Genomic DNA, 257,402 nt, shown 5'->3' on the forward strand with positions numbered 1-257,402 from the left:
TCATTAGGCACAGTGTTAAAAATGGCAGTGTGAACAAAATGTGTAATTTACGTTTTTGGTCCAGATCAAAAGAACCAAACTACAGCACACTTAAAAACTTGAGTTCTGTGGATAAAAAAAAAAAAAAAAAGAGTCATTGCAGGCCCGGTTCTATGGGGGTGTTAAGCAGATTTTGCAAACGCTCCAATGCATCTTTGTGTTTGCGGTCAGGAAAGCTTTAACGGTTTCTATTGCAGTGTTGAGCAATGTAGCCAATCACAGACATAGCTGTTGAGGGGTCATCGGAAGCTAAATTCACTTTTACATGTTGTTTGTTTGAACATAAATGTGTGTTGGCAGTGTGTGTACACATCTACCCCATAATGATAAAAATCCATCCAGTGGTTTTTATTTAATCCCTAACAATAATATCCCTTTTTTCAAATCAGTGTCTTGTCTGTGTGATGTCACACAGACGAAGGCCACTCTCATGATTGTTGATTGACACGGCTGTTTTACCTTAGACCCGCCCTGAGTGAGCTGTGAACTGTCCGACCGCCATTGCTTCGACACCGGAGTTGTGCCGAAATCTGCACCCCTGCCATATTATGCATCCCCTTGTTGAAATTGCTACCTGATTGCCTAATCCCAACCCCACGGCTAATCCTAACCCCTCTCTCACACCTACTCCTAAACCTACCAATACTAGGGGATGCATAATCTGGCAGGGTGCAGAATGTCTCCTAAGCGGTTGAGGTATTTTATTGTTGGATGTAATAATGAACACAGCAGTTGCAAGCTGTCTAAACTACTTAAAGCACCATGCAACAAAAAGGTTTGATATCTGCAGAGCTGATTTTGACTAGGTAAAAAGGGTGTTTTACACTACCATTGAGACATTTTAACCAAAGTATTTTATAGACTTTTCATTAAGACCCTAAAGAATCATATCAACTTGTGGAAAATGAGCATCCGATGACCCCTTTAATGCAATGGCCAATCAGAAGCGTTTACAGTAAATTAGTCAGAATCCCCTGGTGTAGAAACGATGTAAATACCAGTAATAGATTCTTGTGCAAGGTAGTAGAGAGATTAATTGGTTATACTGTAACATTGTGACATTGTGAATAAACTGAAATGAGCTTTTAGTGATAGGGAATGCTTTTTGCATGCCTAGCATTATAAAATCCATTCAGAATTTGAATAAAATTTAGTTTTTCATGCCGCTATGTTGACCAACAGCCACACTCATGCTGTAAATTTTCGGGAGTGACATCCACGTAAAAGTAGGATTCACTCTACAAATTGCAATGACTGACATAGACTAGTGATAACAATAACAATGGACAGGGCAAATGTGTCACGTATGAATGTGATTTGATTCTGGAATTTGATTTGATACCTTCACATTGTCAGTGTTTAACAGGTGCGACTCTCAAACTGACCTGTGCATACAGGAGCCGATTGAGTAATATCTACATGAACAGGTAAAAGAAGTCAGCTTTATTTCAGTCAGTATTTGTAATGTTTATTGTGTCATGCTTTACTCTGTCATTAAGTGGAGCTACTGTAGTGGAGCCAACAGAGGTCCGTCTGCAAACCTGCAGGATGATGTCAGCGCTGGAATGACAGAGTAGATGCAGACATGAGGATCAGATGATTGTGATCAGGTAAATTGAACCCTTTATTTAGCTGTATGCCAATTTCTCACAGTATTTTTATATTTATGCTATGCTTTATTTTAATAATATGCTGTTAAAAGTGTCGTTATTCGTATTATATATTAATATAAATGAGGCTAAACATAGCGCATATATCAGCAGAGCAAGAGTCAGTCTTATATTTAAAAGCAAAATCATGAGACTGTTTTGTTCTTCAAATATATAATCTTAGTTCAGTCATACAGATATATACATTGTGTAATAAATAATATTTATAAAAACATAACATTTTCAGATTATAAAATAAAAAGGGAATTATGAACTTTTAAAGGCTTTGTACAAAACTTTGGATATAGCGGAAGGAGAAATGGGAAAGGGAGCATAGATGACTGGTGAGAGGGCTCCTCAGGGATCGGTGTGAATCTGAAACTAGCATTGCGTAGTTAAACTTAATTAATGGGAAGCGTACGGGACTGTCAGAACATGTCCTATGGAAACCTCCGCTAGACTCTTGCAGCTTTGTGAAGCCGCCCCTTCTTCCATTTATCACACACTCGAACCCACAGCAGTCCTCCACTTGCAACAAACTCTCATGACAATTTGCAAATTGGTGGCTACTTCGTATAAATTTGTACGATCTTCATACGTTTTTATATGATCTGCATACGCCCACTGAAATACTGTCCTTTTTCTAAAAATCGTGCATTTCCTACGTATCAAATTGTACAAATTCATATGAAAGCGCCACCTAGTTGCGGTTTTTCATGAAATTGTGTTGCCACTTCCCTCCTTTATATACCCTCCTATTTCTTTCCTTAACTGTCCTTCTCCTGCGCACTTGTTCTCCTTCCTCTACGCAAACTTCTCAACAGGGAAGTGCTGAAACAGAGCCTTCACAGTCATATAAGAGGAGCTTTAACAAAAAGAATGTTAAAAAAATATTCACCGTAAAAAATAATCACCGTAATCTCTAGAATTAGTATACTCATTAGTAGTTTTGTAAGTGCAAATCTTACTGGTCGGGTGCACGTGAGCCCAGTGTGTGTCGTTGCATTCTGCTGTCATGCATTTCACCAGCTGTCCTGCACTCATCCAGGAGAATCACCTATGGCTTTGCATGTACTTGTTCTGCAAAAATCCTTTTTTTTAAATCGGAAGGTACCCATAATCCTGTTTGCACCGCCCCTACGCTAATATATCAATTGCATCCCTCCAAACTGCTGTATAAACAAATAACAGAGTTTTTATGTAGCAAACACCAATATGTTCCATGATTTGAACATATACGATTATAGGGAATGTGGTAGGAGTGTACAATATGATTGGGAAATCACGAGGAAAAACATGAGCATTGCATTGGATTCAGTAGTATAGCAGGGCATATTTCGAGACCCAGCGTTCAGTAGTTAACCAAGAGTTTCCTGTCGTGCTTTCCCCCCTCCTCTTGTTCTTTAATGCGCGCCTAGTGTCATTGGTTGTATTTGAACATATCCTGTTTCGGCCCTTGGGCAGCAGGGCGAGATGATCAGAGAGATGGTGTTACAGATAAAGAAGACTGAATAATAACAAGGCATTTTGTTCCTTTGCAGACGTAATGCGTGCCACAAAAAAGAGTGAGAGGAATGGCAGTAGTAACCATGATGCTCACCATGGGCGTCTTTTGGGGCGTGATCAAAAAGGGCACATTAGTAAAGGGTTCTACCACAGAAGTGCCGCTATCTTGTTGTGTGTTCTCAGTCTCTCCCTTTCCTTCTCTCTCTTTCCATCCTTTAATGTCCACTAGTCCCTTTCTTCCTGAACTTATTTACACGTGTGCACATCGTAGACCCTCACACACTCCTGGCAGCTGACGTAGCAGCACCAGTGGAAGATGCAGTGGCATTTCTCCTTGCGCTTTTCTGTTCGTGTGTTATGACCACGGCCACAGCATAACAAGTCGCAGCCCTCGATGCCGTGCGACGATACATTGCAGATGCGGTCCCTGGTGCCAAACGAGCCCGTCTCCGGGTTCGGCTCACAGAAGTTGGGCGATCCCTCGTAGTACACCAGGTCTCGTTCTGTGGGGTGCTTGAAGAAGGCGTATTTGGCCCGTAGTGTTTCCACCCACCCTCTGGACTCCCGGTGTTTCTCCACCGCCATCTCAGAGGCACTGTCGTACTTGTCTTTCAGGTAATCCCCCAACAGCCTGAAGTCAGGCTGAGCCCACCAGCAGGTCTTGACTTCACAGCTGCCTGACAGTCCGTGGCACTTACAGCGCAAGTGCATGTTTTCCAGGATGGTCTGGAAAAGAGAAAACATTTAGCTTAAAAGTAACTGGGAAATTTGACAGATTTGTGGTGTTTCAGACCAGAGTATGTTAGCGGAGTGGAGTTGAAAGTTTGAATTTTGGAGGTCTGAGCATTATTGTGTTCTATTCCTTAAGGAGTGAAAATGGTTTATCTTTACCTGTAACCAAATTTAGTCTGAAGCGTTGCTTGTTTAAAAAATTATTTACATTTACATCAGTCTTTCAGATGTCGCTTTTATCCAAAGTGACTTCCAAATGAGGAAAATAGACGCAAACAAACCCAACAAAAGCGCAATATGTAAGTGCCGTGGCAAGTCTTGGTTAGTCTATAATTATATTATAGCATAAAAACAGTATCACAATTGCAGTCGTGCTGAATATCGTTGTAAATATCATCGCTCCTATTACCTGATATATTCAACTTCTGGCTTACAGCAATCTTTATGTGATATTGCTTATGTGTTGTCACCCTACCCTTTCTAAAGCAGATTTTCAAATCAGGATCTACATAAGACTGCAATAACTCGGACTGCAGCTTCTTCTGCATGATCCCAGGCTCAGGCCACAGGTGTTGTTCAGGTGCTGAACATACAGACAGGCCCTTGCATTTCTCGGCTAATTCTCTTCTGAAGTCCCGCTTAATGGAGTGCGCCACCGGCACTATATGTCTTTGTTTTGGTTTGTTTGCCTTAATTCACTCGCTATATTTAGCTGCAGAATTCCCCAGCTGCGGCAGAAGGCAGGTGTTTGCAGGTCCCTGGGGGTCGAGTTGTGGCCGCTGACATCATGTCCCGAACTCTTTGGGCCCTGAGCGGGTCCCTCAGGTTGCGTCGATAACAATGGAGCATGCAAGGGGCCCGACTGTCTCAGTGCCTGCTCCTGTGGTCCCTCGCTGATCAAAGCGGCGTTCTGTTGCAGTGTGGTCTCGCCTATTGCCCCTTAAGCACCTTTAGCGCAAAAGACTCCAATTCTGAGTCATGACAGCAGCAGTGACGGGCTAAACCCTGAACCCCAGTGTTATTCTTCCCTCCCTGCCTTCTGCAAACCACCGAGTGTCACGGATTCAGTACAGATGCAAGTTATGAGAGGCATGAAAGGATAAGAGAGGTAATTACCCAGTAATTTCTCATGAAAATACCAGTTTTAAAGTTGAAAGTCTCTCGGAAAAGGGATAAGGAGATATTTGACAGATCTGTGGTGCATTAACACCTTTGTGAACTGTAGGACCCACCCTGGAGCGGCACAAGTACAGCTTTGTTCATTGTTTGGTTATCATGAACCTGCTGGCTTAAAGGTGAAGTGTGTCATTTCTGTGGTACTGCTGGAATCGCAATCTGTTTCAATTGCCCGACTGGGACAAAAACAACATTTGCTCAGCCAATCGTGTGAGTTTGGGGCGGAACTACCTGTTTGTCTGAGCAATAATAAAAGAGGCTATTATTTTGCATTTCTGTTAGGTGTGGTGCACAAAGTACACACTTCGCCTAAAGTGATTTCACAAACATGGTGTGTTTTCTCAGCTTTAATCTTTTCACATTACATATGTCTCCCTCCAGCAAAGAGTGGACACAGTATTAAGTTGAAAAAAGACGCTGATATCCACAGGGGGAGATATAAGGATACTTAAATGATGAAATGCACATTAAAGCTTTAAGTATGTAGACACCAAAATGTCATACTTAAGAATCAATTGGGGTCAAAAGTTGTTAAATATAAGAGGGTGTCAAAAAATTTGGGGTGAAAGATTTTTTTTTTTATATATTTTGAAAGAAGACACTTGTTCACCAAGGCTGCATTTTGTTTAAAAACACAATAAAAAAGTAATATTGTGAATTATGATGATATTTTCTGAATTTTCAGCCTCATTACTCATCTTCAGTGTCACACGATCCTTCAGAAATCATTCTATGTAGATTTGCTGTTCAAGAAACTTATCAATGTTGAAAACTATTTTTCAAGTTAGAAACCTTTTTTCAGTATTTGTTGATTCATTAAAAAGTTCAAAAGAACAGCATTTATCTGAAATATAAATATTTTGTAACATTATAAACGTTAAGTTAATGCATAATTGCTAAATAAAAGTATATAAAAAAATCTTTCCCCAAACTTTTGAATGTAAGTTTTGAACATTATTTTTGAAATCAAGATCATGAGTCTCTTACCATCCGTCCTGCCTCATTGTTGTGTCTGTTCATGGCACTCCGAGCATCTGGTCGGTTCTCACGAGCGTCTGCAAACTCTCGAGACACCAAAACCCCAAACTCTGCATCTTCACTGCATCCACCCCACTTCCATCCCTCTCCCGGTGGGCCTTTATGATGGGAGTCACAGCCGCACATTGTGGAGGTCCCTTCTGCACATGAACGGGTCACTGCAAACGCCACTCCAGCTGAGGCAATCGCGTGAACAAATGCAGACTCTCTTGTGGCTAGAGAAAAGAAAGAGATTTTTTTTTTTTTTTTTTTTTATGACATTTTTGTAAACATTTCTTCAAGTTATGGCTGTTCTAGGTTTTCCTTGCTCTGACAGACACATGTCCTGGTCCAAAACATAGAGAGTTGCTTCGTTATGTTACCCTTTAAAGGGATAGTTCACATTTCTTCTGTGGAACATGGAGACATGATATTTTGGGAAAAATTTTATTCATATTTTGGAGTGTGTGTGTGGATTTTTTTTGTGTGTGTGTCCCAGATGAAAGTACAATCTAATAAAAGTCAGTAAAAATATGGCTCAGTGTATTATTGTTAACATAAAGGAACTTCCTCTGCCGATTTTTCATAAGTGTTTTACCTGTATTTTAAGTGACACCTTGAATTGTGTTGCGTTTCAAAGATAAAATAAATGTCTGTCAACTTAACAGATAATGTCCTGCCAGAGATTTACTAGTATGTTTTCTGTTTTTCTACTTACAGTGTAAGTCATACAAGTTTGGAACAACAGAAGGGTGAGTAAATGATGACAGAATTTCAGTTTTTGAGTGAAAAACAGCATTGCGTGTATTATTAGTGAAGAAGGTAGTCCCAGAATTCACTGTGATGACCTCCACGATTGAAAAATTCAAGATTGCGGATGAGGTGGGAGAAATATTCATTATGAATAAAGTCATATTTCATTCACTACCAAAAAATATCGGTACCACTTTAGTATAGGGACCAATTCTCACTAATAACTAGTTGCTTATTAGCATGCCTATTATTAACATATTGGCTGTTTATTAGTAGCCTACTTATAAAGCACATATTCTGCATGACCACATTCTACATCCCTGATCCTAACCAATACCCAAATTTAACAACTACCTTACTAAATAATAAGCAGTAAATTAGGAGTTTATTGAGGCAAAAGTCATAGTTAAAGGTTTGATAATAGTGAGAATTGGACGTTAAAGTAAAGTGTGACCAAAGTATCAATAAAAGTTTTTTTTTTTTTACTAAATATTTATGCTTGTTGCAGTAGAGCTCTGCTAGCAACATGCTAATTGCAAACTCTTCAAAAAGTTGAGTCTCCGGTGCTGTACTCATGGCACATGGAGCTGCTGCATATCTAGAGCATCACGACAGTTAGGATGCTGACTAGTTAGGAAGTCTGTGTATTTAGACAGTTCACTCTGTTTTGGAGCTGAGGCTCATGTAAAAGGTTTGAAGGAGATCCCTGCCTGTTTAACTGTGGCCCTCCCAAAAGTCTCTCATCTATCTGTGCTGTGTCTTCAGGGCATGGATCGTTTTCTGTGATGAGCTCTGGAATATCACGACGAGGTGTTTTGAGTGCTGCGCTGTAAACGTCTCTGACAGCATCGGGACGATTGTTGATCATGTCACTTGTGGCTAATGCAGCCCAAGGTTTCACTGACGCTGTGTCATCTCAAAGGTGTGCTGATTTCTCTCGGGATAATGTTTCAGAAGCCCCCTGATTCTCCCACCCACCCGAGCCCCGCGGCCACGTGTGTGAAAGCCAGCAATAAGTCTGCATGTTTGGTTTCTGAAGGCATGTGCTGAGAGATGGAGTTACGTACCCTTTGAATGCAACAGCTTATTATGTAACCAGACACCATCGTTTCACAATCGCAGCACACTTACTGTGGCTCACCAGTTTGCTTGGTCCCCACAGGAAAAACTGCAAACCAACCAATCCATACGACTTCATCAGCCCAAACATTTAAGTGCTTCTAATGATGGTGGTTCTCAGAGTTTGTCAGGGATCAGTAAGGCCTATAATCGTGTAAGATGATCTAAAGGAGCGCCCACACACATGGAATATGCTGGTGCATTGTGGGTAATGTGAATGTGACCAAAACACAGCGCTTGTTCACAATGTTGTGCTTAGATGATGATGTCATGGTAACGTGTTATCATTCTAGTACAATCATTTTGTAATTCTGTCCAGCACTCCCTAGTAAAAAAAATAAATATGCTAAAATGTATTTGAAATACATTTATTTCATGCTAAGTATACTACAAAAACATTTATATATTTATGTACTTAATAAAAATACCCTGTATTTGTATTTTTAGCTACAAACAGGTATACTTAAAGTCTGTAAAATTTGATCGTGCGGAAGTGTAACTATTGCAAGTATACTTCAGGTGCACTTTAAATATCTTGAATTTAATGTGGTAACACTTTATTTCGATAGTCCACTTTAGACATTCTACTAACAGTAAGTAACTTTGCAACTACATGTCAACTAGCAGTCATTAGAGTATTAGTAGACTGTCTGCTTAATATCTTCTAACACTTTATTTTGATGGGTCCACAACATACAACATACTGAGTATTAGAAACTTTGCAAGTATGTCAACTTACTCTACTAACCCTAAACTACCCTACTGAGAGTTAGTAGACATGTAGACATCTACAACTGATTAGCAAATAGCAAATTATGGTTCTTTGATGTAACTAAAGCTGTATGCTATTGAGGTCAATACCTTTGAATATGTCCCACCATAACTTCCTGTTTTAACAGGAAACACATAAACACTGGAGCGAAAACTGTGTTTGACAAGCATTTCACAGGGTCTTTAAGACATTATGGATGTTTGTTGCCGTCTAGCTGTTTCTCATGAATTTGCAGACTCATCTCGCCCCTGGTATTCTTGTTTTATTCTTGCAGGAAGTTCATGTCCGCACACATAGACAAACAGTCCTTTTTAATAAAGGTTGTGTTTGGGCGCGCACCTCTCTGGGTTTGCGGCCAGAAGGAGGCCCAGTTGGTTCTGGCAGGCCCAGCTGGGTTCACCACAACAGAGAACTGTGAGCTCTGGGCCCCAGGAGCCCTGGCCAAGGGCCAAGAAGAGCGCAGCTCCCGCTACCTGCTGGGTCCATGAATCCGCCTTTGTCTCTGTGTTGTCACACCATATTACCCACACAAAAGGGCCCAGCACCCCGTACCCCATAGCCCAGTTCAGCGCTGCCCAGAGCAGGGGCTGGCACTTCCAAAAGGAGCAACCCCCCCCCCACCTCCTGTGACACACATACACAAAACACACATACATCTCATACCAGCCACTATGCCAAAATATTCCAAAGCCTTTTAAAAAAATCCAGTCAGGACGCATCGGGCCAATCTGAATGCAAGCAGAGAAACTTCTTCCTTATCTTCACCTTGTACCGTCTCCTTCATCATCTCCTCATCCCCCACTTGAGTTCCCCCTGCCTTCCACCTCTCTTCCTTCGTGATGGGGAAGGATGGGCGATTCCCTTTCAGCCTGCTTTCATGACACAGTCAAAAGGGCGTGTGAATGGGGCGTCCGTGGGAGCCGGGTGGTAAGAGGCACACAGGGATTTCTCATACTGGCCTTCATGCACAGTAGGGGTCGAAGTGAACCCTCTAGCCCTTTTCTATTCCTTGTAATCTCATTTTGCCTCCTTTCTCTTTTTCTCTCTCTCTGTCTCTCCCTCACTCACTGCCTGTTCCTGCCCAGGTCCTACACTGTGGCTAACTGCTTTAGCATCTTAACTGTCCAGCATGTATAGGTGCGTCCCAGTTTGTGTACTACTTTTATCTGAAAAAAATGAAACATGGAATGTTGGACACTTAGTGCACTCAACTTTCATGGCTTTCTTTATGTAGCGGAGGGACTATAAGACTCCGATGCTGTATGACCAAATAACCTTCTAAAACTCATAGAGTGCATTGAAAGTGCATTTGAGACACAACTTATGTGAATTTTGTGAGGGAGCGACCCATTAGGGTCCTTTCTGTCCTGACTGAGAACCAATGTGACATGCAACTTTATTTAATAAGTGATTTGTTAAGATGTCCTTGTGTCCTTCACCTCAACCATTCACATCTGATCAGAAAATTTATGGAGAACCCAACACGTGTAACAAAAATCTAATATTTCTAGCAAGAGGTGCATGGAAATTGAAACTGTTACACATGGACTGTTTTCTTAAAGATGTGAAATTGCTCGAGTGGAACTTGGTTCAGTTGAGTTGAATTGCTTTTGGTGACATTTTCTATTGGAAAAGGAAGTTTGGGTGGGACATATCAAATTGGAATTGTTCATTTTTATGCAGTTTTTGTTTACATAGTTTTTTCTTTTTATAAAAATGTTCATAAAGTTTACTGAACTTTCATACTACAACTCGATATACTATGAGTACATTATTTGAAACATTGTTCTAAAAACATTATAAAGTCATTAATATCATTGACTTTATAATGTTTATAATATAATTAATATCATTGAGTTTATATCTCACAATTCTGAGAAAAAAAGTTAGAATTGTGAGATAAAAAGTCGCAATAACGTTTTTAATTTTTTATTCAATGGCGGAAATGGGCTTCCATACTATGCTCTCTTTTTAAATAAAATCTTTGTCAATAATTTCACTTATACAATAAACACTAAACAAAGCACTGATTTGCCTCAAGCCTGATGCAACCTGTTTTTTTTTAAATACACTAGCATATGTTTGACCTCAAAGCAAAAACGCAGACTAAAAGCTTTCAGTATGTAGAACTTCATTATTTTCTTTAACTGCGGTTTAAATACTTTACATTTGCTAGACTGGTGTTGTGTTGTTAACCCATACCTTTATCAAGAACAGGTCCAAATATTGCTAGATTGTCCTTGATAGTGGTGCAGTTCCACCTGCGGCCTCGGAACTGATGCTGACACTCCTGGATTCCCAGTTTGACTCCTTCTGCTACACTGGGCATGATCTCGATGTAATTGCGGCAGAAGCGCAGCTGTTTTGGCACCAGACCAGGTATGGAGCCACACAGGATTGGTTGAGAGCCTAGGGATGAGTACTGCTGCCCAAGGGCCAGGGACCTGGAACACAAGTGTGAAGATTAAAGCCAATCGTGGGCACACCTGAGATCTAAGTCTTCTGATGGAGGATGGCTGTTCAGAGCGATTATGTAAACTAATCTTTTATTAAACGTGTATTTTTGACATCATTATTATGGTTTGTATAGTTTACATGTTTACTTTAGTATTAGATGTAGATTGGATGTTAGCATTGATGTTAACATTGTCTCTGCTGCTCCGGTTTTTAACCCAAATCTTTGTGTGTGCATGTGTGTGTGTGTGTGTGTGTGTGTGTCATTAGATATTTGGCTGTTTGCATATGTGTGGTTGTGTGCAGGAGCTGAGCTGAGCTGACAGCAGATTCCTCAGAGATTTACTTCTTTTCCAAACAGTGAGTAGCTCAACAGTTTCATGAACACTTCATGGAAACAGGCCCAATCTATTAGTTATTCTAGAAATGATACTTTCACACTGGTAATTAATTTTATTGCCTCCTTTCTCTGTCCAAAATAAGAATGAGATCACACAGTTTTAATGGCGTCCTTGTTTCTACATACTTTAATAGTGTAGGTGTAACCCTTACTCTGCTTTAGCTCTTATTGCTATTTATTGCATTTTTAAAAAGTGTGTGTGTGTGTGTTTGTTTGTTATCGCGTCTTCAATAACATATGAAGAACACACGCTCTGTTTGGAGCTGTAATAAGTCAAATTTTCAGTGTTATAAATCCTGTGAATGTTTGGAAATGATTCAGTTGTACAGCAGAGGAATCTATTAGCAGTTCTGTCCTCATTTTCTCACAGACGACGCTATAAAACATATCTGCATGAACCTCTGAACCCAGTGACATCTAATCTGTAAATGTCGCAATCTGTAAAAATCATTCAGAAAATCATAAAGCAAAACTTTAGACTCGTAATTGTAATTGAGCCAGTGTAAAAAAGACATTGGAAAATGCAAGTAAGTGCAAACTTCTGACTACACAGTCGACATTCTATATATAATGCGGCAAGCTGCTATATTGCCTCACAACCATTTAAAACCATCAGTTTGGATAATAAACTATATTAATTTGCAGAAGAATTGTTTATTCTTAGTAAATCAAACAAACTTTTCTCATATTCCTATTGCGGCCCTTTTACAAAACAATACGTTTTAGGTTAAAGTCACAATGAAACAGAAGTAGTGACAGATCTTTTCTTCCATATTGTGAAGTACATCAGAGTAAAACAGTTTACCAAAAAATAACAAAAATGTATAGTGGGAACTTGATTCTGTCCATCTGTTGCTGATTGGATGGAGGCAGATCTAAATGTGAGTTTGCAGTAAGAACGGGGCAGAATTTAGTAGTTTTCCAGTCAGTTTGAGCTGGTTTGGAATTTCTTTTTCTCGAAAATGCTAGTTAATATTATCACATTGGTCAAAAATGTCTTGACTTTGCTCACATAGTATATAACACATTTTTCAACCAATTCTTTTTTTTAATTTGAAAAATGTCTTTAAATTCTTTAAACCTTTTCCTACTTTGTTACACTTGTGTTGTTCCCAGTCAAAATGACCAGCCTATGAAAATATGTATTTGAATTTCTAGTTATTCTATATCATTGGAATATATTGGATATTGGATTTAGTCTTTTTTATTTATAAACTTGTTCTCTTTCAATTAGCACAGGTTTTGTTTCTCAGTTTTTTTGTGAACATTGTCAATATTATCCACAAATAATACTTTTTTTTCACTTAAGTTGACAGAAACATTGATTTGAGAAATTTACAAGCAGATTTTAAAAGACCAGGAACACCAAATTATGTAAAGGATTTTCAACACAGCACAAGGGTTTAGCAGATAAAATTATTGGAAGAAGTCCTAAGTTTCACCAGTAGATCGGGAAATGAATAAATGAATAAAAAAAAAAAAAAGAATAAAACATGAAACACATTCATGGAAGAATTGTTTACAATAAGACTAATAAAATGCATTTAGAAAACAGATGGTGAATTTTCATTCCATTCTCAATAAAAGCATCCTTACACTGCCGAATATATCTTTTTGTATTTTTTTCAGAACCTGTGAATTGAAGCAGCTGCCCTGAGTGTGCAAAGACAGTAGTCCATGCTTTTCTGATGAGATATGCTGCCTGACAGCGCTGGCATAGATGCTGTCTTGTGGGCCAGAGGTTTACCTGGTTCCTCCTTCGGGCCAGTGGAGGATCACACCCATTAGAGATCAGCCGCTCACGATGACCTCAGGCCCCCCACGGGGTGCAACCCTATCACAGCGCCAATCTCTCTGACAGATGAGTGTACTACTGCACCCCTCACACACAAAAGCCCTAGCATTGAAGTCAGAAGAGAAAAATCCCCCTCAGAGGCTTCTCGGCTTCTCTTTTGCTCTCCTCCCTCGCTCCAGTCAGCTCTCTGTTTGATGTTGTGTGAAACATTGAACACAGAGCTGGGAGATGTTAACGGGCTGCCAGGTATCAGAGGAGGTGTGACAGGGTGAGTCTTTGTATCAGAGGAGCCGAGAGTCTTATGTTGAGATTACTTGCGTGTCTCGCCGCCTTTGCATCATTTGGGTGCGTCACAGCACCATCAACTTTGTCAGGGAGTTGACGTCATAACGCTGATATTTGTGTCTGTGGGCGAAAGTGGCTGCGTTGAAACAGCTGCACGGGTAAACATTACATGTCTCTCTGTTATATAATATGGAATTCTATACTACATTCTGTGAAGGTAAATTGTCAAATGTATCACTTACAGCAGAGGTTCTCAACCTTTGTCTCGAAGGCCCTCCAAGGTACACACAACATTTGAAGGCCCCACAGAATCAAGATTCTGATTTTGCATGTTTTTCAATAAAAACAAATGCTATTGAAAGGGGAAAAAAAGACCTGGGCCTCATTTATTAAACGTATGTAGAATCAGATTTGATCCTAAATTCAATGGATTTCATCCCACATCAAAAGTGAGGAACAAATTGGGATTTATAACAGCAAACCTGACACAAAAATGTTCTTATGCATTTGCCAACTGAAGAGCATGTGTACAAACTTATTGTGCTCGTATAACAGAAATTAAAATTCTTTATTAAAATGCAAAAATTAATAGACAATCACAATCTGGATTAATATTGTTGTATGCATAAATGAGCAACTGCTTTGTGATAATTATCTCAATAATAATATATGATTTCATCAAATCATATACATATTCATATACATACTGTAGTTATTACTTGTGGGTATTCTATAGATGGAGTTTATGAGTTTGTTCCTATTGCACTATTTAAGAGAGTTAAAAATCATTTTTTGGAATATTTCGGAAATTGTTGCTTATCCACATTTAGGATCATTAAGATCATGTAGGCCCAAGATTTCTTTTTTTTTTTTCTTGAATCTTTTTTTTCTTCTGTTTTTTAGAATTTATTGATGTGCTAATTCATTTTTAATATAATTGGATCATTTTATGTCATCCTAGGAATTTTGCTGATGCCCCCCATTGGGCTACAGACCCCTGGTTATGAACCACTGAAAATAAAATTCTGTTATTGTTTACTCACCCTAATGTCATTGCAGACAATTATGATTTTGGTTCATCTATGGGACACAAAAGAAAATATTTTGAAGAACTGTTTTTGTTCACACAATTAATGTCAAGTCAACAAGACCCCATTGACTTTCATTATATAGAAAGAAAAAACACTGTTTGTGTTCCACATGGGAAAGTTTTTGAATGAGGGTGAATAAATAATGGCAGATTTAAATTTTTTTTTTTGGGTGCACTTTCCCTTAAAGGAAGAGCAGTGAAACTGATGCCTGTTTTTCTTTGCCTGTATTTATTACCGTAATTCCATCCAAGAAGCCATGGTTACAGTATGACATTTTTATAGTGTGTCATTCATTTACTCCACCATGTATTATTCTTATAAATTTGGATTATTATTTTTGAAGTGTCTGACAGAAACCCGGCCCCTCACATAGGAACTTACTGGAAGTGGAGGCTGTTTTTCTGCTATGTTTGCTGAGCGAGTAAGTGGCATAATTACACATCTGCTTGCAGCATAACTGTCCATTAATCTCTCACCCATGTGGATGATTAGTGTGTTGGTGTGTGTGCATGTTGTGCTGAATTGTGGATCAGCCATTCTTTGCACACAACAGTGTCATATGTATGAGGTAGAGGCTCCTAATTAAATATAGATGTGTTTGATGAATTTAATTACTAAACCGCATGCTTTGATACACACACGAGCGTGCTTTCATCGCATGCTTTGCGTCCTCAGTGATCTGTGGTTTGTTTGGTGATCTGCACCATTGACTCTGAAGTGGATGAGAAGAGGAATGCTTCAGTGTGGGGGGATCGCAAACACATAAATACGCACCAAAACCATTTTGAGGAAAGACGGGTGCGGCGACACGACCGAGTGGGGAATACAAACATTGGGTTGATGTGAGTTGCTAATTTGTCTGCTGGAATCTGCTACCGTGAGGAGACACAGTGAAGCTTTAGGGTCTAGCAGGTGCTTGTCTGAGCAGGTTTAGGGCCACCTCTAGCCTTCAGGTGTTTATCGTTCACTTTCCGTGTTGCTGGGTGGGTGCTGACTGCAGTGCAAGATGAAAATAATGACACAAACATTAATGAGCCATTGCAAGCCACAGCTACAAGGATTATGAAGTGAGGGAATTCCTCTCTACACAAAACCGAGAAATGTTATTTTGCCATTGGCTAAAGATTAAGGAGACCCACTCAAACATTAAGTCCCTTGAAAAGCTCTTTTCAGTATAATGAAAGTGAATGAGAACTGGGAGTGTCAAGCTGACCAAAAAAGCATAAAATTGTTTTAAATTTAGGCTTTTATTCACATACTAACCCATTCTAAAGAAAAGTCTGTACTGAATACATATATATTTATATCTGCATAAAAGCCAAAATAAAATCTGTTAATCATGAATGGTTCCCCTAGTAAAAAAGTAATACATTTAAAATACACTTAAGTATAGTTCAAATCTATTAACACATTTACAGACATATCGCTCAAGGCTTGCTGATATAAAAATTATAATTAAACTTTATTTGGAGTTCTACTTGTGTAGAATGCACATTTCTTAATATGTCTTGAGTGATATTATTTTTGAATAATATCGTCTTTAAATGCAAGATATTTAAAGTGTAATGTTTACTTGCAATAGTTCCATTTTAGCACAATCAAATATACTTCAGTACATCTTTAATTGGACTTCAGCACTACTTCCACTTCCATTAAAGTGAATTAAGTACAAAATTAGTTGGTCCAATTTAGCAGACTTTAAGTATATCAGATTAGTATTCTAAAAGTACAATTGCAGGGATTTTTGGATTGAATGTTTTTAATTATTGTCGATCCAGTTCACAAAGCTGGTCTAAATGAATCATTCATGAATGATTTAATTCTTGAGAACTCACTGGCAAAGTAATCTGGTGACAGACTCGCATAAAAGTCTTCAGAAGATTTATGTAGCACATGCATCATATAAGCAAGTTTTAAAATGATTATTTTGTGCTGTTGTGTTCCCATTGTGTTCACATGGAATTTATTTTTTCCAGAATTTCTCATTTTCTGTTTCACAGAAGAAAGACATAAGGGTCCTGTATGTTTGAAATGAGTAAATAATGACATTATTTTAATTTTTGCATGAACTATCCCTTTAAGCTACCTTTTTTTTCTGCTCACCCTCCAAATAAAACAACCCTAAACAAAGCGTATTTTAATGTCATTCTCCAACTGTTTCAGCTCTCATCATGCGTTCTCCAGCTTCTCCAAAAAAGTGGGAGATGAGGCACCTGTCTATGACCACACTGCTGAGTGTTCTGTTTTTGTCCAGAGGCAGAAGAAATAAGAGACTCTTTGAACTTGTGAGTTTGTGACATCCGACCCCTGGAGCTCTTGAGGTTGATGCCTTGTTAAAGCTGTGTTTGAGTTCATTACAAGGCCATAGCTATGTCCTGCTACCCCAGGCCCCAGACAGGTTAGGGAACATTCACCACACATTCCTGGCCAGCTTCTGCTTTATTTGAGAGCTACTTGGAGATACATTGAGGTGTGTTTTAAACCAGGATCTTAACATTTAGGCCATTCGTTCAAATATAAAGCTTTATCAAGTACTCTTATGTCTCATCACACCTTAGTGCGCTCCCATAACCCATCTATGCCTGTCTGAGCAGCTTGTGCTGCATCACTACTTTGACTTCTCAACAAAGAGATTAAAGTCACAGCTTATTCAAATCCCAAATGTTGGTCAAGATTGACAGAATGCTTAAACATCTCTATTGTTTGGTATGGATCTCTGCCCTTCCTTCAACTCATACTCGACATTTTAAGACAGGATGTAGGAGATGAGAGATTTTTGGAAAATAACACACACCTTTTTATGTCAAATGTATGGAAAGCATGTGTGCCTTAGGCTACATGAACGAAGAGAGGTTCAGAGAGAGAAAAGGGATTAGAGAGAGAATCACCTTGTCATAATTAATTCCTCTATTGAATGATGGAAATTTCTCTTTGTGGAATTTAACAAACGCCTCTAATTTAAATGTCAGTGAAATGGTCTACAGTTGATTCATTCACAATTTCCCACTGGGAGATACAGAGGGCCATACAGTATATTCTCCATTTCAGAGTCTTGTGGTACATTGAATTTTCAGAATCATATTTGGAATTTTATCAAATATTCCAAGTTGTATCAATTTCAGTTTAATTATATGCTGCTTTAATTTTGGTCAGATGCCTTATTATGACTTGAGCTCATTTTCCACTCACTTAAAAAAGCCTTAAAAAGGAAAGACAGAAAGGGTTGGTAGCCTGAGGATGGGGCTTTTCCTCAGTCATTCTGTCAGAACAGGAACACAAGCTCCGTCAACAGTTCAGGTTTTTCCCGCCACACTTTTGAATGGCATTTGAACTGCTCTGGGCTTATCAGATAAAAAAAAAAAATCTCAGAATCCTTGAAAAATGTTCAAACTTGTTTTCTTTCTCCCAGTTTCTTTTCTTTTCCTAATGACACCCCATGTACTCTTGCTATAGTGAGTGAAGTTACCCTAAAATATTCGTATTGTAATCAACAACGCACTTCTGCAAACATGTCATTGATTAATGCATCGTGGGTGTCTGTTTTCTGTGAATTTATCATGGGAGGTGCTCACATACTGCACTGTTCTCTGATGTAATGATTGAAATAACTGTAGTTCCAAACAATGTTGTTCATTTCAGTGAGAGAAATGGTTTTCAGTATGTTTTGTTGGCAGAATCAAATACAAGATGCAAACACTAGCTATAGCTAACTTAAGAAGCATATACTGAGAGGACAACAAGCAGTAGTTGCAAGCATGTGAATGTCATTCGAGACAGTAGACCAATAGGCAAGCAGTCTCAGTACTGACATTTACGGATAAGTTTAGTTCCTCTTTGTGTAAGACTTCTTAAATATGTTTTTCATTAATGTTATTGAAGCTTCCTGAAGCCGGTTGCATCATCTAGAAGCTGGTTAATTACAAGTCTAACCAGATACCACATGCTAAAATACAACTACCAGCTTAAAACCTTAATTTTCTAGCAGGGGAATGTGTGTGTGTGTGTGTGTTTTCGGTAATACTACTTGTGCAAGGCTCCAAATGATGTAAGGACAGTATGATAACTTCTAAACCTCAATCCTGAAACTGCTGGCCTGGTGCTGTAGTACGGAAACTACTGTGACGTTACGGCTCTGTGGCTCTTTCTCCGAGAGCTGCTGCCTGTCACTGCTCAACTAGCAGAGCTGTCAGAGAGCTTTGACTCCACCGACAGTCCCTGCGTAAGCGACCTGACACTTTTGATTAAAGTTGTGATGTATTACACAACTCCCTAAAGCCCTTCTGAAAGAACTGAGATGGACTTAGAAGTTTGGTTTTCACTAGAGCCATGATGGTTTTTCCAATTCCATTCGGAAGCCTGACCAAATATTAGCCAAATGTCAAAATGTGGTAATTACAGTCTAATGTACTTTTATTGTTTTTTCAGTGTTTAAAAAATTTAATATTTTGTAACTAAAACTTTTAACATTTAGCTTTAATGAGAGAATTACGCTTAGTGAACATATCATTCTTATAAATTGGATCTTTTTAGTGAATCTGTTGATCCAGTTTAAAACTGGCCTGAATGATTCAGTCTTCAGAAATTCTCCTTTCTGTTCCATGGAAGAAGGAAAGTCATTTGGAATGAATAAATAATAGCAGAATTTTAATTTTTAAGTGAACTATCGATTTAAAGAAAAAACTCTCACAGACACGCACCAGCCTCATCCACTGACACTATTTAAAGTGTGTGTATTATATGCGTGTGTGTGTGTGTGTGTGATAGGATGACTTCAGAGATAACCTCAGGTGGTTTGGATGATCCAGAGAGCACAGGTGTAGTCTGTACCCATTCATAATCGGACCCTGAATGAGGGTAACTGTGCATTCTTCTTAATCCAGTTAGTTTAATAAGCCACCTTTTGTGCTTTTGTGTCAGAGCAAACATTGGCATACTAAATCTTCCTATGTGTCCTAACAAGCAAATAATCAGTCTAGGCTTAATGCAAAACTGCGACTTGCTAAAATCAAAAGTTAGTGCTTAGTGCTTAATATGCAGTTATGTGAAGCAGAATTTTGGACCAATGAGATTTCATAGTGGGCAGAGCCCACAAGTAGCTAGGACAAAAACTGTGATTTAAATAGAATTTTTTTTTCTTGCAATTTTTCACTATAAAGATTATGGTTGCACTTTATTTTACAGTACATGTACTTACAGTGTACACTTTATATTAAGTGGCCTTAACTACTATGTACTTACATCAAAAAATAAATACAATATACTTATTGTGTTCATTTTGTATTGCAAAACACTATTGCTGCTATTGAGGTGGGATACGGGTAAGGTTAGGGACTGGTTTGGTGGTATGGGCAAGTTTAAGGGTGGGCTAAAGTGTAAGGGATGGGTCAACTGTGTAATTATAAATGTAATTACAAAAACTAATTACAGATGTAATTACAAGCAGGTATTTTTTAAATGTTTTTTAATTACAATAAGTGCTTTGTAGAAAATTATTATTATAAATGTTAGTACATAGTAATTAAGACCACTTAATATAAAGTGGGACTGCAAATTCAAAGTGTAAATTATTTTAAAGTAGCCACCAATTTTTTTTACAGTGAACCTAAATCATCCCACACAACTGCTGTGCAACAATACAATTGATTGGTTTGCTGATACTGAATCAATACATTTGAAAACTAATACTCTTCTGACCAGGCTATCTGTTTCACCCTGCTTTTCCTAAGTGGTCCCCATTATCCCTGAACATCCTTGATCTTTTCACACTGAATTGCAGCTGGTGGATTTTCTTGCGGTATCATTAAAGCAGTGACACCGGCTGACATGTAGGGGGGTTTGGTATGAAGGGTGTATAATGACATTCCTCTCTTGCAGAGATGAGTCAAGTCCCATTGAAGCCAGCGGGGGACCAGAGCAGGTCAGAATGCTTACTGGCCTCCCGATTCTGTCTCCTTCATGCCTATTCTCTCAAAAAAAGAGTTTACGAATTTTAATTAATTCAGAATTAGACTTTTATGTTAAGTGCTTGTGTATGTTTCCGTCTGAAAGGGCTCTTTCCTTTTGAGACTAAGAATAAAAGCCTATATATCCTTAATGCGAACCACATTGTTACGATAACAAAAAGAACAGCTTAAAATCCATATTATGTGTTAAAAAATGTAAATTTAACCATCAGTTTAGCTCCTTTTTAGCTTGTTTTTTTAGCTTGCAAATTTGAGTAAACTATAAAAAAAAACTATTTTAAAAAACCTAAACTAAAAATTTGGACTGCAGACAGAATGCCAAATAGTCATTTAAAGTACTTAATTTCAGTAAATTTCTTAACCAATTTACATCTCTAATATTTAATAGTGTATACGGTAGTTAATTTCCGAGCAGTTCATTTCCAGTGTTTTGACGGGTACTTCAGATAATAAGAGCTACTGAAAAGTGTTTCCAGGTCAAGCCGAGACTTGATCATCTGAGGTCAGGCCTCTTCTGAGCTGTTGTGTTGTAACCGAGCTTAAGTTTTGATAGATAACAGATGAACGGCGGTGGTAACAGCCAGCTGGATCCGAACGGATGGTGGCTTTGCGGTGCTGTTGTGGGAAGAAGCCATAAATACCTTGTTCCTCTCTGACTATTCGGAGTGACTGCTGATTGTGTCTCAGCTTGCTTGTTATCTGTAATGCATGTGAAATTGAACAAAGCTAGACAGGCTGATTGCTTTCAAGAGCTCTCGCTGCTTAAGACTGAGCTTAATTAGTTCATCTTGAGAGGATATAGCCAGATATTAGCGGCCTGACAAGCTGTTGAAACAGATTAGGGAAGAAATCGGCCTGATTATTGCAACTCTGTTCATCGTAGATTTAAAGTCCATTCAGATGTGAAGGGATTTAAAGGGGAGGATCTAGCAAGATGAATTAAATTCTCACTATAGGACATAAATACATTTGATTTAATCATTTAAAAAAACTGAACACACACACACAATTATTACTGTGCATATTATATGTGACCCTGGAGCACAAAGGGTCAGTTTTTCGAAACTGAGATGCATGCATCGTCTGAAAACTGAATAAATATGCTCTCCATTGATTTATGGTGTGTTAGGATAGGACATTATTTGGCCGAGATACAACTATTTGAAAATCTGGATTCTGAAGGTGCCAAAAAATAAAAATATTGAGAAAATAGCATTTAAAGTTGTCCAAATGAAGTTCTTAGCAATGCATATTACTAATCAAAAATGAAGTTTTAATATATTTACAGTAGGAAATTTACAAAATATCTTCATGGAACATGATCTTTACTTAATATCCTAATGATTTTTGGCATAAAAGAAAAATGGATAATTTTGACCCATACAATGTATTGTTGGCTATTGCTACAAATATACCCCAGCGACTTATGACTTAATAACTACTAAACAAATGTGTGCCTGTATGATGTAAAATCATGAAGTTGAGATCAAAAGACAGATTTTGTATGTAGATACGAAAGCACTATTTGTTTATATAGCACCACTGGTTTTGAAAGTTAATGTTTATTTAAATCCCTCAGTAGAGATATTTCACCTGCTACATTCAAATGAATCTATTTCTGTTTTATTTTTAGGATCACATGTTCAAAATGCCATTCAGATGTCCTTCAGGTAGAAGACAAGAAATGGTGACGCATCTACCTATTTACCTGCAGCCATGTACGTTTTCGTATCGTTTTCTTTCTCACGCTCTCATTTTCTCTCCCCTCCACTTTATCCATTTATCCAAATCAAAGAAGTTATGCATTGTCAGTGGGTAAATATTACACCGTTGTCAGAGAAAACAGCTGCGGGTCAATGACTCGAGACTCCTTTGCTCTTTATCAGTTTCTTCTGGTGGCACTAAATGTCAACATATGAGTAAAGCCTCGCAAATAATAATGCTTCAGCCCCGTGGCCTTTGTGTGTGTAAGTCTATGAGTGCGACTGCATGTTTGGCAACTCTCGCTTCATAAACGAAACCAGAAGATGCTGGTGGTTTGGAACGAGAGTGCAGTGGGGACCACATGCTAACTGGGACTACTAAAGCGCATTAGTTCTGACAAGTATTGTATCATGAGCCAGCGGGGCTTTTGTCGTACGCCTACACAAATATTTTTGCAAAAAGACTCATCTTACAAGAGAACACTGTGAGGTCAGTGGCATTTTGAGGATGGGGTAATTAGTGGAACTATGACATATCAGCACCATTCGGAGGTAAATACGATCCCTTCTGTAGCAAAATCTAATGAACATAAGTGCTTTAACAGTAGCCTAATGTCAAATCGGAATAACAGAATTGGAACAAATGGGAAAAATTATATAGATATAAATTTTTTTCAAATAAATACTAAATTATATTATTTTTCAAACTTTAATATATTGTAGTAATATTGCAGGATTAAAGTAGTTAATTAGTTTATATAGCTAAACTCAACCTGTAAATAAAAGAATTTTAAGTATATGAAAGGTTTTGACTTTCGTTTCAGTTTTTAATGTCTTGATGTTATGTTGTGATTTCAAATTAATAAACTGAAAAAGCATGTGTGGTATGTTTATGTGGCCCATTTCAATATACTTTGCATAAATTCTGCTGCAAAATTCTGCTCTAATTTGGTTATTGGGACAATCTCTTTGAACATATTAAAGTAGCAAATCAAAATGTTTCAAATCGCAAATACGATTATAATACACGACACAGTGACTTTAGAGAAAAAATATATGTTCAAAGCAGCTTCAGGTTTATGGTGTAATGATACTCGGGGTTAAACCCCAATGAATTTATTGAGACCCAAGCCAAGGGACATCCACACTAATGCCCCAATTAACACTCCTAACACGGCTGGAGTGCTGAGGCTATTAGCGAAGACAACAATATACCCTATCCAGCAGCCTGCTGGCTGACACCTTAACCTAACCTTATCTCTGACAAACTCGCTGCATCTATTTCACAGCACTCTGAGCTTTAAAAACAGCCTTGTTCGAACATTCAAAATAAATGGAGCCGGGCGAAACACGGCAGCGAGGAAAAAGACAGGCTAGCCTTTTCCGTCCCTCCAGTGGCTGAGGTTAAGATTCTTTGGACTAAGCCGAGAAGCTTTTTTCCACGCAGTCAACTGAAAGTGTTCTGTATTTACTGCCCTCTTAAAAATGATCACTGACCACCATTCTCCCTCAGTGCTACTGGAGAAAGTGATGCAGAAAGTGGGGATCGTTGCTACTCACCACCAGATGGGATAGCCTCCAAGCACCCGAGAGCTGGACAACCACATGCACATGAGATATCCAACCAGGTACAAATCCATGAGGTATGTCTTGTGTGGATGGAAATTGCTATTGATAAGTACATAGAATTCCTAGAGAGGGGCTGAAAATTAAGTACCAGCAGGCAAGTCTTAAGATGGAAAAATATGGATGCTTGAGAGAATAATTAGCAATTTTGGGGTTTAAATGAAGGCAAAAAAAAAAAAAAAAAAATCTCCAGGGTTTGCTGCTGCTTTGAGTTGGGTGAGGAAAGTGTGTGTGTCCCAGTAGTTAGGAGAGTAAGTGTCTCTTTCACACACTCGCACACACGCTCCTACTCGTCCTCTGATTCCCTCCCTCTCACTGAGGTTCTTCCCTAAGGTACATATCTTTTTCTCTCCCCACTTTTTTTTCCCCTTAGGATCATCAGGGCCAATATTAGAGAGAGTGAGAGAGAGAGAGGAAAAAAAAAACGACAACCGAGGTTTGGAGATGTCAGCTGGCAAGCCAATCACAGAGCATGGCCTTAGGTTACGGAAAAAAAAAATTATAATTATTCCTGCCCATCTGTCAATCATGCACCACCCCCTGGTAATGTAGCAAAGAAAGAAAGAGACAGAGGGAGAGAAAGAGAAAGAGAGAGAGAGGAGGCTGGGAGGGAATAAGAATGAAAGAGCGTCAGCACTGAGTTTCGGAGAGGTAGATTTGTCTTATTAAGATCTAGATTATCTGTATTAACATCAAGGAAACCCAGCTGAGTCAGAGTCGGGCCTGCTGACGGCATCGGGGAATGGCGTCACTATATTTTAGTACACCATGCCCCGAACTAATTGTTCCGGATGCGTGTGCGTGCACATGCATTCACACGTTGAGAAGAATTTTGTCTTGGAGAATTTTGATGGCCCCCTTGTGATGATAGGACACAAAGGAAACACAATAAAAAGCCATAAAAGGTGGTGTGGCTTGCAGTGTTCTGTGCCCCAGTGGCCCAAAGGCAGCACATTTTACATAAACACCATTGTCATTCGGATGGGATGAGGGCAGACGGTTAATGAGAAAGAGACACAGCACTAAAAGTTGACAATGCATTCTAATATAGACTCTGCCTCAGACTCGCCTAAAACACCGGGACAGAGGCGAACTGACAGTGGTTTCTGGTAAAAATATGGGAGATCAAAATTGCATTCAAATTAGTCTTATATCAGTTAGCATGTGTGGTTTTCCACTCAAAACAGCCTACAAATGCATTTAAAGAATAAATCATCGTCAAACAACAAAATTTGAAGAATGAAGAATTGAAGAATTACAATGCAAATGTAACAAACTAGAATTAAATGCATTCAGAGAAATGAATATGACTAAATTTTTTGATGTAAAGTTTTGAAAATAAGTTTTAAAAGATTCCGATAGATAGATAGATAGATAGATAGATAGATAGATAGATAGATAGATAGATAGATAGATAGATAGATAGATAGATAGATAGATAGATAGATAGTGAATTCTTTTCCTGTCATTCCGATTCAAATTCCAATTCAATTTCCTGTAGGTTGTGGCCAATTTGCTTCAAATTCCAGTTCATAATAAAAAAAGTTTTCACATAAGTTCCCACCTCTTTTCCAGGAATGTTTAATTTATGTTATTGTCCAGTATTCTCTTGCTTGGCTGTGGTTGGATAAAATGTTCTCCTCCAGTCCAGTGATCAAGGACTGAAGCCTGTGTTTCTGTTTATCTGCTAGTGTATCTGTCTGTCTCACTCACAGCAGGGATATGGTCTGTGCGCAGCCACCGCAGGAGCTGAAGAGAGACACGGACAGCTCTAGTCGCAGTCTGGAGGTCATATTTCCAGTGCCCCGTTCTTTGCCTTTATTCTGCCACATCAGAAGGGTCAGAGCTGCCCTGCAATTGCACCTCAAGGTCATTCTGACATCTGAAATGTTCATGCATTTCACTGTTTCTAACAGGATGCTACACCCCTGATCTGATTATATGAACCTGTTGGTTTGATTGCAGGTTACATTGATGTTTAGCATGCACTGTGTTCCCGACATCGAGAATAAAGATCTGCTTTCTATTGTGCCTAGATCAGCGGTTTGTTTCTGCATTCTTGAAGAGTGACAGACGCGGATCTGCTCGCCAGGATTGGCTGGGAAAACCTGATCGGAGCGTAATTTACGAGTGGAGGCGAGGAATGGTCTGCGGTCGGCATCTCAACAACACTGAAACCACATTTCCCAGGTCAAGGCCGTAAGGCCACGACACAACGGACCGGCTGGAAATGAGCTTACGATTAGAATCTCAAGGACTCGAACCCCGGTGTGCATCACAACAGTGTGAAGCCAGGACAAAAGCCAGAGATGCTTGACATAGCTACAGCACAAACATTACCATTCCCTCCTAGCATAGCTATTGTGCTTCGGAGGAAGTCTTGATTCTCGTATCAATCGCACTTAATGAATTTACTGAAGTGGGCCCTAGAGCATGGAAATGAAGTGCGCTAGCAGATCAATGGGAATAAAGAGACTCGCCCAGAGCTTTGACCTCTGGGTCGGGAGTCTCTCATCCTCCCTCATTAAGTCATGTTTGTGGACACTCCTGCTTTTTTATTAGGGCTAGGCTAATACATAACCCTACACACCCACAAAGTAGCCCCTATAATCTGGGAAAGACACCCTTTTGGCTTCCTGTGAGTGGATGGAAGATAATTCGTAAACGACACAAGCCATAACATAAGGTGCCGTCACATGTAGCGTTGGTACAAAATCCGTTGGGTGCAATCTATTAATTTCGCTATAAATCCATACGATTGGGAATTTCACACAGATTTGCCCCATTGACTAACATAAAGATGCGTGATTTGAAAGTGACTTCTCTGTGAGTTGTTCTTTATACATTACTAGGCTATTGACAATAGATAATGTACCTGTTTTACCTGCAAGCTTTCACCGAATTTCGCTAATGTGACCGCACCTTTAACGTTAGCTCAAATCCATATGTGTTTGCTAGCAGCATGCGTAGGGAATGCAGAGACATACACAGAGCACCCCTGTGGTGCGGGTTTCTAAGGCGACCTGAAAACGGCCGTAACCAGGTCTGGCTCTTTCTCAGGCTTTCTTCAAAGAGGGACATGTGTAGACCCCCAATATCCCTCACCCACACTCAGTCCGGACAGTGTGGCCGGACACAGGCAAGCAATAAAACCTGGATTAGCGCAGCGTTCACACATAACGCTAGAGCGAGAAAGTTTCTTAACGCCCTAGCCCACCCTCTCCTCACACACGTCTCTTCTCTCTTTCATTCCCTCCATCTCTCCTTCTTTTGTGTCTGCGTCTCTCCTCCCTCCTCTTCCTTTGCCCCTTTCTCTTCAGAATTTCATTGTTTGTTATTACCATGTTAGAGATAAAGGAGGTCTGAGGAATTAGCTTGTTCTTACAGTTGCAGAGAAAATCCGCTTAAGTCCGCAACCCCCAAATTTGCGGTACCCAGAAGCCCCCTGCTCTCGGGATTTAACTAGAATGCGTATCTTTGTGATGGGGGGAAAAAATCATTTTGTAAGGTGCCAACAGGGCTGAGATGGAACAGTCCGACCCATCTCCGGGCCCCCGTCCCCACATCATGTCCTGGAAATGGGTGCATTTGTATAATATCACAGCTTTTGTCCCTACTTTGTAAGCTGGGGACAAAGCCCTGACACTCCTCCACCCCTCCCCGCTCATCCCCCCCAAACAAACCTTTTTCATTAGAGCAGCAAACACTTTCCCCTTCAATAGCCCTGATACTACTTTAAAGCGCCTCTCTTCTCTCAGGACACAGAGCTCGCTTAATTAAACCACACTTAAGCCGGACAATAAGCCTTCGCGCAGGTCTGGGCGAGCCCGCCGAGAGTATTCATGGCGACGTAAAGCGAAAGCCGCGAGAGAGAGAACTATATGCCAGATACTTTGTTCACACAAGATGAAGAGTCAACAGCCACCCCCACACCATTTCTCTCCTAATAAACACCTTTAGAAAGGCTCTGTCCCTGCACAATGATCCTCCGCTCCCCTCCTCTCACTCTCAATCACCCTCCAGGACAATGCCTAAAGCTCCACAGCCCCCAAGACCCTCGGCCCAACAACAGACACTTCTTTTATTGAAATTCTTTGGTGTTCTAATCCTCAGCTTCCTCTATAGGACAATAATGGAGTGTCAGTACTTTTTCCAGTGTGGCTATCATTAGACCGGCTTGGGTCACAAGCCCTCTCTTCCTCTTCTCTCAAGTTTGAAATTATTCTTGACTCAGGGTTATTGAAGCTCGAAAATGAATACACTACCAGGGCATATTGCATATTTCGGGGTGCTTTTATCCTTGCGAAGCACGTCGCCTGGCACGCATTCTTAAGCAAATATCGAATCAAACGTGAGACGCGTAGACCGTATTTATTTTCAGAGACAGTCCAAACCCCAGGCCCCAGATGATGATATTAGAATTTTGAATTAATGGATTTTATGTTAAAAAGAGGGTAGTGGAAATAATGTCACTTAAATATGAAACAACATTTTAATCCAAATATTTAGTCTTGACCATATCCCTAAACCTAACCCCTAAGTAATCCCTAAAATCAGAGGAAATTATAGATGAATGACACTGATGTACAAGCACCAAACACTGATTGTAAGCATAAATGTCACAAAAAAACTATAAACTGGTTCTTTAAATCTGATTGGTTAATCACAATGTTGTTCCAGGTTCAACAAAGATGTTGATCCAGGAACATATCGCACTTGATAAAATCAGTTTCTGCATGTAGGTGCACTGGTCATCGTTTATGTATGAATAAAAGCCTAAATGAAATCTTTTTTATCATGTCTCTTCAGAAGACTTGGATTAAACCGCTCGATTGATATGGATTACTTTTATGTCTTTATGAACTTTCTAAAGCATCAATGTTTTGGTGGAATGGACCTCAATTGGAGGGACAGAAATCTTAGGTTTCAAAAATATCTTAATTTATTTATTAAAGATGAACCACATGAGGGTGAGTAAATGGTGATTTTTAATTTCTACATAAATTATTTCTTTAAGATGTTCAACTGCTCTCATCTGAGTATTTAAGGGATAATTGAACTAAAATTGAAGATTTTGTAATTATTAGCCTCATGCACCAAAAAGCTCAACAACATAATCCATATTATGATTTGTGCTCTATATTTCAAGACTTCTCAAGCCATACAATAGCTTAACGTCAAAATTTGTTATTATTCATATGGCTCTTCTCAAATTGCGCTTATGTAGATTGAAATATGGCACATGTATTTCCACATTTTTCACCAACAGTGGCAATTGCCATTGCCTCTTAAATTTCAGTCTGTTTCTCACTCAGAGCTATCACATGTTTTTAGAAGATTTGGAATTTAGTGTATGGTTTTTATAGACCGCTGTTATGGTTCTTTACTTTTCTGCCGTTTTTTTGTATTTTTTTGGAGATTAACAGCACCTGGTTACCATTTAGCTTTATTTGGATAAGTGCAGTGTGCCTAACATCTCCTTTTGTAGCCTACAGAGGAACTGGATTTCGAGCATCATAAGGGTAAGTAAACTCTGACAGTATTTTTGTTTGCTATCTCTTTAAGATATCCAGCTACTGTCACCTGAGTATTAAGAAACTGTGGTGAGATCCTTCTGAATCTGAGGTTTATTTGAATCCTTTACTGTCAGAAAAAAGCAAAAATTGTACATTTAGGGCACATTTGTCAAACTCTGCTCCACTGTCCTGCAGAGTGTAGCTCCAACCAGGTCCAAAACCCCAGTTGTGGCTAGTAGGGATACAGCTCCGACCGGAAACGAACAATGAAATTAATTTTATACCTATTAGATTGTTTTAGTAATGTCTACACCTACCCCAACCCTAAACCTACCCCTTACAATAATGAAAAAAATAGTAATTATTGTTGTACAGTGTGACAAAAATTATGCTGTATTGATGTGCGCATGCCCAGTAGCGCCATACGTATCCCTTCTAGCTTTAACCCAAAACCCCTGCCTGGTGTGTTTAATTGGGGTTAGAGCTAAACTCTGCAAGACAGTGGCCCTCAAGAACTGAGTTTGAAACCCCCCTGTCTTACTGCACGAATCTATCTCCCAGATGAAAGATTGGCATCATGAAACAATTGCGATGAATCAACTGCCTTAGAGTACTACTATGAGCCACTTAGGGGTGAATAAGGTACAAAGAAGTCCTTCTGAGGGAACTGTCCCAGTGACAAGCTGTTGTACCCTATTTTTGGACATTTTTTGGGAGTGGTGAAGTCCATCGTGACAGTCATTTACTACACAAACTGCTATTTTTACAACTGATCCTCAAATCTGTTTTTATACCAATTCATCAATTAAATATACAATACACAATATATAAAGTACATGTATTTCCTAACAACACAAAGGGATTCCATAAGGCATATACTGTATATTATTAGGCTTAAGTTCTTATAAAGCTGTAATATAGTAAGGGTGTAGTATATAGTAAAGTATTATAAAAGATCAGTAATAGAAGTGAAATCTGACTCAATCCAGTGAGTATAAACTATCTTTTCTAGTGAGACAAAAACATCAACAATGTGTTTATACTGACATCTTCTGGGTACTCTCAGTATTGTCACACATTTGTCTCAGAAATTGCTGTTGAGATTATTTTCTGTGTAGAGACTGCAGACCATTTTATATTATCTTATTAGCATTAATGGTATCATACATAAATACAGTGCAATGAGTCAAGACTGCTGTGGTCCTTAAACCTCAATATCTTGTTACATTTATTTGGAAAAAGTGGAATCAGTATGCTAACGTGTTTTTTAAAGCAGGAATAGGTTGGGATTGGCTTGAAATATTTGAGGCATGCAGCTAGGGAATGTTCCAAATCTACTTAAACCTCTGGGGCAAATATGCGTACGTGTGTAAGAACATGAACAGTCAACGTAACTCGTCTTGTATGAATTTCCAGAGCTGTTGTCTGAGCTGTTATATGATGAACAGTGGTAATTATGGAAGCTCTTAAAATGAAATAACTTCATGCTTCTGTGCACTTTATGATTTTCATAGACTCATCAGAGAGTCATCAAAAACCTCAAGGCAGCATCTGTTAAAAATATATGTACATTAAAAAAAAAAAAAAGTCATTTGATGAAAATAGCCACAGTTTAGCCTCTCTTGATATAATAGCAATTTGATCTCATCTGCAGCCAGTGATTTACTCTGCATTAAGTCATCAATGTCACAAGCATTTTTCCCTCAGGGGACAGAAAGACACAATGCTGCTGCAATTCTATAGGAGTCTAAATGTAATCTTGTATTTAAAGGTAGCCTGCTTCCAACAGGCTCGGTTCCAACTGAAGGAATCACGTTGGGAAACATAAATCTTTGGGCCTAAGGGTTGTATTGCTAAAGAATATCAGAGTAACATGTTCTGAGCTCCAAGATATAATTTAACAGCTTTTAAAATGTAGTAGCTCCCCGCAAAGAGCATTGTAAGAGCAAGAGAAGGAAGACCACAGTTCTTTGAAGTTGTGCGCATTTGCCATGATTTAATCATCAGTGAAGACGCTCCCACGTTATTCAGACACATGGCTCACGTTTCAGTTCCTACAGGTCAAAATGACTCCGTTTGTGTAGCAGAGCTGCTATTTCACCCATCTTTGGCCCAGAGACTAAATAACTTATTTTAGAAAGCCTATTAGTGGCCCTACAGCCTATTAGTGCCCTTATAGCATTTGTTGGAGCACTAGCTTCACATGCAACATTTAAGATGGAAGGGTCATATGCAGCTATAAGCTGACTAGATGCATATACCGGGTACAAATGGTTTTAGGTTATGTATGACTGCAGAACATCCTCAGTTTTTCTTGTTTCAGGTGATTGAGGTGTGGTAACATCTATAGATAGCTTCGGAAGAACATTATATTCATAGTAGTCCATATTATATTACAGTATATAATATTATTCTGAGGTGCAAATGGCAGTGGTGGAAATGATATTTTGAGCATATAAAACACTTCTGCTGCACCTAATTTCACAGCTAGCTTTTATCTATACACATAATAAAATACAAACTTTTTCAAAATTAGAGCTTAAATTGTAACTGTACATGATAGAAATATGGTTTTCAAATGATATTTACCTTGATGTTCACACATCACAGTCATTGTTTAAAAAAATTAAATGGAAAAAATAATTTTCACATAATTCATCATATCAGAATGAGCTTTATTGGCCAAGTATGTTTACACATACGAGGAATTTGTTTTAGTGACAGAAGCTCCACAGTGCAACAGGACAGGACACAGATAATAAAAGAATAATATCCAAATAGGCAATGTACAAAACAGCAAAAACACAATATATAATATAGACAATTACGTGTGTACAGGTCTGATATGTGCAAATTTGAAATGGAAAAAAAAAATAATAATAATAAGTGTGGTGAATAAATAATGTATAACAGAGTTGTGTGTTCCACGTTTATTGTCAAGTGTTCATGAGATGGATTGCCTGAGGGAAGAAACTGTTCCTGTGTCTGGTCGTTCTGGTGCTCAGAGCTCTGTAGCGTCGACCAGACGGCAACAATTCAAAGAGGGATTGTGCTGGATGTGAGGGGTCCAGAGTGATTTTACCAGCCCTTTTGCTCACTCTGGATGAGTACAGTTCTTGGAGAGTGGGGAGGGTTGTACCAATGATTCGCTCAGCAGTCCGGACTACTCTCCGTAGTCTTCTGAGGTCAGATTTGGTAGCTGAGCTGAACCAGACAGTTATTGAAGTGCAGAGGATGGATTCAATGATGGTGGAGTAGAACTGTTTCAGCAGCTCCTGTGGCAGGTTGAACTTCCTCAGCTGGCGAAGGACGTACAACCTCTGCTGGGCCTTTTTGACAATAGCGTCAATGTGATTGTCCCACTTCAGGTCCTGGGAGATGGTGGTGCCCAGGAATCTGAATGACTCCACTGCAGTCACAGTGCTGTTCATGATGGTGAGAGGGGGGAGAGCAGGGGGGTTTCTCCTGAAGTCCACAATCATCTCCACAGTTTTGAGCGTGTTGAGCTCCAGGTTATTAAGACTGCACTAGACAGCCAGCTCCTTAACCTCCTGTCTGTAAGCAGACTCGTCACCGTCCTGGATGAGGCCGATCAGTGTGGTGTCGTCTGCAAACTTCAGGAGCTTGACAGAGGGGTCTTTAGATGTGATGGTGTAGAGGGAGAAGAGCAGTGGAGAGAGTATGCAGCCCTGAGGAGCTCCAGTGCTGAATTAGCCTATGAATGTTTATGAATTAGCCTACCTCTGAATGTAAAACACGATAAATGATAGTTTAATCACATAGCCTACCTTTTCATTCGATTGATCAATATCGCATGTATAATCTTAAATGGTTGAGCAATGCATTAAAGTATGATATTTAAAGGGACAGTTCAGCAAAATGAAAATCCTGCCACCATCAACTTGATGATCCATACCAACTTGTCTTTATTTCTTCTGTGGAACACAAAAGGAGAAGTCAGGACGAATTTAAAGGACTGACAGCATTTCACTGTTATTGCATTATTCCCATACTATGAAATGTGAACTTTTCAGTCCCTAACATTCTATCTTCTCATTTTATACAGTTTTAATAACGCAATACAAAGTATCCAGTGTTGTTGTGAAATTCTGTTAAAGTTTAACTTATTACAGAATCAGACATTTGAGACCGTAACAGTATGGGTAATATAATACTGTTTAAAAAAAAAACTACCATACCCATAAATCTCAGTATTTGTGCATAATCGCTTTGTCTCTCTCACTAGCACTTTCTGTGACTTTAAGGAGGCGTGGGTCTTTTCAGCAAATTATCAACGCATCGAACGCCGATTGGGCGACATCCTCCACGTGACTCGCATCATCCAACCAGCGGCTACCCCGATGAATACATTCCCAACTAAAGGTGAGTTCTGAAAATGATGACGCGAAACGATGAAGTCTTGCTGTGTTGTCACCATCTGTTTGCACAGGAACAAAGTGCTTCAAAGCAAACATGATGAAATAAACAGACGTGTAACGTTTCGAAAACCGGCAAGGCTACATTGCATAAAGGCTCAAGAACTGAAGATATAATCCCGACAACGTTTACGAACCAGAGGGAAATAGCCCTATATTATTTTTCGTAAGTACGTACTGTGAAGTTTCTGCGTGATTCGCGAAGACTCTTGCGCAATATTGTACAGTAAGTGACCCGTGCTCTTATCATTTTAAATAACAACAACGGAACACTTTCAGAAGTTGTGTTGATTTTCCACACACTGCATATTGATGCTTATCTTTACATACTGTTCTATGACTCTTTCTAGTGTATGCGTCTGAATGTCAGTGAACGTAATGTAATTCACACCCATATGTGCGTTTCCACGTGTTTGTTGTGTCTGACAGTAAGTGCGCAATAGTGAGTGTCCCTCCAGTGCGCGAGGATGAATGTGGGCACGGCGCACAGTGAGGTCAATCCAAACACGCGAGTGATGAACGGCAGGGGTATATGGCTCTCCTATGTGCTTGGCATTGGCCTCCTACACATAATACTGCTCAGCATACCGTTCGTCAGCGTTCCTGTGGTCTGGACCCTCACCAATCTCATCCACAACTTGGTAAGAGCTGCTAGATGACACCAGGCTAAAAAGTTTTAACTACTAACTTAATATTAACACAGTTCACCGTACTGCGCTTTTAGGTTAGTGGTTGTTGTTTTTCTAAAACAACACGATACCTAAATTGTGTATAATTAAAAAAGGTGCCAAAATTAACCTTAAATCAAGCTCTGAAATGTATTTAAAAAGACCATGAACTTCATTGGCCCAAAATATGCTAAATTATTAACATGGACTGAATTGGAAAATGTCCATGGTTTAGTGCAGTAATTCATTATACAGAAGAAATTGTGCTGAAACTGTGTTTGTCCTCACTGCAAGTGAACTTATTTGTATATAGTTTGTATGTACATATATATATATATATATATATATATATATATATGTGTATGTATATGTGTGTGTGTGTATGTATGTTTTTAACACTATTTTATAATCTAATTGAATACAGTCTGTTGTACTTTTTTAAAAACGTTTTGTAGCTTGTTTATAGTTCGCCATCCATCTAAATTATGAATTTCAAAATTTTTTGTGCTGTGTACATCCAACAAAAGAATACGTGAGGCATTTGTCCTCCTGTTTACAAGTTGGTTATTGCTATATATTTTGCTATTGTAAAAGCCTGTTCACTCTGTTCATGATAACTATAAAGTTTTAATAAACTTTTTAATTCTGTGAGAATAGAAGTCCAAAGCTATAATGATAGGAGCAGTATATTTGGCATCACGTTCATTTCATTGAATGATAAAAACATCGACAGCTAGTCAGAATCCACTTGACTTTTAAAGGGGACCTAGTATGCCCCTTTTTACAAGATGTAAAATAAGTCTCTGATGTCCCCAGAGTGAAGTTGTGAAGTTTTAGCTCAATATACCCCACAGATAAAATTTTATAGCTTGTTAAAATGGCCACTTTTAGGGTATGTGCCAAAATGCGCTTAGTTTGAGTATGTTGCTTTAAATGCAAATGAGCTGGTGCTCCCAGAGAAGAGGGCGGAGCTTCAAGAGCTCAGGCATTAGCAGTGCTAGCCTTTGCAAATAAACATTCCACTATTAATACAAGCCTGTTATCTTTACAGAAAACGCACTCGGTTTCAAAGTCAGTCATCTGATGATACTGTGCATAATAAATTGGCGTTTATGAATTACACAGACTGGGAGCACGGCGGGATAAAAATAAAAACATAGCTGGTCCCACTTCTGTTTATGAGCTCGACAACTTCAAGCGATCGATTGACTCGCATTGCTTTCGTATGCAACTTTTAACTACCACATTCCTATTTAAGATCATTCTGGTAGCACTTGAAGGCAGCATCAGTGAAAACAGGCTGAGACAATGGTAGCTTTAGCAATTAGCCTTACAGAGTGCCAAGAAGCTCTTTCAGAAAGGCAATTTGGAAAACAAACCTGCGATACTTACTTTGTCTGGAGCTGACATTCTCGCACGAAGCGCTGAGATTGATGCCTAAACATTTAGGGGATGTTACCGAAAATTTAATTTAACCACAGTGTCCTCGGCTCAGATGGGGGAGATTATGGCGACTCCTGTGTTCATTAGTGCATCCCAAAACACAACACTTGTAAAGCCTCTTTGGCACTGAGTATATATCTCCAATAGTGGAGGACCGCAGCTTCTCACTGTGTTTCACTGGGCTGTGTTTATGCTAATAGGGCAGAGAGCGGCACAAATGGGTGGGACTTTTTCCCCTTAGTGACGTGAAAAGAGGGAGAATCTGAAATGGCTCGTTTGGAGAGACTGTTTATGATTTATTGGTTTTATAAAAAAATTAGTTGGTAGATTTTTAACATTATAGGCCGGTTGTTTTCACACATTGCGGCCACACAACTGTGTTCAAACAACTTATAAAAGTGATTTTTGCGTAATAGGTCCCCTTTAAGAGCTTGAGCATTCGAAGTGGCAGGCAACATAACTAAATAATAAATATAACATTATCATGCATTGACGTGAACGCTAAAATGGACAGGTGTGAACAGGCCTTAACTACAGTATAAACAGTGGCATTGTTATAACCTGTAACAGATCTGCAACTAATTTTCTCTCACAGTCTGCCAATGCATTAGTTTCAGTGTAAATGTAGCACAGATGCTTTCTTAAGATGCAGACGCCTAAAATAATCATTTGTTTTGTGACAGCCCCCAGCTGCAGAAACATTGAAACAGCAGCATTTTTTCTTGCTGAATTTTGGCCCGTTCAGTTGCTGACTCAAGGTTCTGTAATTTCAGCCAGTGTTGGACTAACAGAGCTATCCTGTATCGCCTTTCTTAGTCGTCCTGCTCCCAAAACAGATCAGCTCTTGCTGTTGCCCTAAGAGTTTCACAACATCTGTTGATAGAGCTTTGAAAAATTGTACCAAAGGTGATGATGTTGTGTGCCTGTCTTTCTGCCATAGTGCATGTATATCTTCCTACACACGGTAAAAGGAACGCCGTTTGAGACTCCAGACCAAGGCAAGGCCCGGCTTCTGACCCACTGGGAACAGATGGACTACGGGGTCCAGTTCACCGCCTCTCGAAAGTTTCTCACCATCACCCCTATTATACTGTAAGAGAGTTCGCCTTTGCTCTGTGCTGTTTGAAGCTTCGCTCTGCATGTCACGCTAATTTGTCCCTTTTGGTTGTGTTCTGCACACGCACTGAGAAGTCTTTCACAGCTTGCTCTGCATGACCATGAGCAAGAGGCAGTGATGCTGACTTCCTGTGGTGTCTGCTGGCAAGGAGAGCCGGATTTAGAAACAGTTAGTCAGTCAGTCAGTCAGCTCATTTGCCTTACTCTTTTCTTCTCTCTCTTCTCTCATATTGTGAGGGTGTATCTGTTGGTTACAGTGAGGAATAAGGAGGGTTGTCTTGATTTAGCTGTTCTTAATGTTAACATGAAACAGGACCTCAAACACCTTTTATTATAAAATGAGCTTGCATTTAAAAAAAAAAGAAAGTGAAATTGTGATGCTGTGTAAAAACTCATTTAATGTATTTCAGACAGGCACAAGATATTTGACTAGAAAAAACAAGTGAGTGAGACCTCCCTGCTGACAATACCAGAACCAGCCTGGTTGGCTATTCCTTGCTTGTATAAGTTGTTCTTAGGTAGTCTAGCTGGATTGCTAGCCTGGCCTAACTGGTGTTTAGCAGCAGAAAAGTACTTCAAGCACCTCTTAAACAGCCAACAGTCCAGCCTGACCAGTCTGAGAGGGCAGCTGAGATTAGCAAATCAGGTTTAAGATGTTGTTTTCAGCTGGGTTGATGAGAAGTGGATGGGACATAGTAGCAGTGTTATGGTTCGTTTCCACCGAGCAGTACGGGTCAATACAGTGCGGTACGATTTGGGACGGAACATGCTGATCCAGCTTGCGTTTCCACTGCCAACAGAGTACCCTTACTTGATAGGCGTGGTGTATGCTGGAAAGTTGCGATCGACAATAAAGCGTGTCAATTATTTTTGTATTATATACTGTTGTAGTATTAATTGATATTTAAAACTAGCTTTAATTTTTTTAGTTTTCAATTTAATTTTAGTTTTAGCCACTTTTGCCATATATTCTATTCTTTTTCTATTTTGCTTTAATATATATATTTTTTGAAGTAAACTCCTTCAATTTCATTTCAGTTAGTTGCCAAAGGCAAATTTGTTTTTCCATCTAATATTTGTATTTTATTTTATTTTATTCCAGCGCTATATCAATTAAAACAGTTACATAGTAACAGCAATGCATAGTATAATGTTGATTTGCTACAAGAGTGTCTAAAAAAACGATTTGACTATTGGTTAAGTTTGGAGTAACAACTTGGTGGATGTACATTATCCTTGCCACATAAGTAAATAATTAGACAAAATATTGATTTAAGTTATATTTTATTAGCTCTTTAAATGCAAAGCTGCCGCAAAGAAAAAATTTCCTAACAAACCGCTTTGAGCCTAGATGAAGTTCAGACAAGACAGACATAATATACAGTCATATCACTAATTACACTACTTTTCACTAAGTACACTATCAGAAATAAAGGTACAAAAGCTGACACTGGGGCGGAACCTTTTCAAAAGGTACATGTTTGTACCTAAAGGGTCCATTTTGGTACTTTAAAGGTACATATTAGTACTTAAAGTGTACATAATTGAACCTAATAGGTACAAAAGTGTACCTTTTGAAAAGGTACTGCCCCAGTGACCGCTTTTATACCTTTATTTCTGAGAGTGTATAAAGACGAGGACATTAAATGTTATTTGAGAACAAAGTATTTTAAAATCGTATCTGTTTAATTTCTTAAAGTGCCACTATTATTGATTTTTTTTTTAAATGACCTTTCATGCAGTGTGTAACACAGCTCTAAGTGAATGAAAACGCCCTGCAATGTTTTAAATCTGAAAGTGAACTATGTATAAAGCTGACCAATCAGAATCAAGTTGTCCATAGAGCCGTGTAATACAGTTTTTTCTTTAGAATAGCATGCACCATACTAGAAATGTTCATTAAGAAAGTAACTATATCTCTTTTTATATTGATCTTATTTTATATTAATTATAATCATCTATTTATATACAGTATATGTATGAAAAGCATTCTGTTGCAGCATGAAGAAACCACATCCTGTTTCCATTAATGCAGTCTTGTGCTGTGCTTGCTTGAGCAACTTCTGTAGCCTCTGCATCTGTGCATCTCATGTTGCTATCTGACTTTATCTTGTCCTTGTCCTTCCCCTCTACAGGTACTTCCTGACCAGTTTCTATACAAAGTATGACAGGGTCCACTTCATCATCAACACCATTTCCCTGCTCACTGTGCTTATCCCCAAACTGCCTCAGTTCCACGGGGTCCGTCTCTTTGGAATTAATAAGTACTGATGAGGCTTTGATCTTCAACACAAGAGGATGTGTGGCCATATACTCTGTGGGAATAAAAAAGGGGGAAATTTAGAGATTCAATGGATACTTTGCTGCTTTGCGGTCAAAGTGGCTGAACAATATGCTATGGTATCACTTTTATTGATGTTTTTTGTATGACATTCAGTAGATACAAACACATTTGTAGAACCACCAGCAGAATGCAGCAAAAGAGGGTCTCTGGATATGTTAGGACCACCGTTATACTCTGTATTGAAACAGGCAGTGTTGGTTAACAGCGTAATATATGCCATTGGGAACCATGTGTTAGATTTCAGTCACTTTGGCAGAAATGCTGCATTGATGCAATGAATCAGATGGGTCAAAATAGGCTGATTCTTAACTGTTTTGGGGGCCTGAGTCAGCACTTCCTAATGTTCAGCGCAAGGCGTTTAGAGTAAAAAGGTACTGTGTTTCTGAAGAAAATGTACAAGGCTATTTTTAGCACAGGTGCAAAAGACTGGCTTCAATCCTATAGTTGGACAGTGTCATCCTGTCCTGATGATACTTCTACCAGACCAGTTTTTCGTGATTTTAGATTTAAAACAAAGCTAGTTAAATTTGACAAATCATAACCTGTTAAAATATTTTATGTCATAGTGTTTTTTTTTCCCAGAGCCCTAACAGTCTCAAACCTCTCGCTATTTTATAACATGCACTTAATATTGAGTAACAAAAAAGCTACTTGGTTGCTTGTAAAACCCTAGATGAGTGGCTTCTGATGGGGAGAACAGGTGCAAGGGAATATTGGATTAGATCATTTTTGCCCCAAGAGAGAAACTGCAGTCTAACTGTGCATATGACCTTTGGACCGTAGTCTGTCTCATTGGACTCTTGTGTACAACTCTTGCACTTCATGTCCAGGTCTGAGTGAGGATATATTAAATGTTAATGCAGGTACAGAATATTTCTGTAAAGCATCATCAAAATGTGAATAAGATGTGAAGTGCTTATCTTTAGTGTTTCATGTCTGTCTCACAAAGGCAGTAACTGAAACAGATTTTTTTTAAATTGGCAATTTAAAGCAAACCTGTCTGTCACAGTACAGATCTACAGATTTTAGTTTTGACTAAATACTGTATGTAGTTACTGCATTTTGCCTGTGAACAGCAGTATGGACAGATGACCGGCCCTGTGATATGCATTTTGCGTGACAGTACTATAATGCACTATACTATAATTTCAGAAATTTGTACCAAAAAGTTATATTGAAATGATGTATGGTCTGTGACTAACCCTGCAGACATATTGCTAGTACTTACCAAACAAGATTCTCAAAAGGTTGCTTTGAAAACGACATTGCTTGCCTTTATTGTCTAATACAGCATTTCATTGTCATATTTAGTAGCAGTTTGTTATATCGGTGTCTCAGTCGTGCTCAGTGTGGAGTTTGTTTTATTACTGCCCTCTCTTCAATGGTATGCATTACAGTCAGAACAATTGTGAAACCAGTAATCATGCATATGTAGAGCAATGTCTCATCTAGCAGATCAGTTGACCTTGGTCTACATTTTTGTCCCTTATCTTAGTTTGCTTTGTCATATTCTGTGTTTTTCAACATTTTGTGACAGATGCTTGTTTATTGTTGACATGATCAGTATTTGCAATAATACTTATTACGGAAAATGTATTTTGTAAATAACTTTACTACAGTCGATGATTACTTCATAATTGATTTTGTTGACAGGGTACCTCTCACAATTGTTTAATGCAATTGCAGATGAACATTGTGACAGGGCTGATATTATGTCAATTTTTACTGTTGAGCTCATTTGTTCATCAGCTGGGCTTCAGTTCTCATCATTTGCAGATGTTTTGTCTCTCATTCGACTGGCTTCATCAGTTGTAGCTAATGAAATGTTCCCTGAAATTACATTTTGTCCCATGTTGTATTAGTACATTTACACTGCTATTTAATCATGCCTAATCTTTTGTTGCAGAGTTAATACTGCAAGCTGTGAATCGTTATGTTTTGGGAACTGTAAGAACAAGAACTCTGGCTTGAGAATTTGTTGTGGTGTGGTAATCTGAGGTGTTGCATACCGTGCTGCATCTGGCCTTATCAGCTGGCAGGATGTTGATGTCATGGCCCTTGCCGAGTGATATCAGAGACTTTCTTTCTCGTATAGTCAAGTACAGTGTCTTTTAGTTTCAGCAGAGCCTCTCAGTCAAATTGTCAGTTGTAGAACTGTTCTTCCCTCTCTGTTTGACAGTTTCTCCTGTTTGCATTCACATAGTGATTGTGATTGACAGCGACTCCATCGGCAATTCACTAGCTGCACGGCGGGATGCTTTGCAAGGTTAAAAAGCAGGGATAATCTTATCCTGTGACTGATGAAGCGCATTCATCAGCTAATGTGAAACAATGTGCAGTAATGAATGAATGAACATCTACCTGACATTTTACAATGAGCCAGGTGAATGAAAACAGACATTTAAAGGCACAGTTCAGGCAAAAATAGAAATTCTGTCATTTATTAACATTCATGTCATATCCAAAGCTGATTTTCTTTCTTATGTGGAACAGTACTTTTGACAGTTTGAGTACTGTTTTTCGTATGATAAAAGTCAGTGGGGTCCAAAACAACAAATAAAATCTTATTTTCTGATCTACATAAAAAAGCAAGTCATAGAGGTTTGGAATGATATGAAGGTGAGTAAATGATGGCAGTATTTAATTTTTTTGCAAGAACTGTCCTTAAAAATAGACTGACTTCCTCTAGTTTAACAAATGAGAAAATGTACCTTAAAAACTGTGACGATACAAAGAAAGCACCACACCAGTATTCCACTGTGCAACGTGAGCCAGGGCCGTGCTCTTTGGGTTGTTACCCAAAGCGAGTAACTTTTTAAACATTGACCTGGTGAGAGTCCATCAGAATGGGCGAGAGTGAGGCCTCATGTGTCAGTGTCAGTTCTCCATTACTAGCTAAATTTTGTGTAAGCTGTCTATCACCCGGTCAACACTTCTCTCCCCTCAGTGAGCAGATCCATTCCAAACGTGAGGCGTTTCCTTCCTTCTACAAATTTTACAGTGGTTCACCTGGTCTTTTTCACTAGCATATTTCTGTATGACACCCCAGATGGTACGTGTTTTATTTGTAAATATTGTATGCTATGGCTTTGTGTTTATTGTATTACTGTAACATCGGCCCTGAAAGCAGTCTGCACCTGTAGCATTTAAGGTTATACGGTATTTGCATGAAGGGCTATCGGTAACAGGACCAGGTCACACTGAAGCTGACTGTTCTTCACTTCTGGGAATTTCTTTTATATAAAGAGAGAATTGAATAATTTGTTATGCCGTATTTGTAGACATGTACACTACTGTTCAAAGGTTTTGCATTGGTAAGATTTTTTTTAATGATTTTTAAGTCTCTTATGTTCGCTGCATTTACTTGATCAAAAATACATATTACAGTTTATTTTTACAATTTATTAAATATTATTACAATTAAAAAATAATTGTTTTGAATAATTTAATTTATATATGAATATATTCATTTTTATTTAAAAAAAACAAACAAACTTACTGATCCCAAACTTCTGTACGGTAGTGTAGATGGAGTAGGTAGTTGTTTGATTTTATGTTGGAACATGAAAACTTGGATACTGAGAGTAGGTGTATTGGTAATTACATAAGTGATGGCATTTACATATTAAACTGAAGGTTTGATTTGTACTGCACTGTAAGAAAAAAAAAGATTATTGAAAATTATTTAAGATTATTAAAAGATGATTGCGGAAAATTCTATCATTAACACATTTTTACAGACTTTTCTTGGAGTGTGGTAGATGTTTAAATATAAACTGTTCTACTGAAATGCTTTTAATTATCCATTTATGTAATGTCATTAGGAATAAAATTGAATTTTAAAGGAAAAAAGTGTTTTTTTTTCATCTTTTTTAGCATATTGACATGGTGCAAACAGCTAAAATATCTGAGTTGGCCACTAGGTGTCAGCACAGATAATGCTATAAAATACATTTTTACAGTTTCATTTAGAATCAGAATGAGCTTTATTGGCCAAGTATGTTTACACATACGAGGAATTTGTTTTAGTGACAGAAGCTCCACAGTGCAACAGAGAGACAGTAACAGGACAGGACACAGATGATAAAAGAATAATACAAATAGGCAATGTACAAAACCGCAGAATGAAAGCTGTGGGTGGCAAAAGATATTTACTGATAGCTATACAATGTAGTTTGTGGTTACCATAGAGACAGAATTATCAGGGTATTGTTAAGATTTTCATGGTTTTCCTTTTTTCTGTATCCGAGTATTTTTAGGAACAAAACAAGATGTTGACCCTGTCAACAGTCCTTGCCTGTAGTCCCATTGATAATATAATCATCTGATCCAATTTTTTTTTTTTTTCATTCGTTTTCCAAACATGTAGGAGTTTCTTTCTTCTGCTGAACACAAAAGAAAGTATTTTGAAGAATGTTGGTAACCAAACAGCTCACGGCAGCCATTGACTTAGGCTATATATAAAAAATTACTATGGAAGTCAATGGCTACCATCGACTGTTTGGATACCAGCATTCTTCAAAATACTTTCTTTTGTGTTCAGCAGAAGAAAGAAACTCCTACATGTTTGGAAAACGAATGAAAAAAAAAAAAAAATTGGCAGGCCGCCTTTTAAAGACCACTGGAATATGAAGCTGGGGCCTATTTTTGATTAGTTTTACAAAATATGCAACAGGTGTCCCTGCTCCATCCTACCAAGGGGTCCTTGGTCTAAAGATGCTGAAGGCTCCTGCTCTTCTCTATTACATTTCTGTTTTGTATTATATAGCGTCTGTTTCAGTCAACGGGGCAGTACATGCCACAAGTTGACGTTAATCCAATGTGTCATTTGCCACCTAAAAATAGAATTCGCCTGTGGATAAAGGCTCTTTAGTTATTTTATTTTAGGCCAGATATTTAGCAGACATAAAGAGTTTTGTTTTAGCATGTTAAATTCGTTTCTGTTTTTAATAGTGATGTTTTGTAACCCCTGTTTATTATTTAACATTTTGAAATGGTATCAAGGCTAATGCAAGTCTGTGTTCTTTCATTTGAAAATGCACAAAGGCCGCTTTATCTTTCGCCACCCACAGCATTCATTCTGTCTTTTACTCTGTCCTCTATGTCCTTGACTTCTTTCATTCTTTCCATTTCTCTCACTCGCTCTCGCTCTCTCTCTCTCTCTGTCAGGTTCTACCCATCAGTTCAGTCAGCTGGATGGGAACATGGCTTAAATCTGTGCACTGGGAACACAGGGAACCCCATGGATTTTAAAATATTCCTCACTTTCCTCTGCAGAGCGTTGGCATTTGAAGTTGCTCCTCTTCCTACGGAAATGCAATCTTTGTGATTTAAAGGAACTCAGGGCACACAGGAGACTCGAACACCACGGTCATGTCCCACGATCCAAAAAATAGAACTACTAAAGGCGAGGTTGCTCTAAATTATGGATATAAATAGATTTGCCCCTGATTAGGTGCATTAAACATGAAGAATTGGTTCCTCCAGGATCTGCATGATGGAGAGGACAAGGGAGGCCTAAAAACTTTGGGAAGTACTATCAGTGGGTATGTTCAGTGTTTGGCATTGACAACCGTATTTAATAACAGGTGTGACTCTCAAGGTGCGGTCATATTAGTGACATTTTGCGGGCAAAAAGTCCAATAGTGTAGCTCACACAAGAAGACACTTTCAAACCAAGCATCTTTCTGTTGGTAAACATGTTAAATTCCTATTGATATATCTGGATTTCGCTCACGAAAATTCGCTTAACAATGGTAAATGTGACTACACCTTCAGACTGTATTTTAGCTGCAACTGTCTGAGCGAATAGCACATTCATTTCCTGTTTTAGTGATAAATTAGTAAAAAATAAATATGAGTTCCGTATTTATGGTTAGTGTGCCGACATACTGCTTGCGGTGACCCGAGTTCGATCCCGCTCTGCTCTCTCCACCCAATGCTCTACTGTCCTGTCCAATAAAAACCTCTGAAAAATTTAATAATTTCCATAAACAATGGAATTTTTTTTACTTGCCAAAATTTGTCTACATCTTGCTAATGTAATCTGGTTGGAGTGGCTCTGTACAGTGACTAAATCTAAAACCTTCAGATTTAACTCTTCATCTCTGAGTTATAACGCCACATGAAAACATGCAACACAACACATTGACTCTTGTCGCATTGGATTATGTATTTTACACAGTTTATCAAAAAGTGCAGTCGTGGCACATTAGAAAATAACTAAATTGGGTGTGAACATAACTGTATTTAGCACTTACAGGACAAGACTGACAACTGAATTCTGCTGCTAAATGAAATGCGCGTTAAATCTTCCAATGATTGATAAATAGCTTATAAACTATATTACACAGCTACCTTCACATTTGTGTTTCAGAGCCTGTTGTCACCTGATACAGTTGGGCTGATAACTTCTTCAAATGTAAGCACGGATTTATATACTTTTATTCGCAGCTCTGAACTGATCACGTTACCTCAGGCTAACCACAGTGAAGCTGACAAGTAAAAAAAAAAAAATGACAAAGATGAATTTGTTTAATATCTGAGGGATATCATTAATACCAGGTGTCGTCACTGGCACAAATGTTGAGGTTTACTTTTAATAACTTTATATTATGAGACATTAATCATGTCATGTATGAACATTAAAAAACTATTTAATAGTGCATCTGTTTTGCAATCAAGATGTGCTTTCACAGAAACTGTTACAGGATTACAGCTGATGTCCCTGCAAAAATAAGTCAATTAGAGCTCTGATTAAGAACACATTAAGGGAAAATTAGCATCCCAAGCACGAGGGATTAGCATGTCAAACGTTTATCAGACATCTCAAATTCTTAATCAAACAGTTTTCAGACTGCTTAGAATCATAAATAATGCCACTTCCCATTAGAGCAGATAATGCAGACTTCCTCTCTAAATCTTCAACACACACACACACACACACACAGACAGACTCGTTTGTGTATGTAGCAGCGTTGGTGTGCTTAAAGTAGCTGGACTAAATTTTATTTTAATTTCTGTTAATGTATTGATTTATATGAATAGTAAATATAACAATTAATTATTATTAATATTACACATTCATATTTAATAAACTGATTGTTTATTATTTTCAATAGTACAGTTCATATCCATAATATTGCTTTCTCAAGTATAAAAGTTGAATCGGGAGAGAAATATGCATAGACCAAGTGCTGTTTACAAGCGAAAACAGTTCTAAACAAATATGTTGTGAGATCTGATGTGAGAGGACAACAGTGGATGGAGTATTATGGCCAGAAGTGACGATTCAATATTAAAACTCCTTAATGATGGATGCGTCTTTTTATTCGTAAGACTAGTGGACTGGAGTCATGTGAATTGATTGTGGATTTTTGAGATTTTTTTATCAGCTGTTTCGACTCTCATTCTGACGGCACCCATTCACTGCAGAGGATCTACGGGTGAGCAAGTGATTTTTCAAGTGAATTGTTTCTAATCTTTTTCAGTGAAGAAGCAAACTCATCCACATCTTGGATGGCCTGAGTAAATTTTCAATAAATGCTGATTTTTGGGTGAACTATTCGTTCACGCTCTTTTTCTCCTTGGTAGAATTCTGTTATTTTCAAGTTGTATGTTTTTTTTTTTTTTTATGTTTAAAATATTTCCTCCTTTCCTTTCCCCTTTTTTTTTTTTTTAAGGCAAAACACAAATGGTTCAAACCATTTGTCCTGTAGGGTCGCAGACAGTCTATACCAGTGTCATGAACCAAAGGCAGGTAATTAAGAGTGCTAATTTTGTCATATTGATTCACAAGGTAATTGCCACAGATTTTTGTCTCTCTTTAAAAAAAAAAAAAAAAAGCACTCTTATGTAGACCTAGTGAACTCAGACTCCTTATTCACGCATGTGTGGACAGGCAATTAAAACACATGTTCACTCCATGTTCTCCTGATGATCACTCTCAGGGAAGACTCATGTACTCTCTTTAAGAGATCACATTAGCTTCACTTACAATTTGATTGATTTTCAAGGCTTTTAGTGTGGGAATGAGACCAGCATCATGACAGGCACAGGTTTTCCAGTACTGGGACATGTCTTGTGTGTTTCACCTCTGCCAGAGGTCTGATTGATTCCCGTTTTGCTTTACTGAATCAGGTACAGGAAATCCTTTAGCGAGAATAAAGGTGAAATCCTTTGAAGTCTCCAGGCCTATACATCAATATATTCTGACTCATTAGATACACTACGTTTAGTCCATATACTGTTCTGTGATATGAAGTATTTTACTGCTTGTGTAAACATTGCTAATTTGTCATAAAATACTTGCATTTGTGTAAATATCGAAACAAATTGCATATAAAAGCAAAGGATTTCATTCAGTTTGACTCATCCTGATCAAAAGCCTATATGATTACATTTTTCAAGAGTATTTATATTGGTTTTTGAATGGTATTGGGCTTTTACAATGTCTTTGTACCACTGAAGTAAAGGTGAATGTGACCTGTGGAACTATGGCGAGTCGTACATTAAAATCAAAAGGTGATTTGTGAAATAATTCTGGGGCACATGAAGCTGTCTCTCCCAAATGGAAACCTGGTGATCACAGGGCTTTTTATTGGGGTTAACATGGCACTTCTAATGCCCTTCATGCATTTACATCTGCACATTCGAGAATTTCATCTCCAGGGTGGCATATGAAAAGTGTGAGACTGAGAGACATAGTGATGTGTTATATGGACTGTCTCGAGGGAAGTAGCTCATCGCGTGCTGTGTGCGGTACAGTTATACAATGTGCTTTTACTCCATTTCCGTGCACCACTGCGTGTCTGATTTCATGCTTAACCAGAATTACCCAGCATCCTCTGATGAGACTAAACCAATGGAGTGAGCTGTCGCTACAACTCCGCCAATACGTCCATCTTCTTGCTGTCATTTGGTGAAAAATTATTTGAAAGTGTTTTTACTTAGAGTTCAAGCTTTGTGCTCAGATATGATGTCTGTGAGTGTGAGGATTGTTGGATGTTAGAGTCACATGACGGTTGCTCCAAATACGGCTCCAGATGGCTCCCTTTATACAGAGCAAAGGAACAATGACATTGTTTGCTTAGGAATGGCATATCATACAGTGCAAACATGCTCTGTTGCATGAACCTTCCCCCTCTCTCCTTAGATCTGAAACCCCTCAGATCAGCTGATGGCAGTGCAATGCATGAGGTGTCTTTATGCACAACAATGGAACAGATAGGCAGCCCGTCACGTCTCGTTAAGCAGGAGAAATACTCTGTCTCCGCTTGTGGGTGACTAATATGCCTCAGTGTACTAAGGCTCTCAATTTGTTGCTAATAGCTGTTACAAAATCGCAGAACACCTAACAATGCTTTATATCAGTCGATTATATTTTACAAGGCAGAATGAATTCACGTCACAGCGTGGCTTTGGCACTCTTTGTTCAGTTAAGTGCTAAGTGACAAGCAGTTTAGTAGCTTTCAGTTCGTTCAAGTATAAATGTTACTGACAGTAGCAACAGTGCGTATTGTCAAATCATGATTTTCCTGTAACAAGTATAAATTTTTTTCCATATGAACTGTCATATAAATCAATTTGTTTAGTTCAAAAACCAATCAGTGAATTGGTTTTTGAACTGAATGAACTGGTATAGAGTTCATACCGCATCAAAGTCCAATTTGAAGGAATTGATTTGCCCAAATGATTCCTGTCAAAAATAATTAATATGCAACATTAACATGTTGCATATTAACACTCCGATTTAGTAAATCCGTGCTTAAAAGTATTTAAATAAATCAATAAATAAGTATTGCATCTTCTAACATTCTTATATTTAAAATATATCGTCTCCTTAACATATATATTTTTTTGTCATAACTTGGCAACTAACTGTTTAGAAGGGTAGTTTATCATTAAGCGAAATCATAAAGCTTTCTCAACTGTGACAAAAAAACAAAACAAAAAACTGTGCAATGTGCTATTGGTGAAGCTAAGACAATGACTTTGCATGAAGGTATTCAATACCTGCAACAAAACTCCCCAGCACCAGCCCTGAGTCATAAGAGGGGGGCATCTGTCTGCTCTCCCTGCATGCATCACCCTGACAGTCGGAGCCGAGCTTGCATTTGCGGTCTCATTAGTGCTAATTTACAGGCATATTTCATAGGGCATGGAGGAGGATGGATGGCTCATATTAAGGGCTGTGGACAGTTGGTGCGTATGTGTGTGTCTGTGTGTCAGACTTTAGGGGGCTCTTTCCTCATTTGCTTTGGAGGGCACCAGTCTCAAGAGAGAAGTGCTTCTCAATGAGTGCTGAAAAGTAATCCTCACAAGGGCTTATATCGATTAGCTGTTCACGCAAAATTGTTCCTCATCTCCAGACTCATTAACAGACTTGTATTTGAGTAGGGTGGCAGGTAGACTCAGGTCTCGGATTTTAAAAGCTTGTGAGCATTTTTCAAAGGGTACTGTCAGATCATTATGTCATACTCTAAAGATAAATTGAGAATTTGGTGGTATAAGCGAAACCGTTTGACAAAATGAGAGAAGGATCTTAATGCTGGGTTTGGCTTTGTAGGTTAAACCATTAATTTGATGTCCATTTGTTCATGAAACAAGCTCCACAGTCCTTTTTTATTCAGTGATATTGTGAAGTGCACAATGAGAATCTGATCTTTGTGATACCTTGCTCTGAACTCTAATGTACTGTGGTGTAAAAAAAAAATAATTTTGAATGTTTATTTATTAATTATTTTGAACCTGATGATCAAAATATGATTATGATTTGAGAATGATCCAAAGAGCATCTGTGCTTCTTTGGAATTAGACGTTTCCTTATATTTTTTTTGTAATCAGAATGCAATCTTTAATTAAAACAAGCAACCCAAACTCATTGGAAAAACATATTTCTGCTAAATATTACATTGCTTCTTGCACGTGCTGTGACAATTTCACAGCAGTTCAGAAATGAAATGCCCAGTTTGTGGGGCTAAAAGGTTAATTCTGTATTGTCTCCGGAATAATATACCAAACTTAATTTATAGTGTTAACCAAAACAAATATAAAATGAAAATGTCTATGCTGAAGCAACCATGCAATTTTAGCTTGCTTCTACAATTCTTTAAGCTTTTTGGGTTTTTTAAAATCATGATTCAAGTTTTAAGGGACTCATGCTCAAGCTCTGCATCACAAGTGCAGTGCTGTACTAGGTGCGCTACTGAGCAAATTTACCATGTCAGAAAAGCCATGCATACGGAGCTGGTTATGTGATGCAAACGTCAAAATGTATTAGTTTAGAAATGGTGTTTGATGTTACTAGTGTTTAGATAATCTGCACCATAAACTGTCTGAAAATAAATAAAACTACACTCTAAAAAAATGCTGGGTTAAATACAACACAGTGCTGGGTAAATGTTGGACAGAACACATGCTGGGTTGTTTTTAACCAACAGTTCGGTTAAATGTTTAACCCAGCCTTCTGGGGCAGTAACCTAACCGGCTGGGTAAAAACAACCCAATCGCTGGGTTCGATGGTTGAGCTTCTATGTTTTCTTATCAGTGTAAATAATGTAAATTATATGCAAATAAAAATCTAAATTAAATCTGTTCATCATATAAAGCGATCAGGTATCTTCAGAAAATTTGGACTTAAACACTCAAATCATCAGCATCAAAGTGGTTCAGTAGTTATGTGAAGGGACAAAAATCTTTCAGATTTCATTATGAATTTTTGGGTGAATCTCTTTAAGTTTAGATTTTGATTAGATCTGATTCAACTTCCATCCACCAGAAACTCCAGCACCAGATTTTGAAATGCTCATGACAGACGTCACAGACTTGGCTTGCCTTTACCTCACAGTGATTTACTGCTCTTGCCTCTCATTTGCATGAAACTCAGCAATATTTTTGCTCTGCATCGCTGTCAATCCCCCAATCCTGACCTTCATCTCCCATAGAGAATGGATTGGAAGCACCCACTCATATTCCAATCAGTCAGCACATATGTACAGGTTCACACATCCTGCATCAGTAAATAGCCACACAAAATGATCACACAAGCTTTTGTGCATTCTGAAACCTTGATCATTTCACTGCTATCCCAGCTGAGCATGTGACACTGGGACTAAACTAAGAGTATTATTTATGAACACTAGCTCATTATTGAAAGCAAATCTGAATCTGAAAGCAGTATTCATGAGGAAGTGCTGTCTACACTCAGAGGGGTAAGTGATATGTGTGAGCGTTAGTGTGTGTGATGGTATTATGAGGGGTTTTTTATGGGCCCTGGGGACAGAAGGCATAAGCCACAGCACAAAGAAAGAGATGCTCACTAAACACTTAACATGAATGATTAATCAAACAGATGAAAGGTTCTCACAAGAGTTCTCAGAGCTTGATTAGTCTTCAGTGACCTCAGTAGTCACACTGGATTTGGAAAGGTTCTTTCAGTGGCTTGAAAATGAGTGTAATGACTCCCTTGGTGATGCATAAAATGTTTAGCAAATTGTGAGTTTGAGTTCTGATGATTGTCACTGTTAAAAAAAAAAAAAGATTTATTGCGCATCAGTAACGATATGATTTTTTTTTGAGAGAAAATGCCGAATTATACTTTTAAATGTAAGTATTGGGTTTCGACTTAATTGAAAATCGAACGTTACCAAAAAAAAAAAAAACATTTTAAAGAGGTTTATATGTTTGCTTATATTTTATTATGATGCAATTTTATAGATAGTTTATAGTTTTAATTACAGTATGTACAAAAATGGACTAAGGTGAACACATTTAGATACGCTGTTGTGTTTTCAGACTGTTCAATGTAACTTTTATTAAAAGTCCAGTTAACAATGGTCTGACCTTTGTGGGTTTCCTTGTCCTTCAAAGGATGCAAAGCCTCTAAATTCAGACACAGCTAGTGACAACGATAATCCAATCAGTTTTTTTTTTTTTAGAATGATTCTGTAGCGCATGTTTATAATAAACAGAATTTTATCGTCATAGAGTATAATATAGTTATTGTTATCGTTTTTGGTATGAATAGGCTTTACACTGTTTTGGATAAAAGCATCTGCCAAATGTTCATGTTAATTTTATAAGGATAGTTTGTGCACTTTTTTTATATGACTTCAAAGGCGCTCTATGCTGTATGTGTCTGGTACTCAGAGAGATGTACCCTTAGTGCTCTCAGAAAGAGCTGTGTGCTCGTGTGTGTGAGAAAGATGGGATTGCTGGGACTGACCGATGATATGGATGGTTTTTAGTTCACCTCAAGGCTCTTAGCACAGCCATCATTTAAGGTGATTGCAGTGGAAATCACAGAGATGACATGTAGGTCAACAGACGACAAGGGGGCACCTTGAAATCCATTTAGAGCTTCTTTGAGCCTGTTTTTTTTAATTATTATTATTATTTTTTTTTTTTCTTGTAAAGTTGATCTAACATTTTAGGACACAGTAAACACATGAATTTTAATGAATGCATTTTAAAGGTGAAGTATGTAATTTCTGTGCCATCTGTTACAAACAAGCAGTACCACCCAAAACTCACACCATTGGTTGAATGTCTACAATTTGACACATGTAGGCCACTCAAACAAATTGCAATGTTCTGGAAGCATCACAGGGTCACAGCATTTACACTATTAAGGGAACTTAAACTATAAAAGGCTTTATTATAATCTGTTCCCAAATCTTTACATTTAAGCTAAATTGATTTTGTTCATTAGTATTTTATCTGACTCCATCTCACAAGTGTGCTGTTTTTAAGTACCCCTCACCTAGAACCTGTGAGCATGCTGTCGAAGTGGCTCATGATGAATGCTGCATAAGTCATATTTTATCAATGATTTATCTTTGCCCACAGCAACAGGCAACTTAATCTGTAGAATGAAAATCAGCTATTTAATTTGCAATTCAGGTGACGTCTAATGTTCTATTGCATTTTCGGAAGGGTTATCAGCAGTTTAGCGACCTCAAGGTATTGCCATTGGATGCTTTGATGTGTCTATAAATGGCTGTGTAGATAAGGGGAGTCGTGGAGTCCAGATTGTTATGCAGTCTTCGGACCATTACCTTTCTAGTAATGTTATGACTCTACATCTGAGTATGTGTTTGAATGCATAGTTCCTGCTGTTGGTTTCCTATCATATATGCATTGAATAAAATATGAGTTTTCCAGCAGCTATTTCTCCAGTCTTCAGTACCACATGATTCTTCAGATATCATTCTAATATGCTGATTTGGTGCACAAGTAACATTTCTTAGTATAATCAATTGTTAAAAACAGTTGTGCTGCTTAATATTTTTCTGGTAACCAAGATTTAATTTAATGTAATTTCATTCATTCAGGGTTAAACAAGTACATTTTTGGTAAAGGTCTTTACTGCCTCTTTTGATCGTTTAAGCATCCTTCCTAAATAAGCATAGCCTATCAATTACTTAAAATAATAATATTCCTCCAAACCTTTGAGCAGTGTTGTAATATTTACTTTAATATATTTTAACATTTAAATGTATATATGCATTTTTGGTATTTTATTTATTTTTCTTTATCTCCCTTTGTACCTTTTCATAATTTTGTTTCTCTTAATGCACCTTCCAGTCTCCTCTATTCTTTCTCATTGCACATCTGATACCATTTCGGCTGTATTGTCTTGCAGCAACCTCTTCTACAGTCTCCTGCATTCTGCTTCTCAGTACATCAGTTCATGCTACATGTAGCACATCCACCTCTCCTCCACCTCTTTCTCCCTATATCACTCATTTTTTAAATTTATTATCTTGAATCTTGAGGACATGGCATCTTTTTGTGTCATGTCCTTGCATGTGGAAGAGGGAGGTTCTGGCCAAGAGTCATGCTGGTCACCGTAATATCATCCATGATTCATATTTAATGCTTTAAATTACGGCTAACCCTCTTCCTCTTTTCATCCCTCAGTCCTTTATATCTGACAGTGACATATAACGGTACTGATGGGCAGAAGTTACTGGGCACGCTCAGAAGGCTTTTGAGACAAGGTGGATGGTTTAAAGGGGTCATATCATACTTAAAATATTATAAACCATGACTTAGGATATTTCTTCTTTTTTTTAAAAATCCATACAGGATTTTTGGTTGCACTTTATTTTACAGTACGTGTACTTACATGTACTTACGGTGTACCTACCTGAGGAAGTACTGGTAATATAAGGTTTTACCAGTAGGGTAACCAGTAGTGGTAGGGTTAGGTTTAGGGTAAGTACCTAGTTTTACCTAGATATTGTAATTACTATAATAAGAACATAGTATGTACATGATTAACAGGACTGTAAAATAAAGTGCTACCAATTTTTTTTAATACTCAAACTGTAATCATTTTTGAGTTTTGAAATTTGAGGTATGTTTAGGCTTTTAGTGGATAATATTAAGGAATAAACATGCCATAATTTACTCACACTCATGTCATTTCAAACCTGTATGGCTTAGTTAAGTTAAAAATGTTGGTTACCATAGTGGCCATTGACTTCAGTTGTGTGAACAAACATTTCTCAAAATATCTTCAGAATCAGAATGAGCTTTATTGCTAGGTATGTTTACACATACGAGGAATTTGTTTTTGTGACAGAAGTATCCCCAGTGCAACAGAATGACAGTGACAGAACAAAAACACAGATAATAAAAGAACAATAAATAGGGAATAAGTAAATGGGGAATAACAATATACAAATTGACAATTGTATATTCAGGTATATTATGTGCAAATTTGAAATGTAGAGTAAGTATGTTTGTAAGTTACCTAAGTGTATAAATACCATGTGTTCCACAATTATTGTCAAGTGTTCATGAGATGGATTGCCTAAGCGAAGAAACTGTTCCCATGCCTGGCCGTTATGGCGCTCAGAGCTCTGTAGCGTCAACCAGACGGTAACAGTTCAAAGAGGGAGTGTGCTGGATGTGAGGGGTCCAGAGTGATTTTGCCAGCCCTTTTGCTCACTCTGGATAAGTACAGTTCTTGAAGAGTAGGGAGGGTTGTACCAATGATTCACTCAGTAGTCCGTACTACCCTCTGTAGTCAGATTTGGTAGCTGAGCTGAACCAGACAGTTATAGAAGTGCAGAGGATGGATTCAATGATGGCGGAGTAGAACTGTTTCAGCAGCTCCTGTGGCAGGTTGAACTTCCTCAGCTGGTGAAGGAAGTTCAACCTCTGCTGGGCCTTTTTAACAGTGTCAATGTGAGTGTCCCACTTGATGGTGCCCAGGAACCTGAATGACTCCACTGTCGTTACGGTGCTGTTCATGATGGTGAGTGGGGGGAGTGCAGGGGGGTTTCTCCTGAAGTCCACGATCATCTCCACAGTTTTGAGTGTGTTGAGCTCCAGGTTATTAAGACTGCACTAGACAGCCAGCTCCTTAACCTCTTGTCTGTAAGCAGACTTGTCACCATCCTGAATGAGGCCGATCAGAGTGGTGTCGTCTGCAAACTTCAGGAGCTTGACAGAGGGGTCTTTAGATGTGCAGTCGTTTGTGTACAGGGAGAAGAGCAGTGGGGAGAGAACACAGCCCTGAGGAGCTCCAGTGCTGATCGCACGGCTGTTGGATGTGTATTTTTCAGCCCGATTTCATGGCAATTCGTACATATTTTACGAAGTGGCTAATTCGTACGACCTCACTTGTACAAATTCATACGATTTTGCTTAATCGTACGTATTTTACAAGTTGGCAATTCGTATGAATTTGTATGAATGACCTACACATAACCCGCCTCTAAACCTACCCCTCACTGGGGTTTAGACAAATCGTACTAAATTGTACGAGTGAGGTCGAATGAATTCCACCTCGTAAAATATGTACGAATTGCCGTGAGATAGCATTGGTATTTTTCCTGCCTCACTAGCTGCTGTCTGTCTGTCAGGAAGCTGGTGATCCACTGATAGACGAAGCTGGGCACGGAGAGCTGAGTTAGTTTGGCAGGAGGAGGTTTGGAATGATAGTGTTAAAGGCTGAGCTGAAGTCCACAAACAGGATCCTCACATAAGTCCCTGGTCTGTCTAGATGTTGCAGAACATAATGCAGTCCTTTGTTGACTGCATCGTCCACAGACCTGTTTGCTCTGTAGGCAAACTGAAGAGGATCCAGCAAGGGTCCAGTAATGTCCTTCAGGTGGGCCAGCACTAGTTTTTCAAATGACTTCATGACCACAGACGTTAGAGCCACAGGCCTGTAGTCATTTTGTCCTGTAATTTTGGATTTCTTTGGGATGAGGATGATGGTGGAGCATTTGAAGTATCTTCGAGAGGGTTAGCAAACAATGACAATGTTTACTATGAATGTATTTAAAGGGATAGTTCATCCAAAAAATGAAAATTCAGTCATTAATTACTCAAACCTTGAGTGCCTTGACCATGGTAATTCCCTTGCTGTCTATGGAGGGTCAGAAAGCTCTTGGATTTCATCAAAAATATCTTAATTTGTGTTCCCGAAGATGAAAGAAGGTCTTGCGAGTTTGGATTGATATGAGGGTGAGTAATTGACAGAATTAAAATTTTTTGTGATCTATCCCTTTAAACCAGGGGTCACCAAACTTGTTCCTGGAGGGCCGGTGTCCTGCAGAGTTTAGCTCCAACCCTAATCAAACAAACCTGAAGCACGAAATCAAGGTCTTGCTTGGTATACCTGAAACTTCAAGGCAGGCGTGTTGAGGCAAGTTGGAGCTAAACTCTGCAGGACACCGGCCCTCCAGCACCGAGTGTGTTGACCCCTGCTTTAAACACTCAAATCTAGTCTAGAAAGATGTGTCTAGAACAATGAGAAAATTAAATAATATTCCTCCTCTTGCCTCTGCAAGAAAGTGTTTTTTAGCTCAAGCATTACATTCTTTAACTTGTTTGGTCTAACATACACTTAAAGAGCAAATGAAAGAAACGTACAGAAACCTGATTCAAAGGATTTATCATGAATTTTGGTTGTGAATTTACTATTTTCGAAAACTGACCAGTGCAAGTAGAGTTTGGTCAGGGGAACAGGACAAGGCCTTAAATATCCCAGTCCTTTGCTCCATCACCACAGTGATATTCAGTTAAGACCAAAGAGGAAGAAGTCACTTTGGTGCTCACTTCATGTGGCTCTTTGAAGGTGATTGCATTTTTAACATGTTTTTGAAAAGTAATCTGAGGGAGGCCCAGAACTCATTTAGAGTTTTTAGATAGCTCCTGTATAAAATATTAGACCCTGAAGACCGCACCAAGAGCTTCTCAGGAAATTATTATTTCAGCATGTGAGCGAGGTGGAAGTTACAGATGTGTGTATCACACTAGCCTTACACACACATACACGCGATGGTGCTTTCCTCCAGTTGCCATTAAGATGCTTACATTTATCTTTTTGCTTTTAGCTTCTGTCCTGACATGCTCTCTCCCCTCAGTCTGGGAGAATCTCCTGCAGCTGTTGCTTTGATATGAGCTTTATGAATTTGCGTGAACCGCATATACCTGAGTAATCTGCCCGAATGCTCTGCTGGCACTGTGTTATCTTCCTCTCTCTCTCTCTCCCTCGCTCCCTTTATCCTTTCTGCTCTCTCTTTTTCATCTCCAAACATTAATCCTTCTATCAAAGTCTTGAATGCGCTCTTTTTGGTCTCTGCCTGTGTTCATTAATGAAATGAACGTGGGGTGACAAGCCACTGATGGGACGAAGACCCTCCCCAACCCCACTCCCACTGTTTTCATTTGGTTGAATGTCCTGTGTTCTTCTGTATGTCACACATAGACCAGACTGCACTTTTACCTCAGGTAAATCGCAAAAAAAAGAGTCTTGTAGATTGAGGCTGTGCTATCAGATTATCTGATTGTGAAATCAGCTCTTCAGCATGGTTTTATGAGGGACTCACTCCCCTGAGCTGTTAGATTAGTAGGTTCATTTTGATTCAGACAACAATCAGACAACTCATTCTTAATTTACATAATTGATCTCTAATTTCAGCTACTGTTTTCCATCAGTTGCCAATTAAATAATACAATACAGATACAAGAGAATTTTAATTGACTGTACAGCTATTGGCACAGTTGTTGATATATGGGCAGACCTTTTCAGAGATTAGCTATTTTATTTTATTACTATACAGGCTACTGATGAATTTGGCATGCAGCAATAATTAGATATTAGTTTTTTGTTCAATATTTTTTAGTAAACTTTACAAAAAATTTTTTCTTCTTATTTTAGAATTCTTATACTCTGTTCATCTGAAATGGCCCCATGTTGGCATACAGAAAGGACCCTGACCATCCAGGACCACTGTTACAAATCTAACACATGACGCATAATTAAGCTTTAAGCAAACACAGCCAGGTGGTTTTCTAAGAGAAACCCATAGAGACTTCTCTACACCTCAGAGTGTTTTTTCTTCTGTCAGATGAGTAGTGTCACAGTGTGACCCGAGGGGAAGAGGAAAGATGAAGAGCTGACAGCCTGACTCTGCTTTGACCTCACCCCAGCTTCCTTTATTGCTCACTGGCTGCCGTAAGAACGGCAGAGCATCACATGCTTTCTTCATTTAGGAGCTGCAAAGGGGGTGAGTACTGCCACAACAATGTGAAAGAAATGCGTCAGAGGAGTTTTTTTTTGTTTTTTTGTTTAGTGCTTACATTTTTCTGGCTTGTTAAATGTATTATTGTTCGAACATAGTTGCCCCAGTAACTCATGAATCATCTTCTTGCGGGCAATTCTTCAATTAGGAAAACTTTTCTGTCCACTATGATTATTTTAATGAAAAAGTTTTAAAGCCATGTTGTAATCGCTTTAAATTCCTTTTTGTGTCTCCTGAATTATTTTTTTTTTTTACCAAAAAATTATTTTACATGAGCTTTAAGCTCAAGCTAAAAGCTTTAAATTTTATATTATTTTTATATAAATTATATTTATTTTTATTAGATTTATATATTTTTTTACTTTGTCAATTTTGCGCTTAAGCCTTATAAGCTCCATTTATCTAATTTTATATATATTTTTTTGTATTTATTGATTTATTTTTATTTTTTTTTAAGACATGCAGTCTGAACAAACAAAAAACTAAATCTAAATGGTCATAAAGTCACACCAGAGCTGTTTGTGGTAAAAATTCACCATCCATATACTGTTGTGACATGATTTTTGACTTTTTTTTTATGCGATGGATTTTTTTTGTAGAAAATCTATAGAAGTGCACATTTTTACTTGTGAAGTTCCAGAACTTGTCATTTGCTTATGCAAATGACGGTGACATTTACACATTGAAAATGTACACATAATATATTGTTATATATATGTGTTATATTACCAAGCTTGAGTGTCTGCACTAAGCTGTATTCTGGCAAATGAGCAGTTCAGCTCAGCTCTTTATTTATAGGCCCGAGTGAGTGATTGAGTGTTTCACATTTCCTGATGTAGTGTTATTCAACCTTTCTGTTGCTGTTCCAGAGCAGCTGATCTTCCTGATAACGAGAAAACTGTTGTCTGTTCTCTCTGTCTCCATCTCTCATGCTTTCAAGTTTTATTTAAGTTTTGTGTAAATTACTGGCATGACAAAACCATCTACTTGTACTGACAAAGGCATAACTAATGAGATTTGAAAATGAGAAAACTACAATAAAGTGATTAAATAAACAGTATTAACAATATCAGCAGTGTGAAATAAGTAACAGTGCAGAGTAAACTGTAAAAGTAGCAATTAAAAATGGAAGATGCAAATGTGTTCTCATGGTCATAACTTTATTTTTCCCTCTCTCCCTTTGAGTTTACTGTAGCCTCAATGTGGAATGAAACGGACAGAGGAAAGCGTGGAGAGGGAATGAACTGAGAGACAGATGAAGAAGAGGAAGTAATGAAGGCAAGCAGAGAAAGTTTTATTCCGTGAGGGATGGGGGTGGGGGAGGGGACATATGTTCCTCATTAAGCGGGATGAGCGAGAGAGAGAATGAAAGAAGGCAAGACAAAGCACCGAACACTGTCTGTCTTTGATTTGAGCAAATGTACTTTAAGCTCGGGGATATCTCAGCCTTGATCTTGGAGATGATTCAAGATACATTTGGGACGGTGCTGGATTACCGTTATGTAGAGCGTCACTGGCGTGTGTTTATGGTACAATGTTTATTGTACAGGTCATGATAGATGATGGTGTTGAGTAACTAAGGGGAATTTTGGGCCTGAGCGCGGCCAGGCTATAAGGAGCTCAAGAAACGTTCAGAATAGTGCAAGATTTGGCCCTAATTTGGATTTGAACCACATCCAAACTCAAATATGACATGACAACCAGAGATAAATCAAACCATCACATATTAAGCTCCAACAGCATGTTTGTTCTGGATTTGATAACAAACAGAACATCTTCATGAAGTGTTTAACCACAGATTCTCATCTCAGCCTTGTGAAATGAGTCCCTCTGGAATCCCACATCTATCTGCAACACTTCTTCGCCAAAAGATAAACAAATAATCTCTCTCTGTTTTAATCCAGCGTGTTTATTGTGTCCCTTTGTCTTTCCCCACTCCATATATTTGGTCTTAAGGCTCAATATTTTTTGTTCTCTTGGCAGCCATTTTCTTCTGCTGGATATTGATTTGCATTTGTCTTCATTGAGTTGAATTATTATGAAGCTGGAGCCAAGTAGATTTCAGTAAATATTCCTCCAGCCCCCCCATCACTTCTTTAGCTCTTTTGCTGTTCCTCCATTCTTCGGTAGTGCTGCTTTCATTGCCCTGGTCTTACGAGAACTTGGCCTGACCGCAGACCTCTTTATTGCCTCCTTGCAGACTCCATCTACATCTTATTGATTTGTTGCAGTCAAATTTTTCATGAGAAGGGTCTAAACACTCTTCCTCAGCCCCATTAATTGATGAAATACTGTAAAAGGCCGTTTAAGTCTACTTAGCGTAAACTTTCATGATTTTTTCTGAAAACACTTTTTTTTTTTTTAAGTGCACTTTATAATAGTAGTTAAATGTGTATTTAATAATTTGTCATGCCATTACATTTTAAGGGCCAGATTTACTAAATGGCAAATTAGCGTTAGAACGCAATTCCAAAGGACAGATTTATACACGCATATATATATGTATGTAAACAAAAACTTTTATTTTGAATGCTATTAATCGTGTTTAATCATTTGACAGCACTAATTTAAATACATGATGTCCAAGTTTCAATAGAAAACACCACCAGCTACTGCGTCACCAGAACTTATAATATTAAGAACAGAAAACATTCATTATACTGATGAAGAAAATGTGACTCTCTGACGTTCATATGAGGTCTACATTTGGTGTAATATGTTTACTGAGTTGTTTATGTAAAGTGCTGCAGTGCTGATGAAAGTGGAGATGGTACTGAACACACAAGCACATCCATTAATGCAACCCCATGCTGACCTCTTGCCTCTGACTTGCGGCTCCTTCCAGGAAAAACACACATTTTATTTTATCAGCTTAAACTTGTACCAAAACGTCATCCGTTAGACTTAGCGAATGCACTGCAAATGATAGTCTCAGATAAAGTCTGGTCTGTAGACTCCTCCAAATGCATTCAGTCACTGCTTGATCACTACATATATAATATTTAGCAGAATCCGTCCAACTTCAATGCTGTTGTAACCTAAAGTAGCCCTGGAATAGAGAGTGTGCACTATACTCTAGAGTACAGTTGTACCTGGAAAAACTTGTTTATTAGCCTCATAAGCCGCCATTTTTATACCATCTATTTTTTGTATGTTTCAATATGTGCTGATGTATCTATAGAAACATTAATATTGATTTAAATTTCTATTTCAAAATGCTTTTCTTTCATTGAAGAAACCTGGGGAAAAATCCCCTGAAAACCTGGGGGGTTTCCATAAAAATATTAAGCAAAACAACTTCAACAGTGATTTCTGAAGGATCACGTGGCACTGAAGACTGGAGTAATCACTGGTAAATTTTACTAATATTTGTTATTTTTTTATAGTATTTTTGATGTACATACTGTATGAGACGTCTTTCAGAACATTAGGAAAACTTACCGACCCCAACATTTTGAACTGTGGTGGAAAAAATATCTGCATAAAAAATAATAAAATAATGTATACTTGTGTGATAGCAGTGCTATCAATTTCAATAGTTGAAATGTACATGTGTTAGATCCATGTTGCATATGAATCCTTAGGATTATTAATGTGTTCGTGCTGAAATATATGTATGAAGCCAGGGGCGTCACGCAAGCATGTTAATACATTTGTGAAGAATCAGCCCGACTTAGGAATCTTTCTGGTAATATTTTCTCTATTGCTTTGTGTTTTTGTTTAAATGCACATTTGTTCACATTGTTTTAACATGCTCTGTTGACATAGTATCGTAGAAAATATTCAAGCTATAATCATATTTTATTTTCTCTATAATCTCACTCATGTCAAAGTGGGATTTGTTCCTTCCTTTTTCTAATCAGTCAATTTACTCAAATAACTCCTCTCTGCATTTGGCTGGAAGCAGTTCTCTTGATTACTTAAAACTGGAAATGCTAAATTTTCTTATTGAATTTGGTTTAGAAATACCCAACTGAATGTTGTTACAACATCTGTACTTCATTAAAAACTAAAATCAGAAAGACTAATTGCACAAAATATACAACAAATCAAAAAGAGCTGTTAATCACTTTTAATTAACTCTATGACAGACATCAAAATTGAAAGTTACAGTATTGGCCTCTTATTAACAATGTTTGTGATACTTTCAATGATCATCTGTTTATGTTGGCCATTAAATGAGAATATAGTTGTAACTCGTGTGCTGCAGTAATGAGATTATGCCCTGTGACTTTGGGCGCTGTGCTCGGTCAAAAGCATGTGTCGAGTTACGCACAGCATGCACTGCATAATTGGATTACCTGTGTCACTTGATAAACTGGCGTTCTGAACTCCTCTACACAAGGAACATGACGTCCTATTGTTTATCTCCTCTCTAGTGGACTGGATGGAGTAGTTTAGCGTTCACTGTGCTATTTTGCCTTTACAGTAAATCTCAACCCCTGACTTTCACTTTGTGGGTTTGTGCCGTGCTATTTCAATTTCACGTGTCAGTGTAGAGTTTCACAACGTGACATGAATGACCACCCAGTCAACGATGTCAATCATGACCAAAGTCTTAAGATGTATATCAAGCAGGCTGGCATAAAAGAAGGTTGACAACGCACAGTCTGCTTTTTTTCTCGCTGCGGTCACACCGTACTGTGTGAAAAGCAACTACCATGAAGAACAGAAAATACCCCCCACAGTTTTTTGGATTAGAGCACACTGGTGGAATAAATCAGTGTTTCACTGTAGGGCTTCTGCCTTCCCATGGAAAAAAAGGACTGTTAAATACACCTAATTGTTTTGAATGTGCATTTGTAGTATACTTCAATCAACAATAAATACAAAATATAGTTTGTTTTTTTTAACTGCTTGTAGTTATTTTGTAAATCGCTTTTCAAATAATCTTTTATCATAATTTAAAGAAGTGCATTTATGATGTGTTGACTAAAAGCACATGTAAAGTACAAACCCGATTCCAAAAAAGTTGGGACACTGTACAAATTGTGAATAAAAACAGAATGCAATGATGTGGAAGTTTCAAATTTCAATATTTTATTCAGAATACAACATAGATGACATATCAAATGTTTAAACTGAGAAAATGTATCATTTTAAGGGATAAATAAGTTTATTTTAAATTTCATGGCATCAACACATCTCAAAAAAGTTGGGACAAGGTCATGTTTACCACTTTGCGAGAGAACGCAAACATCTTTGCGAGGGAACGCAAAAGTTTTGCGAGAGAATGCAAAAGATTTGAAAAATATTTTTTCCTCCCATCCCGAATTTTTTTCACCCACCCCGAAATCTTTCCACCACCATGAGCTCTAAGGGGCTCCGTAGCTTCTAGTTGCTCAACTGTCTTGGGTCTTCTTTGTCGCATCTTCCTCTTTATGATGCGCCAAATGTTTTCTATGGGTGAAAGATCTGGACTGCAGGCTGGCCATTTCAGTACCCGGATCCTCCTACGCAGCCATGATGTTGTAATTGATGCAGTATGTGGTCTGGCATTGTCATGTTGGAAAATGCAAGGTCTTTCCTGAAAGAGACAACGTCTGGATGGGAGCATATGTTGTTCTAGAACTTGGATATACCTTTCAGCATTGATGGTGCTTTTCCAGATGTGTAAGCTGCCCATGCCACACGCACTCATGCAACCCCATACCATCAGAGATGCAGGCTTCTGAACTGAGCGCTGATAACAACTTGGGTTGTCCTTGTCCTCTTTAGTCCGGATGACATGGCGTCCCAATTTTCCAAAAAGAACTTCAAATTTTGATTCGTCTGACCACAGAACAGTTTTCCACTTTGCCACAGTCCATTTTAAATAAGCCTTGGCCCAGAGAAAGCGCCTGCGCTTCTGGATCATGTTTAGATATAGCTTCTTTTTTGACCTATAGTTTTAGCCGGCAACGGCGAATGGCACGGTGGATTGTGTTCACCGACAATGTTTTCTGCAAGTATTCCTGAGCCCATGTTGTGTATTCCTGAGCCCATTTCCATTACAGTAGCATTCCTGTATGTGATGCAGTGCCGTCTAAGGGCCCGAAGATCACGGGCATCCAGTATGGTTTTCCAGCCTTGACCCTTACGCACAGAGATTGTTCCAGATTCTCTGAATCTTTGGATGATATTATGCACTGTAGATGATGATAACTTCAAACTCTTTGCAATTTTTCTCTGAGAAACTCCTTTCTGATATTGCTCCACTATTTTTCGCCGCAGCATTGGGGGAATTGGTGATCCTCTTGCCATCTTGACTTCTGAGAGACACTGCCACTCTGAGAGGCTCTTTTTATACCCAATCATGTTGCCAATTGACCTAATAAGTTGCAAATTGGTCCTCCAGCTGTTCCTTATATGTACATTTAACTTTTCCGGCCTCTTATTGCTACCTGTCCCAACTTTTTTGGAATGTGTAGCTCTCATGAAATCCAAAATGAGCCAATATTTGGCATGACATTTCAAAATGTCTCACTTTCAACATTTGATATGTTATCTATATTCTATTGTGAATAAAATATAAGTTTATGAGATTTGTAAATTATTGCATTCCTTTTTTATTCGTAATTTGTACAGTGTCACAACTTTTTTGGAATCGGGTTTGTACATTTGTAGTGTATTATTTGATATTACTTTCATGTATTTTGAATATACTGAATTGCAACCTTATCATTACAAATGTGTAATTACGAATTGCTACAGGTTTCAATAGAAAAGTATATTTTAGTTTACTAGTAATGGTAAATCAGTAGAAGTAATTGTGAAATTACAAATAATGTACTGTATATGTATATGTACAAATAATTGATATTGCAGGTTAGAGACTCCAGTGAGCCGATGTATAAAATACTGTAGGAACTAGATTTTTAGAATTTTACTTCCGCATCTGAAACACGCCAAAACCGGAAGTGACGCATCAAAAGGGAGAGCGGTCCATTTAAACCACAGGAACACATTGGATCGCAATGACCGTTCAGACGCTGAGGAACTTTTAAATGTGTATTTACACTTGTATGACGGACCACAGATACATTTCTGAGCCTGCTATGCAGCCAAGAGAGCAGGACAGGCCTGGATTAGACAGAACAACGGTCAGAGAAGACAAATTGAGTTGATGTGAGGAGAACAGGGCAGGTGTTTGGTGAGAGATCAGTGTTAGCTTACAGATATACACACGTTAGCTAATGTAATCAGGCAATAGCAATGCTAGTATTGGTTATCTGAGTATTGATACTTACCAGTAATAGAAACTAATAAGCGTTGATCAGGCGTGTCACACTCGTTAATATCCGACACTAACGTTATGTGATAGTGGTTTCTTATCACCGCAGGAGAGAGAGATAAACACGTTTTTGATTCATAGGTGCTTGTGTGGGAAATGCGAGGCCTTGTTCACAGCTGAGGAAAGTCAGTGCTGCAGGGAGTTAGACACGTTACATACTGGGTCTTAGTGGAGAATGTGACCCCCACACTTGATGTGCAGTGTCTGACTCTACACCCAGGCTTTGAGGCTTGCTGTCTGAACCCATATGTGCTACAGATTTTGAACAGTTTTGAATGGCCTCATTTTGTTGACAATCAATAAAAAAGAAATCACAATCAAGCAGATGTGCAGTTAAGTGTCTGAATTCAATTCTCTTGACAGTTACTGTAAATATGTTCTATTTACATAAGGACCTTTAAAAAAAAAAAAAAAAAAACACAAAACACTTTCTCACAAGGGTTGTTAATAAAAACTCTTCATATTACTTATTAGTGCTCATTTTAAAAGTTTGCACAATTTTTTTTTTTTTTTTTTTTGTAGTTTAACAAAACCCAAAAGTTACAAAGGAGCTTTTGTTGTAGACAGCCACTTGTACAATGCCAGTCTGGAAAAAAAAAATGTGTATAAAGTATTGAAATGACTGTTTGAATGAATGTTTTGGACTGTGAGTGTTGGCGTAGTTCTTTTCTCCATATGGTAAGTTGTTCACACTCCTCTGTCTGTGTAGGCCTATGTCATGATCTGGCAGACATGGATCTTTTTCCAAACATAATCAGTGCAGCAAAATGAGCAAGGTTCTTGTCTTAATTGGTTTAGACATGCAAAATATTAATTTTTGTGTGGTACAGTCATGCACTTGCACAAAATGCATCATGCTGAAAAATACAATCAACACACACTTGTCAACAGTTTACGCCGTTGACTCACACAACTGAGATGAAATAAAGAGAGATGATGGATGCAACTCAAAATAGTTATTTTACTCAGTTCTTTGTTCTGTCTAGAGCAAAACATCATAGATGAGGAATTTTGCAATAGAATCTTGCAGTTTGAGCCATGCTGAAAAGTGGTCGAAATGGTCCCTGGAAGCCAGAAGAAACCTTAGTGGCATTTGCTTCATGTCTGGTTGCCATATTTTTGCCACATGTTTCTAGGTGGAGGACAGTGCAGGTGTCAGCTAGGTGGAGGTGAAGGATTAGCTGTTGGCTACTCAAACATGCCATTTAACAGGCAGTTGGAAGTGTTTCGATGAGGTAACCGCATCTGTGAATCATTCACGCTGAGCAAGAGAACATAGCTCTGTAATTTTATGTACAATATATATTTTTAATTAAGTGTCTGAAAACATTACATTCACTTCACACTTAAGTACATTCTTAAGTTATTGTAAGTATATTATTTCCAGAATAAGTGCTTTTTTAAGTATTATAAATGGTACTTTTTCACGAAGGTTGTTTGTTTGTTTTCCTCAGTATTTTTTCTGAGTCTCACTTATCTGCTCTTCTGTAGCAATTCGTTATCATCACAAGCATTTGATTTGCGCTGTGTCTGTTTGGAGACGTGTCTGACATTGATTTGTTGTCTTTATTTCGTATTTCGCTCTCTCTCTCGCTGCTGTCTCTGCTGTATTAAACTGAATGAATATTTAATATGTTCACCTCACATACACAAGCACATAGATATTCTCTCTCTTTCTCTATGACTGTCCTGTACTTTTGCTTTACTACTGCTGGCAGTCTCTAACAAGCTCCTTCTCATTCTGACTCACCAACGGTATGGTAAACAACATCTTCAATAAAGATCTAAACCTGTTATTTGCACAATGTTCTCGGTTTATCATCTAATTCTTGGCAATAATGTTGTATATGCTGAAGTGCATAGTGAAGCTAGTGCATGATGAAGATACAGTGACTTTCTGACATTCTTCTGTGAAACTATGATGATGTGAAATGTCAGAGAGATCTAAACTAATACTTGAGGACCAAAATGATGGCGGATGGCTTTGACAAACAGTGAAATAGAGGCTTAGCGAAGAGCAGCAGGGAATGATATAGAAATGGCATAAGGATTTGCACCATCCTGCAACAATCACTTCCTCTTCTCCAGCTGCTTTTGAGTTCAGAATTAAGTACAGAGTGATACACACGCAGAGCTTTATAACACACTAGCTTATATAGTTTCCTCATTATCATTAAGCATTATGAGGATGCTTTTAAGAGGAATAAAAAATTCCTTGATCTTTAATACGAAAGAGCTTGATGAAATGTGACCCTGGACCACAAAACCAGCCATAAGGGCCCATTCTTCGAAATTGAGATGTGATACATCATCTGAAAGCTGAATAAATAAGCTTTCCATTGATGTATGGTTTGTTATGTGCAAAAACATTGAAATATTGAGAAAGTTGTCCAAATGAAGTCCTTAGCAACGCATATTACTAATCAAAAATTATGTTTTGATATGTTTATGGTAGGAAATTTACAAAATATCTTCATGAAACATGATTTTTACTTAATATCCTAATGAATTTGGGCATAAAGGAAAAATCGGTAATTTTGACCCATACAATGTATTTTTGTCTATTTCTACAAATATACCCATGCTACTTATAACTGGTTTTCTGGTCCAGGGTCACAAATATGAAAGCATAAAACATAACTTTCAGAAGTCCAAGCTTTTTCCAACCTAGTCTAAAAATTATATTTCTTAATGTGACACTGATGTTCAGAGGTATCAAGGCTTCATGTATTTGATTCAAAAACTGTAAAACAAGTAATATTGTGAAATAGCATTATTGTTTAAAATTACTTTTTTTTTTTTATTGCAATAAATTGCAAAATTAACTTATTCCTGTGATGGCAAAGCAGAATTGAATCATTTTCATCAGCAATTACTTCAGTCTTCATTCTCACATGATCCTTCAGAAATCATTCTAATATGCTAAAAAATTTCTTATTGTTATAAATATTGAATACAGTTGTCCTGCATACGTTTTTTCTTTCTTACTGGAAACTATGATACATTCCATTTTTTTTAAATAATGCTGAACCCAAACGCTCAAACTTGCATTTGAGTCTTTATTTCTCATAATCATGACGACTTATTCCATGTTTGCCTTTTTATATCTCACAATGTGATTTAATTTCTTATTTTAATATTTATCTCACATACCTTTTACCCTTTTAAATAAGAGAGATTGAACTTGGTGCAACAGAAGAAAGAAAAAAAATGCAACCTACATATCTTCCACTCAAAGTGTGTGTGAAATGCTTTTAAAACACTCTATACTTCTTAAATCCCCCTCTTCACATTCAAACACGCACTACTTCAGTTCATTTATTTATTAAGGACATAAATCCATTCTCTGGCCAACATGATAACCAGCACATCCCTGGCACAGACATCCACCTGCCCTCTCTCTCAACTCTTGATGGCAACCCGCCATGGCCAGACACAAACACACCTACAACATTTAATACCATTTGTTATTAATAATTTAAAACTCCATGAACATCTATACAGGCAAAAATCCAGCAGTGATTTACAGGACAGCAATGGTATCCTCTTTAAAAGATCTTCTGCCATGTCTGCATGAACGTGTAGCAGGGTTAGGCCTTGGTCAGTGTAAACTAAAAAGGGGCAGACTCGGCAGGAGCGAAGAGGCAAGGTTTACAAACACAAAGACATTTTGTTTGGCACTGTACATGACCACATACCACTGATAGCAGTGTTTTCCTCCTTTCCTCTGCAGCTCTGTTTTTTCAGACCGGCATGTAATAACATACATTTAGCAGGCCGGCTGAAGCCAGAGACGGAGCTGTGAGGCTGGACCATGTTGGTGCACCATTCTATTGTTCTGCTTCTATATTGATTGTGAATGTTATTATTATTATGCATGGATTAAATTTCTTCTGGTGTTTTCAAAGATCTGTTACTCATTAAGTCTGGGTTTCCCCAAATCGCTAAGTAGAATGTTAGTAAGTTGTTTATTTAGCTATTTTTATTTATTTAATTTATTTAGCTGGTTTATAAGGAAACTGTGGCAGCACTAGAATGATAAAATGCAGTTAGTGCATCAATTACACTCCTGCATGTTCTTCGTTCTGTTGCATTAGTGCTTCAGTATAAAAAAGCTTGTCACAGACAGAAATATGGAAAATATGAAATATTTTTTCATCATGCCGCAATTAGCGTACATCCAAATGACTTTTTCTCATCAAAGCTGCTTTTTTCCATTTATTTTTCAGATTCATCTATACACCCCATACACACCGTGCCCTGCGAAAGTATATACCCCCTTAATTTTTTTCATGTTTTATGTTGCTGCCTTAGTTTTTTTTTCTACATCAGTCTACACTCCATACACCATATTGACAAAGCAAAAACAGAATTGTCACAACTTTGTAAATTAATTACAAATAAAAAAACTGCAATAAGTACATTGCATAAGTATTAACTAAATATTTAGCTGAAGCACCTTTACAGCCTCAAATCTTTTTTGTTTGATGCAACAAGCTTTGCTCATTAGCATTTGGCAATTATCTGCTATTCTTCTCCTCATCTCACCTCTTCACCTCTCAAGTTCGGTCAGGTTGGATGGGGGCAGATGCACATTTTCAGGTTTCTCCAGAAATATTTGATTGGGTTCAAGCTCAGGTTCTGGCTGGGCCATTTATGGACATTCACAGAGTTGTCTATAAGCCACTCTTGCTGTGTGCTTAGGGTCATTGTCCTGTTGGAAGTAGAACATTCTGCCCATCTGAGGTTCTGAATGCTCTGGGCTGGGTTTTCATTAAGGCTATCTCAATATTTTGGTGCACTGAGCTTCTCTTGGTGCATTGAGCTTCTCTGAGTCTATCAGTCCCTGCCACTGAAAAACAGCCCCACAGCATGAGGCTGCTACCAGCACACTTTACTTTTGGGATGGTACTCTGCAGGTGATGAGCAGTGCCTGGTTTCCTTCAAACATGATGCTTGGAATTGAGGTTCATTAGACCAGACCATATTATTTCTCACAGTCTGAGGTTCCTTTAGGTGCTTTTCTGCAAATTCAATGTGTGTTTTCATGTTTTTTTCACTGAGGAGAGGATTGAGTTTGGCCACACCGCCAGTTGTTGCAGTGATGTTTGTTGTTCTGTAAGTTTCTCCGATCTGCATATATGATCATGGAGCTCAACTAGAGTGACCATCAGCTTCTTCGTCACCATTCTAACCAAAGCCCTTCTCCATCAATTGCTCAATTTGGCCAGGAGGCCAGCTCTAAGGAGAATCCTGGTTGTTTCAAACTTCTTCCATAAAGGGTAACAGAGACTACATGCTTCTGTGACCCTTCAATGAAGCAGAATTTTTTTCTGAACTCTTCCCCATATGTGTGGCTTGACGCAAACCTGTTTCTGAGCTCTACAGACTGTTCCTTGACCTCAGGGCTTGGTTTTTGCTCTGATATGCATTATCAGCTGTTAGACCTTTCCAAATCATACCCATTCAATTGAATTTGCCACAGGTTGCCTAGACCGTCACTCAAAGTCTAGTAACACCTAAAAGCAATACGAATGCTCCTGAGCTAAATTCAAACTGTCCCAGATAAGGGTATGAATACTTACACAATGGAATCATTTAAGTTTTTTATTTTTAATAAATTTGCAAAGATGTTAAAAACCTTTTTTTTTTCTTTTTTGCTTTATATTTTTTTGCTATATATTTTTTGCAAAATTATATTCTGTTTAGAGTTTTCTTTAACTAGGACATCTAATTAAGTCCAGTTATGTCCAGCTGCATCTGATTAACACTTAAGTAATAGCAGAGCAATATCCTGTTGCGTCACTAACATTTATTGTCTGGTAACAGTTAAGACATATCTGGCAAAATCCGAGAACAAAAGTGATGCAAACCGCTGCAACGGTTGCACTCACACTACTAAATAGTATATTTACACTGAGCTTTTATGTAATTTCTTCCTTCAGTGAGATTTTCCAATAAGCCATTTACCGTTTATTGACTGTGAATGTGTGTTTATTTCAGTAACCTTTTGAGTCACCGAAGATCGAAATCGGCGAGGTGGAAAGAGCAGTAGGCGGATAATGAAATTTAATTTGCATAGTCATTTCAGACAAGCATGTTTGCCCACAAGTGGACCAGTGAATTCCTCTGATTTTTGACAGTCTGTATCCATTAAAATATCTTCGACCTGTGAATTGCAGGTGAGAGTTGAAGGGTGGAGAAAAGAAAGTCATGACACAGAAAGAAAACGAAAGTTACAAAGACAAAGCAGAAGGTCTTTGATCTGTTGAGCAGAAGAGATGCCACGTGGATGACCTCGTTTCAGGAGGCATGCATAGGACTGAATGTGCGGTGTGTTTATTCTTGTTCTCAAATGAAACGCTTGTGTGGGTGATACTGGCCTTTTGCGAGGCTCTTGAGAATATAGACAAACACACGATCACTTTCTGAATATGTGTGGATACTCAGCATGGTGGGATTTTCTCCACAAATTTAACAATTCTCCTCTATATGTTTGCATTGGAGCACGTTTCATCTAAAACAACATTCACATCACAAAGTGGGTCTAATATAAATCTTCAGCATACATATACATATGACTAGAAGAATATCCAGCAATCCTCAATCACTGATCCTCTTCCTGGAAATCTGTTTATATAAGACTTTCCTCTTCTCTCGTCTCAAGTTCTCCTCTGCTCTGCCTTTTGTCCTCCTCTCCTGTCTTCATGTCTCTTCTTGACTCATGTTGTATGTTTTTTTTTTTTTTAGTTTTTTCTCATTTGCTCCCACCAATTCTGCTTTCTGTATTCTCTCATCTCACCTCATCTCACATCTTTTTTTTTTTTTTGTCTCATTTCGTCTCTGCTTTTTTTCTCATCTTATCTGCTCCTGCCTCTTCTTCTGCTTTCTTTCTGTTCTATCTCATCTAATCTTTTTTCTAGTGCTGTCAAATGATTAATCGTGATTAATCGCATCCAAAATAAGTTTTTGTTTACATAATATATGTGTGTTTACTGTGTATATATATTATGTATATATAAATACAAACACGTGCATGTATATATTTAAGAAAAATGTTATGTTTGTATATTAAATATATTTATGTATAATATAAAATATCAGAATATGAATATATAAATGCATAAACGTAAATATTTTCTAAATATATACTATGTGTTTGTATTTATATAGACATAGTAAATATACACAGTACACATACATATAACAAAAACGTTTATTTTGGATGTGATTGATTGCGATTAATCGTTTGCCAGCGCTACTCGGCTTTTATTCTCTTCCCTTTTATCGTCTTCTCTCATTTTGTGTTTTCTCATTTTATCTCGCTTTCTCTCCTTATCTGTCTCATCTTGTCTCTTATATTATTTGACCCGTCATTCCAATGCTATATCTCACAACCAATTCGTACGTATTTTATGAGGTGGCTAATTCGTACCAATTCGTACGACCTCACTCGTACGATTTTGTACAATTTGTTTAAACCCTTGTGATGGGTCGGGGTTAGGTGTAGGTCATTCATACAAATTCATACGAATTGTGCAACTCATAAAATATGTACAATTTGGCAAAAATCGTATGAATTTGTACGAGTGAGGTTGTACGAATTAGCCACCTCGGAACATATATAGGCTACGAATTGCTGGGAGATCGGGCTGGTCATTCATTTGTCTGTTCTGTTTTTCCCCAGTTATTTTAATTAGTTATTTATTTAAATTTTATTTTATTTTGTGGCTGTTCCAGAAGCTCACCACACACACTCACGCTGTGCTATTCACCCGCATTTATTTTGTGCGTGCAACTTTAATGTAAAAGAAAAGGAAGCGCACAGTCTTATGTATGCACAATAGTCTTTGAAGTAGAAATAGTTTGGAATAGATTGTTGTTTCTATGTCTCTGTCGTTTCACACACAAGTTCGTTCAGAGGCTAGATTGTTAATTTCAAAAGAAACGGACCCTCATAGAGCCCCATGTTGATATTGAGTTGATATCAGTCAGTGCAAGTTTCTTTCAGTTGAAACAGCTCAGATTTACATTTTAGTCTAGGACTAGGTTTAAGCCTTGTCTGTGAAACCGGGGGATAATCGGCAGAATTCTTAATTGTAATTGTTAATCTTAATTAATTTTCATATTGTTTTATTCTTTTCCTTGTGACCACATCACATCTGTGGTGTAAACAGTAATGCATCAAGGTTTTTTTTTTTTTTTTTTTAGCTATTTATGGAAATGTGTATGTGCAAAAATGTTTTGCTTATTTATCCATTCTATTAACTGTATTTATTAATGATTGTCTTTCTGAACCATTTGTAATCTAATCATCATTTTATGTTTTTATAAATACATAATCCTTAGCTGTTCAAAAAAAGTTTCCTCCTCCTGATGAAGCAAAAAGAAGATATTTAGAAGAATCTTGGTATCCAAACAGTTGAACAAATGGAGGGAGGGAGAGTGAATGATAACAGAATTTTCAATTTTGGGGGAACTATCCTTTTAAGTCTGCCAAAGCAGAAGATAGAGTTAGTGAAAAGATTTAGTTTTATACTGTTTTAATCCTGCTCTAAACACCTTCATTTGCACCTTTTGCACATCTCGTTTTTAACTAAATCTTGGATGCCAACTACTGATTCTGTGTTTCATCCTGGTGTGATTCTCTTTGTGACTGTATCCTTATCATACATCTGAAGTTGACAAAAAAAAGCTTTTTTTAGGTGTTCAGGAAACCTGTTAAGGCCAGTTCGCACTGCACAGACAGATACAGACAAACAGCAACAGACACACTCGCCCCGTTGGCATCTGTTGCCATTGATTTGTGGTTATTTCCAACATGTTGAATTAGCATTTGTCAGATCTTGGAACATCAGAGTAGTTGCTGTTGGCGTTGTCTGTATCTGTCGGTGCAGTGTGAATTGGCCTTTAGAAACAATAATCAATTTAGCTGCAAAGGATAACTGATTAATGTACAGTATTTATATTTATAGTAAGATTTTAGGTATTTTCTTTATTCTTTTCTGCATACAACACTGAGTTGAGAGATTGGAGTTCTGTTAGCATTATTTTGCATTACAGGGAATGCTTGAACTGCTTGCGTACCTTGAAGCCTCTTTACCTTGAAGTGTGGCTAAATGTGTAAATGTAATTTAAACTATAGCACAGAGTGTGCTTGTTTGAGGATTTCTTGAATTTTTTCCTCTTCACCACACTGCCTAAGGAAGACTTTCTTGAATTCACATTACAAAGGCTTCATTGAAATACATGATTAAGACCATCGCCTGCAGTACTTTGACTATGACCTCATATCACTCCTTCCCTATTGATCTTCATTCTTGTTCCTGCACGTACCCTCAGGTCCTGCATGTGTGTGTGTGTACACATTTAATTAAAATACCACACCAATGCATCAAATCATCTATAATTCTAATGCCTGAAAATGTTCTTTGGATTGAGAAATTTGCGAATAATTTTTCACTGCCTGTGTCTCAGATTTTTCATTCTTCATACAGGACCGCAGTCTCTTTCATCTTCTTTTGATGGAGAGCACAAAAACAGATTATGATCTTTAGCATCTCCCACAAACAACTCCTCACGTCAAACATATTTTGTGTACCGTCGAACGTTATATTGCTGACGTTTCCCTTTTCACAGCACTATGTGAACATTTTCATCCATGTCTTTTGAATGCAGCTGTCTGGCAGTGTGCTAGCATATCACTGTAGCGGATACACTTTGGTACATTATTATTATTATTATTACAGTAATTGGTGTTTTTTGTGAATACAGTGGTTATTTTGACATTAGCACGACAGGCCGCCCAACAGGAGGCAGGATTAATCTCCCACGCTACCTCTCTCTTTTTTTCATGTGTGACATTTCTTTGAATCTCTAGCCTCCACACAGACATCGCCTCCCTCGTCTCTCTGTGCTCATCTGCAGACATGAGCAACATCGGCACGTGCCCTCTTCCTTTTCCTCCCTTTCTGTTTCTTCTTCTTAAGTTTGACTTTTTTTTAAATTTTTCCCGCTCGTACCCACTTTCTGTGTCTTCATTTCTGATTCCTTCTTCTAGATCTAAACTTTTTTTCATCTCCAGTTTTCTTTATTGCCTCTCTAATTCCCTAGTCCTCATTTCTAACATCATTTCCCATTCCCTTTCTCTGCTCTTTTTCTATTTCTGTCCATATTCCTTCATTTCTCTTATTCCCTATTCTTTTTACTCTTTTCCTTCTCGCTATTTGTGGGGTGAAAGTGAATGCACTGTAAAAAAAAAAGATTTTTCAAAGTTGTTAAAATTAATGGAGTACATTTTAGGCAACACTATAATAAGATTACAATAGTTAACATTGGTTAAGATTTTAGATAACATGAGCAAAAACCTATGTTTGTCACAGTTTTTATTATCCTATGTTGACATTAGTTAAAAAAATACAGCTGTTCATTCGTAGTTAATGTCTATTAAATAACATGGATGTAACTTGTAAAAAATATTAGTTTTATTCAATAATGTATTAGTAATTACCATTAATTAATATTTTTCATTAATGTTAACTAAATGGAAACTATTGTAAAATGTTTTCAAGGAAAATATTATACAAGTTTTTCTATTTAAAAATGTTATACTCCAATAATGTTTGTTTTAACTTTATATGCTTTAAAGTATATATTACTTTGAAATTTATATGTGTATAAAAGAATATTCAAGTTATTTTAAGGCCACTTCTAATGCAGCATATTTCATATTTTAAAAACGCAACTTGAACCAGTGGCAGTTTCAATACATTTTTATTTATTTCACAGGTAAGCAGTTGCTTTTTTTGCACATTTGCATATTTTGGCACACAAAAAGTTACATAGGTGCAAGAAAATAAAGACAAATGTGCTAGAAAGGATTGACGTACACAAGAAAAAAAATGTATTTTTTTCTTGAACAAATATAATTTTTTAAATATTATTATTAAAAGAATTATGACTTTTCTCTTGACCGTTCAGGTTTCCTATACGCTAGATGAGCTAGAAGTAGCACATTTTGTCTAATTGTTTGTAAACTTGGAGCACGTGGCTGTCTACTCTGTAGGCCAGTACATTGCAGTCCATTCCCATATTAATATAATAACTCAAGCAGTCTCTTGTCGTTCCCTCTGAGCTCTTCTTTTCATGTCTTCCATGGTTTGCTGTTTCCGGGGGGGGGTCATTGACACACGAGGGTGAGTCCCGAGTCCCAGACACTTTATCAGTTTAATATTTTCTGAACTCCTTGGGTGGACCTTCAAACCTGTATTCTTCCATGGAAGGGATTAGTCCAGAATGTGCCATCAAGGGACGTTCCTAAGATTCATCTTGCCTGAAGGGGATGACCATTGACACCTGAAAGATTGTGTATTTTTAATTAGCTTTCGTCAGATGTTTGCCTCAGATGCAATCAGCTCTATCTGAGTCTGTAAAGTTGTGAACCAAATGGTCCATACTATTCAAAAACAGGTGTTCCTCAAGAATTTACTATATTTATGTATTCAAAGAAATGTAACATATTGGCGACCCACCCAACTACTACTTAAGCAAATACAGGAACATTTAACATAATTTAGGATTGTGAATTAGGAATGCCACCAGAGGGCTCACTGGGATATGTCGCATCTCCTTTAACCTTCTTCCTGGAAGGACCCTCAAGATGGAAATCGTCCACTGTGTGTTCATGGTTTTCGAACGTAGAATGTTGATTTACTTTGTGGTCCTTCTTTCCCTGCATTGCCTGACACTCAATTATAACAGAACAAAGAAAAAAGTTCTGATTCTTTTCCTTGCAGTCAGCTGAATTTGGGGTTCATGGCTAGAGCTCCTGAGACAATTCCTCTCGCATCTCTTCTCACTATCCAAGTCCCGTGGTCTTTCAGAGACACCTGGCTTTGTGGCATCTGTCCCAAGCTTGAAGTAGTATTTGGTGTTCACTGAGAGCCTCTGGCGCAGTAAAGCTCTTTGAGAGTGCTTGTAGGACTCACTGCAAGATTCTGCCTGTGATGGAGCATCATTCTTCACGATTTTATGATCCATTTTTTGAAGATTGAAAATTTTCAATATTGAAAACTCAGAGAGCTATCCAAAACACCAATCACACTTACTCTTTTCTTCACACCACAATTCTAGTTTGTCTAGCAAAGCAGTAATACTGTATTGGAATTCCTGACTACTATGATGTCATGGAGCTGCTGCTAATGGACAGACAATCCCAATACAAGAAATAAATAACCAAATACTCTCAATAAACTCTTCATTCTACAATATATTTGAATGACTTTTTGCAGTGTATTATGACCAATGTATGGAACCGCAGAAAGGTATGTATGATAACTCAGAAAGTGCTAATGTTCCCAAAAACATTGGAAAAGTAAAGAAACATTAAGAAACCGATTCGAGCAAGATGCTGACAACTACTTGAGCCATAGAGTGAGAGGGAATGATATTTCCACCCGTTACTATGGCACTGTACGTCCCGAGTGAAGATGTTGAGACAGTCATCTGGAAAAACATGAACAAGCAGGTGACCCTCACTTTGTTTTAGCTCTGGATGTAGGCTGTTAAAAGCATAGCACTCTTGGTGAGGGAAATGCGGTAGAGTAAATGTTTGTTTTCTTTAAGTATGGGTTAGAGAACAGGATAAATGTGTTAGAGTAAGCCTGAAATGGTAGGTGAGACCTTTTTCCATTTTGTACAGTCCACGAGGAGCTTCTCAAATGTCTTAAGATCAGCACTGCATATTCGTATATAAGCACACTTCTTTTATCACACACACAGACGTAAACATGAGGATGGAGACAGGCTTTTACAAACCATGCTGTCTCTTCCATGCTTTAATACAAACACATATGAACACTGCACAGAGGCCCTCCATACTTCAGATATTGTCATCTTCACTGGAAGGACTATGTAAGTTGTGTTTTTCTTTTCAGGTTTGCAGGTCAGCTCTGAAAAGGTATTGTGTGGATGCCTTGAGCTTCTTTTAACACAAATCATGCACACATACACTTATTAATACTTTTCTGTGATTAATACTCAGAAAGCAACTCTGTTATAAGATAAAACAGTTTTCAAGGAAACAGAGTTTTATCCCGCACCACAAAATGTTACTCTGGTACTGTAAATTTCCTGGACTCCATTACTATATATTTTTTCTTTTACTAATGTAGTTAATGTTAACAAATGGAACCTTACTGTAGTGTTTCATTGTTTTACAAGAAAATACTATTTAAAGTGCCCCTATTATGGATTTTTGAAAATGACCTTTCATACGGTGTGTAACACAGCTCAAAGTGAATGATAACATCCTGCAAAGTTTTAAAACTGATAGTACACTGTGTATAAAGTTATTGTCTCTCAAAAGAAAGAGTCGACTCTGACTCATTGGGACTCCCAAAACCAAAATATCAACCTTTCTTAACTGGCAGTTTCAAAAGGCCTACGTTTTTATTTATTTCAGAAATAACTAGTTGGATACTTTTTTGCACATATGCACATTTTTGGCATTAAAAATGTACACAGGTGCAAGAAAATAAAGACAAATGTGCAAGAAAAAAATTGATCTATAGACACATTTATCATGTGTTTTTCTTGCAGATATTTATATTGATTTCTTGCCCTTTTTTGTGCATTCAAATTTTTATCCAGCACCACAAATTGTCACTCTGGTGCTGTATATTTGCTGGAATCCATTTCTTTACCAATAGCTACATTTTTTATGTTTTTTTTTTTTTATTTATATATGTATTCAGTTCCTGGAGTCATAAAAAAATGGGATGCAGAACTGCAGTTTTAAACTGAATTCAGTAAATATTAAAATGATAGAATTTAAATGAATAGAAATTACTAGAAAAGGCATGTTTGTCAGGACAGACTTTAAAGTTTAGTGAGATAAAGCTTTGTTTGAAAATTTTATAAGCCTCACAGAAAGATAAAGAGACAAATAAATACATTTTAATGTACTGCAATTTATGTATATTTCATCACATTAAACCAGCATGGAAGAATACTACATTTCCCAGAATGCATGATATATAAAATATTATATCATCTAATGAGTCCTGAGGCTTTGATGGAAACCTCCAAACTGTGTCGAGAATGTCACCAAATCAACGTTTCAAAAATCATTACAGCGATATTTTCCTTATGTGACCGCTCCGTTCCGGAGCGTCATTCTCTGAAGCCCTTAAGCCGTGCACTTCCTCTGGTAAGGAAGCTGTGGTTTATCCTTTAGTGGAAGCTCCAATGACAAGCTTCAGATGGCCTCCAGTGTTCCCTAATTACATTAGCTTGCCCCCTGAAGTGTTCCCACAGTGTCGTCTCAGTCCAGCTCTTAGCTAAAGATATTTGTCAGTGCTTGTGTGTTGCCGCCATCACACATGGCTAGACAAGATACTTTGTTTATTGTACAAAGTTGTGTTTGTTCAGGGCTTAGCTAGTTAGCGGATGGTAGGAGGTAATGCCATGCCATGCTGCGGCATGCTAATTACTGCTAAACACGGTAAACCCAACACCCTGGACAGAGGACGCATCACAGCATGGCACTAAGCCTAAACCCTTTGCTTCTCTGTATCTCTCTCTTCTTGTTTTCTCTTCTCTATTCATTCGGCACAAGCTTGCCGGGGATTTCACACTTTTAACGCACCGCAGAGCACTGGAAATCGCCGTCTGCAGTTGAGTGATCCCATAGTAATGAGATTTGAGGTACATGAAAGTACCGTGCCTTTTAGGAAGGAAAAATAGGACTGAAATGCTAATCCTTTACGAAGATGACCATAAGTTTTCTACCTCGAGAACACAATATGAAAGCGGTGAATGAGTTGAAGATGGACAGCGAGAAGCTCATAAGTAGCATCTTTCATGAATGAGCCATTAAGAACATCAGTTTGCTCATTGGAAGGAGGAGGAGAGAGAGATATGCAGGAAACAGAGTTGTTGTGAAATGGGTAGAAAAATGGGTCAGAAGCAAAGCTGTGAAATATCGCTCGGGGAAATGAGCGATTGAGTCACAGTGCTTGAAACCAATCGCTTGCCTCATTCTGAAACACACACACGTGTAGCGCCCACCACGTTTACACATGTTTTCAGATCAAAGCAACATCTTTGTTTCCATATGGATATGGCAGCTGTGTGAATGAAAATATGATTAGAAATTGAGGAAGGAACATGATTAAAAAGCCAGCCAGTGATTTATTTATAGTTATGATGACTTGGTCAGAATGCAAGTCAGGTTGACAATAGTACAGAATCTCATATTTGTTTTGATACAGAGCTATTGTTGAATGTAAATACATCATGTAGAGAATATCATGTATAGGTCGCGCTTTTGAAATGCAAATTAAACTTTGTTTTATGAATGAAGCTTTATTTACAAGTAGCTTGAGAGGGAGCTTGAAGACATGTTTGCTCGCAACCTGTCTAGAATGATTTCAGAGTCCATGGCTGGATGAATATATCTAAGTGAGTACGTACAAGCAGTCATTACTGCAAATAGAACCCCAAGAAGTAGCTGTTTGTAATGCTTGTTCAAAAACATATCACATTACAGACATATGTTGTTCTTTTGCTGAAGTATTTTTTTAAATGCCTATATGCTATCATTCACAAGTTTGTGGTTGGTAATACTTAGGTCTCTTTGGCTCACCAAGGCTGGAATTATTTTATACATTTAAACAGATGTTTTATGAAATACTATTGTAATTTTATTTATTTAAATATATTTTAAAATGAGTAGCCATTACTCCAGTCTTCAGTGTCACATGATTCTTCAGAAATCATTCTAATATACTGGTCTGATGCTCAAGAAACATTTCTGATCATATCAATGTTGAAAACAGTTGTGATGCTTAATATTCTGTGGAATGTGTGAATTTCATGTTTCTTTGATAATTAGAAAGTTCAAAAGAACAGCATTTGTTTAAAACAGAAATATTAACAGCAGGGATGAACAAGGAACATGCAGACGAGGATGTAACTCAAAATAACAGTCTTTAATGAAATCCAAACAAGGCAAGGCAAGGTTGACAGGAAAACCGGGGAGTAATGAGTAGACCAGATGACATAAAACTGAACAGTCAGGAACTTAAATACACAGGTTAATGACTAAAACACAGCTGAACAGAATTAACTAATAATCACAGGAAACAAACTAAATATGGACACAAGAGGCGGGAACACATGGCACACAAGACAGAGGACTGACAAATACGTCCTTGCTTGAATAAAAAAAGTGTAATTTCTTTTGAATGATATAATAATAAAAACATATCTACCGCTGACATAAATTACACAGTATTGTTGTGATTACATTTAGCAGCTTACAGAGATCAGGTAATGGCATGCTAAGCTAGCATGCTATAGGATTGTGGTGGTATGCTAACTGGTTAGCCTGCATGCAAACAAAGAATGAGAATTTATGTTTACCCTAATAGCTTTTGGTCATGCGATATGATGTGTGACATGATTTAAGTTACAATAATTGTCATGTTTACATAATTAAAATAACATACATTGTAAATCTGTGTTTTAATAGCCTACTTCTAATCAGGTGCTAAATGTGGTTCAGATTAAAAGTTCTATTCTCACATGCATACACCAAGTAAAACAAGGATGTTACATACTAATGCAAGATTCTTTTTATTATTATGTGAGAAGAAAAAGACGAAAGAAGAAAGTTTTGTTGCCTGTCAGTCATATACAATCTCAGAGGACTGAATGCTGAAATATTTCACTTATTGCACAATAAAAAATGAATATATCACTGAGATCATTGAGGCATTTAAGAAGCCAATAGAATTTAGTAGCATACATAAGAGAAAAAGTACTAACTCTGAAAAATATGTAAGCCCAGAGCATATAATGAGATAAGCACAAAATGAGCCTTTGAGAAAAGTGCCATTGATGCATTATGGTAATGCATTTTTCTTCTGGTCTTCTCAATTTGTTTTTAAAGAGAAGTTCAGAGACTCTTGCAGTAAAGGACAGTGCTAGTCTTTGCAGATTTAGAGGGGAAAATGAGCCACATAAAGACTTTGAAAAATAAAAATGCTTCATGACCTTGTCTGAGACATCACTTTCCACATATACTGTGACCCCCAAAACATTTTTGAACATTTAATGAATATCTTTGCTTTAGATACCAAATTAGATGAAAGACAAACAGCACAAACACTTTTTTCAATGAAAACATTTCAGAAAATAAGTAAATATATAAGTGGAGAATAGAATGTCAATGCAATTGAAAATGCAAACCACATTTGGGTAGAAGTTCTTCAGTATACTAATGTATAGTTTTGTGTCATTTTTATTAATAAACAAAATTCAACAAGATACCAGAACTAAAGAACGTGAACATAATGGTTTTGTGAGTCATTTGAATAACAATCCAGGTAACCTAGTTTGGAATAGAGTGTTTGAGTTTGTCTTAAAATATTTAGGTTTGTACAATTAAATCTTAATATTTTATATTACATTTATAGTTGTGCTATGAATTTCAGGAAATGTGTTTTAGGAACTATATTATCCTAAAGTATAGTCTGACTTAAAGCCATTACCTCCTGGTAAGAGCATCTCCAAGCATCTCTAGTTTCTTATTGCATATTAAAGACATCTGTAGGCGTCTGGCCTTTCTGCCAAGACCTCACAGCACTTAGAGTACAGGAAGTTCCTTATAGAGGATAAGTAATGGGTCTTGTTCACTAACAGTGTTCATGAATTTGTAATAAAACCTGTGTGCAAACATTTTTACACAGAAATAATAATTCATTAATAAATTTACATTTTTACCCTATACACTCTACTGTGTATTTAAAACACAAATTTCTAAGGTCTCTAAATGATCAACATCATAAAACCTTATCTATTATCTGCTACATGCCTTCTGTCATCTGATTAATAGTCTATATGTTTTTTAGCAGGTAAAAGGCCTTAAAATGCCAACCTTTAGGTCATGGTATACATGTCTTTTTGATTTAAAATGTCTACTGATTTTTGTAAAGTAAACGTAAGAATAAATTTGATATTTTCAAGCAATATTTCAAGATGACCTGAATGTCAGCAACTGCAACAAATTGCATATTTCTGTTCAGTTTGAGTCATTTTGTTTCAGCTTTTCAGCCTCTGAAAAACAAAATGCTGAGTTTTTCCTCAAGTACAAGCTCCTTATCATACTATATTAGCCACATATGATACAAAAAAAAACATGCATGCAGCTATTATTTTACATACTGTCTAAATTATCAAAATCTCATTTGTCATCATTAACTCAGATCTAAATTGTTCCAAACCTGTATGAGTTTCTGGTAACACTTTATTTTAAGGACCAGTTCACACTATTTACTAGTTGCCTATTAGGATGCATATAACTAGCATATTGGCTGTTTATTAGTACTTATAAAGTACATATTAATGCCATATTCTGCATGATCATAATTTGAATCCCTTAATCCATACCTAAACTTTACAACTACCTAACTAATTATTAATAATCCCCAAATTGTGGGATTATTAAGTCATAGTCTGTAACGGAGTTCACTGATGTGAGTTAATATAGAATCCATGTGAAGTTTAATGATATCCAAAAGTGAGCAAATACATTATAAACAAAGGCATGGCTTGGCATGGCATGGTGAAACATGAACAGAAACATGGAACAAACTCACAAACAGTGGTTACACAAGCAATACTCGACCAGAGACAATGGCAACATGAGATCTATAAATACCAAACAATACAGGTCAAACAAACTGACCGATGGGGAACAAGGCACAAGACTACAGCAACCAATCAAAACATGACATACAGTAGGCAGGATGACATGAGGGTCAGGGGAATTACATGGCAAACCAGGAAACAGGACTAAACTACAAAATTAGACTTGAAAATTCAACTAGAAGCAAAACCCAAGAATAGTTAGGAGTTAGTTAATAGTGAGAGTTAGCCCTCAAACCAAAGTATGTTGAACACACACACAAAAAAGGATATTTTGAAGAATGTTGGTAACTGAACAGATGAAAGCCATTGCCTTCCATAGTATTTTTTCCCATTGTATGGAAAGTCAATGGTTACTGTCTGCTGTTTGGTTACTAACATTCCAATTACCAGTGTTTGTATAAATTAACACTGTGTATTGATCAGAAACATGCAACAGTTTGTTCTGCAGTAGTTTTGTCTGATACCATTTTCATTGGTGGGCAACAATAGTGACAATACTGGGCGTGGAATTGAAGTTATTTAATATACTGTTGTTTATTGGACAGTTGTACAAAAGCAATTTGACATTCACAATCATCTACAGTCATATCGGCTCGTGTCATATTACTGAAATGCACAAACAACAAAAATGATACAGTATGTCATATCTCAGTCCCTTTATTTGAGTGTTTTTGTTTCTTTTTTGCAGGGAGACCCATTTTCTTTCCTCTCTCCTATTGTCCTCTGCTCTCTTCGCTTGTTTCATTGACGGATCAGCTTGGAATGACTAAAAGTAAATCAATCCGGGCCTTTATAAAATTTGGAGGGCTGCCCAGTAAGGACATTTAAATGTTTTACAAGGCCATGTTAGAGCTAACAGCAACATGTCCTCTCATGGACCTTTTTCAGTCTTTCCTGGGCTAGTGCTATAACTATGACTCATGGGTATTTATAGACCTTGTGACACATGGGGGGTATATTTAGTACCCGTTGCAACAGTGCTGAGTATATCCAAGTCCTCTGGATCCTCTGCACTAGCTTGTTACATTTTAATGTGGTTTTCTAGCTGCAACTCCAGGAGCACTGATCTTAGCTCATGTCTGTAGCCAATGTCATGTGACAGTTTGTGCACACAGAGTAAATTCAAAGTAAATTAGTGAGGGTGTCTGAGAGCGGCAGGTACAGCTATAGTACATCTGCACTTTAAGACCTGCATTTTTCCTTTGCATGCATGTGCTAACGTGTGCAACCAGATAAATATGCACAGGCACACGGTCATGCTCAGATAAGAACGAGAGCATGAACATGCTGATAACAAGTGTAGATAATGCTGGTTACCAAAACCACGCACCGTAACTGTATGAATCAACAGGGGAACTGGCCTTAAGATAGATGCCTTTGTACTTATCTGCCTCTAAACAGTAATGTTTTCTTGGTAGTTCAAAAAGATGAAGTTAGATGACCTTGCTTTTGTTCAGAGCACATGCTTTTTTCCCATACTCTCACATACTAAGCAAAACTGTGAAAGGATAAAGCCAGTTCAACCTCAGACCCAGCACACATGACCGAGATCGGCCACATAATTACTCTGGATACCCACCGATGTGACATATGAATGCCCATAAACTGGCACTGAGAATAGATAGACTGAGAGGAACCACAAATCTGGAATGAAATTTTGGCCTCAGGGAGAAAATGTGTATTTTTAGCTGCGCACAGAAGAATGAAGGGGTGCATTTGAAGAAACACCCAGGTTGGATTAGGAGCTTGGCTGATGGTAGTTTTTACTTGTCATTACCCACATTTCCTATTACAGATAATTTCTGCTCCAAAGTAAAACATTTATAAATAATTAAAAAACAGGGTTTACTCCCAAAGGTTTCCATGTCTTAACATTGCTTAACTACATTAGTTACCATGAACTAACAATGAAACTACTACTAAAGCATTTTTAAATTTCGGTTAATGTTAATTTCAACATTAACATACACATTATTAAAATCAAAAGTTGTACAGGTTAATTAACACAACTATTATCTAACATTAACAAAGATGAATAAATACTGTAACAAATGATTAATGTTGGTCAATACATTAATGTTAACTGATGGACACTTATTGTAAGTGTTACCATGTTTACATTAAGTAATAATATCACATTACAAAACATAAATGCAAAGTCCCAATTACAAGAAATCCTATTGTGAGATTGGGATATCATATTGTGAGGTATTAATACAATTTACTAATAATTTTGGCCATATTCTGAAATATAGAGTCACATTGTGATTTGTGAGATATAAAGTTAAAATTATTATTTAAAAGATAGCATCACTTTTGTGAAGTCATATTGTGAAACAGTCAAAATTATTGTTACATTTTCAGATATGAAGTCACATTAAGATATAAAATAAATACAAATGTATCATTATTTTGGCAAGATAAATTCACATCTGTGTAATATAAAGTCAAAAGTTGTAATATTGTGAGAAGTAAAAATTGTTTTCTCATTTAATTTTAACATTATAAAATATTGTCTTATTGTGAGAAATAAAGGTATATATCTTGTAAACACGATTTTCTCATAGTTTTGACAAGGTATAGACTTACTCTCAGATACAAACTCACATTATGATGTGTAATGTCACATATGTGAGATACAAATAAATTAAAATTAAATTGAGAATTTACAAGATATAATCAAATTGTGTGATATAAAGTCACATTCAGACAAAACCCAATCTCACAATCACAAAATAAAAATAACTAAAATAAAATCAAATATTCATACTTAATTTTGCCAGCCCTGACCATTGCACTAATTATCCCGTTCCCTTCGGTCATTTTGCCTGTTCAGAAATGTGACTGTGTAATGAAAACTGTTGAAACTGTAGTATTCTGAGGATTGCCATTAAACATTGAAAATGTGCTAAATGGAGCTGAAAAAGGGGCATGTGATGAGTACAGATTTTGAATGATGGATGTTGCAGATTCCATGTAGGCCAGCTGATGACTACTAAACTACTGAAGTATTCATAGATACTGAATGACTAATCAAAGCAAGTTTGCTTGCAGGAGAAAATCATGCAACTGCCCAATGGACCAGTCAGCATGGTAAAGGCCACACATTGTTTCATGCTGGAATGCATCGTTCACTCACATAAAACAGTATATGATGTATTTCATTTTCATCATTGTTTTGTAAGAATTCAGCCAGAGAGATTCTTTAGAAAAGTCCTAAAAGACACTCGGACAGGAACATTTTAATGAGCACAATCCAAGTCTTGATATTCATAGCTCATTTAAAAATATTACAGCTTGACAGTTGTGTTATTCTTCTGCAAAAGAATTATTCAGGCTGCGTGCATTTTATGCCACAAGCTCCAGAAGAGGGCAACAATCTCTGCTGGAATGTCACACTTAAAAATTTATTGGGTCTTATGACTGCTTGGCAAATTTGAATGTTCCCTCTGGTGGTATCAGGTGACCCGCTATTATTGTATCCGAACAATATTATACGCAATTAAGGTTCATCTCGTCTGGTGAGTTCATAGATGTAATAAAATCATGAATCACATGTTTCAGGCCAAATCCGTGGCACTTTTATGGTCTTCAAGAGTCATAAAATTAGCATAGTTAAAAATGAATTTGACGCTTGCCGGCTGTTATCCCATTAGTGGAAATGAAGAGTTGAATGAGATGTGTATTTGGGATAGTTTTCAGGAATGCAGGATCGCTAACAATGCAGCTGAGGAGAGACTGAAATCAGATGAGCAGCACTTAGATTCAATGAAGAGAGTCAGTGCTATAAATTTAAACCTTGTTATTCATAATGTAGCTTGACAGTGTCACCACCTTGCACAGACACTCCGTGGCACAAACCTTGACAGATTTGTTCACTAAAAAATTAGCAAACTCTGTCTTCATTTACTTATGATGTTTCTGTAGGACTTCCTTTCTTTCATACACTCTTAAAAATAAAGGTTCTTCAAAAGGTTCTTCAAGCAATGCCATAGAATAACCATTTTGGGTTCCACAAAGAACCGTTCAGTCAAAGCAAATCTCTTGCTTACCTTTTTATAATCTGAAGAACCTTATTCGCCACAAAGAACATTTTGTGAAACAGAAAGGTTCTTCAGATGTTTAAGGTTATTTATGTAACCATTTAGACAAAAAGTTTCTTCTATGGCATCGTGAAGCACCTTTATTTGTAAGAGTGTAGAATGCAAAAGGAGATGTTTTGAATAATGTACTGGTTGACTTTTATGGTCAAACCACCGTGAAAGAATCATAAAAGTGTTTTTTATGACTTGTGCCAAATTCCAAATCTTTTGAAGTATATGATAACTCTGCATGATTCCCTGATAATCTTCTTCTCCAGTAGAACAGCTGCAACCAGATTACTGAGTCAGTGAGTTGAAGAACCGAATCAGTCGGATTAATGAACAATTCTTTCAATCTGTTTTTTTTAATTGAATCACTAAAATGTATTTGTTGAAGAATTGATTCATTCATGAATCAGTTCATCATATAGTGCACAAAACACATGGACCACTTTCAAGATGGTTTGTACTTATGCTTGACAATCCAAAATTATTTATAATCATCAGTACTTAAAACTATACAGATATAGAGTAGGGGAAAGTGACGTCATAGTTCCACCTACGGTGGCCGAGAGAGCTCAATGCGCTGCAACTTCAGAAAACACATGCAAATAGAAAAAGCACCAGCAAATCAAGAAAACATCTTCATCAATTTGACAGCAGGTGGTGCAAATGCTCACAACACAACCAAATAAATTGTATTTGCAGTGCCTTTCTTTCTTTCGTTGTGTTGTGAGCATTTGCAGCGTGTTTGTTGTCAAATTGATGAAAGTTGTTTTCTTAATCTGCAGGCATTTTTTTTCTATTTGCAGTGCATTTCTTTGTTTGGTTGTGTTGTGAGTATTTGCAGCGTCTGCGCTGTAAAATTGAGGAAGTTGTTTTCTTAATTTGCAGGTGTTTTTTTCTATGAGCTCTCTCGGCCACCGTATCCACCACTCTATTAAACCATTTTGTTAATTGAGTAGAAGCTGAAATAAAATATAAATATTAGATAAACTAAATGAAATGATGCCTTGGCATTATACAGTATGAAATACAGTGCCCTCCAAAAGTATTGGAACAGTAAAGACAAAATTGCTCTGTTGGCTGTGGAGTCAAGACATTTACAAATATGATTAAAAGATGAATATGAGACAAAACTACAGAATGTCACATTTTATTATTGGGTGATTCAACACATAGATGTTTTATCAGCTAAGAAGTTCATCCCTCTATCTGATGTGAGCATAAGTATTGGAACAGTTGCCTCTCAGGTCTTTCTAAGTGATCAGCTGTGTCCTGTTGCATTAATTCTTCAGATATTAAAAGCAGGTAATGTGTCGTATCAGTTATATCCATTACTTCTGTATTCTGAATCTTGCATTCAATGATGACACACAAACCAGGATGAAGATGAGGGAGCTGACTTTGAGAAAAAAAGCAAGCAATTTGGATGCTAAAAGAAAAGAGGAAGTCAATTAGAGCTCTAGCAAAAACAAAGGGCATGGAGAAATCAAGAGTTTGGAAACCACCAGCGACACCAGCAACTAACAACTACCTGATCGGCTGAGAAAACAACAGTAGTTGATGACAGACAAATCATAAAAGCTGTGAAAATGAACCCTAAAAGACGTGTCAGTAAAATCACCAACAACTTCCAGAAAGCTGGGGTGATGCTCTGACAATCTACTGTCCTCAGGAGACTGACACAGAATTACAGATGCTACACAGCAAGATGCAAACCTCTGACCAGCACCAACAATAGAAAGGCAAGATTAGAGTTTGCAAAAAAGCACAAAGGTGAGCCAGAAGAGTTTTGGAACTGTGTTTATGGACCGATGAGACAAAGATGAACCTTTATCTAACCTTTATCAAAAATGTGGAGAAAAAAAGGGAGCTGCAAATGATCCCAAGCATACAGCCTCATCTGTAAAGCATGGTGGAGGTGGTGTCATGGCATGGGCATGCATGGCTGCCTCTGCAGGGCTCCAAACTGCGACAAAAATATTAATTTGCGAGTGAAGTTTTTGCTGAGGTCGCCACTGGCGACTATATATAATTTGCATGAAAGGACTATTTTCCCGATTGTTTTGCGCTCACATCTTTTGTTATGTTCACATATTAAACTTACATAAGACGATGCGCATCAAAGTTTTACTGGAAAAGAGTTTCAAACAGTCCTCGTCTCTGCCGCACACAGTCTGCTGAACGCAGTGAGAGAGACCTGAAAGGGCCTGTTTACACCTGCATTTTCTCTGATCGGATATCTATATGATTTGTTAAAACGTTTCCCCATTTACACTTGGCCACATAAATGTGTCTTCGCAAAACCGATATAAATCCGTTCTTCAATTCCCGCTTCATATGCAAATATAACGGAGTTCACGTCAATGAAAGCAATGGATAATTTTATTAATTATCAGCTAATTTTAATATCACAGACCGCAACAAGAGAGCGCGCGGCATCAGCACTGGAAAGATAGGCTAGTCTCGCTACTTTTAATGAAGAAGATTGTGTGTTGAGCGTCTGCGACTTACTTTCAGGTTCATTCAGTTTGCGCGTCGCTTGCTGAAGAAATACTCCGCTACTCATCCGCGGTGATGCTTGTTGCATTGCGCTGTCATATCTGACTATAACATGCCATATAGCCTATAAAACGCTCTCGCACGTCTATTATTTTAATATTATGGGAGGAGTAAAATTACCATATGTGGTTTCAACAACCAGATGCATTTACACTTGTCCGGTTTCGCCCAGACCACCTCCTGAAGTGGTTCGAGCGATTGGATTTATATCCGTCTCGAATGCGTTTCGGACGGCATTTACACCTGGTCTTTTCAGGATCAGATAGCTATCCGATCAGGAAAAAATGCATGAAGTGACCAGGTGTAAACAGCCCCAAAGTGCAAGTGCAGAAAAGCCGTGTCTATTTCGTGCACAACTTGAACAAACTTCAACAGGTAAAGCTGTCAGCTCTGTGGATACTGGCAATATCGTCAACAATTCTCATTTATAATCATTACTACTATGGCTTCTTCTTATCGAGATCTTAGTCTATATGCTGTGTTCTGTTAATGCATGGACTTCCTGATCGCTCAGGCGCGATCTCTTTAGCACTTCAGTTAAAGCAGCAAGTGAACCCATTATATATTTCGATTTACTACTATAGTATGAAATGAACATTATCAAAAGGTAGGCAATAAGAAAGCCTATAGTACAACTTACTGAAATGTTTTATGTAAAAGCTCATTGTGTTTCAAACTGAGGAAATGTATAAAGCTTGTAAACATTGCATTGTAATACATTTACCTCAGAATAACCACTCAGTGTCCATAAACTCATCAGTCAGCTAGAAAAATAACTATAAAGAGGAGCGTTTTGCTATATTTATGCGCTGTTGCATATTAATATTTTTACTTATTCTGTTGTACATGATTCAACTCCTCCTATAAAATTGCATTTTACTAATGAAGAAAAACAGACTGAATGTGTGAAAGACGTGACAACATTTATAGGTTGCACTGCTCTCAGTTGCCAAGTGATGCTTATGGTCCATGATATTGGTACAGATTCTGTGTAACGAACAATTCTTTGTGACTGTATATTTCAAGTTGTAAAAGACATTTAATTCACACTTTAAGTGAACCTTAGTCCCCCGGTCGACCTGATCATCTACAAGATGGATTAAAATGCTGATAAAGCCTAGAAAGGATAAGACATAAACACATGACAAAATGATTGAAATGTTAAAATAGGGGGGAAAAATAAAATGATAATAATAAAATAAACCACTTTTATTCTGTGGCACCTAAAAAAATAATTTGGCGCCTAAGTTTTTCTTTTATAGGAGCCAATGGCTCCTTACTCGATTTTTTTTGTCTGGAGCCCTGCTCTGGAACAGGCCCTCTCAACTTTACTGATGACTTAATGTATGATGACAGTAGCAGAATGAATTTGGAAGGGTACAAAACCATCTTGCCTACCAATATTCAAGAAAATGCCACCAGATTCACTGGGAAGTGCTTCATATTGCATCAGGACAATGACCCAAAACACCCTGCCAGTTCAGTCAAGGAATTTATAAGGCCAAAGAAATGGAAAGTCCTAGATTGCCCAAGTCAGTCTCTAGATATAAATCTGATTGAACATGAATTTCACCAGCTGAAGAGGAGAGTAAAGGCAGAAACTCCCCAAAACTATCAACAATTGGAATTGGCTGCATTAAAGGCTGGGAAAAGCATTTCAAAGAATGAGACCAAGAGACACAATCAAGACAAAGCAAATAACAAAATTACAAAAAAATTTAACTAAAATTAAAATGAATGCTGAAAATATAAAATTAAAAGCTAATAAAAAAAAAATAGTCATAATGATTTGGACAAATATGACGGTGGGTTCATGATGAAAATGATGGTCTTGTGGGACCTGCTGTCACAGAATGGCCTGTCTCCAGCGTCACCGATCACTTTCACCTGCACCTGATTCCACCTCCGCTAATCATTGAGCACACCTGCACGTCATTGGAACCCTCATCAAGCACCCCATATATTCACACATCTCACTTCACTCCAATGTCCAGTCTCGTACCTTACGAAGAGGACTTCTCACTGTATTGTTTGATGATACTCGCCGCTCTGTCTACGTACCTTCTGTGTTTGCTCCTAGCCGTCTGCTCCAGTGTTCCCCGGTCTGTCTCTCTGTGTGTAGCTCCTGAGTTCGTCGTGGAAGTGAGGTGTGCGCTCCGCTCGTCCTTCGACTCCGCTGTGGAAAAAGGAAATATCATCATCACAGATCATCTCGATTACCAGGATTCCAAGTATGATTGCTTACCTGATCATCACCCATCTGCTCATCAAAACTGTCAATAAACCTGTTACTTTTGCTAACATCTTGTCTGAGTCCTCTACCGTTACACCTGCATCAGCAACTTTTTTTTTTTTTTTTTTTTTTTCTGACAGCATTTAATAAACATGTTTGATAAGATTTTCAGAGAACACTGTATTGTGGCTTATCCTCAACAGGACAATGCCATCATAGAACAGTGAAACAAAATTCTGAAAATGATTCTCAAAGCAAAAAAAATGTGACTATATGCATTTATTTGACCCCATTTGCTGGAGTTTTTCAAAGGCCAAGTTCAGAGAGCCCGAGGGTGGTTTTGGTGCTGTACTCGCACAAACACTTAAAACATTAATTTCAATAACTTCAGATGTCTAGCTAAAATTTGATTTTAAAATAACATGCTTTATTTGTTTAGAGGATGATAAGGTGTGATGGGTTTCATTAAATATGTTGAAGAATACAAATACTCCTGCTAGAAAAACAGAGAACTGTTTATTCTTTCCTGCGTGTAATATTGGATAAGATTTGCATGAGCTGAATTTTGGATCTAAGCTGGTCTGAATTGTTTCGTTTATTTTAAGTGATAAGATCACCGGGGTGAGAGAACATTTTAACATCTCATCAGGAATTGCCCCACCAATAATTTGATTGCAACAAGTCTATTCCAGTTATCATCCAAGAAACAGAAACAGCTCATATCAAGGCTACATTGTGATGTGATAAAGTCAAAGGCAACAAGCGGCACAGAATTCAGATGTATGTTTTTACATAATCAGAAGAGATTTTTACATATATGTAAAACACTGCTGCAACTCTCTTTTTGACCTTGCAGCAATTTATTTCCACTGTCAGCTAAGATAAGGTATTAGAATCTTAAAAAGGGAACCACTAAAGAAATCGAATGGGATAATAATGGATATGTGATGTAAATTATATCTGTAACATTAATGTAAGTTCCAAAGCCAATGCATAATTTCAGAGAACATTTCTTTCTCATACAGTTTTTTTTTTGGGGGGGAATGACTGAATTTTAATTTTTGCATGCAATTTCTTTATTATATACACACTTAGCTTCTTGTTTCTCCCTACATATGGGAAGTGAGGGCAAAAAGGTTAGTAGAGTGTGTTTTAAACCATTATAACTGATGTTCAAGGAGCATTTGCTCTCACATGGTGTGTGTGTTTCTGTGGTAACAAGAACATTAATATCAGAGGTAATGATGAGCTGAATCAAATTTGCCGGTTTCAATCAGAGTCGTCAGCGTTGAGGAGTGAACCAGTCCACAAAATGAAGTCATGTTGATGCAATCAACACAGGAAGAACTAATCAATAGACTGGCCAATGTTTTCAGTGTTAGTGGCATCAAATCTTTGATATTCAGGGTTGTGTTAGAGGCTCTTAGACAAGGTTTATTTATATCTTATTCAATGCACTTTAAGGAGTAAGAAAAATAAAATACACAACCCAATTTTTTAAAAGTTCAATTTTTAAATGGATTCAAATTAATAAAAAAAGGAAAAGTACATATTACAAAAACAATAAAGGGCATTACTGCTTTTAATGTACACTACTGTTCAAAGGTTTGGGGTCAGAAAGTTTTTGAACAAACAGTCTTATGCTCACAAATGCTGTATTTACTGTATTTGATCAATACAATAAAAACAGTAATGTTAAAAATATTACAACAGTTTTCTATTTCAATATATTTTAAAATTTCATTTATTTCTGTGATGGCTGTGTCACATGATCCTTCAGAAATCATACTAATATGCTGATTTGGTGCTCAATAAATGTATTATTTCTTATTGATATCTACACTTAGAACAGATGTGCTGCTTTGTGTAAACCGTGATCAAGGTCAAAAGAACATTTATTTGAAATAGAAACTTTTCTAACACTATAAATGTCTTTACTTTCACCTAACATCAAGTCAATGTGTCCTCACTGAATAGAACATAAAAATAAATAAACTCTTACTTACACCAAACTTTTAAAGAGTGTACATCACAAGCAGAAGAATATAATGTGAGTGAGAAAGTTCAGTGTACAGTAATGTATGTCAGTGTACCTAACCTGGTACACTGAACTAACCTGAACTATACAGGGGCTTATCAGGTTCTTTGTATGGCAGTGGTGCTATCAAACACCCCAAAAAACGGTATGGTAGCGGTGCTATATAAAACCTCAATTACCCCAAAGAACAGCTGAAGAACCCATTTGTGTGTGTGTGTGTGTTCAACATAGAAATAACTTAAGAAAGTTACAGAGCTTAAAGGGATAGACCGTAATTTTACAAAGCTATGAGAATACTCTTTTGTGCGCAAGCAAAACAAAAATAACGACTTTATTCAACAATTCATCTTCTCCGCTTCACCCTATAGTGCTATTTTGGAGAGTACCGCATATGTAAACAACGTATGCTGTTCTGTGTCAGCAGCACCATACACGGATATGCTGTTACGGTGTTTACGCTTTGATCTGAACATAAACTACGTCTACGCGTACATACGTCGCATTCGTTGTTTGTATGTGATACTCTCCCAAATGCCGCTATAGGGTGATGCGGAGGAGACGAATGGATGAATTTGAGTTGAATGGTTGAGTTTCTTTGCACATAAAAAGTATTCTCGTAGCTTCATAAAATTATGGTTGAACCACTGATGTCACATGGATTATTTTAATGATCTCCTTGCTACGTTTCTGAGCCTTAATCGTGTAATGATCCTTGCTGTCTGTGGGAGGATCAGAGAGCTCTCGTAATGCATCAAAAATATCTTAATTTGTGTTCTGAAGATGAGCAAAGGTCTTACAGGTTTGGAACGATATGAGAGTGAGTAATTAATGACAGAATTTAAATTTTTGGGTGAACTATCCCTTTAAAACCTTGTTCTGTCAACACTGTGCCTTTGGGGTTAAGTGGCCTTCAATGTAATTGACCTTAACAAAAGTGGTTCCATGACAGCTGTTGCTGCAAATACTGCATTATTATTCAGTCTGGACTAGATTATTTACCCCCACCACTTACAGCTAATGAGACATTTGTCTCAACTTAAAATGATCTTTTTACTTAAGAGAGATACTGGTGTGAAGGTCAATGATAAAATGAATGATTTCAGCAGGTATGGGACACGTCTTTCTTTATCCACAAATAATTGATCTTAAAAGCTGAATTACAGACTAACACCATATATGGATCCCAGCATCAGCAAAGTCCTGCAGTTATTCAAGAGCAGCTAGCCAAAGCACTTGTGTTTTATCAGATTTCTGCTCTAATGCACGCTTCCTGGGCTTTCCTTTCTCCATTTACTAGATTAAGCCTTATTTATCTACGTACTTTTGAATGAATGCAAGGCGCAAAGGTTACACGAACACAAGGCATAATTAGCTGTGGCACCACAAACACAGCAGGCTATAGCTACTTTTTATATGCTTTGTGTTTGTGCAGGGGTGTACTGTAGTGACATAAACAGCCAAGGATTCGTTTGCCTTCTTTGATGCCATCTTCAGCAGCTCAGATGTCGAGAGTTGTGTAGGCATTTTATTTGTGCCAGCACCATGACAACGGCGCCTTTGTCAGTCCATGGGACATCTTTTAATTAATAAAGAAAAAAGCTTTGGGAATATATTACTCACAAATAAGCCTGTGTGCTGTAAACACTGAAACCTTGTATAGGCACACGGCTTGTTTCTGGCTTGTTGCCTTGAAGAACGACAGGAACATAAGAAACTTCTGCCCTCTTGTACTGAATCAACTTCCTTTTTTACTCCACCCAGGATTCGAACTCCAACTCTGACGAGCCCTCAGCTACACAAAAACTATCAAGATATGGCTGGAAGAGGGCTGGAAGAACTGTAGCCATGCAGATCAAACTGACATTCCTTTCCATTAACAATCACTTTTCACAATTGTTTGACACGTAAAGGGATAGTTCACCCAAAAATGAAAATTCTGTGATTAATTACTCACCCTTGTCTTTACAAACCCGTCTGTGTTCATAGACGCAACTACAACGTTCAAGGCCCAGAAAGATAGTAAGGACATTGTTAAAATAGTCAAATAATTTTATGAAGCTACGAGATTACTTTTTGTGTGCGATGAAAACAAAAATAACGACTTTATTCAACAATTTCTTATTTGTGTCAGTCTTTGATGCACAGTTATGAGAGTATGCATACGTTGCATTGCTGTCTATGCAGGGTCAGAAAGCTCTCTGATTTCATCATAGATATCTTAAATTGTGTTCTGAAGATGAACAAATGTCTTACGGGTTTGGAACGACATGAAAGTGAGTAATTAATAACAGAATTTTCATTTGTGGGTGCACTTTAAATTCCTTTAAAGATTCCCTTTAAATTGATCAAACAAAAAACAAACCCTGCAGCAATTGGCAATTTCAGTCAAATTTACCAAAATATCAACCAAATTTACAAAAGATTGTTTACATACGGTATCATAATTGGCTTTTAAATCCCACAAGAAGTCATATTAGAATCTTAACATTTTCCCCCTAACCAGAAAACCCTGGATTTTTTTTTTTATTTATTCTAATCCATTTGAAAGCAGTTTTACTAGTCTTAGAGTTGGTTTTAAGGCAGTAATTGGATTGTGCTACACAAGATGTTGGCATTTGGGTTAAGTATTAACATAAACCATTAAAGAGTTTTACGCATGAATCATACTGTGGGAGACCAGGATTTGATGAGGAAAAAGTTCTTTGGAGCGTTGATCCCATCATACCTTCATTTGACCCTCTGGGATGGATTCAGGTTGCCTACGCCCTGAAAAAAACTGTTTAGACCAGCATGAATTTTCCTAAATTAGTGTAATTTTAAAATTATACTACAATTATTGCATTCCTTTCATTGCCCAACCCTAGCCATTTTATACACTGTGATGACTTGTCAACTTCTATTTTTCCACTGATTTAAAACCTAAATGACAAACTGTGCATTAAAAAAGACCAATTTTGCATACTTGCTCAAGGCAAAATTGTAGTCTGTTAGAGAGCTTGACTTTAAAAGGATTCAGCCTGAAGGTTCATACACATCACAGAAAAACACAGCACTCATAAAACGTATTAAAGATCTGTTTGGGACATTGTTACTGCAGTGTGTTCAAAATATTTTGAACATCAGTTATGATGATGATCTGATGACAGAAACATAACACTGCACATGACACTGTGTGTTTGCGGTAGGTCTTAAAGAACACCACACAAACTATGCATTTACAATCCTTCATCATATGTTGGCACTCGACTTCCTATTATTGGTAACTTCATATGTTATTTATGGTTTAGCACCCCACTAAGATCAGAGGAATTGTGTATGTTATTCTTGCAAGAACAGAATTTTGAGCGGCTTGAATATGTTGGCTCGGTTTCAATAACATCTCAAGCAGAAATGTATATATTTATTTGATATACTGAGCATAGCATAACTATGAGAACTCAGTTTAGAATCATAGAATCATCATGAACTTTAATTATAATAATGGTTAATTATACTTTTTGACCTATATAAACCTATATAATAATTTATGCTACGAAAATTGCTATGTACGGAAGTTCTAAGCGGCCATGCATTATTATAATTTTTCTGTCTTGTTTTCTTGTGATCACGACTTAATTTTCTCGTGATCTCGACATAACGAGTTGTTTTGTCGTTGTCACGACTTAATTTTCTCGTGATCTCGACATAACGAAAGTTGTTTTGTCGTTATCACGACTTAATTTTCTCGTGATCTCGACATAACGAGTTTTGTCGTTGTCACGACTTAATTTTCTTGTGATCACGACATAACGAGTTGTTTTGTCGTTATCACGACTTAATTTTCTCGTGATCTCGACATAACGAGTTGTTTTGTCGTTGTCACGACTTAATTTTCTCGTGATCACGACATAACGAGTTTTGTCGTTGTCACGACTTAATTTTCTTGTGATCACGACATAACGAGTTGTTTTGTCGTTATCACGACTTAATTTTCTCGTGATCTCGACATAACGAAAGTTGTTTTGTCGTTATCTCGACTTAATTTTCTCGTGATCTCGACATAACGAAAGTTGTTGATCTCAACGTAAAAAACGTTTTCTCACGACGTAATTGTAGCTATCGTGAGAAAATCAGGGTCGCTATATTGTCTTCGACGATAAAGTTGCAGACCCGACAGCCTCCTTCTCAAGTGTCGAACACTTATGTGTAAGTCGTCAATCACTGACAGACACAGAGCTATTTCAGTTTGAGTGAGTCCCTGATCAAAGTAAAAGCGAATACGATCATCCATGATGCTGCGATGATGCTGCTTCTATAGCATTTTCTCATGCCGAATACACAGAGAAAATTAAGTCGTGATAACGACAAAACAACTTTCGTTATGTCGAGATCACAAGAAAATTAAGTCGTGATAACGACAAAACAACTTTCGTTATGTCGAGATCACGAGAAAATTAAGTCGTGATCACGAGAAAACAAGACAGAAAAATTATAATAATGCATGGCCGCTTAGAACTTCCGTAGCTATGAGTGGACTAACTTGACTTAAAGGGACTAAGCAAATAAAGAAATGCTTAAAATGATCAATTAACAGTACATGGGCAATTCACTTTCATCCATAAATGGTCAAAATTACAGATTTGTTGGAAATATACACCTTAATATGCTGTCAATTTAAGTTATTTGCTTTATTAGACTTAGCTTTAACAAAGATGCAAAACTAAACAGTACTATGTTATGTGGGGTTTTGGCCAACCAAAGTCGCTTAGATAAAGGTAATAGAACAAGTGTGCATTGGAAATTGGACTCTAGACTTTCTGAGCAGAAGATTGTTATCTGCAAATGATCTCCTAGTTGAATGTGCTGCCCTGTTCCCCTGCTTAGTTCTTTTTTAGGACAAAAAATGAAATAAGCAACTGTTCAAATATCAACGTCCAAATTGGAAATTACAAATTGGAAAAAAAAAAAAACTTTTGTGCCCGAGCTGTTGCGTTTTTCAAGCCTTATGTCTGTTGCAGTCCTGAAGATGTACTCTTTGCTCAGGGTTTGTTTGCTTCTGGGGTTTTCCTACTTATGAATATTCATGTCTCTAATTAGTCCATTTGTCCTTCATGTATTTGCTCAAATGTCTCATTTTGTTTTAGGTTTGATCAGACCTCAGTAGAATGCAATTAAACTCTAAAGTCAAGGAATTGAGAATATAGAATAACTATTCCTTGAAAGGTGTGATGAAATATTTAATTTATAATATACAAAACAATTATACAAATATTTTAAATATAAAAACCAGATTATATTATATAAAAGCCTCATGGCCTGCATATCTGTGAAAGTAGTCAGACAGGAACAAACACGATTTTAGCTGAAGCTGCTTGTGGTTGGCATTTGTATTGATGCTAAGTTGCTCTTCTATGCTGTGTGGCCTTCAAACATGGTCTTATGATAAAAATAATGAGGCAAATACACTGTTGTTACATGATTTGATGCAGGTTCATTAGCAACGCCACTCTTACAAGGTAAAACAATGTAAACATTAATGAGGAGAGCAGAGGTGTCATTTTTGAGCCAAGTGGATTTTGAATGCAGCTTCCAAAAGACAAAAAATAGGCAATTCATATTTTTTTTTTGATATCATCCCACCAGGGTGATTAGAACATTGAGTGCGGCACATCACCAGCTGCTAAATTCAAATCTGCTTTAGCAGTTTGGCTGGCTCTGAGCTAGAGAGAAAGACACGTTTTTACAGCACTATGCATTATAACCAATCACTCAAGATTCTGTTGAGCTTATGACTGCAATAGCCAGTCAGAGGCTACAGTTCAGATGAGTCATCTCTGAAACTCCAGTGTTTTGTACGGTGCGCATGCTCACTGAGTGAATTCTGCTCTCTGGCAAATTCATCAGAAACAACAAAGTTTAGATGTGCGTACGATGTATGATGTACGATATTCATTTCACAGTGCAAACCGGTTCAGTGATTGTAATGGGAGTTTTTGAGAGTGCTTTAACTCTGGCTAGATTGAAGTCTGGATAATGAAATGATACTGTTCTTTGCTGTCTTTCTGTACAACGAAAGTGTTATAATTAGTAACTTACAATGTTTTTATAAAATTCACGTTAAATACAAAGTCATTCAAATTAAAAATATTTTATGGCATGACAACCAGATGTGGTACTTAAAGGGGTCATCAGATGCCCATATTCCACAAGTTGATATGATTCTTTAGGGTCTTAATGAAAAGTCTATAGCATACTTTGGTTAAAATTTCTCAATGGAAGTATAAAACAACAACCTTTTTACCCTGTCAAAATCAGCTCTGTTTTCAGCAACCCGTTTTAGTGCATGTTCCTTTAAATGCTAATGAGCTCTGCTGACTGCTAATGAGCTCCTCTCTTCCGTGGGGTGACGAGCCGTTCTCATGAGACTGTTTACTTTAGCTGAGGAACTTGCTAACTAGCACGTTATTAGGAAAGGTGCTTTACAAAGATTCATAAAAGCACCTTAAACTCACTTCTTCTGTAGGTGTGAAGTGAAGTGACATACTGCCAAGTATGGTGACCCATACTCGGAATTCGTGCTCTGCATTTAACCCATCCAAGTGCACACACACAGCAGTGAACACACACACACCGTAAACACACACACAGAGCAGTGGGCAGCCATTTATGCTGCGGCGCCCGGGGAGCAGTTGGGGGTTCGGTGCCTTGCTCAAGGGCACCTCAGTCGTGGTATTTTGGGTGGAGAGAGCGCTGGACATTCACTCCCCCCACCTACAATCCCTGCCGGCCCGAGACTCGAACCTGCAACTTTTGGATTACAAGTCAGACTCTCTAACCATTAGGCCATGACTTTTCCATGACCATTAGGCCACGACTTAATTCGTGAGGATGGATCACGAATGATTCGCACATACATAAACACATTTAGATGGGGGGGGGGGGGCATCTTCAGCAGCTCAGATGTCGAGAGTTGTGTAATTGTGTTTTTTTCTCCGTTTATAATGAAATTCGTAAGGGTTATGTTCCAGGGTGACGTTCAGCTTGCACTTTTTCAACTTAATTTTATTAATTTAAATGCATTCAATTAAAATTATTAATGAAGCCACTTGGCAAACCTTCCTAAAAAATTAAATAGCTGAAAAAGTAGGCTTCAATTATTGTGCAACAGAACATTCAAAACATGCACACAAGATGAAATAAATGCGCTCATGTGCTTAACAGGCCCATAAAAAACACGCACAAGATGAAATGCACATAAAGAATTATTTAGTGGCGTTAATAAAAGAAACACACTTTCTAAAAAAACTAAACTGTGAGGAAATGTGGTCTATTAAAATGTCTGTCAATCTTTACAGGATTTTAGAATTGACAAACTATTGCTTATTCCACAGATTCTCCAACTAGCAAATTACCAAAGGGCATTTTGGGTTGAGTGAGCGGAGCAGAATCTTCAGAAGGCGCTCTCTGCTCCGAAGGAAATATGACCGCTGCGTCCCCCTGCTCCGCTCCCGCTCCACTCCGCTCACATGCTCTGTTGTGTACACATATTGTCAACACACATTTCAGTTCAAACAACTTGTAGAAGTGCATGTTGCATCCGATGACCCCTTTAAGTAAAAAAGACAGACTTTATGCCTAGTTAATAGATTACACTAACATTAGGCTACTTTACCCATCGTCTGTTATAGATGAACTAACATGATGCAAAATGCATGTACTTACACATATTTGAGAACTGAGATATTTCATGATATATTTAACATATTTGGGAATATTTTTGAATAAAAAAGAAATATTAAGTAAAACATAAGCCTAGTGCTGTGTGCCACATGACAAGCATGATGCCTCCTGAGCATTATTTTGCAAGACAGAGAAGGCTTTTCTCCACAAGTGCAAGTTTTTCTATACAGTTAGATTGTTTTTATTTGCTCCATTAGCATAAGATGTTTTACGCTCTATACTGACACCTATCATCTTGGACGAATTAAGTTTATTTACTAATTGCTACAGCCTTATATTGACCTGTTTGTTTACCTTTGTGTGTGTGTGTGTGTTTGTTCCTTTTCATGTGTTTAGTTCTGTACCCTGCATCAACTGTGAGGGTTTCGTGCTTGTCACTTTATGCCCTCCTAATGTTTTTCCTCAATGTGTCAAAAGACCTGCGTGTGGCTTGTTTGTTTCATTACTCCAACAGGAACTGCTTATTTGGTTGTTTCATTTTTACACTTCATCCATAAGGTGTATTAAAAAAGTAACCTTACTCACTCACTCAAGGGATACACAACAGAGATGTACTTAAAAGGGAAATGTTCTACCTTTATGTTTTTGAATAGTTTTGCGTACAGACGACAACGACCCCTGTTCAAACTGATTTAAGACGACTAGAATATTATGCATGTCAGGCCAGTAGTTGGCAATGTCACTTTGTAAAGAAACACATGCCTGCACACATAGACTGAACACATAATATGCATGCAAATAATGTCACTATTTTGACAAATGTATGTTTTTTGTAGGCAGAGACAATGGTATTGTTTCAAAAACCCATTTGAAAACCGTTGTCAAACGTTCGCGTTTGCAGGCCCCCAAAATGCCACTTGTTTTTTTCTAAGGTCCCTTATAAGCAGTGGCTGCAAGACCTAGAGTAAACTAATTATTATTGCTCTAATTGTTAGTATAAAAAACTGTATGACATGGCTGGTCATGTGATCTCCTGAGGGGGCGACCCATGTAGGCTAGAATAAAATAGCTTTTTCTAAAAGACTAAGTCATGTGTCTGCTCTCCTGTGAGTTTACATTATATTTTTATGTGCACTTTTTAATTAGCAAAAACGCTGCGTGCACCTTTAAATCATTCGCCTCACATGACAGCAGCCAGAAAGAGAGAGAGAGTGAGTGCAGTCATATAAGTATTTTACAGTGTTAGTCCTGTAGAGAGCGGTAGATCGGTTTATTAAATTGTTTTATGCGCTCCCTGTGATAGTACATGATTGGGACCGGGGAGGGAGGAGCGATCGTAGTATTTCTCTTCATTTCAAATCCCTGTCGTGGCAGCACGGGCAAGGCAGAGGACTTTTCCCCTCTTCAAACTAAGGGGAAAACCCACCATCGAGAGCCTAGTGCACGTCCTAAAGAGCAAACGGAGGACTTTGGGAGGAGGAAACAGTAGTTTGAAGGCACGCTGCGGTGGCAGCGGCTCGCTGTGTGCACTAGTGTCTCCACACTTGTACTGGATACACGAAGCAGGACGTTTTCACTTATCTGCGACTCGCAGGATCCCACAATCTCTCTGAAACCCGCCAAACGTTCACACGGTGAGTCGCGCGCCATGCGCGTTTATTTACATCTCTCGCGCTTATGCAACACTCGCTCGTGTTCTTCTGCCGTACGAAATTCCAGCGTACGCTAGCTGGGCGCTTTGACAGGTCAGCGGTCCTAAAGCTAAAACGATTCATTCCCGTCACTCTCCACTGTAAGACACTACAGGCGGGCTTTTGCATGTTAGTGCGGCTGACATTGCAAAGGTTACCGGTGTTCTGAAATATTCGGTGCCTGAGATGATTTTCGGTGACGCTGGGCGGAGCAAACATGAATATTCATGAGTTTCTGTTTCGCGTTAAAGCGCTACTGAAAATATTGACTGTTTTCAGAATAAGAAATGCTTCAAAGTGTGAAGTTCAGCAGGTATTTAGGCTACTGCTAATTTTGGCACAATAGTTTGTAGATTGTGTCGTATGTTTAATTATTACAGCTATTAATTTGTTGATGTGCCTGAGGATACACTCCAACTTACTGAGCCAAGATACATTTTTGTTTATGCACCTAATTTATTTGGACAATCTTTAAAACTGTTAATAACTGATATAAATGTATCTTTGCTGTGTTAACATAAAGTTTCAGTTGTGATCATTCTGGGGTGATTCTTTTTGTTTGCTCAGCTGGTAGCTTATATAACATCAACACAGCTTTAGTAATAAATTCATGTTTTTGTAATATATTTAAATTATAATATAAACATTCTTAACGCAGTTTTTCAAATGGTTAGAGACATGGTGTGATGATAAAAGATTTATGTGGCTATTTAGCATTTATGAATACAATAAAGACAGGAGGTTATTTTGGTGCTAGTTTTAATCGCAAATGTGTGTATAGAGAAGACGATATAACCTAAGCCTTTTCTACCCCCCCCCCCCCCCCCCCCCCCATATCTATTCTATTCTATTCTATTGACTGAATGGCTAGATGACAGAGACCAGTGGTGCACAATTACATGTAATAACCAATTATATATAAGACTCATTTATTAGATGTTGCACTGTTGTGTTGAAGATGGATGAGGCTAAATTCAAAGCACTGACAGACTTTAAAAGATTTGGAAAGATACCTCAGGGTCTTTCCAGACAAGACAAATTTATATTTCTAAGAAGGGCTGAAAGCTTAATTTTTGAAAGTAATGTAAAATGTACACCTGGATTTAGTGGCTTCACATAATGATTTTTATACTTTTTAGATGAAGCTTTGTATTATATAAAAAAAGAAGGTACTTTGGCAAAAGTGGTCAGCATGAAAAAAAGTGGCCAATAATTTTTTGAAGAGCTCCACAGCAGCCCAATAGGTGCTCGCTGTGGCATTAAAAAACCCTGGATGCCATAAACAAGCGCTTTTATTGGCCTGGTATGTCTGTGGACAGAAAAAAATGCGTGAGTTTAATATGTGAATCCTTCGTCGTGTTTTCATTCAAGATTTTTATTCGTCACATACACAATTATACAGAGTATAACCAGCAGAGAAATGTAAGTTTCATACATCTATTATTCCATCAAAACTGATTTTGATAATATATTTTAGGTCAAACACTGTGCTGCTTGTCAAAAAAGACAAGTGCTTCTCTGAAGATCCCAACAGAATATACCCCTATCGTGGTAATTCATGTTTTTATGAAAAACACAAGGGATATTTTTGTTACAGCTGTTTTATATAGTAAACATGAATGTTTATTAGGTGACACAGCATTGGGATATTGTGGGGATGGATTTAGTGGGAAAGCTTACACCAGCGAAAGAAGGCTACCAGTATATCTGTGTGATGGTAGATTACTTCACAAAGTGGTGTGAGGCTTTCCCACTGAAAACCAAAAGCGCAGAGGAGGTAACAGCCTGCATAGTAAAATTGTTCTACAAATTTGGTGCCCCTAAAAGACTCCTAACAGATCAAGGCACTGAATTTTTACTTGTCCGGGATGATTTGTCACCCCCCCCCCCCCCCCCCATTATGTCTTGTCCACATACACATTTGTACGTAAAACTTAACACCAGATCATTTAATTTATATATATATATATATTGCTCATTCATCATTCATACCAAGTGTAGCTTTTCTTGCTAGTTTTGAGCTATAAAGCTACGCGAAGATGAGTTGCAGTCATTGTCCAACAGTAGCTTGGCTTGTTGTGTCGGGCTCTGATGAGTTTTTAATGGGGAGGAAGTGACTTTCCCTGGCCTCTCTCCTAGCAGCCCGCTATACCATGGCCTCTTGCTATATAGGTCAACGCCACCAACAACGCCCAGTGAAAATGAGCAGTGACCTTAATTTAAGGCTTTGCAGCTGAAGTTGTTATCCCAGTCAATATGGAGCTAGCTGGGTAATTTAAATGGTCTTGAGGTTTGTCAGTCTAACAGTGATGGGTTTGCAATATGAGCATGGTTAGCTTGTGGCCACTTCTTTAAACCCATCAGGCACTTGGAAATTCTTAAAGCATCATATGTCAGTTGTCCTGATTAATTTTATTTGTATGTTGTTGCAACATCACACCCAACCTAGATTAGTCATCGGGTTTTACACCTCAGTTGGCTGATTTTCATTCATTTCAGATTTGATTATGTAAGATGGTGAAGCATTTGCTTAATGAAATATACAAAGCTGTAATCCTTAGCCTTCTCAGTTGTGTTCATTCGGATGTAAAATAATTAGTAGCGTAAGTAGCAGAGCGCACGTGTTGAGGCTGTGACCTGCAGTTTATCACAGCGTGCTGTCTCGTACCCTGTATGTGTCATGCAGTTTTATCTAAAGCTCACATACTAGAAAGCTGATAAGTCCATTTTGTAAAACATCAACCAACGTTATTGCTCAGGATTTTAATATTTTTGCAAAATGCTGTGAAATGTTTTACCTTCGATTGCAGCAATTTACTGTACTAAATGACATCTGCCCTGAAAGACAATACCCTGCCTCTTTGCTATAGTTTCATTTATATTTTAGAACAGTGTATTACAACAATATGATGTTCAGTTATCACTTTAAAGGAACAGTTCACCCAAAAATGAAAATCAATTGTTTGCAATTTAATGAAATCGAGTGAAGACTAAGACATCCAAATTAATGTAAAAGTGCCATAAATGTGGTTCATGCACTATATTCCAAGTCCTGCAAAGTCATATGATATAGATTTGTGTGATAAACAGCAACTGGTAAATGATGCAACTGGATCATTGAGTCTGATTTGTTAAGTAATGAGTGGCTACGTCCAAAATCGCATAGGCCTACTCTTTAAGTAGAGTATTGCTTTTGAATAAGTATAATACTTTGCGACTGTTAAGAAAGTGTGATCCATGTGAACTATGAATTGTCATGTGATTCACAAATGGCATCCCCAGTGGCCTCATGGTATAGTAAAGTGTTCATCATCCGGGTACTCTTTGCCAACTGTTATGAATACTGTGAATACTCTTGTCACACACTATTTTCATCTACTATGTAGGGAAGCATGCAATTTTTGGATGCAACCATTGAGATATGAATTGTACACAATTATTAGTCTTGGATAGTGTATCTCAGCGTTTTGACTCCAAGGCCTCCCACTGTCCTCAGCAATAGTCAAAGCCCCCTGCTTCCTGATAATTTACAGAAATTCATAGTGTCCATAAATTAAAACGAGTAGCTGCAATAATTGTAGAATTCCTAATAGTTTGGGGGGTGAATTAAATAATTTTGGCTTACTTTAAAGCATGATTTGTCTTATTAAAATTTTTCATTTTGAGGCCCATTGGAATTTTGCTGAGGCTCCCTAGTGGGTGCCAGCCTGCTGATTAAAAACCAGTTGTCAGGACCCTATGAAATCCATTTTATTTCTTTCCAAATTCCGTTTTATTATTATTTTTCCAAATACCATTTTTTTCCATTTAAATTTTTCTAGACTCTATTTTAATGGTTACATTAAAAATATAAATTAAAGCATGTCTAATTAATTGAATTCATGAAAAGTAGACAATTTGACACTATGAAATATGTTTTATTATTTTCCTCAGATTAAAATGATTATTTTTTTTTTATCAAATAATTTTTGTATTTATATGTATATTTTTCAGAAATACTGCGTTGTGTATTTACAATTTTCTTGTAAATAAATTCTGGTAAAAATTTTTTCTGGTAAATTATTCCTTAAATATTGTTTTATTAATGTTTTTATACTAGCACTATCATTACATTTAAGTAATATTTCTGTGAAGTTAACTTAAACCAAACTTTTATTTTAACGGACTGACAGGAACATGCAGGATTCATATTTAAATAGTATTTCCGCTTTTGATTTAAGTGTACTGACCAACTTTAAATTTAAGTCCTGAAGGTCTTGTACAATTCCCTGCATTCCTTTTTAGAGATAATTACTGTTTTTAGCTGTAACTTAGCCTTGACTTTGCTGTGTGTCATCCGTTACATAATTCATGGCTGTGCTACAAGTAATGCGTGTTAACCTCTTTCTTTGACTGCATTCGCAGCAGGTGCGTAGTGGCAGATGCCGAAACTGAACTTCGACTTTGGTCTAAAACGTTTGCGGAGGGCAACCCGGCTTCAGTTCTGATAAGAACAACCACTGTCCCGTGGAACATGAATTTATCACCGCTCAGTATGATCACCCGTGAACGTCACCCACCGCTGCACTGGCTGCTTTGAGATAACATGACCCACACAAGTAAACGGACCTGCATGCACACAGATACGCACATGACGCACACTCGCATACGTTTGTTTGATATCTTCCATGGTTTTGTTATACACAAAACAATCTCTCTGGCTTTCATTGTCCTCTTCTTGCAGGCCAACTCCCGACTGTATTTGATCTTTTTTGTCTTTAGTTACTGTTGTTGGTTTGTTCATGTGGTTTCCATGTCAATGAGGACCAGGAACTCCGGCACAGATCTGGCCTTTTTCACCAGCTCCACACAAAAACTGTCCCCTTCACCCCACACAAGCACAACCGCAATGGGCAGCAGGCGTGCGAGATGAAAGTATATACTGGCCTTTATGAGAACAGAGTCTTGAGAGGCTTTTTTTTAAAGCCACACTTCACACTAATTAACAGCCCTAAATCTAAGACAGCCTTTTAATCTGGGCCCGTATTTATCAAGCCTCTAATAATTACTCTCAAGAACACTACTAAGAATTGACTTAAGTGAAAAAAAATTCTTGGCTCAAAGCTGTGCTTAAAATTTAGTTATCATCTCAGTCGTAATTTAAGCAAAGTGTAGGACTAAATCTTAAGTGCCAGTCTTAGAGATGATTCACGACACTTTGCTGTGCTACAAACGGGATTTTGGATGACGAAATACACCAATCACTGAATAGATTTCCTTAATTGAGAATATTCTCAGATAAATTCACATTGAATGGTTAAATTCCTAATAGGAGTTTACATTCAACACACATTTTACAATAAAGATTTTTCAAGAGAATACATTATGGCAAGGAAACGAAGCATCATCACAACTCAATTTAGGGTGCCGATAGATGATAGTATAGTTTATCGACGATAGTCAAAGATATCGCCTGTTGCTGATGCCTTTGACGACAGCGAGATGATTATTATTATTATTATCCGTCAAAAAATAGACTATAGGTGCCTATCTTTCGTGATGCAGCGCGGAGAGCCGCTTCAGAAACTTGCCACGGTGCAGCTGATCAGCTCCGGTGGCCGTGGAGTGTAAATAAGGGGTAAGAGATTTATTCATTATACAGTGTAGATCGCATATAATACTCGCGCTAAACTGAAGTCAGTTATGATGTTCTTTGGTAATGTAAATGTTTTTCTGCTCATTTTGAATAACGGAGAAAATGTAATCATTTGATTAAGTGCACGTGACATTTCAAGAACAATCTTCCTCTCCTGAAAAATTTGCGCACGTGTCTGTCTCCTCAGCGCTATCACAAGGCCCTACTGGTAACTCCTAACCACTTGAGAGACCTCTCGAACTGTCTTAAATAACTGGGAGAGTAAGAGTGATTCTTAGCCTTAAGAAGTTTGATAACTTGCTTTTATAATTAAGTTTGGAAGTAGGAGTAAATTTCATGAATTCTCAGCACTTAAGACTAAAATGGCACTTTGAGAAGCTTGATAAATACGGGCTCTGGTCTCATTGGCTTCCTCCCTGTTGCTCTTTTGGCTTGGAATGTGCTAGTTTATATTTTTTGGATTGGAAATGGTGCAAAGGACTTGTTTTATTGACTATAGGTACACTCAGAGTATAATGTTGAAAGATGGGATTTATCTGTATATTTTATGTTTAATAATAGCGTATGATTAAGTGTAGCTTGTGCTAGACTGTTTGTAGCTGTCAAGAGCTGAATGTGTTAATAGATAGTACCACCACATTATAGATAAAAATGGTTACCTCTAGCCCAATTCCTCCCACTGTGTGTACGAGATAGTAGTTTTTTACATGTGTTTATCAAAATACTGAACAAATGAACTTCAAGGTCACATGACTTTAATGTCATCACCACTTTTGTTTATTTATATGTGCTTTAAAATAATGGTATAACTAATGTATTTTATGTCATAGAAAAAAAGATGAAAATGTCTTGAGCTTCAGACCTTATTTAAGGCATTTAACCTAAAACTCATTGACTTTGGGATGATGGAACTGGATGTTCACAAATGCTACCTTGTTTCTGCGTTTTTGGACATATTCCTGTAGCACTCTATTCAAACCAACCTTGATCACCGTAAAGAGATTATCACAGATCTCAAAATGTGTTGAATTAACTTTATGAATGGGAGTTGCACAAAGCTCATTTTCAGGTTTGGTTGCTTTAAAGAATTCTGGTTGTTTTGAGTCGTGTGTGGAAAACGAAATACACCATTTCTGAAAACTGCAAGATGTATTGATGGAAGGCATGATTTAACAGCAGAAAAATGCATTCGTCATCACCTCCATTTTGAGTCATCTTGGGTAATGTATAACTTCTATAGATAGTGTAGGCCTACACTAAAATGGATGAGATGGTAAAAAATCAAAAGCACTTGAAGTTATGCATTAACCGGTATGTCAATACTAAAATCATATGTATGTATTTTAATTTATTTATTTGTACTGCATGTATTGCAGATATGCATCTATATATGCATTATGTTGTTGTTATGTGCACTATGAAACTTTTACAGTGAGGAAGAAATCCTACTTTTTTATATAAATATTAACACTTGGGAAATTCAGCTGGACAGTTTCCTGGAGCTGAGGGTTTGGCAGCGCTATTGTGCCACACCTCTTGGATCATATTCTTTTTATTTTACACCTTTGATATTTAGGCCATCAGTTACTGTACACCAGATGCCTATTTTTACATCTAAACACCTCTGTATACAAGCACAGCTTCTTTCTGGGTTTGTATACAGAGGTATTTAGACGTAAAAATTAATTTTTTTTGAGAAACTGAATTATTCTCAAAAACAGGCTGCTATTTAAGTCCTAAAATAACAGCCTGTTTTTGAGAATAATTCAGTTTTGGGCTATTCTGAGCTTGTATGTCAGTACATGCTGGTGGCTGCTTGTATAGTTTGTGTTCAACAGTTTATAGGAAAAAATAACGCTGAAAACCCAGCTGAGTGAATAGAGTAGTTTTTTGTGCAGTGGGAAACTGACAGCTCTCTTGCTGCAAGTCAATATGTCTTCCATTAATTTACAGCACATTATCACAGTTGGATGCAACTCCTGTTTATGGTCACATTTCTGGCTTCTTTCAAAGAAAAAGTTCTTTATCTCACAGGAGGTTTGTGAATGAGTTTTCAAAGATTGATGTATCTGTGTTGTGTCATGTAATGGCGGTAGAAAAGTGGTGCTTTCCAGTGGAATTGCTCTTGAAATGAAGCTTCAACCTGTCAGAATGGCTGTTTCTTCAAAGAAATAGTTCATCACAAAATGACAATTCTGCCATTTATATCTGCAGAACATAAAAATAAATATTTAGAGAAATGTTGGTAACCAATAACTTCCATTGTGACTTCTAAAATCAATTTATGTTCCATAGAAGAAAGAAAGCTGGAACTATCCCTTTAAACTTTCGTTACGAAATCAACATGATTTAATTTTAATTTAAACAATGCCACATGATTTCGCTATGTTTTGGAGTTATTACAGTCGAGTCGCAAAGTAACAAATTGTGTGCAGCCTCCAGCAGCGAGCAGAGGATTGATCTTGGCAGCTTACTGCACCTGCAGAAAATGCGTGATGTTTTGTGAGAAAAGGAAAGGCGGGTTAAGAACTGAGATGAGATTCCATAACGAAGAAGGGTTGAGATCACATCTTCAGATTGCACACTGCGATAGAGGGTTCAGAGGCCCGCATAGAGGGAACGAGAAACTCAACTGCTCTGTTTTGTTGTTGCTGCCGCTAATACTGCTACTGCCTTGTTTACTATGATCAGCGTGTCCAGAACATCAGAAGTTGTCTTGTTTCAACTGTGAAAAGACGTCAATACACACCATCTACTCTCCTGTCTGGTTTGTTTGTCACATTTGTTATGATTGGTCAGATTGCCTGTCAATCAAACTCCAGGTGAAGGGGCAATTACTGTAATGCCTACAACATCCTAGCCATTGATTAGCAACTTTCTGCCTGTTTGTAAGTGTTTCTTTGTCTGTTTCTTTTTCTCTGTCTTTTCTGACTGTCTTTCCGTCTGTTTTGACTAATCTGTGTATCTGTTCTGGATAATCGGTTTATTTTCTGACTAATGAGTAACTACTCTTTTGACTAGTCTGACTGTCTTTTCCGTCTAGTCTGTTTGTCTGTCTTTTTGGACTATCCTGTTTATATCTTTTAATCAACTTTAAGGCAAGTTTGTCTTGATTTATTTTTTATAGGCTATTTGTTTGTTAAAAATATTTTTAAAAGTCTGTGCGGCTGTTCTGACTTTCTGTATGAATTCTCTGGTAAGGTTCACTGGGATGTTGGAGGATGTAATGATGCTGTAGATTACGGCCTCACTTTGCAACGTTCAGCATGTTTTATCTCTGGAACACTGCCGATGGTCAAGCCACATTAACTTCAACAGATACTGTGGGGAACAAGAGGTGTTCTGGATCAGGGTCTCGTTAAAGAAAGTTCTGAGGGACAAAGTGTGCTGTCATCACCAGTCAGTTATTTTTAAGAGTGTATAATACTGTTGGTAATGTTTCTTTATTGTCTGTAAGTATATATATATATATATATATATATATATATATATATATATATATATATATATATATATATACTTACAGATTATATGTATATGTGTGTGTGTATATATAAAAATATATATTTTTTGGTATTTTATTTGTTTTTAATTTTGAATATTTGATGAGTAGAAAGATAAATTTGAACTAATTAGACATTAATTGTGAATGGGTTTACTGTTACTTTTGAACAGTTTAATGCATCTTTGCTAAAAGTGTTTTCTTCTTAAAAAAAAGAAAAAAAAAAAGCTGGGTTAAACACAACCCAGCGCTGGATGACATATGGACTACCCAGCTGGGTTATTTTGACCCAGTGGTTGGGTTAAATGTTTAATCCATCTTCTGGGTGGTTGTATATAACACAACTATTGTTTAAAAATCTGACACTTAATTGCTAGAGGCATCAGCAATAATCAAAAGGTGAACATTTAAGTCTAAAAAAAATATTTCATTATTTATTCAACTTAGTAATAAATGTTAATTTTCAACCCATTTTGGGTTAAAGGTGGGGTAAGCGTTTTCTGGAAGCCAATATATATATTTGAAATCACATTTAAGTCTCCTGTGTGGGAACACTTTGGTTTTCCAGTGGAGTACAGTAATGGAATTCGTGTCGTAGACAAAGCGCACACAATCTGTCGTAACTGTTTCACAAAACTTTCTTAGGGCCCGTTCACATATCGCGTCTTTTGCACACTCAAGTTCGTTATTTCAAATGTAGACGCGCGGTGTGCGCGCTCATAATGGAAGCGGTGCCACGCACTTGTTTTTTCCAGGCACGTCTGCGTCGCATCGAGATAAAAACATCTCAACTTTTCAGAATGCCGCAAGCGCACCGCAGGTTATGTGACAAGAACCAACCAATCAGCTTCCTCACCTTTTCCGTTACTTTGAAACCTCAGCAGAAAAATGGAGGAGCAGCTCATCATTGCGGTCCAGGGATTTCCTGAACTTTATGACTTGTCAAGCCCTCATTATTTTGACTCAAATAAGAGGAACAATACATGGAGACGCATAGGCTTGGAGCTTGGAATAACTGGTAAGCAGCTGATGGTTGCTTAGCAACGACAGACGCCTCCGGAGAGCAACCGCCAGAGCGCTTTGGAAAAAAGGAGAAAGCGGTGCGCCTAGCGTTTTCCACGCGTTTTGGCGCGATATGTGAACGACAGGAAACACATCTCATGGTGCGTTCACACCAGACGCGAATGAAGCGTGATAAGCGTGAGTGATTTACATGTTAAATCAATGCAAAGACGCGATTAGACATCCTCTGGCGCGATTCGCGTGAATGAGCCGACCGCATTTCAGTCAGAATGTGCTGCATGATGGTGTTTTTGAAAAAGAACTTAAAACTTAATTGAACTTCCAAATGTTTCTTAGAGTGGACAAGCCAGTGTTTATTTTTGACTAGTCTATATTGGAGGTATTTATTTCATTTTTGTTTACTCCGGTATGCTGACTGCACTAAAAATGTGAAGCCAAAGTTAATAAAGAAAAAGTTAAGTCAAGTTATTGTTATTATTGAGTTAAGTGAATCTATTGTTCCTTAGCACTGCTGGTAAGATGACATGAACCCTACCCCTACAGCAAACCGAACCGAACCGGACCGAACCGTGGCTCCAAAACCGTGAACCGAACCGAACCGAACCGTGCCACTGGTGTATCGTTACACCCCTAATTAACATATTTATGTACTTAATAAAAACACCCTGCAATTGTACTTTTGGGGCCAGTTTTACTAAACAGGGCAAATTAGCGCGAGAGCGCAATTCCAAAACAGTGCCGATGGGAGGGGAAATTTCTGCGGGTGATTTACTACCAATGCGCAAATTAAAGAAAACTGAACTTCATATTGTGCAAAAATAACTGTGTCCATGCCTTTTCAGCGCTAATACGTCACTGCGCGTTTTGGCCCTTGGTATCCTAAACTGGTATAGTTAAAATCTGCTAAATTAAACTAGGCCTAATTTTGTGCTTAATTGTGCAAAGGCCCAACTAAAGATATACTGAAGTATATTTGAGTGTGCTAAATTGGAACTATAAAGTTACTATAAGTGTATAAACTATATACACTTAAAGTATATTTTAAATATCTTGCTTTTAAAGACTTAAAAATCATATAATCCTCATCAATAGTGACATTAAAACACATATCTATCAAATAGATCAATCAATCAATCAATCCAGTACCAATCGATTTTGGCCAAAATTGCTTTGGCGGGCCAATACCACTGAAATAGTACAGTTTAATTAGCATTTTTCCGATGACGCGTTTTGATCATGTTAGCATCTATTTCTCAATATGTAAAAATTGTTCTGCTGAAAGAACTTTACTTTGACTGGTTTAATGAATCACCTGTTAACATGTACTTTTCTCTTAGTAATGTGCACCTTTCTGTCAAAGTTATATTCTGTTTATTTCTGATTGAATGAACAGCCTCAAGACAAAATAAAAAAGCAAAAAGCTTTCACACACCGAGAGAGCGAGAGAGAAAAAAAACACAATCCCACCGATGTGGAGATTGATCTGCTGCGGTGAAAGCCAAAATGAGGTCCAGTCCGCATGCCAAGTCAAATAGCTCTCCCGTCTCAACTCTGTACAGCAGCCAGAGAGTGAGGCAGCTAGCGTTTGACACCTTTTTCATTTTCAGATAAAGTATTGCTTCTCAAAGGCATGACCTATTTTTCCCCTTTACTTTTACCACTTGTTAAAGTCAGATGAGCAAGCCTCTGGCTTTCAGGCAGACATACCAAGCTGCCTGCTACAGATGTTTGCTCTAGAAACGAGCAAGGAACTTATGATGGCTATAAATGGATGACTCTCACCTTCTGTGCTATCAGGTCATTATGAGATGGCTATATGCTTCTTTTTACATTTTCTGTGGCCTGATTTACGCAATGTGATACCAGGCGGTGATGCAGCCACAATTTTGCCACAAAGTGTCTTTTGATGTCAACCTCTGAAATCATTCTGCTCTGATGACCACAAGAAAGCAATAACCTAAAGCTCCAGGCCGTTATTACAGACGAGCCTGACATCAGCAACATTCATGATACATGAACATTCATAATACGAGTCCAAGGCTCGTCTTATCTTATTAAACACAGGTTTGAGTTTAAACTAGGTCATGGATGGCTGATCTGCATGTGACGGGCCGACATATACTTCAATATTCTTGTTAAGAGTTGGTTAGTTTTCAGAGTGTACCTACGTTTGGCAAGTTAGAAACAAAACTGGACATCTATATATATGTGTATATGTATATGCATATATATATATATATATATATATATATATATATATACATATATATATATATATATATATATACATATATATATATATATATATATATATATATACATATATATATATATATATATATATATATATATACATATATATACATATATATATATATATATATATATATTTTACTAAAACCTTATTTTTACCAGATTTTAAAAATTACCAGATTTTATTTAGCAGAAAAATAAAACGTATCTAATAGGGCCTTAAAACTGTAATTTTTGTTAAACTTTTAATAAACTGCTGTTTAATATTGTAAGTTTAATGATTTCAAATAATTATACATGCTTTTGTATTAATAGAATTCAATTTAACCATTAAAACAGTCTAGAAAAAAACAGAATCTAGAAATATTAAAATTGAAAAAATGGAATTTGTGAAAAAATAAAATGAATTTAGGAAAAAATAAAACTGATTTCATAGTAGGGCCCTACATTTACTGCAAACTGAGCCACTCTGACACTATATCATGAGCTGCTTATGTGTAAAAGAACACAATGCCGTGCTTATTTCTGAAGCACACAGAGCATATATTTAATTAATTAAATCGGAGCCTTTGTGATTCATAATCACACTAAGCCATATTGTGATTTGGGTTTTATTTTGATGAATCATGCAGCCCTAGTATGTACGGTTCACAACTAGTATGAAAACAATCCATCCAGAATGATTAATGAAGTATAATTTGCATTACCTTCTCCCGGTCACACTTACTTGAAGCATTCCTCAACTCTGCTTGTCACAGAATAAGCCACCTACATGAGGAAGCTTGCATTCTTCACATATCTTGCTGTTTAAAGTTTTGGTGATAAATGCAGAGGGATAAATGCTTTAATAACACAGTGGAACTGGCATCTCATCGTTACCTAGTTACAGTAGTAAACAGCAGCCACTTGTACTCACAGAGGAACTCATAGAGATGATGCAAACGTACCGCCGTTTAGACTGAAAAGTACAATGAAAGAGACCTGTGGGGGAAGGGAAGAAGCATGGAATCAAACTTGAGTTCGGAACAAGCAACTTAACCAAGTGTGAGAAGAACTTGAAAAACAAAGTGTTTATGTGGTGTCTTATGGGTGGGTTAGCTCACATAACTACTTGGCTGCTCTCCACACAGCTGCTTCAGGTTTCACTGGTTCAGGGTCATTCAGCGAGGGGTCTCCACGCCAGACCCTCACCCTCCTCACTTGCTCATGAATCACAGCCCACTACAACACAACTGTTGGCCTTGTCCAATCCAAAATCCATTCCATGCCACTTTGTGGTTAGGCTTCTTTAACTCAGAAATACACACCACTCTTTCAAATTCTCAAGCATAATTCTCCTAAAAACGTACAGAGAATAATCATGGTACAAGCATATTCAATCAAGTGTAGAATAGTAAATATCGGTAATTATTTTCATATGAACAATAGAGTCTTAACAATATTGTTTTATGTAAACTAACATTTTGGGTGAGTATACTCTATAAAATGCTGGGTTACAAACAACCCAGCTCTGGTTGATATATGGACAAATCCAGCAACTGGGTTGCTCTGACCCAGCAGTTGGGTTAAATGTTTAAGCTGGGTAGTTTTATTTAACTCAGCTATTGCTTAGAAATGACTATATTTCTTCCTTAATTAAAGGTGGGGTATGTAATGTAAAACTGAGCCAGGGCCAAGTACCAAAACAAACTTGTAGCCAATCAGCAGTAAGGGGCGTGTCTACTCATGATATGAAGGAGAGAGTGTTCAGTGAACAGCTGAGCGGAACGACAGAAAGATAGAGATGGCGGATAAAAAAAAACAAAAGAGGAAAACGTCTGCAGATAAGGCAAGAAGTAGGACCCGTATAAACATCGGATCAGCTTTCCAGCGCTGGAGAGAACTCAAGGAGTGGAAGGCCTGCAATCAGACACAGAGGTTGCTTTGTTTCTTCTCGATAGGTGAGTAAAACAGTGTCTACACCGGACATGCTGCGCCGCAACAGCTAAAGTCTGCCTACACTGGACGCGATAAAGCGACCGTTGAAAATCATTTGAAATTTGTGTCAGCGCGTCATAAATAGAACGCGGCAGCAGTTTTCTGTTGGAGATTTGTCGCGCCGCACAGCATCCAGTGTAGACAGCATCACTGATTATAATGACTTCTATAGTATATTTTCATGACGCTCACGTCTGGTGTAGCCATGGTGTAACATTGGTTTTGCTTTGTATCACAGAGCTAATCATTGCCTGGGTTGTGTAGACTACGTATGTGTGGGGCGGAGCTATCAAAATAGGGGCAAGACCCTTTTGGGGTAAGGTGTGTTTGTTTTGGTGATTTCAAATATATATATTGGCTTCCAGAAAACGCTTACCCCACCTTTAACTCAAAATGGGTTGAAAATTAACATTTATTACTAAGTTGAATAAATAATAATGAAATATTTAGACTTAAATGTTCACCTTTTGATTATTGCTGATGCCTCTAGCAATTAAGTGTCAGATTTTTAAACAATAGTTGTGCTATATAAAACCACCCAGAAGATGGATTAAACATTTAACCCAACCACTGGGTCAAAACAACCCAGCTGGGTAGTCCATATGTCATCCAGCGCTGGGTTGTGTTTAACCCAGCTTTTTTTTTTTTTCTTTTTTTTTTTTTTTTTAAGAAGAAAACACTTTTAGCAAAGATGCATTAAACTGTTCAAAAGTAACAGTAAACCCATTCACAATTAATGTCTAATTAATTCAAATTTATCTTTCTACTCATCAAATATTCTAAATATATATATATATATATATATATATATATATATATATATATATATATATGTATGTGTATATATATATATTCTTACAGACAATAAAGAAACCTTACAACAGTATTATACACTCTTAAAAATAAAAGTTCTTGAACATCCATGGTTCTTGAACATAAAAAAAAAAAAAAGTTTAAAAGATTTTTAACTTGTTCTTCAAAACGTTTCTTTTAGGAACTGTTTACTGAAAGGTTCTTTGGGGAACCAAAAATGGTTCTTCTATGACATCACTGCAAAAACATCCTTTTGGAACCTTTATTTTTAAGAGCGTAGCACATTGTTGTTGTAGTACAGCACAGGCAGTTGCTAACATATTTGGTTATTTGGATGTACAGTAGGAGGGGAAAGTACACTAGGTTACTCCTGAACTAGTCAGTCAAGTTTAAGACAGCTAAAGTTAGAAATAAAGAGTGCATGGCATAATTATTCACACAAGAGTGGTGACTGGTGATGACAGCACACTTTGTCCCTCAGAACTTTCTTTAACGAGACCCTGATCCAGAACACCTCTTGTTCCCTACAGTATCTGTTGAAGTTAATGTGGCTTGATCATCGGCAGTGTTCCAGAGATAAATCTGAGATTTTATCGATTAATTCGAATGTGTAGTTTACGTCGATTTGTTTGAATGAAAATCGGTTTTCTCTTTAACATTCGCCGACGCTCCCTTCTGGGCTCCCGTCCATCGCCAATGGCTGATAGATAGACATCATGATGTTAAAGGCCTAACGTTACTTCATTTTTGTATGCGTACGCGCAGTCTTTCAAAGTATACTCCATTTGAAGCGGTCGGCGCACGCGCTCTAGAACGCTTCAACCATGTTCAGTGTCTGCTCTATTTTTCCCCGTTAAGTCATGACTGATAACAAATATTTTTTAAATCTTTTAAACCAAAGCTGAACTGTCTCATACCCTCTCGCTCACAAGCGTTTGTCAATGTGAGCGTCTGTTGTTGCAGTCTCAGCTATTTTGATGTCCGTCTTTTTAGTTTCGTTTTCAACTGTGAAACAACGGCCCAGAACAGTGTTGCCACTATGTGGAAAAACTGATTACTGTTAACTTCAGTGCGCATGTACGCTCGTGATTTCTCTCCCCCTTGTAATTTAAAGAAAATTACGTGTACTATAGAACTCCTTAAAGGGAATAAATACGAGATGGGAGGAAAATATATATTTCAATACTTTCTCTCACAGTTTTATCATTGGGTAATTGTACATAAAATTGCGGGCATCAGGGATTACGCCTGGCATTGAAACTGCTTTTGAATGCACGATAGGTTTTTAGTTTCACTTTCATTTTCGAGATTCGTGATGGCATGTACTGTTTATATTATGGAGTGCCAGTACTTACCACACATTTTACAAGATCAGATGTTTGTCAGTGGTGCTGAGGATCTGCAAACCATTCGTCATCGTCCCGCCAAAAAACAACCAACAGTCACTGATATTTAATGCTGTTCAATGTTTTGTTTGCACTTTATCAGAACTATCTACTGAATAGCAAGATGTTAAACTTGTGTTTCAAGAAAACTTATCAAAAAGGGTCACATAATTTTATGTTTTATGTTATGTTGCAGGGCCTGCCATCTTGTCTTTTTGGTTTGTTGTTTCCAATTGCACTTTATTCAAACGAGACAAATTGTTTCAATATTATGGATAGGGACTTATATTAGCCAGACGCAATGATTTGAAGTTAAAAACATTTTAATAATTTGTTTATTACATACATGTAGTTTTTCACTTTACAAGATGTTATTGGATGGACTGTTGTTCAATTAGTTTTGAATTATTGTTATGCTTTTATCAGCTCTCATTCTGACAGTACTCATTTACTGCAGAGAATCTATTGGTCAGCAAGTGATGTAATGTTAAATTTCTGTTAATGTTCAGTTATGTAAAGCAGGATTTTGGACCAATAGGATTTCAAAGTGGGTGGGGCTAACCAGTGTAATTCCCCAAAAGTAGAAAACCAGTAACTGACAAAGTGTCATGTTGTTTGTTGCAAAAACTCCATTTACATGGAAGAGTTTTTATTGCTAAATGCCTTTAAATATATGTTGTTAGTCTTTCATTCACAGGCCTCCAGATTTTTATTCTGTTATTGCAAGAGCAGTAATAATAATAATAATAATAATAATAATAATAATAATAATAATAATAAAAAAAAAAAAAATCAGTTTAACGGTTAGAATTTTTTTTCTCTCCTTTGTTTTGGTGTAAGGAACATACAAGCTTTAACTTAATTGACCCTTTGCTCTCAATAAAGGCAGAAAATCTCTTCTCTATGAGCAAGTAAAGCTGGTTTTTCCATAGGCAGGGTGTTCTTCTTTCACTGGCTGTTTCTCACACTTAAGACCACACAGTATCACCTGGAGCCTGGGGAATAGGCTGTATGTGAACTCTCTCCTGTTGCCTCTTAGCATAATGCAGTATTGGCTTTAAGCCGTTCCTCTGGAGGCTGCTGTGTGAATCTGGGCTCAGGTTAGAGGAATGGCTCGGATGGCTATATTTCCACAGTTGAGCCTTTTTTGTTTTGGCCAATATCTGATGCATTTTATTTATCCCTCGCTGCATACAGTGAAGAAGGCTTAGTTGGGATTAACATGGGAATCTGATGAATGTCCATATATCAGTGTGTGGGCAACCACAGTGTTTCAGTGGACGTGTGACAGGCTTAGGGTCGTATAAAATCCATTTTTTGTTATTTTTTAAAAAATGTTTCTGTTTTCATTTTGCTAGACTCTGTTTTAATGGTTAAATTAAATTTGATCAAAAAGCGTGTCTAATTTATTGAAATCATGAAACTTAATATTAAACAGCAATTTATAAAAATTTTAACAAAAATTGAGGGGCTATAATCCCCCCTTTCAAATTCAGTTTTATTTTTACCAAATTCTGTTTTCCAAATTAATTTTCTGGATTCCATTTTGAGTTTCATTAAATACTAATAATCAAAACATCTCTAATTAATTGAATTTAGAATAAAATACAAATTTATTTAATTATTTTTTTCCAGAAATACTGTCTTGTGAATTTACAATTTTCTGATTATTTTTTAATAATTTTTTTAATTATTATTTTTTTTTTTCTGGTACATATTCCTTTAAAAATAATGTTTTAATAATAATTTTAGTATTATTAGTAGTACTATCATTACATTAAGTAATATTTCTGTCACTGTTTTTTCAAGTTAAACCAAACTTTCATTTGGACTGGTGGCTGTGAAAACATTTAAGTTGCTATATGATATGATGATAGATTTTCTCAAAAGAATACAATATATTTCTGTGTATTATACAGTATATTTAATTTTTTGACTGGATTCCGTCTGCATTTTCTGCATCATGGAAATCATAGGGCCCTACATGCAGGTGTGGCTCCCTTGGAAAGGCAGGTGGGGCATGAGTCCCACCAAAATATTCACCCAAAACATTAGGGCTGGGAATCTTCAGGCACTTTACGATCCGATCCAATTCCGATTCTGGGAGTCACGGTCCGATTCCAGAACGATTCTTGATCTACATAGTTTCTCCAATTAATTCTTCTGCTGTGCAAATACATTTTTACATCTTTACATTTTAACCAAAATTGTAGTTTCTATGCTTTTTGTTTGTAGTTGGAATATCTGTATGTCAGTACTACCATCTTAAAAATAGGGGTGTGAATCTTCACAGGTTTAACGATTCAATTCATTATCATTATCATCTCAATATCACGATGCGTCACATTCTCAGTTTCCCACATGTCTCACGGCGCAAATTCTGTGCAATGAAGCCTGCCATGATTGTCTCTAGCGCGCACATGCCATATGCGGGGAAAAAACCAAGCTCAGAATCGATTCTGAAATGTTCAGAATCGTGGAAGAGAGAATCGCAATGCATTGGAGAATCAAATTTTTTCTCCCAAACCTACAAAACATAGACTATATAAAATGAATAAATAAACTGTAAATGTGTTCGCTTGCTGGTCCTAATTATTAAACTATGTATTTTTCAGGATCTCTCAAACTCGTTTATTTCCTTCAGTCAACTTGAACCCCTTTGGCAAATCAGTTATTGGACAGCAGTACTGTTGCTGCTGTCTTCAATAAAATTCTCATCTATATAGCTTATGTGGTTTCAACACAGGAGGAAGTTCATTATTCATATGCTAAGGTTATTGGATAGGATGTAGGAGAACTTGTGCCAGACGTCAACTGAGTAATGTGTTAGGGCCTTCTGCTTTTTTAATGGAAACTTCACTGTAGCACTTTGCGGTAAAGAAAAACAGATAGATGGGGTTCCAATAAAGGTGTCTTGTGTCAGTGTGGGGGGATCCAGAATGCATTCAAGTTACCTACATAGTTTAACTTGATACACAGCAGTCCCCTCTCAACTGACAGTAATTGAGAGCAGTGGCGGCTGCTGGTCTTTCAAAGAGGGGAAGCTCATTTTCGGCCTACATCATAAAAATTGTCCATTTATTTATACGTAAATGATTTTCAAGAAAATGCTCTGTGACCCTGTCGTACCAACTAGGCGTCTTTTCCAAGTGACTTGACCAGTGTCCTCTCAATGGCCAGCAGAGCTAGGCTGCTTAAACAGCCTTGGCCCATTGTGTTACGGGTGTAGGACTTGAGCCGCTTTAAACAGGAGAAGCTCCTTTCTACACCTGCAGATGTAGCTCCAATTGCTGCCACTAATGAGAACAGTTTGTAAAGCTGAGGCATTGCACTGTACAACTCCATGTCTTTAACCCTCTGGGGTCTGAGGGTGTTTTGGGGGCCTGGAGAAGTTTTGACATGCCCTGACTTTTTTCAGTTGCTTATAAATATATAAATGGCTAAAGTCTAATAACACTGTAAACAGCAAAAACAGGGCTACAATAATATGTTAGCAGCACTTATGTACTTGATTTTGTTTTTGAGAAAACAACGTTTATGCGTGGTTAGTGAAAAACTAACATTTTGAAGTCACTGAAATAAGGCCATAAAAAACATACAGAACATTTGTTCACAAGACTTCTGAGAACTGGATCTTGTAGCCTAGAATTTTTGCTTCAAAATAATGTGAAAATCATCTTGTTTATTTGCTCACAAAATACAATATATAGATTTTTTTTTTTTAGTAAAAAGGGTCTATGCGAGAAGGCGTCAACCTTCACATTCACACCTGAGAAGACAGGCCTGCATAACGAGCTTCATAATGAGCCATTTAGTCAAGTATGTGACTGAGAGGAAGAGTTACAAGAAAGAATATGAGGACAAAATAAATTAAATTTTTTTTTTTTTTTTTTTTTTGTAGTTTATTAAGTATATATTTAGCTATCACACAAAATAGCTATCACACAAAATAACTTGAGATTCACTTGTGAGTGCAGTTAAACATTTTATTAGGAACAATCAAAGCTGTCTTTTTAGCATCATTACTCCAGTCACATGATCCTTCAGAAATCATTCTAATATTGTGATTTGCTGCTAAAAAAACATTTATTATTATGTTGAAAAGAGCTAAGAAGAATTTTTTTCTTTTTGATGAATAGAAAGTTCAGAAGAACAGCATCGTTTGTAACATGATACATGTCTTTATCATCACTTGTGTGCTAAATAAAAGTTTTAATTTCTATATACAGTCAGGTACATAAATATTGGGACATCGACACAATTCTAACATTTTTGGCTTTATACACAACCACAATGGATTTCAAATGAAACGAACAAGATGTGCTTTAACTGCAGACTGTCAGCTTTAATTTGAGGGTATTTACATCCAAATCAGGTGAACGGTGTAGGAATTACAACAGTTTGCATATGTGCCTCCCACTTGTTAAGGGACCAAAAGTAATGGGACAATTGGCTTCTCAGCTGTTCCATGGCCAGGTGTGTGTTATTCCCTCATTATCCCAATTACAATGAGCAGATAAAAGGTCCAGAGTTCATTTCAAGTGTGCTATTTGCATTTGGAATCTGTTGCTGTCAACTGTCAAGATGAGATCCAAAGAGCTGTCACTATCAGTGAAGCAAGCCATCATTAGGCTGAAAAAACAAAACAAACCCATCAGAGAGATAGCAAAAACATTAGGCGTGGCCAAAACAACTGTTTGGAACATTCTTAAAAAGAAGGAACGCACCGGTGAGCTTAGCAACACCAAAAGACCCGGAAGACCACGGAAAACAACTGTGGTGGATGACCGAAGAATTCGTTCCCTGGTGAAGAAAACACCCTTCACAACAGTTGGCCAGATCAAGAACACTCTCCAGGAGGTAGGTGTATGTGTGTCAAAGTCAACAATCAAGAGAAGACTTCACCAGAGTGAATACAGAGGGTTCACCACAAGATGTAAAGATGTAAAGCCTCAAAAACAGGAAGGCCAGATTAGAGTTTGCCAAACGACATCTAAAAAAAGTCACAGTTCTGGAACAACATCCTATGGACAGATGAGACCAAGATCATCATTATGCTCAACAAGGAAAGGAACTGCTCATGATTCTAAGCATACCACCTCATCAGTGAAGCATGGTGGTGGTAGTGTCATGGCGTGGGCATGTATGGCTGCCAGTGGAACTGGTTCTCTTGTATTTATTGATGATGTGACTGCTGACAAAAGCAGCAGGATGAATTCTGAAGTGTTTCGGGCAATATTATCTGCTCATATTCAGCCAAATGCTTCAGAACTCACTGGACGGCGCTTCACAGTCCAGATGGACAATGACCCAAAGCATACTGCAAAAGCAACCAAAGAGTTTTTGAAGGGAAAGAAGTGGACTGTTATGCAGTGGCCAAGTCAATCACCTGACCTGAATCCGATTGAGCATGCATTTCACTTGCTGAAGACAAAACTGAAGGGAAAATGCCCCAAGAACAAGCAGGAACTGAAGACGGTTGCAGTAGAGGCCTGGCAGAGCATCACCAGGGATGAAACCCAGCGTCTGGTGATGTCTATGCGTTCCAGACTTCAGGCTGTAATTGACTGCAAAGGATTTGCAACCAAGTATTAAAAAGTGGAAGTTTGATTTATGATTATTATTCTGTCCCATTACTTTTGGTCCCTTAACAAGTGGGAGGCACATATGCAAACTGTTGTAATTCCTACACCGTTCACCTGATTTGGATGTAAATACCCTCAAATTAAAGCTGACAGTCTGCAGTTAAAGCACATCTTGTTCGTTTCATTTGAAATCCATTGTGATGGTGTATAGAGCCAAAAATGTTAGAATTGTGTTGATGTCCCAATATTTATGGACCTGACTGTATGCTGTCTCCAAGCTTTTGCACCTGGCATTGCCATAGTGTATATTGTTTATATGCTCTGAAGGGGAAAAAACAACAACACATTTAGAAATTCTGGGTTATTTCTCTCAGCAGATCTTCTTCCAGAAACAAGGTATCCGGGATGAACTTGTTTGTTTCCGCTGACAGCATTAGATATAATGAGTTGAGATGGGAAAACTGGACATCGCATTAGTTTCATACGGATTACTTTAACATAGAATATTTGTTTATGTATTCATGTTGCTTTATTTACGTGTCTGTGAAGAGGTGACAGAGACAGAGCACCCTGTTTATTTCTCTATTTTTTTAAAAGCACATTGTTTTGTTGTTATTATGACTATACACAAATAAAAGTAGACCCTTTGCAGTTTCAAATGATACCTTACTCTTATCTATACGATCAAAACTCGTGGAGTATTTTTAGTTTGTTTCGCGTCATAAAGAAAAACGAGACAGCCCGCACCGGTGGGTTAAGGAACACCAAGTAATCACACAGCTTTCTCCTGTTATGATGAAAATTGGCCAGCAATTTCGCCAAGAAAATACCAAGAAATAGGTTGCAGCAGTTTGTCAATCCACTATGGGACTGAGCTCTAATGGCTTCAGCATCAGCGACTTCTTATAGGACACAATCGCTGTCAATCAAAAGGAGATGCAGTCTTTCGACAGACCCTCCAATCATAACGCAGAAGCCCGGAGTCCAGCCCTGCCCACTCCTCCATTCACCCCCAGAGACGCTGAGCGTCCGTGGGCGGGACATAATCGCAGCATTTATCCAATGAGCGTCTAGTTTGGAAGCACTGAAAAAAACTGTTCAAAGCAGCCCCATTGAAGTCAATGGACGCTAGGCTTCAACAGGGAAATACACTGTGCCGCTACGGGAATATATGAGAAGGAAATCGAGTCACCTGCTATATGTAGCTGATTCTGAACGAACTCGTCTTCGAGATGAACGTGTTCTAACGCATTTTTAATCAATAAAATGTTAACACAATAGTACATATTTGACCATAAATTTTTTGACATTATAGGGGAAGCCGAGCTTCCCTTGCAGTCTTAAAGAAATCCCCACTGATTGAGAGCTCCCCTTCACCTTGCAATGTACAGTAGGTAACTAAAACTAAATGCAAAGATGTGCTTTGTCCCCCTGCACTCCCATCGTTCTTTTAGGCCGTCTGGTATAGGACCATTAAGATGCAAATGGCCATCCTTAACGAGCTGCAGATCTTTGCCGTCATTTTCTATACACCTTTATCGATTCATTGTACATTGACACCATGTCACAGTATGTGCTCTCAGAGATATACAGTAACACTTGATATTCAGTGACAAGATCAAAAAGTGAAAGTTCACAAGATATCGTTTCGGCTCGGGTCTTCAGTTTCAGCGTCGCTCTAGCTTAATTTTATTCGTCTCTCATCCGTGCATGTGGCATCTGTCTTCCAGCTTCTGTCTTAATCGGTCGCCAGGGATGACCTTTTCTTCCTCGCCAGACGAGAACATCAGCAAGTTTAAATGCCATCAGATTTGGTCTCCTGAAATTGTAACCTTTCTTAATGGGAACTGATGAAATCCGCTGGAAATGTACAAGAGACAAATCGGGGCAAATTTGAAATCCGCATGGGGAAATCTTTTGTAGAAATGCATGATTGCATAGATTCCTATTAAAATTACTAGATTTCGCAGAACAACAGTAAATGTGGCTGCACCTTAAAATCAGTGCAGACATGATTTGAACATGGCTCTTTCTGTGACAGAGTTCTGTATTTACTTCAGCTCCTTTGGCTAGGCATGGCTTTAGGTGTAACCTCATTTAGCCACAGGATTATGTTCGTAAGCCTTTTAGAGGTATAAACTGGTCACATGAAGCCTATGATTTGTCTTGCCTCACTGTCTTGTGAACATAGCTACTGAGTGCTAATCTGCAATGCTGTCTCTTTTCCCCAAGAACAAATTCTCCTTTTGGATGTGTATGGTCCATTCTGTCTCTAGACCAGCTTAAGCTTTCAAGATGCATCTTCTTTATTCTAAGGCATGAATGTCTGCTTGAGATATTGAATCTCTGGAAGACAGGCACTTTCAAGCAAGGTAAGAAACATGGGCGAGCAGAGTGCTCTTCTTATATTCGTGATCTCATGATCCAATCATCTGGAGTTTATATAGGGAATGATAGTATTGCTGAGATTATCTGTTCATATATGATGAGATAAAAACAGCTTGATATGTTCTGTTTTGGTTTGCTGTGGGCTTTTTTGTAAGTCTTAAATGACGGATTGATTTTACTTGGAAAAAGGTCTTTTTTTTTTTTTTTTTTTTTTTGTGTTTTTGAAATGTTTTCAGAAGAGTTTTACGGAATAAGGACAAGCCACTATCCTGCTTGATCCCAGTGTTAATCCTCTGGGCCCTGAGGGTGTTTTGGGGGCCTGGAGAACTTTCGACATTCCCTGACATTTGTGCTTTTTTCAGTTGCTTATAAAATATAAATGGCTAAAGTCTAATAATACTGTAAACAGCACAAACTGGGCTACAATAATATGTTAGCAGCATTTATGTACATGATTGTGTTTTTGAGAAATCAACGTTTATGCGTGGTTAGTGAAAAACTAAAATTTTGAAGTCACTGAAATAAGACCATAAAACACATACAGAGCAATGGTTCACAAGACTTTTGAGAACCGGATCTTGTAGCCTAGAATTTTTGCTTAAACAAGATGATTTTCACATAATTTGGATTTACTCACAGAAAACAATACATTGATTTAAATTTTTAAAGACATGTTTTGTGATTGAAAGCCAATATGCGAGGGAGTGTAATGGTCTTGAATATTAAGTGATTTTCACCTGAGAGACAAAGGGCCCTCCCCTAAAGCTGCTAATGGGCCATCAATGTGACTGTGACTGAGGCAGGTAAGAGAGAGTGTGAGGAGATTGAAAAAATGGGTTTTTAAAATTATTTGTATTTTATTTACAACACCGTATAATCAAAACATACATAATGAAGGTCAAAGACACATTATTGTGCACTGATCTAACCACAGAGATGTGAACAGACTTTAACTCATTTCTGCAATAGATTCTGTTCAACAAGTGAAACAGATAAATCATACCTGATATTTACGTGTTATTTAAGTGTTTCTGCTACTTTCCATGGATTCAAGAAGAAACTGTTGAACTTCTGATGTTGCTGCAGCGCTCTCAGAGGAAAACAGTTGGAAGAGACTGAAAGTCAGCAGGATTCATCATCTGTGGTGCAGGTGTCTGATTCAATAAAATACAAACAACCAAAAGAAAGAAAAAACATTTGTGAACATGTTTATATCAGGAGCATCTATATATATATATATATATATATATATATATATATATATATATATATAAGCATAGACTCATTCATGCTTTGTATTATCGTTAAAAAAAACCGAATTATTATTGTTTAGCACGCTATTAAAATCTATTTTTGAACAGAGTAGGCTATTAATAATAAACATGTTCTAAACATACTTAGACTCGTAGCATTCATCATGTTACAATGTACTCTCATATTACTTTTATTGTTTTATATAGAGCATGAAAACATCACCGCGCCGTAAGAAATTTAAATACAATGAATTTGTGTTTTTTCAAAATATGTCATATCAGTAGCTTGTGTATTTTTGAACACAAATGTCCTTCATGTAGCCACAAGTCACCTTTTCTGCTGTCAGTGTTTCTTAAGGTCTCCAAATATGAATGTCAGTTCAGATCCCACAGAGGAAGGGGCTTTATAGTGCACCACATTTTAGAGTTTTTACTGCTACAGGTGAGGATTTGCTTTCTTTTAATACAGTTTGGTGTCTGTCCAATATAAGATAGAAGCCCTGCAGCTGTCTGCAGAAATATCACAGCTTGAGTTCCCACAAGCTCCCCCTGGCCATCTCTTCTGTTGGTGCTTGCTATGGAAAGTGGGCTGTGCTCTCTCAAATGTTGGGATGAGCAGAAGGAAAGAAATTCACACACTTTCCCAAGAGGTTTTGTAAGGGAACTGTGTAATGTATGACTGTAAACACAAGGGCTGCACAATTTTTCAAGTGTTAGCAATAATTTTCCTCTGATATAATGATATTGTGAGTATAAGAGAGTCAAGGCAGAGTTGTAATAAGATTCTTATGCTCATCAAGGCTGTATCTATTTGATAAAAAAAAAATAAAAATAATTTTGTGAAACATTATTGAAATCATTACTCCAGTCTTCAGTGTCACATGATCCTTCAGATATCATTCTAAATTGCTGATTTATAATCAATGTTTGAAAAAGTTGTTCTGTTTAACATCTTTTGAGACCTATGATACTTTTTTCAGGGTTCTTTGATAAATAAAAAAGTTAAAAAGAACAATGTTTATTCAAAATTGTATTAAAGAGTGATGTATATTAGAGTTGGTAGATTTGTTTAATTTCTGTGAATTAGTTCAAACTGTCCGTTTCGGTGCATTTAATTTAAAATTTATTATTTTTGATTTGCTTTAAACATTAACATTTTGAATCTACATGTGGCTACAACAGATTAAATTAAGAAAAATCAGAGCAAATATATGAACATCAATATATTGTTTCAATATAATGTTTCAGGATTTTTTGATGAATAGAAAGTTCAAAAGAACAGAATTTATTTGAAATATTTATATTTTTTATGTAACGTTTTAAAGTCTTTTGTAATGAATCTGAATAAGCATTAACTTCTTTAAAAAAAAATCTTACTGACATCAAACTTTTGAATGGTAGAATTTCGCTAAAAGACTGAAAACTATTGAGAGAAAATTTTGTCAGCTATATCGCCCAGCCCTATTCTCAGCATCTGTTTTATTTCTTAACATTTGCCAGTTTTTCAGATCTTTGGGAAGCTGAGTAGAAATGTGTGCTCTTTGAATTGCTGAATTCAGCAGTGAAGTTGCCAAACAATACACAATACTTCCATGGATTGTGATCAGCTTCTCAGTCCTGGAACAGTGGGCTCTTGGCTGCACTTCTGTTTGCTGTGAAGCACCTTCATAATTCCACCATTCATTCAGCATCGCTAGGATCCTTGATATGATGTGAGAACTTAATTTTACATAATGGGCATTTAAGTACTCACATTGAAATTGTTTTATTTCAGCACGAAGGCCAAGCGTAGAACTTTGACATTTAAAACGTCCTCAATTAAATGTTGAAAGCCTCACATGCGTGTAGCATTTTGTGCCACTGTCATTTAATTTTCCTCTCAGATTTTAATGAGAGCTCCTTCTGAAGAACGCATTTGCTGGTTAGAGGGCTCATTAGTAGCCATGTGAGAGAAGGCCCAAAGCAGGAACATGGGCATTGTGGGACAAAAGGGAGGTGGAACAGGACAGGAAGGTGTCAGTCAGTTTGATTTAGAAAATTATAGTCATATTCAAAATAATGTAATGTCACTATATAATGGCAGTCGATGGAAATAAGAGAGAGTGGCTGTAGCTGTGAGAATTTGAGAGCTGGATTGTGTCTAATTATAATATCTTTGTAGGCTAAGGCAAGTCAGGGATTTATGCTGGTGATATGTCTCCCTGTTGTGGTTTCTTAAAAAAATTGATTAAGCAACTGTCGAGGAACCGCTATAATGCAATAGCAATGGGTTTTGGACAGGAGACCAAGAAAACATCCATGGTTCATTCTCTCAGTTTCTTTTTCATTGTGGTTTAATGTGGCAGCATAGAAATTAGCATGGTTTGAGTTACTGAGTGAGGAAATGAGGTACTGAAGGTGTGATGAATGTCATGTGTGTGGCTTTTGGTTCTATAGTTTTCATATCTGTATTTTAGAAAGTTTTGTTTTTGAAATGTAGCTGTAGAAGACTTATTTCACTCCCCACACAGACTTTGCAGCACAAATCTTCTTTTTTTTGTATTAAAATATTTAAAAAAATGTAGTATGTAATCTATACAAGAATATACACTGCTCCAAAAAAATTAAAGGAACACTCTTTAATCAGAGTATAGCATCAAGTCAGTTAAACTCCTGGGGTATTGAACTGGTCAGTTAAGTAGCAGAGGGGGTTGTAAATCACTTTCAGCTGCTTTGGCGTTAATGAAATTAACAACAGGTGCACTAGATGGGCAACAATGAGACAACCCCCAAAACAGGAATGGTTTTACAGGTGGAGGCCACTTACATTTTTCCCCTACTCATCTTTTCTGACTGTTTTTCACTAGTTTTGCATTTGGTTAGGGTCAGTGTCACTACTGGTAGCATGAGGTGATACCTGGACCCTACAGAGATTGCATAGGCAGTCCAACTCCTCCAGGATGGCACATCAATTTGTGCCATTACCAGAAGGTTTGCTGTGCCTCCCAGCATAGTCTCAAGAGCATGAAGGAGATTCCAGGATACAGGCAGTTACTCTAGGAGAGCTGGACAGGGCCGTAGAAGGTACTTAACCCATCAGCAGGACTGGTATCTGCTCCTTTGTGCAAGGAGGAACGGGATGAGTACTGCCAGAGCCCTACAAAGTGACCTCCAGCAGGCCACTGGTGTGAATGTCTCTGACCAAACAATCAGAAAGAGACTTCATGAGGGTGGCCTGAGGGCCCGACGTCCTCTAGTGGGCCTTGTGCTCACTGCCTGGCACCGTGGAGCTCAATTGGCATTTGCTATTGAACACCAGAATTAGCAGGTCCGCCACTGGTGCCCTGTGCTTTTCACAGATGAGAGCAGGTTCACCCTGAGCACGTGTGACAGTCGTGATCATGTTGTCATGGGGAGATCTCCTGTGGAGTCCTCCTGGCATTCTGATGTGTTTTTTTTCCATATCAAAAGGAAGTTTCCGGGAGCATCGTTAGCCTTGCTTTAGCGTGAACGTAAAGACATCAGCCTAATGCTGGCGAGAGAAAATGACTTTAATTGAAATTCTGTTAATCCTCACATGTTCCATTATCATGTCATGATAATAATAAGTCCCTTCCCAGTTGGCCTGTTGGGTCTCTCAATTGTCTGGATAATGAACTTAAATTAGTTTTTATGCTGCTACACAGGCGTGATCATTATTCTTCCATATAGATTCTATTCAAGTTTATTTTAGCCATTTGCTAGCAATATAGTCTCATGCTTCAATCTTAGATCATATAAATTATCACACATTTGTGCCAGCAAAGCACAGACATGAGATGCTGCAAAGCTATTTGGCACCATTGAGCATGGTGGGTGCAGCTGACAGGATATACTCAAGTACTCATTTGCCTGTGGTTGGACAGCGATGATGCAGACTATTGGGTGGTGAGGTTCACATATAGCATGATATATAAGCGGTCTGGTTTTTGGTGATTCTAGTAGTGCTAATGAATTTTTTCTTTGTCTCTTTCTTTTTTTGAGGTTTGACCTGCATTGATTAATTGACATTTGTCAGTATTGGGTATTTAATTATGCATTTTCATTACTCATTTTTACATTTGTGTACGATTGCCAAGATTAACTTTGTGTACGCCCAGTAATAACTAATCTTTAAGTCATTCATAATTTAATGCACTATTAAATTCAAATCTCAGAATTAATATCTATTTTTCAGTGCATGTTTGCATTTAGCTTTTAGCGTTTCAAATGCTTTTTATTTGTTAGTTTATTTGGACAATATATTTAGACATTAATTGGTTATCTGCCTTAAAATGATTTTTTTTTTATTATTGTCTCTAGAACATGCATGTTCATCCCATATCCCATTTGTTCATATAGCAGGGAAAAAAATATTTCAAATTCATAGGTGCTTGTAACTGTAATACATTGTAACACAAAAATAATGTGGTCATATGAAATGTAAATGAGTAATTTTGTGAATCCTTAATTTCAGTAATGTGTGGATGACCATATAGGTAAGCTAACACCAACAACCATTTTTGACCCAGAATAAACCATGCATATTTGTAATGCACCAAAAAATGAATTTTTTAAAGCAAAACTAAAACTGAACATTTTTATTTAGTCAAAAATGAAAAGCAAAAATTAGGTAACTGAACTTGTCATGTAGTTCAGGGTGTTGTGTTGACATGATATACAGTCATTGTACATTTCTTTAGCAGCAAGATGCCTATCGATCACAAAATAGACACTGACACAGTTAAAAAGTCTCATTGGAGGAGCAACAAGTGTTTCCGACAAAGATTTCACTATTGCATATGCTGTTTCTCTTCAATCCTAATGTGTCTAGTTGGTTTTAAAGTGTCTTAGTATACGGGTTGAGCTGTTTTGGCGAGACCGTTGAATGGACAGGCAGGATGCAATATTGATTAAAAGGCTCTGATGCTTTTTCTTGCAGAAAAGTAAGTAAGTAAATTTTATTTATAGAGCACATTTAAATTCAGCTTACACTGACCAAAGTGCTGTACAAAACAATCATAAAATACAGTAATGTATAAAATAAAATACAAATTAAAATCCAAGATAACAATGCTAATCCATAAATTAAAATTCAGGAAAGGCCATAGAATAAAGATGCGTTTTAAGTCTAGACTTAAAAACAGAAATAGACGAAGCACTCTTAATGTCAGGTGGCAACTGATTCCATAGCCGTGGAGCAGCTACTGCAAAGGCTCTGTCACCTTTAAACTTAAGTCGTGACCGTGGGACATATAAAAGAGCTTTATTAGCAGATCTGAGGGGCTTGGGAGTAGATTTAAACGAGATAAGATCCGAAATGTAAGATGGGGCTTGTCCATTAAGTGCCTTAAAAACAATCAACAAAATTTTGAATTGAATTCTAAAAGAGACAGGAAGCCAGTGGAGCGACGCTAAAATTGGAGAGATGTGATCATGTTTTTTTGCACCAGTTAACAATCTGGCTGCTGCATTCTGGACCATCTGCAAACGAGCCAGTAAAGATTGGGGAAGACCTAGGTATAAGGAATTACAGTAGTCTAATCGTGTTGTGATAAATGGATGAATAACTTTTTCCAAGTCTTGAAAGGAAAGTGTTGATTTAAGTTTAGAAATGATTCTCAGTTGATAATAGCTGTTTTTAACAACTGAGCTAATTTTGCTTTTCAAGGCAAAGCTCAGAGTCAAAAATAACACCTAAATTTTTTGCATGTGACGTAACATATGGAGTGAGACTGTCTAAGTTCCTAACTATAGAATTTCTGTTTTTAGAGGGACCAAAAATATTATTCGCCATCCAGAATTTAATGTCCTTCAAACAGTCCATAAGAGGCTGCAGAGAATGTCTAGATTTTAATGGAACGTATAACTGAGAATCATCAGCGTAGAAATGAAAAGAGATTTTATATTTCCTGATTATATTACCAAGTGGAAGCATGTACAGATTAAAAAGTAAGGGCCCCAGAATGGACCCTTGAGGAACCCCACAAGGGAGAGAAACTGATGATGAGGAAAACTGTCCGATAGCCACTGAAAGTGTCCTGGATTTAAGATACGACTTAAACCACAATAATGCTGCATCCTTAATACCCACCCAATGTTCAAGGCGTGACAAAAGGATGTCATGATCAACTGTGTCAAAAGCAGCACTTAAATCCAACAAAATCAAAACTGCATTTTCACCGGAGTCAACCGCAAGTAGCAAATCATTCATCACTTTTAGCAAAGCCGTTTCAGTGCTATGATAGGTTGCAAAACCTGATTGAAATGGTTCAAATATCATAGTCGAATTTAAAAACGGAAGTAACTGTGATTGGACAACTTTTTCCATAACTTTTGAAAGAAAAGGCAATTTTGAGATGGGACGATAATTATTCAAACATTTTACATCAACATTGGGTTTTTTAAGCAGTGGGTGGACAACTGCATGCTTTAAAAATGCAGGGACAGTGCCAGAGACTAAGCAGGAATTGATAATTGTTTGGATGCTAGAACCAATTATATCAAAAGAACCTTTAATGATATCAGAAGGAACAACATCCTGGGGCGAGGTTGTAGATTTCATCTGCATCACTAAGTTCCTCGGATCAAACAAAGACACTGGCTGAAAGCTATTAAATTTGGCTGTATTAACTGGGCATTCAAGCAGAATATTAGAGTAAGAAGGAACAAGGGACGATCGAATGCCATCAAGCTTTTCAACAAAAAACCAACAAGAAAAGGATGGGGATTCATGGGGAAGCAGGTTAAATGGCCTTGCATGCTCTATGAATTACATTTAACTGCTTACAGGGTTCTTCCAGTGTGACTGCATTATTGTCCAATGATGAGAATTAGGATGAATGAATGACTGAATTCAGACAGCATATTGGAATACAAGCAGAGCTCCATAACCCATTTAAATTAGTTATTTCTCATCTTCCGGTAATTTCAATAATGAGTACAATGTTATGTTTTGAAAATCATGACCAATAATGCCACACTCTGGGTTAATGCAGACGGACGTAACGGAAGAAATACCCAACTTCCAGTCAGAATTAGAGCAACAAATCATTTTTGTTATAAATTTCCTGATGAAATTGTGCACATTCAATAAGCCGTATCTCTGCATTTCTCTCTTGATTTTGAATCCAATAAAACACAGAAGCAGGCAGACCTGCTGTGCAAAAATGAGATTTAATTGAGACAGTCAGTGTGTTCTCTGCTTTCTCGTTTTCTAGCTATTTTGCTGGCAGTATTCAAAGCATCAAGTTCAGTGTTGGAGCTGAACTTGCATTGAAGCTGCTGTTTGTCAGGCTACTCATCATTTTAATGCGATTCAACTACAGTCAAACTATTCTTTTGGAAAAGTAGTTATCTATAAAACTAGCTGCTAGTACACAACCATGTAAGCTACTTTTAAAAAAAGTATTTAATCTATTTTAATATATTTATTTGATTTATATTTTTATATATTTGTGACCCTAGACCACAAAACCAGTCTTAAGTCGCTGGGGTATATTTGTAGCAATAGCCAAAAATGCATTGTATGAGTCAAAATGATTGATGTTTCTTTTATGCCAAAAATCATTAGGATATTAAGTAAAGATCATGTTCCATGAAAATATTTAGTAAATTTCCTACTGTAAATATATCAACTTAATTTTTGATTAGTTATATGCATTGCTAAGGACTTCATTTGGACCACTTTAAAGGTGATTGTCTCAATATTTTGATTTTTTTTTGCACCCTCGGATTCCAGATTTTCAAATAGTATCTCAGCCAAATATTGCCCTATCCTAACAAACCACACATCAATGGAAAGCTTATTTATTCAGCTCTGAAATGATATATAAATCTCAATTTTGAAAAATTGACTGTTATGACTGGTTTTGTGGTCCAGGGTCACATTTTATTAAATTACATCCACTCAGTAGTTATCTGAAGTAATCATTTTCTGTAGGACTTTATCAGTCTCTCACATCGTTCTGGAGGAATTGTAGCCCACTTTTCTTTACAACGCTGCTCCAGTTTATTGATGTTTGTGTGTATTTGTTTATGCACAGCTCTCGCCACAGCATTTCAGTCAGGATGAGGTCTGGACTTTGACTGGGCTATTGCAGCCCCTTGATTCTTGATTCAGCCGTTCTGTTGTAGATTTGCTGGCGTGCTTGGGATAATTGTCCTGTTGCATGACCTAGTTTTGACAAAGCTTTAGCAGTCGTATCATATGGCATCACATTTGACTCTATACTTTGGTATACAGAAGAGTTCATGGTCGACTCGATGACTGTGAGGTGCCCAGGTCCTGTGGCTGCAAAACAAGCCCAAAATCATCAGCCCTCCTCCAACATGCTTGACTTTTGGTATGAGGTGTTTGTGTGCTGATATGCTCTGTAGGATTTCACCAAATGTGGTGCTGAGCATTATAGCAAAACAGCTCTACTTTGGTCTTGTGTGTTCAAAAGACATTGTTCTAGAAGTCTTATGGTTTGATCAGATGCAACTTTGCAAACCTAAAACGTGCTACCATGTTTTTGTTTTTTTTTGGATAGAAGAGGCTTTCTTCTGGCAAGCCTTCCAAACATGCCATACTTGTCCAGTGTTCGCCAAATTTCGAAATCCCTGGTAGCCCTTCGGGCAGATACTCTTCAGATTTTGGTAGCCCGAAAATTAATTTAACTAGCCCAAATAAAATAAAGACCATAAATATCAATCAAAAACATTTTCAATACACAAATATCAACGGATATCAAGGAAAGAGTTTTATTTGACTATTTACAAGGTATCTGCAGAATTCTTAAAAATCTATTTAAGGCAATTTGAAAAATAATTTCTTGTACCATTTAACGTATTTAAAACTATCCAAGGCCTTAAAAACTCTTAAATTTAGTTGTATCAAATTTAAGGACCCGTGGGAGCAATGTTTCTTCAAATTTTTTTTCTGAGCAAAACTTTTCTCTATTGGGCGGATATTCGGGCACCTGAGCAAAAGCATTCTTTATACCAGACCTGTACAGCACGCACACACAAAAAAAGTGTGTAACTTTTAACTTTAAGGGGAGACACTTCAGGCCAAAACACAGTTTTTTTAATGCACCTGTCAAATGTGCGATTTTGGATTTTCATAAAGTATTTTTTCAGACTAACAGAAAGAAAACATCCAAAAGACACTGTTAAGTGTTTCTTCTATAGCACTTTATCGATTTGTGTCAATAGATTTCAATTACAATTTTATTTTCAATTACAATTATTTTTAAAAGCCGTTTTCTCAAAATGAGTTTTCTCTCCTGCATTGAGCCATAAATCTCCAATTCAGTAGCACTTACACACACCAAACTTTACATCTTTATCCCTGTCTATATCCTGAAGGTTTTTACAGAGGGATTTGTTCATATATAATTTGCTTGATTATATACAACATTTTATTTCCCCCAAAATTTTGAAAATGTATTGTTTTCTGTCTGTTCTAAGTATTTTCTGAATTATGGAGTGACAAAATGAGAGACCAAAAATTCCCTCTGTAAAAACTTTTAACTCTAATATGTCAATAAAATGAAATACGAATTTTGAAACCAACTTCATCTAGTGTTTAGATTTTTGTTCTAGAAATGTATGCAAATTAGTGCATATTTCATTAAATAATGCATAATTTGCATATTTAAACCTAACCTTTTAGAAAGCTTGTAATACAAAACATGTTTGCAATTATCAATGTGATCAATCAACTAGGTAAGTAAGGTGATAACTATTAGTATTTTTTTTACTCTATTCACCTGCAGTGTCTCGCCTTAATGTGCTATTTATATTTGATTTGACCCTTGATGTAACTAAATGATGTACATTTTAGGTTACCTGAAAAAACATTTTTACTGTACAATACACTGCAGTTCAAAAGTTTGGATCGATAAAGTTTTTTAAAGAAGTTTCTTATGCTCATCAAGGCTGTATCTATTTGATAAAAAATACTGAATATTATTTCACAAAATAATATTGTGAAATATTGCAATTTAAAATAAATGTTTTCTATATTAATATACTTAGTACCATTATTTTTTTTTTTGACTTTCATACTGGAGAATGTGAGATTGAAATGTAAATCCTTTGTGTTCCTTCCGATCTCACTGCTCAGTGTTAACACCTGCTTTGGCTTCTTTACCACATAGCATTAACGTAAGTATCTTATACAAAGAATAACCACATTTATAATAAATGGGCAATCATTGTTTTATTAGAGACTGCGGTTTTTCTCTCATTTACAGACCAAACATCTGCGCTGTGTATCTAACCATATAAATGGCAATTAGGCAACAAAGAGCAAGTCTTCCATGAAATATACGTGCTTAGCTTTATTTAAAGACAGTTTCCATGCATTTATCAAAATCCCAAAAGAGATTAACTTAACAGACCCCTGCCAGTCACAATGTATGGTCTGTTTTCCTTAAATGCACTTCACTGACTTTAATCAGGAATATTTTACCATTCCCCACCATATGTGTGTGAGTGTCTGTGTGCTGGATGTGTATTTTGGTGGAGCCACACATAGTGAATGTAACCTCACCCATTTATCATGCGCTTATAGTGTTGATTTTGCTGTCTCGTATGCGAAAACGATTAACTTAATTTTCCTCCATTGTTATGAAAGAAGCTAAGAGAGGACAGATGCACAAATTTATTTGTTCTTTTCCTGTATTTCATCATAACCACATCCTCTCGCCTCAGACACCTATTCTCTCATCTTATGCTCTCTTATCTCTCACTTTTATCCTCTTCCTATTATCTATATCTATCCTGTTTCTACTCATTTTACGGTCTTTACAATAAACCGGGGTTTCTATAAATACATACATTTTTGCTGACTTTGTATTCAAGCGCAGTTACACACATCAGCTGTTGTGTACCACAAAGCTTCAACCCACTAGTGTTCTGCCAAACAACAGTGTTTTTACCTTCATTAATATTTAAATTATAAATTAATATTTTAATTTATAAATTGGAATTATATTTACATTGTCAGTGGAATGCAGGCAGTGGATAATTTATTTACAGCATCATTTCATTAAACACAAAATAAATTAAAACCAACTTAATGTATCCTTGAAAGTGACACTGTAAAGAAAGGATTTTCAAAAAAGGTAAATAAAACAAAGATTATTGCAAGATGTATATAAATGATACATTTCCATAATGGAGCCATATACAACAAACAAACTTCAATTTATAAAGCAATGGATTGTTCAGTTCGAATTTCTACAAAGAAGTTTATTGATTGAAATTTCAGTAAGACTACTAATGCATCTTATTATTTAAACCGTAAAACAAATACTCTTTGAAAGCAGCAAAGCAGTAAAAAAATGTCCTAATCAAATCAAAAGCATCACAGACTTATTTGTCAGTGCATTTACTGAAACTTATACCCGGAGGGAATGGATGCAAAGTCTGATAATCTCTCATCGTACAGTTAAAATGTTAGTCTTTTAAAACATATGACGTCATCCTTCTTATATCCTTCAAGCCTTCTTTGTGTGTGTATAAATGTATGTATGTAAATGTGGTCTGTGTGTAAAATTAAGACATACATTTTAATAAGCTGCTCTTGTTAAAGGGTGGATGTGCTCAGACTTGCATGGAGTCTACGGTCCGTGTCGCTAATGCAGTTTAGCCTTTTTATTGAAATTGATGAGAATGGAAGGCAGTGGCAAGTAGGTTATTTCTTTACCCGAATGTCAGGTTTACCGGCCCAGAACATTTCTGCAAAGTTAGGATTGTGGAGTGTTCCCTGCCATGCTGAATATGCAAACTCATGTCAAACTGTCAGCCAAGAGAGCTACTCAGAGCCTGGGAACTATTACATTCTTGTTAGACCAGTATTCAGTTTCTCATAAGCTCTTGCAAGAGCCATATACAGGGCTTCTGAAGTAGATCCATGAGTATGACCTACCCATGCAAAGAGAGAAAGATATAAATGGTTTTTTGAGAATGTTCTCAGTAGCGTATTGTCCTTGATTCTTTTTAAATGAGAGCTCTGAGACTTCCAAGAACCTTTTTATAGATCACTTGTGGTAGGATCCTTTTTACAAGGCTGTACAAATCAGTGTTATGTAAAATAGGTGTTTCAGCTGTCATTCATGCATTAAATTAATTAAGTGACTTCTGCATTGTCACAAGTTTACAATTTAAAAAATTATATTTCATATAAATGCTGTTCTTTTGAACTGATTGTTCATCAAAATCTTAAAAAAAACAACATTATTTTATTTAATTATTTCCAAATGATCAGCGTGACATTGAAGACTAGAGAAATGGCTACTAATAAATTAGCTTTGCCATCACAGGCCTAAATTGTGTTGTAAAATATATTTATAGATTTTTACATTTATACACACATTCACACATATAGGCTGCGTTTACACTGGCAGAAAAAATCGGATCTTTTGCCCACATCTGACACCGATTGGAATTTTATGCGTGTAAACAAAAATCCGATTTTTTTCGTATCCGATCTGAGCCGTTTCCAAATGTGGTTTTAAATCAGATACATATCCGATATCTGGACATCCGACCTACGTCTAAACACATATCCGATTCTCCACAGAATTCCCAAAGCGAGGGCGACACGTTTGTTCATAATGCCGTTTTTATGCCGGCGCGCTGTATGCGGTCGCATTCTATTGAAATGGAAACTTTATATAGCTAAGAAATTGCACATTCAGAATTTTGAAAATACAACAGCTAAAAGCTACATTATTATATTTCTCAGCAATGTGGTGATAACTTAGCAGTTTTTATAATTAAACAGACGCTTGTTCGCAATGCTTCACAATCACTCGGTCCCTCGCACGTGGGTGCATGCATGCGTTCGTTCGTTCTCTCTCTCTTCTCTCTCTCTCTCTTCTCTCTTTCTTTCTCTCTCGTTAATTAGAATTCATTTCAATAAACATCATCTTTATTTCACTAAAGAATTCTACCTCAGCTGTAGATAAAATAGTCTAACAAATTAAAATTTCCGTTATTTTCCGGTCTTTATCCGTTCAGTCAGATTTTGTGCTGCAGATCATCCATGACAACCGTTGTCCATGCTGGCAAATAATAATGGCCATTCGACGTGAATTATATAAATAATTTTAATAGCACTGCCATTTAAAACCCGAGTGTCTACCATGTGCATAGTAAAGCGATCACTTTAGACAATCCTTTTGGGTGGGAATTAATGTAAACTGCTGCTCTTACTCTGGAAGAAATGGCAATTCTTTTTACATACTGCACTGTACTGTGTGTTTCAGTGTGGAATTTACTGATTTTCAGCATCAGTGTTGCTCCACATTAAATCCAGACTCACCTTTTGACACACACTGCCTAAATATGCTCATATATGCATAAATATTCGGTCTTCTTCCTCTATCTTTTTCTTTTATTTGTTTGTTCTGTCTAGGTTTTTTTTTTTTTTTTTTGCTCTTCACTCTCTTCCCCTTAGGAATGTTGGCTTGAGCTCAAAAATCCTAAATCAACCGCAGCTTGTCTTTGCTCCCTGGGTCCCACTGCTTTCAGGCTGTCATGCCACATGTGGACGTAGACCCCGTCTAGGACAGTGCGGATCAGTGGCCTCTGCTGACTCTTTAAGCAAACTGTCCTGAGCTCTAGTCATTTTTTTAATGGTAGCTAATACGTTTTAGCCTGTCGATATTGATAAATTAAAATTATAAAAATTGACGGTATCGTCCAACTGCAAGAATATTAAGATATTGAGCATGTCTAAGTTTTACATTTTGTCATCCAAATCTGCTTTTATATCTCAAGTAAGTACTGATCTTTTGAACTTTATTCATCTTTTACAGTTTACTTAAAAATTGTGTTTTTTATTCAAAGTAAGTTGCTAAAAAGTCGCTAACCCAGGTGAAAAAAGTGCACTTCCATAATGTACTTAGTGTTCTATTTTTGCGCACTAATTTTGTACTTAATATACTAAAAATGATTCTTTAGTCTTAAGATAAACTTACGATCATCTGTCTGTACTCAACTGTGCTATTTTGGGACAACATGAATATGAATTTAAATGTGCTACTATCTCTGCATTTAAAAAATGTATTTGGCACCACTTGTAGTACACTTAAGTACTACTTAAGATAGTTCAAGTATACTACAAGTGCTAACTAATTACTTTTTTTTTTTTTAAACGCAGAGATAGAATGTTAAAAGTAGGGATGCACCGAAATTGTTTGACCGAAAAATAGCAAAAAAACCTGTTTCGGTGTTCGACCGAATAAGCGAAAAGACTTACTTAAATTGATTTAGAAAAATAAATTGTACCGAACAATGATGTGATGCGATCAAATAGAGGCACACACTAATGCAGCAAACACGTCTGTAGTGAGAAAGTATTTAAAACTGTCAGAGAAAGAGAAATAGCACAGTTGAGTACACTTAGTTGATTTTAAGTTTATCTTAAGAAGAACTAAAGAATCATTTTTAGTATATTAAGTACAAAATTATTGCACGAAAATAGAAAACTTTTAGTATATTATGGAAGTGGACTTTCTTTTTTTTTTACCTGGGAAATAAAGACTACAACAGTTGTTCGATCTGTTAATGGCATATTCTCAGGCTCCTGTGGTTTTTATTTAGCAACTTATGCTATTTTTCTTTCTCATTGTTCCTCCACATGAGACACATATTCCTCAACTGGGCGTAATATAGTAAATATTATTAAAGGAATATGACAGTGGTTTTTTTGGCGGTGGCCCAAGGTGCGGGGTTAGCTCTCACTTCTGGCCTTCATATGTCCTTTCCTCCCACATTCAAACACACACACACTTACAGTTGCTCTACCTTCAAGCACGGAAGAGTGGATGGAGAAAATGCAAACCTAAGTGGAAAAATTTGTTATATGTCATGTGTCCAGCTTCTCCTCCTCTTCTTCCCTGTGGCCTCTTCTTCTCTTCTAATCCTCTACCTCTCCATGACCTTTTCCCATCTGATTATCTGCCTCTTTCTCATCTTTTTTGTCTCGCTCTCTCCTTCAGCACTGGCCTTTGTGTGGCTTCTTCGACTAATGGCACAGACAATTTTGGTTTGAATGTATTGAATTGCTTTGTTTATTCAGGCGCTCATTGAAATATGTAGCTCTTAACGTCGTCTTCATATTAAAGGAGTAAACCAATGTGATTTATCTTCTGGCTATCGAGGCAATGCGTCTTAATCAAAGTAAGGTGGCTGTAACCCTTTACTTTTTTTTGGGCCGAGAGTGGAGAATTCTCATAGTCGTACAGCTTTTCACTTGCTGGTTTAGCTTGAAATTGTCAAGGGTTGCTGTGAATGGTCTAGCGCAGCATGCATCTCTTTAGCTGGGACCAAGTGTTAGATTAGCTTGTAATTGTCTGCTATTGTTAATACAAGTTTTCATTTGCCCTAGAATGGCTTTTTAAATGATCAAGCAGAGTTGCAGGAAAAGCGGGCAGAAAGGGAGGCCCACGTATGTGCTACACCCACAGGAAAACGCATTGTCTGTGCTTTACACATGGCTTTTATGGCCTCAAGTAAATTCTCCACGTAAGTTTAAGAAGTATTTGATTGAACCTTTGCCCAAGGGCCAGATTGGTTTTATGTGCACATATTGAGGGTAGAAAAGGTCTCCAGACTTCTTTGAAGACTGGGCATCTGTCAGGCAAGAGAGATGCATAAGCACCAATGCTACCAATTCATAGCATTTTGGTGTTTGAAAATGGACCAGAGATGCCTTTTTATATAATTTAATTTAATTTCATTTTGTAAATTTCATTTTTCCTCTGGTATGTTTGAGTGCTCTGCTAGATGAACTTCTCATTGCAATTTGGTTAGTGCCCCAATGTAAATTTTACGACTTTGTATTTATGCGTTTTATCGTAAATAACAGTCATTTCAGACACTGCTTCTTTTATTTTTTGACCTGGCTTTCTGCTCTCTCAGCACCCCATGAACCATTGCATCAGTTCCCCACTCTAGCCCAAATGCATTTCAGATGGAATTGCTTTGATCTGATGAATTTCTGTCACCTTAAATTGGTCACTGCTATTTTTTTTTACTTACCAGCACACTTTTTAAATGCTTGGTAGGTTGGATGTAGGTCATTCGATAGCCCATCCTACAGATGCACTGTGCCTCTTCAGACTTCAGACAATTTAAATGGTGTTTAGTAATGTTTTTTTTTTCCTTTTACTTTAACACTTGAGCTCTGGTATCATTAAGTGTCTCCTTAATTTCTCTTCCCATCTAATTGTTCATTTGATGGTAGGATAAAATGAGGTTGCTGATGTTACAATACTATGATTGAATTTAATACTCAAAATTAAACACGCATCCCATGCAATATACAAATTATGAAAATGTAAAGGATAAAGGCCAGTTGTTTGTTTCTCATGCTGCTCTAATTGGTGATCATAGCCCACAGCTAAACTTGTTTCCAGAGAGTTGCTACCCACCATTCACAGCCTGTCTGAGAGTGCCAAGAAGAAGCATTCAGTAACCAAATAAACAGAGCAGTGGCTGAGAACATTTGCATTGACCAAATACCAATATATACAGTGGAAAGATTTGGATTGAATCTCAATAGCTTTTTCGTGCGCACTGAAAAGCCAAAAGCGTACAGAGAAACTAGAGAACTTGAAGTGGCTTGATATTGTGGTTGTACAACAGATTTCAAGGCCAGCAGAAAAATGCAGTCCTACATAGCTGTATTTACGGAGTTGATAACAAAGAATTGACAGATTGGCAGCCATGGTGCCTTTGCAATGCAGAACTTAATATTGACCACACAGCAGAGAGCCTCAGGGAGGCCTTTAATTAGATGTGATATATATGTACAACAATGCGACCTCCATATGGCAGACATTAAGACTGATAGCACTTCAAATAACAATGGTGGTTCTCTGATTATAATGGTATTCCCTACTTTGGACACAATCTCGATTTTGCAGGTCATAAGGGCCTCAAAGTTTGTGTAATTAATACCTCGTCGTGATGTTGTATCGAAGTGCATGATTGGTGTCAAATCATGGTAGTATCAGCATAGGCTCATTTGAAAAAAAAGTGCCTTTATCTACATTTTCACTCCCAAAATACATAGTGTCCAGCTGAATTTTAAACCTTTGCCAGTAACAACAGCAACGACTTTTATTCCTTTTCACACTAATTGATTACAGAATTTGTTTTCCACAGTTCCCTGCCTACATGTTATTACCACCCATAATGCATGTTTTTTAAACTTATACATTGACGTCGACATCACATAACCAGCTCCATCAGTTGAGATCATTTGTATATAGAAGCAAACAAAATGGCTTGGATCTCAAGATTGTTTTAGTTAATGGTATCGGTGTAGTGTAGGCGATAAGATCATTTAAAACATCATACAGCATTAACATTTTAGCGCCACTCATCAGACATTTCATTTTCGTACTGCTACTATACAGCACATATAAAAAGCAATGTAAAAAAAAATGTTTGTTCTTGTTTAAACTGAATGGGCATTTAAACAGAAGCATTGATGGTGTTCTAGAAATACTTGATTGTTTTCAACTTAAAAGGTGAAAGTTTTGAGTTTTATTTAGTAGAATTTTTAGTAGGTGGTTTAATTTTGAATCAAGAACAATAGTTAAATCTGTGAGGGTCAGACTTTTGTTCTTCTTTCAGTTTAGCCCATGTATTATGTTGAAGTTCTTTTATAAAGATAATGGCCAACTGGCGAGTAACTGATAAATGTGCACACGGCACATTTGGTCCTGGTTTGCTAACAGGACTCTTTTATTAAGTTGAAAGCCTTTTACTGTACTCATTCTGTCTTGTTTTACTTCCAGACAATCTGGCTTTTGTTTGTGACATTTAGACATCATTCTATAGGTGGTATCTGTTGCTCAAGATGGCGGTTGGTCTGGTTCACTCGAGGACGGGTCAGGTAATTCTCACTGATGCTATCCTATGTCATTACCAAAAGCCTTTGCCACATTCTGTGCTTTCGATCTCTCTCTCTTTCACCCTTTCTTCAGCCTCCAGCTTCAGTCTCCACCTCCTATTTCCTCTCTCACATTGTATGCTGGTCCCAAGAGAGCTCAGTTTAAGTTGGTCAGACTTGAGTCCCTGATCGTGGCCCTTCCTGCTCCGATAAGGAGATTTTCCCCTTCTGTTGGGGTTAATGGATAGGGTGAGAAAGGTAGTCTTGAATACAGATCCTACTGCAAGAAAAGTCTTTAAAAAACCTGGTATTAAAAATATGTGCTAAATACTTCTCTTTGTATTCATGTAGGTCTCCTATGGTTTTGGAGAGCTTTCATAACATTTCTGCAAGCAATGTTCATTAAAGTTTAAATTAAAGAGATAAGCAGTAAAGCAGTTTTGTACATTTTATTTCTAAGGCATTATAATAAATAGGTAAAATTACTTTTTCCTTTTAGGTATATAGATGTTATTCAGTATAGTTATATGGACAACAATATTCAGATTTTTACACGATTAAGACAATACACTGATTAAAGATCTACCATGTAAACAGATTTTTGATTACCTTAATCCAGCTAAAATCATACTCGAAGTAAACATAAATCAAATTACATGTTGAGTATTCCTATTTTAGTCGTATTATCGAAGTGCAGTATAAACATGTACACGCTATTGTTGTCAAAAGTACCGATTTCGCTACCAGTTGGTACTGGGATTTTAAAAAAGTCCATTTCCCGCTTTCCGTGCTGTTGAGTGGATTCTTAAACACTGCTGTTTGGCCATAATTTTCACGCGCTCAACAGATATGACTGAGCGCTCGGTGAAGTGTGAAATTATGATAATTTTAGCCAATCACTGTCATTTTCTGTTGAGTGCGTGAACACTATGGCCAATCAGCAGTGTTTAAGAATCCGGTCAAATGGTAGCGGGAAATGGACATTTTTAAAATTGCAGTACCGACTGGTAGCGAAATCGATATTTTTGACAACACTAGTACCTTAACCTTTCGCTGCATTTTGCGACAGGATACACACACGGCAGTGGTCAACCGTTTGATGGCAAACAAAAGAGCATGGCTTCAGCAAGCCATCGTCTGTTTGCACATAGCATGTAAAATTAAAAATGAAACACCCAAAACTGTATATGGCACTGTAATGAAGATGAACTGTATGTTGATACGTGAAATACTGGAGGGGACGTTGGATGGCGTTGCATGGGGACTTAATGGCTTGTTCCATTAATCAATCTATGTAATATAACAAGTAAAACGGGAACATGAAAGGAATATTCTAAATGCAACTCATGTAAACACCTTAATCATAATCTGGTTTTATTCAGAATAAGGTAAATAATTAGATTACTGATGTACATGAAAATGTAGTCAGTGTATGTATGTATGACATGTCATGTCATTGACCCATTGGCAGTGTGTGAAGTCCAACATGGTCAACATTTAGGGCTTGCTCTTGAGTTCAGAGAGCTGTTGCTAGTAATTGGCTCAGGGGACCTGTAAAGCAACACTTTTGGAGTCTTATGGCCCTCATAACTACGCTTGTATGTTAGCTTTTCTTTGCTCCCTCACCCTCTTTTTTTTCCATCACACATCTCACTGAAGTGGCTTTAACCTCTTGCTTAAAAACAAAGAGTGTTTTGTGAGTGTGTTCCATACAGACCCTCACTGTTTTTCTCTTGTACACTCACTGGTGTCGATTCTGCTCTGGACAAAGGCTCCTCACTGGTGTGTGATGTCACACAGGGCAGCAAACAGCTTGGACTATGCGGGCAGAGCCTGGTATCACAGTGTTTTACTTGACCATATAGTACACAGTGTACACACATGATCTTCAACATGCCTTGTGCCCTTTTTGTGTGTGTGTGTGTGTGTGTCATTCATACTTTATCTTCATCCTTCAGTAGTGGAAGTATCAGTGAATTTAAAAATACTGTAGCATTAAATTATTGTAACATTTGAAATTACTCATTACTCATGTGTTATTTTTTTTTTAGATAAAACTGAAAATAATAATAACATCAGCAATAATAATGGCAGCCATTTGATTGTTATAAGCCATGGCATGGAAATATTTATCAGCTCATCGAAATTGGCCAGAATTTTAATATAGCTGCATCCCTAACAACTCAGTTACGCTACAGTATTACTCGTGAATTTAGGACGTAAAAGTAGCGCTACCAAACCCTGGGAAGGATGTGTGCTATTATACCTTGCCACCTTAATAGGGACATTAATCGTGCTGCAAATCGCCGTTTGTGGAACTGAACGTTTTATATAATACACAGAGAGAAAGTGCATCTTTGAACTTCTCACAGCTTTGGAGAACACAGCGTTTCTTTCTATAGGCTGAGAGAGACCTGAAGAACCTTTTGTGTTCTAGTCGGCGAATGTTAATGAGGTGAGGACAACTTTTATTTTCCATCCTATGACGTTTGGTTTTGGTATCACAGCTGGGAGGGGGTGCACTTCCCTTATTTTTGTCACCCTCTTTCTCTGTCACTCACACTCTGGGTGTCTTTCGCACATTCTCACTGTGTGCCGATTTACTGCATGTGATTGAGCTGTCACATGGAGCAGGAGAGAGCAGGCGCATAGACGTAAGCATAGTGTGATGTACTGTCCCGCTCGCATGGATGTACACACTTTTACAGATAAATTTATGGTGGTGCCTGTCAGTGCAGCCAGGATGTATTGTCAGTGGTGTTAAAAAATTGGTGGATTGCATTTTTAGCCAGCTTGGTGTCACGACTAGTTGTGTGTTTCTGATGGGTTTCTGGGTGGTTGGTCTGTATATTTTGAAAGGAATATTTTGTGATGGGAATATATTGGTGCTTTTTCTCTCTGTCCTTATTCGTTATCTTCTCTTTGTGCTCACTTTGGTGTGCTTCTATCTGCATATAGAATGGAACGCTTTCTGGGAGGGATAGGTGAGAACTTTGGCATGGAACTTGGTGCCATCTGGTTTAATATGAATCTAAATGAACCACATTGTAGGACAGCGATAAATCATGTTAAAAGAAGAGATGTTACATGCTACCAGTCGCCAAGGACGCTGTCAGCTGTTCAGCACCAATGAAGAATGCAAAAAACACAAGATTCATCACTGTATCACTGAACACATTCCAAGAACAAGAGTTAAAGAAGCAAATAAAATGCCAGACTGAATGGATTAACGCTCATCATTCAGGCATCTAAAGGACAGTTTACAATGACAGTGACTTAAAGGAATATTTCACACAAAAATGAAAATTGTCATTATTTACTCATCATGAATTTGGAACACAAATTAGGAAATTTAGACATCTATTTTTTTAATACACATATTCAGCAAGGATGCATGAAATTTATCAGAAGTGACAGTAAAGATGCTTATAATATGACGATTAAGAGATTTCCATTTCTGTTTCAAATAAATGTTATTCTGAACTTTCTGTTCCTCAAAGATTAATTAAAAAAAACATCATAATAGTATATTAGTGAATACTGTTTCTTAAGCAGCACATTAAAATGATTTCTGAAGGATCACGTGACACAACTTTACCATCACAATTTTTTTTAAATATATTAAAATAGAAAACAGTTATTTTAAATTGCAATAATATCTCATAATATTACTGTTTTAATGTATTTTTGATCAAATAAATGTTGTCTTGTTGAGCATGAGACTTTTTCAAAAGCGTTTAAAAAATCTTACCGATCGCAAACCTTTGATAGTAGTATGCATGGTGCATTCACATTTCATTTGTCATTATTAATTCCTCTCCATTTTCTAGTATAGAGCTGTATCAAAGGGCAATGTCTTTAGACACAGGAATATCCTGGAATATAGCGCCTTTTTATATATAATATATTTATATAGTGTATTTTTACAGAATATAGTTGAGTTGGTCACACTTTAGTTTACGGGTCAATTCTCACTACTAAATAACTATTAACTATAACTATAACTTTTTCCCTAAAACAAAACCCTCCTAATTTGCTGCTTATTGATAGTTAGCAAGGTAGTTGTTAAGTTTAGGTAAGGGGTATGATTAAGGATCTAAAATATGGTCATGCAGAATAGGGCTGCATGATTAATCGAAATTAAATTGCAAAGACGATAAATCGTGATTAGGCAGAAGCTGCGATTGTCATGCGCATCTTGTCAGTGAAGCATGGTTCTGTGTTCAGTAATAAATCTCCATCCAAAGGCCAGAGGGCGCTCTCACGTGGAAAATCCAAATAAGTTAAATCTTTAACTGCTTTCATTTATTCAGCGTGACTAATAAACACACAACTACGACAATATGTGGTTTATCTGAGTTTGTCTTATTATATAATTTTAGTATAAATTATTATAAAGTGTATAATAATGCAATGCTAGTTGACATAGCCTTAGTTCACTGACAAGCTACGTAAGCAGTTTTCATAATCGCAGAACAATATATTTGATTTCATAATTGTGTGATTTAAATCATCTGCGATTATGAACGTGATTTTGCGCAGCTTGTCAATGAACTACGGCTCTGTGTAGTAAATGCTGCTCCATCTGAGAGCACGTGATGGAGATTTACTATTGATCACAGAACCGGCTTTACTGACAAGATGCACATGACTATCGCATTAGATTAATCGTGTAGCCTTAATGCAGAATAAGGCATTAATACGTGCTTCATTAGTACTAATAAACAGTCAATATGCTAGCAATATGCATACTAATGAGCAGCTAGTTAGTAGTGAAAACTGATCCTTAAAATAAAGTGTTACCATTGAGTAATATGTTGGTTTTGGCATGATAGTGAGCGAATAATGACACAATTTTCATTTTTGGTCAACTTGCTGTTGGTTGTCACATTTCAACCCTGGAATTCAAGCAGTGGGATCTGAATGCCAGTCAGTGCTGAGCAGTGTCCCCATGACTTGAACCTACACACTTGCATTCACACAAACAAGCATCCTATAGTATTGTGTGCATATGTGTCTTTGTTTTCCATGGAACAGTCAACAGATAGTCCCTCGGTCCAAAGGGAGTTCTGTTGGATCGTATTGCATGTGTGTTTACAGTAGGCGCTGACATACTTGTAAGAGTGTTCATTTGTTTTTGTGGACCCTAAGGATTGAATCTGAACTCGATGTTTACAGTGTCAATAGCACTGTGACCTTTAGTTTCCTAATACCAGTACTTATAAACTTCAAATCCTGTATCAAGATGAAAAAAATGTTGAAAATGAATAAATAATAAAAATAAGTTATCTCCAATGAAGTGGAATCATGCCAGGCCCCTTACAATCTAGAATTGGCTTTAATGACTGTTGTAATTATATAACAGTGTGACGGCCTCTATCTTTGGGTTTTTCCCTCCCGCAGGCCCCCCCCCCCCCCCCCCCATTTTTTTCATGCTCATTCTGCTGGTACCTTTCATTAACTCAATTGGTTCGTCATGGTAATCCCTCTATAGTTCAGCTTTTCCATCCCACTTCGACTTCCTTTCTTTGTTAATCATCTTTTCTTGTTCTTACTTATAATACTAACCTTCTACTGGTTAGTGGATTTTGACGTTCCACTCCGTATGGTGGCTTTGTGATGGTCACATGACCCTGTTCGCCCTCATTAGTTGATACGGATGTGTGAATGAGCATGGATTTTTATTGGGTGCTGTGATGCTTCCCAGAGGCGAGTCGTAAAAGCATACCATCTAATACAGTGGCCTAGTGAAGCAGGGTTAATGCACTCAGGGTGACAGCGTTTGTGAATTTTTTTTTACATTTTCCTTTGACAAAGGTCTGGCTGGGACAGCTATGAAGCAGATGATCCAGGGCCAGGGACATCTACTGAGAAAATTGCTTGTGTTGTCATGATCTCTGATGTGAATGTGGTTGTTTGCAGCACTGTTTGTTCTCATCACAGTGAAGGGAAGATGATTAGGCTTGACGCAGCGGCTTGAGTGAGGGGTGTGAGGAAGACTGGTCGCTCAGGGTGCTGCAAGCGTCCCAGTACACAGAGGTTAAAATATTTGGACAGGGAGGACAGACTTTAAGCGTCCCCTGGTAGTGACTAGTCTAATCAAAAATTAGCATGACAAGCAGACCAGATACTGCAGCTGTCATATTCATCAAATATTTTCTGTCTGTTTCTTTGGCCAATTAATGGGTTCCAGTCCTCCTCTTGGTTTACATTTACATTTATGCATTTAGCAGACGCTTTTATCCAAAGCGACAGTTTTTTTTTTTTTTTTTTTTACATTTTATCAGCTCTTGCTTTCCCTGGGAATCGAACCCATGACCTTGGCGTTGCTAGCGCCATGCTCTACTATTTGAGCTACAGGAAAGCTGTCTTTCTTAACTTCAACCCTAACAGAACACACCTAAACCAGCTAATCAAGGTCTTCAGGACCACCAGAAACTGGTATGTTTTAGCTAAACTATGCAGGAAATAGGTGCATTACTAAAGCAAAGGTTGTTCCAAATGGTAGATACTTAATTGGCTGCCTCCAAAGATAGCCCATTGAATAAAGTTGGATGGAATTGTATATATTTCCTCAAAGCAATTCCAGAACACACTGTGATGATTTCTGTGTTAGTCGAGCAGAGCGCAATTTGAGTTGCTGCCTGTGGAGAACACTCCAAATTGGACACTTATGAGGCTCTGTTTTACTTATGTTGCTGGTAAAGAGGACAGATGCTCTTGTAGGCACTAGGCAGCTCACGAAGTTCTGGAACAGATCCAGTTACCCTGTTCCAAAACCTGAGCTGCCTTATTGCCTAGCATCTACTATGGCTTCTGAAAGCATTCAAACTGTCATGGAACCTGAGCATAAGCCAGAATGCCACATGCCACAAAGTTGATTTTAGTAGAGCTTGAAGTTAGCATGTTGCTATGAAAAGCTGTCAATTTGCCAGTCGATCGGTTACCTCACCTATGGTCATGAGCTTCATTTACGCACAGAAAAAACAAGATCAGCTGAGATGAGCTTTCTCCACAGAGTGTCGGGGCTAACCCTGAGAGACAGGTGCAGAGCTTGAACATCTTGGAGAGGCTTCTCTGTGTCAAAAGGAGCAAGTTGAGATAGTTCGGGCACCTCTAAATATGTCCAGCTGGGAAGAGCCCCCAAGGTAAACTCAAGCTGCCTTGGGAACACCTTGGGATCCCCCAGGAGGAGCTGGGTGAAATTGCCAGGGAAGAGGACAAGTGGCGATACTGCTGCCCTTGTGACTCAGTCCCTGTTAAAGCCCGAAGTATTCTTAATTTATATACTGTATGCTAGCATATGCGTACAGTCGAACGTGTAGCCTTTCAAAGTATACTCCATTTGATAGCGTGCGCGAACTCAGGCGGTCAATACATGCACTCTAGAAAGCTTCATCTTAGTCCAGTGTCTGCGCTATATTTCTCCAGAAGTTATGACCAATAAAAATATCTTCTTACTCTTTTAAAGTAAAGTTACAGAAATCTCATAAAACTCTCAGGTCGCGAACTGAACAACAAAACTTGTTTCAGCGATGGCTCATCTGAACGCCTCTGATTGACCTTTGCTTTCATAACGCACAGAATCATGTGTGATTGGCTATAACATGTACTGTAAATTGCTTAAAAAGAAATATGATGGAACAAATAAGCCCTAATATTAATTAGATGGTATTACTAGCTAGGGCTGGGCGGTATATCGAGTTTGTACGATATATCGATATATTTTTTATAAGCAATACGGTATGAGGCAATACCGTTTATATCGATTTACAGTAGTTTGAAACGAGCACATCTGAAAAAAATATCTAGAGGAGGACTGAACTGCTGCGGAGAAAGTGCTTAATACAAATTGTTCTAAACATGTGACAAGCTTTATATTAAGAGCTTTAAAAAAAACTCGTAAGATATAGCCTATAGTTTAAAGCGGCTCACGCTCGCCCCATCAGATGCTCTGACAGAAAGGCTGCTGTTACATTCACTTTATTTGTTTAATCTAAATACAAAAGTGTAGAAAATACCGTGATATATACCGTATATATACCGCAAATCAGCCAAAAAATACAGAGATATGAATTTTTGCTCATATCGCCCAGCCCTATTACTAGCCTAATAATAATAATAATAATAGTCAGCGATGGCTCATCTGAACACCTCTGATTGGCCTTTGCATTCATAACGCACAGAATCATGTGTGATTGGCTATAACGCGTACTGTAAAATGCTTAAAAAGAAATATGATGGAACAAATAAGCCCTAATATTAATTAGATGGTATTACTAGCATAATAATAATAATAATCGTCAAAGGCATCAGCCTATGCGATATCTCTGACTATCGTCGATACACGATACTGCCATCTATTGGTAAAACCCTACACAGCACAATTGAGATGGCTAACTTTTTGAACTTCATTTGCATGAGGCCTTAAAATGCTACCTACAAAAGCAGCTTATTATGTTTTAAGGCTGGTCAAATCCTAATTTGGATCCTTCTCTTAGTCTTGGTCTAGGTCTTAATGATTATTTTCGACCACGGCATTTAAGCCCACTCTGTCTTTCCTCTACTCCTCTACAATGATACGTTATATATTTAAAGCAGACATGGTAACTGGATTAATTAACAGCTTTGTCTGTTTCTTGTACATCCATTTGGAAAAGCTAAACAAGGATTTACTATTCCAAACAGCCAGTCAGTTTTCCTGTCAATAATTCTTTAATAATGGCCTTGCTGAAGGGCTGGCGGGAGGTACTTTGAACCAGTGGATGGGATTTTATTTAGGATCGTCACTGCTTTGTTTTTTTAATTATATTTTTTTTCTAGCTGTATTTACATACAAGTAGTTTTATCTCGTGCCAGCAGAGTGGAGATTCTCGAAACTGGTCCAACCACACAAACACCAAATTCTCTCTTCCTCTCTGTCTCGCTCTCTCTTCTCCTCTCCGTCATGAGCACAATCGCCACATTTACACACATACGCATCTCTTTCTCTCTCCCATCCCCGTGCGAGAGAGCTGTAAGCCAAATTGCTGTTCACTGGACGCCTGGCCATAAATTAGACTTTTGACAAGCCTGGCTGCATTGTTTTCCCCCCTGCCCAGCCCCTGACCCTGAGCTAACCTACTCAGCGGCCTAGAGCTGCCCAGCTGTGGTTTGCTACTCAACGTGGCCTTGTCTCTTCCTTCAGACAAACATGCACACTTTCTTGGTCTGTTATGCTATCTCACTCTTGTTCTGTCTGTTCTCTCTCCTCCTCTTTGATTGCTGCTCATGATGCATTTGTTCCCTGACTGAATCGCCTCTTTGACTTGGGCCTGAGCCATGCCCTTGTAATGACACCATGCCTGAATTTTTTATACAAACAAACATGGAATTACATATGCAAGCCACACAAAGGAACATTACAATAAAAAGCTCCTAAACTTGAGCTTCTATTTGATGAATAGGGGATGATTTATTTCTATTGCATTCATGTGTATTAGGGATGTTAAATGCATTATCATTTAGTGAATGATTTGGCTGATTTAGTCCAATGCATTGTATGCAATAGACATACAGTGAATAATTTAAATCTATATATATGTCTATCTGTCTGTCTATCTGTCTGTCTGTCATGCAATAGCATGCATAATTTTTTCACATTTAAATTAGTGCTGTCCAATTGATTAAACACGATTAATCGCATCCAAAATAAGTTTTTGTTTACATAATACTGTATATGTGTGTACTGTGTATATTTATATGTAAATGTAAATATACACACATACATTTATGAATATATGTAATTTTTAATGAGTTTTAATTTTGGATATTTAATTATAGTAATAATTTACTTTGTTGTGGTATTTTATCGATCAACTATTGACAAGTTGGTATTGTGACAACTCTGCTGAGTATGTGTGTATATATATATATATATATCTATATATATATATATATATATATCTACACACATGCTCGTTGCTTTCCAGAGATGTCACATTACTTTAGCCCCTGCATGCGTGACTGTTTGTGTGGTGGATTGCGAAGGTGTTATTAGCATGTTTATGGTGTTTGTGTGTATTTGTCCTTTAAACAGAGGCAGCATGGAGGGCTTAGTGATGGCTGGTGTCAGGGTGGAAGGTCATTACGAAGTTGAATGTACCATAAGCGGAGGGGAGGGCGGACGGGAATGTCGCAGAGCGAAATACAGCAGAGGAGATCGAACCATACGTGTCCTTCCCTTTCCCCTGGTACTGCCCTTCCCTCAGACCACTGTAAACCCTCCAGATAACAGCCTCTTATACTAGCAGCATTAATCATTAAACGGTCCTCAGTGTAACGCAATGAACACATACACATGGCATGATATATCCTATTCGAAATTACCTCAAGATAGTACTTCATTGCGGAATGAAGTACTATCTTGAGGTAATTTCGAATAGGATCATGCACTTAAACTCCCATCATGCACTCTTTCGCATCCGTTCTCCAGACCAAACAAACCACAGATATTTGAAAGAGCCGTCTACAGGATGTGCGCCGTGTGCCGGTGTCCCTGTGGAGTGTCCGTGTTTGTGTTTGAATGATCTAAAAAGCTTAAGGCCCCTGGCCATGGGAGTTTGGGAGCGACCCAAAGAGGAAAGTGCAAGGTCTTGAACCAGAACAAGAGAAGCCTGTTGCTCTTCATCTCTCTTCTTTTTGATTTGTCCCTCTCTAGCTTACACCTATCACTGGAGGTAGCGCTTTTGTTATGTTCCCATTGGATTGGGTTCTGATGCGTCTCCCACGGAGTGGCGGCCCACAAAGTTTAGATCAAAACTCTAGGATCATCCTCAAAGAGCATTATTAATCAAACAATACTCATGCAAGACTTGCGTGAGCTTATTAGCTGAGTTTGCTTTGATCGGCATCTCATTTTTTATGTGAATTAGTTTCTGAAAATGAAAGGGACTTGTAGAGTTTCACTAGTATGACATAAACAAGCTTTCTGATCTCTTTTCCCCATCTCAGGGTCTGGTTTTCTCTTTTGACAACAATTCCTTCTCATAGCTCATTGACAGATGACTGTACACTATGTTCTGAAGGTTAAACTCATGCTTGAACCCTCGTTCCCACAGACTTGTGGTTCATGAGAGAGGAGACGCTGTCCAGCGGTCGTCTGTCTGTAGGGCAGACAGAATTGAGAAATCCAGTCATAAAAATGGAATTTGACAAAGTTTGGATGAATAAAGTAGGGCTTTATATGTAATCAAATCTTGATATGGACTAGTGTCTGTGAATATTAAACATGAAGAGACTGCTATTGAAATATGAAGTCATACTCAAGCATCTGTTACTTGTGGTTTTTCAGCTGTCTTACTATATGAGTATGCTAAACTAGAAATACAATTGTCTTCACTATAACCCCCCCCCAATAAAATCATGACAGAAATATATTACTATTATACTGTGCAGTTTTCTTTACAAAGTAATAATACAGTTTATTATAAAATTATTTTCAAGGAATATCAAAAAAATTTCCATCCATGTTTTAATTTAAACCGTATGTTTCTGTTAGCTTCATGTTGTTTGCCAAAAAATATTCAGATTTTATTTGATTACATTTTAAAATGTTACCTAAATAGTTTTATGCGTTCATTGTTACCACTATTTTTGAGAATAAATTTGTGTAAAATAATAAAACACAGAATCCAGACAAATTAAAACATACAACACAAAATATATTTATTAAAATGTGAAAGGTTTGAATAAATCAAAAGATTTGCTAAAATTAAATTAGACCATTGAAAGAATAATAAAAAAAAAGGAAAATACTGAATTTGGGAAAAATTGAAACTGATTCCATTGCATTTTTGAACCCTGCATCAATGCGGATGTCATTTTATCATGGCTGTGATTCAGAAGTGGAAAGAATGTTTAATAATTATTCAATTATTTTATTTTATTAATTTATTTATTTTTAATACAATGCTTATTAACATATTGAGCATCCTGTAAACAAACATCAGTAAATGTCTGACATGAGCAAACCAAACCTGCCTCTAAATATATGAAATGAAATAATTGTGAAGAACCATGTTTGCTTTCGTGTTTTTTCCTAATGTGGTGTATGTGTGATAAAGTTCATGGGCTGTGTGTGTGAGAGGCTAGTTCCATGTGGAGGTGTGGCAGCATGCCTGCGCAGCATATGTAATCACAAGTGCAAATCAAAGTAAAACAGCAGCCAAATCACTTGGATAGGGACAAACAGACTGTGTTTTATATAGAGCATTTTACAACTCCTGACTATAAATGCAGGTTTCATTGAAACGCAAGCCTCTGATTGGCTGGCCGGTCGGGAAAGTCTGGTTCTTGTCGTAATGTGTTTATGTGAAAGCTGCTGAGTGTGGTAGAAGATCACGGCACGATTTAGGTTTGATGTTGCCATGCAGATTCATTATGAAGCTCAGTGCATTCGTAGTGTATGTGAGGTTAGTATGGTTCAGATGATCAGCGACAGAGAACATCAGATATGGTGTAATCAAAATTGTATTTGTGCTGCTTTTGTTTTATTTGTGTGAAATAAAATTGCTTCATGTAAATCTATAACATCCAGTTGCTTTATATGTTGATATTTTCAGGTCTCCATTGTCCCAAAAATGAGGGAAATCACAGACTTTTAGATTCTTGCACGTTTTTTTGTTAAATTTACCTGAAGGTTTTTATTTATTTATGTGTATTTAGATTTGTCTGTGGTTTTAGTTTAGTTTGGTTTGACTCTTAAGTCACTATTAAAAATGAATGATTGCCACTACATACAATATGACAAATCAAGTGGCTTTTTGAGCCGATTTTTGCAATTTTACTCTTAGCCAGTTAGTCCCAAGTAGGGCTGTGCGAATAATCGAATCGCAATTGCGATTTGAGACATTGCGATTAGATAATCGCAAAGCCTGCGATGTGGATGCGATATTACTCTGTTCCAGAGGATATGCATGACTGCCAACCTTGAGTGGCGGTCTTACTAACCAATAGAGTGAGCGCACTTCCGTTCTCCCCGATCAGCACTGCTCTAGCCCACTATTTAAAAACGGTCAGATCGAAAGATAGGCAAATTAAAACTAAACAAAAACGTTTGTAACTACAGCTTCAAATTGACAGACAACGAACAAAAAAGGTAATTTGCAAGAGCTGCGTCACAACGCATATCAAGAGCTCCCTTATCGGTTCTGCTTTCAGTATTGGAGAATAAAAGATACATTTTTAGATGTTTTTATTAGTAGGCTACATGAACGTTATCTTACACATTTTATCTCCCCAACAGATTAATTTGAAATAAGTTTATAATGCATGTGCACCAATTCAGAAGACCTAGCCTACTTCAGTAGCCTACTTCTGCTTCCTGTAAAGCTGATTTTAAAGTGTTAGTAAAGCATAGTATTACTGTGTGGACCAGCAACATTATAATCGCATATGTTTAAGTGCTTCCAGTCATATGGCACTTGCTCTCCCAATGTGGGAGTTTAGAGTAACTCCTTTGAGCAAACAGATAGTCTGATCTCTGACCTGAGCTAATCAGGCACAAATTTGGCATGTCAGAAGCCTGTCTTCACATCCTGCGAGGCGCTATTTACATAACTGCCATTTATAACTGCTATTTACATACTCCCTGAACCTAGATTTTCCCTTTTTGTCTTTAGTCCGTGTGACATCTGAGTTTGTCCATCCTCTCTTAATTTGAAACATTATGACATCAACACCCTCCCCCCAAAAAGGTCTTGAAATCTGAAATCTGATTGCATAACAAGATTAACCTCAGAGGTTTAGCCTGTTGCTAAAAAAAAAAAAAAAAAGTTTTTGAGAGCAGTTATTTTCGCTTCAGGTCTTTACTGTTGCCTTATAATTTTGTGATGACAATGATGCATCGATTTGAAACATTTCAGGAATGTATATGTTAATACATGTTGCAGCACTGGAATTCAAGAAAATGACAGTTGCAGAAACTGTACCAACCCACACTTAAAAAGGAGAACGGTGTTTTTTTAGAAAAGGGTGCAGCGGTGATTAGCAGACAGTTATCTGTGTTTCTCTGTAAACAGCCTATTCACTGCAGGGTGGGTATAGGGATGTGGGAGATTAGCTTTCCATCAAGACTAAAGGAAAAGCTCCAATGAAGGAAGGATTTGTGGGGAGGAAGAGGAGAAGCCTAGGGCAGTTGCTTTTCTTTGTTAGACTTTATGCTGTGTGGCCTTGCCTGTTTGTTTTCCATATTCTGCATCTGAACAAACCTCTTTTGATTTCTGGCAGGACGGCGACTTACAGCTCCAGCTGACCCAAGCCTAGTCAAATCATTAACCAGAAACAAAGCACAATAGGACACTGGTAGGTTGTGTGGCCTTCTCTCTCTGTCTTATGCAGTAGCTGAATGTAACACACTCCATCAGAAGAGTCGTAAGTTGTAATGGGAAACTTATGACTGAAAACAAATGTATTCCCTTTACCTTAAATCAGATCATCAGATGCCCATTTTCCACAAGTTAGTACGATTTCTTTAGGGTCTTCATGAAAAGTCTATAACATGAACTTTGGTTAAAAGATGAAATTCAATATATAAGTGTATATATGTGTGTGTGTAATATGTAAACTCTATTAAATTTTACATTTTAATGCACACTGTCTTTCAAAAGTTTATACTTAAACAAGGATGTGTTAAATTGATAAGTTACAGTAAAGACATTTATAGGAAATTTCTATTTCAAATAAAAGCTATTTTTTTAAAAACTTTCTATTCATCAAATAAAAACGTCCATAATGTACAAAATGTTAATCTAAGAATAAACTAAGCAGCACAACCATTTTCAGTTTTGCTAATAAAAATAAATGATTTTGATCACCAAATTAGTAAATAAGAAAAGCTAAAAATTAAAAACAAAAAAGAAATACACTCTCTGCTTTCCATGAATAATAAAATAATATATTCAAATATAATATATTGAAATGTAATACAATATATTAAATTGTAATACTATTTAATGATATGCAGCCTTGGTGAACATAATACTTCTTTCAAAGGCATTAAAATATTTGAATGACCCCAAACTTTTGAAGGTGTTTTAATAAATCCCAGAAGTAAGTATATAAATAAATATCTGAGAACTTTTAGTGCTCAAGTTCTTATGACCACCACCATTAAACGCTTTGGAGTCAAAGCATAATTATACCATTAGTAAGCAGATGCTTTAATTTTTCCTTCAGCACACAAATGTGTTCTGGTTCAGAATGACACAAAATAATGTAGAATATTACATGTCTATGAGTAACATATAGCACTGACCACTTCCGTGACACTTCCCAACCAGGCTACAAAGTAGGGTGAAATGCGATGGACCAGAAGCTTCATGAAAAATATACTCTTTATTGGGAGGGGTGGACTGGTGTTCGAAAGCCTTGGTATAAATGGCATCTAGTCTAGCCATTCTTAAGGAGGAAATCGGAGACACACATTCTCGGAATTCCAGCCTACTGTATGTCTGGCTGAAAAATGTGCCCCTTCCCAGCGGCAGAAAGTTTCTAATACCTCCAAATGGAATTCAACACCCTTTGAGTCTAGATGTGCAAACTTTGCTTTGTATTCATGTTTTTCCAGCAGGTTATCCCAGTATGACAGATGTCCTGCGCTGGGGTCTCAAGATGAAAAACAATTATGGTATCATTTTGATTAGGAGGCGTTTTCTACACCTGTGTGCAGCTAGATTGTCCTCTACTGAAGCTTAGCTGTGTCAGGAAGGAAAGCAGTTTTCATCTTTCTCTCTACTGTCCCGCAGGCAGCTACTGTAGATGAAGCGTAATTGCAGTGTAATCCTGGCCCTAGTCCGAAGGCTTTAGAAAAAAGCAGCAGAATAGATAATACCAGCTGTTAACTGTTGCACAGATGTTTGAGCGAGCACCTCTAAACCTGTGTCGCACTTTCAGTTTGGTCATCAGCATGCGAGGAGGAGCACATGTTTCCAGATGGACAAAGCGATGTCTCTGCTGAATAGTGGAAAAATAGTAGCTATTATAGACTGTTTCAACTGCAACAAGATAAACAAAGGTTACTGCACATGCATGCTTTTGTGGCCCTAACTTAACTTCCGGTAGACGTCCAAATAGAATCAATAGCAACAGCTAAGTAGATTATTATCGATAACAAGCAAAATATGTTTGCTGCGTAAATCAGATGGACTTATTGAAAATGCAAATTCATTCTCTGCCAGCAGGAGGTGCTTTAAAGTGGCAGAAATAGAGGTTTCTCCGGTAACGGCTGTACACAGAGCATGCAAGATGAAATGAAAATGACATTGAGAATTTTCTAATGACAGTCTTCCTTCAGAAATACAGCGATTATAAAAACACCCGTGCCTCGTTTTTATTTTTAAACTTGCAGTATGTGCTCATGCTTATTCAACGAAGCCTTTTGGAAAACCAGTCAGTTTTGATAGTGTGGCGGGTCGCAACAAATAAATAATTGCATGGGAAACACATCCCACAGCACAACCACCCGAGCCCAACTTCATTACTCACCACTTTAACTTTAACTGCGTTTGTAACCGGCACCACTAGCCAGACCGATAAACAGTCACAGACCGGAAGTTAACTTAGGGCCAGGCGTGTGAAGAAAAACATATTTGACCACATTTATTTATTATTTGTCTTTAATCTTCAGTGGTTCCACTAGGTTTACAGCTTTGGAGGGGCACTATATAGAAAATAAAATTAACTTTATCAGTTAACTTGTTCTGGTGGATGCCAACTCATAAACAAATACTAACTCTAATGCTGAAAAGACCCTTGATATGGAAAATATAACTATAATTTGTCTATATGAAGGCAGTAGCACAGTAACTGCATTTATAATGTTATAGTTATTTCCATTTCAAATAATTGTTGTTCTTTGAATCTTTCTACTCTGGGGAAAGAGTTTCCACATAAACACCCTCATGTCGTTCCAAACCCATAAGACCATTTTTGATTAAATCCGTGAGATATCTTACAGAGAATAAGTTTCGATGAGGACCAGCTACGTATTTTCGTAGCTTCATAAAATTACCGTTGAACCACTGAAGTCTCATGGACTATTTTAATGATGTCCTTACTACCTTTCTGGGCCTTGAAAGTGTCTGTTGTGTTGCTGTCTATGCGGGGTCAGAAAGCTCTTAAATTTGATCAAAAATATCTTAATTTGTTTTCCGATGATGAACAAAGGTCGTACGGGTTTGGAACGACATGAGGGTGAGTAATCAGTGACATCATTTTCATTTTTGGGTGAACTGAACCTGAACTTTTGAATCCTTTGGAGAGCAGAAACTTTTATAGATTTATTGACTGCTTGTAACCACCGGTTCATGCGACGCACCCTATTTTTTTTTTTTGTATTATCAGACACACCAGGTGAACTGTTTTGGTTAAAGCGAAAAAACACTGCAGATTAAAAGGAGCGCATTTAGAAACACAGGGTAGCATACAAATGCAAAGTTAATGGGTAGCTGTTAAGTTTCCCTGCATAAAAAACTGACAAGACCAGAATGAATTACCATATTGGTTTATGCTGGTTTGGTCATAATAAGTCTGGCAGGTGGGAAAACCCTAACCCACAAGTGGTGAAGCTGGTTGACCAAAGAACTTGCTGGTTAAACTAGTCTGGTTAAACATATGCTTCTGAGAAGCAATGCTTGTGTTCTCTTTCTTTTTTTATTTGAAATTCTGAAATTGGTGTTGCAGAAAAAAATAAAAAACGGAGTCAAATGTGATATGCATTTTCTTTGACGGACTCTCAAGAGGTAAGAGGCCCTGTACCTGTGTTATAGGGCTTCACGCTTTGGGGTTAGAGGGGTGCTGGGAGAACTAGAGTTTACAGTATATTTTTCAGTTACAGTCTAACGTTCTTAACACCTCATAAATTACACCTGCTGCGACGCCACCAAGGCCCGATGAACTTCAAGCATGCTGAGGGGAAGTGAATTAAGCAGTGAGATCTGTGCGGGATATTGCTTTTCCATGACCCCCTCCCCCATTTTTTCTCCTTAAGCTGCCTTTTTTCAAAAAGAGAGACGCTTAAGATTGGATAAAGATTAGGGCTGGGTAAAAAATATAGATTCTCCGATTTTAATCGATCTTCAGTTTAACGCAACGATATCGATTCGGGAAATCCCCGAATCGATTCTTAATGCGCGTGCTTCATGTAAGAGGATATGAATATTCACCTCTGGTCCTGAAGGTGTCACCATCTATAGATATACTTACCTGGCAGGGGAGACACCATGATCAAGAAGGCGGTTCACCCAGGTATTATTATATTGATAGCTAATCGATATCGAATCGAATCGAATCGAAACCATAAAAATAAGAATCGAATCGAATCGCAGAATTGGTCACAATACCCAGCCCTAATAAAGATGTCACTCAAGAAGCTGGACCCAGTAAAAACAAAGTGAAAGAGTTCACTCATTCATGCAAATTAAGTTATGTATGTATACAAAAAAAAAATCATTCATGTTTAATTTGCGGTATAAGAAAAGAACTGTGGTACGTGCTGAGTTGCTACATCGATTTGTCGAAATGGCATTTATTGTTAAAATTTTTGTGATAAAATGTGCAGGATTTGAAATCTGAGACTTTGTTTCTTATCAGAAGTAACAAAGCTCAAAGCTCTGTGTGTTACAAATAGTGTTTTGTGAAGATAAACCATATGCCTGGCAACCCGGGGGTCAAACAGAACTCACGTTAATGGTGCTGCATTAATGCGTTGTTATTGCTTTAACCAGGACAGCCCAAAATTCAAAACAAGAAACATTTTGTTCATGCAAGTTGCTGTCTGACATGCTTTGCTACCATATTTTGATTGACAAGAAATAATTGGCCCTGATCATTGGCTGTTTTTAAACAATCAGCCGAAGTGCAGATAATTGCTTTTATCGGCCAATACCGATTATTGGCTGAAACATCGGTAGATCCTGATATACTGTATTTAAAAATGTTACATACAGACATGTTTTAAATTTAATATTACTTGTATTAAAAAAGTTAGTAAAAAAATTCAATTTCTAATATATATTGAAAATTGATCAAAATTATAAAATGAGTAATACATAAAATAAATAAGATAAATTAATTTAAAAAATATGAAAATAATTATGAATTCTAAAAACATTATTAAATGTACCTTATTTATCTATAGATTAGATATTATAATTCATTGCATAATTTAATAAAGAACTAAATAACATCTCCGTCAGAGCCAATATTTATACTTATAATAAATAGCACCACTTATGATAGACTATTGCTGAAAATACAGCGTAACACTTCCCTTGGTGGGGTTTTTTTTCTCAAGAATGTTTGATTCAATCTCTTTGCTCAATCGCTTTTATCTTCCTCTTTACTCTGAAGTCTCTAAACCACCAGGGTTTTGTTTTCCTTGCACTATACTGCATTATCTTTGCAGCATCTCTTCCTGTATCACTCACTTGCTCAAGAAGCCTTACGCTGCAGTGGCAGGCCGAACCTTTGTACCATCCCCCCACATGGGTAAAAAGCTAAAAATTGCCAAGCATGCAGAACAGTACAGTATGTACTGTCCTGGGGCCCTCATTTCTCGAAAGTATGCAGCAGTGCAGCGTACACATGTGCCAGAGTGTTTCTCACAGGTTTATGTGCTCAGACTTTCTACACACCTCATTGATTTTTCTAACCTCTGCAATATGCCACTCCTGCATCAATGAATGGTTTCCTGGAAGAAAAAATGATCCATAAGCTGTCTGTATAGAGCACATAGACTGAATCTTACCCCTGTACCATGGTTTCTCTACTTCACTGCAAAGCTGCTCAGGTTTTCCAACAGCCTGTTAATTTGGGACATTAGGTAAATAGAGCAAGGGGAACAGTAAGTGTCCCGTTGCTTGACACGTCCCTCCCACATTGCTGCATTAACAAATGTTTATTTGAGAGTTTTAGGACTGGCTGCTCTCATGTAGCCAGATCTTTGACCGAACGACAAAAGTAATGGTCCTCATCACAACTTATTCTGACCAAGAACGCCCACTTAGCCAGGAAGAGACCATCTAAGTGACATAAAATAACCAACCATTTGTTTTGTTTTTAAGTGATATTTAGAGTATCTGAAATGTATTATACAATTGCGAACACCAGAAAAACTGTAAAAATTATGATTAGATTTTAGTGTGTCCAAATGTAATAATTCAATTATTTGACAGACTTAACTCAAAAAGCACAGTTATGCTCGTGTAATTAATGGCTTATTTGTGTAATAATTTAAAAGAGTTTGTCACTAGAGTTAATTAAAACTAAAACCAGAAAAAAATAACTTGTTTCTTAAATTAAATTAAATAAACCTTAACTTAAATAAAAGATAGAAAGTGTATTTTATTTATCAGTTTTATTTCATTTACTACAATAATCTACATAAAAAAATAAATAAAAATTAAATACCTAATAAAAATTACTAAAACTTTAAAATTGAAATGAAAATGGAAAATACAAAAACTTTTAACTAGCCTTGTGATTATAAATCCCCAGATCCATATTTTAAATGCCATATTCTATAGCCTGTAGGTTTGTGTATATTTGTGTGTGTGAGAGAGAAATGTCAGCTCTGTGTAGTTTCTAAGTGGATTAGACATGGATGTGGAGATTCCTGAGGAGCTCCCTGCATGGGACACACAGACAGGAAGGTTAATGACAGTATATTTGCTGTGTTCATGTGCTGAATCTTGTTAATTGAACTGTTGCTGATGTTTTACACAAATTGAAAAAAAAATGCTGTGTTAACAGCTTGAGGTGATCTGTATCTTTATGGCTTTATTGGTCATTTCGAATTTACAACATAAAGAAATGTGAAACACGAAAAGTAAAAAATCTTTTTCTGCTGGTTCACATTTTCAGTGACCCTACTGAAAAAAATGTAAACTTTATTGTTAGCACAGACTATTTTTATGTGCCAGAAATATTTATATTCCGAGTTTAATGTCTGATAATGACAGATGTAAATTCATAAATGTAGAAAACCATGTGAGTCAGTCTCCTCCTTTAACTTGCACCTTAAAAGTTGTATATTTGTTTTACTACTTCATAAACATGCTTGTTGGAAGTTGATGACGTTATATGATGCAAAACATTAGTAATTAGTTTGTAATTGTTTCTTAAGAAATCATGTTTTTCTCAAATGTGAGATTTATTAAACCACACGTCTGTCAACTGGTCAAAATTCACCTCTGTGTCATTTTTTTTAATGTTGAACTGTGTTGTTCTTGTGACATTTTTAGTTTCCAGAATGACACACATCCAGATATTCAGCTTCTATTTAGAGCTGAAGAACTAATGAAGCCTGGCATGGTAAAAGTGATATCTAAATGTTGAGCTCTTATTAGGAGTATTGAGATATATTGGCCTCCTCCAAACACAACTTGGATATTGTCACCCAAAACGCATAAAGAAGACTGATGGGAATAGCTGAACATCAGAAGATATAAAATAACAGACGGATATGATTTGGCGTGCACTACATTTTGTAGCATAATGAATTAGCGGTTTTCCCCTGAGAGGTTCATTTTCATGACCTCTGTTGTTCATTTTAAAATAATACAAGAGGCTTTACAAAATTTTCATGTAGGTAGCAATGTGGCAGAAATGTCGTATAGCATCACAATTACACCATGAACAATATTCTTATCAGCTTATATATTATATATATATATATATATATATGAGGATATGGTGGATTGAAATGATCTTGTTTTTTGTTGTTAATGTGTTAAGTGTTGTTAAGGGTGCCAGATGTGCAGTGGGATTAGCATTTGCATTATTTAGGAGGAAAAATGCACTGAATGGGTGTTTGTTTTGCTACATCCTCTTTGTTGGCAGTGATGGTAGGATAGGATAAGGAGCTGAATTAGCACACAGAGCCTCTTGCTTCTCTGAAACACATTACCATGTTGTTTAATCAGTTAATTAGTTTGATTATGAATCCCTCGTGATGATGCTCCACGATACACCTGCTGCTGCCATATCTGGACCTGAGCACAGAAGCATCCTCTCCTCTAGGGTTAGGTACCGTTCACATTTTAACCGGTATTGGTACCTGAAATTCAATGCCAGTACTGTACCTTTTTCGGTGCTTTACTCTCTGTGTAATAACAAAAACATTTATTTCAGAGAAAGAAAAAAAAAAACTCACAGAAGTCCAAACCTCTCAATTTCAATATTTTGTTATTTATTTATTTAGAAATTTTACACACTAGAGAAAAATAATTGTAATTGTCACAAATAATATTCTCAAGGTTTACCTGGTTTTATATGATTCTTTGGAGTATTTTGTAGTGTTGAGTTGGGTTAAGTGTACTTAAAACAAACATTTCTCGCAGAGTAGTACTTCAAAGAATAGTACAACAGGGAGTGCGACAAGTATATCTGCTTTGCACGCTCAATCAGCGGAGGCTCGCGATGCAGAGCCAGGCGAAACTATAAACAAATGAATGTATGGGAAAAAGTGATAAATATATACATTTGACATGTACACTGAATTCAGCTTGGATTAGCCACATTGTAAATACACCTTTTTTTCTTATTTCATAGTCGCATCTAATGTAGTATAAATGGTATTGCAAAATCTCCTTTGACATTTCTACCATTGTTTGGTCATGCCACCCCATCATACCTTCTCCTATTTCTTCCTCTCAGATTCTTTTTGTTGATTATGATCGTAATCAGTGTTACCTGTACAGGTGTTTCCACCTCACCCCCACTACTATACGGATGCAGTTCCTCTAGGGAGGGGTTAGGGTCGTCGGATGGGAGCGAAGCTGAAATTCCAACCAGTTCATGATAGCTTTCAACTTTAACCCAGATGAAATACCAACAGCAGGAAGACAAGTAAGCCAGTCAGTAGTGTGTTACCCTGCTGCCTCCATTTCCTTACATGGCCTTGAGAACCGCTCTGGCTGGATTCTCAGTCAACAAATGCATTTCGTTCTCTGCTTCACATATTATTAGTTTTGCAAATGCTTAATTAACGTAAACATCCCCGTAAGAGTTGTTCAACCCTGCAAACATGTAACCAGACATGTCTCGAGAGCTATGGAGCCTGCATTCCTTCCTGAGTTATAAGTTCCTTCCTGAGCTAATATGTTAATTCTTACATTTTCGCCAAACTGGATCATATCCCAAGGTAATATCATCTCCTTGCTTAATTATACAAACCATAAATTAATTTAACCATGGAATGTGCAGCATAGTATAGTTAAATGGCTTGATGTTTTATAGGGTCTAGATCGTACACAGATAGTGTTGTGATGCAAGTAGAACAACAAGAACATTTAGGTAGTCTTAAGCTTGGGGAAAGAAGATTTGATGAAACCTCTAATGAATTAGTCAGTACAATGTACCAATGTTCCATCGGTACTACTGGTTAATTATTAAGTTAATCAACTATTAGTGAGTTAATTATGTGCTGCCAATCAAAAAGCAGCAAATAACTCTGGCAGTGAAGAAAATGCCTGGGTGTAGAACTTCTTTGGCTTCCAAATTGTGAAGTGTAGGCTACTTTTTGTTTTACTTCATGTTTTGCCCCCAAAATTGAAATTACAGAGCAAAGTAAGCATTTAAATATCATCTTAATTAAACATATCTTGGGACATTATTGGGAGATAAAGAGTGACAACTACTTTTATGCATTTTATCATTGATTTACATAAGCTATCAGAATTCCATCTTACTTTTTGGCCATATAAATAATGCATTTTTACATTACATTTTTGCCATTCATTTTACTTATGTCTGGCTTTACAAGGTAAATAGACCTGAGCTAAGTTTTGAACGGTCCCGGATATCTGACACCATGTTCTCTAGTCTTTTTCTCTTGAAAGTGGAAAAAGTTCTCTGACTCAGTACAGGACTTTGGACAGTTGACAGTTCTCAGAAACCTTCTTCTACATGCAACCTTGGTCAAAGATGAAAAGCTAAACCAAAACCGAAAGCGAACCTTCCGTTGCAGTGGCAACAAAGCAAGATATGTTACCACCATGCCGCAGGAAAGAGAGGACTTCCTCTCTGCGCACATGTAAATGTTTTAATGGGAGTGTTTCGGGAGTGTGCCGGTGCTTCAATTAAAGGCTTTTTTTCAGTTGTGCTGTGCTCCAGTTACCAGTGTGTAACAGATACTGTGCTAATAACTCCTTTTTATTGCTTCCGTATCAACTTCCATTGACTTTGAAGGGTGTGAGAGAGCGACATCTCATTTTTCACAATGACTATTGTCACGCTTTTAGTACACCTTTACCACGGTCTTACTCGAGCTGCGTTTTCCCCTGGAATATTTTTCTAAATTTAAATTGATCTAAATTTATTCTTTAAAAAATCACTTATTTGCCTGTGGTCTCTGACTGGCACACCTCTGTGGAAGTGAGAGTGGCTATACTGTATATTTGGGCTTGAGCTCCTCAGGGTTGCAGTAAGGTGCTGGTGTCCTGGGCTCATCCCCCAATAAATTTGAATTAAAAGTTAAATATAAATTGATGTAATATTAAATATTATAAAATAAATATTACATCTAAAATATATATATATATATATATATATATATATATATATATATATATATATATATATATATATATATATATATATATATATATATATATATATATATATATATATATATATATATATTTTTTTTTTTTTTAAATGATGTAAATTTATATACATGTGTCTTGTCTTATCTTATCGTATCTTAGTCTTATTTTTAGCAAGTATTGGTGTGGGATTGATTGTAATTCATTTGAATAATCAAAAAATCATCCCTTTACCTTGACTGTTATAATTTATGTGATTTGCAGTGCTTTTTATCACACTTACCTTTTGTATATATCTGTGACTTGAGTAGAGAGCATTTTATAAGTGTAATATGTTAACTCTGCTTTGTTTTACCTGTCATTCACTGTCTAGTCTTATCACAAAGACACTCTTTCACTTTATACACATACCTTGAGCTCATCAGCACCATGTGTGCAACAGAGACAAAGATAAATAAAGAAGGTGAATGATAGTGCTTTAAGGCTATAAAGAAGATAAAGAAGCTATAGATGGAGGGAGAGTGATAAGCACATCCTTGGCAGAGCATAAAGCGTGAGCGGCCGTCCTGTCTGGCTGTTCAGGTTGAGTCCGCTGGCTCAGTGCCACCTTGAAAGTTCACCCTCAATGAGATTTAATTAAATCTACAATACCCAATTAAGTGAAAATATGCCTCTGCGTTCCTCTCCTAAGGTCACTGACCTGAGCAGAGCACCTCCGGGAGGCCAAGCCTGGAGTGGCGATGGGGAGGGGGCTAAATTAATAACGTAGATATGCGTGTAACTGCGAGGCAAATCGTACGGATGTTAGTTAATCCCTAATGAGATTTGGTTAATGCGGTACATAATTACATATAATGCACAATGTGATTAGCATTGAGACGTGGAGCAGGGTCGAGGGGAAAAGGGGGATACGCTGAGAAACCTCATGCAGCCAAAACAGGTGGTTTTGTGTCTGTGTGTGTGAGACAGGATGTCTGTGTTAATATTTTCATTTACTGAGTTATGCTGCCTCAATCACCATGACAGCAGCTCAGGGAGGTTGTATTCATAAAGATGAATGAAGTGTATTCTGGGTTACTAAAGGTTGAGAAGACAGCACAGCTCATTTAGTTCACTAAAATATGAACAATTATTCAATATTGATAATAAGAAGAACTGGAGTGGTGGCTACTGAAAATTCAACTTTGTGGTTACAGGAAGAAATATATACATATACAGTGCTCCCAAAAGTATTGGAACAGTAAAGACAAAATTGCTCTGTTGGCTGTGGAGACAAGACATTTACAAATATGATTAAAATATGAATACGAGACAAAACTAGAGAATGTCACATTTTATTATTGGGTGATTTAACACATGAACTCTAAAAGTGCTGTTCTTTTTATTTGGTAAAACATGCATGTGTTGAAACGGCTAATAATAAAATGTGACATTATGTAGTTTTGTCTAATATTCATCTTTTTAATCAGCCCCTATTATGGATTTTTAAAAATGACCTTTCATGCAGTGTGTAACAAGTGACTAAAACATCCTGGGAAGTGCACGTGTATAGAGTTATTTTCTCTCAAAAGAAAAAGTTGACTTTGAATCATTGAAACTAGTCGTTTTTAAAACATATCCCAAGCCGTTACATTGTTGACGTCAACATGAAACATTAGCATATTGTCCGTCCACTTGTTGGTCTTTTCGGCGCTGTTTTTGGAGAGGTAAAAATAGTGATTTCCCCGGTAACGCTTTACACGAAGTAGCATGCTCACAAACAATGCTTTATCAGGCATTATAGGCATGATGATATAAAAATGAGACCAATCGGACCAATCACCGATCACAGATTAGCATCACGCAAAGGAGGGGTTTGGAAAAATGAATCGTTAAATGAATCGTTTGGGAGTTGTTGAGCAAATAAGGTAAAAATAAATGCTTATTACAAGACAGTAAAAATGTTTTTTGACCCTACATTCATGTCACCCTGTTGTTGGGGACTGCCAAAGCCCAAATATGACCCTTTAATTACCCATAATAGGGGAACTTTAATTCATTATGAAGAATTTTGAAAGTCTGACAACATCTGAGTCTGAGTACTACTGTAAGATTGACCCTGCCTGCTTTAAAAAATCCAAATACGCCCCGCGGGAGAAATCCAGAAAATGCTGCAGCTGAATAAAAAGATTTAACTGCTTTCATTGATTCAATGTGACTAATTAACACATGATTATGACAATATATGGTTTATCTGAGTTTGTCTTATAATTTTTTTTTATAATAAAGTATATAATAATGCAATTGACACAGCCTTTATCACTGCTTAGAATACTATGAAATATTGTATGCCTTAAGAAGCCACATCATCTCACAGAAGGATTTATTTCAAACACTCAACTAACGTTATGAAGTGAGTTTGGGGTAAAAACATGTTATTTTTTTAACATGCTTTCAGATGGAGCAGCATTTACTACACAGAGCTGTAGTTAACTGACAAGCTACGCAAACAGCTTTCATAATCGCAGACCGATATTTTCGATTTCATTATCGCATGATTATATCATCTGCGATTATGAACGCGATTTTGCATAGTTTGTCAGTGAACTATGGCTGCGTGTAGTAAATGCTGATCCATCTGAGAGCACGTGATGGAGATTTACTACTGATCACAGAACCGGCTTTACTGACAAGATGCTCATAACTATAGCATTTGATTAATCGTGCTGCCCTATATATTATATTATATTATATACAACACTTGAGCTTTTCTCAAAATGTCTTTTCAGTTTTCATTTTGGGTGAACTATCTCTTTAAGATAATGTGTAAGGTTGTTTTTTTTGGAGCTTGATGGCACATACAGTAGTCACTGTTGGCACTATATGGAAATGAGCAACTTCGACACTCCAATAAACTTTTATGTTCCGTGGAAGAAAGTCATGGATTTGGAATGGCGTGAGGGTTTATGTAAATGAGTAAATATTTATTTTTGATGAACCATTCCTTTTAATTGTTTAAATGTTTCTATAACTACACTACAGATATTATTATTCACATTAAGGACAGCTGCAGTTTCCCAGAACTATTACACAGTGCATGTTAGTGAAATGAATCTGTGACAATGAAGAGACTGTTTACAAAAGAATCGACGGCATTAGATGTATAATGATTCTATGATTAAGAAACTAGCTAACATATTAACAGCAACCAGCTGTTTGCAAAGATGTCCCTATAAGGAAAAAATCCAGTTCTAATTAAAGAAAGAACACAATGGTAGAAAACGGTTCATTAATGCAGTCTCTCAGGATGGAGATCTATACCATCTTAGTACCACTGAGAGAGATGATGATACAACTTTTACTACCTTTCATTTTCTTTGTGGGGTACTGAAATTTGCCTTATGGTACTTATACATAATGATTATTTCATGAAAAAAACAATTTCTTATTATTATTTATGAGTGATGCTTTTATTTATTGCAAATTTGTCTGTGTAATGTGTAATAACATGTGCTTTGCAGAATGATACAATGTAGTAAATAATTCAGGATTTCTCAGTCCCTGTGCAAATTAGATGGTGTTTGTCTTGTTGGCAAGTTTATTGTTTTATAATAGTAATTTAGTTTGTATACACAAGCAATTAAAGCCAGCTTTCAGAGTCCAGGTTTTCCACCTGGACTCTGAGAGTAGGATGCTTTTTTTTCACAAAACAGTTTTTGGTCTGGATTAATAAAGAATAATAAATTAATACTTTTATTCAGCAAGGATGCATTCAGTCGATAAAAAGTGACAGTAAAGTCATTTATAATGTTAAAACATATTTCTATTTCAAATAAATAGTCTTCTGTGGGGAAAAATAATGCAAAAATGTATTGCAATTTCCACAATTAAGCAGAACAACGATTTTCAACATTGATAATAATAAGAAATCAAGCATAAATCAGCATATTAGAATGACTTATGAAGGATCATGTGACACTGAAGATTGGAGTAATGATGCTGAAAATTCAGTTGTGCTATCGCAGAAATAAACTACATTTAAAAAGTACTATTTTTTTCCCCTAAATCTTAAAATATAAAATACTAATGTATACTAATAATAATGTTATATATTTACGTTTAGCTGTGTATTAATATTAAGATTATATTGAAAGTATGAGTAAGGTTTAAGATTTTGTGATAATTTAAGTGTGCGTTAATTTAAAACTGATAGCAAATGTATGTATAATATTACTAATATTTCTGAAATAAATGCTGTTCCTTTGAACTTTCTGTTCATTAGAGAATCCACTGATAATTGAAGTAACGGCTTCTAAACATTCATCGTTGCCATTGCAGGATCAAATTTTAGAAAGATTTAATTCAAACTATAATACACTATTTTTTTTCTTGATCAAATAAATGCCACCTAGATGAATATGATACATCTTTGAAAAAAAAACAGGCATCAATATCACAGAAATTTTAATTTCACTAAAATATTTTTAATGAAAAAATGTTTTATTTAATTGTTTTTTATTTACATTTAAAAATATAAAAATTAGGGCTGTCAAAGTTAAAGCGTTAATAACGCGTTAACGCAAATTCATTTTAATGGCACTAATTTTATTAGCACGCGATTAGCACAGCGACCTGTGGCCTAGCCCATAGTTGGAGAAATGGGGATGCACATGTTGCCAACTTAGTGACTTTGCAGACCCCTTTAGCGTCTTTTTTTTCCCTTCAAAAAAATTGCCCAAACCTTATTAGGTTTCTTAGATTTGCTGGTACTGCCGCGTGAAAGTGCGTATACATACATACACACACACACACACACACCCACCCACCCTCTCTGTTCAGCGTGTGATGGAGAGGAGCAGCGCTTTCAGTTAAACACAGCCAAAATCACAGCATAGCTATTGTCTTTATCTTAAGTGTATTTGATTTCATCAGACGACGGCTCGATTATCAGGATTTTTGTGCGGATCTTGGAAGGGAGAGTTGATTATGTAGTCTTAATGGGTCACGATTCAATCGCTATTTCATATTTATTCCAGTGTCTAACAACAGAAAGTCAAATATATCAATGAAAACAGTTTTATTGAGAATTTAGCTGCATCAAAATACAGTATGTGGGCACAGAGAGGGAAACAAATGTAATAATAAATAATAAATGTACATTTTGCATGTTCAGAAGAAGTGAGCTGCCCTGTCATGCAAAAATGTAAACAGGTTTGTGTCAGTAAATTGCTCAGTGCAAAGAAAGCGAAGTATTGGGAACATGGTATTTCTTTTTTCATGCGTCCAGTAGACATTAACAAGTTTTTTGAAAAACATCTATGACCTTTGAAACATGTCTAGTCTTCATGCTCTACTATGGTTTCAATAATAATAAACATACATTTGCATAAAGCATCCATATTTGTCCATGCCCATGTTGATTAGAGTATTAAAAACTTAAAGTATTAACTTAAGGTACATTTAGAACAAATAAAAATGTGCGATTTAAGTTGCGATAAATCACAAGTTAACTCATGACAAGCATGCGATTTAAATATTTTAATCGATTGACAGCCAAAATTAAAATTAAATTTTAAAAAATTTAATAATATTTAATAGTAGTGCTGTTTTTATTGTATTTTTGACCAAATAAATGCAGTCTTGGTGAGCATAAGAAAAGAAAAAAAGTTTCTCACCCCAAACAATCGAACAATAATGCACTTATTTCAACGTAGGATTCAAAGCAAATTCATCACAGATATACATTACCAAATCAATAAGGTGTTTGTTAATGAGTTGATGATGATCACACGGCGTAGAAACTTTCCTAGTTAGTTTAGTTTACAGATGTAGCAAACTCGGACGTAGCCTAGCTGATGACTTATAGTCGATGGATGTTACTTCCTCTGATGTTGCAGAATCACTGTCAGTGTAGTTTTGATCTGCCAGTTTATCACATTTCTCCAGTTATGTGTCAAGTGTTTAGCGTCATGAAGCTACCTGTCAGAGCAGACGGGGGGTGGGTTGGGGGGTGATTATAAAGCAGGATGTGGTGAAACATGAAAAGGCAAGTGTAACCACAGATTGTAAGATGTATGTAGCACTGTGGGGCATCAAAGCCGAGGCTGCTCACGGGGAACTTAGTGGCCCGCCGTGGAGTTCAGATGTTTTATTCAGTGCGTATGTTCCTTTTTATTGCTGCGCTGAAGCCGCACAGACCCACACACACACAAGGTCTGTTTATCGGCTCCCTCTTGCAATGCGTTTGCTCATAAGGTCAACATGAAATGTTAATCAACTTGGTTACTTAATGCGTGTTCCTGCTCTGGATCCGAATAATTTATCAGTTATAATTATAATTCGTTGTTCACTTATAATTCACTGATACAAATTAGTCAATAAAATATAAAAATTGTCAGTTTTGTTTTTTGATATTTTTGGACCTATATCGGCAAATATTTGCTGATATTCATTCAGTCATTCATTCATTAGTAATTAAATATTTATTTTATTATTTTATTTTAAAATGTCTATTTTTACAAACAAAAAAAATCACTTAAACAATGTCTAATATTGATACGTAATTGATATGGTACCAACATATCTTGCATCACAAAAAAATAAATAAAATAAAATAATAATAATAAATAAATATAATATATTAAAAAAATAATACAAATTTGTCTTGAGGCAAGTTTTATAAAAAATCATATGAAAATTTGAAAAGTGTTTTATTTAATTTCTACAAAAGGACATTTAAAAAGTGAGGTTAACATTTAGTGTTTCCCTATAATAAAGATACATAAAGTGAGGTTTTAATCAATCATATCTGTATCTGCATGACATTTTTCACAATTTGTTTTTATTTTTATTTATCTTTCTGTAATTTCTTTAAACATTATTTATAATAATAAATTAATAGTAAGTTAAATTACCTCAATTCATTCTGAGTACAGACTAAAAACTACAAACTAAAATTTTGTGAGCAAAATGCCAGCACGTATACCTTGTTGAGGCTATGTTCAGTAATGCATAATTTATCAGCACCTGTTTAACCTGTTTCTCAGCACACCTGGCCAGAACTGTTTATAATGTCAAGATTGCCACTATTTACATTCATGGCCTCTTCTAATGGCGCACTGCAAACACAACATGCAGAGAGTTTTGACATGAGCCTGACCACAGCTGTCAGTTCCTGTTTATGCACTCCCAGTTTGGAGCACAGACCAGGACATATGAAGTAGTAAAACATAGGTCATATATATATTTGACATTTATTTATTGAAGAGGAATAACCCCTTGAGATGAATATGTTAAGGCATGCATTTTTATTTTGTCAGGATTTAATACAAATATATTCAGGATTTAAAGGGGTCATCGGATGCCCATTTTCCATAAGTTGATATGATTCTTTAGGGTCTTAATGAAAAGTCTACATACTAAAATTTATACTAAAAAACTAAAACATACTAAAATTTCTCAATGGTAGTGTAAAACAACGCCCTTTTTACCCTGTCAAAATCAGCTCTGTTGTAGCAACCCATTTTAGTGCATGTTCCTTTAAATGCTAATGAGCTCTGCTGACCCCTTCCCTCTCTTCTGTGGGGTGACGAGCCGTTCTCATGAGACTGTTTACTTTAGCCATGGAACTTGCTAACTAGCACATTATTAGGAAAGTGATTTGCAAAGATTAATAAAAGAACCTTATATTAAATTATTTTGTAGGTGAGTCTGTATCACGAATGATTTGCGTGAACATAAATGCATTTAGGTAGATGGGGGGGGGGGCGCATTCCCTTCAAAAGCAAAGGTAATCCACTGTCTTCAGCGGCTAAGATGTCGAGAGTAAATGACGACTGCTATGTTCATTATTACATCCAATAACAGAACACCTCAATTGCTTAGGAGACTTGTCTACTCCTGCTCTGGCGTCGAAACAATGGCGGACTGATGACAGCTCACTCGGGGCGGATCTAAGGAAAAACACTAGTGTCAGTCAACAATCGTGGGAGAGGCCTGGGTCTGTGTGACGTCACACAGACAGGCATCTGAGAATGGCTTGATATGAGAAAGGGGAAATGATTTAATGAGATTAAAAATAAACCACTGGGTGGATTTTTATCATTATAGGGTGGTTGTGTACACACACTGCCAACACACATTTCAGTTCAAACAACTTGTAAAAGTGCATGACACATTCCTGGAGGGCCACAGCTCTTCAGAGTTTAGCTCCAACCAGCTCCAAATCACACCTGCTTGGAAGTTTCTAGTAATCCCGAGGACCTTGATTAGCTGGATCAAGTGTGTTTGATTAGGGTTGGAGCTAAACTGTGCAGAGCTGTGGCCCTCCAGGAAATGAGTTTGAGACCAGTGCCATAGAAAGTGGTTACCAATGAACATTCCACATGTTAACTTTAATCGTTGTTGAAAACAACATAGTAGAATATTTTGACTTTGATGAGTAGATCCACACAGACTACTTTTAGATGTATGAAGCCATCTGTTTGTCATGTTATATTCCCTTCATATTCTCCTCTGAATAACCATAAATGGATGTAGAAAGACTAAATATTAATCAAAGACAGGGGCGGAGCCAGACGATGTAAACATTCGGGGCTTAGCCCAAACCTAGGGCGGTCCGGGGGCATGCTCCCCCGTGGAGATTTTTTTCCCATTTAAGTCAGCTAAATGCACTATTTTTCAGGCTGTTTGAGATAATAGAATGCCTAAAAATCTATACACTATATGGGAAAATTATGAATGTTACTCAGTAAAATAAAAAATCACCCAGTACAGCCTATAACCTATTTTGTATTTAATTGTTCTCCAGCTGTAGTGAATCCAAAACACCAAAAATGTTAAGGATGACTCATTTTCATCCAAGTATAATTATAAACGCAGGGCTCTATACACTTATATTTTTGAAGGAGCACTTACACAGCACTTACAAATTGCATAAATAATCTTATGAGGCTAATGTATCAAATATAAAATTTGGAATACAGATGAAAAAAATTAGAATTGGCGGCAAGCCACTGCCTTAATGAGTGAGTCAGTCAGTCATTTAATCACTCGATTCGTTCGAAACAGATGATTCATTCAGAAAAAAAGTATGCAACTGTTTTAATGAATGGGTCAGTGAATCATTTACTCACGCAAATTTATTCAGTAAACACCGCTGTGTGTTGCTGCAGAGAGCACAACAACATGCTTTGTTTGGAACCATTTCCTTAGCGAAATATGTCTTTTTTTTATTATCTTGTTTATTGCTCTGTGTGTGTGTGTGTGTCCTAAAGACTGTGCTGCGCAACCGTTAACTGTTAGATGTTCAAAATGTAACGTTAAATCAGACACAATTTAAAACCGAATAAGAAATATAATACTATGATTAAAAGTTACAGATACCTGAAGCTGTTGTATTTTTGGCGTTCAAGTGTTGTTTTTTTTTTTGAAGAATTTTGAAATATCCATTTTATTTTTCAAATAAATTGATCTAGTAAAATACTACACGCCAACAAACCGCCTGGCTCCTAAAGATCTAATTTCATTGGCTGGATCTACAGACGCTCATCGATGGTTGGCCAGTTTACATGTCAGTCAGAAGCACTAGACTCAGTGGGCGGTTTTTGTCGGGTGTGAATGACAACGCGTAAATTGACAGACACTGTAGACGTGAGAGTCGACAGATATTTATTTATTTGTTTATTTATTTATTTAAATTCTAATATAAATTACTTTATTGGGCTTGGAAACTCATTGATGGCATAGTAATAAAAACATTCGGGGCTTTACTGAAAACATTCGGGGCTCCAGCCCCCTTAGCCCACCCCTAACGCCGCCCCTGATCAAAGATAACACAAGTAAACACAACATGCAGCTTTTAAATGAAGGTTTTTTTTATACGAAGGGAAAACAAAATCCAAACCCACATGGCCCTGTGTGAAAAAAGTGTTTGCCCCCCACCCCCACATCATGTTGCGATCCAAAGAAATTCAGGAACAAATGAGAAAGAAAGTAATTGAGATCTATCAGTCTGGAAAAGGTTATAAAGCCATTTCTAAAGCTTTGGGACTCCAGTGAACCACAGTGAGAGCCATTATCCACAAATGGAGAAAACATGGAACAGTGGTGAACCTTCCCAGGAGTGGCCGGCCGACCAAAATTACCCCAAGAGCGCAGTGACGACTCATCCAAGAGGTCACAAAAGACCCCACAACAACATCTAAAGAACTGCAGGCCTCACTTGTCTCAGTTAAGGTCAGTGTTCACCATAAGAAAGAAACTGGGCAAAAATGGCCTGCATGGCAGAGTTCCAAGACGAAAACCGGTGCTGAGCAAAAAGAACATAAAGGCTCGTCTCAGTTTTGCCAGGAAATATCTTGATGATCCCCAAGACTTTTGGGAAAATACTCTGTGGACTGAACTTTTTGGAAGGTGTGTGTCCCACTACATCTGGCGTAAAAGTAACACAGCATTTCAGAAAAAAACATCATACCAATGTATAATATGGTGGTGGTAGTGTGATGGTCTGGGGCTGTTTTGCTGCTTCAGGACCTGGAAGACTTGCTGTGATAAATGGAACCATGAATTCAGCTGTCTACCAAAAAATCCTGGAGGACAATGTCCGGCCATCTGTTCGTGACCTCAAGCTGAAGCGAACTTGGGTACTGCAGCAGGACAATGATCCAAAACACCAGCAAATCCACCTCTGAATGGCTGAAGAAAAACAAAATGAAGACTTTGGAGTGGCCTAGTCAAAGTCCTGACCTGAATCCTATTGAGATGCTGTGGCATGACCTTAAAAAGGTGGTTCATGCTCGAAAACCCTCCAATGTGGCTGAATTACAACAATTCAAGGGGTCTGTGGTGGGATTGTTTGGTTGTTGTGTAAATTATAGGTGTCTGTAGGTGCACAAACGGGACATGGTCAGCTCATCACAGAAAGAGACAATATCATATCAACTAAAAATTAACAAACACAAATTACAAATCAAAATGGGAGTGAGTAAACGACAACATTTTCATTTTTTTTTTGGTTTAACCCTCCTTTTGAGCCTACTGTGATTTTTTTTTTTTTTTTTTTTTTTTTTTTTTTTCTCCCCCCATAGTAAATAGTCAGATATGCATATGTTGTGTGTGTTTTCCCTGTTCTCTATGACTGTTGTTAGTCAGATTGTTCGATACAACCCAAATGAGATCTTGGGGAGAAGCCAAGGCTGGTGGCAGTCTCGCAATAAGATTGTATAACACTAACAGTGAAGTGAAGTGACATGTGGCCACCCATACTCGGAATTCGTGCTCTGCATTTAACCCATCCAACGTGCACACACACAGCAGTGAACACACATCCGGAGCAGTGGGCAGCCATTTATGCTGCGGCGCCCGGGGAGCAGTTGGGGGTTTGGTGCCTTGCTCAAGGGCACCTCAGTCGTGGTATTGAGGGTGGAGAGAGCACTGGACATTCACTCCCCCCACCTACAATCCCTGCCGGACCTGAGACTCGAACCCGTAACCTTTTGATTACGAGTCCGACTCTCTAACCATCAGGCCACGACTTCCCCAACAGTGTTGAATCTTAAGAAATGCTAATGCTGGCATTGTTTTGCCTCATTAATGAAAACTAGAAATTAGCAGTGTGTGTAGTAGTGATAGGCTTTTTGGTGCTATTTTGTAAATTGTTGGTCTGTGTATTACTGCATTCAGGTCCATTAGCTTTTTCTATCTGAAAAGAGACATGGGCAATGGAATGAGAACCATAACTCTTGAACAAAAAAAACCACCTGGTTTCTCCTGAAGCAGGATTGCCAAGTCTGCAAATTGTGCTACATTTAGACTGTTCCTGCTAATTAAAGTGACCCCCACCCCCCCCCCCCCCCCCCCCCCCAAAAAGCACGATTTCAATGGATTGGACCTCTGACATAGGGCAAAACAGCAGGAAAAAATGCTATTGTACTAGTTTTGAGCTGTTTTTGAATTGCAAATGAGTTGTTTTTGTTTCGCAGACCTTTTTGTTTCGCCGTTCATTTAAATCCATGCAGCTCATGATCTGCGTTTTTAATGTGTCGGAGTGGCTTGGTTCACAGTAAATACTGCTCCACACAAACCTTCCATCTTGTGCATTTGAAAACTCAAAATGCATCGATCATCTTTTCAGATTTTTATTGAGAATTATTCATAAATCTGTTATCAAAAAAAGAGAAGCTTTAAGGTCTTATTATAAGATAATAGTAATATAATAATAATAATAATAATAATAATAATAATAATAATATGCTTATTTTTTATTTAACAGTATTACTGTGGGAAAAATTAGTTTAGCTTTATAATTTAATTAAATTTAAATATTTATTATTTATAATAATAAGAAAAAAATGATTAATAATAATAACCGTAGTTGTTGATACAATATGATTGTAAAATATAATAATGATTATAATAATAATAATAATAATAATAATTATTATTATTATTATGTAGTAACTAGAGCCTCTTCCACACAGAGATTCCGGAAAATACATGGGTAATGTGTTCCGGGAATCATCCCGGGATCGTTTGATTTAGTTCATTCGGTGCGTGCGTTACACACAACTGGTAAAGATCCCGTAAAGACACGTGACATTTCATGTGACGTGTAAAATGCACCGCGCACCATTTCACTAAACTGGTGAACGATTTCAGCTTCAGAGCGAATAATGAGGAGCTCCCTGATCGCTGCTTCATTTCAGTTTACACATTTTTCGTCGTGTGAACTTTGATCTGCCTTCAAAACAACCGTAAATGAGTCGCATGATAATGCGCGTCATCAGCCTTTACGGCATTGGTTCTGGCTTTTGTTCACACAGAGCTCGTTACGGGACTGAACCCGGCAATGTTACTAGAGCCCCACCCCGGGATCGATCCCGGAATTAATCCCGGGACGTGTTTGCTTTCACACAGAAGGCACTCCGGCAATTTTCTGGGACCAACGTGCAGTTTGAAAGGGGCTTAAATGAGTTCAATAAACATAATATTGTGAATGTGGTTCTATTTAAAATGCTAAAATCAACTGAAACTATACATTATAAAACTATATATATATATATATTGACACAGATGCATCTGTCACTCTTTTTACCCCTAATGAGTTTGCATCTCTAAAATTGCTGTCTGACGAATAAGATAACTGAAATAATGCTGTAACCAATTAATAAAAATAAGTAAAATATGGAATTTTTATTTGAAGGTTATGAAGTTACAAAAAAAAGTCATAATTATAGTATTATAAAAGAAAATAAATATTTTACAATCTCCAGCGTTTTTACAATTCTTCTGGGAGCAATTGTGGTGTGACAGTATGTAGAAATGTGTTCATCTGTTCTATTTAAGTGCATTGTATTGCTCAACTGTAGTCATTGCGTATTACTGCAGATGTAGTAGGCCAATTGCAGCAAATAAAGGACAGGATGCAGTGTACCAGAACAAGACGATTTCTTCAGATCCTAGCTTGATCAAGTACTGACATGCCTGTTGAGGGAGATGTTGTTATCTGTTAAAGGTTTGACAACGCTTTAATCTGCTGCTCTTTCCCTCAGTGAAACGATTAAACGTATAGAGCATTTGTTTGTGTTTGGACCCCTGCAGGTGGGTCTGAGGTACTGCGCCGGTCATATGGGGATCGGGGGTGACCGACGGTCGCTGCAGGAGTGAGTTAGCTGGAGAAGGCACAGTATTAACCTCATCTGTTCAAATGATGGCGTGTTGAGAGAGGAAGGCATGGCAGCATGACGTTTATTAAAGCAGGATGGAACGAGACCCAGAGGCCTCACAGACTCTCCTAACCATGATTGTTTGTCTGAGAGAGCGCTAAGTCCCGTGAAAGATATACACTTGACAGAAAGCCACTGCCTTTTTGATGTGTTTTGTGTGTGTGTGTGTGTCTGTCTATCTGACTCTATAAACACCATTCCTCTTGTGAAACCAGAGTCATAGAGAGTGCTGAGGAAGAATGGAACCTATTCAGCCGCACCACTCCCTCAGCGTCCCTCGCCTCCTGCGACGTCTCCCTCGCCATGTGTCTCAGGTGCACAGCCCCTCCTTTATTTGCCATTCTTTACCATTTTTTTGTTTCTCTTCCAATCTGTCAATCTCTTTCTCCTCTTACTCCCTCATTCTTTTTCTCTTTCCCTCTCAGCTGTAAAATTGGACTGGGAAAGACATTGTTTTTGGGGATTCTTTGATGGATAGAAAGTCCAAAAGAAGAGCATTTATTTTAAATAGACCTACACCAGATTTAACGATTCATATCATCTTACAATTTTGCTTTTCCAATTTATCTTCTTGTTTAGATATATTAAAGAATTTTTGCATCCTTGACACATTTTTTTTTATATTGCACAACTGCCTCTGTCGTGTGAACAAGTTTGCTCACACCACAGAGCATTTAAGCATGAGATATCCCTACTGCCCTCACTTGCAGGTGTGCTGCCACAGGTGTTCTTTGTGTGTTGGTTAATTGAGGCCTTTTTGTAATGGAAATACTTGAAGTAATGCAATCTTCTAGCACCTTTTTTCCTCTTTACCTTCTAGTCTTCCTTTTTTGACTCTTTCTTTAACTCTCACCTTCCTCTTTTCTATTCAGTCCTCTGGCATCTGAGCTGTTACTGTAAGCAGCAGCAGTAAGATGTCGAAAATAAATGCACTTATTTTAATACAATTTGTTGGCGAGCAAGAGAATTGGTCAGAGACAGTCAACTCAGTTATGTTTCAGTCCACGTAAAATTCTCTGTGTGAAGAAAATGGATGGAAAAGTTGATTGTATCCACTGGGAATTGATTGGATAATGAAAAGTGGGCGTTTCATGCAGAATTTGCGGTCATGGAGCTTTAGTGATTAAAGGGAACGTCAAGATGGTTCAAGTTGTTTTTAGTTTATGAAAATGAACATGTTTTCTTTGGAATCACATGTGATGATGAATTCTACACAATTTTCATGCCACGATTTGGACTGGGCTGAGTACTGCCATAAAAGAAAGAAGAAAATGAATCATGCATGAATAAACCCTGACTCACGTCTAAATGATTCCTGTTTTTACGCATTTGTGCGTTTAAGTTGGTCACGTTTAAAGTTAATGTTTATAAAGTTAATTGAACCGAATTCAGTAAAACAATCTTGTGTTCAAAGATCAGCTACTGTATAGCGTTACAGGAAATTACAGACGACAGCTCTGTGAGGAAATCTGAGCGTTATTGAATCAATATGTATGTCAGGGCGCGAGCACCACTGTAGCTGTGTAACATTGTAACCCTCTCACTCTCTTTCTCTCACTTTCTCCACCTCTAATGCACAGAATAGTGGCGTCTTTCCCCCGCAACCCAAAGTGTCAGTTTCATCCTCGTCATCTTTAGACAAGGCTTCTGCCAGCGGCGTTCGAATCATGCCCAGAATACACTGCAGCGCTCTCCACAGGAAAAAAAAAGTACCTGATGTCTGGAAAATGAAAACCATTTGCTCAAGTGCAGTACATCTCTACAATGTTCCCTGTTGGGTGTTAACACTGTATCTACCTCAAGCCACAAGTTGCATTGTATTATTTGTTTAGCTTTGTTTTTCCCATCCATTTTTGGGTTTCGACCGACCAGTTGAGGACCATTGTTTATCCTGACTGCATATTTTTATTTCTATTTTATAAAGTACAGTTAAATTCAATCATTCTTAAGACCAAAATATAGTTCTCTTATGTGTCCACACAGACAACAGAGTGAGTGATTTGAGTGCTTCAAAAGAAAGGTCCGCTAGTTTGAGCACTCAACTCTGCACGAGACGGAGCATATCACGGAAAATGAAGCATACCTGGGCGTTTAATCTGGTCCCTACAGTAAATCCAATCATATCTTCTTCACAGGAAAGAAAGACTTGAGAAATTGAACGCTATCTGCATTAGTTATTGTCACCTTTTGTGTCATTATCTGCCAGACTCGTACCTCATTTCAGTGGTTTCACCTCTACCTGCGTTTGGCCTGGAGTACAAAGATCATGTGTAATGTATGCTTATAGCAGCCAAAGACTGCCAGCCATGTGTGTGTGTGTACGTACTCGGCCTCTACTGCTGTGTAGTAGATTTTTTTTTTTCCAGATGGTCATTTGTTCTCTCAAAGACTCTTTCAGATTCCATATGGTCGGGATGGAGTGGACAAGTTCTGATGGAGAACCACTAGTGCCACCAAGGGCGATTTGCCCAGCCAGTAGGGAATCAGTCAAATTAAGTAAAAAATTTGGTAACACTATAGTATAGGGACCAGTTCTCACTAATAACTAGTTATATCAGTGATACTCAAATCTGGCTCGTGAGATCCACTTTTCTGTAGAGTTTAGCTCCAACCCAGATCTCGCGAGCCAGATTTGAGTTATATCCCTGAGTTATATTATTAACATATTGGCTGTTTATTAATGCTTATAAAGCACATATTCTGCATGACCATATTCTACATCCCTTATCCTACCCAGTACCTAAACTTAACAACTACCTTACTAACTATTAATAAGCAGCAAATTAGGAGTTTACTGAGGCAAGATGAGAATTGGACCTTAAAGCCTCAGGGAACCACAACTCTGGCCTGAGGGGGGGCACCGTACACACCCTCATCTACCCGACCGAGGGAACCAGACGCTCGGTCAGAGGCGGGCGACTCTCCCTCACCCCCTCTGCCTGCTTAGACCTCTCTCCTCCCCGGCCTCCTCTCCTCCGAGGGCCCCCCTGGACCTCCAGGAGGGACTCCTACTCGTCCACCAGCCAAACCCGGGCATCCCACACTTAAGCCCAGGTTACTGACTCAAGAGAACCAGTCCACTGGTCACCCCGTCGGGGATTTACCACCGGTCACCCCTTATCGATTTAGTTAAAATGAAGTGTGACCAAACATTTTAGCTTGGATTTTTTGTTTTTCTCAATTTTATTTTAAGGTCACACTTTATTTTAAGGTAAAATTCTCACTATTAACTACAACTTTTTCCTTAATAAACTTCTAATTTGCTGCTTATTAATAGTTGGTAGTTGTACGGTACGTTAGTATTCATGCAGAATTAGCCGTTGCTATGTGCTTTATAAGTACCTACTTATAAAGCCTACTACTGTATATGCTAGTAATATGTGTGCTACAGTAGTTAATAATGAGAAACCTTTTTCTCTGGTTTTCTCTCTCCCTCCATCATCTCTCTGGTTCCTCCCCTGTGTGTTGTTATGATCAATGTTTATGCACCATAATGTTTCCTGACTCTCCTGAGGCGTCAGTGTGAAGGAGGGATTGACCCGTCTCATGCTATGTTAGTGGGCCACGTTGAACTGCTGTCCTGTTGATTAAGTGCCAGGGGCCAGCGCTTCTCATTACGGCTGCACATGGAGCCCGAGCTGCCAAACGTTCTGTGCATGTGCGAGAAGTCCCACCGCAAGTGCTCTGGGAATTGGGGTCCATTTCCACTGTACGCCACCGCACCATAAAAGAGTAAGAAACGCAGTATTATTGTATAAGAAAGGGGCCATTTGTACTTTAGGTTATAGTGTTCGATGGGCCCTCAGGGGCCATACTACAGCGCTGGATACTACAGATTTGGTGAAGATGCGATTCATAATGTATGTCTGAGAAAGGAGGTAGAACCCCATTACCCACAATCCACAGGCAGAGGAAGCACAGTGTTTACCTAAAAATAAATAGACAGAGTTATCCTCAGAGACTTAGTCTTATACATGCACATTTATTAAAAACAGACAGAGCTCGCTCAGCTACGCATTCCCAAAAAGCAAACATATATGCACAAACAACCGATTAAGGTACACAGACATATACAGGCGCTCTACACACAGACTTGGATGTATACAGGAAAAAATGATGAATTCCCTGCTAAAAGTTGTCAGACACCTAGTTTTTCATCTCGCTTCTATCCTTAACGTTGTGCGGAGTTAGGCCTTGGCTCTGTGAAAGGACATGAAGTGAGTGCAAAAATGTGAGGAAAGCAGAAAAAATGATTCAGTAACGGTTTCATTTCATACCTTTGGGCAATTTGCCACAAGCCCTCCATCTCGTGGCTCCCCTCCTCCACATGTATTTACCAGTCTCTTTTCCTGCATCATCTGCTCAAAATTCTCTGAGGTCCACTTGTAATGTTATCAAGATTTTACATGAAAAAACATAATTTAGAAATAATAAGCTATTTTTTGTCCTATTTTGACCCCATTACAGTCATTGCAGTCTGATCCAATATAGTCAGCACAGCATCATCTTTTAGTTTCAATTTTTATAAAAATCCTTCGTCAAATTGTGCCTTGTTTGTAAATGAATCTGCAGTAAAATGAAGTGGACAAAAAAATTAGTTTTTACTGGCACAGTCTGGAAATTCATTAAAAATAAAGTTCATCCACTCTTTCCTAATGTTGGTATCTGAAGGAAAGCAATGCAAAGACTGTGTATTTGCACAACTTGGCACTGCACAGCATCTTGTCGTCTTCGCAGACTCTTTATCGTTTGATTTTTGTGAAGACCTACGTTTTCCCCTCTCGTTATTTATACTACATGCATAAATCGGTGGGTGGGCTAAACAGGCAGTGATGTAGAAGCAGGCATTGATGTTTTTCTGCGGAGGCAGTGTTTAGCCTAGGGCTGCATGATATTTTGCATGCAATAGTCATGCGCATCTCATCAGTAAAGACGGTTCTGTGATTAGCAGTAAATCTCCATCACCTGTTTTTAAATGGAGTGGCATTTAATACACAGAGCCGTAGTTCACTGACAAACTACGCAATTCGCACTCAGAATCGCAGATGAATCGCCTGCGATATTGAACATGATATTGCGTAGCTTGTCGGTAGCCCTGGTTTAGCCACACTATTATGTTATAAAGTGGCACATCCTACAAGCTGTCTTTTTTGGCAGATTGGCTTCAATATACTGTAATCTGTTTTTAGACTGACAAGAAAGTTTTGAGTTCTGAAACCAACAGAATGTTTTGATAGTACAATGACCTCTTATATGTCAAAAGATCAAGGAAATTTGCAATGATTATATGTTGCGATTAAACGTTGCGATTGCGTTTAAGCAAAATTTGGTAGTTTTATATGTTGTTCCAGGGTTAGCATCATCTGAGGTTTTCTGGGGGTTAGCATAATCTCTTCTCAGGTGTTCGGTCATCTCGGATCTTCGTAAGGGTTGAATCCAGACTGAAGCTTGTGTAATTCCTAGTTGCCTTGGGATGCAAGACCCATGGCAGAAACAGAGAAGCAAATAGAGATGAAATTAGCGTAGCTGCTGTTCCAACCAAGCAAAGATGATGTGTTAAACCCAAGCAAAAGAATGAAAATGTGCATTTGAGCAGATATAGCTGAAGTACAAAGTTACAAGATACATTATATGAATGCTTGGCTAAAATTATGTGTCTTTAATCTAGATTTAAACAGAGAGAGTGTGTCTGAACCCCAAATATAATCATGAAGGTTATTCCTGAGTTTGGGAGACAAATGTGAAAAAACTCTACCTCCTTTAGTGGGCTTTGCTATCATGGTATTACCAAGAGTCCAGAGTTTTGCGACTTTAGGGAGCATGATGGAATGTAGCATGATAGAAGACTAGTTAGGTACGCAGGAGCTAGACTGTTAAGGGCCTTATAAGTAAGTAGTAATATTTTGTAACTGATGCAGAACTTAATAGGTAGCCAGTGCAGAGACTGTAAAATTGGGGTAATATAATCATATTTTCTTGACCTGGTAAGAACTCTAGCAGCTGCATTTTGGAGTACCTGTAGCTTGTTTATTGAAGATGCAGGACAACCACCTAGCAGTGCATTACAATAGTCCAGTCTAGAGGTCATAAATGCATGAACTAGCTTTTCTGCAACAGAAACGGGTAACATGTTAGGGTAACAGCTTGGCAATGTTTATAAGATGAAAAAAATGCTGTTTTTGTAACATGAGAAATAGGATTTTCAAAAAACAAGTGCTGTCTAATTTAACACCCAAATTTTTGACTGTAGACTAGAGGAAGTAACAATACATCTGTCTTGATGCAAATTGTAATCCAAGAGATTCTGTGTACTGTTTTTTGATCCAATATTGATCCAATATTAATTGAGATAATTCCCCATTTAAATACAAAGTAATAACGATCGGACAGGTAGGATCTAAACCATCTACATCAAGTTAGTTGCTGTGTCACAAATTGCATACTGAGTATGTTCTGCACTGGATGTAGAACTTTTTTCACGACATTAATAAAGTAAATAATGTTCTCTGCATTTGTATATTATAAATCATTGTATTTAGACACGATACTCATTTCATGTGCTGTTTTTCGAAAACTAAATAATATGGAATAGGGCATATTTGGATGCAGGGAGCATTTTTTTGTGTCGTAAGTCATTGAATCATTCATTCATTCATTCAACATGTTTTCTGAAAATGAGTTCCTCTCATTTAATCAATTATTTTAGTATTCTAAAAAAATTAAAATTAAAAGTTGTTCTTAAAATGAAAGTGTTGTAAGCAGTTTCTCAACAAATGACAAAAAAATCAGATCTATTATTTTTTTCCCTTCCATTTTCTCTTCTTCATAATTTTCATCAAGGTCTAGAAAAACAAACTAAATAAATAAATATATTTTAGAGTTTCAGTAATGCTCCTTTTCATATCCTTCATAGATGAAACTCATATGACAAACTGAACCAACTACTTTATTCTGTACATAAAACAGAACCAAACAGTCCAGAGAGGAGCATGTGCTGCTACATGTGTGACTGTGCCCTGATTTTTGATGGGGTGAGTTGTTGTTTTTGCCTCGAAATGTGGAATGCATCAAGCATGTGCATGTTTGAGGCAATGTTATGGGAATTTCCACCCAGCTTCTACATATGTGTATTATGGATTTTTAAGGTACAATATGTAAGCATACTAGGGGTGCTAATATGATCCAGGACCACACAAGCGTGGGAGGATGGATCCTGACTCTGGCACTGGGCCAAAAAAAAATCACCCCTCTACCACAGGCGCCATCATCATGGTGAGCGCCGCCACCTTCTCGGCTTTCAAGGCTGCACAACATCCGGGAGAGGGCCCCCGCTCATCCACCCGCCAGCGCCTTTTAGTCTTGGGGGTGCGTGCAGGCTCCCTCTGTATGCCACAGCACCCTACATTTATAGCTCATTACTGAGGTGACTGAGATGAGGAGGTGATGGGTGGAGGTAACAGGTGAGGTGGTGTAGGTGGGGAGAACGAGGTGATATAGGGGTGTGATTCAGGAGGAGAGCAGCTTGTGGCTGCTTCAAGGGGTGGGTCGTCCCACTAGAAGCATGTACAGGCCATTCACACCACAATCTGCATGCTGGTCTACAGTGTGCATTTTTATTTTTTTATAAATGTGGCCTTATTTATTTCTCTGGTTTTATTTGCTCTGGTGTTTATGCATTTGTCCGACAGCTGGTGTGTTTTATGCCATGCTGATGCTTGGATTTATACTGTGTGTGTACACAGCAACAACTGGACATGTTGTTCTGAGACCTATTTTATGAGAACTTACAGGACACAAATGCCGCTGCCAGTAATAAGCACAGTAGAGCCAAGTTCCTCAGATCATCTTTAACACAGTTACATCTTGCATGACTTTACTTTATGTGATGTTATTTCACATGCCTGGTGAAAGCAGATTCATAGAAAACCTAAAAAGAGTGTTGGGCAAGCAATTCTGTCATCATTTACTTACCCTCATGTCATCCCAAACATTCTGTAGAACACAAAAGAAGATATTTTAAAAAATGTCTGTTTTTTTTCCCACTCCATATACCATGTAAAACTATTAAAACTGTTATCAGTTCCAAAGAAGAAAGAGTACATGTTTGGAAATGACATGAGGGTGAGTAAATGACTGAACTTTTTATTTTTGGATTGATTAAAAAAAGTAATTGATTAAAAAAAAAAAGTTGAACGCTATTGTTACAAACGCAAAATATTTTGTTTATGTTGCTAAAAACAAACAAAAAAATTATGCATCATAGGTAATCCATTTTTAGTGTCGTCATGTAATCCATGCTTTATGATACTAATCCATACTTTATTTATTTGTATGCTACATGTATTTGTTAATTGCTGAAAATCTTCCCCTCTACTGCAGCGCTCACTGTTGTTAAATTTACTTTTTATTTTTACTTGTACATAGTTATTGTGCACTACATTCCAAACCAAAATGAGTCATATTAAAAAAAGGAAAAGGACACCTCGAGCGTTAAATGCTGGAGGAAAGAAAATAATACGGGGTTGAAACAACATGTAGGTGAGGGTTGACAGAACTTTCAATTTTAGGTGAATGATTTTTTTACACAAACAGCCCAAGGGGAGTTTGAAGTCAGTGAGACTTGCTGTCATGTCTGTTTTTTTTCCTGCTTTGCTGTTGTGTATGTGTCCAGCTTCTGAGAGACTGTGAGGGAAAGAAATAGTGTGAAAGAGAGCTAGTGATAGGCAATGCATGCAGCTGAGATTCCCCAGACCAGTGAATGCTCTGGCAGTGCATGTGCAGATCGAAGGGCCTTTGGCCAAGATACCACACCTTTCAATCTGCTTTAATTCCCATCATAACCTTACCGGGTGTCACTGAGCCACAGGGTTGTCCCAGCCTCTGCCAATACACACACACACACACACATGCATGCATTGGAATTCCCTTTGTTTCCACATGGCTTGACTTCTGCTCCATTCATAAAAATACTATACCTGTTTATCTGATTGACTGCCAAACCTCACCTGCTGTGTTTGCTCAGAAGTTTGCTGGAGCGTTCAGATATCTCATGCTCCACAAACAGCAGTTTTATCGCGTGGTATCTCAGTTCTGTACTGCTGCCCCGGGCACAGACCCTGGTGACGTATATGAAGTACACACAAACAGGTAAGGAGGAAAGGAGATAGATCTTTAACTGGGCTTCTATCCAAAAATAGTGGTGACCTTTGACCCCACTTGTCTCCCTGACCTCTGGCTTCGTTCTGTTTCAATCTCTCTCTCTCTCTACGTTTGAGTATCTCCTACTTAGTCATGCTAATTATATGTGTAAGCAGTAGGGCTGTCAGTTGAGTCAAGTATTTAATCACAATTAACTCTTTCTAAACACGGAATTTTCTGGGATTCCGGTTTCATGCTATCATACATTCAGGGGCGCTATCACACATCTCCTGAATGAGTCTAGAATGTGCCTATCAAAAACACAAATGTGGAAGACGCAGAAACGAGCGATCTCCTATGTATATATGGAAAGTAATGCGATCATCAACAATAAACAGCTTATAAATGAAAACTGCCAAATGTTACCGAGTGAAATGGCGATCCGGGAAGTGGTAAAGGACTGTGCAAGCTAGTGGAAGTGATCTACTGCATCTTTGCTTTGGTAATAATACTGAATATGATCCAGCTGTAGTATTTGATAAAAATTTGATTGAAAAATTTATTTTCTCAGCTTTTGCTCAAAATGTTGGGGGGGGGGGGGGGGCTCCTTTTGTGTTCTACAAAGGAAACTATGTCATACAGGTTTGGAACAACTTTTTAAATAATGACAGATATCAGCATTGTTTAAATTTCACAATAACTTGTATATGTACAAGACACCCGATGTGGCTCCAGTCACATTTAATCAGCTCTGAATGTTCCCATTATTTTTTTTTTTTAGAAATCACACAGAATGAAACACTTACAATGTCAAATTGAATAAGCATTTTAAATATATTTAATTAATCGCATGTGTTTAACTTTGACAGCCCTAAAAAGTTGGTCATTAGATGGAAAGCTGTGTTCAGTCCGTTTGACTTTAAGTTGCGCCAGAGGAAGAGCAGTGCGCCATCTGCCCTGATCTGAGGGGAAGTTCACAGCCTCCTCCTTGACACTGAACATGCATCTGACTGCAGTGGGATCACTTGATAAGTTGCTAGGCTCAAGCAATTCCTTTTGGTATACCGTAATAAAAAATAAATGCTGAAGCATCCATCTTCAAGTAAATCTCAGGTTATTTATGCCTGACTGACTGGCCTTGTGAAAGATTAATGGAGCATGATTTAGCTATGTACAAAGCCAGCAAACCCACAGAGAGCTCAATTCACAGAATCTTCTTTTTAACCACTTTTTGAGAACATCAAAGTTTTTTGGGTTTTTTTGATTGATCCATCTTAGAAACAGCAAAATCGTGAAGGGAAAAGCCTCTAATTTGTTTTTCAAATACAGTCACATTCTTGGCAGCGTCTTGATGTGTCTTTGCCAAAGGCATGGTGGAACGAGGGAGGAGGAAGTGCACTCTTTGAAGGGGAGTGTTTGTGTGTGTTGGGGAGGTTTCCCACAATGCCCTTCCTTTCCCCTTTTTGTTTCCCCCTAAACATCCGTCTGTGTCTAAGGGAAGTGGCTTTGTCAGACTGACCTTACGCAAGATAACCGTCGTCTTGCTGTGTAGTCTCCGTCTTGCATTTGAGCCGATCCACCTCATTAATTTTCCTTATTCTTGAGCTAGAGAAGATGCTAAACAGACACAAGCTAAATTTCTCCTCAGATAAAATGGCGATTATTCAAACGCAATAAATGTCTAGGGTGATTTAATGTTGTAAAAGCAAAGTGTTGGATAGAAGAGGCTGCGTCTGCCAAAAGAAGCTCCCATCCTGTCCGTCAGGACATATTCTACAGGTTCAGATGAACAATAGTAGATGGTTATATATCTACCTACCTGACGGATTGACTCACATTTGACTTTTTGAAATTATTGATAAATTTGTTTTTCAGATTGCACATTTTGTGACCTATATTAGATTAGATCTATACTGTATCTTTTAATTTAATATTCACACATTATTTAATACTAAAGATATATAATGTATGTGTGTGTATATATATATATATGTGTGTGTATATATATATATATATATATATATATATATATATATATATATATATATATATATATAATATATATACACTAAAGTGCATATATTTGTACAATTTTAGATAACTGTTTTGTATTTTATTATGTTTACTGTAATCTGTATGGCTCCTTTTTCATGGCTGTGCTGTATGGCTCAGGTTTTCGGTGTTACATGATCCTTAAGGAAAAAAAATATATATATAATGTCATTAAATCGCATTATAACTGTCCTTTGGCCAACCTTCCCAAAGATCTATACTGGTTGACCACTCTCGTCTTTCAGCTTCTCTTCTCTGTCCTTTTCTTAACCATTTCTCATCCACTCTTTGTAAACCTGACATGTAGTAGTAACAACTACCAAAAGGTCAACTACCGAGAGACAATAATCAGACATGTGGTGACTAACAGATGCAGTTTAAGTAGCCATCAATCAGATAGCTTTATCAGCCCACTCCACCTAATGTAAACAGCAATCGCTGGGAAGGAGGACAAGTGAGGCAGGGTCCAATATTAACACTCGCCAAGCACCAAATTAAACAAAAAAAGTGGCTTTGGTGAGTATTATTATTCTTTTGTACTAGTATTTTTTTTTTGCCCCTAAAAAGAAAACATGTGACTAGATATTTCTTGCATTTAACCACCCAGATAAAAACAATGGGTCTCAACACTTGGTTGTAAGCTAAATGTGCCACCATCTCTGATTTTAGAGGCTGTGCTCTGATATATAATTGTATTTCAGGCACACAATCACGAGGAAGGTGTTTCTTCAGTTTTATTTTAATGTGAAAGTGCTGTTCAAGAAGCATATGTGTGATTTGTGCATTAGATCTTTTAGTTAGGCTGAGATCAGCAATCAAGCAAAGTAGCATTTTTCAATCTCTTTGACATACAAAATACTCTTTTTCAAGGGTGTTCGAGTTTAGGATTTATTAAGGATCTCTTCTTGCCTTGGCTTCTTTGTGAAACATTTATTAAAGGATGGTGCACTCTAACTGGAATTCAACATGGCCTTCACTGAGATAATCTCAAATCACAGTCTGGAATCTTTATCTCCTGGATCATCAGTGCTCTGTCATTAGCTGTTCATAAGTATAGCGGCCAACCTGTCAAATCCCACTAGTTGAAAATGCTTATCTTTTAGCCATCTTATAACTTATTGTGTCATTTTATTGTACTGCGGTTGTGTTGTAAAAAATGTTTATGTAAATGTAATTGTAAAAAAGAGAGAATGAGAGAGAGGCTAATTAACAGAGGCCGTTTCGCTCTGCAACATACTATCTAATTATTCTTTTTCATGATGCTTTCAAACCAGCATTTAAAACATTGGATTAAGGGCAAGAAGAAAGTAGGAAAACGGGAAGAGAGAAACAGAGTCCACTTTCTTCTTGCCAATTAAAAAAGTTTTAGTGCCGCATTTGAGAATGCAGAAAACAGCGACAAACTTACAGCAAGAAAAATGAGGCCGAAAACCTTACTCGGCTGCACCTGCTGCAGAATTTATATATAGTGTATGCACTGTCAACATATGTCAAGCATTGCCCCTTCACACACAACAGTGTCAACGATACCTGCAATGCTCCACTTTAAAATTTATATGGCCTTTGTGCATTTTTGGCTCCAGTCTCTCACACACACACACACACACACACACTAAAACAAACAGTCATCATTAACAAGCACCACCCCTCTTTGTTTTACCCGTTTATGGCCCTATGCTGAATTAAACTTAATCTGCTGTGTTCTTTTTCTCTTTCTCCTGGTTTCCCTCCTGTCCCTGTTCTCGCTCAGTTGCATGTTTAGCAGGAACCCTGCCTTGTAAAGCTACATTTATAGATCCCGTATGTTTGATTGTATGAGGCTTTATGTCTTTGACCTTGACTGAACAGGAGAGAGAGGTAGACCTCCTACAGTAAACAGGCCTGGGCAGCGACAAGATTGTCCGTGTACATTTTAGACTTAAACGGTGCTTAAAGGGCTTAGTAGTTGACCCAAAATTCAGTGACTCTTCCTCATGGTTTTTGATAACCTTGTGACTTACTTTCTTTCGTAGAACACAAAAGAAGATATTTAGAAGAGTGTTTAGGCTGCTCTTTTCCCTAAGCCCTGTTTAGACAGTAATTGTTTCTCATAGGAGGTGTAAGGTAATTAAAAAATGTGCAGGGGCTAGTCTTTGTCAGTGATTTCATTGCAGTCTGAATACAGAATGTCTTGACTTCTGTTCTTTTATTTCTGAAATGCTGGAAACTGTTTGCAAGAATAATATTACATTACCACTCCACTACTATGGTGGCCCAGTAGTGCACAACACAACAAAATCTCCACAACACAATGAAATATCCACATTATGTTGTGCTAATTTTGTTGTGTTGCGGCTGGTTTCTGTTGCATTGTGATAATTTTGCTGTGTTGTGGCTTGTTTCCATTGTGTTGTGCTAATTTCATTGTGTTGCAACTTGTTTCCATTGTTTTATGGACATTTCATTGTGTTGCGACTTGTTTTGCTTTATTGTGGAAATTTCGCTGTGCTGCGGCTTGTTTCCATTGCGTTGTGCTAATTTTGCTATGTTGCGGCTTGTTTCCATTGTGTTTTGCTAATTTTATTGAGATGCAGCTTGATTTGTTCCATGTGGAGATTTCATTGTGTTGTGCACTACTGAGCCACTGTACACTACAACAAGTGAAAGCTGTTAAGAAGAAAAAAAAACTTAATCCTCCACAGTGAATAAATTATCATCTGAATGCATTAGTTTTATCAATGAGAAGTCAGGCAAATTAATTTTTAGTCATCACTATCTTCTGAATAGGCTGTGCTGTACAGTGGAAGTAAATGGTGTTGGTGACCAAACAAGTCAACATGTACAGCAAGATTTTATTATTTTTTTTTTTTTCATATTTCAAAACATGTTTTTTTTTTTTTTGTTGCTCCATACATGTAATGAAATGAGGGTTAAAAATTTTATACAGAAATTTCAATTATGGTTGAACAATCCCTTCAATGGCCGTCCACCAATCAGGAGTAGTGATCGACCGATATTGATTTTTTATAACCGATACCGATACCAATTATTTGCATGTCTATGTGCCCGATAACCGATATGCAGAACCGATATTTATTTACTGTTATAAAGTAAATAAATGACTGCGTGAAGTAAGTCCATACTTCACTTTGGTTTTTCCTCCTTTCAGTCATCTTAACAAAAAATGTTTTGAGAATTAGCAGTCTTTCACACAGGGCTCTAGACTCATTCTTCCCACTGATCTCACTTTTGCGCACGAGCACATAATTTGGTTGCAATTTGTTTTTTGTTTTTGCTACAACATTTGATTAATCAATGCATGCTGATGAACTTTTATCATAGTTTATAGTTATATGGTAACGAAAGTTTTCAACATTCAACTCGTTCTTTTTCATCTGTATTATTTGTGATTTAAATTTTGTGACAGGAATTTCTTTTTTCGTGCGCTTTTTACTTTCAAATTTGCGATCTTGGTGTCACATTTTACAAGAAAAGATCATTGTCTGTTTTGCTTATATCTATACACCTTTAACTTTTTAAGACTAAAACAAAAGATGGATTCATTGTTATTCTTAATTAAAAAGCGCAACAACAATAAAACAGTACGTTGACAATGACAAACTCTTACATAACATTTATCAACAAAAACGAATAAGACGAGGCATGGCAGGACACATCACATGCTGTACTATATACCTAGTATATTACAGAATGTTTAGCAAACTCTGAGGAAGCAAATAAATATTAATATATATTTTTTTTTTAATTAAGGAAAGCCTCCATAGCATAACCTGAGGTAAACAGCAAAGATAACAAGCTTCTCAAAACGAAAACAAAAAGAAAAGTAAAACTAAACTGGCTGTAGCTGACAGGAGTTTTTTCTACAAGAATACCACCACGTTCACCTTCTCTGGTTTAAGAAGCGGTCTTTTACTTTAGTTTGAAAACAAATCCATCCGTTGCGCTCCATCCGCGACGCGCACCTTCACGCTCGTGCTGACGCGGCGAGTATAAACCAGGCTCTACCCACTAAGCGCTCGGCTGAAAGCACCTCTCTTCACGTGATCAGTGAAATCTGACTCCTGCTATAATGTGCTGCGGCTGGCAGCGCGCGCTGTATGAAGCAGACGCTTTGGAGCAGCGCAGACCTGGCACTCGTACAAATGCGACCACGTCAAATTTTAACTCGCAAACAATTACCATTTTGTTCGCAGTCTAGAGCCCTGTCATGTTCAATTTAATCTTCGTATTACAACAATAAAAAACATTTTATTTATAAAAAGCTTTAGCAGCAACACTAATATTAGCAGTAAGCAAAATTAACATAGAAAGTCCAATGTTTTCAAATGGAGAAAATAAAGGAAAGGAGTCATATCAACTTCATTTTTAACTACAGTTTTAGTAGGTTTATAAGCTGTTTAATAGGATAAAGAGTGAAGAATAATTCACTGGATAATGTTAATTCACGGAATAATATTCTCTGGAATATTGGAATATAACAAGCATTGTATTTTATTGCATTTCTCAACTGGCATGCTCTAAATTATGCTGCTGACAGCGCGGTTTATCTATGCATTTACACAGAACTATAGGCTACTCAAACTGCGATCGATCGCGGAGATAATAAATAATTAATTTCCATAGAGTTGTATTAATTTAGATGTTTATAAACAAAATAATGGTTATATAGTAAGTGTTAATACAATTTAGGGTGCTTCAAAAAAGTGAATCTTGTTAAAAGTTACATGCGGTGGCCGTGCTGAGCATTTCTTGAGCATCAACCCGCTGAGTGAACTGCAATATGAAAGCGGCTTCACGAGACTAATGATGAGCATATAGACAACAGAGAGAGAATTACATTCAATGCTTTTCTTTCCAACATGCAATCATTCATGGCTGTATTATTTAATTCATGCAAAGTTACGTCTTTATTGGGAGAGGACTCGACGGATTATCTATGTGACTCCGACTTCACGAGACTAATAGACCACAGAGAGAATTCAATTCAGCGCTTTTATTTCCACCATGTGCTAATTCATGGCTGTGTTATTTCAGGCAAAGTTATAGCCTATCTTTATAGGGACAGGGCTTGACAGAGTATCTTATTTATCATATTTCTTAGAGCCAAGTTGCATTTAAACTATATATCAGGCATTTATGTAATACATCTAATTTGTGCATTAATGCTTGTAATATTAAATAGTTTACTAACTACAGCAAATCAAGTACCTGCACGCTGTTGCTGTCTCGTCTCCCCTCAGATGCGCTGCAATTGCGATCCTGCGCGCAATTCTGAAAACGTCCACAAGATGGCGGTGTTTATCGGGGAATCCGATATTACAAAACCGATATTCGATTATGGAAAAATGCTTAAATATCGGGAAAAATATCGGTAAATCGATATATCGGTCGATCTCTAATCAGGAGGCAGCGTCACCATTTAAAGTACTTTATTTCATGAGCTACTATCTCATAACACATAATCCTCTTGAATCCTTTGTTAATCATAGGAGACTAATTATTGTGATTAGTTGCAGCAGTCCTGCCAAGCGTCACCCATGTTTTGGTAATAACACGCTTAAAAACATTTACACACACATGCTTAACTCTACACACAATCGATGGGAACACAGTTGAACACACATCAGCCGGACAAGCAGATGAGAAGGCCTGTTAGGCCGGTTAATATGCGAACAGGCAAGTCTGATAAAAGATGATAGGCCAGCTGAGCATTAACTAATACAGAACAAATGCCCTCTTGGCTTCATTGTCAAAGGCTTGCGTCACATACTAGCCATGCGCTTGAATCACCAAGCACCCCCTCCGCAGTCAGAATATGGGCTGTTCGGATTCGGCGGTATGCGAGCGTATCCCCGCCGTATCAGTACATGAGTATCATGGAGTCCAGCAGCACTCGGCTCTGTGATCGTGCTTTCTCAAGGTTTGAGCTTAAGCCACCAGATCTTTTTCTTTCTCTTCACACAATAAAACGATCTAATTCCCCTCTCTGGTCTAGAGCCACCCATTCATAGATGGATTCAGAGGGCCGTACGGCATGTTCCACATCGGTTTGTTTGGGGAGTGCTCTTAGTAACTGTGAGCATAATAGATACAAAAGAAACATCATTATACACTTACCCATGCACATCTGTCAAGCAGATCGCTTTGTGAAGTTGCCTCGAGATATCAGTTTTCATTGAAAACGCCTTTGTAGAGGAGGCCAGACAACTTGAAGAAAGAATTAGGGCTGAGCGATACGGGCCAAAAATCATTTCTCTGTAATTTTTAGGCTGATGGCAAATTATGATATACATATCAGTATATTCTGCAGACTGGGCTGAATGTTCAGTACTTCCACTTTTAGATGCAACATGTTCATAACATTCTATGCAGATTTTGCTGCTTAACTGATCTTTTAAGCATGGATAATCTCCAAATTATTAAACTCGGGCTGCAATTTGATTATTTCTTGATAAATCAATTAATTTTTTTTTAAAGGCATTATACCCAATGTTATCTCCCAAACAATAAAAACTGAAGATTTTTTAAAGTGAAAATAGTGAATTTATTTGTGTCTAGACTGTACATTATGAGCAAAATAAGCAGACATTAAGATAACTAAATTAAAATGAAAATAAAAACAAAAACAAAAGCACAGACTAAATGTTAGCTCGGAGGAACACATTTTCACTCATCTAAATATAATAATTATATTAAACTAGTCCTTTACAGTTACTGCTCTCATACAGTTGCTTGTGCCATATAAAATCTATAAACAAACATTTTAGTGAAAAGTATATAAAATGTATATTTCAGTCAGAATTATTGTGCTCCCTTTCTGTTGCGCTTGTTTGACGTGAAGTCTGTGAAGTTTAGCATAGACATGCTTGTTGTCAGGACAAGCCTTTATGCAAAATGGAAATACTTATGTGACTTTCTTTCATTTAGAGGTGAAGATATACCTGTGAAACTTCAGTTAAATAACAAAATAGCTAAAGCATGTCTCAAACAGCACACCGTATCTGTTAGCACACGTATCTGTCAGAGCACCTGGCAGGGCAAGATGAGCTAAAATCTATTCTCATAAGCTAATTTGAAGTCCTTAATATAAAGCATGTCTCATGTTAAGCACAATTCAAGTCTTGCAGTTTTCCTGCAGCTGCTCACTCTCTGCCCTTGCTTTGTACAGATGCACACACAACATCAAAGCTACTGAATATCTGTATTATTTTTGATAATATAACAGTGATAATAGTCAATATAAAAAGAATCCTGGATCAGTGGCTTTTTTTGGACTCTTAGTCTGACCTTATTGACCTGTGACAACAGCAAAACAGACACTAAGTTTGGAGACCGATTTGTTGTGTTGCCAAATCCCTAATTTGCTTGTACATGTTGACTTCCTTTGTCTAATCTCATCTGTTATGTTTAGACTTGTGTGTCAATTTCAGGACAGTCTGCATACAGAATTAAGTCTAAATGCACAGTTAAAATACTGTAAGCGATGACATGTTCAGCTCATCAGAATCCATGGCCTATGCAACCCCAATCATTGTTTTTCTCAATATCCTACCACCTAATCCAGATTATCAAGGCAGTCGAGGCCTTGTGATTTACACAGGTTTTAAGACGCATTGTTTCTGCCAAAGAAGTGAAAGAGCAGCCTAGTGGTGCATGTGAGCTCCTGGGTTGCGCAGTATGTGGTAAAGGGAGAGATGGGATTACATCCCTCGTAATCTGAGTTATTTTCTGGAAAGTGTGATCACTGTCTCCAGTGAGCCAGCGATGCTCTGGAGAGCTCATGGGAAAGTCACATGGGATAGACGGCTAAAAGAGGAGGGGGATGCACAAACATCTGGCACTCAGTTTCAGAGTAGAATGTAGACCAGAGTTATTGTACTGGAGTATTTATTTATTTGTAAACTCTTAATTTTAATGACCTTATCGGTGAAATGCATTATTTTTTAATACAGTGATATAAGATTACTTTTTTAAACTCTTCATTTTATTGAACTTATTGGTGTCTTATTGGTATCTAAATTATAAATAAACATAAATCAATCAATAAGCAAGCTTATCGTTTGTAATGACCCCATAAAAATGAGATTGGAGGAGTTAATACATTGATATAAGATTAATATTATTTGTAATTTTATTACTCTCAATATTAATGACCTTAGTGGTAAAAATGCTATGAAGATCAAAACAAATAAAATATAGTAATTCAAAATAAGCATAACATTTATCAACAAGTGTACAAGTTTGTATTGAGCATTCATAAAAAATATGGGATCGGAGGAACAATTATCTCATAACTTTTGCCTCCCAGAGAACATTTTTGTTTACTTGCAAAAGTTTTGCACTCCCCTGAGAAACTTTGCATTCACTCGCAAAACTTTTGCATTTCCCCAGGAAGTTTTGTGAATGAAAAACAACACTTACTGTTTGATCTTGGTCTCTTTTTCATCACTGTCTGTTCTTGCAGCATTCTGCATTGATTAGTGCACATGCTCATTTTGATTCTCTCTTTTTTTTTCCGCAGACCTCATCACATATTACTGCATTATCACCAGCCATCTGAGTTGGAGAGTGAGGTGGGCTTGTTTGTGAGCATCGCTCCGCAGAGCCATCCGATGACTGTCTGACTCATCACAACCCGCGAATGACAGGCGTGCATTCGAAGGTGGGGCCCGCCTCAGTCTCACATGATTGGCTGCTGGATGGAAATAAGGTGAATGGAACACATGCCCAAGCAGCAAGACCCAAACCAATCAGAGGGAGAAGAGAAACGGTGAGCCTGTTAAGAACTGATCTCACAAGAGATTCCAGACTCATTAGTGAAGCTTCGACGTTAGTCATAATGCTCATAATTTGAGTTTGTACAGTATGTGTTGGTGTAAAGTTGCCCGTGCTCCTTACTTCTGTGTGTGCGTGTTTATCGAATTTTATTTCACATAGTGACGCTTCAGGAAACTCAAATTTTCTGGTCAATGCACACAGTCTCCTCAGTTTTCCCAGTAACTGGCTCCATTTGTGTGTGTACATCTCACAGTGAGTGTGGTGCTGGCTCTATGTCGTGCTTTAGAGTCTGAAGGCAGACGCTAAGAGACTAGCCTTTACCTCAGCATGGTAGGTTATCATTGCGCAAATTAACGCACTCTACATTTAAAAAAAAAAAAAAAACCGCTGCCCTGAAATTTTATCAATAAAATAGATTAATTGCTCAAGAGCTACATTATTTTTCTCAATAAGGAGCTGGGAACATCATTTTTTCTAAAGGAGTTAAAGCCACAGCTTCACAGTTAATAGATAAACTTGGGGAAAATTGTGGTAATTCATACATATACAGCCTCTCTCTCTCATAAATGAACACTTGATGAATTACACTTTTTTTTGATAATAGAATATCGAAGTGGAGATCTCTAAACTGCAAGCTAACCGGTATTTTCAGAAAGCCAGCATGTTTATCCACAGTGCAGAGAGAGCACGTGCACATGGTTGCCAGGTTGACAAAAACAAGTAAAACACTTAGCAGATATATCGGTATTGCGTAAGTGGGAAGCTGTTTCAGGGATTTCATCTCTTTGTATCAGGCAACCCAGTTGTATTCCTCTGCAGCCAGATTAAACCTTGTTGTAGCCTATATATTATGCTATATTCATTATTTTTTTTAGAAGGCTCACGCTTTTCTACTCTATTTTAAATGGAGTTCTTGTATTCAAATTAAGCACAGTCCATGCTGCACACGGGGCACAATATTGATACAGGGACAGTTGTATCGATACTCATATCGTCACATCTCTGTGACGATACATCATCGTATTGATGTACTGCATAGAACACACAGCACTAATAAATATAATTTGTGTGCGTGCGTGTGTGTGTGTGTGGAATGTATATGTATATAGGGCCGTATGAAATCTGTTTGATTTTTTTTCCCAAATTCCATTTAATTTTTTTCCATATTCAGTTTTTTCCATTTGAATTTTTCTGGATTCATTTTTTTTTTTTTTCTGTTTTAATTTTTCTAGACTCTGTTTTAATGGTTAAATAAAAAATAAAAAAAATATCCAAAAGCATGTCTAATTAATTTAAATCATGAAACTTACACAATTTAACAGCTATTTAATAAAAGTTTAAGAAAAATGTCATTTTTAACGCCCTGTGATATCTGTTTTACTATTTTTCTCAAATTCAGTTTTATATTCACCAAATTCTGTGTTTTCCATTAATTTTCTGGATTCTATTTTAATGATATCATTAAATTTTAATAATCAAAAGCATGTCCAATTAATTGATTTTATCAAAACTTATTTATTATTTTATTTCATTATTATTATTTTTCCCCTGAAATACTGTTTTGTGTATTCACATTTTTCTGGTAAATAAATTCTGGTGAACATTCCTTAAAAAAGAATGTTTTATTCATTATTTTATTAGTAATAAACTTTGATTACATTAAGTAATATATTCCTGTCATCAATTCTTTAAGTTAAACATAACTTTTATTTTGACAGGTTTGGCAAGTTTCTGTTTGTACAAAATGATATGAAGTGACTCTCAGAACAGTTCTAGAGATTGTGTTCATGTACTCATACTGTATATTAAGGAGTCAGAGGCTGAAAACACCTCTTATGTGTGCTTCAGTATGTGTGTAGTAAACGGAACCACACATCTGTGCAGGATTCATATTTAAATAGTTTTTAGGGCTTAATATTCACAGACACTAGTCCATATCGTGTTTTGACTTGTGTACTGACCTACTTTTAATTTATTCATCCAAAATTTGGCAAATTCCTTAACATTCCGCATCAATTCCATTTACCGTAAATTTCATTTTTTATGATTGGATTCCGTGATTCCATTTACGTTTTCTGCATCGCACAAATCATAGGGACTTGTGTATATATATCCTGATGTATAGCTGAAGGAATGTGTCTTGAAGTTTAATTTTTACCACTTTACACCCCACTTAAAGAGGTCATCAGATGCCCATTCTCCACAACTTGATATGATTCTTTAAGGTCTTAATGAAAAATCTATAAAATACTTTGGTTAAAATTTAGTGTAAAAAACACCATTTTTACCCTGTCAAAATCAGCTGTTTTCAGCAAGCTATTTTTTAGTCCATGTCGCTTTAAATACTAATGAGCTCTGCTGACCCCGCCCCCCTCTCTTCCGTGGGGTGACGAGCAGACTGTAAACTTCAGCCGCGAAACTGGCTAACTAGCACGTTATTAGGAAAGGCGATTTGCAAAGATTCATAAAAACCCCTTATAATCACTCCTTCTGTAGATGAAGCTGGATCACAAATGATTTGCACGAACACATTTAGGCAGATTGGGGATCGGTGCATTCCCTTAAAAACTAAAGTAACGTTAATCCTCTGTGTCTTCAGCGGCTCAGATGTCGGGAGTAAATGACGACTGCTATATTCATTATTACATCCAACATCAAAACACCTCAATCACTTAATCAGAGACGTTCTCATCTTCCCCTGCACTAGGGTGACTGATGACGGCTCACTCAGGGCGGGTCTAAGGTAAGACAGCCTTGTCAATCAACTATTGTGGGAGCGGCCTGTGCAGAACTACGTCATTCTGACTGGAACCTCAAAACAGCCTGATTCGAGAAAGGGGATTTTAAAAAACCACTCGGTGGATTTTTATCATTATAGGATGGATGTGTACACACACTGCCAACACACATTTCAGTTCAAACAACTTGTGAAGTGAATTTTGCATCCGATGACCCCTTCAATGCATTATCCTCTAATTAGTCTATAAATGTTATTCTAGATCAGGGCTGTCCAAACTCGGTCCTGGAGGGCCGGTGTCCTGCAGAGTTTAGCTCCAACCTTAATTTAACACTCCTGAAGCAGCTAATCAAGCTCTTACTAGGCATACTAGAAACTTCCATGCAGGTGTGTTGAGGCAAGTTGGAGCTAAACTCTGCGGGACGCCGGCCCTCCAGGACCGAGTTTGGACAGCCCTGTCTAGATTAATCATCATTAAATCAATGATGCTTGAGAGCAGGTGAAAGGGTTTCAGCCTGCTTAAGTGTTTTTAATGCAATTATTAGTTAAATTACATTATTTTAAATTAATTTAATTACACAGAAGCACCGTAAGGAACACAGGAGCCACCACACAAGGCCATATATCAGGACCCCAACACAACTTTAAACGATTAAACGAGGGCCCTTCATCTTAATAACACAGAGGCCACCTGCCAGTCGATTAGCTGATCACAGAGTACAGCATTCTGGGTTAAATCAAAGAGAAGGCGTAGCAATCACACGGTTCTGTTCATCTTAATTGAGCTGATTTCTTCTTCCCTTACTTTCATTACTTGCTCTCCTGCTTCCTCGCCACTTCTACTAACTGCCTTCCAATCACCTTTCCAAGCCTCATTTCCATAGGGGTTCAGATGTTTCTATTCCGAGTATGAGAATTATCTTTAAACACTCCTCTCAGATGAGATGTGTGGAGACAAAACAGGCATGATCACATTGCTCTTTTGTGTTTATGCAAACTCTACATGCCTGAGTCAGTGTGCCAAAGTGGTCAAAAGAGCCTAATGTTTGTGCATGGTATTAATCTGTTCCAGCTGACATCATGTTTCTGGATCTTCACCATTTACATTTAAAAGCTCTTAGATTTGCATAAACTCAATTGACAGGATTTTCCTGCTGTTTGCAGTACAGCATGTCTATCCGTTGGAAAGGTGTAATCCACCTTAATCAGACAGACAAGTTGCCTGCAGAGCACTGAAGCCTTCACCCTAGGGCTGTAGTCAAGTCCACCTTTGTCGAGTCCAAGACCAGGACTATCGAGTCCGAGTCAAGACCGAGTCCAAAGAGGTTCGAGTCCAAGTCAAGTCCAAGTCCAAATGAGACAGTCAAAACAGAGAAAGAAAATAAAAGCATCTTCTTCAAAACCACATACTTAACTATTGATAATTTATGTGACACGAGAGACAGCATATCTTCTATTCTAAGATAATAATTTTGCATTATTATTTGTAATGATCTAAAAGCATGTGCAGCAACACTGTAGGATAAAATTAGGCTATTTTATTTACTTTAGGTTTTTTCACTAAAGTCACATAAACTGAAGTGCAACTTCACATTTTCAGCATTTTTATTAAAGTGTAACAATCACATTCTGGGCTGCCAATGGAAAATATTGCAAAGAACAAGCAACATAAGTCTAAAAAATAAATCAACAAAAATGTTCCCATTCTTGAACTTGTTACTTGTTCTAAAGCAGGGTGTCCAAACTCAGTCCTGGAGGGCCGGTGTCCTGCAGAGTTTAGCTCCAACTTGCCTCAAAACACCTGCCTGAAAGTTTCTAGTACGCTTAGATTAGCTGTTTCAGGTGTGTTTGATAAGGGTTCTATGTAAACATGGACGCGTTTGACTGTTGCGCTCGCGTCTCTTGCAGTGTCTCGTGCATGAAACGGCTTTCTAAAAACGCGGCGCTCTAGTTATTAAAAGATGTTTAGCTCCCATCTTCTTGCATTTTTTCCTATTCCACTGCCCGCGTCGCATCTTTGTCAACACAAAAGCACATTCTGTGTGAATGGCATAGAGAGCAGTTAATCATGTGCGCTGATATGCGGTGAAAGTAAATTGCGCACGGACATTTATAAGCTATATAAAAGCAAAGGAAAGTCAGGTGGAAGAGAGGGAAAACTCCAACGAACTTTGTAAAACCAAACTGTATTATACAACTCGCCGACATTGTGTCTGTGGCCAAAATAAAAATTAATTATGCCTCTGCTCAGCGCACACACTCAGAGCCAGGCATATGACGCAGCAGTGCATTTACCAGGCGACCAATGGCAATGCCCGTTCTAGATGGATTGTAAATTAAACCATTTACATTTACCCATTTTCTGAACAAGCGAGCCAGATTAATGGTTTTGTTTTGAAAGAGATAAAAAAAGCATATATAGCTGGACTCGGTCGAGACCAACTAAACCATTTGGCGAGTCCAATTACCAAGTCCGAGACAAGTCCGAGTCCAAATACCAACGAGTCCAAGACAAGTCCAAGACGACAGAAAAACTTCTCGAGACCGGACTCGAGTACTACAGCCCTACTTCACCCTGTGAGGGAGTTCATGATGAGTTTGCTTTCCAAAATATTGTTCTCCAATATATTTAAATTTCAGTATAGTTGTAGTTTTTATTTCTTGTGCGATTTCAGGTTTTTTTTTTTTTTTGTAATTCATTTTGAGGAATCACCAAAACATTTGGGAAATGATTTATCTAAAATAACCCAGAGCGTTAAGTTTAAGATTGGCAAAACATGCAAGAGAAATGATTAAATGGTTAGTTCAGCCATGAAACTCTATTCATGCTCTGATTGGTTTGTTCAATTTAATGTTCCCAGCATTTAAAACCATGAGAATTGAGACGTCACAATTGTTCTCAGCTCCTGCATCAGCACCATCACACGAATGCGTTACACTGTCATGAACAAGCGTTGTTATTTTAGTTTTCTTTGCGCACAAAAAGTATTCTCGTAGCTTCATAAAATTAAGGTTGAACCACTGATGTCACATGGACTGTTTTAAGAATGTCCTTACTACCTTTCTGGACCTTGAAGGTGGTAGTTGAGTTGTTGTCTATGCAGGGTCAGAAAGCTCTCGGATTTCATCAAAAATATCTTAGTTTGTGTTCCGAAGATAAACAAAGGTCTTGTGGGTTTGGAACGAGGATGAGGGTGAGTAATTAATGACAGAATTTTCATTTTGGGTGAGCTATCTCTGTAAAGACTTTGTAGTTTTGTTTTTGGCCTTCAATCCATTAACTTTATACATTTTGTATATTCTTTAAAAAGTAGGCTATTGTTTTATTTAAGGTTCTTGAGATCAGAAAAATAATATAAATGTTAGAGGAATGTTGCCTGTGGTGTATTTTAACAGCGGTGGGCATTTGTCATAGAGATTGAAAATGAGATTTTACAAATAGTTTTACATTGCAAACTTTATAAAAATAACCAGGAAACATTATAAAAACATCTGAAATTGCACTCCATGACCCCTTTAATACTTGGAACATTTGCACGTCTCTATTACTAGGTTCTTCACACGTTCTGTTCTACAACATTTACAGCATAATCTGATGTGCCGGCACCAACAAACAAACTTCACAACACTAACCCAGCAGTTCTCACTGCAAAGTGCAGTGTGGCACTAATACAAACACGTTGACACATATTGGAGGAACAGCTTTAGACAACAGCGCCACCATCCCTCCAGCTATTGTCACGTGAGGCTTGCAGACTGTTTATCTCATCTACCCTCTCAAGCAGACATGCCAGCGCCCCCCCCCCCCAGACAATGCACATTTACATACATTTAGTGGCATCCCATCAGCTTCTTTTCTTCTCTGCTCTTTGCGAGCGTGCACATGGCTTTTGCTCTGACATTAGCTGGGAGCTGCCTGACCACATTTAGACAGGGTCTAAAATTAGCTCTAATAAAGCTGGCAGAGAGAAGAGAGACAGAAAGGGAGAAAGAGAGGGAAACGGTAAACACACAATGAGGGATTTAGAAGAAAGGAAATGCGAGGTGGAGTGACTCCAAAACTTCTCTTTGCATAAGACTTCTCTATGCTACTTGACAGATCCTAAGACTCTCAGCTTCCTGCCACTGAAATCACGCCGCGCACCGCTACTGATTCTTAAAAAGCAAAGCCTTGATTTCAGCACATAATTTGATGGGAATAATTAATTCAATCCCCTTACAATTGGATTTACCTGCCAAGTCTTTTAAATGTCTTTACAAACATATACAAACACACAAGTGTCTCTTTTTTTTTTTTTTTTAATAATTGTATACTTCTTTTCAACAAGGGTTCATTAAATGGATCGAAAGTGACAGTAAAGAGATTTATAACGTTCTATTCATAAGAAATTCTGAAAAGCGCCAATGTATTAAACAGCTCAACAACACTGATGATAATGACAAAAGTTTCTTGAACACCAAATCAGCATTTTAGAAGATGTGACACTGAAGAATGGAGTAATGAAGGAATGAATTACATTTTAAAATGTTAAATTGGAAAACAGTTCTTTTAACTTGTAAAACTTGAATTTTTTTATAACGTAAATCCAGCCTAGATGTACACACGAGGTTTCTGTTAAACAAAAATATGCTTGAAATCTTACCCCAACCGCTGTGCAGCTAACTTCATGGTGGAGTTTAGTTACGTTGATGGTTCTTTTTTTCCCCAAACTCCCTCCGTCATTATATTTATTTATATTATTCCCCTGAATTAACCCACAATCACTGTTTGTACTGTGTTTGCCTTGTCATAGAGGATCCATGAAACCTCACTGGATATAAATACGCCACAAAGCTACGGAGTAAATAAAGGTGAAAATAATGGAGGTGACAGAACCAGTTGGCATGTTTATGGGCGCTGGCATATCTCAGGCTCCATCTCTCCTGCTTTATCCACACCGCTCACCCAATCTCACTGTCTCTCGCTCTTAACCCTGGATTACCGCAAGAGAGATCACAACACCCAATCACAGACCACGGAAGGGATTAAGAGCGAGAGAGACAATCTCTCCCCAGGGATTCTTAGAAAAAATCGTAAGGAACAGTCGGGAAATTCCGAGTTAGAGAGACAGCGGACAGAGGGGAAAAGAGCGAGGGAGGGCTGCCAAACGTCAGCAAGAGAGAGAGAGAGAACACTTGTGCAAGAGAGACATCAAAGAGAATTCAGTCAGGCTGTGTTTATACGGCTCGCTCCGTTGATGTGGTGAAGAGTTATAATCCTAAAGAACAGCAGAGCGTTTCGTCTTCACCATGCACATCCTCCAATCCCACTGCGTTATCAGGTGAGACGCTTCTCCTACCTGTATCGCTCTACAAGCCTAGTCATGCTGCTCTCGTAACGGTGTTAACAAGGTTCCCACGATCATGGAAAGATTGCAAATGTTTGAAATTTATCAAATCTTTTTTTAAATAAACATTTCTAAATCAGTGCATAAAATTTCTGTATGGAATGCATTTTTCCACTTTTGCTAAGATTTTAATTATTCCATCATCTAGAAATCTGTGCAATCTCTATAAATGCATTGTAAATCCTAATATATATATATTTTTATCATATTAGTTATATTGTTAATTGCTTATTTTTAATATTATGTTATTATAACATTTTTGTTATAATTTGTAGTAGTAATAGTAGTAGCAGTAATTTATTATTAGTAGTGGTAGTTTATTATTGTTGTTATTTTTACAATTTGCAATATTATTAGTAGTACTAATAATTGTAGTAGTTGTACTTTATTACCATTATTGCTACTATTAATATTATTAAACATGAGCATGAATGGAAAAATCATGCAAAGCCATTAAAGATGATAATTCATAGATAAAAAGTGTGGAAAACCCAGAACGTCTCTCTTCACGGTCTGGGGAATCTACTTCAAAACCCTCAGGTTCCTATCTGTGGACGTCTTTTTTGGGGCTTCATCTTCTGTGCTGCATCGGTCGACCGATTCGGTCTCAACGTGCAGATTTCTGATTCTTCTGAATCATGTATGCTGCTGCATCTGAGAATTTAATGAGAATCTGTTTTAGTATCATCAGATCGGACCGATTACGAGTCGGTTGTTCGTCGCTCTGTGCTCAAAACGATAGAAGCTCAGTCCTGGCTCGTATCACAGTATTACTGTGCAAACTACAACCTGTCCTGTCAGATGTTACAGTGGTTGTCCTCTGTCACTTTAATGGGAAAGTTGTGTAACTCTTCCATTTGGATCCGGAATAATTGATGTTTCTGCAGAGAGCAAGCGCTAACTTGTTTATTTATTTATTTATTTGATTTACCCCTCCCATCCATTTCTGACTAGGCAGAATCCTCTGAGGTTTCTTTTTATAGTAAGTGTCAAAGTGAAAAAAAAACTTGTCTTACTTTATGCCTCTGTCTGCCCATCTTTCTATGGCACTGTATATGTTTATCTTCTTAAAGGGATATTTGCACATTGCTTTTGCCGTGATGTAAATATGATTGCATGAATCTTGTGTTCAGTATTGATTACTTGAGGTGTGTCGAAGTTGTTGCCTGTCTGAATTGTGAAATCTGCAATGCTTTCTTTGTGACGAGCAGGTTCTCACGAGGACAGCAGATGATTGACAGTTGTATTGGTAAAACCATCCACGACAGCGAATCAGAGGGATTGTGACGAAGACAACGCGGCTTTAGAGTGACATTTCCATGTGCCCAAGAGAACAAGAGAGAAAAAAAGTCTAGAGGCTTCTGCGTCCTCGCTGAACCTCAGTCAGACATATTAAATGACATTCATAAATGATGTTCCACAGCTGCAGAATCAATACAGAAAATGACAAAAACAATGTGAAAGAACACACAAGCCAGTATTGGACTTTGAACCTTTTATAATCTTTTCCCCATGGCTTTGAACAAAGATGGCCTTCTTTGTGTTTATGTGTGTGACATTGCGATGGCTTAAGGGAACGCATCACATGAACCTTGTTTTATGTTCTCTTGGTAATTTCCAGAAGATTCTATCAAATAAGAAAAGGGCAAAACAAAAAGTACCACTGGGATTCTTAGAATAGCACATAAATACATGAACTGAGGCCGTATATCAAAGTACTACAGTAATATTACCTGATACTGTCCCTCCACAGTATTTTTGTAAGCATAACAACTGTTATGTAACCTGAAAGACGTCCACCTCTACAGCTTTTGATGTTTAAATTAATTTTTATGCCTTTTAAAATCTAGCTCATGATCTTGCGTATACACTCTTATTGGTATCATGTGGAGTTAAAACAGCTCACCCTTTAGAAATCAAACTCTTTTTGATGTATATTTAAACAGGCTAGCATTAGCGTTAGCGACGGCAAAGGTGTTGAATGGTTGTTGAGAGACTAGCACCAAATGCTATCAGATTTGCCTGCATTATTTGGACACCTTGTTACATAACTCTGCTGTCTTTCTCTCAGCGTAGAGCTGAGCCACTCCAGCCCTTTAATCACAGCCAGACTCGATGTACCCAGAGACTGTGGCCTTCACACATATATGTTGCTGGAGGTCGTAGAGTGGCTGTATAAGTCGGATCACTGTCTGCAGTCTCATTGGTAGTTGCCGCATTTCATCATTTGCCCTGCCCGTCTTTGTTACATCAGCAACTCTCTCTGTCTCACATGATTCCGGAAATCGCCAGCTCTCATTGATTATTAATGATTTTCGGTCATTTTAGTGCAGAAAGTCTATGTCAATGTTCTTGCCTCTTCAGTCGGAATGGGTGTTCTTACTGCTGGATGACCTGATGTTGTTTTGGGTATTACTCAAAGACAATAATCTGTATTGTTTCACAATTTTTAAACCTCATTTTGTACAAACTTTTTCAAATATTCATAAGCTCTTAAGATTTGTATTTATTTATTTATTTTAAATTGTCAAATCACATTAAAGAGGAAATCCTTGTTATTTTGAAATTGTTTAGTGTTTTATTATTATTATTGGGAATTGTTGTAACGATTAAAATTTCTAATATTAGGGAAGAGTCTTTTTAAAGAGGAATATTTACAAAATCTTTTTATTTTAATAATTATTATTATTGTGAGTTATTGAAAATCGGCAGCTTCCGTTTGCTTTTTCGCTATATGCTAAATCGCTGTTTTTGTTCTTGTGCTTTGGGCCTTTATCATTTTAAGTAACCCCACCTCACCCCCCCCCCCCCCCCCCCCCCCAAATTTTTTTTTTTTTACAAAAACTTCAAAGGTCAAAATCCTTATTTAAACCCAAAGGTAACATTGTCTTTAAATAAAACATCCACAATGCCTATCTTTGCAGTTTTTGATGTTAAAGTGAAGTCTGTGGGTTGATTGATTAATTATAATCACCTGATATATGTAGTCTGTTGTATAATGATTGAGAAACAAAGAATTGTCAAACTGACTAAGGCAGATAACCGAAACGTATGTCTAATTTATCTTCTGTTTGAAGATGTTATGAGGGTATGTTGTTTGATTCAAATAAAAAGATTTTAGAGTGCAGACCAACCTTGATTAGATTAGGTATGTTAAAATAAATGAGAAAGTTGCAGGAAATTATTGAAAAGAGAGAAGGGGAACGAGCTTGCTCCTTTTGCAGTCGGGACATGAACGCGTCAAGAACACGTGCATCGAGGGCTCTGATGGTTGCCTGTATTTGCAATCTTCTTTTTTGTGATCCTCACTCCGTCAATTCAAAATGACAGGGTTGTCATGTTGTTGGAGCACTTGGAGCTGAATGTGTGCTGGTTAAAAATATAAAATGATACCACAGGGAATTGCAGACATCAAATCAGCACAAAGACTTCCTGTGTGCCATCTTTCTGAAATGTACTACCACCAACCTCTTTCTCTCTGTCTCTCTGCTTTTTTTCCAGGTGGCTCGATGGCCCAAAAAGAAAGAGAAAGAACAGCCAGTGTTCGGTGAAGAGCATGTCTGGTAAGATGTCTCACAGAAGACATGGATGCTCTTGCCTAGAGCCGCAGCAGTATGCTTACCCACTCCTCTGTCCTCCCAGAATTCATCACTGACTGCACATTTCTGAGAAACACACGAGGGAGAGAAGGGTTTTCAGTTGCCCCGTGATCCTCCTCACAACAACTCCAGCATCAGTTAGCTCAATAGATTTGTTGTTATGTGATGTTCTGGTGATCCTCCTTTTAGGATATCATAACTCATGTTAAAGCGATCGCTCTCCCAGGCTAAAGGGCTCTGTAAGGATTAACTTCATATTGGTGTAAGGAGTGGCTGTTCAGTTGAGGAAGTTCAATACATTTACTCACCCCATCTCTGCTTGGTGAAGACCCATCAGGCCTCCAGTAGCTGCATTTTTATGCTTGTCCCTGCTGCTCTGTCTTGGTCACCTCATGCCCACAGCAGCCAAATAAACTAGATTAGTCCCAAAATTGTCTCTAACCTTTTAGTTTTCCAAATACTGGTGCTGTCACATTCACTTGGGAAAGAAAGACGCTAAAAGCAGTGTGGTGTAAGATTTGCTATTCCACGCTAACCTACACTGCTGTTTAGTGTTTCAGTTTGTATAAAGGGTATGTTGTTAAAAAGAATGATAGCTTAAAACAAGTCTACAAAATGCATCCCGATAAAAATGTAATACTTTACATTACTTTACTTAGTCTGAATTTTTGTTTAGCCCAATTTTTGCACCACCTGCTGGTAACCTTTGCAGATGTAAATGAAAATTTTTCATTTTTCATCTTTTCGCCTATTTTAGTTTTCAGAATGGGCAATCCGGAAGACAAATAACTAGTATAACTAGTGTGCTGCTTTGTATAAACTGTATACATTTTTTTTTTTTGACAAAGTAAAATAAAATTAAAAAACCCTGTCCTGTACTGATTTAAAAACAGATATGGATGAATTGGAAAATTGATCAAACATTAGATTTCATATTCTAAATTTATTCAGTTTTACTGAACACTTGTAGTGAGTTAAACCCTCAACCCCTACAAATCACATGTTTAGTTTAGTTATATTATATATATATTTTACAGTAGTTTATGAGCTATTTTTCAAAGGTTTGTGGTCCGTTTTATCCAGCAAAGATGAATTCAGTTGATCAACAATGTTGTTAAAGACATTTATATATCAAATAAGTAGATTAGAGATTTCTGAATTAACAGAATTTTAATTTGTAGTAATATTTCATAATATTACTCTCTTTATCTACTAAATATTTACTGTATTCAAATACATTTAGCCTTAGTAAACATAAGGGACTTTTTAAAACTCCAAACTTTTGAATGGTAATGTATACAGTATTTAGTGAAATAGTGGGGAATGGGCTCTTTCCCCTTCCTGAATGCAATAGCATGTACTGCAATTAATCATTTGTTTCTTATCTATGAAATCACTTCGCAAATTTGCATGAAAGCAGTTAACTAGCTTAAGATGTCAAAAACACTGGTGGATCTAAAATGCTGTCAAGTGACACTCTCCGACTCACTCAGGGCTCTTCAGGGCTTTCACCAATCAAGGTTAACAATACTTAAATAGGCACTCAGATAGGTCTGAAGTATGTCATTTCTGCAGTATTGCAGCTCCAAACAGAATTTGAAATCATGCTTTGTAACATTTTCCCAATTTCTACCCCCAAACACAGTTGGTTGAGTTAATATACAGACACTTCAGGAAAAAAACAACAACAACCTAGAACTTACGAACAGCTTCTTTACATATGAAACTAGGAGCTTTTGGTATTTAATCTTTATTGTGGTGTTGATTTGCTGATGTCTGTACTTGTTTGTTGCTATCAGTTAACATTAGATTTGTGTATGGTAGGGTACATCCCCAGCTATCTGGAGAAGGATGAGCCGTGTGTTGTGTGTGGAGACAAAGCTACCGGCTATCACTACCGCTGCATCACCTGCGAGGGCTGTAAGGTGGGACATCTATGCTATCACTTGCGCACAGTGTTAACAGACATCTCAGCCCCACACGGTAGACGATATACAGACTTGACTGTCACCTCATATGGAGTTATGGTGTTGCGCAGGTCTGATCTGTTCAACAAAACATCCTGTTGTCATTTGTGAAACTTATACTCCTATCATTCTCAATCCTGTCAAATCACAAGCCTAAGAATAGCGTCAACCATCTTATCCACTGTCTGTCTGTCTTCATGAAGGGAGTGAATTGTGAGTGACAACTGTGTTGTGCGAGTCTTTGACTGGGACTCTTGCCTAAACAGGTTGATTTGAAGAGTTCTTGAGAGCTTGCAGATTCCATCACTGCAATAAAAAAGGGGCAAAAAAGGCTACATTTTCTAATCAGACTTTTCGCTTATTAGTCAGTAATATAGATATGCATCCTTATAGTTGGGGATGTCACCAAGCTACGTTTGTGAGCAGTGAGTATCAAGTACACAAACAAGTGTTGACTGACAGCACCTGCTTTCCAGCTCTCATGTTTGCACTTGCTCTGTTTATTTTTTTTATTTAATGTATACGTTTAGTAGTATAAGTTTAGTTTTAGTTTTTTTTTTTTAGTTTTTTTTGATTTTTTTACATTTATTTTATTTATTCTATTTATTTTAATTTTATTTTGTATTAATTTTATATCTTGTTTTGTTTTGTTTTGATAGGAATACCCTAGGAATGCATTCAAAAGCCTGTTAGTTTTTGCTGTGGTATTGAATGACTGCTGAAATGTTTTTTAGCAAATTTACTTGGGAACCAAAATAGTTTTTACTCTGTGTGTGTTTGTTTGTTTGTTTTTATTGTATTGCATTTTATTTTTGTTTTGAATTTCCTAAATAAGGGAACTCATTCAAAAGCATATTATAAAGAATTTTACCGATTAAGACTAAAGTTTTGCTTAATTTTTATTGACTACTGAAATGTTAGCACTTTTTGAACACTCTTTAACCTTTTTTGGAAGATAAAATTGCTTAAAAATAGGCTTGTGCTTAAAACAAAGTTAATTATCATACACAGGATTGCTTTTCAAAAGGATTAGATATTTTTACAGTAAAGCAAGTCAAAAAGGCTTTTGCTGTCCACTTGCTTATATGGGACAGGAAGCACAGTTTGTGACAGATTACACCTGTCTGACTCCCTGCCTCTGAATACGCTCTTTATCCTCCTCACTGTCTCTGTCTCTCAGGGATTCTTCAGGCGCACCATCCAGAAGAACCTTCACCCCTCTTACTCCTGTAAGTATGATGGCTGCTGCATCATTGACAAGATCACCCGCAACCAGTGCCAGCTGTGCCGCTTCAAGAAGTGCATCACTGTGGGCATGGCCATGGATCGTGAGTGACCTCCCACACACTCATGCAAATAAAATACAAAATCACCGAACATGCAAAACCACACACAGACAAATGAAAACATGTCAGTCTGTTCGCTGATCATCAGCAGTTGTCTTATATCTCTAAATTAATATCATTTGTAATGAAAAATTATTAAATTAGAAGATGACTCAAAACAGAAGCTACATCAGATGCTTGGACCTCACCGTACTGGATCACGAACGCAGCCCTGCTCCTTACATATACAAATACATGCTGACAGCGAATGTACATTAAACTTATGCAAACTGAAGTGCTCAGTCTGGGGTTTCCCTTACATATGTCCATATGCCTCACATATGTACAGCACATGTTCAACCTAGACCGCATTTCTTCTTCCTCTGTCACTCCCTCTCTCTCCCTCTGTTCTATAATGTTTTATGGATGTCTCGTTTCTACTTTGATCCTTTCCCGATGCTCTTACTTGTTCTGTCACCAGCATTCTGCTCCTCAGAATCACTTCGTTATTCAGTATTTGTCTTGTTTTCCAGGAAAAATGTCTAAACATCTTTAAGACGAAACGTAAATGGAAAAGCCACTTAGAGGACCATGAATAAAACTGATTTGTTGATTCATGCATCACGCGAGTGGAAGAATGAACCCATTTTTCTCCTTGGTGTAGTGGTGCTGGACGACTCCAAGCGGGTTGCGAAGCGGCGCTTGATTGAGGAGAACCGTGAGAAGCGGAAGAAGGAGGAGATGGTCAAATCCATGAAGAATCGGCCAGAACCCACCAGCTCAGAGTGGGAGCTGATCCGTATGGTGACGGAAGCTCACCGCCACACCAATGCACAGGGCTCTCACTGGAAACAGAAGCGCAAGTTCCTGGTAAGCAAGAACCTTGATATATATATATATATATATATATATATACACCTGAAATAAGTAAGTTTGAAGTATTAAATTACTAAAACTGAAATAAATAACCAAATTACTTAAAGTGCACCTATTATGCCCCTTTTTACAAGATGTAATATAAGTCTCAGGTGTTCCCAGAATGTATCTGTTTCAGTTCAAAATACCCCACAAATCATTTATTAAATCATTTTGAAAATGCCTATTTTGAGTGGAAGCAGAAACGTGCTGTTTTTGTGCATGTCTCTTTAAATGCAAATGAGCTGCCTTTACAGCTTATACCTCAGATACTCCGCTAAACAACGTTTTTTTTATTTATGTTTTTTTATTATGTCCATTGCGCTGAAATCATGTGTTTTAAAGCCATATATTAGTTTAAATGTCTGATATACGGTTATCTGAGCGCACATATCCGCTGTCACACAGCATGTGAGTACTTAACCAAGTTCTCTTTCATGTCTTATTGTGCTTAAACTGTCAAATACACATAAGCTTATGTTAAAAACACGCAGGTTACAAAAACAGCTGTAATATAAGAAAAATATAATAGCTTGAAAACAGAAGTTTCTAAAAATAAAGGAAAAACATATGTTTAGGTAGAAAGGAGAGAAAAATTCATTTTATTGTGTTTATTTGTGAGCGTACATTTCTGTGTGTCTGCTTGCTACATTTTATTTTAAGCTTAGCACATCGCTATGGCCTTTTCTGTCAGTACGGATTAGCATTTGTTTACACAGCTTGCTAATCAATGTAATGAGTGACAATACCAGTCTGCACATATCAGTTGTGACCAGGCAACAGCGTGCGTTAAAACAACTGTTAGTGACGGGTATAACAGGAATGCAGCATTTCCATGCAGGGCCTTGGTAAAAGCACCTCTGTTTATGAAGAAGAAAGGAAAGAGAGTTTAGACAGTATTAATTGCTCATTCGCTCAGACAATATACCACCCACTGTGAATAGTGGCAGGATAAAGGAAGAGAAAATGGAATGAAAGACACACAGAAACACAGGCTAAGGATATCTGAAAGACTTGTTGATCTTTAAGAGAAAGAAAATATATAAATCTGTTGGAATTTTCTCACACTCATATCTTTCCAAACATTTTCTTCTGTGGTGTCTCTCTGTTTTATTTTTTATGGGGTCCAGTGTTGATTTGGAACCCATTTACTTTCATTGCAAGAACAAAATCAGTTCTTCGAAATCTTCTTCTTACAAACATTCAAGCTAGCATATGCACAATATCCTAGCAGAAGGGCTGATTTGGAGGTTCTCTATTGTAGAATCAAAGTTATTTTTTTCAGCCCACCTAAACACTCACCACCTTCCCAGCGGTTACGAGCACTATCAAAGCCCTGACGCACAAGAATCTAAACATTCGGCTTGCGATCCCCTGTGACGATCAGCCTCAGGGGACAGAGAAACCACTTCCCCAGCCGGCTGAGAACTCCTATAAAACGGCCCATAAAGAATTCAGCCTATATAACCTTTACTACCAAGATATGCCTCCAATAACAGTGCAAGGCCGAGACCCCGAATGACCCCGATAAACTACAGCCTCTCTCTCCATGGGAACACTCACTCCGTCCTGTCGGTAGTCCAACTGTGCTGTCTTAAGATCTCTGTAGTGAGAAAACACAGCGCCAAGTTCTCAGCAGTGAGAAGGCCAGGGTGGACCAGCAGAGGGGATAGTTTACACTGGGGTCTTACAGGCAAAGGCTGCTTTGGGACGTATCCAGCACTACCCCCACCGCCTGAAGGAAGACACACACACACACACATGCACTCACACACACTTTGGTTCATGCTTGTTAAAAGTTACACAAATACACCAGTGTGGCACACAAAACACACAAATCTTAAATGGCCGGCAGAAGTTCCTCAGAGGCACATTCTGAAACCCTGAACAGATTCCTTTGTGTTTTATTTACCTCTCTGTGCGGTCTGCGCTGTTTCTGATCTGTATGTGTTACATGAAGGCTTCCTATGAGCTATAGGGTGAATTTAGGTAATATTAATTTAATTATTCAATCAGCTTGTCTGTAACAGATGAAGTGTCCTGAAACTTTTGTTCTCACAGCCTCACAATGAAACAGAATAGTGTTTGTTTGTAGGTCAGCACTGTACTTTTTTCTGCAGTCTTGTCTTGATTGCAGTGCCTTTGTTTATTGCTGTCTGTTTGCTTTATCAGAAACAAAGAAATCAATGTGATTGCTCAGTTTGAAGTCTTTAGGGACTGTCGCATTTGTGCTGCAAGGGGTGACGCCACATGGACATGTTTTAAAATGTAAATTTTTAGATGGGGTTGTTTATCCACACATGCTGGTTGTGACATTACAGAATTACTTAGGTCATGAATAGATTCATTTTATGTTGTTTGTTTGTTTGTTTACTATTTTGATAAATAAAAAAATATATATAAAATTTATGAATGCAATTGTAGTAATATATTTAGGGCTGGCACAATTATTAAATATTAAAAAAAAAAAGTCTTATGCTGCATTTATATTTGAACAAAATACAGTAAAACAGTGACATTGTGAATTAAACTTTTCAAATTTTCTATATATATTAGATATACTATATTTATTTTTATATTTAATTATTTTTATAAATGAATATACTATATATATATATATATATATATATATATATATATATATATATATATATATATATATATATATATATATATATATATATATATATATATATATATATATATAAAATTGTTGTTGTGATCTATGACCACGATATGAGAAATTTTATTAATTATATTAAATTATATAGTTATTTATATATGAGAAAATATGAGAAAAAAACTCTATACAGGGACATTTTCCCCCCAATATCTTGAATTTTAGGGCATAACTGCATTTATGGAGTTGTTGCCCTGCATCATATTTGTCAACAGTCAACTGTATGAAATGTAAGATGACGTACAGGTCTTGGGGCGGGACCAGTGCGTTAACTGCTTTAAAATATATAATTTTTATAGGTGTTGATTGCAGCAGAAACGGACTGCAGATATGCCGTCCATGACTCACAGCCATGTCTCACATTCAAAAAATATATATTCAGTGGCCAACATGTAATGCTGTAATTGTAGGCTCTGCCTCTTGGGTACTTATAATTACCTCTATTCTGGCTAATGTTACATGCTTCTTACTGCATACATAGAATGTAGCTCCAGATGCCAGGGCTACTTAGCTGTTTGTCCAGAGTTTTTACATGGCTGACCTCTATTCCACCCTGAGGATACTAAACGCTGTGGTTTTCCAAGGCTATCAGCCTACATAACTGGAAAGCCAGACCTCACACATGCATCTCATTCGGTGTATCTGTACATCCATTCATATAGTCTTCACTGGAAATACGTTGTTGCCTGTTACAAAAGCCAAAGGTTACAGTCACACTTAACTCTCTCTCTGTGTCTGCAGCCGGAGGACATCGGACAGTCTCCGGTGGCCCCCACATCAGACGGGGACAAAGTGGATTTGGAGGCCTTCAGCGAGTTTACCAAGATCATCACCCCAGCCATCACACGTGTTGTTGACTTTGCCAAAAAACTGCCCATGTTTTCAGAGGTAAGTGTGCTATTAGGTTTTGTTTTTGTTTATTTTACACCTTATCTGAGGTGTTTGTGTTCGGTAGTAATTAGTTTGTCAAATTAAGCCTTGTAATTAGAGTATATTAGTGTCCATTGGCCTAATTAGCATAAAATATGCTGCGGTCCTTCTCAAATTTGTGTTACTTTTAATAGTTGCCAAATTATTCAACTGAAAGCCCTAACACATATTTCTGGAATATGTCAGTGTGGGTGGGTTTGTATATATGTGCTATCTATCATGTTAGGATGAATTGTACAGTTGTGGCTTTGGTGAATGTGTGTGTGATATTGCCACATTACATGAGTCATAGCTATAGTGGCATTCTTTCCATATTCAGCATTCACCAACTCTCCTTTAACCGCAAGTGTGAACATTCTTGCATAGTAGACTACACAGCACCCTTGTGGCAACAAATATATTATTGTCTACACCATAAATTCACCCTGTCATCCACACGTATCCACAACCTCTTGGTTGAGCGCTATGCCTCCTGTATTTTACATATTTTGGAATAATTACCCAGAAAGACTGTAATACAAAAGCATAATACTGAACAATACTTGACTTTTTGTTGCTTTTGTAAATTATGTGAAACGTTTTGTACATCAGTGTAAATACTACTTCAGTCCTCCAATTTTTTTCCCTCTCCTCAGTTCCTTTCAGTGTTTGGGTCATCATTCTTTGCCAGTATATAATTAGGGCTGTCAAAGTTAACACATTATTGCATGCATTTAAGTAAATTTGTAAGACACTGTAATTTTTTTTTTTTTTTATGCATTTATTCAATTTGACATTAACAAACTACATTCTGTGCTGAATATTAAAGAGTGGTCAAAAATGAAAAAAAAAATTGAAAGATTATACATGCGCAACAGTCTTTATTAAAACAGTCCTTATGTTCTTATATATATTTATATATTGTAAAAAAAAAAAAAAAACAAGAGACTCACCGTGCCTTCAAAACAATCCAACTGAGGTGCGTAGACCAAAAAAGTTTCCCAAAAAGTAAAATACTTTTACTTAGAAAGCAGTGTAAGAAAAAAAAACAAGGCAAACGTTGACCATTTTCAATGCCAAGCTAACAATATTATAATTTAAAAATATGATTAATTTAATATAAATTGAAGCTTAATAACTGACACATCACCCACAATTAAAATACACCATAATTTGTTGTTATATTAATTATTTTTAATAATTTACTATTAATTTAATTATTTTATTCTGGGTGTCAATACTGAAATCCATACTGGCATATATATTTTTGGGGTTTTCCTCATAAGTCATAAAGAGTCAAAATTCTTTCAAACAGAAAAAAAATCTATTTCTATATTTTAATATTTGAAAGAGTTTACAACCATAATAATTTTTGACATGTTCATGGAGTGTTTTTCAAGGACTCAGCAGATTTAGGTGAAATAAACATGTATTATCGTGTGATTTCTAATTTCTGTAGCTGCCTTGTGAGGATCAGATCATCTTGCTGAAGGGCTGCTGTATGGAGATTATGTCCCTACGTGCTGCAGTTCGTTATGACCCAGAAAGCGAGACCTTGACCCTAAATGGAGAGATGGCTGTCAAACGAGAGCAGCTAAAGAATGGAGGGCTGGGCGTTGTGTCTGATGCCATCTTTGACTTAGGCAAGAGTCTGGCGCAGTTCAGCCTGGATGACACAGAGGTGGCCCTGCTGCAGGCTATACTGCTTATGAGCTCAGGTGAGAGAGGACACGTTACAGTAACTCTGTAAGAGTATTCTCAAAACTGGAAACGGCTGTAGGGATTTGTGAGGTCTGTTAGGTTCTGTTCCTAAAACTTGTGCGCTGCCTTACTGTCAGCTGCGTTCTGTGGTAGCATGTTGACTTGAAATAGAATGTACAGTCAGGTCCATAAATATTGGGACATCGACACAATTCTAACATTTTTGGCTCTATACACCACCACAAAGGATTGCAAATGAAACGAACAAGATGTGCTTTAACTGCAGACTGTCAGCTTTAATTTGAGGGTATTTACATCCAAATCAGGTGAACGGTGTAGGAATTACAACGGTTTGCATATGTGCCTCCCACTTGTTAACACTTTAACCTTCAACCCCATTTAGGGCCTCGCAGGTGAAAATAACCTACCTGAATTAAAATGGTAACAGTTTGTGACAAAGTGTGCTTACACAAACAAATTAGGTATCTTTGGAAAGAAGAGACTCTGGGCTTTACTATCTATCATCCAGAGTTGATAATGCTCAAAAAGATAAAAAGTTATAGACACTGACGTGCCTTGAAAAATATTTTTCCACACTGAATGTTTTTTTATTTCATATACAAATACATGAAATAAGTCCTGGAGCAATCCAGAAAAGTAATGGATCGAAAGCCATGTGTCTCATCAGTTCATATTTCAAATTTGAAGAAGATACCATGAAAAATGAGATTCCTGCAATATTTTTTCTGAAACTATTTATAGTCCCCCCACCCCCCTGTTTGAGGAAAAATAACCACCAAATGGATTGCAGAATTATACAAGCTATTTTAGTCATTATACATGTTCCTGCATAGTTTTTCAATTATAAAATAATAGACAGATTTATTTGAGCACTAAAAAATACAAAAATAATTATTTGAGTAATAAAAAAGGAAAAAAAATAGAAAAAAATGCTTTGTATATAGTATGTATACTGAAGTATTCTTCGTTATTCGTTATTACAATGATAAATATCACTGCCAGACGTGAAGTGATATTGCCAGACATGGTCATAGAGTCAGTAAACACACGCTGATGTGCTTCCATTCAGATTATAATCAAACAGATGGGCCATATAATCAATAATAGCTGATCAATGAATCACAATGATAGCCGTCATAGAGTCGCTAATAAACACGCTGATGTGCGTCCATACAGATTATAATCATGCAGACACGGCCACATTCCCCACACAATACACACACACACATATAAAAAATGTAGAAGAAAAAAAAAACAGTTTTTTATGGATAAAGCAGATCGCTAAGTTATGCCCCGCTCAGATGACAGCGTGCGTCACAGAAGCGTCACTGCCGGCAGGAGGGAGCGCCAAATTCAAATAATCTATATTCCGCTTTTCTGAGACTTTTTTTTCCGTAGACGGTCTCATTATGTTTGTAAGACCGTATTCTACAAAATCGTTTTGTTTTTTTACCACCAAGACGCTGTTTTTGAGCGTAATTTATTCCATAACGGACGCGAACAATAACTCTCTGAAGAAATGAAACGTAAACAAAGGAATATTCATCCTTATTACAACGTTATTGTTTCGCTGGACTAAAAGTGCTCGCTGGGATGTTTTTCTGTGGACCCTTACCTCTCTAACTAAACTGGGATTTCAGCAGTGGACGCGTTTGTGGCTCGTTATTACAATGATAAAGGTACGTACGGCTTTTTTACTCTGCGTGTTTGGATGTGTACTGCTTACACAAATGTAGCAAATTTGTGCCACTCATTCCTTATAAGCTTTCCATCGAAAAACAGCGATCTGTCGTCGATGCTTGAGGCTTAGACCCTCAGAATGATATAGAGTTTGACAAGATTAACTTTGTCCCGTTTCATTTATTCTATTAGAAAACAATGACACATGCAAACAAAGAGCGTTCAGTGCGAGGTCGCTCTGGTGCAGGCTAACAGGTTAAGGGACCAAAAGTAATGGGACAATTGGCTTCTCAGCTGTTCCATGGCCAGGTGAGTGTTATTCCCTCATTATCCCAATTACAATGAGCAGATAAAAGGTCCAGAGTTCATTTCAAGTGTGCTATTTGCATTTGGAATCTGTTGCTGTCAACTGTCAAGATGAGATCCAAAGAGCTGTCACTATCAGTGAAGCAAGCCATCATTAGGCTGAAAAAACAAAACAAACCCATCAGAGAGATAGCAAAAACATTAGACGTGGCCAAAACAACTGTTTGGAACATTCTTAAAAAGAAGGAACGCACCGGTGAGCTCAGCAACACCAAAAGACCCAGAAGACCATGGAAAACAACTGTGGTGGATGACCGAAGAATTCTTTCCCTGGTGAAGAAAACACCCTTCACAACAGTTGGCCAGATCAAGAACACTGTCCAGGAGGTAGGTGTATGTGTGTCAAAGTCAACAATCAAGAGAAGACTTCACCAGAGTGAATACAGAGGGTTCACCACAAGATGTAAAGATGTAAAGCCTCAAAAACAGGAAGGCCAGATTAGAGTTTGCCAAACGACATCTAAAAAAGCCTTCACAGTTCTGGAACAACATCCTATGGACAGATGAGACCAAGATCAACTTGTACCAGAGTGATGGGAAGAGAAGAGTATGGAGAAGGAAAGGAACTGCTCATGATCCTAAGCATACCACCTCATCAGTGAAGCATGGTGGTGGTAGTGTCATGGCGTGGGCATGTATGGCTGCCAGTGGAACTGGTTCTCTTGTATTTATTGATGATGTGACTGCTGACAAAAGCAGCAGGATGAATTCTGAAGTGTTTCGGGCAATATTATCTGCTCATATTCAGCCAAATGCTTCAGAACTCACTGGACGGCGCTTCACAGTCCAGATGGACAATGACCCAAAGCATACTGCAAAAGCAACCAAAGAGTTTTTGAAGGGAAAGAAGTGGACTGTCATGCAATGGCCAAGTCAATCACCTGACCTGAATCCGATTGAGCATGCATTTCACTTGCTGAAGACAAAACTGAAGGGAAAATGCCCCAAGAACAAGCAGGAACTGAAGACGGTTGCAGTAGAGGCCTGGCAGAGCATCACCAGGGATGAAACCCAGCGTCTGGTGATGTCTATGCGTTCCAGACTTCAGGCTGTAATTGACCGCAAAGGATTTGCAACCAAGTATTAAAAAGTGAAAGTTTGATTTATGATTATTATTCTGTCCCATTACTTTTGGTCCCTTAACAAGTGGGAGGCACATATGCAAACTGATGTAATTCCTACACCGTTCACCTGATTTGGATGTAAATACCCTCAAATTAAAGCTGACAGTCTGCAGTTAAAGCACATCTTGTTCGTTTCATTTGAAATCCATTGTGGTGGTGTATAGAGGCAAAAATGTTAGAATTGTGTCGATGTCCCAATATTTATGGACCTGACTGTATATGTAGGCAGCAACTTTGTTAATAATAACTGCATGACATAAACGGCACTCCTCAGTTGAAGTGTGCAAAAGAATCCAATGAACCCCATTAGAGCAACAGTTGGGTTCTGGACATTTACATTTATGCATTTAGCAGACACTTTTCTCCAAAGTGACTTACAAAAGGGGAACAAAAGCAAGTAGTTGAGGATCGATGCAAGAGAGAAATCACAGATGAGCTACATAAACAGAGTTTAGCTCCAACCCTGATCAAACTCACCTATCTGGGATTTTCTAATGATCCTGAAGACGTTGATTGGCATGCTCAGGTGTGTTGGATTAGGGTTAGAGCTAAACTCTGCAGGAAAGTGGATCTCGTGGGCCAGATTTGAGGATCCCTGGCCTAAACTTAACACATTTTTAAATGTATTCTTTTTTAATTGTGGTATTAATTCTGTAAAATAGTGATGAGGAGTACAAGAAAGCTTGAGGCTGTGGAGGTAGGTGGAAATGGTGTTTCATAATTGCACTATCCAACCCAAAACCATACAGATGTCCACCCAAATAGTATATCACCTTGTAAATGTCTCTTTTTGCTGATTTTCAGGTACTTGATGCTTCAAATCACAGTTTATAATGTTGATCAATCCTGGATCCTGGTTGATTTGGTTCTGGTTTGGCTTTTTTCAAACATGTAAAAATTGAAGTGGAAATACTTCACATCTGGAGTGTTCATTTGATGCCCAGAATTGTTGATTATTAGGGCAGCAAACTAAGTTTTGGAACAAGGTGTTTGATAAATGTTGTTGAGAGGTATTTCACCTTTATTCTGTGTGAAACCTAACTAGATGGTTTTTGAAATAATGTATTTTGTCTAATGTATAAAGTATTGACCTTGCATCTTCTCTGGTTCGTCTCTTCAGATCGAACAGGCTTGACATGTGTGGAGAAGATCGAGAAGTGCCAGGAGATGTACCTCCTAGCATTCGAACACTACATCAACTATCGCAAGCACAACATTCCTCATTTCTGGCCCAAGCTGCTGATGAAGGTGACGGACTTGCGCATGATCGGAGCCTGCCACGCCAGTCGCTTCCTGCACATGAAGGTGGAATGCCCCACTGAACTCTTCCCCCCACTTTTCCTGGAGGTCTTCGAGGATCAGGACGTGTGACGTCCCAGCGAGCTGCGGCAGGAGAATCAATATTTTGTAACCCATGTTCCTCAACCCGTCTCACCCCTCTCCACGCACCAAACTCACCAGCAGCAGCTGCATTGGCAGGGGTCATCTTCAGAAAGGCTTTTCTTATTTTTTTTTTCCTTTTCACAGAAAACTCAGCCCTCCCTCATCCACTAAATTCCTCAAGCGTGGCCCTTCTGTCTCGGCATGATGTCTTATACTGGTTTACCAACACCTTAGACACAGAATATACATCTACACACACACACACACACACTCCTTACAGATGCAGTACTCATGCGACTCAAATCCTCAGATGAGCTTGTATGCATTTGTACACGTATAGACTGCACTACTGTCACGCCACGACTGGAGGCACCCTCTGCTAAGACTAGATGGAAGCTGGCATATAGATTCCTCTGCCAGGTCGTGAAGTGGTCAGTTAATTTCGTTGATTGAAATCTCAGCGTTCTCGTGAGATTAACCGCAGGTTATCTCAAGCTTCGCGCTAACATGGATCTTCTTTAACACACCTCATGATTCTCTTCGATATTGAGCCTGTGTGTGTGGAGCGGGAGGAATTTTTGAACCAAATCAGGTGCTATATTTAAATAAAGCTACTCAAAATGAATTGGGACTTTTCGATAATATACCCCCCTCCCTTCTCTGTAGGACACGGACCGTTGCAAGCTCTAGGTCGCCATTTTAGTGCTCATTCAGGGGTGTCGCTCAGTGACTTCATGTGCGGTTCATTCTTGCCATTGTCTGGGCTTATTTGTGGGCTCCTTGAGCCCCTCTTTTTCCCAGGAAAGTCACACAGAGACATGGAAATCCAGGCGCCCCTACACCTCCAATCTGCACTGATTTGTGTGTTTTACAGGTGTCGGGAGGGAGCCAGTATTAACGTACTCCCAGACCCAGCACACACACACAACGTACTAAAACACACACCTCAAAACTCGAATGCCTCATTTTTACTGTATGCACTGCAGTGCTGTAGTTCTGGACTCCCATGCAGGGTTTTGAGAGTTCAGTCCAGCCCATCTGTGTTCCGCTCAGATGCTACTGTTGCCCGGTCTGTGCGAACACACACGCACACTCCTGACGGGCCACGGCAGACTGGCTAACGTTGATGTTTTTTCTTTGTTGTTTTTGTTTTACCTCAAATGTGGGCACACCTCTGGCTGGCTGTGCTCGCTCTTAGACTGCCTCTGTGCTGACAGGTTCTACCTCACCTCTGGACACAGGGCAGCTACCCTCAGCCACACACACACACACATTTACACACACACACTCGTATTCTCACACACTGACAGCCAGGATAGAAACACTCGCAGACACAGTTTCTTCTCAGTTACGTTTGAATACCACTGTAGACAGGAGGGCCTGCCATTCCTCATCGTAGCCTGTCAGATTTCTCTGAGGTCTCTTCACTCTGGGCTGAGAGAAAGAACTATTCTGGATGGGCTTTTTTTTGTGTCTTTTCGTGTGGGACCAAGTGTCACTTCGATTTCCATCAAAATGGAAGCTGGTTTTCAGCAGATGGCGAACTAAACTGTACATGACGCTGACTACGAAGAGGAGCCGTGGAGAGAACTACAGATGAAGGACCCGAGGTGGCCAGGCCTGAACCAAATGGGTCTATCGTTGTTTCCTTTTTTGAATACCAAGGTGTCAGCTGGTTTCTTCAGGGTGGGGCAGGGGATGCGGGAAGCCTAGCAGATGAATGAGAGCACTTAGCTTTGAAAGAGCCAAATCTTCAGAGACGATTCAACCCCTGGCACCTTTTAAGGAGTTTTTGCACTAAGGCATAATGGGTCCCACCCTCCAGCTCCGGGCGCATCCTTGGAAAACTCAATCGCATGTTTTCCAAGGATACGCCCCCAACCTCTCTGTCAAACAGAGGCCACACCTTCATGTGCTCCTGAGCACACCCTCAGAGTCAGTATTCCGTCAAGCAACATCCGCAACAAATGACGAAACACTCAAACACACATTTGCAAACAGACCTCTGTGTCCCCGCCCCCTCAAAGCCAGAAGTGGCTTGAGACGAATACCCAACAGAAACGGACCTTTCCTTTGTGAGACAAAGGAGCGGCCAAGCCATGCAAAGAATGGCGGCACCGAATGAATGTGAATGAGGAGCAGCAGAAGGACAGAGCCAGGACAAGGAGTTGCTCTATAATGAGGTTCCAAAGGAAGAGAGGAACTGTGAGCATTCTGTAAAAACCCAGCATGGAGTTCCATCTTGGAATAAGAGTGATGCAGCAGTGGTTGCGATTGGCTGATGGAGTGAACGCAAGGGTTTCGATGCTGCTTTACTTCTAATTTTATTTGAGAGATAGAAAAAAAAAAAAAAGATATAATAAGAGAATCACAAACCCAGAAAACAAATAAAAATAATTACTCCAGAACAAAGAGTTAAAATCTCAGAGCTTGAGCTATTCGTTTCTTTCTTTTTGTTTTGAACTGAAATGTGTGTTCGTTTTCAATGCTTAACTGCGCTATGTACGAGAGAAAAACAACAGCCGTAGTCACTTTTTGACAATGCGTGCAGTGTAAACTAGAGAATTTCACCTCTTTTTCACCTCACTATAGTTTGTAATAAGTCGAATGCTCTGTTTGTCTGTGCATCTGTCCTTCGTCTTTTTATCAAGAGGAATTTACAAGAAACAATATTTTTTCTTTTTTATATTTTGTTTTCTTTTTTATGAAAGAAAAAAACATGAGAAATAATGCAACAGAAACTGAAAAAAAAAACTGAAACACAATCTACTCATACCTCACACAACACAAAGCTTAAATGAACTTGGGAGGAGTGCTTATCTGTGTGGCACTTGTCGAAGTGCGTCCAGTGCATGTGTTGAACTGTACGATGGGGTGTATGTGCGCATGAGCTTTCATGCGATCTCGAAAGCACACGGTCCCCTCCTTCGACCTCGAAAGCCCATCTGTTTCAGATTTGCACCAGTTGCATGCATTAACTTCCGTTTGCGAATGGTGTCACCAGCGCTGATGCTCATGCTGATGCTGATGGACCGTGATGGAAACAGACGGGATGCGATGTGGCTGGAAAGGGAGTCGTGTGCATCCGTGACAACAGAGAGCGCTTCATGGCATTGAATGTAGCTGACAGGACTGGGCTGGAACCGAGCCCGGGAACTAGAACCTCACTTCAGGTCACCAGCAAGAGTGGACAGTGCTGTCAAAATGATGTTACACAAACAGCTTACTAAGCGTATATTGCCCGCCTTCAAGGTGCAATACTTGTGTTTTGTTTTTCTTTTTTGTACTTTTACAAGTTTTTTGGCCATACCCAAGGATGTAAATACAAAACGAAAAGATATTGAAAGATTAAATCACTATGTGTTAACCATATGCAACCGTCACATACTGGATGTCGAAGCCAGAGCGCAGCCGGCTGATCCCGACGTTTTTGTAAAGTAAATCTGCTTACGTAGCTCTGTAAATGCTTCACACATCTGTACGTGTGCTTTTGTGCACTCGCAAACGTGCATGTTCAATACAAATATGAAGAAGTGCCCCATGAAATTAACAATCCAACCCTGTGCCTCCGCAACTGTCTGCCCCACACTCAAACCACTCTTTCCGACAGGGTAGCTAGACATACATTTGTTCGCTAGGTCAGATTGCTGGTAGAGAAGTACAGTAGGTGGGTAATGTTTGGTATCCAGAAGCACTTAGTTGGCCTCGCTACTGCCAATCAGTTTCCTCAGAGGAGAACAGTAGATACTGGTTTTGTTTCGCTTCGATGGTGGTGTAGTTTTGTTTCTCGCCCCTTTTTTTTAACCAAATTTAGTGTATCTTTTTTTTTTTTTTTTAGAGAAAGACAAAAAAAATGCCCAGAAGCGAGAATGTCTATGCAATGCTAAACCCTCTGATAGCATGATGACTGTGTCATTGATCCCTGATTAGAGGACGTGCCTCTAAACACTCCCCCTCCCAGAGTCCCACCCACCGCAACTGCATGAGCCTCAGTCAGTTTGTCTGTTCATCAGTCAGTGTAATAGTCAAGGGAAGAATGGCCCAAACTGCTGCCTGAGACCTGCTTTGTCAAACCTCACGAACATTTGAGGGCGCTAGTTCAACTTTCCACTCATCTCCGATGATGTCATCCGCTGTCGAGGGACTGCATTTGTGTTTCTATGTATGTGTTTGCGTCGAATGCTCTCATGGTTCGGTGGATTGGTACTACCTGCTGCATTTCATACGTTCAGAATGAAAATGAGTTTTGTACAAACACCATTAATATTCTTTTGTCAACCAAGAAATGTTTTTGAGTTGGCCTCTCAGCTGTGTAACTGAATCTCAGACCAAACTCATTCAGTTAAAGCTGAAGTGTTTTTTTTTTTTCTTAATATGCAAAATCAACTACTATGTGTTAAAATATTTGATTACTACACAGAGATTACTGTAAGTAAGACATTTCTAGGCTGATTTCACCAAAAACACGCCTGGCAACAGCTCAACCAATGGTGTGAGTTTGAGGCGGGGCTATCAGTTTTGTCTAGCCAATAGCACAAGAGGGAAGTGTTTTGAAAACCTGCAGTTCCATTCAATGACACTAATGGAACAGAAATCGCACACTTCAGCTTTAACATAATACGTGAAACCCCAAATGAAATGGAAATAATCAAGAAGCGTGCTATTTTTGAACATTTTGAAATTGTTTGGCCGCCTTCACTACTGTGGTGTCAAAGCCCTCATTTTCTCTGTTTGCTTTGAATGTGAGTATCTTCATTTGATTAGACTCTGTTTGTGAATATGAACAAGTGCTCATGTGGAAAATGCACCCAGCCATGAGAGTATGAGCAGAGAGCGGGGATGATGTCCATGCCACAGCTGTTTTAAATGAGACTGGAAAGGAAAGCTATTGAAGGATTCTCTCAGGTATCAACAAAATAAAAAAAGATAAAAAAAGGAAATATAACACGTTTTTTTAATAAATGTTGAAAAATTCCAGCCATGCCTTCTTGTTAGCTCATCATTCTTTGCTCTCTGAGTTAAAGATGTGCTTTCAGTGTTCTTGTCCTGTGGTCTTCTTCTCTTTAATGTTCATCAGTCTCTCTCTCACACACACATTTCTCCTGCACTCTTGGGGCTGCTTCAGTGGGGCTCATAAAAGCCTGGTGAGAACACATCTATGCTTATCTAAACATTAAAGCAGAGAGCCTTCGTATTTCTGCAAAGCATAGTTTTGATGCTCAAGCATGCAGTGGAACCAGACCCAGTCAAACCTGTCCTCCTTAAAGGTGCACTCAGTATTTTTTGTTGTTGTTGTTTTCAGAAGCGCTTATAACATCCTTTTGGACTCATACTGCCACCTAGTGGTTAGGATGAAATGTCATGTTAATTTTTTATTGACTGATGCTGTTGTAGAAATGCGCTATTTGCTGTCAGACATGAAAGTTTTTCAATAATAGGTTACCAAGATAAAGTGAGTAGCATTATATCATCTCAAAATGGTGAACTCCATGAAGCGCCCCATTAAACCACTTTTTATTAGGCTACTGTACGTGGATTTAAACACATTTCATATGCCTTCTCAAAATTAAAGTGTTCTTTATATAATCATGAAAAAAGTGCACCTTTAAAATATGTGAACAAATGACAAGTACACAATACATTCATATGGGAGTGAAACATGGCAACACTCATCACCTGTTTCCATGAAAGTGAAAGACTAACTGTTTAATCATATGTTGACCATCATTTTTTGCTCCTCCTGACATTGGTTTGGACTTGTGCATTGTGTGTATTCTGTGCGCATGCTTTTGTGCTGTGAATATGTGTCTGCAGGTGGGTGTGAGCGAGTTTTGTGTGTGTTTGCTATTTAATGACCATGTGGCTGGATTTACTGACTGACCCCTTGGACACGCTTTGAGGCTCAACTGATGCAGTATAAAATCAAATATTTGAAATTAATATTTCCTCAAGGAGCATAGCAGTTCAAGCTGAGAATATGGTGTCAAGTGTGGAAGTGGAGAATAGCAGGAAGGGAAATGAGGTCAATAATTTGTTTTTAGGTCCGTCTTTAAATAGAATCACTAATGATTTTCCTTTTGCTAGTGGGAGAAGTATTCCACAATTCTTTGCTCTCTAACTCTTGCTCTTGCTCACACGTGCAACAGATTCATTAGCTGAGTCTGTTTTTTTTTTCTAGATTTTTGATTTTATTGCACGTTTAGGCTTTTTTTGAAGTTGAAGGAGTGCGAGGTGTTTAAAGTTATTATCTACGGATGTAATTATACACCAACTGTCAGTTTACTTGGAAAGTGGGTAAAAAATGGTCCTGGTTAGTTTCAGTATGCAGGTATGAATAAGTGCACATGGAGATATTGCAGTCAGATCTTTCTCTGGGGTTAGGGTGTTGTTTTATGTAGCTATTCAAGGCTAAAATGGTCGTGCATCCTGTAAATTAGCTGTCATCCAAATTTCCTTTTGCACCAGAGTATGACGGTTTAGTTTGAACATTCTGTATTTAGTCAGATTAAACGCGCTGCTGGTATTGTGTTCAGAGAGATGATTCTGTCAAGCCATGAGAGAAAACTATATGCAGAGACAGAAAGGAATGTTTGCAGACTAGTTACACACAAATGCATGTAGCCAATCACACAAAAACAGTTGTGATGGTAATATTATGCAAAGAATGCTATCTCGGGATTCTTATGCAATGCTTGTCAGGTTTCACAATGGGTGCTTTTGGTTCAGCCGTAGCTCAGGTTTGCTTTCAGGGCATTTTATGTTGGATGTTTTTAAAACGATATACTGTACATAGAATAAAATGCATCTGACAGCCAAGGTCTATATAGAAGGGTTGATGTATCAGGGCCACCTATTTCTCGCAGTTCCATCGACATTAACAGACCTACATGCACACATCTGTTTTGCTGTCATGTTAGTGTTGTTTCCTCTCAGCGGTCCACTGACCAACTGCCATAGCTTCCACATGTTTATTTCATTCAGCTTCTCTTACAGGATGTTCCTGATGCTTCATAAGACAGCAATAGATCCTCGCTTTTTTTTTTTACACTATTAGACTAGACAGTGCTGCTAAAATAATATTCGCAACATTACTAATAGTTCCCTGTCTACAAGTAGGCAGTGTAGTAGTACTGTGATCAGTCTTTTTTTAACCAAGGATGTAAATAGTAAACAAAAAGATACAAAAATCAAAATAGCAACCAAGCAAAGGATTTTTTTTTTCTTTTACTTTTTTTCAATGCACTGACATGTGGAATAGGGCTATCACAGTATTAGATTTTCAATATATGATCATCTTGGCCAAAAAAAAAGGATTATTGAGATGTTTATAATTTTTTTTTTTTAAATCACCATCAAAATATGGATCTAGGGAGACGGAGAGAAGGTTTCTTACGACTGATTTTGTGCAGCAGTAGTAGCAACACAATGCATTGTCATCTTTTTTTCCATTTTATGACGAGCGACATCCAGCTTTAGGGTGCAATACTGCCACCTACTGCGTTGGAGTGTTTCTTGAAATTCATCTTTCTTTTGCCAGTGTGGTAAAAGTTCATTTTGAACCCTGTGAGTAAGTAACCACTAATTCTTTTCCTGACAACCAGCAGGACTATTCCATTATAAACTTTACTTTTATGAGTAAGTCTCTCCACATTGAGCAGCCAGGCAGCACTTAGCCAGCGTGCATCAGGAAGTTACAGTTAACTGCTGTACTGCAATCAGTCTGAATGTTCTTTCAGTTTTCCTTGTCCTTATTATAAGCTTTAACACAGAGTGAAGAAACCTTAGAACTGCAATTCTCAAATCAGCAGCAGCACTGAAGAAATGAACTTTTAATAAAAAAAGTAAAGTAAAGTCGTGACGTATTGTCAAGTATGGTGACCCATACTCGAAATTGGTGCTCTGCGTTTAACCCATCCAAGTGCACACACACAGCAGTGAGCAGTGAACAAATACAAATATACACACACACACCGTGAGCAGTGGGCAGCCATGCTGCGGCGCCCGGGGAGCAATTGGGGGTTCGGTGCCTTGCTCAAGGGCACCTCAGTCGTGGTATTGAGGGTGGAGAGAGCGCTGGACATTCCCTCCCCCCACCTACAATTCCTGCCGGCCGGGGACTCGAACCCGCAACCTTTCGATTACGAGTCCGACTCTCTAACCATTAGGCCACGACTTCCCCACAGCAAGCTAGTTTCAGAAGCACCGCAGTGAAGTTTGATTGGCAGAAAATGAAAATCTGAAGTGTTACACTTTTGGTCAAAATTGGATCAATTTTCTGTATGTTGAGTATGAAGGCAGAAAGCAAGTCCTATTCATTTCTAAACTCTCCATTTTCTTTCTTTTAATCTAAATTGTCTCTCTTGGAGACGATATAACCAGACTTTTCCATAAGCCAGTGTAGATATTGATTGCAGTAGACAAAAGCTCATACATTTTAAGGCTTTTCATAAACTGCGTGCTGTGCATGTTTTGTGCAGTATGTTTTTGCAAGTACTTTTGTTGTTTGATGCTTCGCTTTTCTGCCTTTCTGTTCTCCTGCCTTTATCACCTTTTGAGGCCTGATTCAAAATGTGCTGTATGCGGTATTACAAAATAGATATATGTTATTAGATACAGCCAATGATATTCAGCATGGAAAATCAAAAATGTTCTGCTAAAGGTGGACAGGTCTTTTCAATTCTTTTGGAACTTACACACATTGATTAAGCTGCAGCAGTGTTTTTATTATTTATTTTGTTTGCAACCGAGAGTCTTTTGGAGTGAATTTGGCACACTTAAGAACTCCAGAGACAATATCAAGTGTCAAAATGGCAGTTTATTGAGTGCACACAGAAATCAGACCTGCAATCGGACCTGTCTCCAGGGCTTGGCTTATTGTTTAAAGTGGGTAGGGGAAACCGAAGTGATACGGTACTTGATTTCTCAGATATAACTTTAACCACAAAACCAAATGTCGCTCCAAGTACATTTTGCACTATAGAGTTTTGCAGTTTGGTTGGGTTTTGAGATTAGATGTGCTGGTGATATTGTGCTTTGAGAACACACTGTTTGTAGAGTAATTTCTTAGAGATGGTTAAAAAGGTTATGCATGTACAGCCAAGAATGTATCTCGGAATGACCTCACATAGATTATGCAATAAAACAGCTATATGTATGCGTATGCAATGTTTGTCAGGTTTTAAGGCGAGTGGTTTGAGTGTGGGCTTGCTCAGGTTTGCTCATAAGGCCTCAAAGGGTGCTTCAGTCAAACCTCCCCATTTCCTTCTTAGTTTCTTGTGAAGCTCTCCAGCATCTGTGCTGGTTCCTACAGGGCATAAACCCTGCTTGCACACTGGATGATGTCTGCCAAGATATTTCCAGTACAGTGCTTCTGGACATTCAGATGTTCTGCAAAATTAGTTTGTGATCCAGGTGCAAACAAAAGTCTTTTCTTTCTCTCTATTCCAGCTAGCGCTCCCTTTGGGCTCTAAATTACATGTGCATGTCTGTTTTTGCTAGTTTTCCGTCTCAGTGGTCCACTGGCCACATGCCACAGTTTCCATATGTTCAGCTGCTCTTGGATGATGTACCTGATACATACGCCCAAGCAGAACCTGCACATTTTCTTCACTAATTTTTGGGGGAATTATGCATGGAATAAAATATTCTAAAATATGCTAAATAGAGCTAAAATTGGCAGTTGAAAGCAAAGCATCCAAGATATTGAATACATAGACTGTGTGTGGGCCTACAGGTACAAACCAGATGTCACTAATGCAAAAATGAATCCAAATTTAAATGTTTATGCAGATGTTTTGTATTGTTTACTGTTATCACAGACATTGTGCAAATGGTGCGTTTGTGGTTCTAAAAAAATAACAATGTTGAGGAAAAAAGTAACTTGCGAATAATTCTAGCTTCACTGTGTTCAAAACTCACATCACATTTTTACAGTCTGCAGTCACTCAGGAGTCCTAACCAATCAGAGGCCAGCTATCAAATTATTGTCTGAGAGAGCTGGGAGTCTGTTAATATATGCAGAGCTATCGGACTACACCTCGTTATAATTGTACTGGGCCTTGAGGAATCTAGTCACATCGCATGGATGCAGCTAAAGATGTACGGTGAGGCTGGAGTGCAGGAAATTGATCAAATGTGAAGCAGTAGCGTTCAATACAGAGTTGGGCTGATAATGTTCTGAGAGTCTCGGCACGGCATGTTTCAACCTTCAGCTGAGTGGACCAGGTTCAGGAAGTCTTTAGGATCCAATCCCACCTAGTACAGAGGAGCAGGAAGGTTTATGCAAGTTCTGGGCCAAATGGACATGTGTAACTCAGAATATCTCAACAAGAATACACTCAAAACCTCTAAATATCTACTGTGATCTCTCACTCCACCACACCTTTGTCACGCCAACCCTATCTTCCCCTGCACCTATCAGTCCTAGATTTTTGGGTGGTGTGATGTCAGGTTTTCTTGTGGTGGGCTGTTTTCGAAAGGTCCAGACAATCAGCGTGTTTGTCAATGTCAACGTGTGATTTTCAAACTCTTTGTTTATGGTCAGGATTTTAAAGGAAGATATTTTTATGGTAATTGTCGCTGGTCTATTTTACTATATATTTATGTAATAAATATGTGAATCAATTTACATCCCGGACTCCTTGGTCTGTTTTTGCTATTATCCTGTACAGTAGCTCCTGCTTTTCCTGTTCTGGTAGTACAGGAGTTCGTCCAATGTTGCAGGTGCAGGACTCTTGATTTGCGAGAGCACCACACTGATGCATCGGTTATTTTGATATCATTCAGCATAAGCCATAACACTCTTAAAGCACTTGATGACAAATCATCCCTTTGAGGACCTGGGTAGCGATGTTCACCACATGCCAAGAGCAAACGGAGTGTAACTGCCCTTGGTTGAAGGGGAATTCTGATTATTTGTCCTCAGCACAACGGCTTGGCAACTGTTGCGGTTTGTGACTGGCGGTGTCAGAGAGCCAGTAGCCTAAGAGAGTCTCTGTGGATGTCAATTTTTACATTGACTCATTTAAAGTCTGCTCACTTCGCATAAACACTCTTCTTTCAATCTGAACTCTGTTCAACAGCTTACTGTATAGGATAGTAAAGACAGATCATTTTAAGATAAGAGAGCGAAATAATGAACTCAATCATATATATAAGTTGTGTGACTGAGTGTATCAGGCTGATTCAGTCAGAATTGTTTTCTATTTGTGCAAGCTTTCTTTGCTCGTACTTGAACTGAGTGCACTTTTTTCTTTTGTACTGCAAGTACAGTTTGATACGGAAATATGTTTCTCATTTGGTATTTTCCTAACGCTACTGCAGTTTTGATGTTGTGTATCAGTCATTGACAAAATCAGTCATTCTCGTACTCATGTTCTCTTAAATTGGACCAAAGGGGCCTTAAAGGAATAGTTTACCCACAAATTTAAATGATCTCGTCCTCATGTTGTATGACTTTAATATATTCATTATCTAGCAGATTGTCCGAGCAGTTTTGTTAAACGAGAAGAGCAACGTTTCTTTGATGACTAAATCTTTGGAAGAGAGAATTTTTCATTATCATAGAAGTTTAGAGATTCAAGGACTAGTTTAGGTCTTCACCTAAACACACAACTATGTGGATAAGACAATAAATTAGTGCTGTCAAATGATTAATCGTAATCGCATCCAAATAAAAGTTTATTTTTATTTATTAAAAGTTAAGTTTGCATAATATATGTGTGTGTGTGTGTTCTGTGTATATTTAATATGTATATATAAATACACGCACATACAGTATATATTAAAAAAAATATTTACATGTCTATATATTCATATAATTTAAATTATAAATATATTTCATATATAAAAATAACATTTTTCTAAAATATATACATGCATGTGTGTGTATTTACATATACATAGTAAATATGCACAGCACACATATTACGTAAACAAAAACTTTTATGTTGGATGCGATTAATCGCGATTAATCATTTGACAGCACTACAATAAATAAATACATAGAGTCATTCAGACTGATTAAATTAATGGGATAGTTCATCCAACAATTATTTATTCTCCCTTCTGTTGTTTCAAACCTGAATGACTTTCTTTTCTTTGTGGACACAGAAGTTTAAAGCAAAAAAAAAAGAGATTTCTCAAAATATCTTGTTTATGTTCCACAGAAGGAGGAAATCATACAGGTGGGAATTATGCCTTTCTTTCTTCCTCATAATTCCACTTTTAACTAAAGGTCCTTGCAGGATGCTGCTGACTGAAACACTAGTAGTAGGTGTTACTCATTGAGGAACGTGCTGGCTGACTGGACACAGCTTGATTCCCATTGTGGGTGGAAGCTGTTTTGGAGGCAGTGACCTCACAAAGGCAGCTTTCTGCCCAGCCAATCACCATCTTGCTCTGTACACTGAGGCTCTCCAGGAGCCTCATTCCACTTCAGCAGGATTTTTTCCACTCGGCAATAAGCAAGTGTACCATAAGAAGAAAACATCTCAAATGTTTCTCCTAGAGCGGAATGAGACTAAATGGAGATCGAAAGAAAACTTTTGCTTAAATCGTCTTTTTTTTTTTATTCCAAGTGATGTCACATCCTTTCTAGTTTCAGAAGTGATGTTGACAATGTGTCATTTGTTGGATGTTAATATTATAGTGCTGTACTTGCCATATGTCTTTGCCTGTCTTGTTTTATTTCTCATTTGTGTCTTTTAAGTTTAGAAGAAACATCTGAGACCAAGTTTATTAGGCAAGGCAAGTTTATTTATATAGCACATTTCATACACAGTGGTAATTCAAAGTGCTTTACATAAAAGAAAGTGAAATAGACATTAAAAATCAATAAAAACATGGAAATAAAAATAATAAAAACAAGGAATTTTAAAATGATATAGAAATTGATTTAAAATGAATTTAAAGAAAATGATTATACATAAAATTCATTGCAGTCAGTTCGGACATATAGCACAGTGCTCATTCAACAGTTAAACAGATGAGTTTTGAGTCTTGATTTAAATGTGGCTAATGTTTTAGCACATCTGATCTCTTCTGGAAGCTGGTTCCAACTGCAGGCCGCATAATAGCTAAAAGCAGACTCCCCTTGTTTTGTGTGAACCCTTGGTATTTCTAACTGACTCGATCCTAATGATCTGAGTGGTCTGTTCGGTTTATATTCAGTGAGCATATCAGCAATATATTTAGGTCCTGGGCCATTGAGTGAATTATAAACAAGTAAAAGTACTCCTAAATGTAACTGGAAGCCAGTGTAAGGACCTGAGGACTGGTGTGATATGCTCAGATTTTCTGGTTCTAGTCAGAATCCTGGCAGCAGCGTTCTGGATGAGCTGCAGTTGTCTAATGGTCTTCTTGGGAAGGCCGGTGAGGAGACCATTACAGTAATCCACCCTGCTGGTGATAAAGGCATGAACAAGTTTCTCCAAGTCTTGACTGGAAACAAAACATCTAATTCTTGCAATGTTTTTGAGATGATAGTATGCTGATTTAGTTACTGCTTTGACATGACTACTGAAACTAAGGTCTGTCTCCAGAATCACCCCAAGATTTCTGACTTGATTTTTAGTTGTTTGACCCCTAGAGTCAATGTATGCATTCACCTTGAGAACTTCATCTTTGTTTCCAAATGCAATGACTTCAGCTTTCTCCTTGTTTAACTGAAGGAAGTTCTGGCACATCCAACTGTTAATTTCATCAATGCATTGGCAGAGGGAGTCAATGGGGCTGTAGTCACTTGGAGATAAGGCTAGGTAAATCTGGGTATCATCAGCATAGCTGTGATAGGCAATTTGGTTCTTCCTCATTATCTGACTTAGTGGGAGCATATACAGGCTAAACAAGAGCGGTGCAAGAATTGAGCCTTGTGGGACTCCACATGTCATGGCCGTCCACTTAGACTTATGCTCTCCTATACTCACATAATAACCTCTCCCTTCTAAGTATGATCTGAACCATTTGAGCGCCATCCCAGAAAGCCCGACCCAGTTTTCCAGTCTCTCTAAGAGTATGTTATGATCGACAGTGTCAAACGCAGCACTAAGATCTAGTAGTACCAGCACTGATATTTTGCCAGAATCAGAATTGAGGCGAATATCATTTATTATCTTAATGAGTGCTGTCTCTGTGCTGTGATGTGCTCGGAAACCAGATTGGAAATTGTCCAGATATCCATTTGACTTTAAGTAGTTGTTCAGCTGATTAAAAACTACCTTTTCAATAATCTTACCTATGAAAGGAAGATTTGATATGGGTCTATAGTTGCTCAACGTGGTGTTATCAAGATTGCGCTTTTTCAGAAAGGGCTTAACAACTGCAGTTTTGAGGGAGTTTGGAAAAGTCCCAGAAAGAAGTGAGGCGTTCACCACTTCTAAGAGATAAGCTTCTAAACAGTTAAGCACATTTTTGAAAAAGGATGTGGGAAGTGTGTCAGGATAGCAGGTTGAAGATTTAAGGTGCTGTACTATTTCTTCCAAAATTTTATCAATTTTTTTTTTTTATTAATAAATTAAATGTATTATATCTGAGATCTCTAAGTCGTAAATCAATAAAACGTTCCTTGGGGGTCAGAGTCAGGCGCTGTGCAGGTGAATTGCAAAAATATCAAACTTTTCCTAACAAGTTTTGAAAACTTTTCTCATCTGCCATTTTTTAGATGACCAGGTATCCCTGCCCCAAGCTTAAAGCGAAAATCAAAATGAAAATATTGTCATTGGGAAAAATTTCGATACCTATACCTTGAGTTCGATACCGGTTTCTGAATGATACTTTTTTCCCGATAGCAATTTTATCAAATCAGTTTTAACAAATTTACTTTATCTCAAAAAAAAAAAAAAAAATTCAGCTTGTTAACATTTATACAGACTCAAAGCCTGATCTCCTCAGCCACTGCACAAAGGAAGAAAATATAGCCAACACAATAAATCAGTGCAAATAATTTTAAGTTCAAATAGTTTTCAGTTTACAGATCTGTTAGGCTACTTTAACACTAGTTCGTGCTCGTTTTAAAACGCATTGCTCAGACAAAATCATCATTTCTATTCATTTATTCTAGGTTGAAAATCTTTATCCACCCCATAATTGGGTGTTTTATTTTCTTTCACCATGTTTTATTGTTATTAAATTATGGTGTACTATGTCTAATTATTTGAATGCATAAAAACAACTTAGTTTATTGAAATTTATTCTAAAAATAGCCTTATGAAATGTTTTATTTTTCCTCAGAAATTCTGAGTTCTGTATCTGGTTTTCAAATGAAGGCATAAATAATTAATTTAATTTATCTTTAAATTATTGTATATTTATTTATTTTGGCAAACAAAGGGTGTTTACTATTAAAATTAAAACATGGAAGAAATGTTGTGTGATCATTACTAAAAAAAAAAAAGTTTTAATAATTTTAATAGTAGCCTATAGTAGCAGTATCTGCTGAACAATAGTAATATATTTCGGCCGCAGTGTCTTCCACGTTAAACCGAACTTTTATTTTGACGGGTTCAAGTTCAAGTTTCAAGTTTACTTTATTTATATAGCACATTTAAAACAGCCACAAGACTGACCAAAGTGCTTCACAAAAGATACAGCATCATAAAACTAATTAAAACAAGCAAACATTAAAACAAAGAACCCGAATAAAACACTACCAGAAAAATTATAATAAGCAGAAATATAAACCTAATAAGCCAAAGAAAACAGATGGGTTTTTAAAAGAGACTTAAAAATGGTCAAACTCGGGGCCATTCGAATTTCCACTGGCAGGTCATTCCAGAGACGAGGACCAATTACCGAGAAGGCACGGTCACCTCTACCTTTAAGTCTGGAATGTGGAATTAATAGAAGATTCTGGTCACCGGATCTTAAGCTTCTTGAGGGGATATACTGATGCATAGGTTCATATAGGATCAACTGAAGGATCAGTTCATTTTGGATCAACTGAAGACGGGCAATTTGGGCTTTAGAAATGCCACAGTATAACGAATTACAATAATCAAGGCGTGACGTGATTAAAGCATGCACCGCCATCTCCAAAGTCTTATCAGTAAGGAAATGTTTAATTTTTGCAAGTATACGGAGCTGACAAAAACTGGACCCAATTACTGTAGAAATTTGTTTGTCGAATTTTAAGGAGTCATCCAAGATGACGCCCAGATTCCGTACCTGTGGGGACCTAAAAACCGATAGGGATCCCAAGTCAAAATTAAATGCTTTCATATGTTCTGAAGGGCCAAAAACAGTTCTGTGTGTAGATGATATGACGCTAGTTTTACTCAAATCAAATGGTAAAATGCTCATGAAGTGACTCTCAGAGCAGTTCTGGAGATGTTCATGTGTTTATGTCCTCATTTAGTGAGACGGCAGACGCTGAAATCAAGGACGCTGTGTGATAAGCAAAACGGCGCGATATAGAGAGCAGACTGCCCCGAACGCTTTCGAATCGCTCTCGCGGATGTCAAACACTGATCAATCTGCGCGTCCGCCGCGTCGCCGTGTCTAGTCGAACACACCTATGCTGCAGGCTTATTGGCTCACTGACATTGATGAGATTAACTCCTTAGGTATCGAAATTTGGTACCGAACGACAAGATGTTTTTCGACACTTGGTGGTATCGAGGCAATGTGGTCAGTGCCTAAAAAGTATCGAACTCGATACCCAGCCCTATTATTTACTCACCCTCAAGATGATCCAAACCTGTAAGTGTTTCTTTCATTTGTTAAACATTAAAAAAGATAGTTTGAAGAATGTGTAACCAAATAGTTGCTGATACCACTGACGTCCATACTATGGAAAATCTAATATGATAAATTGGAGCTCAATTATTATCAGTTATTATTTGAGCACATCTCTTCAATATATATATATATGAGGTGCCAAACAGGAAATAATTATATAAAAATCTGAATATATTGTTGTAAATTGTGAATATATAGAAGTAAATCTGAATATATAGTTATAATTCTGAATATAGAAATGTAAATCTGAATAGTTATAAGTCTGAATATATAGAAGCAGTGGCAGAGCCAGAGGGGTGTCCAGAGGGGTGGCACTGGACACCCCTGACATCGGATCGGGCACCCTGGGTGCCACCCCAAAAATGTATATGCTACGATTTAATTTTCTTTGTTTAATCGTACTGAAATAAGCGTTTATTTTAGCCTCGAACTCAAGGATGTGACGCGTTTGGTGTTCCGCATCGCGCTTTGTCTTGTCTATTTCCAGCCTCTCACGCGCACCGCGCCACAGAGACAAACATCCAGAGCAGAGAGGACATAGACAACGAGCTGACGGACACGACAGAACAGGTCACTTATAATAACATGAAACAGTCTCAGCGTTCAAATTCTGTTAGTTTTATTAAGAATTTAAAACGATAAAAACAGTTTTGGGGCTGTTTAGTGGCTTTAGTGGATGCGCGCTCCCGCTTTTTAAGTTCAAGTGAAGCAGGAGTGCATTCTTATCAGCATGAAGTCAACACTGAATCAACATCCGATCCATGCTGAAAGATATTCAACCGCGGAAAGACAGCAGCTAGAAAACATTGTCACATAAAAGAAAATCCACACAGTGTCCATAAACTTGTGAGAAAAATAGAGAGAATTTTGCAAAAATTACATTAAAATATTTACTCAATTGTTCTTTTTTTATTATAATTAATAAAAATGAATAGCTATATCATTATTATAAAAATAGTCTAATATGAACTTGTATACAAACCAATTGTTACTTTAACCTTAACAATAGTTTAGAAAAAATGACAAAAAAAAAAAGTGTACATTACCAGTCAAAAGTTTTTGAACAATAAGATTTTTAATGTTTTTAAAGAATTCTCTTCTGCTCACCAAGCCTACATTTATTGGATCCAAATGCAGCAAAAGCAGTAATATTGTGAAATATGTTTACTATTTAAAATAACTGCTTTATTTGAATATCTGTTAAACTGTATTTGATCACAACTGTATTTTCAGCATCATTACTCCAGTCTTCAGTGTCACATGATCCTTCAGAAATCATTCTAATATGCAGATTTCCTGCTCAAAAAACATTTTTTTTAATCATTATTATTATTATTATAAATATTCAAAACCGTTGAGTCATTTTTTTCAGGATTATTTTAATGAATACAAAGATCAAAAGATTAGCATTTATCTGAAATAAGTTTTTTTTAGCTTGGCGTCAGTATAATTATTTATTTATTTTTATTTATTAATTTTTTTTTTTTGGGGGGGGGTATTATAGAAATTAATACTTTTATTTAGCAATGATGATAAAGACATTCATAATGTTACAAAAGATTTCTATTTCAGATAAATGCTGTTCTTCTGAACCTTCTATGCATTAATGAAACCTGAAAAATTCTACTCGACTGTTTTCAATAATAATAATAATAATAATAATAATAAATGTTTTTTGACCTAAAAATTCAGCTTTGAAATCACAGGAATAAATTACATTTTAAAATATATTCAAATAGAAAGCAGTTATTTAAATAGTAAAAATATTTCACAATGTTACTGCTTTTGCTGTATTTTGGATCAAATAAATGCAGGCTTGGTGAGCGGAAGAGAATTAAAAAACATAAAACTTACTGTTCTAAAACTTTTGACTGGTAATGTTAATCACAGGCTTGTTAATTATTCATGAATAATTCTCACTCCAGGCTGCTCCAGCCACTGGTTAATGAGGTGATAGAATTAAGAGAAACAAGTTTCAATAGACTAACATTTGAAGTTACAGTAGGAATGTATAGCTAATGTGTGGTAATGTGAAGTAATTAGCAATTGTAGGATTTATTCATGCTTTTTTTTATGCCAGGTTGGAGTTATAAACTGATTTTCTGTCATGGTCCATGGACCCCCTGAATTAGCCTTGACCACCCTTTCAGCGCAGCCTCTTTCAGTTGTTGTTTGTTTTGGGGGGGTTACCCCCTGCAGTCTCCTCTTTAGCAGGTAAAAGGCATGCTCTATAGGGTTTAAGTCTGGAGACTGACTTGGCCAGAATAAAACGTTCCACTTCTTGCCCCTGATGAAGTCCTTTGTTCTTTTGGCAGTGTGTTTTGGGTCATTATCTTGCTGCATGATGAAGGATCTCCCAATAAGTTTGGTTGCATCTTTCTTTAAATTGGCAGACAAAATGTTTCTGTAGACTTCTGAGTTCATTTTGCTGCTGCCATCATGTGTTATACCATCAATGAAGATTAATGAGCCCGTCCCAGAAGAAGCCATGCAAGCCCAAGCCATGACATTACCTCCACTATGTTTCACAGATGAGCTTGTATGTTTGGGATCATGAGCAGATCCTTTCTTTCTCCAAACTTTAGCCTTTCCGTCACTTTGGTAAAGGTTAATCTTTGTCTCATCAGTCAATAAAACTTTGTTCCAGAATTTTTGAGGCTCATCTCTGTACTTTTTGGCAAATTCCAGCCTGGCCGTCCTATTCTTCTTGCAAATGAGTGGTTTGCATCTTCTGGTGTAGCCTCTGTACTTGTGATCATGAAGTCTTCTTCAAACAGTAGATTGTGATACCTTCATTCCTGCCCTCTGGAGGTTGTTGCTGATCTCACTTACAGTTGTTTTAGGGTCTTTCCTGACAGCTCTCACAATGTTTCTGTCATCAACTGCAGTTGTTTTCCTTGGTCTACCTGTTCGATGTCTGTTACTTAGTACACCAGTGGCTTCTTTCTTCCTCCGGACATCCCAAATGGTTGAAATGGCTATGGCCAATGTGTGTGCAATGGCTCTGATTGATTTTCCTTCTCTCAGCTTCACAATTGCTTGTTTTTCACCCATAGACAGCTCTCTTGTTTTCATGTTGGTTACACCTCTTAACTATAAATGCAGTTTGAACAGACAAAACCCAAATCTGAAACTGAGCGTAGACATTGAGTGCTAATTATTGTTTCAACACACACTACCGAACACTGAAAAAACACAGCATGTTTTTGAAAGGCTGTCATGGTCACCGAGTCTACTTTTATTTGATCAAAAATACAGTAAAAATTGCAATACATTTAATTTCAGAACTCATCCTAATATGCTGATTTGGTGACCAATTATTATCAATTATTGCTGGTGCCCATTTGTTAATAATGGTTCTTAGTGTTCGCTGCTTAGTAGTTTTTCTTCTTCATGATTCTTTGACGAATAGTTCAATGATCAACATTTATTTTAAATGGATATTAATATAAATTAATTATATTAGATTAAATTACATTACTATAATGTCACAATATTACTGTTTCTACAGTAGTTTTGATCAAATAAATCATTCCAAACTTTAAGTATATGTACACTGTTGTTCAAAAGTTTGGGATCAGTAAGATTTTAAAGATTTTTTTTTTAAAGGAGTCTCTTATGCTGCATTTATTTGTTTAAAAATACAGAATAAACATTAAAATTGTGAAATATTATTCCAATTTCTAATGTTGGTTTCCTATTTTAATATACTTTAAAATGTACTTTATTTCTGTGATGCAGCACTGAATTTTTAGCAGGCATTACTCCAGTCTTCAGTGTCACATGATCCTTCGGAAACTGTTGTGCTGCTCAATATTGTTTTGGAACCTATTAGTGATACCGACTATAACGTCACAGTCGGTGTTATGTTCTGATTCGCCTATTTTTCAGTGGTCTTTTGCATTCACGAGATGTACATCAGAAGGAGGAAATGGTGTTTGAGGCTCACGGTATGTCATTTCCATGTACAGAACTGTTATTATTCAACTATGCCAAGGTAAATACAGTTTTCCATTCTATGGCACCTTTAAAATATAAACCTTTTCTAACAATATAAGTCTTTACTATCACTTTTTATCCATTTAACACACCCTTACTGAATAAAAGTATTAATTTCTTTAAAAAAAAACAAAAAAGAATGACTCCAAACTTTTGAAAAGAAGTGTTGCAACTCAAAATTTCTATTTTGAATAAATACTGTTCTTTTTAATATTTTATTCTTCAAAGTATCCTGAAAAAAAAAAATCACATGCCCCCAAAAAATATTGAGCAGCACAACTTTTTTTGAACGCTGATTATAAATTAGCAATTTAGAATCATTTCTGAAGGATCATGTGGCACTGAAGATTGGAGTAATTGTGCTGAACATTCAGCTTTTCTTCACAGGAATAAATTATATTTTAAAGTATATTCAAATAGAAAACTGTTATTTTAAATTGGAGTAATACTTCACAAAATAATTTTTTTCCCAATAATTTTGATCAAATAAATAGTCTTAATAAGCAAAAGAAACTTCTTTAAAAAGCATTAAAAACCTTGCTGAACTTTTAAACAACGGTGAATATACAGTACACATTATTATTACTTATTACATTATTTAAAGGTGCACTTAGTATTTTTGTAATGTTGTATTTAAATTGGGTATATTATAAAAAAATGAAAAGCATCCGACAACTGATCACATCCTACATGTCCTGTCCTTACAATGAAAAACCGACAAGTATCTCTGGCCATGACCTCCCAGCTTTCATACTTCCTTGCTCCTAACACACACAGAAACTGACTGTGACACATCCCCACTCTCTCTCTCTCTGTGTGTGTGTGTGTGTGTGTGTCTGTCTCTTTCCCTCCTCCCTCCCACACACACGTGTTTATAACTGCACACGTATAAACCCATTATGTAAGAACCTCCTTCTCTCTCCCCACATTTCCTCAACTCCACTCACGAGGGTCAAGTGAGGACATGCACAGAGAGGGAGAGGGAAAGAACGAGGGAAATGGGGCCTCCAAATCCTTCCATCTTCTACTTACCTCTTCACCACAAAAAAAAATCTATAAGGAATGTTGCCTTGTTTCCAGTAAAAATATTCAAAATTCCTCAAAATGATATGCATGACAAGAAAAATTACATTTAAATGTTATTGTTTTGCAATATATGATCAAATATCATAAGAAAAGTTTTTATTAGGTATATTTTCATTTTTACTGGAAAACATGATTAAAAATACTAAAGAATAGATTTTTTTCTCTTCACTTGATGTGCCATATTTAGAGAGCAAAATGTGTTCCAGAGATAGGCTTTGATTTCAAAAGAGGCCAACTAGGCTGTGACTGCTGGAGAGGTGAAGTTTTTCTGCTCCCTCAAATAAAAATACAAACCTAATTTGAACAAAATATGAATAAAACTGCCTGACCACACCGAAAAACCTATAAAACCGGCCCAGTCTCTACTTTTAGAAGCACTTCCTGACCCTCAGAGTGTTTGAGTGGCTGGATGGGAATATTCCGAACAATAAGTAGCTTAGGCGCAACAGGGTGGCCAACGTAAGGGGGAACTTGTAGGGATGTTGAGAGGCAGACGGACTGCAGGAGGCAGGGGGACTTGGGACTGGGTCAAGCCTTTGGGGATGCAAAGGCTGTTTACACGAGGAAGGGCAGACTGTGGACTGTGTCAGGTTACGTCATGCATGCATGCGCTGGGTTATGCCTCTTATATAATATGAAGGGAAAGAGAGAAAAGGGACTTTGTATGGACTGTTCTCTTTCTGATGCTCATTCTTAAATCTGCTTAGTGCATCTGTTTCTGGGTCACGAAAGACACGTTTTATGTGTGTTCACATTCATCCTGAAGCATTCTGTAATCAGTGCTGATTTATTTTACAACCAAACCAGATGCTACTGGGCCGCATGCATGATCAATAAGCCTTGAAACAGGAAGCATCCACATGGTTCGCTTTCTAGACGTTTGACCATGATACTTCTGAAATTATCTTTTGGGATCAACCAGTATTTGAATACAAAAATAGGTTTCAGCGAAGGCACACTGCTTACTGTAATAGTCTGCTCTAAAAGTGTATATGAGGACATACCAGCCTCATAAAACCCCTTAAGCTGAGAAAACCCTTTCGCAATAATTGTACGGCTTGCTAAGGGATTTCTTAGCTTAAGCAGTTTGTTGCAACTGGCTCCTGATCTTAAAATCTTGATCTTCAGTCTGAAATCGGGACTTGGAAGGCAAAGTCTGTTTGCGCTTCCCAGAATATTAGTTTGATGTTAGAGCCATCTAGTGGTTGCATTAGGGATCTTCTGTGCTGAGAATACATATGCCTCAACAGACCATTAGTATTTAATTAGTCTTTTTTTTACTTGTTTTCTATTAAATATCTCATATTCCTTAAAGGGGCCATGAACTGCCTTTATTTTTCATTTTGTACTGTTCTCTGAGGTCCTTTTATAATGTTATCAAGATTTTAAAATCAAAATACATCATAATTTAGAAATGGGTTAGTAATAGGCTATTTTCCTACGGTGGCCGAGAGAGCTCAACGCGCTGCAACTTCAGAAAACACAGCAAATCAAGAAAACATCTTCATCAGTTTGACAGCAGGTGGTGCAAATGCTCACAACACAACCAAATCAATTTTATTTGCAGTGCGTTTCTTTGTTTGGTTTTGTTGTGAGCATTTGCAGCGTGTGCGTTGTAAAATTGAGGAAGTTGTTTTCTTTATTTGCAGCTCGTTGAGCTCTCTCGGCCACCGTAATTTTCTGTCCTGTTTTGACCCACATCATCGGTGCGCTCTGTTTGAATAGGCCTGGCGGATTATCGATTTGTAGATGTAGCTGTAGAAATACTCACTGCTATAATTGGCTAATAGTCGTGTATGTTTGACAGCCTACTTCCTTTTGATTTAGGTTAAAAAAGCATAAATACTCTTTACATATCAAATCATCTGCAATACCAGGCAAAGCAATAGTGATCACGTAATGAAAACAGTTACTCACACTTGTGTGGTGCGACATTACTGTCGGATCCAATAGTTGACACAGCATCGTCTTTTAGTTTCAATCTTGCTGAAAATCCTGCGATGAATTGTGTATTGTTTGTAAACGAATTTGTGGTAAAATGAAGTGAACAATGGAAAAAGTTCCCTAACACTCTTTCCAAATGTTGGGATCAGAAGGAAGGCAATGCAAAAACTATTTTTTCTACAAGCTGAACAACCATAAAGTGGCATTTTCTACAAACTGTCATTTTGGCAGATTTGCTTCAATATAAGCTGTTTTTAGACAAGTAAGTTTTGAGTTCTGAAGCTTACAGGATATAGGTATTTATAGTACAGTGATCTCTTATATGTCAAAAGATCAAGGGAATTTTTATTTCTCATTCATGACCTCTTTAAATCAAGATAAATTAACATTGTCATTTAGCAGACACTCTTATCCAAAATGACTTATACATGACCAATTTGAAAAGTCTAAAAAAGATGGTTCACCCCAAAAT

The 257,402-nt window shown here is 37.5% G+C and overlaps 3 protein-coding genes across 3 annotated transcripts; 2 read left to right on the top strand and 1 right to left on the bottom strand.

Moving 5' to 3' along the window:
• Positions 1-3,440: 3,440 nt before the first annotated feature.
• LOC306852788 (proto-oncogene Wnt-3-like) lies at positions 3,441-24,094 on the bottom strand (the record flags this gene model as incomplete). Its single annotated transcript, XM_079389867.1, has 4 exons — positions 3,441-3,920; positions 6,090-6,355; positions 10,966-11,207; positions 24,015-24,094. 4 exons carry the CDS (start codon positions 24,092-24,094, stop codon positions 3,441-3,443), a joined length of 1,068 nt encoding a protein of 355 aa, XP_079245993.1.
• A 9,857-nt stretch (positions 24,095-33,951) lies between these two features.
• On the top strand, positions 33,952-41,575 carry LOC306852611 (ORM1-like protein 3). Its single transcript, XM_079389588.1, has 4 exons — positions 33,952-34,258; positions 34,462-34,673; positions 37,084-37,235; positions 39,395-41,575. Exons 2-4 carry the CDS (start codon positions 34,500-34,502, stop codon positions 39,528-39,530), a joined length of 462 nt encoding a protein of 153 aa, XP_079245714.1. The 5' UTR covers positions 33,952-34,258; positions 34,462-34,499; the 3' UTR covers positions 39,531-41,575.
• A 63,499-nt stretch (positions 41,576-105,074) lies between these two features.
• Positions 105,075-238,143, top strand: LOC306852385 (thyroid hormone receptor alpha). Its single transcript, XM_079389143.1, has 10 exons — positions 105,075-105,348; positions 163,387-163,461; positions 207,117-207,365; positions 218,999-219,060; positions 220,921-221,021; positions 222,244-222,391; positions 223,053-223,258; positions 226,725-226,871; positions 228,352-228,610; positions 232,905-238,143. Exons 3-10 carry the CDS (start codon positions 207,310-207,312, stop codon positions 233,153-233,155), a joined length of 1,230 nt encoding a protein of 409 aa, XP_079245269.1. The 5' UTR covers positions 105,075-105,348; positions 163,387-163,461; positions 207,117-207,309; the 3' UTR covers positions 233,156-238,143.
• Positions 238,144-257,402: the final 19,259 nt, after the last annotated feature.

Source organism: Barbus barbus (assembly GCF_936440315.1).
Source record: "Barbus barbus genome assembly, chromosome: 32".
Taxonomy (NCBI): domain Eukaryota; kingdom Metazoa; phylum Chordata; class Actinopteri; order Cypriniformes; family Cyprinidae; genus Barbus; species Barbus barbus.

Excerpts from the sequence above, each read along its gene's own strand:
- LOC306852611 (XM_079389588.1), top strand. The coding sequence starts at position 34,500 with ATGAATGTGGGCACGGCGCACAGTGAGGTCAATCCAAACACGCGAGTG. Across the intron at positions 34,674-37,083 it reads CCAATCTCATCCACAACTTG|TGCATGTATATCTTCCTACA; the intron begins GTAAGAGCTGCT and ends TTTCTGCCATAG. Across the intron at positions 37,236-39,394 it reads ACCATCACCCCTATTATACT|GTACTTCCTGACCAGTTTCT; the intron begins GTAAGAGAGTTC and ends TCCCCTCTACAG.
- LOC306852385 (XM_079389143.1), top strand. The coding sequence starts at position 207,310 with ATGGAACACATGCCCAAGCAGCAAGACCCAAACCAATCAGAGGGAGAA. Across the intron at positions 223,259-226,724 it reads AACAGAAGCGCAAGTTCCTG|CCGGAGGACATCGGACAGTC; the intron begins GTAAGCAAGAAC and ends CTGTGTCTGCAG. Across the intron at positions 226,872-228,351 it reads AACTGCCCATGTTTTCAGAG|CTGCCTTGTGAGGATCAGAT; the intron begins GTAAGTGTGCTA and ends TAATTTCTGTAG.